Source organism: Alosa pseudoharengus, unplaced genomic scaffold (genome assembly GCF_046254945.1).
Source record: "Alosa pseudoharengus isolate Yale_2024_CS ecotype anadromous, Long Island Sound unplaced genomic scaffold, YU_APseudo_1.1 YU_APseudo_1.1_scf_2, whole genome shotgun sequence".
Lineage (NCBI taxonomy): Eukaryota > Metazoa > Chordata > Actinopteri > Clupeiformes > Clupeidae > Alosa > Alosa pseudoharengus.
The window spans coordinates 10,331,161-10,619,518 of NW_027468663.1; the positions used below are offsets into that span (position 1 = coordinate 10,331,161).

The following is a 288,358-nucleotide window of genomic DNA, read 5'->3' on the forward strand; positions in this document are numbered from 1 at the left end:
AAACATGTTAATTCGGTAATTCATACACATTCGAGAATGGTGATCAGGGGGGTGGGGTGTTAGAGGATCACTTGTGGATAGTGAGGTGAGAGAGCGTGCGTCTTCTAAACCTCAGGCGGGACAGACCGAAAGAAAAGGATTGTTGTGCTAGTTTGTTCTCTCCGTGTAGCTAACCCTGATGCTAACCCTGATGCTCACGCTTGACTGTACCGCCAAAAGGACAGCTGGAGGGCGGCCATGTTTGTGGAAGGGAGAGAAACGTTGATACACAATGGCAAATTGGACTGAAGACCCCCAGCTGAGCTTTTGTGTCCCCGACAGCGATCAAAATGCGAGAGGTGCCTGAGAAAAGGGCACATACACCCCCTCAACACACACACACACACACACACACACACACACACACAAACACACAAACACACACCAACAAACATGAAAGAGGTCCAGAGATATAACTGCAAAAAATAGCAGACAGTTCTCCATATTTGATACTGTAGCTCAGATAAGTGTCTCTTTGTCTCTCCTAAAAGTCTGAAAGGAAAATGGAGGGCATTTTATTAAAGCACAGATGGGCCAATTTTGACTTTAATGCAATACATCAATGCATAGTCACAGCTATTCGCTCTAGCCTTGCAGATGAAGAGACATTAGATTACCTTTACCGATATGCATTGGCGCAGCATGACTCGAGACAGAACAAAGGCAATCTCACAGTGGATTATTGTGATTTCAGTAGGGGTACAGAGAGCACTAAATTCATTTTATGGGGAGCCTTCCATGACAAAAGTGCTGTCTGCCAGTAGCTGGCTGGCTACTGTCTTGCGATGGTGGAGATGGGTCAGTCGGTGGGGGGGCTTCATACAGACTTTGCATTGTGCGGGGCTGCCGATGGGATTTGCATGCATGTTAGACAGGATTACACACGCCGGAATCTTACTCTGGGAAGCCGGAGCCCATGAGTCTACCAGGGTCTGCATTAGACATCCAGAGAGACCCGGCCGCGTCAACGTGAACAGTGAGCACAAGGGCAGACACACAGTACAGAGCAGCCATGTGCGGAGATGACCCACCCCACCCCACACACACACACACACACACACACACACACACACACACACAAACACACACACAAAAACACACACACACTGGAAAGACTTATGGAATATGTGTGCTTTTCATCACCATGCATGGGCTTCTGAGTGTGTTTTGTCTGCCCTCCCCATTGCGTGTCAACAAAGCTCTTGGTCTAAAGCTCGGTGGGCACGGGGGTGGGGGTCGTGGGGGGGTAGGAGGGGGGGCACTGGGGGCCGGAGCCGAGGACCCTCTCCGTATCAGCAGGAGGGAGCTTAATCCTCTAATCCCACAAAGTGATATGTATATCAACCATCTCTATTCCCCAGCCGGAGGATGATACGCTCCCCCTGAAACGCAGCCGAGGCGAGGCGAAGCAAAGCGAGGCGGCGAACTGGGCCATGTGAAAGAACCTGGACAAACATATCTGTGCCTCTCTGCTCCAGACAAAAGAGTCTATATGCAACTGGCTACAGCTACGGCTACAGCCGCCACTGCATGGTCTTATGTAAGATCTTTCACTTTCATACGCATTGCAAGAACATACAAGTGGCATATAAGCGCAGGGGAGGAGAAAATATACTTATTTAACCACGTACAGAACAAAGGAACATGCTGTTGATGTTTTATCTATTAACGAGCTGCTGCACACATAAGGTAAGGACATGACTGGAAGCAGCAGTCATGCTGCCTTTAAAATGAGAATTAATCATACTACTTCTCCGAAACAGCAATACTAACACAGAATGGGGAAAGATCCGGGCCACAGTCCAACTCATAATTAAAGGAATAAAAATGTAATACTCCCTTTTCATACCGTGTCCTGGGTGAGTAATTTAACTTTCAATTAAGGGGCAGGCTGAAGTTCTTACCCTGGCTCTGCGGCTATGTGGGGGGAGGAGGGGGGGGGTTGACCATCTTTGATTCATTCCTTCATAAATACACTATAAATCTGAGTTTCAAATGAAGTGATCTCTTTGCAAGTCTGATGAGAAGCTACTGTATCTGAGGCATCAGATGGAATGCTTGATGGCGAGCCAGATTTGCATGATGCTCTGAATCTCATCGGACAGTATATGGACTGGTCGTGTATATTCCTCAGCTCTGTATGCTGAGAAGTGGACCTTGGGTGAAGTCAAAGCTAAGCTGTCTCGGTGTGATCTCGGTTGTTGAGGTTGAAAACCTGTGCAATTGACTTCCAAGGCTAGAGTTTGTTACACCCCAAAAAAGAGATAGATTATCTGTCAAACTGAATGAAGATAGACGGATGAGCCAAATCACCTCAAGGCTTTTTTCACTGCTCATGCCCACCAGCTGGAATGGAGAAGGGTGTTTTTATGATGGTGTAAATTATGTGTGTAGCCAATGTAATAATATGCCATATTTTTGCCAATGAGTCTCATGACAATCTTCTGATTGATTTATAATAATTTAGGCCATTTGTCCTGTGCAGGCTTCCTTGTAGAGCAATGAAATCAAATGTGAAACAAAAGTTAAATTGATTTGAACATGTAGGCCTGCCTGGGATTTTAATCTGCCTAGAGAGTTTGGATTTTTTTGAGTTTGCTTTTTTTTTTTTTTTAAAGCAGTTCAGCAAGTCTCTTATAGAGTCAAGGGAGTAGGCGACGTCTGCTGGGAGGATAACTCTGTGTGCCTTAATTCGATTTTGAAAGTATGCTCCTTTAAAGGGCTCCATTGTATTTCTAGCGCTCTACTCGGTTTTCGTCATGTTAGCCTCTCACAACAAAAGAAGGGCCCTTGCAGCCCCCTGGAGAGGGCTCTTTGGCCAGTAGGGATACCCCTTTCACTTCAAAGGTGGAGAGCAAACCTTGAGGTGCCAGGGTCTTCAAGGAGCCACATGTCTGATGCAACGCATGCAAAGTACCTGGTTAAAGCCAGCCCTCTACTGCAATGTCCTACGCCCATGACATATTTATCAGTGCGTTTCAAGGCTAACACAAATATGGGAGACTAGACTCTGTAAACCTTCTGGGCAAGCCTCCAGGCCTATTTTCTCTGATGTCACTGGACTCGAGTCAATTGATTTGCCCTCTAGTCGCCAGCACTTTTGACATTATATTTGCTTGGCCAACGCCTTTAATCCTCCCTGACAGCTTGTGATGTCTGGGAGTGTTTTTCCCTCTAAAAGGAGATTTGTGTTGTTTACTCCCACCATTGCGGGCAGAGTCAGGTCCTGCTGATTTCATATTACATCCTCAATTGAATTCCAACACATTGCCGAGGAGCTTCATGCCCACCTAGTGAAAAAGCAACTATAAAATGCCCCCTACAAGCAAGCCATTACTGAAGTTGAATAATATAAAGCCTATGATGTAGAGCAAATTCATTGGTGAATGTCTTTCATTTTTCAACTAAAATAATGCCTGCCATGTTTATAAATATTTTTAAAATTATGTACGAAACAATGATTGACTAAATAATATAATGGTAATATTAACACTCAACAGTATGAAAACATACCTTATGTTCAACTCACAGATTGACCTACAACACACAGTATATTAATCTCCACAAATATCTCTATCGGATAAAACAGATAATCTCACTCCATTTTAGTTGGGGTTGCACGCAGGTCAGGAATGACAGATAATCTGGATTGTGAGGTTAGGAGGTTAACGGCTAATTCTTGGGCCACTGGCCCAGCAATAGTTCCTCATCACAAACTTTGTCATCCCAGTTTGATTATGATGGTGGCTGCAGGGAGTTGAATTGCGTTGGCTTAGCAGCTACTGGCACTAATGTGAGAGGAGTAAACCATGATTAAAAGCAACAGACTCTGATGAGGGGAAGATTTATTCCAATTCACACTGGAGGTGATCCAAAATCTTTCTCTTCAGCATTGGAATACAAAGTGGGCGTGTGGTCACAAATACTAGTATCCACTTACAAATATATCAAATGAGAATAATATGTGTTAAGACAAATGGCAAGGATTTGTCCCAGTTTCCAGTAGAAGTGGTATACAGAAAATTATTTTCTTTTTCTGAAATACAAATCCAAGTGTAAGTGAGTGGTCTCAAATCCTATCCACACTTTAAAACATATAAAATAAGGATGACATCATCAATTTTGATCAGTACATTGTATGTGCTGCAGAACCACACAATATCAGTTTGATACATTGATGGTTCCTGTGTAGAAAGACTCTTTCTTTCTCTCTCTCTCTCTCTCTCTCACACACACCTCACACTCACACACACACACACACACACACACACACACACACACACACACACACACACACAGACAGACATACAGAGAGACAAACCCACACCCACAAATACCCATACACATGCACAGAAGAGTATAATCTAGAAAAACCTGAAGCAAGTGCGCCCTCATGTGGTTGTCCATTGTGCATAATCCAGTACAAGCCAAGCAAGGAAGACGTACTGTGCTCTTTTTTTTTTGAGTGAAAAATGCTACTTGCCAACGATATATCCATAAGACATGCTTAAACATTCACACAAATAAAATATAGACATGTTCAATGAAATGCAAAAGTTTAAAAGATAAATAAAATAATAAAATGACCATTACAAATTGCTCTGGGAAGATTTGTGAAAAGACAGGAATAAATTAATCCTTAAAATGCCGGTATCAGTAAAGTGCTGTGAATGTTTGGCTGCGGGGGCATTCACCACAGCTCTGGACTGTGCTGGGCACTGGGGCAACCCTGAGAGTCGGGGTACCTCTGGCGTAAGCACTCGCCTCCCGCGGCTCCGGCATCTGCTCACCTCCAGACCGTCCCGCCCACCCCAGACACACGGAGCCCCGCGGCAGTCTGCAGGGCAGAGGGACGCCACGCACACAGAGAACACTGGGAAGAGACAAGAGGACATTGGTCAGCCATGACTGGCCTTCATGTCTGATGATGGCTAAGGTCTAAGCCAGGCTAAGTGAGCTGTTGCTAATGTATATTACACTATCTGAAAATCCTTCAATGACGTTTTCAGTCTCTCAATAAGGCAGGTCAAAACATGATGGCTACTCTGACAGTGGACTGTAACTGACAGGAGGAGCAGTCTACTGGTTATGAGTGGAGTGGAGCGCTGTTGTCTTTTCTTTTACCTTTCCCCTCTGACTTTCTGTGAGCGCGCTGCTCTAGCCTTCACTCTCCGTGCTGTCGGAGGCGTGAGTGACCACAGGGGGCTCCACCAAGCGCTCATAGGAGAGCACCACCATCACCTGAACAGGGAGGAATCATGTTACCATCACAACCAGGGAAAAGTAGAGTTCATTCAGTTTCTTACAGAGCACACAACAACATTTCTCTGATATCTGACATTAACTGTAGTTATATTTACTCATGATTGATATGTGCTGATATTGTTAGAAGGATGACAGATTTAAACACTAGAGTGATTTAAAGGCTGTTACACATGGCCGGTGATGAGACAGTCAACAGTGACAGTGGAATTCTGTTAATTGCTTTACTATACACACTACTGGCGACGCGAGCCGGTCACCCATTGATTCAGTGGAGATACACTGACCAGACAGCTGTTTTCTATTATGACGTATCAAAATCACCCTAAAAAAAAAAAAAAGGGGCCGATTAAAGCGATGCGACGGCGACAGTTGCCCTGCCGTTCCACTTGCCTGTGTGTTTCCCCTCAATAGAGTCTATTCAATTTTGCCGGTCACCTGCCATAAATCGCCGTCGCATCGCCGGCCATGTGTGTAGGCCATAGCGTGTGTGACAGAAACAGTTCCTTTAGAATTTCTATCACATGTTGACAAGCACACTGACATGCACAATTTCTGTCTCTGGTATGAGCCTATGCTTACTAAATTAGACACGGATTGCACTGAGAGTTTAGCTGTGACACACTGACCATGACGAGCAGGAGGAGGGCCATCATCATGCCCAGCATCAGATAGAGGTTCCCGGTGAGCCCTCCTGCCCACAGAGGGCCCAGGATGGTGGCCACTCCTCCTATGGAGCGCCTCACACCCTGACTAAAGCCTTCAGACAAAGACATAGAGACAGATTCAGACAAGGTCCTGGATCTGTTTGGTAATGAATATACTGTGTGTGTGTGTGTGTGTGTGTGTGTGTGTGTGTGTGTGTGTCTGTCTGTCTGTGTGTGTGTGTGTGTGTGTGTGTCTGTGTGTGTGTGTGTGTGTGTGTCTGTATGCAGGGTTGGGTCAGATTACTTTGAAATGTAATCCATTACTGACTACAAATTACATGGCAAGGCAGGATTACTTTTAGATTACTTCAATAAATATGTCCCTTAAGCAAAAGACACCACCACTGAATTGATAAAAGAATTCTCATTCTATTTTTCTCTTTATTATTTCATTACATCTAAGAAATCTCTTTGCCCTGAGTAAAGCATTCCTGTGTGAATTAACTGATCTTTTCCTCCAAAAATCTTAATGTAGCCCCTTGTTTTAGTGTTACCATTTACTTTGAGGTCACCAGGTCCCATTGACTGAAAAACACCCAAAACGAATACATTTCTATAGCTATTCTCCACTTTGGGGGTGGTGTTTTGGTGGTTGAAATTTTCACCCCATCCCAAAATTGATCACTTAGTCATCATGGATGTGATCTTGGATCACTATCCTCCAAACATGCACAACTCAGCTTAAACTTTTTAAGGGCACACCTGGACAATGAATTTAGCTTTCTCTGGATTTTTTTGACCCAGGGACATGGCCTGAGATTGAATGACACCATGTCCATTTCAATTGTGGGGGTGAGAAAATAATTTCTTTGGGATGTTTTTCAACCAGGGGGACCTGCTGACTTTCTCAAAGTAAACGGTAACATTAAAACAAGAGGCTACATTAAGATTAGGAGGAAAATATCAGGCAGTGTGCCGAGAGACCTGCCCCAATAGTAAATAAGTTAGTAAGTAAGTATAGATACTCTTTTGATCCCGTGAGGGAAATTTGGTCTCCCAATCCGTGAATTAGTGAAGCACACAGAGCACAGAGTGAACACACAGTGAGATGAAGCACACAATGAACACACAGTGAGGGGAAACACACAGCAACCCGGAGCAGTGAGCTGCCTGCTACAGCGGCGTTCGGGGATCAGTGAGGGATTAGGGGCCTTACTCAAGGGCACTTCAGCCATGGATGTGGGCATGGGAGAGCAGTGCTCAACCACTTCCCCACATTTTTTCTACTGGTCGGGGATCGAACCGGCAAGCCCGAAGCTTGTCAAATTAAAAGATAGCTAGACTATCATAAAAAAGTTGCATTGTTTGCATGATAAAATGTAATCAGGTAATCCCCAACAATGTAACTGTAATCTAATAACACAATTTTTTTATCGTAATCTGGGCTGATTATAGTTACTTGATTTTTGTAATCTGATTACGTAATCCAGATTACATGTAATCCGTTACTACCCAACCCTGTCTGTATGTGTGTGTGTACTGTACAGTGCACTTTTGCCATTCAACCACATTGAGCACATGAAGTAAACGGCGCAAGGATCTTAAAGTGTCTTTGGTATGCTTACTCCTGCGTGACTCAATGTCTCCTACCTTGTGTCTTCTCTGCCGTGACTTTAGAGAAGAGGGTCACCTGGGCGACGGCCACAAACGGGAGCCCAAGCAGCTGCAGGAACACTCCGATGCCGAACTCGGACAGCTCCACCGAGTACCCCCCTGCATTCAGAACCATCCATTTATAACCTCTCAAGTAAATGTTTTTTTGCTGGCAGTAATACCCCATGGACCATTTAACAGGTCATTACTAGCAGAGACAACCCATCCTTTCCCACCCTCATTCTGTGGTGCTACTCCAAAACACCTCTGGGAAACGGCTCAAAAGGTCACAGCAATAGCATGGTGCCATCACTGTACAGTGAAACCAAACTACCTGAGAGTGGAGAGAAATGGCTGGCATCTCTTTATCACCCCACACTAAGACATTTTAGACGCTAATAATAACTGCTTAAACTATAACCACTGCTGTTTTTTCCCCTCGTACTCATTAAAGCTGTTATATCTTCATTAGATGAGAGGAGGGGTCTACCCGTCTGCCACTCCCCATGCTGGGCATGAGGGCTGTGTCTGTGCCAGCGGGCAGGTGTTTGCCAACCAGCCCATGGTCTGCGCCAAGCAGAGGAAGGAGGAGGGCATGGCAAAGAAGTGCTGCCAAGTCTAAAGTCTTCCCAGTCTATGTGGTTGTGGGTAGATTTTTTTTCGTCCTATCCTGGGTAAGGGCAGTGTAATATTTATTTGCGAAAATAGAAGTGCAACAAGAGCATGAATACTACTTTTTCTATTTATATTAGACTATGTGTGTGGCTGTGTGTTTTGAGTCCAATTAGATGTAATTCATTACAGACCAAGAAATCTTTTGTCAAACACAGTAGCTCAGTAGCCTCTTTTTCACTGAACACCACCACCACCACCACAACCCCTCCTTACCCCCCTACACCAAACTGGGACTACATAATCACAGTGATGTGGGTGGTTCATGTTCCTGCAGACTCAAGCCCACAGTCTTGGCGCTGGGAGGCTGGCGCTCAATTACAGCTCGCCAAGGGAGGAGGTAGCCATGGAGGACCCACCTCGTGGTTTGGCCAGGAACAGGAGGCACCAGACGCAGGCCACGGCACAGATGACCAGCCCAACGGCCAACACCATGCGATCGGCCACCCGACAGCTCAGCCAACGCACAAAGAAGAAGCCCAGTATCACCTCCACCCCACAGAGGCTGTACATCACGCTGTTGCCAAGCTCCCCGAAGCCAAAGTATCGCTGGGTCAACGGGGTCACCATCGTCTGGAGAAAGACGCAGAAATTACAGCCCATGGATAATACATTTTGTATTGTTCACAGTGAAAGAATATTTATATATAATATATATATATAATATAAGGGCCCAGGATAAAGGAGAGAGTAGAAAAGAGAGACAGGGGGAAATAAATCGAGAGGGGAAGAGATATCGGAGCAGAGAACAGAGATTCTTCAAGATGACAAAGATGAAGCTTTCACTGATTGAGTGGGGATTCCCCAGCAATTTTACAACTGATAGCTCTCACCTCCAATGCAGTCTGGTTGAAGAGTGTTATAAATTGGGCTGTGAGGAGCACTATTACCTCTTCTCTCAGGAACTCTGGAAGGAGAGAGAGAAAGAGAGAGAAAAAAGAATGAAGAAAAAAGCAAGAGAGAGAAAGAGTAAAAAATTGTTGAAGAGGGAGTGGCACAAGAGCAAAGCGATCGAACGCACACTTCACACTCCTGACAACCCGTTTCTCTCAAAACCAACAATGGAGGAGATAAAAGACCACTCTTTCGTTTCCCCGAAAACAAAGTGAGGAACATCCCCAAAGCCTACCTTTCCTGGCGCTGAAGTCTTCAAAGGGATCGGGCTCTTCAGCCTTCGGGGAAGCGGGCGAGGGTGGAGGAGAGGAGAGGCGTCTGGGGGAACACCGCGTCTCCGACTGCTCGGGATCGATGATGACAGCACCGTAGGTGTCCGACGGCTCCTCCTCGGCACCCATTAGCGGCTCCTCTTCCTCCTCCTCATCGCCCTGCTGCTTTGGTCGGACCACCGTCTGGAGTTCGCTGCTCTCCGCGGGGGGCAGGTCCCAGTACAGCAGGGCCACCGCCAGCTGCAGCAGCAACCACATCCCACACATGAAGAGCTGAGGGGGACAGAGGTTCAAGAGCAATGTTACACACACACACACACACACACACACACACACACACACACACACCCACACACGCATTAACACACACACACACACACACACACACACGCATTAACACATACACACACACACACACACACACACGCATTAACACACACACACACACACACACACACACACACACACACACACACACACGCACACACGCATTAATACACACACACACACACACACACACACACACACACACACACACACACATACACACACACACACACACACACACGCACAAACACACACACACACACACACACATTAGTGTCATCATAACGTTCTATTGTAACATCGATATAAGCAGTGGCAGTGAAATGAAATTGTTCACACATGAGTAGCCCCATGCAGAAGGGTGTATAATGGGGGTTTGTAACTGTACTCATTTTCCACATAGATTTTTTTCACCCTTTAATTGCTGTTGTAGGAGAGGGCCCTTTTCCAAGACATTAGGCATCTTTAGGGATGTGTGAAAGCTGACCCCGAGGTAAGTTAACTGGAGGGTCATTACACTCACACCATACTGAATAGCGAATGGTGCAAGCAACCGTATTGTTACACACTCGGAAATATTAATAACATAGAAATATAGATGCCTAAAGTCTTTCAAACTGATAACTTGTAGCCTGAAAAGCCAGCCCAAACTTAGCCCCGCCCACAAAATTTTAAGTCTGACTGGAAGTCTGAGTATGATGACGTCAATGAGAAATGTATCCAAAACTGTAATTTTTCAGAAATGGGATTTGGGATACTGTCCTATGGGTGTAAAAGATGCTAAGTACCAAATTACATTTTACATAATATATAAATCATTGTCAGACAAATTATCTGTGCTCTTAAGTATACTGTATACTACCACAAATGACTTGGCATGGTACAGTAGACACAACACAGTAAGTGAACATTGATTTGGTAAAGGTTTCAATGGTATTGCCCTTCACACTATACCAAAAAGCTGCATATCAGCATTTTTGATAAGATAAAGGATGAAAAAGGATTAGTTCTGGGAGAGTTTATCATATCTTACCCCAGGTGAAGTGTACTTGTTCACCACAAAGGGCCCAAGTTTAAAATCACATAGCCTCAGAAAGATGTTGAAAGCTGGACCTAAGTGGTAGAAAGTGCAAGAGACAAAGCATTAGATTAATGGTCTGTCCACTAAATAATATCTTTGTACTGTCCTGTGTAAGGCATACATTTTATACATTCAACTCTAGCATTCTTAGATAGACCAAATGTTCATAAACAAAGCACATTCAATGTCCTGTGTGCTTTTCAGTAGTAAAAAATACAAAAAAATGAAAGCCTGTTTAGAGTAACTGGTCAGGTGCACTATCAATCACTTCCCCAATAGACAATAAACTGATTAACTTATTAACTAATCAAATAAGTCAGTATCTGTGCAACCTCAGAACAGAACAAAAGGGCAGGGTTGAGAGTGCACATTTCAACTTCATGATCCTCACATATACTTCACATATACTTCATCCTATCATACTTCATGAAAGTGACCATGGGATAAGAGGAACTGACCAATCAGGAGCCCGGCCTGGCGGCATGCCATAACAGCAGCGAAGACCTGAGCGCGGTCCCCTGAGACAGTGTTGCGTGTCAGGTACCCAAAGATGGAGGAGCCCGCTCCTGCACCAATACCTATCAGGAGACATGTAGGCAAATGGCAGACATAAACACACATGAACATTCAGCACTACTAGGCGTAGTGGTTCAGAGTATGTGGTATGTGGTATATGTGTATTTTATTAGCAAATACAGCAGTGATAGGATGATGGCCACATGGAAATTATATGATGAATAATTACTACTTCACTATAGGCCAAGGCTGCTTCATGAAATTGGCTAGGTCTACCATGAATAATCTGATAAATAAACATCACCTGCAACAAGTCGGCTTGACAACAACAGCCACTTCGAATAACCAATAAAATACATGAAATTACCTAAGGGAAAGAGAGCAGATGTTAACATTAGGCTACCATGTTTCACAGTAGCCTATCATCTGTTGACAGTACATTAATGCAACCCCACATCTACATCCTTACAGAGGGCCACAAGCAATCAATCTATGAGGCCAACAAGTGTAGAAGAAGGGTACCTTGTGTTAATGCTCATGTGATGGAACACATGTCTAACTTCCGTGAAGTGCAATTATACCAACCTATTATCTCAAAGACATTGGAGAGGAGGAGGATGGTCTTTGTTTTACGAGTCCGGTCGGACCAGTGGCCAAATAGGGGTCCTGACAACAATCCACTTAAACTGAATGCTGATAGACCCAAACCTAAGAAGTATGGTGGGGCATCAAGTATCTGAAGATACATCCATATTGTGGGGAGGATGACAGCTAAAAAAAAGAGATGTGGCATAAGTAAATGACCAGGATTAAACGTGACCCTATTATTTATTAGACTATAGTTTTTTGTTTGTTTGTTTGTTCATTATTAGGACAGAAAACTAACGACATGCTGTAGGCTAATGTTGTCCAATAACACAGCCAAATGACTAACATTACCAGATAAATTGTATAATAACAGGCCTACAATCCAAACAATAGCCTACATTAGACCGAATTACCTAGGTTACAAAAAAACACGATTACGTAACATAACTCACCATACTCAATCCCACTCAAAAGGAATATTAATCCAATGGTAATAAATGAGAGTTTTTTCTTTTGTTGGATATCCATCTGTTTGTTTGAACGTTTTCCCTATTGACGCATTAACATTTGCCACTCACTACATTGTGGTCTCTCCACATCCTCTTCCTTCGGGACCAATTGGTTGAATGGAAGACACAACGTTCCTAATTTGCCTACAAGCTCGGTTTTTTGTCCAGCTGTTTAACACAGGCCACTGTATTCGATTTCCCTGCACTCGCGCAGGCGGTTATATTTGGAAGAAAACAACTCAACGTTGATCATGTAAGATGTAGCCTAGGCCTACTGTGAATTCCATACACATTTTTTTCCTCTGAAAAATTATAGAAGCCAGTAGGTTAGGCTAGATAACCTAACTTTTTTACTAGCGAATGCTATTCTAAATATGAGCCTAAATTCTCGAATTACGTATGTGCATTATTCATGATCAGACTGGATTTCAACTCACTCGCTAGGTTTCAGGAGAATGACGATCAAATAGCCTTGAGTGAGTCACTCCCAGTTGCAAATAGGCGCTTGCCTAAAGACCCATGTGCAGACAACTGTTCCATGTTGGAAAAATTTTCTGAGCATCAGCCACCTTAGTCTACTTATAGAAGTAAACCCAAGATCATCCATGTCCTATAAACATGTCCTATGTTCCATAAACATGCAGGACAAGATCCATGTCTATAGTAATTTTGCCACATTATGACCATGAGGCTTGTAGCCTGGGCGACTATCACCAGGTGGCCCCTCAAATTACCCTAGCCCAAAGATTCTAGAGCGCTACGCGCAAGATGGATTACTGGCTGGAAAATACGTTGGATATGTTGAAGTACGTTCTATGCACTGATCTATAAAGATCAGTGCATAGAACGTACTTCAACATATCCAACGTATGTTCTTTATAGATCAGTGGTTCTATGACTCTATGGGCGCCATTTTAATAAGCTCAGGTGTCGTCACAGACGCTGGCTACCGTGGGAATCCTATGGCGCTGATCCTAAAATGTTATCAATATTTGTTATTTAAAGCTGTATGTTGAAATTACGAGAAACCCAATAGACCACACCATGTCTAGACCAGTTAAATATATTGTATAAAGACAATGTCAAATTAAATTAGGCTAGGGCACTGACATCTGTCCATCATCCACCAAAACTAAACTTAGGCTACTTGTTCAATAGGCCTATGTTTGGGATATAGCGTCGTTAATGTAATGTCGTTACTTTATTGGGAAACGAAGTAGGCCTAGTCTAAAGGTAAATTTAAATTTCATTAATTCGTTACAGTTACTGAATAACTGTAACGTCCATTCCTGCATTAGGCCTACTCACAATATCTGTATAGCCTATTAACTTATTGTCTCCATGATTGCTTATTTAAAATATGGATTAGCCTTGATAGCCTAGGCTACTATTTCATAGAGATGTGCGCTGTGTAGGCTACAGCACACATTCTCTCTCCGCGCCTCTCTCCCTCAAACGGGTTCAACCTGCATCTCCCCTAAGCAAATCAAAACGGTGGCTTGTGCTGTTCATGCAGACTTCAACTGGCGCGGTAGCCTACACAACTTTGCAAAGTCAACTTGATTGTATCTATTTTGAACAAAGTTAGTATTATAGCCTATTTATCACAACGTTGTCTGTCGCGTTGTCAATCGCAAACGCAAATTTATTCAAACGGCTAAGGAATTAACTGTAGCTTAATTTGTGGAGGTCAAAGAGAAAGCATCTGTTTGACATATAGGCCTACGCGCAACCACGGACGTCTACTTGTCAGTCTTGCCCGTCCGATTAGAGGGCTTTCCTTCGTTTACGCTCACCATCTAATTAAAAAGACGCGCATGCAAGACAGACAACACGCTGAAGCTCAATAATCAGTCAAATCGCGAACAGCCACAGCTCCGCTTAATTGTCAGGTGTGATGAAATGCGTTCATATTCCACTTCTTCTGTCATAAACGTTGCATATGGAAAGGTTTTGTGGTCAGTGTTGCTTCAATTTGTGTTTTAATGTATGCGACGCACCGATGCTGGGTTCATCAGTTTTGCGCAAGTTTAAAACGTTTAGCCGACTGCCTAATTTGTCATTTTCGTTCTATAAGTTACATTTTTCATGTCATGAATGTAACATGCCTATGATAAGGCTTTGCCTTGCTCCGCTCTAGAATCTTTGCCCTAGCCTGGCCTGGCTCGATGGTCTGAAGCCGGCTAAATGTGAACCATTGATTGTCCAGCCTATTTTAACAAGATAGTCCTTTCCAGTTTCCTATCCCTCCTTAAGAATAAGGATTTTGCACAATTAGTAAATAAAAGTTGAAAAATATTATAACCTAATCTTGCTCTTTTCAGACTGTTTGATATTTTGCTCTTAATAAGTTCATGCACACTGCTATCCTATGATAGGTGATTGTAGTGGACAAAGCGCAGCAGGTGCGAAGCACATATTTTTAAAATGTTGTTATTCTTAACCAGAAACATGACATTAATAATAGATGTTATTTGATGTGCATCCTATCAATTATGAAAATACTGAGTAGTTAAAAACCCAGAGGTTTGATGTTTTTCTGACACACATAATGGATAGGAGACGCTGGAGAACACAATTAAGGTAAGGTACCTACAGTAGCCTATGTTCAGTTAGAAATTAATAATATTTTTCTCCACCAAGCAAATCCTGTGGGTGTTAACTTGTTTATTCAATGAACCTAGAACATCTATGACATTTTTGCCAACAGTTCTTTTTCAACCATCTAGAAGACACCGTCATTAGTACGCTCAGAAACATTTTGACTGCTGTTGGCTTTTACAGCTGCATCTCACAGAACACTATGCACCAATGCACAGCGACTTTAATGGCAGGCTACGCACACAGTCCAGTGGGATGCAATTATGAACTTACCTGCTATGTTCGGGGTTTCTATAGAAACTCAGAGCTGAGGTAGCTGTGCTCAGGTGAGCAGTGGCTGAATGTTTATACCTCTACAAGTTTCCAGCCAGGGTGTGAGGGTGCAGGCAATCCCCATGGGTATTTTCAGCTATGGTACAAACACATCAGCCATTTCAGACCAGAGTCTAATGCTGAGCAGGTATGCATAAGTGCTCCATTTGCTGGAGGGTCCAGAGATTTGGGGTGGTACAGCAGTCCCCATCCTACTTCTTTTAGGGGTCAGAGTAGGGATGATTGTGACCGCACACTCCCCTAGGGGTTCCTTCAGCGTCCCTGTTAACATCAACTTGCAGGCTCGGAGACGCCAGACGCGGTAAGACTGGAATGCACCGTAAGTAAATTGTTTTATGTTTGCTGACAGTCTGCTCTCATTTAGGTATCCATCAGTAGTGTATGAGTTGGTAGATTAAAAAACAGACATCCTCTCTCTGAAAGGCTGAAGAGCTAAGAATTGGGATGTGTGTGGTAGAAAACACTTCATCTTGGTTACTCATCAACATGAAAAGAAAATAGACTCCAGTGTGATTTTGAGGTGTTGTTTCTGGAAATTGGGCTTTTGGAGTTTCTCGGCTGTGATAATGAGCCTTTTGGGAGGGTGTCTCATGTGTTTTACCTGCCTACCTGCAGTGACTGATATGAATGTGTGTCATATTGGATCCCCCTCTATTTTCTCACATTTTAGTCATTGCCAGTGCCCTGAGCATTCAAACGTGCACCATACTTTTTTGGAGGGAAGTAGCCTATGTGTGCATTTCATAAAATTTTTGTAATAGAATACTCCATGTTATTAACAGAAGACCTTAAGAGAGAGAGAGAGAGAGAGAGAGAGAGAGAGAGAGAGAGAGAAACTTCACCATTATTACACAACCTCATGCAACCATTCTCTTTACCTCTTTACTGTCTCTGCTTCATAGTGCAACGTTGAATCAAGGTCAGACCCAGGAGCCCCGGAGGAAGTGTGGCAACTGCAATGAGAAGGCCAAGCCCCAGACCCTGCTGTCCACTGTGGGGGATGAGAGGGCCCTTCTCCTGGGATTTACCATGATGGCTTTCTCCATTCTCATGTACTTTGTTGTGGGGATTGTAGTGGTCAAACCTCATCTCCAGAGGTTGGTCTTTGTGAATGTGTGTGTGTGTGTGTGTGTGTGTGTGTGTGTGTGTGTGCGTGTGTGTGCGTGCGTGTGTATGTGTGTGTGTGTGAGAGAGAGAGAGATTGAGAGAGAGAGAGCGTGTACAGTGGACAAGGTTTTACATATGTTTTATTATTGTTATGGTGTTATGTAGAACAAGTGGTTACATGTTTTTTATTAACTAATCCAGTAGGGTTTAAGGCTACTGAACATTTGTGAAGTGCAATATTCTACTGTAATTCTATCTAGTTTACTTAGCTGTCCCTTAACTGTCCCAATGTTCTACTCTTCCCTTTCTAGTTTACTTAACTGTCCAAATAACAGAGTGATGCTATGTTAAATTGTAGCTTACTGGTGTGCAATTTCCATAAGTCCTTTAGTAACGTGTTTGCTGGCCATCAATAATTCTCCCTAATTAATGTGTTAGTGACTGGGGTGAGGAGGTCAACTGTACCCTGACCCAGGCATACATTCTGGAGGAGTGGTCTGACTGCAGAGGCCTGACTACATTCCCTTGCCTGCAAGTCTTGGTCAACCTCTCCGTCAACGTCTCTTCTTCCCAAATAAAGGCTCGCCTGCACTACGATGAAAAATCCATTAACCTGAACCCAGAGGTAGAACAATCTACAGGCTTCTCTGTTTTCACAGTCATTTATGTACAGTAGGCCTATGTGAATAACATTGGAAACTGAACTTTAAGTAAACAGCACCTTCATAACTTCACATGCATATTACTGTTGTGCACACCTGTATTAATTTAATCAGCAAATGAATGCAGTATAGTCATGGCTGCAGGTGGCTTCACATAGGAGGGTATTTTCTCTCCTTGTCTCCATGCTTCAGTGACTCCAACAAAGCCTTCTTATGCTGCTCTCTAGTGTTTCTACACGCCCAAGTGCCAGCGTAATGAGTCAGACCTGCTGCAGGAGGCCAGGAAGATCAAACAGTATCTGGACGCGCGGTGTGGCGAGGTCCTGCGGTGTCGCTTCAGCGCCTGGCGTTACTCGGAGGACGCCATATTGTACAGGAAGTGCAACAGGTGGCTGACGCTGTGGTACCTGCTGTGGCCCAGCCTCATGCTGGGTGGGGGGATGCTTCTGGTGAGCCTGCTCAAGCTCAACCAGAGGCTGGCTCACCTGTGCACCGAGCTGGATGGCGAGGAGGCCCGGGGGACACAGACGGCGCTCGTGAACGGGAGACTGTACCAGCTGCTGAGCTGGAGGCGTGCGGGCAGTGGCTTCTCTCCACAGGAGGAGTCCACGGGCCGAGGCCTGAGCTACTCACTGCCCCAAACACAGGGCCATTGAAATCAGCCATACCCACTGTGTCAGACATTTTCTGCCGTTAAGAGGTCAACTTTAAAATAACCTTTATAATACACTGCCATAGGGAAAATGCATTAACTGGTACACAAGGTCACACGCTCACAGTCCTATCCAAATAAATGCACATTACCATAACCGAATCGGGACAGTTTCTCCTGTGGAAAACAATACTATCTATCTTCAACTTTGGATACTTTACTATAACAGGCCACATTTACAGCATAAATAAGACCACATGACATAAACAATTTGTAATTTATTGTGAAAATAACTGTTTGGTTACAGAAATGCATACACTGAAAATATAAATATGTATAAATATTTCTTACAAGCGAGAAACAAGACATTAACACATTGTGCACATCAATTTGATGTCAAAGTCCTATTCACATTAGAGACATTTTTCTTGAATTTTTGGACAATGCAAAATCACTCTGAAAGCCTTATTCTGCCTTGTTATGTCATGATGAGGTGATCTTTTAAAAGACACTAGAACTGAGACCTGAACATGTACTGGGGAAAATATACCGGGGTAGTTTAACTGGTTAGTGCTGCCTGGTGCCAAATGTGGTTTATTTAATTTCCCCACATAAAAATTCAGCATATTCGTCTCTAAATTATCTTTAATTCTTGTGCATACTATGTGCCAAATGTGGTTCATTTAATTTCCCCACATATTATGTTCAAATTCAGCAAATTTAAAAATGCTTAACAAAACCTAGAGGTAGTATGTTGTTGAGTCCCTGTTAAACCAGACATATACAATTCCTATGCCAACAGGGGATACAGCAGCCCTCTGTATCACAAAGGGAAATGAAAATAGCCTTAAAAGACTGTCTTTGCCCTTTGTACAGCACTGCCTAGTGGCCTTCTGCACTTCTGCCAGTGCCACTGCTCCTGTCCATTGTGCCTGCCCTGCCTGTCTTTACTTGCTGATCCTGCCAATTTGCTCGCACAGGATGGAGAGGTACTGTGTGAGCTTCACCATGAGGATGATGAGCAGGCCCCCCGCCAGCATGCAGGAGGGCCAGAAGAGCGACTGGAAGACGACGGCGCGGCCGTACAGCTGGGTCAGCAGAACTGCCTCCTGGCGTTCCAACGGGTCGTGGAAGCACGGCACCTGCTGCTGTGCCCGCAGCCGCTCGCCGATGTCCACGATGAGCGCGTGCATCACCGTCTGCTCCTTCTGGCACTTTGGCACGTAGAAGCACTGAGAGAACAACAGCAATAAAGAGCAGCCATCTCATCATCATGACAACAACTAGAGGCGAGGCTGGAGTCCTTTTGTTGTGGTTGAAAACAGAAATAGATGAGTGGCTGGTGTGTTTGTGGACTGGAATAGATTGTAGTTACCATGTGCTCATTTCAGTGTACCATTTCTGGCATGTACATCTGACTAGTACAGCTGGCAGGCCATTTACAACTTTATACTGTGGCTTTGATTGCTATTAAACAGAAGTATAGAATTGAATTGTGTTATTGTGTGGGTGTGTGTGTGCTTGTGTGTGTGTGTGTGTGTGTGTGTGTGTGTGTGTTTGTGTGTGTGCGCACGCGCGTGCGCGTCAAGGACACATATCTCATTGAAATGTGAGTTTATGTGGCCAAATGTAAATTAGGGACAAAACAGGGACATTGTACATTTCAATCTATTTTGAAAAGTTAAATAAATCACGCATTCATTTAAAAATGCAACACCAAGTGTACCCCCTACCCACCCTTCTACACTGAAGTGGAATAAACTAGAACCAAATTCGCAAAAGCAGCCTCTTAGCATTCAAAGCTTGATCTGCATTACTACCAAGGACACTGGACGTGCAGCGGGAGGGATAGATGCTGCAGTGAGGCATGTCTCTCCTCCAGCCCTGTCCGTCCACGCAGCCTCACCTCAGAGTTCTTCTCAAGCGCGTCCTCATTGTGGGACAGCAGGGCCACTCGGTCTGAGGTGTTGACGCTGACGTACACCTGCAGGCAGGGGAACTTTGAGCTGCGCCAGCAGTCCACACCGCAGTTGTAGGAGCAGTTGATGTCAGCCATGATGGTGGAGTTCAGCACGGTACATACCGTCTCCTCTGTCCACACGCTGCCCAAGGGGAGAGGCTATTTAGCAACTTTATTTTTTAATCTAATTATGTGATACACATACTGTAAATACCCTATCAATACCATGATCAACGCACAGACAGCATTGGAAAGAATTTCGCAATTAGGCATGCAAGCAAGATCACTCTACAATGGATGGCCACCCCAATGTGTGGCATCCTGCCAGTTTTCATCTAGCCATGAGATGTGTGTGGTAGAAACCTGCCACCACTGTAAGTACAGTGGTCCCTCACCTCTCTGCGTACGAGCGCACCATGGTGATGCCAAGCAGGAAGTACATCATGACGGAGCACAGCATCATGCTGAGGCCCAGGAAGATGGCCCTGTCCTCGCCCGCCTTCAGAGCCGTCTCCGTCCGCCGCTTGTCTATCAGCTCATAGCCGCGGAACTTCTGATAGATGCTCCTGAGACAGGTTTAAGAGTCCAGATGACGGATTAATGTCGTCTCATTCCAGTCATACGTCAGTTATTTACGTGTTTATTCAAATTCTGACTAATATTATTTAGTTTCTACTCCTCTATGATGACACATACTATTTCTATTTACATACTATTTAAGTCTCCAACAAGGAAAATATAAAACAATGAAATATTGATACAGTGTAGTTTAGATCCATAAATGGATCACTTAAAAAGCTCAGGTTTGAGAGGGTAACATATCTGCTGCTTTAGCAATGAGCTTGTACTTTGTTCTCACTATATTTACATCCTTCTGATGCCACCTCATTTAACAGATAGCTAAACATATTTAATACACAGATTAATTCAGATGTTGATAGTGCTGTGCCAGCATTCGTTTATAAGAGGATGTATACCTATAATTTCAATAAAAGAATCCTAGCCAGGGATTTACTTTTTATCACTTCCTGAGCCTTGTCCAGCCTTGTTTCCCGCAACAAAGAACATCTTCCCTGAACCTCCTCGGTGGTGTTGGCGCTGGCTGGAAGAGGGACTCCGATGAGTCTGCCGAAAGGATCTACAGCACATACAGAATTTTGGACACTTTAAGATGTCATCTTTGACACCTTCACCGACCCATACAATGAATCTCATGTCACCAAATGGCTTTGGGTGGCTTTGTAAATTACACAAGGCTCTGCTTTGCATTGCTTTTAAAGATACAAATAGTTCAAGTATTTAGATGTATACATTTTGACTATCTCATCCATGAATCAATGAATGCATGAGATATTCTACTTACCACAATAACTATTACTTTGTCATTTGTAGTCTTCTGAAAAATCGAGAAATACGACTGTATATTTCAGCTACACTGGGCTGCTCATGAAAGAAGATAAAAATAGAAAAGGCATACCTCTGATGCATATCCTTAGCACAAAGATTTTATACAGTCAGACGTAGTGTGACAACAGAGGCATTTAGCTGTTTTCTGAATACTAGCCCTTTTCTGCTTCTAAGAAGAATCTCTGCCTCTCATCTTTAGTCCAAATGAACATAGCAAATAGAACAGTATTCCCACAACACAGTTGCATGAAAATCAACTCCTCCATGCAGACATCCCTCCCATTCAACTTCACACAAAACGGCTTTGTCTAATTCAGGCAGTTTGATGGATTGACACAATTATGCCGTGTGCTGCCACATAATATAACCTTCATGAAAGACATACCTGCTGGTGCGCAGAAAGACCGCTGTCAACACAAACTCATAGCAACCACAGTGGCCCACCCAAAGGAGACTGCAATACTGACCAATGGTCTGTGGCCTTCATTCATTAAAAGTGTACAGCTACGCATATTCAGATCAGCCACCTGGCATTATGAGTTATGAGAAGCGGGTCATTATGAGGTCAGTCGGTTGGAAGAAGGTCGATGCAGCTCCATTTTAGAGATTACCCCTCTATTGAGTGGGGTATTGGGGAGCAAGGATTTACAATGCACCCCTCTCATGCATTTGGAGCCTGAACGTTTGTCAATACTGCTGCTTTACTCACAGGCAGAGCATTGGATTGTTTTCAAAGGATTGTTTCAGTTCACAGAGACAGCCATAATCACAATTTTGGATTCACTGATGAGTGAATCTATCAGTGTCAATCCAGAAGAGTCTATGGGGCTGCGCACTAATTCAAATCTTTGAGAAACTCTGACACATGCCTTTTTTAGGAGCATGAATGAAATGATGATATGATTAATCTCTTATCCAATTATAATATTACTGCAAATATTTATTATATTACTGCAGTCATGGTTTATACAGTTGGACAGATTCTAATCAATTACCCCTTTGGAATTTGTCATAAGGTGAATGATTGCTGGTGTATTGAAACAGCCATCAGGTTACCATGATTTCATAAATTGAGTTAAATATTATACAGTAATCTAAACATTTGGTAAAGCACATTTAATTTCCAAGTGACCTACCTTTACAACAGAATATTTATTGTAGTTGTACACTCCAAGTGACCTACCTTTACAACAGAATATTTATTGTAGTTGTACACTCATCTGTGTGGACTTGAATCAGGCATGAATGAAGGCACAGCGGAATTAGGAACGAAGACACTTACCACTACGAGTAACCAATCCCTTTGATTAGCCCTGGGCTATAACTCCTAATTCGCCTGCCCAAGATCCATCTTGCCTCTGTTAGTGGACAAGTCAAAAGTTGAGCCCAAGTTCAGTAAAAAGACCACTGAGGACCTACAGACCTCCTCCTTCTTCCCTCTACTGAGAATAGCAGCAGCAACCGCTTTTAAAGGCCTGTCACTGCCACAACAAGATTTGTGACTTTGCTTAACGCCTGCCTAGGCGGTGAACCTGCGGCATCCAGTGATTTCCCATCTGATGGGATAAGGAATGGAGCTGCTCTTTCTGAGCTGCTCTGTCCAGGCCTGACCTTGCAGTGCCAGTCCAGCCCCCACTAAGGTGACTCCATCAAAGCAAGAAAAGAAGCACTTCATAAATAACCAAAGTCACACTCCACTACACCACCCTGCTGCAGCTGCTGCTGCTACTACTATTGCTGCTGCTGCCGCTTCACCCACAGCTGTCACGCTTGTGGGGAAACGGGCAGCACTTGCCTGACATGTAATGGAAGTTAATACGATATTATTCAGGGCTCTCTGACTGTGTGTCGTTATTTAATGCTGATGCCAGTTGTGGGGCGGTTTGACAATATATTGTGTTGACTGACAGCGAGAGTGATTTGTTGTCATGTAAAGACATTAATTGTGCTGTCTGTTGTGTCAGTTTTATGACGTGGGTGGTGTGGTTTACTGTACATGCATCTGACATCCAGGTCTGAGCTTCTGAATAATGGGCTTGTGAGTTGTCTCTGTTTTTACTTCAAAGCTGTAAATTTGAACAAATGCATGCTAGGGTATTTAGCAGCCATGGAGGTTGCTGACTTCACATTCTCACAGTGAGGAAATATGTGAAGCGAAACTGATGAGGACACACTTCAAAGCCCTGTGAAGTTGAAAATGCTGCTCTGTGCAAGAATCCCGCCTCACACTCCCCTGTCATCATTGTTTAAAGTGAACTTTCATCTGAGACAGGATATAAAATACTGTTGGTGACCTACAGATCTGGAGAGTTGATTGTGCTCATCTCAAACTTTTAGAAGTCTGTCCTGAATCACCCCTCAATCTGCCGTAATGAATGCATAATTCATCAGTGTCAGGAATTTAAAGGGCATTCAAGATTTACTGCAGCTGCAGTGTTAAAACTGTGCAGTAGGTGGCACTCATTTGACACTCCTCCTCCACTTGTTTCCCCCCTGAAAGCTCTCTTCCAGACCCATGGCTGCCTCCATGTTTCAGATGTCAAAGGTTTGTTTGACTGACAGCTGTGGGTCTCCTCACACTTTTATGCTCCGGGTTTTAGTGTGTGCCAAGCCATTTCACAACAAAAAACATTTACACCTGTTGCTGCAACACCGCATTTCAAAGCTTCCCCCTATTGATACACTGCCAGCAGCCTACTGAAATTTCTGACCAACTTCTGGAGAATGTTCCAGGGCGTCTGTCCTGCCTTGTCTGTTGGGTGATTATTGCTGTGCAACCCTGTGTTCAAAGGTTTCTTTCTTTAAAAAGACTCACATCTCACTGCCTGAACACCCTTGCCCGAGCACAATAAAAGCAGTGGCACTTGGCACCATGTTTGGACATGTTAACCCCCATACAACGTGCCATGACGGAATGGAGTTGTGTGGAACTGGCACGATATCACATGGCCTGTTTATAAATATCTGAAAATGTATACATATCTCACATTCTGACATTTTATTCTAACTTAGGAAAGACCTTAGGCTACTGTTACTGTAATGACAGCAACTTCATTGAGGATATAAATTGAAGCTCCACAGACTGCCGTAGGCCTATTTGACATATTGCTAGCAGAGCCATCAACCCTACCACAAATCTACAGCTGCTTCACTTCCTAAAGCTGTACACCACTTATCATGCCATAGACAGGAGCTTCCTCATGGTGTTTTATTACCCAACATGCCTGACATTGCAGATGGTGCAATAACAGTAACCATCACCATTTTTTTCTCTGTGTCAGCATTTGTTTGCACAATATCTGTTTCGCCTGTTGGTTGTATCCTACATATGAACCCTAGTTTTACTAGCCTAGAAATCTAGACACACCCTGGCAGCAAATTACATTTGCTTCCAGGGCTAGTCTAGCAACTTTCCGTTGGCTTGTGAGCTCGAAAAACTTCTATCAGGCCAATCAAATCGTGTATAGAGTCGTTAGGCGGACTTAACATAATGATTGATGGCAGAGTTGCAAGGGTTTGGCTTGAATTCCCTGCTACTTGAAAACAAAGAAGATGGATGTTGCTGTTGGCCAACAGTGTGAGACGAGTTAAGCTTTTTTTAAGTTGGCAAAAGTTTGAACTAGCCAACTAGCTCCGCTGGTGGGAAAACGCATAGGACTCATAGCGCTGTCCTATTGCGTGCAGAGGGAATTTGAAAGACAACCGATTATCCCGCCCCTCTGACTGAGCACTGCGAACGGTGAGTGCCCAGACCCTACATTTTAATGTGGGTCTGGCCCGTTAGGCTATAGTTTTACAGTACTGTTATGTCAATTGTAACTGTCATATTCCATTCACAGGTCACAGTGAGAGGTCAACATCTACATAGGCCTACATCACAAAGCCGGTCAATAACACCAGATCAATAAGACCAGTGAATATTGACAGACAGGGTCAGGTGGCACTTCCTGTGTGTTTGGGTTTATTTTTTTTATTTTATATACATTATTAAAACTTATGCAGTGTTTTATATAATAATTACCTCTGTACACAGGAACCCCTGAAATTCATATAGGCTATTCTATAAGTGTTAATGGGAACCAGCACAGCAGTATACTGTCTTCAAATAACATTGGAACATTTTAAAATGGCAGTCTGAAACCTCTATCTGATCCATCTCACTTTCCCTGTAGATGGAAGCTCCACAGACTTATTCAAAAATGTATACCACTAGGTGTCTCTGTGCCCCAAGAGTTTGGTTTTGGTGATGCTTGTGCTGACCTTTACTTCTGATGCCATGCAATACTTATACCACCCTTACAGAAATTTCAGGTCCCTGGCGAACAGTTGGCGCAAATTTGCGGCAAAGTCATATTTTCACATGCAAATTAGGTTTCTGCCAAACAGTTGTGGCAGCAATGTCATATGCAAATTATGTTTGGCACCAGAAGTTCACTGGAAGTTTGCCATTATTGGTTAAATGTGGTGGTAAATCACACATTTGCCACTAAACTTCTCATTGTTGCCAGAACTTTGCTGGAAGTTTGCCACTAGCGGCCAACATTGGCACACTTCTGGCAATATATTCTAGTGAACTCATTTGTTTCTTACAAATCACCCACAAGTTTTCTGCAAATCTGCACTGTAAAAAGTCGTTTCATTTTTAAACCTATATTTACTGCAACAAATGTATTTATTTTTCTTTCTTAATTTTTTTGAGTTACCAATAAGTAAAAACTGTGACTATTTTCGTAACTTAATATTTTCTATAAGAAAATTAATTTCATAGGACTTTAACACAAATTGATTTTCCAAAACTCATTTTAAAAGTTTATATCAGACGTAAAATGACACAACCTGCCCACCTGCAGCAATGGAAAAACAAGCCCGGGAAAATCCTTCACTTTCGTCTGTTCCAGGAGTTTATTATGACCGCCGCTAGTGAAGCGGTCATATAGTGATTGTCAAAGTTTTTTTTTTTTTTTTTTTTTTTTTTTTCGTTTTCTACTTCCTGAAATTTTGGTCAACGATACCCGGGACACCGCAACACCGGGGCACATGAAATTTGGTGGGTATGTAGCCCCACTAGACTTTTACGGAAAAAAATTGTTTGGTCCCCGGGGCCAATCCCCCCCCCCCCCCCCCCCCCGCGCTGGGCCCCCCACAACCCAAAAAATGCAGTTTTTCCTAAATAACTACCTCATCCATGGGGGGGTCTAAAAAAATTAAGTTATGTGGACATTTAGTGACTGTACACTCATTGGCCTGTAGATGGTGGTGCACACATATACACACGCACACACACACAGGCACGCACATACTATCGGTATCGGCAATTAGAACGTCCGATACATAATTACAAATTCAGTAGGATTAAAGGAAAACCAAATATTCATCATAATTTGGCTGGATTTCCAGTATTGGTGTTACGTAGTCGTTTGTCCACCAGATGGCGCATCGTTGCAGTGAGACGTAATTTTGTTGGAAGTTAATCTAAAGTGGGCTGGAAAGACAATAGGCTTCCTACAAGGACTGTTTTTACCCAGAGAACGTTTAATAAGGGTAGGATGATTTCTGCATGACATGTAATTCCCATTTCTTCTTGAAGCCGAAATAAATCTGAGAATGTTTATCAGACATGCTTGGTTGTTACTGCGGGTATCAGTATAAGTAAGTATGTACACTTTTTTTATCCCGTGAGGGAAATTTGGTCTCTGCATTTAACCCAATCAGTGAATTAGTGAAACACAAACAGCACACAGTGAACACACAGTGAGGTGAAGCACACACTAATCCCGGCGCAGTGAGCTGCCTGCTACAATGGTGGCGCTCGGGGAGCAGTGAGGGGTTAGGTTTCTTGCTCAAGGGCACTTCAGCCGCAGCCCACTGGTCGGGGCTCGAACCGGCAACCCTCCGGTTACAAGTCCAGAGTGCTAACCAGTGGGCCACGGCTGCCCCACGTTAATCTTAAGTTATATCAATAGCCTAGGACGTAGGTAAAATAATGTTACCGTTAGCATTGGTTGAGTGATGGAGGCCAATTTGATTATTGATGTATTTGTAGAAAACCATAAATGCGGTTATAGGCTATAGTAAATTGATAACAGCACTAATTGTAATTTCGACTGTCATCTCATTTGCTTATGACTATAACCTAACAGGAGCTAAATGAGTTAGCCACAACACGTTCGCTACGTGATGGTTTTCTAATGGAAAATATATAGGCTACCTGAAAGATAACCTGTCTATGATGCATCCTAAACACCGGGCTGGGACATTTCTGCTCAAAGTCTCAATAAGCATCTGAGTCCACGTTCATACACCCATATAGGCTACTTCAATCCTCTATTTTCAAAGGTGATTCAAGTAAGGAAGAGCATGGCTCAAAGTAAAGTAACTAGGACTGAAACTACATAAATTCGTCAAAGTGAATAATTTGTGTCAACTCGCCGCAATGTAGATTTATTAACGCACCCGTGATGATCTACATCTCCATTTAAACCAAATGTTTTAGAGCGCACGTTGAAAGATGTATCCAGGGCAGGGCTGGGTATTTCCCAGAATTGGGGCCTATTTCTGTCCACAGGGTAGCCTGGCTAGCGCCACCACTTCTCAATGAGACGTGGTCTGGGAACCAAACGTTCATTTTCTCGTATTTGAAAAAAATGCCCAGATCCGTTTATTGGGTGCCACGGATGTCTATCAAATGCGTCTGTGCATAGCTCATCATAGAGCTGGTAAGTCCCGCCCTTTCCGCTATCCCCGCTGGACCTCTAGATTGAAAAATCGTTAATGCAAGTGAATGTGAGAAAATAATTATTTTCTGGTCCCGTTTGAATTTTGCCATGAATGTGAACATATGTTGTCTGTGAATTTTTAATATCAATTTTCGTGTAAAGATTGCTACAATTGAGCGGGTAGAAGTTTGATGCGGTTAAACTTTGTGTGAGAGCACTTTGTGGACTACAACTTTCCGCTAGACGACAGCTAATGCTAACTAGTTTCCCATAACAACCATCAGTTGGTCGAGATGTAGAGGGTTATTAAGATCGACTTTGAACACAGTGAACCATACAACTTTACAATCACACTGTACCATAGTGTTAATGTATTGAGTGAAGCTAGACATGTTTCGAATATTTTTGTTACCATGTGTGTTTATTCCTGCCGTTACAAAAACTAGCATCTCAGTTAATGTTAGCGATTAGAGCTAGCTCACGTCACAGGCACAATTCAAACGGGACCAGAAAATAATTATTTTCTCACATTCACTTGCATTGACGATTTTTTAATCTAGAGGTCCACTGGGGGTTTAGCGGATGGGCGGGACTTAACAGCTCTATCGTCTTGCTTTCCCCCTTGTTCTGTGATTGGTCGCCTATCTCAGGCGAAAATTTGCTCCATGGTCTCCAGGCTGCCTTAGCAGCGTGAATCAAATCGCGCGCAAGGCAGCATGGGAACACCCAGGCTATACACAGGGTGTAATTCTATTAAAAACACTGTCACTCCCCGATATGAGTCGCTACCCGATGTGAGTCACGCATGCTCAGATTGATAGGTTTTACGGCATAACGCCAAGGGATCCGACTGAAATCCATAAAATAATTCACTTTTCTGTTTCAAAAACGTTTTAGCTATCTAAGATTGTTTGATTGCTAACGTTAGCAAATGCCATTCAAGTGACAGCCTTTGTTGTGCTTGATTGCTTACTTAGCCTAGCAGCTACTTGCTTACTTGCCAGCAGTGAACAAACTTCATTATGTAGGTCCATTTTTATTGATATTACAGAAGTCTCTCGCTAGCAGGCTACTTCAGCCTCTAATCTAGAACTGACATTAGAGATCATGCCGTGAAAATGTGATGCCTTACGCTAAATAATACATTACTGCTGTGTAGGCTAATGTCATTATTCTGTGGCTAACAGCACTGGTAGTCGCAAAGTAGCAAAGTGAAGCATGCGCGACTCACATCCGGCAGCGACTCACATCGGGGAGTGACAACACATTAAATCTAATAATGTTTAGCATCACTAATTAGTATAAGAAAAAACAAGCCTAGACTTTTTTAATGGTTGCTCCTACTCATGATTTAGACACATTTTATTGGTGTTATTGGTGTTTATATGGTACAATATCAGTGTCACCATTACCAGCACATTATAGCTTGAAATGTAGTAGTAATGACGACTGTGTTGGTGATGACATTTTTGCAGCTACATTTAAAGTACTCTTTTTAAAAGAAATAAGTTTTTGCCCTGGAGTAGGAGCTGAAAGAGTTACAGGAACTGCGGCGGAACTTAATAATCCCCAAATTTGTCTGGTCGGAATACGAGAAAAAATGGTTATAGGAACATTATGTTCTAGGAACTGCAAAAATCCAGTAGGTGGGAAAGCGCCTTATGCTGAGACTAGCTATGCAGTGGACATTGCCGGTATCCGATCTATGCTGCCTGCCCGATCCGTTCCGCGCATAGACCTCTGAAGTTCGCCTACAAAAAAGCTGCCATCTTTGACATCCGGTATCTGGCGATTTTTCCTATTGGAAAATAACATGGGGATTTTGAATTATCGCACCTGTTAAACCATCGCAGGGATGAAAAACTCTGAAATGCAGACGTTTTCCTGAACACACTTTTGTCCTCTAGTACCTTTGAGTGGATACTGTGATCTCCGGTAGCCTATGGTGAAGGCGGCACACTTAGATTTATATATATATAATGTTTTGATCCCGTGAGGGAAATTTAGTCTCCGTGAATCCGTGAATTAGTGAAACACACTCAGCACACAGTGAACACACAGGGCCAGATGTACATAAATTTGCGAACGTAGTGTTATCAGTGTCATGGACAAACCGCAGATTGCTAACGCTGTCAGACCCAAGTTTCCGTTGTATTTATCAATCGTTCAATCCATAGTGTAATCTGCGCCGTTCTCTGCCTTTCTCCGCTCATAAACGCAATTTACGAACGTCCACAACTGACTGGCAGAGCATACATACAAGCGCAGTTGAATGAAGTTAGCTGATGACAACATTAAAAGGAATCAAACGTTTAGCGATCATGAATACCATACTGTACATGATGAGATGTCAACAAGCAGGGAGATCATGAAGATCAGTAGTTCTACTCAAACTACTTGTGCACGTAGGCTATGGAAGATCGCTATAGCGATTCTGTTGTCTTTGAAAGGTTCTGTTATTGACGCATTGAACTGCAATTTGGATTAACACCTGCTTTTACAAGGCGTAAGTATTTAGGCGCAGAATAGACGTGGGCTTTCAGGAGCAGTCTTTGTATACACGGAATACATAATAAGGCGCTCTTTACTCTTCCCCTCCCATCTTTTTACGCTAAACTCCCACTTTCACCTAACCTGACCCTAGCCAGATGAATTTCGTTCCGCTTAGCTCCGCCTAGCTTCACTCACATCCATCTGGGACCTCTTCCATTGAGAGTGATTTCTGCAACCGATTTTATGGTACAGCCAATCAGGATGCAGGGCGGCAGTTTCATAGATGTGACATAGCGTAGAAGCGACTGTGAGACTGTTATTAGCGTCACGGGTTGGCTTCGATGTGAGTGGTTGAAGTAGCACGTCAATAGATGACGGACAAGTGGCTTATTCAATCATATGCAAGCATTTTTTGATTAGGCCCAGCCTGAAGCAACACTTCAATGGATCGGTTCCAGATGGATGAGTGGAGCTAGGCGGAGCGAAATTCATCTGGCTAGGGTCAGGTTAACTTTCACCTGGATCCTCCCATGAATACATAAGCATGACACAAAAATCGCAATTTGTCATGTTCAGCTCCGGCGACAGGCAGTTTGCGCTTTTACATCATTGCACCCTATTTGTACATACCTCGCAATGATTTTACACGCACGTTGCGAAACAAATATGCCTGAAGTGGGCGCAAAAGCGTTAGTACATCTGGCCCACAGTGAGGTGAAGCACAGACTAATCCCGGCGCAGTGAGCTGCCTGCAACAACAGCGGCGCTCGGGGAGCAGTGAGGGGTTACCCGACAAACACTGGACGTCCCACGGACCTTATGCCGACATTCACGACGTCCCCGATTGGTCCCGAACGTCATGTTCTCTAGAGGACGTTCCGGTGACCTTATTGACGTCCGGAGCAAGTTATCGTTTGGTTATTGCGTGACGTCCGGTGCAGGACTTTCTGGGGATGTCACCGTCAGGTCCCTCGGATGACATTTGCATTTGGTCATTTCAAATACCTTCTAAGGACCCGACAATAACGTTATACCGGGGACAATGGGGGGACGTTTGTTTATTATTCACACAAGGCAGCGGAGTTGAGAGCTCTGGCTACCGCCTGCAGGACGGAGACATCACATCCATGCACGACTTCATGTTACACGTCTGGGGATGACTAAAGTAGGCTATCTATCTAGTCTGTTAGTCTCTCTAGCAGTAGCTGCATTAGCCTACCGTAGTCTAAGGCAAGATATCATACAGTTTATGAAGTTGTGCGTCTATTTGCTCATAGACGCACAATTGACCTGTCGCTAAGCGCCACCCTTAGAACGCTGATGAGCCAATGACAGTCCAGCCTCAACGGGACTCGGACATCAGCTCGGACAACTCCATAGGAAACAACGGGGAGGAGGCATAAAATGACAAATTAATGGTTATTTATGGAGTTTATTAACTCAAAAAAACCCAGACGGATAACCATGGTCAAACGTTTTGCATGGGGGACGTGTAATACTGATAACCGGTACCCCGGCCTACTGCTTCTTCATGACTTGTTTTAAAATGTAATTTAAATTGTAATTTATTTGACGCATGCTCGCGTTTAAAAGTGTCACGTTGTGGAAACAGCAAAGAGTGCACATATCCGATGAGATTTCTGACGAGGAGCAAGCTCTCTGCCTCACCAGAGCCTTACTGTTTATTAATAAAACAATGATATAGAATAGAAACATCTGGAATCTATTTATTTCATCTTAAAGTTGGCTACAAAGAGCATTCAGAGAAAGCGATACATTTTTCTTTATCTGCAATGTTCCAGGAAGATAGGCTTACATAGGCTGTCCCTGTTTGATCACAGGTCCAAGAAAACGAGTGGATATAACGTCAATGCATTCTAGTTATGTTTCATGTACTTTATTTCATGTTGAGTTTTGCTTCCCAGCATGCATTGCGATTCATTTAGTATTTTTAGTTATTATTAGTTGTTAATATTTTGAAACAATATGGTTTGAACAATTTATCTTAGGCTAGCCTAGGCCTACTCTGATGATGTTTTGAACACGGGATATGCCCATTAAAACGTCTATTAGTTTATTAAGAAAATGACACCGTAGATGTGAAAGCAGCACATCCTAGCCCGGTATAAATGTCCATGTCTACCATACTTGTCAACATTTAGCTTCCCAAAAACGGGAGATTTTATTTCCGGGGGGGGGTCAGTGTTTATACCGGATCTGTGTTTGCATATTTAATACGTTTCATACACGTGTTTCAACACTGCATTTCGGTCGTTGCTTTTACCTTTTACCTTACCATTAGGCTACCTTAGGCTACGCATGCCAGTTATGTATCCACTAGCTGCCTGCCTGCAGCCTACTTCCAAAACTCCAAAGCTGCTTGCTGTCAGATTTGGTTCCGAGGGCACAAGTTCAGTGTATCAACACTCAATAACAGTTTATGTGATGTGTTAATCAATTAATCATCTGGAGTAGGCCATTCAACTATCCCGCTTGCTTACGACGAGACTCAGGCTGCGCAGTCGGCACCCGCTTCCTTATTTGGGTTTTGGGTTGCCAGGTTTTAGCCTACGACAAAACGGTTGAAATTGAAACTAAGTGATCGTGTATGTGTAGGGTGTATTTCATACACAATCTGGCAACCTGAATGGATCAATGATTTTAAAATGAAGTTTGATGGCCATGCAAATTACGGGAGTTTTCCGGGAGAAATAACAAAACGGGAGGGTGCTGGGAGATGACCTTGAAATACGGGAGAAACCCGGGAAAAACGGGAGTGTGGACAGGTATGATGTCTACTCATCATTAGTGTAATGCATTTGGAGGACGTGATTTTATACATGCGTGAAAATATGAGGTGAGTGAAGTTGATTGTTTAGTTGTAGAACAAGTCGTTAATGCGTGTTCATGTTCCTTCTCTCCTAGCAACGCTGAGACTTACAGGATGTAATAGCCTACCATACTAAATCGCGCTTCATGTTTTTTTTTTTTTACCATCGCGGAAATATAAACGTTGCGCGCATAACGTCTCGGTGACCATTACAGGATGTCCTCTCAAAGTCTCGTGGATGTCTTTTAGACCTCCCGAACAGAGGTCCGCGGGACGTAAAGGGAACCCTACACAATGTCGAGGAGGTGACGTTCGCCAGGGGACCTTTAGGGGACGTCGCCATGCAGGACTTTATTTTGTTTACTGGGTTGGCCACGCCTGCCCCTTCTTTGCTACCCCAGAGATTTTTGCTACCCCAGAGCTAACTTGCAATGCAACTTGCCATAGGTAGGCTAGTTAGCTTCAATTAACAACCGGATCTCTTTATATGGGCAAAGATGGCTGTTTTGGTTCTTTTTTGTAAGCGAACTTCAGAGGTCTATTCCCAAAATGTTTGCATGCGCAGATGACAATCCTGTTCCACGACGATTACGACATTTACGACACTGCCCGGGCTGTTCCACAGGAATTTCTCTGCCTGATCTGTAGGCCTACCACACATGTGTTAAATCACTTGACGGTCAAGCAGAACTACTGGTAACCTATATATTAGACACCGAGCAACAAGGTTGTTATATGAGGAAGAAGTCGAAAAGGAATGTCTCTGTGTTGAGTTATGCTGTTCGCATCACATTTGTAAAGTTTGTGTGTTGTTTGTGTACAGGAGTACAACACTGTTTTTCTTGCCAACACTGCGCTGTAATAAAAGACTGCGAATTCGCCTTGTAATGATATAGCCTAGAGAAATAGCCTAACTTATCAATTCCGTAGGCCCTCTCCTGTTGCAGTTAAAACTTCAACTGTCAACATTAAATAATGGGAATTAATACAAGAGCAGAGCAAAAAAAACAGAAATGTCTCAGTGACGCAGCGTGGCTAAGCAAATAAAGTGGAACAGATCGGACAGTGTTTTCAATAAACAGGATTATCATCTTTTGTATACGCAGAACAGATCAGGCAGGCAGCACAGATCGGGTACCGACAGGATTTTCGTTAATTCACAGAGTCTTTCTCTTGTTGTCTTCCTTCCAAATAAACAAGAGGTTTAAGACAAAGATGTTGTAGTGTATGGTTATTTTAACAGAAAAAGGAAGTAATTGAATGGTATGAGTGATCATAGAGAGGCCTTTCAATCTTTTACTACACAGTGTTGGTGAGAAAGATAGCCTGTGAGAATGGGTTACCTAGCCTTGCTCTTTACTCTTGTACAAAGAACAACACACAAACATTATTGCGGGTTGGATCATTGACAAAGTCGATGTGAACAGCATAAGTCAACGCAAAGACATTCCCATTTGAAGTCTTCTCCATATAACAACATTGTTGTTTTCCTGGTCTCATATGGCTCCACTTGATCATCAAGTGATTTAACACATGGTACAGATCGGGCAGAGAAAGCAATGCTTTCTGGCGGAGCACTTATGCGCATGCACAGAACGAATAGGGCAGGCAGCACAGATCAGGTACCCACAGACATAATGAAAATCACTAGTTGTCATCACATTTTTGCTATAGCTATACATATGGTATTTACGGTACTATGCAACTGATTTTATTACAGTGCATGAAAATGCACTGTACTGTTCTTCCTAGGCATTTTATTCTTATTCTTCCGCTAACGCATTTAATGCAGCTTCAACCGTTTAACGTAGAAACTTCATTCAAACTATGTTACGTAGGTCTTACTAAGGACATGGGGGCTTTGTATTTTTCATCTTTGTAACTTTTATACTTTTTAAACTATTAATTAAAAACTATTCAAAATTTCCCCATAGACTTAACATGGGCTGATGACATCATAATAGAGCACTTAAAGGAACACGCCACCCAAAATCAGTAGTGATATATGTTCTTACCGTAACTTTCACGAGTTGAGTCGTACCTCTCCCGCGTCGGTAGGTGCACTCAAACGCTCTGTCGCGCGGCGCGAATGTGTTAGCATGTTGCTATGCTAGCGGGCTCTGCCGTGGCCGTAGAGAGAGGCACATAGCAGTATTCAAACACCTCCACGTTTTACCTACTTAAATACAGTTGCACGAGTAGTTGATGAAAAATGTTAGGGCACACAACATGAAACGTGACGATTTTCCAAGCGAATAAACATGAGAACTACAATGTGTGGCGCAATAGCACTTGGGAGTACTTTGACCTAGCGTGGTAATATTATTAACACCTAACTGTAGATCCTATCCACCACAGAGTTTAGAATCCATGCTGGATCGACCCTCAGCCTCTCCCTCCCCTCTGAGCGAGAGAGGCACACACACTAGAGATGCGCTGATGGGCTATTATTTCAACCATAACTGCATAGCAAAACTTATCATCCATCAGCCATCCATCAGCACCAAAGTTTGTTGACCAATTTTCAAAACTACACCTGCCCACCATCCGCTGGTTGTTTTAATGTAGGCTATATGGGTGATGCAGCGCTGCTGACGTGAGGCTAGAAAGCCCTTGCCTGTTCTAGAAAGACTGATCTAATGCAGCAAATATATTAAAAGGCAAAAGTCGTACATTGGCTAGGCCTATCCCCAGAATATCAGCAGCAAACTCAGTCTCTGTCGCGCAAAACAGTCTCCAAATAAAACGCACATCGGCCTGTTGCCTATTCTGCCAGCTTGTGACAATATATCGTCCAAAATGCTTGATTGCATTGCATTCTCCACATTTTTAGCTACATTTTCATGTACCACATCAGCATTTTTGTTCAGTGAATCTTTTGTAAATTGCTTTACAATTACCGTCGGGCCCTTGTCAGCAGACTTCGGCTTGCCTCTTGCCATATTCACTCCTTGTCTTCCGATGTCATTTCTGAGTCATCTACAGATGTTCACCTCCCTAAATAGAACCAACTTCAACCTGTGTTATATCCTAGATGAGACTGCCTGGGTTATTTTGTTTAGATATTAGCCTATATATAAAACACATAATTGTAGCCTACCATTCAGGGAATAGGCATTTAAAAGAGAGACAGTGATAGAGAGAGTGATATGACTAAGAAATGACATCGGGCGATGGCAGTGCGAGATGTTCAGAACGTAAGAGCTAAAACTTCTACAAACTCACTAACATCCACAGCGGAAAAAGAAGGTAAGAAAAATATTTGGAAAACTTAGATGTGTAAGGCAAGCAAGCAAGTTTGGCGGTTGTTACTAAAAATGTGAACATGCACGTTGCATTGTTGTGCGGTGGACTTTCAGAATGAATGGAGTCGGAGTTTCTTTAATATCGAGGCGTCATATTTGTCCGATGGCCTGCTATAAAATGAATTGCGATGTCTGTCTGAAAAAGACGCGCTCGTGCAGTCAAAATGAATGGGAGTCTTCAGAACAGGCTTGTCAGTCAACCTGACATAACAGTGTGTAAAGTAGCCTATAATGTGAATGACTTGTTATTTTATCAAGGATTTCTTTCTTTTTGCAAAAAATAAAGTACAATAGGCATTAATTAGTAGGCCAGGAGCATGCTGAAATTATGTGGCAAATTGCGTTTTTTATTACAATGATAAAATTGTAAAAGGACGTGACCGAAGCTGAGGCAAGCCAGGCAATAGGCCTATAGGCCCGACAGTAATTGTAAAGCAATTTACAAAAGATTCACTGAACAAAAATGCTGACGTGGTACATGAAAATGTAGCTAAAAATGTGGAGAATGCAATGCAATCAAGCATTTTGGACGATATATTGTCACAAGCTGGCAGAATAGGCAACAGGCCGATGTGCATTTTATTTGGAGACTGTTTTGCGCGACAGAGACTGAGTTTGCTGCTGATATTCTGGGGATAGGCCTAGTGTACGACTTTTGCCTTTTAATATATTTGCTGCATTAGATCAGTCTTTCTAGAACAGGCAAGGGCTTTCTAGCCTCACGTCAGCAGCGCTGCATCACCCATATAGCCTACATTAAAACAACCAGCGGATGGTGGGCAGGTGTAGTTTTGAAAATTGGTCAACAAACTTTGGTGCTGATGGATGGCTGATGGATGATAAGTTTTGCTATGCAGTTATGGTTGAAATAATAGCCCATCAGCGCATCTCTAGTGTGTGTGCCTCTCTCGCTCAGAGGGGAGGGAGAGGCTGAGGGTCGATCCAGCATGGATTCTAAACTCTGTGGTGGATAGGATCTACAATTAGGTGTTAATAATATTACCACGCTAGGTCAAAGTACTCCCAAGTGCTATTGCGCCACACATTGTAGTTCTCATGTTTATTCGCTTGGAAAATCGTCACGTTTCATGTTGTGTGCCCTAACATTTTTCATCAACTACTCGTGCAACTGTATTTAAGTAGGTAAAACGCGGAGGTGTTTGAATACTGCTATGTGCCTCTCTCTACGGCCACGGCAGAGCCCGCTAGCATAGCAACATGCTAACACATTCGCGCCGCGCGACAGAGCGTTTGAGTGCACCTACCGACGCGGGAGAGGTACGACTCAACTCGTGAAAGTTACGGTAAGAACATATATCACTACTGATTTTGGGTGGCGTGTTCCTTTAAGCAATTAGAATCCTAGGCCAGGTGTTCCGGCCACCTGCATCAACTGTCAGTTTCTCAGGCTTTAAGCATACAGTCTCATTCTCTTAATAAGACTACACATCTTGTTCAACTGTTTCCTCTGTCCACATCATAATTTAACCATTTAAACTATCCACCTATTTAACTGTTCAGTCATTCCAACAATATTAAACCTCATTTAAATCATTTAACCATTTAAACCATCCACCTATTTAACTGTTCAGTCATTCCAACTATATTAAACCTCATCTACAGTACCTAGCTCAGTCATTCCAACTATATTAAACCTCATCTACCTAGCAAATAATTTAACCTTTTAAACCATCCATCTATTTAACTTTTCAGTCATTCCAACTATATTAAACCTCATCTACCTAGTTCAGTCATTCCAACTATATTAAACATCATCTACCTAGCAAATAATTTAACCTTTTAAACTATCCACTAACTGTTCAGTCATTCCAACTATATTAAATCTCATCTACCTAGTTCAGTCATTCCAACTATATTAAACATCATCTACCTAGTTCAGTCAATCCAACTACATTAAACCTCATCTACCTAGAAAATAATTAAACCTTTTAAACTATCCACCTATTTTACTGTTCAGTCATTCCAACTATATTAAACCTCATCTACCTAGTTCAGTCATTCCAACTATATTAAACATCATCTACCTAGCAAATAATTTAACCTTTTAAACTATCCACCTATTTAACTGTTCAGTCATTCCAACTTTATTAAACCTCATCTACCTAGTTCAGTCATTCCAACTATATTAAACCTCATCATGTTGGTTGCCAATTAGTACATCATCTGTTTTAACAATATATTTCACACCATATGTTTTGCATTTTCATGCACTGGTAATTCCCTGGAATTGCGTTTTCTAGTTTTTATATGCAATGCACATCATTATCAGCTCAAATATACACACTGATTTATTTGAGGTTTATTTTACTAATTAAACACAGTGTAATTGTTTTTTATCTGACACATTGTTGTGAAATAAAGATATTTACATTTACTTGTAAACAAAGAAATACGGGAACAACTGATATCAACACCTCTGCTCATATCGCATTGATTGCATTATTTGACTTGGATGGGTCACAGGGTTTGCTCACACAAAAGATAAGGCATGGTGTATCACCCATGATAAAAGCAGTGCCTTTATTTCTGAAACCGCTCTGTCACTAATCTCACAAGCGAAACCATAACAGCAGTGATATGCAGGAATAAGTTAATGAACTAGATGTACCGCATAGCAGTAAAAAAATATGACCGCTGCTCAGTCCTGTTCATCCTCTCCCGCTTGTCACGCTTGACCATTTGTCTCCATTTCCTCCACCCCCTACTCTTGCAACTTTTGCGTATGCTTATATGTGCGTGCCTCTGTGTGTGTGTGTGTGTGTGCCTGTGTGCGTGTGCTCCTGTGTGCTTGCACGTGTGCACGTATATGTGTGCGTGCATTTGGTGTGTGTATGTCAATTTGTCTCCATCTCCTATAGAGCCTGACCAATATGAGATTTTGAAGGCTGATAATTACCGATTTCGATATTTGAGTAATTCAAAAACTGATAACCGATATATCGGCCGATAGTCATTTTTAATGGGGAGAATAAATGGACCCTAGTATTTTGGCCCAACTGGTCCACCACATACACAATCCATCCTTGTCATCCCCAAAACACCTGCAAACAGAAATAAACTGCAGTCAGAAAAATGTGTAAATTTTTACAGCAAAGGTAAATGTATCAATTCCTGACTGCTGATGCAGCTTATTACCAGTTGGCAAAGGTTATTTGAAGTAGGAAGTAATAAGAGGAATCCCTGATCAATGCGATTGGTTGGGCAGCTAGACCAATGATTTAAAAGTTAAAGAGAAACTATGCAGTTTTGGCAATTTCTGTTTTCTCACTTTTTCCTCGCAGGTTTCTCTGCAGAACTTCCCCTACAGCCGTATATATTTTACGACACTCCGCAATTGGTCAGTCTGCCGTTTCCTCTTTCCCTGTTCCTCCGACAATGGTTTACTCGTTTTCTGCTTCTTTTCGCTGGCTCTGCCGTGACGAATGTCTGAGAAACTCCATCACTACCTTGTTCTACCCGGAGCCGGTGTATGTGTGTAGTACAGTAAAGCAACTTGTTACATTCCGAGGCTGCGAGACTTTCTGTCTCTGAGTCCAGCGGCCCGACGGCCCAAAGTTAAAAGGGTGTTTTTTCTGCTCACAGACACTAGGGGGAAGCGAGACGGCCACCATTCGCACCAGAAAAACTCATATAACCATTCCAATGACTCCGAAGCTGTGAAGTTAAGGTGAATTAAAGGGATATTCCACCATTTGGGGAATTACACTCATTTTCCACCTCCCCTTGAGTTAAACAATTGAATTTGACCTTTCTCCAGTTCATCCAGCTGGTCTCTGCATCTGGCAATACCAGTTTTAGCTCCAGCCTAGCATAGATTATTGAATCTGATTAGACCATTAGCTTCTCGCCTGCTAGCATCACTTTAAAAGTGACTAAGATTTCCGGTAATTTTCCTATATAATACTTCCTCATCTCAAGTTAGAAAGTGTAATAAGACGAACAGAACATGAAATGTGGCGATTTTCTAGGCTGATTTGACATGGAACTACTCTCATTTCAGCATACACACAGTGAGGTAAAGCACACAGTAGCACACACTAACCCTTGCTACAGCAGCGCTCAGGGAGCAGTTTATTTATTATTAAATTTGGTTACTTGAACCACAATTCAACACCTTCAACTTTAATGAAATGTTAACATCATGCCATACAAAATTTTGACTCCAGCTCCAGAGTTTCTAGTCTTAAAGTATTGTTCAGAAAAGAAGTTTGGTAGACAAATGTGTGCTAGACTGCTCCTATAGTCAACAATCCCCACTCTACCATTTGGGAATTTAACTTTTGAATATGACACTTGAGTGATGTTAAATGTAAGTAAATTTTTTTTGGTCGGTCTTGATGCAGTCTCGACTCCTCAAAGATTCGGTTTTGACTCGGTCTCGGCTGCATTTAAAAACCAACGGTCTCGGCCTCGACCATTTGGGAATTTAACTTTTGAATATGACACTTGAATGATGTTAAATGTAAGTAAATCATGAAAATCTACTCTTTTGTTTTTTTGGTCGGTCTTGATGCAGTCTCGACTCCTCAAAGACTCGGTTTTGACTCGGCCTCGTCATGACCTTTTAAAGACTCGGTCTCAACATATGCGGTCTCCTCCCCATCGCTAGTGGAACATGCTACCAGTTGTTACAAGCGCAGGGGTGTCCCTCTATCTTCAAAACACCCTTGGAGAGCAGTAGCCTCGTGAGACCATCCTGATCTCGCGAGCTTCAGGGTTTCACTCGCAGATCAGTCTGGATACTTTCCGTTAAAGAAAATTTGGAGCAGTTCACCAAACGAACGTCCAATCAGCGTTGGCTTTGAGGCGGGTTGAGGTGTGACGCAACAAACAACATGACGGCATCCACAGAGATGAGCATAGCTATCGCGCAAGTTTTATTCAAATTAGAAAGTATTCCTGGGTAAACTGTGAAGCTATGAGTCTCAGCCATGCAGCTGGGAGGAATGAACGACACAGACATCCTCCACTGCTGATTCCAGTTCATAATGGAGGAATATACTATCTTCAGAAGTGTAGGGCCTACCGTGAAAACTTGATGGGAATTGTCGTTGATTAGGTTCATAAATGGTAAGTTAAAACATCTTAACGTTTGTCACGTTACCTAACTTAATTGTATGTTAAACGGCATTAGAAGAATACTTTGTTCATCTAATTGGTTGATTTGGCCCGTCGATAACCAACAAAGGTGGTGATAGACAGATGGTTTATCCAATCAGCTAACCAGTATGTCCGCCCCTTCCCAAAAGTTCTTCAATGAAAAGTTCCCAGATGGATATGCGGAGCAAATCCATCTGGCGGAGTCAGGTTAGGAGAGCAGGGGCGTAGCACTAAATTCTGGGCCCTATGCACAAGTGGTGGCCATGGGCCCCCCCAACCAACCAACCAACCACCGGCTGTAAGCATGAAGCATGAGGTTCACAACTAACTATCTAATCACACATTGAATTAATCTAACAACTCTTATATATACTGTATAACAGAAAATAATCTTATTACCCAAGACTTCACTGAATATCTGTTTTATTTGAAGAATGTTTAAAAGCTAGAACATGAAATGAATGAAAACACTTTTGGCTGAGAGAACAGCTATCTATACAAATTGAACACTTTTGGCTGAGAGAACAGCTATCTATAGCTAACTGAGTGTGATGCGTTTCACAAGTTAGCTTTGCTACTAATTTGACAGCCTTTCCTCATGAACCTATATAACATTGAGCCTACTAAGTTAAGCTATTATAGCTCCTAATAATTTTCGAATTAGTAGGCTATTGAAATGTTGTGGTAGGCTATAAATCAGGCATGATGTTATTTCTAATTTTGTGTTAATGCTGTTTTAGCACTGATAATCGCGGATTCGCGGTGGTATTGAAGTGTTTTGTAACCTTCAGGAGTTCATTTCATTTGTAACTATTGCTTTCACATTGGGCTCACCTTTCTTGGGAAAGAAGGCTGTTAACATTTGTTTTCCCTCATTTCTTTTTTTCTCCCTTTCTTGCCTCTCTTTTCTTTTCTGGGAACCGGATTTAGCTTTCTTAGACTTAGACATCTTCACACCTTGACCGTCTGCATTGCCGCTTCGGCAGAATGAACGTTACTTCAAAAATGCGCCTAGCAGGGGAAGGCGGACTGAACCATTTCGTGCAAGGGAGAGGGTGCCTGCCCTCAAACAATGTTGGCATGGACACAATTTAATCAGAGAATGTCTAATAAGGGGAGAACCGCCACTCTCGGGAAACTTCCGGTTTCTGAACTGGTTGCAGTTCCTGTTCTGGTTCCACATGAGGGCGCTCACGAATAAGTGCAGAATGAATGGAGGTCTATGGAGCTGTACCCCTCAAATCCACTTTTCTCGGGATATAATTTTTTGGCCAGAAATTGGAATGTTGCATGCGAAAGAGGGGGCAGAGAAAATATACACCGCTGAGTATTATATTTTTTGAGTCACTTATTTGTTCTAAAAAGCCTTTCAAATGCGTCAATGACGTCATTCATTAGCAGCAAGCTAGTGAGTTGTGGGCAACAACGACCCAACCTGTAAGAAATCGAAAGGACGTAAGTACTCGTTCATTCAACTTTTGACCTATAATCCATATTGATCTTGCAGAAACCACAATCCAATCTTCGATTTGTCAACGACAACCAGGTGAAAGAGACACATTTAGCCGTCTAGCTCCATAGACCCCCATTGTTTTTGCACTTATTCGTGATCGCCCCTAGCGGAACTGCAGCAGATTGCAGGTACAATGGAGTTAATAGGGAGTGATCCGGCTCTCCGTAAACGGGCTCTGATTTAATACAAGGGCGTCGTAGTGGGGGGACAAGTGGGAATAAATTACCCGGGCCCCAAGTGGGGGGAGGGCCCCTAAGGAGTTGAATTTTATTTTCCTTAATAATAGATAATTTCCTTAATTTAAAGATCTTAATAAATGTTATTAACTAATATAGATGCAAATATTTCGGGTAAATGCATCAATTGATTGATGTATTAAATTGTGTCCAAGCCAACATTGTTTGAGGGCAGGCACCCTCTCCCTTGCACGAAATGGTTCAGTCCGCCTTCCCCTGCTAGGCGCATTTTTGAAGTAACGTTCATTCTGCCGAAGCGGCAATGCACTGAATGCAGACAGTCACGGTGTGAAGATGTCTAAGTCTAAGAAAGCTAAATCCGGTTCCCAGTGCCGGCCCGAGCCTTTTGGGGGCCCTAAGCAGAATTTGATTTGCGGGCCCCCTCCCACAACGCAGAGTCACCTGTGCTTGGCGATAATTGACAACTTCACACTATAATGTCATATTATAAATTAATACAGTGAGGTTATGTATTAATACAGTGACTGAATATGAACTACTGTCCCCCTGGACACAGATTCATAAGGACCCTCTCCCCCTACCCTAGTTGTGCAAATGTGGGTACAAACGGGTGTGTGTGTGTGTGGGGGGGGGGGGGGTAGATGTGATATTCTGTATTCTGGTACATTTTTGGGATGGTCAGCTGGACAAGGGCAGTACCTAAATTTGTTTAGATTCATAGCCTTTTGCTTTTTGACTTATAGAGGTAGTGACTTCACACAACTACTTGGGGTTCAGGGTCCCTTGACCTCTTGGGCTCGGTAGGCTCATTCAGTAATCCATCCTTGCTCACATGGCAAAAATGTTTTGGGGCTCCGCTCTAGACTTCTGGCCCCATGTGCTTGGTAAACCAATGTATTAATATAGTTGTTATTTACACCAACCCTGTCACCTTTTAATCTTAGAGGGTACTAAAATCACAGATTTATTTGAAACATTCATATTCAAAGTGAAGCACTAAGGCTAAAGTTGAATTGACAAATAACAAAATACAACTGCATTTATATTTGTTGTAAACAAATATACATCTGTTTTTCAACAGATTTGCAGAACAAATCCGCAAATGTGCATTAAATGAGCAATCTTCAACTACAAAATAAAACCAAAATAGACAAACATTAATAATTAACAATAAAATGTCCCAAAAAATACATACTTATTCCTACTTCGTTCCTGGCTTTCAGGCATCTGCAACTCTGCAGTGGACGAACCTGCAATGATTAAATAAATACATAAATACATTTTTAAAAAACTATGTTAAATGTGTCATGTCATATTAACAGGCTATGTAACCATTTGCCATCAAGAAAACCTCACCTTCTGTGTCATCAGCCATGGAGACAGACACTTGATGAGGTAGAGTTAGGTAGAGGTAGAGATGTGCTCCAAAGTACTTCAACGGTGTCTCTGAAAAAAAAAGTGCATATTTGATCGAGCAGAATGAGTTTATTTGGCTATCATTACTTACACTCATCAACAAGCAATTCCACATGTAACAATTCATATTCTATTGGCAAATGAGGCATAATCAAAAGTATACTTAATTGCAGTATGGTGAACGCTTAACATGGTGATCTACTGCAGCCTAAATATTAGGGTAGCACCGCTACATCACTCTCCACTATCTTAATCAAATTTAAGTCTATTTTCATTACAGAAGTCTCCACACCCAACATGGTATATTTTCTCAAACACTACCATCTCTCTCCAAAGATCTTAGAGCAGAGCGAACGTACTGTTCCATCTTTGCCTATGAAGCTGGAACGTTACCGATGCCCAGAGTCGCGCTAGTCAGTGGGTAGGGGTTGGGACTGGAAGCCTGGGCTTAGCCTGCTGTTGCTATCAGACTTACCACTATGTTACATATTATTGAACAGTAATAAACTATCAACACTTTCAGGTGCGAAATCAGAAACAATCCCTCTGTGGTAAATTTGCCTTCAGCTACGTTTTCATGTAGCTACTGTAGTGCTAATGTCCACTTCAGTCAGCTAGCTAACTTTAATTTACAACATAAGCCCACCTAGAGCTAGGGTACATGCTTGATTGAACATCCAAAACAATCCCAATATCCTTGACATCTGAAATACACCTAGATAAATATATATATTAATGGGAGACATTTCTCTGTTGATGGCGGGGATTTAGTTCTGGTGATGGCTTATATTCGATCATGACAGCTAGCTAGCTACCTCAAGCACAAAACATACTGTAAATAATCATGCAAACATACCTGTATCTTGTTCGTTTTTCTTCTCCTTTATAATTTTCTCCCTTCTGTTTTCGGCACCAGAGGGATACGTGCTTTTTTGTGACTTGTCTTAACATCTCACCGTCTTTTCCGATTTTTTAACTTGATGCAGTGTCTGCACGAATTGTCTATGCACCTGAGGTGTCTAGTTTATGCGCGTGACTCAAAGACTGGCAGACACAGTAGAGAGGCAGGCATATTGATCATGAAATCAGAATTTTCTTGTTTTGAATTATTAATTGTTTCATTTATTCATTCATTGATGTCACTTGTTTACGTTATTTATTATGTAAAAAAAAAAGAAAAAGAAAGAAAGAAACTCGATTTGTGTAAGAAAGAAACTCCATTGGGGGCCCCCTGGTGGCCATGGGGGGCCCCAAGCAGCCGCTTAGTTCGCTTATGCCTCGGGCCGGCCCTGCCGGTTCCCAGAAAAGAAAAGAGGCAAGAAAGGGAGAAAAAAAGAAATGAGGGAAAACAAGTGTTAACAGCCTTCTTTCCCAAGAAAGGTGAGCCCAATGTGAAAGCAATAGTCTACAAATGAAATGAACTCCTGAAGGTTACAAAACACTTCAATACCACCGCGAATCCGCGATTATCAGTGCTAAAACAGCATTAACACAAAATTAGAAATAACATCATGCCTGATTTATAGCCTACCACAACATTTCAATAGCCTACTAATTCGAAAATTATTATGAGCTAATAGCTTAACTTAGTAGGCTCAATGTTATATAGGTTCATGAGGAAAGGCTGTCAAATTAGTAGCAAAGCTAACTTGTGAAACGCATCACACTCAGTTAGCTATAGATAGCTGTTCTCTCAGCCAAAAGTGTTCAATTGGTATAGATAGCTGTTCTCTCAGCCAAAAGTGTTTTCATTCATTTCATGTTCTAGCTTTTAAACATTCTTCAAATAAAACAGAAATTCAGTGAAATCTTGGGTAATAAGATTATTTTCTGTTATACAGTACATATAAGAGTTGTTAGATTAATTCAATGTGTGATTAGATAGTAGTTAGTTGTGAACCTCATGCTTCATGCTTACAGCCGGTGGTTGGTTGGTTGGTGGGGGGGGGGGGCCATGCCCACCACTTGTGCATAGGGCCCAGAATTTGGTGCTACGCCCCTGATTTAATACATCAATCAACTGATGCATTTACCTGAAATATTTGCATCTATATTAGTTAATAACATGTATTAAGATCTTTAAATTAAGGAAATTATTTATTATTAAGGAAAATAAAATTCAACTCCTTAGGGGCCCTCCCCCCACTTTAATGGTAATTTATTCCCACTTGTCCCCCCACTACGACGCCCTTGGCTGTATGAGGGCATTCGAGTAGGTGGGAGCAGTAGGTTTAGCTGTTTAGCTGACCAGCAGTTTGGTTTTTGAGAGGTTTAGCTGGAGGTGGTCTGCCTTTATCCATGTACATATGTTTGAGAGGCAATCTGAGATCCGTGCCGAGACCCAGGGGTCATCAGGTGGAAAGATTAGATAAAGCTGTGTGTCATCTGCATAGCAGTGGTATGAGAAGCTGTGCGAATGGATAATCTGTCCCAAAGACGTGGTGTGGATAGCAGAGAAGGGGGCCCAGTACTGAGCCCTGGGGGACCCCTGTGATGGGATGGTGAGGTGCGGACAGCTGTCCAAGCCATCATATGTTAAACGAGCATCCTGTGAGGTAGGATTCAAACTGATATGGACTGTTATCTGCCAATGTGGAGGTGAGCTGTCATCTTGTAGCACTGGCTTGCAAAAGCTGATTTACTATAGGCAACAACACATTTTTAAAGGGGTGGTTCAGGATTTTGGACATAGGACCTCATTTCCAAGTTAGCATGTGTGATATTTATCAGTGGAGACCGTTTTCAACACGTTTCATCCAGTCCTTCTAGTTGCAGAGTTTGCAGGTGCTAAGCTAGCGCAAGTCATCAGTATGTGTCAGCCTGCCACTAAAAACAGTCTTACCCACTCCACAGTACACCCAGTCAAATACATTATAACGGCAGACAAATAAATTATAACGGCAGACTGTCGATGTAAATGATCTGTGTTGATAATTTTATTTCTAACATTATTCTATCCTTGCATTTCAATGATCGCATAACATTTTAAGGGACTAGTTTCTTAGCAGCGGTTAGTAGTACTGCGTCGAAAAGTAAACAGAGAAGCGCACTCCAATCAGGATACTGTCGTGGAAAATGTCTACCCTGGAAATCTAGAGTTCTCGCGAGAGCACAATGGAACGACACCAATCTTGCAACCAAAGCGGCGAGTTCACAACACATGATTGGGAAGATGTCTTCACAACACAACATATGATTGGCTCAATGTATTCACATCACACCGCATGATTGGCTCAATGTATTCACATGTTGACGTTTTGCCGAGGAAGGGGTGGAAAATGTGTAGACAACGGCCATATTGGCGTTACAAACTAACTCCATGCATTTCTATGGAGGATTTTGTGCTGTGTCTCCTCATTAGAAAGTCTCTGGTATAACTATTGCAATGCGATGCAAGGGTAGTTTTTATTTCTAACACTATTCTATCAACATAGACATTTACATCGATTGTCTGGCGTTATAATTTAAGTTAAAGGAAATAGCTCAAGATGACAATGTTTATCAGATGTTTGACAGAAATGGTTTGGATTTAATCTAAAACTTCTGCTATTCAGCTTGTCTAAATTAACTACAATGTTGTTATTGATGTAATGAATGTTATGTAATAGTACTTTGTATTTTACTCCAATATCATTTATGAACTGAAACAGTTATTTTAAAACAGGTATTCACACAGATGTTTGCATTTTTAAAACAGCAAATTATTTAGATTTCCCCTGATTTCAGAGAGGCTATTACTACAATACAAAAATAAGATGTGGAGGTTGAAACAACTGTTTTTATACAGAAAATACAGTTTGTTTTGCTTTAATAAATGTCTTCTTAATGTCAATTCAGATAGTTGATTCTATGCCTCAGCCAGCTATAGCCTTATGACCTTTAACCTCTACCTGTGACCCCATGGTCTTTAATGCCTTATCAGTTAATTTAGGCTTAATTAACTGTGTTGGGTTTAATGAGGATCCTTCAATCTGCTTGAGAGGTATAAAACAAACATTGCATGTTAAGTATGACCTCACGTGACCTTGACCTTTGACCCCAAGACATTAAACACCTACTAATTTTAATCAAGGACTTATGGTGAGTAAGAACACTAAGTTTGGTAAAGATCCGTTTACCAGTATGGGAGATATCAGCTAATATCTATATGTGATAATATATGATTTTGGCCCAATAATCATTATACCATGGTCCATTCAAAGCTGTATATCTTTTTTCTGGTACAAATCTGCGCTGTAGGCTACATGAAATTACGGTTCGATTGATACCAAATATACTTTTGCTGTATTTACTTCCACCTTCAACCCTAATTCGCTCAGACTAATAATGATAAAAAGAAACTATCTTCAACACGTGAATGGATCATAAACCAATGATGATGTCAGCTGTTATTGACTTTACTGAAGTCTGAATGACCGAGTAAAGGGGGTGGGGTGGGGTGGGGTGGAATTAATCTATTGCAGGTTATGACCACGCAGGCAAAAAATAGGTCTAGGCCTACTAACTAGTAGTGTGGGGGATGGGCATGCTCACAAACTTGATTCGTTTTTTTAAAAATTATTATTATTCTTGGTTGTTGTTGTTTTTTGTTTGTTTGTTTGTTTGTTTTACCTGAGGTGGTTTACATGAAGATGTCCTGCTAAAAGACTAAAGAACGGCTGTAATTGAATTGTATTAGCCTATATCAAATGGGATAAACTTCACTGTGCGTCTGTATGCACATTTATTAAATAATACATAACTGCTTGTTTCAAAACCCATTATATTGCATAAAATGTGGATATGTGTTTTTTTTAAACATGTTGAGCGATAATCTTGCTGCCAAAGTCTAAGTGCCTCATTTTCGCCTGAATGGTCTCCGCCCATTGCTGGGTGTTTGAGGCCATTGGCTTCCTGTGAGCAGCTTTGCTGACTATTAGCTTTTCAATGTTTCTTCATATCTTTGTAATAACTTCTATGCTGAGTCGAACATTATTGAACAATAACGACATAAACATTCTGTGATTAAACCGTCGGACAAGCCCACTTAGCTGGGTATATTTCGTTTTTACAGTAATAAACAACCTAGCTGCACGAGTTCGAAACGCCGCACGAGCTGAAGCGGCACAGGCAGAAGGCTCTGAAGGCAACCCAAGTGTGATCTGCATTTTAAAAGTAAGAACGACTCTTCATTTGGCTCGTTTCTGGGACACGCAACAATAGTGGCCCATTTAGACTTAGGTAGCTGGTTAGCTACTAATCTTGAGATTGACAAAGTATGAAGTTGGTAATGCTAGTTAGGTAGCGCTATAATCTGACAAGTTTCGGACATAGCTAGCTATCTAGCATGGTGTAAGACAGCTAACGTTAACTAGCTCGATGGCTAGGCTTTAGCTGCTACTCACCACAGAATCTCAGAAGTTAGCTAGCAGCTACCAGGCTAGTGAGCTAGCTCGATGCCTCTCGTGTGGGGGATGGGCTTTGTTTTCTAGCTAGTTATTGTCTGGCTAGACATTACACTTGCAACATTTGCGTGCAAAACATTATTAGGAAACCACATTCTATTTAATCTAATTATATTTTGTGGCGTACACCAAATGGTAATGGAACACCAGGAAGAGGCCCTGAAAACGCTAACGCTGCCACTATGCTACGATAGCGTTAGCCCGGCCAACGATTTAATTTGCGAGGTACTTAAACTTAGCTGATTTAGCTTAGCTAGCTACCGCGAGTTAGCTACCACGAGCATCCAAGTTAAATGCTGTGTTTGTTTACTGTTCAGCTGGTCTTTTTATCAAGTCAGTGGGTAGTTGTTGTCTCTTTTATGAATCTGTATAAAGTATCCCGAAGCTCATTAGCACATTGAATCGATGGTAAGACCAACATAGATTGAAGTGGAGCGTGCCACGAGGATTGCCATAAAGCATTGAACTAATGCACAGGCTTTAGTTAACGTTAACTTGGCTGGCGAAGGTCACGGTTAAGTAATTAGTGATTTGTAAAAGTTAACTTTATGCGAGGCATCCAGCCGGGGGATTTTCCTTCAGTTTACATAACTTGCAAGTTTGATTAAACATGAAGAAATAATATTGCAACGTTAGTAGCTAACTTAATCGTTAAGTTTCTAGACAAGAGACTATGCTTGCAGAGATTGCTAAACTAACGTTAGATGTGCAGAGACTGTAACATTTTACGACCTACAAGAATATTATTAAGTGATTGCCCTTGAGTTTAGCTTTACATAGTTAACCATAAACAGTAACTAAGTATATCCTAATGCATTCCTTCCAGGCCCAAAAAGCAAGGCCTGAACAAGGCCGGTGAAGGCTGCAGGATAACTAGCTCTAGTCTGCTCAAACTCACGTTGGCTGCAAGAATGTGTTGAGTGTAAGAACTGTAACTGTTGGTGTAATACCTGGGAATGCCATGACCAAAGTGTTCAGTACAGTGCACAACATTTTTGTTCCTACTGCAACATGTGATTTACATTTTTATTAACTTAACGTGTGGGTATCTGAAGATTTTGTACTATGCCCAGATTGGCACACTTACAGTGTGCTGTATGATGGTGAAACCAAGAATAGCTTAAACGTAATGTAACATTACAAATAAAATGCAATTACAATTTTGTATCAGTGGCATCGTGGCACTCTTTCGTATAAACCTTCACCACTCACAGTATTCATTCCATTTGCCCACACTTGATAAAGTGGATAGTGTAGTAGTATGTAAAGGATTGTCGAGGATTGTTGATTGGGTGGTTGTGGGCATCTGTCCACCGCTGGTACACATATTGAGGTCCTCAAGCCCAGTATCTCTCTCTATAATGCATGTAAGCTTGAGGGCAAGAAAACATACATGAGCATACCTGTTTCTTTTAACATGGCTTCCTTCAAAGTGCCTTTATGTACTTTTTGTTCCATTATATCTATCACTTGTCTGTTATCTAAGCGTAAACATTGAATGGTATAATATAGTTTGTTTTCAGTATACAATTGTGACTAATTGTATGAGTAATCCTTTATATTGTCATTCACAGCCTTGTAATAGGTTCCCCCTGTTCGTCTGCAAGAAGATGGGCATCTAATCATTGTGTGCTCATGGTAAGCATACAATTTCCATCATTTGTTTAACTATCTGTTAAGTAGCATTTTCAGGATTTTTTATGAATTAATGAATAGTCAGACTTTGGGTGTAGGTTGATGGACTAGTTCCAAACGCATTCACGAAACATACACATTAGGGCTGGGACAACGCGTCGACGTAATCGATGACCTTGACGCAAAAAATACGTCGACGCAAAATATGAGCGTCGATTCGTCAAGTATAACGTCTGCTGCTAAATATTTTTAATTTTACACCTTCAGTGTTTTCCATACGTTGACTAATCTGTGGCTGGGCACCACGAAATCAAAACCGGCCACCACACATTGATGTTCTATGTTGTAGGCCTACTATTTAAATTAAAGATAAGATAAAATAATTTCATTGAGCTGCACTTTTTACTCACACAGCTTTTCCTCGCCCCGCCCGCTCTCTCTCGTAACGAGCCCGCTGCTCCTCCTCTGCATGTGCATTTAACAAAATATTCACGATTGTTGTTGCCACATAGAAGCACTGCATAGAACACAGTGGGCTAAATTGCTATTAAATCCGCTTAGCATCGTGCCATGCTGCGCTTGTTCAAAACTGCTGCATTAAAGTTAAAGTAAACTCTGCTAAGGTCTTATCACAACATAGTACATTGAGGAGACTAAACTAAGTTAAGTTACAGTATGCCATCAAGCAGTATCTCAGAGCTAACGTTAGAATACTGTTTGGATGTCAAGTTTAGCATGCTTACTTGCAGCTGCTTGTATTCGTTATTCATGCAGGGCTCATTTTATTGACTCTGAATGTTTGCAAAATCCCGATGTAAATGGAAAAGTGTTTTCCAAGACTCAAAAGTGCTTGTCCAAAGGAGAAGTACGAACCGTTATTTGAACTAACTACGTTATGAATTGCATCCACACATCAGCAGTCTTTTAACTGTGTTAATGTTAATTCCAAGGATTCCCACACAAACGTCTTAAAATGACAGGCACTCAATTAGACATAGGCCTCCACTACTGAACTTTATTGAATGCTACCACTGACTAAGAATGCATTACTTTGCACTTATAATAATAAATTGGATTTGTACATCAAAATTTCAAAAGGCCATGGCTTGCAAGTGGTCAGAGATAAAGTCCTACTGTAAATGTGAAAATCATTTAGTATGAACAGAAGTTTATGAAGGGGATGAATTTACTAATCTAATTTGCATATTATGACGTCACTGGATGGTAACCACCGTGAATTATGCACATTTCAGTAAATACTAGATGTTGAACATATTTGAGCAGTTTTACTTTCTTTTTTTGTCATTTCACCGACATAACAAATGAACAGGAATACAGTCACATGTAAACCAACAATCGTAAACTATTACTATTACCACAAACCTTATTCTACTATACAATAAAGTAGCCTGGTCAAATCAGTTCCTATCGCGGGTGACTTTGTAGTTCTTCAGAGCCCTATTTTTACTACCCCTGCTGTCTTTACTACGTCCATTACGGACACTATCATCACCTTTACCACTGGCACCTTCAGCTACGTTGGGCAGAGGGTCGACATAAGCGTGGTATGCTTAGTGAACACTGTCGGAAAGACGCAAATGACGCACCTCCATTCACAGACGCAGCGTGACTAGACGATCGCTCATATTCTCCAAAAGGCAGATATTCTCCTTCAGAATCAGACTAGGTAAATAACAGACCCAAGACTTCATCACATGTTAACTTTTTCTTCAACATTTGGTGTATTTCTGCTTCAATTTGTGCAAAACTATGGCCTGCATTGCTTCCGTGTTATGGAGGAAATGCACGTCGTCTTATGTGTTTCTCGTGTGTAATCGCGTGTAATACCACGTCCATTACGGACACTATCATCACTATTACCACTGGCACCTACAGCTATGTTGGGCAGAGGGTCGAAATAAGCATTGTATGCTTAGTGAACACTGTCGGAAAGACGCAAATGACGCACCTCCATTCACAGACGCTCCGTGACTATCACTGCCAATAGACGATCGATCATATCCTCCAAAATGCAGATTTTATCCTTTAGAATCAGAATACATGAATAAAAGACCCGACACTTCATCACACGTGAATTTTTTTTTTTCAACATTTGGTGTATTTCTGCTTCAATTTGTGCAAAACTATGGCCCGCATCGCTTCCGCGTTATGGAGGAAATGCACGTCGTCTTCGTGTGTTTCTCGCGTGTTTTTCACATGCTTCCTGAAAACTTTGAAAAAAAAGGTTGAGCTTGAATCGAAGCTCTGAGTGTCTGCCAACTAGTGGTCAAGAGTACAAATGAGATTTTACACTGTACTCGCGTCTATCGTCTGTTTTATTCAGTAATGACGCTTGTTGCAATATTGCGACATGGGCGGTTAGAGGGTTAAGAGCAATAAACATATATTGCAATGTTAAAGAATTCATGTTTTTTCATTCAGATATGTAAATAAACATGTATAAGTTGCTATTAGTGAATTAATGGGGAGATAATCGAATCGAAATCGAATCGGACTTAAAAAAATGAATCGTTTGATTAATCGATGCATCAAAAAAATAATCGCTAGATTAATCGTTTAAAAAATAATCGTTTATCCCAGCCCTAATACACATAATATAATTCCAACAACAGCTTGTGTGTGTGTGTGTGTGTGTGTGTGTGTGTGTGTGTGTGTGTGTGTGTGTGTGTGGTGTGTGTGTGTGAGAGAGAGTGTGTGTGTGTGAAAGAAACAGATGTGTCAATGAATAAGGAGGGAAGTATAGCTATGTTGACATGACACCTCAGCCTACACTTGAGTGCATTCTCTCCATCTTCATACAGTCTATACATACATACATCTATCCTGGACAAATTGTGTAGTATTCAGTCGAGCTTGAGTAACAAAGTACTGTTGAACAACTACAAGGATTAAAGTTCTCCGTCATAGGACGGATTTCCGTCAATTTGATTTTAGAAATGTCATATTTGAGATCGATGCAGATCCGATGAGAAAAAAAATAGGAGGGGGGGGGACTGTCACCTTTGCTTTTCCTTTTTTAAGGCAACTACAAATATTAGGTAAATGTTTAAAGACCTAATAGTGTTCTTGAGAACTTTCTGTGTCTCAATCCGTGACCGCTCAAGAAGATACGTCCTATATGGCCTACGTCAGCCATGAGTTTCGCTTTGTATGTTGTAGCTACACACTTGTCTCGGGCGTTTGCTTAAAAAAAAGAACACGTATGGAGGACTATAACGGTCTAAAAGTTGGATTATAGTGACACAATCGAGACAGCTGATGAGGTTGGCCAATCCGTTTAACTTTTTTGGATATGATATTGTGAGCTCTATGTGCGAATTCGGACGCTTTGTTCTTTCCGTGCATCAATGTAGACACTTACTATCGCGAACTCTTGTCAGGGGAGGTCATTCATTTTGGGTGTCACCTATGACTTGAACAGATAGCCTGCTATGCCACCCGATGTAGGCTACTATTATTGTTACAGTTTTTAATCAATGCAACTAACATTATGTGTAAAGCGACGCAATATAAACCGTAGCCTATGCAATTTATTATCCCGTCTGTTATGACATACAACAATGTTTTTCACAATTTGCGACGGAAGGTTTTGACTGAGCGTGTCGAGTAAGGGGGTCAGTCGTGTTTGTGACGCACAGACAGCCTTGTAGCCTATTTTGCTTAGGCCTCACTTTTAACGACAATAGGTTGTGAGTGTATGTTGACAAAAAATAACCATACAATTAAAATAGTCAACTTAAAACTTTGCTATAAAATATTATTAATTTATAGCACAAAACCATAACCAGTGGGCCTACCAGAACCTCGCATATTAGCGTCATGATTTGTGTGCGTCTATTTGGCAAGGCCACTAGCTGTCATGGATGCGTTGTTGCTAAAGGAAGGCAGGTGTCAAAAGTTAAAAAATAAATGCAGATGGGCAGCTGATGAAAACGGGGGAGAACTAACAAGCCATGGTGTAAAGAAATTGAAGTGCCAGGAGTTTGCTTTTGCGCGGTTCGCTGCAAGAAAATTGTTTATGGATGCAATAGGAAAACGTTTTAGCACGCCACCAATCAGAAGACCGCCATAAGGTTAACGTTCGTGCACTTCAGGACATCTTCCCTACCTGGTGCAACTAGCCACCACGACAGATGTAGGCTACGTTTATCTATGGCTGACCGTTTTTACGTTTAGAAAGTAGGCTATGCATGTTCTTTCATAGCGCAACACGACCTGTCCTTAACCATATCGCAACCTCTTGTCAACCTTATACAATCTGTTGCTGAAGACAAAAGCGCCGTCTCCAGATTGTCGTTACAAATGCGCAGACCTCCTGCATGAGCACACACAGTATTGCTGCTCATTGGAAAACTGAGTTGTCTGTAAAACTCAAAATTACCATGTTTTCATTAAATGCGGATGAGGCAACAAATGGAAATATGAACAATATCTAGAATGTTCTGATTTGTTACTTTGATGAGGAAATGGGAAGTCTTGCAAACTTGATTTTATAGATTTTACTTGGTGTTGAATTGCATATTAACAAGAAAAAAATCTCCCCTTTAAACACTTTTGGCCTGAAGTAATTAAATAAGAGTGTGTTAAAGCCTTTCTACAATATTGCTGCAGTAGAAAAGAACAGCAATGGCTAATCAGCAATGGTCAGGGATGGTACTAAAATATATTTTTGTTCATCAGGAAAACTCAATCTCAATCAATTACACTCTCAATTCGCCTTATTCACATGGCGGCCATTGGCGGCTAAAACGAGGCTACAGGGTACACAAACCATAGGATTGTTATGTTCTATGCATTCACCTGTAGGTGGCATTAATTATATAGTAAGTGTACCCTGTAGCCTCGTTTTGGTTTAAACAATGGCCGCTGTGTGAATAAGGCGAATACTCCCTTTACTTTGCTGTTTGCATCTTTTTGTACATTAAAAACCAATAGGTCGCGACCGCAAAAGGGGTGCTATCTCTATAGGTAGATATGAACAACGTATGACTTATGGCCTGAAAAAAGTTCAGTCAAACGATTTTTTTTCACTTTAATCCCTGCAACTATGAGAAGCGCTTTGATGAGACGTGATGAGTTAGACACAGTCCACAAAATTCCAGCCAATAAACACTTGGAACATGGAAGAGAGAGGTATAATTTGATTGGCTGTTGAGCTAATATTCACTAAGTTTTCACTAGAATCGTGGACGGCTTTATGGTAAGTGTTTGACTGCTTATGGTCATGATTCTTATAAACAGTTCAGTGCCACATTTCTGATTCTGCTCCTCAGCAGCCCAAGTTTATTAGCAGCCCAAGTTCATGTTCAGTGTTTCGGACAGTTTCCTGCAGTGCATTCTGGGTGTGAAAATGAGTGCAGTTGCCCACATGCTTTCTGCTGATGTTATTGTTGTCCTGTGGCTATCGGTGGAAAAAAAGGTGTGGTACGCTTGTTCCTCAGTTCTTTGATCATCAGTTGTCTGGCCTATGCAGTTGGACTTAAGTGCTGAGACATGCCCTTCCGATACACCCATGCTATGTTGATATGAGGTCTCAACAGCCCCACAATAGCCAAAAAGATACAAACATCAACATAGACAGAGTTTGTGAGATAAGAAATTGAACCCCTGTTGTGTTTTATTGTGGTGATCTGATGCAAATGTGACTTTAAACCTTGCATGTTGATGTTACTTATACTTATGTTGGTGTGTTGATTTTGCTTTTTTGACACAGTTGACTGACATTAAAGCTGAATATGGGCACTTAACATGATGCTGTAAACCCACTATTCTGATGGCAGACCCATCAACTGTCCTCACCTTAAACATGATCAGCCAATTGACCACATTCTCTCGTTATTGTGAAGTTGTGACATCCAATTGTGCTCCATCACCCCTAACTCTAAATGGGCTTCATTCCAGCTCTCTGTATAGGCTGAATGCAATCAAACCGCTTAGCTTGACGCTGTTGAATTCCATACTGAATGGTAGCACATATAAAGGCTGAAAGGCATTATTAAATTCCCCTCCTTTCCTCCCCAAGCCTGACAGAGGCTAAGCTGCTTCTGAGGAACTCCAGAGTTCATTAGGATCATAGCCAAAGCATCACGCTAAGCTTGTCTTATTTTGAGCTGCAGTAATAGGTGGCAATCCCATTTGTGGCATTGTGGCATTTAGTAAACAAGAGTTATAATGAAGTATTGATGTGAGTGTAAAATCACATGCACCCCATCCCCCAACACGCATGAACTCAGTAACACGTGTACGCACATACACGTATAAATATTTGCCTATCTGCTCTCTGTGGCAGGTCTGCCATCATTAGGCGTGCTATTTGAGGGTGCTCGGCTGACTCTCAGTCACTGTGCAGCGAGTGGAAATTACCCTCAGGCCAGACGGGGCCTGCAAAAGTAAAAAAAGGAAGCAAACTTCAGCCACAGCAGGGCTGGTGCGTGTTGGCTTTAATAGTGGCATGGGAGGGCAGTTGCTTCTCAAGGGGGTAGGGGGTGGGTCTGTGTGTGTGGGGAGGGGTGTTCGTGTTTTTCCTCCTATGTTGAATAGCCAAATTTGTCCTACATACTTGATCCCTGCAGTCTAGTGTGATTTTCTGTTTCCCAAAGTGTGTGGTGATCGTGTGTCGTTACCGATTTTGGGATACATTTCACATTATCCACTATTCCTTCATAGCAGAAAATAAGATATCGGCCAACTCTTAGTTATTCATATTGATACAGTCTGTCTGCTGCCACTGGCATGGAAAAATGGGAAGGTATCAGTTTCAGTGCTGCTGTTCTTGTGGGTGTTGTTGATGTGGCCTCTCTGTGTCCCCCCTGCCCAGGCTCGTCTCCTGCTCTGACCCCTTGGTATATCCAGGATTAAAAATGAGCGTAAGCAGCGATGAGGTGAACTTCCTCGTGTACAGATACCTGCAGGAGTCGGGTAAGCCAAAACAATTCACAGCTGTCTGTTTACTGGCCGACAATAAATAAGTGGTTTGGAGTTGGAGTGCATGTTAGGGCTGTGCAGTTAATCAAAATAGAATTTCCGTTTCAATTATGACTTCCAACCATTATGAAATCAACATAATCAAGATATAACAATTATTTAGCTGTATCTTACTTTGCAGTGATGGTCTTGTTTTGCCTTGAGTTATAAATCCAGTGCACACTCAGCACTGTAGTATGAATTATATTATTTTACGTTTATTTTTACATTCTTTTTAAAGTTTAGTTTAGAAAGTCTAGAAAATAGATGATGCTTCCAAAATCATTGAGAAATTGTATTAAATAATCATAATCGACCAAAGCAATCATGATCATGATTATGTCTTTTGCCATAATTGAGCAGCCCTGCTGCATGTGGTGTAATGGTAAATAGAACAAGGCCATCAGAAAAATGGTTAAGTTAGACATCCATGTGCAGGGTGCCTCAATCTGTAGGCAAATGTTGACTGTGGGTAACAATCCTTTCCCTTTTATGATTGGGAGGTGCACCTACCCTTCCCAGCCTGGCTGCATGGATGCAGTCTTGGTCGGACAATGGTGTCACCTATTGAGGTGTCTGTGTGGACTTGACAGAAGTTGCGCGTGGGTTGTTTCCTTGTGTCTCCTCCAGGCTTTTCCCACTCTGCCTTCACGTTTGGCATAGAGAGCCACATCAGCCAGTCCAATATCAACGGGGCGCTAGTGCCCCCGGCCGCCCTCATCTCCATCATCCAGAAGGGCCTGCAGTACGTGGAGGCGGAGGTCAGCATCAATGAGGTGAGTGTCCTGACGCCAGGTCTCTGGGCCAGCTCCTAATGTACCGCCAGCAAACCTGCACACAAGCCCTTAGTAAGGAAACAGAGCACAATGCAGAAACTTCCAGAAAGTTCACAACTCTGTTCCCCTATACACAATTTTAAATAAGTGTGTAAGGTGGATAAATTGTCCAAATTAGATAATTATCTATTTAAATGTATCAATTATCAATTTATCAAGTTAAATATGGTCATTAACTTAGCAATCTAAGGTCACATAATAAAAGATACTGTAGTTGATAAATCTAAGAAGTGAGAATTCTTTCCAAGCATTTAGTCAAAATTTACCAACTTCTAAAGTGATTAGATTTTTTTTTATTGCCCCTTGATTGCACTGAATACCCCATCTGTGGATTCCAGATTCCAGCTGTTGTTATATCATCTTAACTGTGGGTTTTGTGGTCAGGATGGCACGTTGTTTGACGGGCGGCCGATCGAGTCCCTGTCGCTGATCGACGCGGTGATGCCGGACGTTGTCCAGACGCGGCAGCAAGTGTACCGGGACAAGCTCGCCCAGCAGCAGGCTGCCGCCGCCTCCTCAGCTGCAGCCTCTGGCAATACTGCTGCATCAGGAGGTGCCAAGAACGGCGACAACACCGCCAACGGAGAGGAGAATGGACCACACACCTTAGCCAGTGAGCAATCCACTTTCCACCTACAGAACAACAACAGCAACAACAAGAACAACTCCATGGATCAACATTAACCTTGGCTATTAGGAAATGGCTATTAGGGCCGTGGTGGCTTCACAAAGCCACTGAAAAACATGTTTTGCTATGCTACTGGTGTAATATTTCCTCAAGTGATGGAAATAACCATTGTGTTTTGAATGTCAAGTGAAGATAGATTATAGATATATAAAACTGAAGTTTGGTGTGCTTATCCCCTGTGTCAGTCAAACCATGTCTCAGACATCTTGCAAAAGGTTTCGGCAATTTACCTGGCGTTCTAGTGGTGCCCCTGGCGTTTTAGTTGTGCCCCGTTCAAGTGGTGCCCCTTTTCACATGTGCTTTTGCTTGCTCTGACAGACCACCATGCGGAGATGATGGAGGTGGACAGGGCGGTGGAGATCCCTGCCAGTAAAGCCATGGTGCTGCGTGGTCACGAGTCCGAGGTGTTCATCTGTGCCTGGAACCCCGTCAGCGACCTGCTCGCCTCTGGGTCCGTCTCTTCTTAGCTAGTTCATAATTCAATCATTTCACTTGCTGTCAGTTGTTTAGGTCAGGCTTGTTTGAAGATTGCATGTTGGACACAGACATGTCATGAAATAAGTCTGCATTATTCTTGGACCTTATTCTTTTTTTTTTTCCACTTTTAATTTTTTGTGTTCTTTATATATACTTGTTTCTGAGTTGTATTTCTTCTGTGTGTGTGTGTGCAGGTCCGGGGACTCGACGGCTCGGATTTGGAACCTGAGTGAGAACAGCTCGGGCGGCTCCACACAGCTGGTCCTGAGACACTGCATCCGGGAGGGAGGCCAGGACGTGCCTAGCAACAAAGACGTCACCTCACTCGACTGGAATGTAAGTTGTTCTGCCAGAGGTATCCCTTGGCAACCAGCCAGAGCAGGAAATGTGTTTCCCGTGGACCTGCTGTAGTCGTCACATGAGCACACACTCTCAGATGTTGATTTCTGACCCAGTATTTGACTGTTGAGTTGATGCATTAGAGATGCTGTTTTTTCAGCCTGATCAAAACACTAAATTGGGTTTGCATGTAAACAGTTGGATTAGTTGTGTAGCAGGCTGATTAATGGCGTTATCGTGTGGTTTCCCTCTTTCTTCTTGCAGAGTGAGGGTACGCTGCTGGCAACAGGCTCCTACGACGGCTTTGCCAGAATATGGACTAAAGATGGTGAAATTCCTCTCCCTTGACGTTCTCATAACTCTTACATTGTTTAATCTGCGTCATGTCAAGACGGGTTGGTTGCTTTTTAACTGCGTATCATTTACAGGTAACCTTGCCAGTACATTGGGCCAACACAAAGGGCCTATATTTGCCCTAAAATGGAATAAGAAAGGCAACTTCATACTGAGCGCTGGGGTTGATAAGGTAAGGTTTCTCTCCACACTTCTCTTGTCTTGTTTTTATTTGCTCCTCTAGGCTTCCATGAGGTCTTTGAAATCCTTGAAATTAAGTTTTTGAAAACAGACATGGGTCAATGAAAGTACTTGAATTTATGTTTTGTAGTGGATAAGTCAAGATACCTTCTAGTTTGTCATCATTGTAACACGCAATTGAGAAGTGTTGTTGAGTGTTCACATAATCAAACATTGCTAGTTCACAGTAATTATCTTTCATTGGTGCCTTGTTGGGTTCTTGAATTTGAGGGAATTGTCCAGGAAAGTCCTTGAAAAGTTCATGATCATTTGATAAGGTCAAACTCCTTTTTACTGCTGGAGATTCATGTTGTTGACCATGTCTGTGTTCTGTCCTACAATCAGACTACAATCATTTGGGATGCACACACAGGAGAAGCCAAACAGCAGTTCCCATTCCATTCCGGTGAGCACAGCTGATCTGTATACAGTGTACAATATAAAGTGACCTCACCCACGGTGGGCACAGCTGATCTGTATACAGTGTACAATATAAAGTGACCTCACCCAAGGACTACAGCTACATACCACAAATCACTCTGTGAAGAGGTGATGGTGAAGAGGTGATGGTGAAGCGTAGGCTATGAGTTGTCTTGAATGCAGCCATATGGCTCTCTTTCCAACTTATGCAGCCATATGGCTCTCTTGACTTGTCTTGTATGTACAGTGCAGGCTTCCAAAGCATCTTGGGAAAACTGGAATTTTAGGGACTAGTTTTCCAGTCATGGGAAACACGTGGAAATGGATTAAAAAAATACCTAGGAACTCACCATACTGTCCTTTTAATTGCATTTTAGCCCCTTATTCAGATTGCCTACTATGTAAATCTTGGTGTGTATTTTGTGCATACAGTATAATGGTCTTCATATAGTCTGGTCAAGTCTGTTTTAATCAGTTGTATGCCATACAGGTTACTCACCAGCATAAATGAAACAAAAAAGATGGGACTTGCTCCATCAGCTAACTGTTTTGGCCGCATGTGAGGCATCTCCTATTACTGAACTACAGAGGCGGATCCTTAGGAATAGTGCCAATTTTATCACCATGTTTATCTCATTCAGTGAAGAGTATGGTGTTAATCTGTTTGTCTGTGTGTGTGACTGATGTTGATCTGTTTGTCTGTGTGTGTGTGACTGATGTTGATCTGTTTGTCTGTGTGTGTGTGACTGATGTTGATCTGTTTGTCTGTGTGTGTGTGTGACTGATGTTGATCTGTTTGTCTGTGTGTGTGTGACTGATGTTGATCTGTTTGTCTGTGCCAGATGTTCATCTGTTGTCCGATGTGCTTGTCCCCTTTTTCGTCCAGCGCCTGCCCTAGACGTAGATTGGCAGAGCAACAACACGTTTGCCTCCTGCAGCACAGACATGTGCATCCACGTGTGCAAGTTGGGCCAGGACCGACCAGTCAAGACATTCCAGGGGCACACGGTACTGTAGAGCTCAAACACACGCCCCTACCTTTTCTCTATGCTTTGTTTCCTCCCTGATGTTTCAGTTTCCTCTCTCTCTCTCTCTCCCTCCCTCACTGAGTTGTGGGGGGTGGGATCTCCCCTCACTTTCTCACTTGCGTTACTCTTTGTGCCTCCCCCCAGAATGAGGTGAATGCCATCAAGTGGGATCCCCAAGGCAACCTGCTGGCCTCCTGCTCCGATGACATGACTCTGAAGGTAAGGCAGGGCCATTAACTGTGCCATGAATCCCTTCTCATCCTGTGTTCACAGCTTACATGGAACAGTCTACGGCTGCTCAGTGAGTGTGTGTGTGTGTGTGTGTGTTGTGCAGATCTGGAGCATGAAGCAGGAAGGTTGTCTGCACGACCTGCAGGCCCACAGTAAGGAGATCTATACCATTAAATGGAGCCCCACGGGGCCAGGAACCAACAACCCCAACGCCAACCTGATGCTAGCCAGGTAATGCAGAGAGCTAGTGTAATGATGTGCGTCATGATGCAGCATTCAGTGGTCTGTAATACTGTATGCAAGGTGACAGTGTCATGATTGTTAAGGAGGTGGAAGTTTTCACTTGTGTTGGTTGGTTGATTGGCCGAGGAGAAGTGCATTACATTTTGGTGTGGATGCGACTCATGGGGCGCCGGCACAAATGTAGTTTAATTTGAATGAATGTTGCATGAGATGCCATTTAATTAGCCACCAACCCTGCAGAAATGTAGTTTCTCTTTTCAGATTTCCTCAAAATATCCTAATATTTAGTGTACTGCTATCACATCTGGGGCCGTATTCACAAAGAATTTTAAGGCTAAAAGTAGCTCCTAAGTGGCGAATTTAGGAGCAACTCCTAAAAATAATGGGCGTGTCACTCCTAACTTTAGGACTCCTAATTTTTTTCATTAAAAGTAATTCACGAAGCATTTTAGACCTAAAAGTAGCACCTAAGTCTGGGACAGCTTAAAAGAAGTCGAGAGGACTCCTAACTCACTAAGACCTATTCACAAACAGTTTTTTGTGGCATTTCACGTTGCGATGTTTTGAAATGCGTCGCCTATGCGGCAACAGGAGCTTCCAATCGCGAGTGAACACTTTTGCATTCATAAAAGGGATGCAATAACGCCACCAACAACAACCAAAACTACTCATTGTTAACATGTAAATTAAATGTAACGTTTCATTGTGAATTAAATTAAAATGGTCTCCTCTTTGCAAATGTAGGCATAGCCTATGGTGACAGATTAATTTAATAATGTTGCAAAGATACTGCATCAATCCGTAGCCCTATGTTTCATTAGGCTACTAGGCTATTTGTTTTCCCTTACTCTTTATTAATTTAGGCTAGGCCTTTTTATTCAGTTATTCATCATTTTCCGTCCTTCGCACTACTTGTGTAGCTCATGCATTCTCAGACCTTTCACCTGTCACTCATCATCGTAAGGGAGGTGTTTGGAATAATTCCCGCGTTACAATCATCAGCCAATCAAGGTGGTCACTTCAGTCAATCTTGTGCATGAGTAATGACGTCATCCATAGCAACGAAGACTCACTCTTAGTTTAGGAGTTGTCATTTTTCCTTACTAAGAGTAGGTCTGAAAGGCTTTGTGAGTAACTTAAGAGAAAACTCCTAGCTAAAATCTTTTAGTGCGATTTAGGAGTACTCCTAGTGGTAAGATAAAAGGCTTTGTGAATACGGCCCCTTGTGTAGTCAGTTCCATTGATTTAATGTGAAAGTGTTGATTAATGTGAAATTGTTGCAGTAGACACTCTGAACAGATTTCTTTTTAACACATATTGCAGATATGTGTAAAATTGACAAAGCAATTATATATTTGCGAAGAATATTTGACAGGTGTGGCATGAACCCTTATTTCAAAATGGTTTACTTGCCAACATTTTAGAAAGGTATACAATCAGTAGCAGACCTAAGCATCTGGTAGCCTCCCTGTAAGATGTGTGGCAGTGGGTATATAAGGGGGATTGAGACCCCTCTGTGTAGATGAAGCAACTGGTTGTACCATGATTGTATGTTTTTATTGATAGAAGTTAACTTTATATCAACCCCTGCTAAAATACATGTGTACACACAAGATGGAATGATCTCTCATTGACATTGACGTCTCCCCTAAACCACCCTCTGTCCTCCGCAGCGCGTCCTTTGACTCGACGGTACGGCTGTGGGACGCAGAGCGCGGCTCCTGCATCCACACGCTCACGCGCCACCAGGAGCCTGTCTACAGCGTGGCCTTCAGCCCCGACGGACGGCACCTGGCCAGCGGCTCCTTCGACAAGTGTGTGCACATCTGGAACACGCAGGTACGCCGGCTCCACTCCACTGCAGAGGCAGTGCTGGACACGCAAGAGTTTTCATGCATACCAGCTGCCTGCTCAGCCAGGCTTGAGGTGGTGGTAGGACAGACCTGTGCTCAGATCTGAGCTATTTTAGGCCTTGAGTAGTGAAGGGCTTTTTACTAGTTCCACAGTTTGTTTTATTTGTATTTTCATTCGTATTGTTTGGGAGAGGGATGGGAAAGAGATGTGAGCTTTGTACCAGCGTCGCATCAATTTGTTAGTGTTTCAGATATGCGCTTTTGACTGCTGAGTCCTGGCAAGTATCCTTCTGCATTGGTTTCTGACTAATGATGTGTGTGGATGTGGACGTTTGTGTGTCTTGATCCTCAGAGTGGAGCGTTGGTGAACAGCTACAGGGGAACAGGGGGCATATTTGAGGTCTGCTGGAACGCAACAGGGGACAAAGTGGGAGCTAGTGCATCGGACGGATCAGTAAGTGCCCTCGAGCCTTCATGGAACATTTAAACATCCTGCTTGAAGCCTGCATGAATGGCTTTAAACAATCTGTAGATGCAAATGTGGATAGCTCCTCCACTGAGAATACAGGGAGAATGCTCGCCATATTTAGCATTAAGGCTTTTGCTCTTCTGACAGCTGCTGAGGCAAAAATTCACTCTCATTTCTCCCTACTCAGGTCTGCGTGTTAGATCTGCGGAAATGACGCTGCCAATAGGAAGCCATGGACCGACTCTGAATGTGTACATAGCCAAATTGACTGTCTATCTGTCCCTGGTCCCATCCACTGCTGTAGGCCCTGTGCTGAAGCCTCCACTGCTGTAGGCCCTGTGCTGAAGCCTCCCACTGCTGTAGGCCCTGTGCTGAAGCCTCCCACTGCTGAGTCCATGCATACAAAGGCATGTCTTGGGTGCCAGGAAAATGTGGATCGTACTCTCTTTGATGTTATCCACAGGACTGTTGGAACGAACACACACACACACACACACACACACACACACACACACACACACACACAAGCCTAGGCCACATATCACTGTTTGTGTCGGTTCTTTCTCTCTTATACGTTGAGTCAGTAGATTATACATTCAGACCTATATATCACTGCTGGTGTGTGCATATTGTACATATCAGTATTTCAGTTTGCCATCGTGGGGTGTGTTTGTCAAGTTGGTTTTCAGGAGTTTACCCCGCACCCCCACTCCACCCCCACAGACACTGATAGTGAGATTTCTAACCCCTGGACTATGATTTCTTTTTAACACAGAGATTGCAGATATGTGTAAAATTGATAAAGGAATTGGGGAAAGTTTGCAAATTTGCAAAGAATATTTGACCGGTGTGGCACAAACCCTTATTTCAAAATGTTTTTTTTTTTGCATCTATGATTTACTTGCCAACATTTTAGAACGGTATACAAGAGATCAGTAGCAGACCTAAGCATCTTAAATGGCTTCTGTAATGGCCCGTTGAAACCGCAGAAGTTTCAGTTTGACTGCCCCATAGAAATGCATTACTGAAATGGAAATCCCACTGCAGCAACTGACTGGTCTGAGCACCACTGCACATGGCTGACTGTAATATATCACTTTTTAATCTTAAGTGCTGTGGTTGTGCACACATCTTTATCTTGTTCAAATTCTGCCATTCTCGTCTGCTATCGGATGTTGTCTTTGGAGTGAGGCTCATTCAGGTGTCTGAGGAATTTGGTTTTAAGCTGCATGATGTGCCTGCTATTCAAAAGTACATGGTTAAATGTGAAAGGGCTCAGCAGGAAACTAAAGACAATCTGCAAAGCAGCAGTGGGGAAACGTGCAGTGATCGGGCTTTATGCTGTTTATTGATGTTCAGATGAGGTCCTGTGGACATTCACCACTAATGTGTGTGAGGAATGCTCTCCACTAGTTTAACTGGCCTCAACAAATTTGGGTGGTCTCCATAGTAAGTCAGGCATTTAGAAGCCATCACTTTTGTCTTTTATACAGGACCTTGGATGTGCAGCACGTCCAAATGTTGGTTGTATGTTCCTGATGAGGCCATGGCTCCCTACAATAAAAGCGCATGTGTTCATATGCAGCAGACAAGACAAGAGCAATGACGAGAGCAATGCAGCTAACTTGTGAGCAAGAGCAATGCAGCTAACTTGTGATTCAGGTGGCTATTGGGCCCACTGCATTGGAAAGCCAGTTAGCTCCTTGTGCATGTATGTATATGTATGTATGGGTGTGTGTCAGGGCCTTGAGTACCATCTTTGTTTAATTGGTTTGCCAGGGAGGAAGAAATAGACAGGTTTTTGTTGATAACAGCTTTTTTACACAGAACTGATAAGTGCTCGGCTGCAGGGTCATGAAAACACACTTTAAGAAAAATAAAACAAGAAAATGAAATTGTAACAGTAAAGCCTGTGCTGTCACAGGGCTTTATAAAATATTTGCTACTCCTATGAGAAGCTTTTTTTTTTTGACGTTCATGATTATTGCACACTTGATGTGCATCTTCTGAATAAATGTCATCACCATTAGCTGTAATGTATAGTGTATTTTGTTTGGTTGTTTAAAAAATACAATACAATTAGACAGTCCCAGAGGAGCTGCTACATCCCCAGTCAACCACAAGGAAGTTATTTTCCTGCACTTTAAATTAACTTGATTTTAGCAGGCACTTAAAAAATGGTTGAAAGGAAGAGTTTTTTTTTTGTTTCATCTGGAATGTTCCTTTCTATCTTTGCCTTACTTACTCTAAAACCTGTTCAGGTGTGTGTTCACCTGTGCAGAAGCATGGTGAGGTGGGTGTTACAACAGTGTTGGGAGAGTGCAGTGGCTCGGGGCCAACTTCATGGCATTCCATGTTGTACCATTCTGTCTGTAGCATAGCATAGCATAGCAGGGCTCGCAAAGCCAGACCTTTCTCATTAACAGTCTCCGTTGTGATTTCAGAATGTCACAATTCACCTAATGATTTTTTTTGTAAAGAGTTGAGAGTATTTTGAAGTTTGCTTTAATATAATCAACAGTAATTAGATTGTACCATAAGACACTATTTATTATATTGTCTACGACAGTGGAATGGTATTTTATAATGTTTTGATTTTAAGAGAGCTTTTTACAGTGTATTTGAGTGTTTTTGCTTCCTTTTGGTCCGACCTAAATTGCCTAGTTTTATCTTTACTATGTCTATGGCCCTTGAAGGTTTTGTACTCTTTTTATAATTCTGTCTACAGAAGGAACACACCTGGTTGTCTCGTACCATCCTCCTGGACCATACAAATACTTGTTTAATATCTCTTTTTTTTCCTCCCCTTGATCGGTTTGTGTCATAGTCCTGATGTACCATTTCCCCCTTGCTCACGTCCTGTTGCTGATGCTATCTTTACAATGTTGATCTGGCTTTTGTGATTTGAGTCAGATCAAATGAAAAAAGTCCAGAATAAAATATATTTTGATAATATCATTGTTTGTTGTCTTCCATTTAAAAAAGCAGATTTTGATGAAGTTGTAATGTTTTCCTGAAATCAGAGCAAGCACTTGGCAATATAAATGCCTGTTCTATAGATAAAGAAAAGGCAAAAATTCAAAATGGTACCTTAGCTGGTGAGACTCGTTGTAACCTGTGACCAAATTCATGAATTCAGCTATTAGTTGCCCGGAATAAAATATATTTTGATAATATTGTTTGTTGTCTTCCATTTAAAAAAGCAGATGCTGATGAAGTTTGAATGTTTTCCTGTACAGAAATTAGAGCAAGCACTTGACAATATAAATGCCTATTATATAGGTAAAGAAAATTCTAAATGGTACCTTAGCTAGGAAGACTCATTGTAACTTGTGACCAAATTCACCTAAAGTGAATTCAGCTGTTGGTTGCAAGTGAGATTCTTGTACCAACCTTCATTTTGTATGTCATAGGAGTCAATATCACTATGAAGTGCCTTTGGTGTCCTCATCAGACTCACTCAGTCATCATGAAAATGTAGCAGAATAATGAAAGTCTGAGGTCTTATTATAAGTGGCCAAACACTTGCACACATATCAGTACAATGATAAGTCTCTTAAAATGTGTTTCCTTCATTTTATACAATTTCTTTTCATTGGATGTACGTGATTTTGGCATGTCCCACACACTGCTCGGCTAACTACAGTGTGTGTAATAAGTGGTTAAATGATACTAAATCAAAAAAATTTTAACATGGTTTTATTGTCCACAATAAGTTATTTGATAAAACAAGTCATTTTGATCATGTATATTGTATTTTCATAATCATATTGAACATTTTGCATATGTCCCTGAAATTGCGGTCCACCCTGTCATTATGGGGTAACTGTCCCTTTAAGAAACCCACTGATGTTTTCAGTGACATCACTACGAGCATTTTTTCTTTCTTCAATGGAGACTGAAGCAGTGGCGAGTTGCAGAGTAAGTATTTCCACTTATGTTTCATAATTTTCATCATATTATGTGTGTAGTTGGATGTTGTCAAGCTTAACATGTCCACTCTGTCATAGTGAAATATCAATTGATAGAAAAACCTATCAGAACTTTGAAATATATTTGTAAAACAGTACATAGTCAGCTTGCTGACTGTAGCATGTTGCTAAGTGAAGGTCCACCATGTGCTCATTAAATGCTAACATTAGCCAAAAATGTCCACCCTGTCATTGTCCACCCTGTCAGCAAGCCTTCCATGACAGGGTGGACATGTGCATAGTTTAGGCCACATGCTGATAATGTTACACATATTACAACAGCTATTACACACATTTTATAACAGTACATGCTATACATAGTAAATTTGGACAATTGGACAATTTGGACAATTTTTTTGGCGATATCGGTATCAGCAAGCCTAGTTTGATAAGGCAAGCCTAATTTACAGACTGCCAATTAAAATGTGTAAGGGAACATTTTGAATCGTCTTTTTCAAGGAATGAGATCAAAAGGAGCTGAGATAGCAAGGAGATATCGGGAACGTCGTGATGCTGACCCAGACAGAAGAAGAAAGTACCTTGAGAAAGAAAGGGTCAAATGGAAAAAAGACAGAGACTGGAAAGAAGAAAGGTGTCAATGAGCTCAGTGAGAGAGAGAAGAGGGCAAAAAGAAAGAAATGGAGAGAGGCAAAAAGTCAAGCCAGAGCCAGAAACAGGGCCAGTGCTTTGCTACAGTCACAGCCACCCCTCCCCTGCTGAAACTCCTGAAAATCAGCGTGAGCCAGGGCCCTCCAGGTTAGATCATTGGAAGTTTAGCTGATGAGACTTATTAGAAAGTTTAGATGTATTTGAAGGACAATTATCAACTGTTTATGTCCCCATAAAATGACATATGAAGGGTTCAGATGCAAAAGCCTCTAAATGCCACCTACGTCAAAAATGAGATAAAGATGGTGAATGGATGCTCTCCACACATAGTATACGTTAACCTTCTAACACTGTTCCGGTCAAAAATGACCGATTTAACCATTCCCTGTACCATAAATATGGCATTTTTCATCAGACTGCCTCAAGATCTTATGATATCCTTCACAAAAGGCTTTTGAACGCATAGAATTTATTTTGACTACTTTCTTTGAATTTTGAGTGATTTATTCAACGTAGAAACACTTTTTTTGTTTACGGTCAAAAATGAGCGCCATAGGAAATGAATGGGAAAGAGTATAATTTTCATCCAGGAGATAAAAGACATCTCCTTACACACACTCCTACAACTTACCACCAATGTTCCCACACACATGCATGCATGCACACACACACACACAAACAGACACACATACAGTACACACACGTACACCCACTCACAGACACACGCACTCACACAGTACATGTTGTCAGTTCATGTTGTCATGTTGCCACATGTACGTGTGAACCACCAATGTTCGCACACATAGGCACTCACACACATACAGAAACACACCCACCAACACACACACAAACAGACACACACACACACACATGTACACACACACACACACACACACAGTTCCTGTTGTCAGTTCATATTGTCATGTTGCCACATGTGCAGGAAAACCACCAATGTTTGCACACACATGCATGTACACACACGGAAACACTCACACCCACACACACACACACACACACATACACATTTACACCCACTCTCTCACTCACTCACACACACACACACACACAGTTCATGTTGTCAGTTCAAATAATTTAACTTCAAAACCCACTAAATACCACTCTTTCCTGGTCTGACATATTGATTTATAGGCAAAAACCTATAGGAGCCTGATTTTAAATGCTCATTTAAAAGAAAAGTGGTCAGATGGATTTAGAGGGTTTTTGCATCTGAACTCTTCATATTGATAACTAACTTGCTAAAATCGTATAAAAAAATCCTTACAAATATTTTGTGTTTCAGGCAACGGCGTCAAGGGGAAAGCATTCTAAGGAGTGCGAAGAGAAAACTGAAAAAACAGATTGAAATATTAGAGGCACAGCTCAAAAAAGAGAAAAGTAAAACTGCATTGTTCCTTGCATTTATGGGGCCATTCAATGACATTCCACAACATGTCCACCCTGTCATGCCCAGGGTCCACCCTGTCATGTCTCTGTCCACCCTGTTATTTTCATGTTCTATGAAAATAAACAAATTATTTCCACAAGTTAGCAAAATATTTTGTGTGATTCCTTTATAAGCAAATGAGGGCCAAATAGTATTGTTTGAAAATTTGACCAGATATCTTTGTTGTTAGATTTTATTTAGAAAAGAAAGTGCAACTCTCGCAGATTTTATAGAGAAACAAATAGTTTGCCATAATTTCATTATTATCCCAATACTTTTCCCATTAACTAAAATGTATTGTTGAGAAAGGGACTAAATAGTTTTCTGAAAATGTACATTTTATAATCACTATGTAATTACAATGTATTTACTCTGTTTTGAAATTGTCCATGACAGGGTGGACATATTTTGCTGTTTGCATGTAAATTGTCTGCTTGCAGTTAATTTATAAAAAGTGTGGGAGCTTGACCAATATGTATTTCTAACAGCATAACATATACTTAATACAATGAATATGAAGTTCAATGGAAAATCTCAGCTTTTTTGGGGGGGATGGGGAAGTCTCAAAGGCACCTTATGGTGATATTGACTACTCATATCTTGGATATTCGGTGGCATCTTGTGGTCAGAAGGATACTTGACCTTAATGTCATGTCATGCATTCGTTTGACTGCATACATTAAAGGAGAATTCCGGTGTGATATTGACCTAAAGTGTATTGAAACATGATACCGAGTGTGAACGTATGTCTCATAGCCCATCTCGGCCTGTCCCCTGCACTCCAAAATCTGGCGCTAGTTAGCCGATGCTACCAACAGCTTTTTCAATTGTGGTGCTTCGGCATCGGGCTAGCCATGCAAATAAATCACTGTTTTACACCATTTACGAGGCTCAATGTATCTCCACACTTCATTGGTAGACTTCCGAGGGCCCTGACATTTAAAACGAGACATTGAGAACTTTGAAAAAGCACTGGTAGTTTACTTACAAGACGATTTATACAGACAGTATCTTCACGAAGTTTAGCGTTTGCAGCCATCTTGAATTTAGTCACGATAAGTCGAGCGACGAGTAAGGTATGATAAGGGATCAGATTCCAAAAATAATTCAGTGGAAATGCATGGATTCCAGTTGCTGCTACTGGAAGAAACTGGAATCCATGCATTTTCACTGAATTATTTTTGGAATCTGATCCCTTATCATACCTGTTCATTCTTACTCGTTGCTCAACTTATCGTGACTAAATTCAAGATGGCTGCAAACGCTAAACTTCGTGAAGATAAAGAGTCTGACTCTGTCTCAAATCGCGTACTTCTGCACTTACAATACCTAATTTGAGTGCATGAGGGTGTTCACACTGACAATTCCAAAGACACGAAGGGCGCTGCAAGTTCCCGGATGGTGCACTCATAACGGTCAAAAAGCTGAGTGTGCAACGCTGGACACTTTTCGCCCTTAACGGACGCCATCTTGGCCAAATAGCGGAAGGGGAGGGAGCATTGAGAGAGCAGACTGTCTCAAATGGTGTACTTACGTGAGTACACTTTTGTGTAGTACACTATGTGCACTGTGTGCTTACTGGCGGAGTGCGCAAATTTTAACAAAATAGTATTGTCTCATATCAAACACTAACTCCGTGCACTTCACGGAAATGACGATCACAAACATTTTAACATAACTTTATTGGCGTCCTCAACACGACAGTGACATGGTCATACTGTGTCAAAACATGAACCGTTTATGTTATAACTTGCTTGTACCTCCGTAAAGTCTGTTTTCCACTGCTGCTGCTTCAGCTTTCTCAACCGCGATTTCCACGAGTTTGAAAATGCTCCCTCCCCTTCCGCTATTTGGCCAAGATGGCGTCCGTTAAGGGCGAAAAGTGTCCAGCGTTGCACACTCAGCTTTTTGACCGTTATGAGTGCACCATCCGGGAACTTGCAGAGCCCTTCGTGTCGTTGGAATTGTCAGTATGAACACCCTCATGCACTCAAATTAGGTATTGTAAGTGCAGACGTACGCGATTTGAGACAGAGTCTGTATAAATCGTCTTGTAAGTAAACTACCAGTGCTTTTTCAAAGTTCTCAATGTCTCGTTTTAAATGTCAGGGCCCTCGGAAGTCTACCAATGAAGTGTGGAGATACATTGAGCCTCGTAAATGGTGTAAAACAGTGATTTATTTGCATGGCTAGCCCGATGCCGAAGCACCACAATTGAAAAAGCTGTTGGTAGCATCGGCTAACTAGCGCCAGATTTTGGAGTGCAGGGGACAGGCCGAGATGGGCTATGAGACATACGTTCACACTCGGTATCATGTTTCAATACACTTTAGGTCAATATCACACCGGAATTCTCCTTTAACCATCTCATACTTGTTAACAGCAATTTTAACTTGATTTCACTGGACCTCCACCTCCAGACAAAACACACCTTGCCCAGTGTGATCCATTGTGAGATAAGCCTCTTGACGGTTATATTTTGTCACACAAAGGATAGCCTATGCTGTGTACCATAGCACCATTTAAATGACATTGTTCTCTGGCTGCATGAGGATGTGAACAAACGTCTCTAGAAACAAATATCGATTTCATATGGAACCTGCGCGATTAAGGCCTGCGCAGCAAGCAAACAGCAGCACCTCGGATCGGGAGGCGAGTGCTGACAGTTGAGCTAAAAGCCCAGGCTACCTCGCATGCCAGCAGCATTCCGGGCGGGGAGTGAGGTTTACAAACATTCCACACGCACAGCTAAACTGGCTTCCGTTACATATGGCTTCAGCCAAAACAACAACTACTTAGCAAAGACACCAAGTATTTCTTCCAGAACATCTGAAACAAATTGATTCTTTTTCCAGTATAAAAACGATGTGATCTGGTATCTAACTTTACTATGGCTCACACTACCGAAAATGTGCTCCTGCGGGGTCAGGTGAAGCAAGGTAGCCTACAAACCTACAGAATGCATAGGCCTACAGTGTGTGTGCTCTATTTTGCTTTAAGCCTACAACATTTACCACACTAATAAGCTTGTGTAACAAAAAGTGCCTTCTAAATAATGTGTAGTTGTCACAGGAAGTGTTAGACATAGGCTTCTGACTGAGTAGTGTGATTCATGCTGTAGTTGTGCCAGGAAGTATGTGGTACAGCAACACTCAAACTGAGAAAGCATTGAGAGGAACCCACATCGGTTTTGTTTGTCTGAAATATGTCTTCTGAAGGCCTAAACAGAGCCCAGCCAAAAACTCATTTTGATCAACTTTGAGGGACAGCTATGACCATGCAGGATCATCCAGACCAAATGTGATGATTTGGCTACCTACTATTCCTATTTATGTACCAGCATGCAACATTTGAGCCTCCTACATGGTTTAGTTCTTGTGCTATGGGCTTGTGAACTTTTACAAAAAAAAAGAGGCTAAACAAAATCGACACCCCCCTCCCCCTGTAAAACTGGCTGTATCTTGGAAAGTATTGATCTTACATAAAAGTCATTTTACAGTGTGTCTCCTGGATAACATAGGTACACCTGGTCATTTTTTCAGAATTTTTTGAGACCTAAGTGCGTGGGCCCTGGTTGAATTGACGTGGAATGACCTAGTTGGCATCCATCCTGAATATACTCTGTGTGCGTTCATACATAAGTAAGTAAACTTGTATGATGATGTATATTTTTAGTTTTCAGAGTATATTGATATGTAAAGATTTAGTTTGAGTTTTCCTGATGCTAGATGCATGGCAATTAGTAAATGCTACGTGTGCCTTGGCTGTTTAGCAGTATTAGCTGAACCCTGTTACTAATAGGCTAGTATTGGTAGCACTAGCACTTAGACTTATATCTGTGATGTCATTGTGCATTTATGCTAAGAAGTGGTTATTTCTGTTTCTCTTTGTAGAACCACACACCCACACAACCCCTTTCCATTAGTATTAAGATTCTGGAATAATACATTCTTTGAATACAATCTGTGCATTCTTGCCAATGCCCTGCAGTGGTCACAATTCCCAACCAGTCACAAATTTAGTCTAGTGATTAAACCCTCATAACAATTTGGTGCCGAAACCCGGGATAGAGTGACTGCTGCGGAGAGTAAAGATGTTACCATATGCGAAGAGAGATGTTACTCCGCCGGTTGACCCCCATCCTCGACGTCAGATTCGTCCCCCCGCCTGGATTGCCGATTATGAGGTCTCATTGCCAGCCATAGACAGATATCCCCCTGCTGCCGCAGCCTCAGTCCAGCGTTCTCCAGTGAGGCAGGACTCCTACCATAGTCCTGAGTGGACCGGCGAGATGCCACCTCTTAACCCCCTGCTTCATGACCAGTGGACCCCAGCACTCCCCAGGACCCCAGGACGTCCAAAGTATCCCAGGGAGTCAGTGTACTCGGGACCCCAGAATCAAAGCACCCCAGACCCACTGTCTGCCAGACCAGCTCCAGGGGTTTCACCTGCCATTCTGGAGGAGTTGCGCCAGATCAAGGAAGATAACATGAGGCCTCAACTCACCTACTCTGGAAAATCCAGAGTTATCGCAAGAGCCCAATTTGAATTGTCTCTGCGAGACACTCTGGCAATGAGTAATGATGCACGTTACTTTTGCCACTTGTATCGCAGGGAGCCAATCACATCGGTGTATCTGATATAGGCGGGCCAAAGGCAAGCTAAACAGATGACAGTCGTAGTGTTATCCAATTGCGTTGAAGTCCGGAATCATTCAGTTAACATTGGTCGTATAGTTTTATCCAATTGTGTGCAGTGAGATTTTCAAATGCACGCTTGGTGCCGCTCCTTGAGTTGGGCCATTACATTATTCGTGGCCAGACCCTTAATCTTTCTAGATTACCAGGGTCTGGAATCTCCAGGCTACAACTCACCATGATTGATTTGCAAAGGCAACTCCATGAAAGTAGAGGTCCATCCATCCAGATCCATCACTCCCTCCACCACCTCCCGCTATGCCATACGACTCCTTCATGCAGCCATCGATGCCAGCCTGCCGCGTTCAGCACTACAGACTAATCCCCAGCCGCCATCGGGACTCATACCTCCAGCTCTTAAAGAAGAATTGGAAGAGGGACTCTGGCCTCTTCCTCCCCCTCCTGTGGCAGAGGAGGACACAGCACGTCAGCCATCCACAACCACCCTATCGACTACTCTTGTGGAAGAGCTGACAGCACACCTGAAGAGGATGGGGATGACTCCTGCACAGCCACCTAGAGCCCCAACACCTGAATACTATGAACCTTATGCTGTGTCAGTTGCATCAGGCTTCACAGAGCAGTCCGACTTCCTGCAGGAACCGCCAGTGCCCCTCCTAGATCATCACATCTCCTTTCCTCTCTGCAAGTTCCCTGCCATAACCAAAGGCATGAAGGCTTTCGTTCCCGTCCACAGACAGAGACTGTTTATCGGGGCCCTAAACCCACCATCCCAGACTTCAGTAAAGGGTATCCACGTGAGTTTGCGAGGCTGAAGATCTCCCTAGATAACCTCCTCCCTGCTGATGTTACAGAGAGGTTTAAATATCAGATCCTCCTAGAACACCTCAAATTTGAAGAGGCACTCCTTATAGCGGACTCATACACAAACTCCGCCCAACCCTATACCGACACTCTGGCCTCACTTACAGAGCATTATGGGCAACCCCATCAGCTGGCATTAAGGCGCATTGCGGATATAATGGAGGCGCCTTTAATCAAAAGCCACAACACAGCTGCCTTTAAGAGATTTGCCCTCAGAGTCTTGGTGGGCATGCTTGACCAGCTGGGGGAGAGAGGCCATCATAGCCGTGGGAAGTGGGGGTGCTGGAAAGCACGCGTATTTATGTGTCATACCACTCACGATCAGAAAAAAAAGAAGCTCTCCGTCCCCCTGTCTATTATTCTATTATGCACTAAAAAAATTTACATTAGACCTGGGAGATCTAAACAAAAACTAAACAAATTAACAAAACAAACCTGAGGGAGATATCCTATGACGCTAGCTTTATGATACGACAATATGCCATATTAAGTAGTTGAATATTACGGTGAGTTTCCCAAGGAGCTGAACACGGGCCGCCTCAATCTTCAGCTTAAAATGATGCATAGTGTTATCGGGGAGTCTCGGTGCACCACGGTGAAAGGTGGCATGGATATTGAGTAAGCTCCATCCACAAACAAGAGCTCTCCTTAGCGAGGTAGATGAACTTATTCATCTGTGTCTTTGCGTGCCTGTTTCAGTGGCCTCCTCAGAGCGTTCTTTCTCTTCTTTTTGAAAGTGTAGGTTAAAGGCTACACTGTGCGTTTATGATGTCAGCATTTGTTGTAGGCTATATTTGTGATATGTGGATCAATTTAATGTAGGCTAGCCTATGAATATTGCGTTGTGTAGGCCTATGTTATGCATATGTTTTGAGTCAATATGTTCTGTCTAATATGCTGTGCGATAGGGTCTTTAGCCTGTTTTGACACCCATGTCAGAAGCGTCAATAATTATTAAGTTTTATTAATGTTGGTGTTCAACAGTTTTATATTTCACGTGTTCACCGTCGATTTCGGTGCAAGGCTACAGCAACTTTGTTACCTTACTAGTGTAGCGTCAGATAGCAGACGGTTACTGTGCTGTGTGTCATGCAATGCCAGTATGCTGTTGTCCATTAACAGAGAAAACCGTTTAAATAAAATACAATAACTTTTTTTAAACCCCCCCCCCCCCTCGACTACAGCACCCCCAACCAAAACTCACTTCCCACGGCCCTGCACCTGCAGCCCCTGCTGCGCAACATATGCACTCCAGAAGCATGTGGTAGATCACAGCCAGCCAGTAGAGGATGTTTGGCTGTTGAGCGGTGCTTCTATGTGGACAACCACTTGCAGAGCCTCTCCTCCCCTGAAGTAGCCAAGCAGCTGGTTGACAAATTGAAGATGCTTCTAGCCACAGGCAGGTTCGAACTGCGCCAGTGGGCTAGTAACGTCCCTAATGTCATCAGTCATCTGCCAAAGGAAGCGAGGTGAGAGAATAGCGAGTTGTGGCTCATGGAGTCATTGGCAGACCCACAGGAGCTCACCCTCGGCCTTCATTGGTTTTGTGCATCAGACACCTTGGGCTATAAGTGCAGCCTCACAGACCACCCTCCTCCTACCATGAGGAATATTTACAGCACACTGGCGAGGCTTTACGATCCATTAGGCTTCCTTGTACCCTTCACCACGCGAGCCAAAGTTAATTGTGCAGCACCTGTGGGACAAAGAAAGAGAGTGGGATTCACAGTCCGGGTTGGAAGGCATCATGAGAAGTGTTGGGTATATTATTCAAGTGCCGGCACCCGGGCAGTCCATATAGATATCCTGAGTAGTCTGGACCAGGATTCCTTTCTGATGGCCCTCTGTCGATTCATCTCACGCAGAGGAAAACCGGCGGGGCTGAGATCAGACCAGGGCACCAATTTCAGAGGAGGAGAGAGGGAGCTCCATGACTCATTCAAGGCCTTGCACCCCACTTTACAGTCTGAACTGGCCAAACATCAGGTCAAGTTTGTATTCAACCCTCCCGGTACACCACACTTTGGTGGTGTTTGGGAGAGAGAAATACGTTCTATCAAAGCTGCCCTGTATGCCACGATCCAGACACAGACTGTAACAGAGGAAGTTCTACGCACTGTCCTGATCGAAGTAGAGGGCATCCTGAACTCGATGCCTCTGAGTTATGTATTCAGTGACACCAAACATGCTCCTGATGGGGCGGCCTGACCCATCTTTGCCTCAGGTGGTGTACACAGAGTCTGAGCTGCTAAGTCGGCGTCACTGTAGGCATACACAGATCCTGGCTGATCAATTCATCAGTTCATCAGACATTACCTTCCATCGCTGCAGACATGCGTTAAGTTGTTACCGTTTAAGAAGAGCCCAAGCGTTGTCCTTGCTTGAAAGAGTATCCATTTATTCCACAACGTAGGCTAAAAACAGCATGGCAAACGCACCTTCACGGTAGAACGGTCAAAAACCTTTTGCCCTTCCGGGGTCAACACCTAACCACAACAGTAGGCTTCCTACCTATATAGCTGATGCCCCCCCACAGATACACAGCGACCCCCTGTGCAATAAAGGGACATGACACCTCAACCATAGCAACATATTTGGCTGCTACACATACAGTACTCTGCTTGCAATAGTTAAGTCCCATCACCATACTTGCAGTACACTGCCCCCCCCCTCTCCCCTACATACACAGCACATTATTTCATCAGGAAGCTTCTCCAACACACACACCCCCCCCCCCAATACACAGCACATTGTCTCATGACATATTGCACACTGCCCTCTCCCCACATACACAGCACACTATCCCATCTCCCTTGTCATCCCCCTAACACACACACCAAGACCCCTGGCAGTTGGGTTAGCCCCTTGAGCCGTGGATCTGCCCAAGGTTTCTTCCTTAGTAAGGGAGTTTTTCCTTGCCCCTGTTGCTCTTGGGTGCTCCTTGTTGGTGCTGTGCATTCTTGCCAATGCCCTGCATTGGTCACAAATCCCAACCAGTCAGAAATTTAGTCTAGTGATAAACCCTCATAACACTATATTACAATTAAATATTTAAAAAATATAAATCAGTGCATTTTTGTCTCACTTATGTCATCAGACAATACAAAACCACAATGGTGTGTAGGCCCTACATAGCTGCCTTTGTGAATATTAAACTGGATGGATCCATGCAAATTTTCATTATTTTTGGAATCTGATCCCTAATCATACCTGTTCATTCGTACTCGTTGCTCGACTTATCGTGACTAAATTCAAGATGGCTGCAAACGCTAAACTTCGTGAAGATACTGTCTGTATAAATCGTCTTGTAAGTAAACTAACTAGCGCCAGATTTCGGAGTGCAGGGGACAAGCTGAGACATACATTCACACTCGGTATCATGTTTCAACACACTTTAGGTCAATATCACACTGGAATTCTCCTTTAAGTTCAAACTGTTGCTGACATAGGCTAATCGGGTACAGCACATTTCTGCACAATTAACATCCCGTCTTACCGTCTTAACATCTGGCCCAAAAGGAATGCCGGCCCCCCGGGAAAATGTCCGGTATGCCAGATGGCCAGTCCAGCCCTGTTTAGCGCACTAGGGTGTCAGGTGGGACTGTAAAAAAGGTTACATTTTGGCCCACAGAATTCAGGTGTGAGGGCCCCTTAGCAGGATTTTGCTTAGGGCCCCATGGAGGTCTGGAAGAGCTCACCCTAGAGGTGTTGTCTCCTGAACTGCTGGAGAGGGTGAAGGTGGAGTTTGCTGAGGCTTAATTGAAGAACAGGATACTGAGGACAGGTACTTAAATCGATTAAAAGTACAGGTGGACTGCGGCACACACAGAGACACAAAGACAAGTCCCCAATAGACCGAATCACTGTAAATACTTGACTATTTGAGCAGCTGAATGTTAATGCATGGTGTTTTTTTCACACTCTCTTTTGTTGTTTACATAAAACAAGTTTTTTTGTTAAGAACTGAAATGTTTATTTTTGGCATTCGTTTATTTTTATGTGAACTTAATTTGCGCATTTTCAGTCCAGAAATGTTAGGCGTATGCTTTGTGGCAAATTCATCTGGTCAGTTTTTGAAACAGACACCCCAATGTATTGAATAAATACAAATACTGTGAACAAACACTTTTAGCCTTTTCAGTAGTCTTTGTTATTATTACACATACATCATGATATATCATAGATCAAATTGTCTTGCAATGAATAGTTGCAATGAAGAGTATTTCTGAATCCCTGTATCATGATCATAGGCAAAATTGTATTGTAGCTTGGAATAGGCCTACACCAGAGTCCTATGTAATTATTCTTGCCTCACTAAATGCCGCAAAGTGTCCTCCTTTTTGGTGTTATGGAAATGGTCACCATAACCTCAGGTGAGGGGACACATAGGTCTACAAAAGTGGTAGCCTTGTTAGACCCTAAAATCCTACAAAATACAATATGTATATGCCAAATTTGCATGGAAAGAACTCTAAAAATTCAGTGGCCTACAGGGACATAAAAGTGTCCGTATTGCAGAAACACCCAAATCAGGATTTCATAATTATGAGACCAGGAGGCCTACAGCTCAGCCAGATCCAACCTGAGGAAAGGAATATCCAGGGCCAAACACACCTACAAGAAAAGGATTGAAGAGCACTTCAGGACCTCCGACCCCCGACATATGTGGCAAGGCCTACATACAATCACCAACAAATCCCCTTGCAACTCTTCCCTACCCTCCTCTATTTCTCTCCCAGACGAGCTGAACCACTTCTATGCTCGATTTGACCGGGAAAACAAGGAGGCAGCCTTTAAGTCAGCTGTTTCACCGGACGAGGACATACTCCAATTTTTAGTTGGCTGGTGTCTTCATCAACATCTTTGCCACTATTGTTCTGGTGCCTAAAAAGTCCACAGCCAAAGAACTGAACATCTTCCACCCGGTTGCACTGACACCCATTATTGCGAAATGCTTTGAGAGGCTGATCCTCTCACAGCTGAAATCATGTCTGCCTGCTACACTGGACCCACATCAATTTGCCTACCGTCGCAACAGATCAACAGAGGATGCCATCTCCACAGCGCTCCATCTGGCACTCACCCACCTGGACAGTCCCAATACATATGTTAGAATGCTGTTCATTGACTTCAGTTCAGCATTCAACATTGTGATCCCCTCCAAGCTAATCTCCAAGCTAGGCCAGCTTGGCATCAGCAACTCACTCTGCAATTGGATTATTATTATCCTGAAGAAAGCACACCTATGTCCTAGGATTCTAACAGACTTCTACCATTGCACCATTGAGAGCATACTCACTAACTTCATCTCTGTATGGTACGGCAACTGCAACCCTGCTGAACACAAGGCACTACAAAGAGTAGTGAAATCTGCCCAAAGGACTATTGGCTCCCAACTCCCCTCCATACACGACACATATCATAAATGCTGTAAAAACAAAGCCAAACCCATTGTCAAGGATGCCACCCACGCAAACCATGGTCTTTTCAGTCTACTCCCGTCTGTAACACATCTTCTGATATATTTGAAGCAAAAAAAAAACATATTTAGTCATCATTTTAAGAGCATGGGTATGTCAACTAAGGCTGCAATCATGTACATACACTTAGTGATCTTCTCCCACATTACATATTGTTTAACAACACGGTCTCAATCAGATACCACTTCCTACACCTCTATCCAGTCACTGTACAAACAGACTCTTAAAGTCTTGTAAAAACAAATCCACCCACTTACAGATCTACATGTAGCACAGTTAGAGGAGACTGTGTAATTCAACTGAGAAAAAGTAGTTTTGGCCAATCGGCTTTTTCTATTATAGCTGCACATGACTGGAACACAATTCCATCCTATATTAGAGACACGAAAACATATGACATATTCAAATCCAACCAATCAGCAACCAGACCTGTCAACATTGAACAAAAAAAACACAATAACACACCGCTATTGACTCTGCTTGCCAGTTTTTACCAGGCGACAGCACACTTACCATCCATGCCCATGCTCTCTCTTCTTTTCTTTTCTTCTCCTCATTTTATTATGGTAGGTTAAGCTTATTTTCACTTGTTTGTATTTTTTATAGTACATCTTATGTGTAAAGTGTTGTTTTATCTTTTAGGTCTGCAATGATGTGTGTAGAGTTTCTTTTAGGCACATCTGGCCTGTTAACATCGGCCCATGGACAGCAGAGGCAAAATAGCCATTTTGGCAAATTCTGGCGCATTTACATTTTTATGTTCATTAATGTGCACTGTCCATGTCTAAATAAACCTTAAAATAAATAAATCATTTTAAGAGCAAAATCTTAAATTAACAGAGTTGACACTCTCATTAAATGCTATTGAAAACAGAGTTGACAGCACATCATTGTCAACTCTTATCATTAGGCTAATCTATGCAGAATCAACACAGAATTAACAGAGTTGACATTTCCCATCATTTTGTGGCGTAGCTCCATATCCTAACCTCAAACTAGTTACTGCATGATATGTATGAAACCAGAATTTCATGGCTTTTGATCATATTATTGTTTTTTAAAAAATCGAGTGAGAGTTTCACTCCAATAACGCAAAAACAGAGTTGACGAATAATGAATCTACTGTTGGTGTATCCTCAACATTTTGTTGAAATTAATGAGTGAAGAAGCTTAAAACATATCTCACTGCCTTCCCAAAGTTTCCTGTCAGAGGAATTGACATCTCTCTGTGTAGGCGTCATGCTTCATATTCAAAGTCTGTGTGGATTTTAAGCAGTTTTATAACAGAGTTGACAAGAACTTTGAGACGGGCCAAAATAAAAAATAAATAAACTTAAAGCAGTTAGTAAATTAATCTCCAAATAAATAGATCGTTCGACTTGATAACATCATGTTTAATCAAGTTGAATGCATGACTCTGTAGTCAGAGACAGTCAATAAGGGGTGTAGAAATGTAGTTAATATTTTGTGGATAAATTGGGTCTAAAATACAAAGCATTGTTGTTGGTGAAAAATATTCCTTAAATCTTTATCATGGAGACGGGAAATACCTGAATTATAGAATGACCCATAATTAGTTATATAGAATGCCTATACTCAACATATACTCTATCTCTGTATGTCATCTGGAAAACCTGTATTTATCCAACTATACACTGTAGCCTACATTATTAATCCCTATTGTATAGCCTACACAACCATAGGCTAGGGTAGACTGAGTACAGTTAAGACACTTTTTGCCCACACAAAATCAAACAAAAAGTAGATACTGAAAAGAAGTGATTTTCCACATAACATTCCACATGCCATTTCCTTAGCTTGTAAACTAAAATATTATCAATCAATAATACCCATAAGTAGTTTATATTTTCCACAATTAGCTCATAAACATAAGGTGCATTTTTTGTCTTGACTGTGTCTCAACTGTACCCTATGTACAGTTGAGACACCTACCTGGTACAGTTGAGACACCCATCTTTAATGATGTATTAACTAACCGATAGTTGGAAAGTTGAATAAATAAAAACATAGCAATTGCAAAGTGTTTGTAGTTAAAATTCATTAATTTCATTTAAATTAGCGTTGGTTAAGGAATACATCATGAAAAAAATGTGACATGCAGTAGCCTACAAATGGAATGTTCAAGTAATAACACAATCCAATGTGTCTCAATTGTACTCCGCTGACCACCTCACACATTTCTCTAGATTTTGCAGATTTTGACACAATGCCATAGAATATGCCAGAATAATGTTTGTAATGATACCAGTTATGTTTAACAGTAACATAAGTGTAATGAGCTATTCATTGTCGAAGGTGCATGGTAAAGTAAATTTCTTATTTTGGAAAAAAAACATTTCCCGATATCCTTGGATGGGAGATACTTGTGTCGTTCAAATTTTCCATGATCAAAGAGGGCACTAATACGCATGTGCATAGCAAAAATCACAACTTGGGCTTGCTGTGCAAGCAAGATATTTAAGGTGTCTCAACTGTACACATGTCTCAACTGTACTCAGTCTACCCTACTCTACCTGCACTTGGTATTTAATGCTTCTTTGCAGTTCTGGTTGGATGTCAACTGCATTTCATTGTACCTGCTAAATGACAATACAGTTTAATCTAATCTAATGTAATCTAATCTAATCTAATAGACCTAACGTGATATATTTTTTTAATTATGTGAATGCAGTGCGCTTCCGTACAAATTTCGCGTGAGTCATTGACAAACAATAGCCCATTAACTCAACAGCATACAAATTTCAGGGAAATCTGCTGAAGCAACACGAAGGTGGGAGGGGGGAGGCACTTCCTCCAGTCGCACGCACCTAATGCTACGCGCTGGATTTTAGACTCTTGAACGACAATTCAGACGTGGTAAGTTAATAAGCTATTTTTTTTTTACATATGGGCTAGGCTATGCAACTCTCCAATGACACAAATATCATTTTATTATATGTGGGGGTGGATTTTCCAGTGTTTGACCGTAGGCAAAATTAAGTTTGTAGACTACCATTTCCTGTGCGGAAACTGAAAACCAGTTTGTTCAAAGCTTTGCCTGAAGACTATATTCACTCAATTGGACGATTCAACATAACTGCAGTAGAGCCTTTTCATAAACTGTAGGCGAACTAGAACAATAGGCTATTGCAATCACAATCACATTATCACATTATGCAACTTTGCAACAAACTAGTCCTAGCCTAGGATCATAGGAAATAACGAAGCGGCATATGTGTCAAGACGATTAGTCTTTGGCGGTCAGGCCACCTGTCAAAATGCTGCAGTCTGATAAAGCAGCTGTAAATTGAATCATGAATTATTGATCATTATTGGCCTATTTTCCTGCCAAAACAGCTCACATGGGCTAAGATGCCCCCCCCCCCCCTTCAGATAATTGTGTCCTTAGCTATGGCCGGGCCTATGGCGGTCTCAGACTGTTTGAAGAGCAAGGGTGAAAAACCTAGATAGATAGATAGATAGATAGATAGATACTTTATTGATCCCCAAAGGGAAATTCAAGGGGAAATAAAAGGCCACCTATCTCAATACATGGCGCTCTAACATCATGCAAAAAATAGTTTTCATCCTTAAGGAAAATGAACACTGTTAAGAAATCCAGACTAAAAATATGACAAAGCCTCTGATAAAACAAACAGTTAATACCTTAAACCAGTGGTCCCTGAACTACAGTTCGTGGGCCGGATACGACCCACCACCTCATTTTGGGTGGCCCCCCAAAACATGTCCGTGGTAGGGTATTTCTCAGATTTCGGGCTATTTGGTTTACTGAAATTTTGAACCAAATTTGACCAATTGGTATGCATCAAATTTTCTGTCATTTTGATAGGAGTAAGCTTGGTTGAGACCACAATATATATTTTATTTTTCAGGTAAATGTCATTACCATCACATCATCTAATACAGTGGTTCTCAACCTTTTTTCAGTGATGTACCCCCTGTAAAATATTTTTTCAGCCAAGTAACCCCTTACCAGCGCAAAGCATTTTTAGTTGAGAAAGAAAGACTTAAAACAGAGCAATAAAACAAGATACAGCAGTAATTTTGCCGGCTCTGGTTTGGCCTTCTTTGCCACATGTCCCTCCGCGTTTTCACAAGAACGCAAGAGCGCTTTCACCGCTACGGTTCAACCACAACTCCATCGTTTGAGTTTTGACAGTGATTGACAGGTAATGGCGGGTGGCATGTGACAGGTTGGGTCAAACCATCCTGTTATGGGGGGGGGGGGGGACTCTGGGTTTTTAGGATAATGAAATTGAATAGCCTACTAAAATATAAAATTCATCCTGAAATATGTATTAAATAATTGTTTTTAAAGTATTTTTAAATATATGTATATTTTAAAATCTCACGTACCCCTAGAGTGCCTTCACGTACCCCCATTTGAGAACCACATGAAGTCTATTTTATATTGAACTTATTAGAATTGTTGAATTTTACTTACAACATGAATTATAGTCGTTTAAGTATCTTATTATTTTTATTTTTTCACTCGACCCTGGCTTGGAATTTCATTTATTTGAAATCATCTTATCATATCTGTTTTCATCCAGTGGCAATTTAGACTGTCCAACATTGTCAAAAATATCTAATTAATGTCATTTATTGTAATTTATACATAATCTATTGGCAAAAATATGCATGATGATGGTGATGACATTGCAGTTCTGGTAATGACATTTGTTGCGGTGATGACAAATCACTGATCGTAATCTATTGCAATTAAATGTTTATAATTTAGAAACCCAAGTTGAACTGACTGTGCAAAAAAAGTTATTTCTTTTAAAAAGAGTACTTTAAATGTATCTGCGAAAATGTCATCACCAACACAGTCGTCATTACCACTACATTTCAAGCTATAATGTGCTGGTAATGACTGTGTTGGTGATGACATTTATACCGAAAAAACTACCCTGAGAAGCAAAAATGATCACCATGCAAGTGTAGCTAGCTTTCTACATGTAATGTACACCATTTAAACTATTAAAGTCATTTTAAAATTTCATGAATATTCAAAAATACAGAAATACAATGCGTATGGTAATGACACATAATAAGTGTACATGCCCAAAACGAGGGATAAAGAGTAGATTTTCTTATGTTTCTGGACATCAAGGCATCAATCTTTCTGCTTGACACCCATGTATTCCACTGTGATATTAGGAGGGGACCTCACTAGTAACCACCACCATAATGACGGCTAAACCATGGGACAGGTAAACATTAAGCAAAATAAAGCAGGAAATGCATATATATGCATAATGTGTGCATGCAGTTCATTAGTTCAGATAACATTTAATTCATATGCATGATTTTTTAAATACATTTTTGATAAATAATGTTTGAGATATGGCACAATATGTGAAAACTCTGGTTGCGGACAACACCAAAACACTGATATTGTACCATAAAACACCAATAAAATGTGTCTAAATCATGAGTAGGAGCAACCATTAAAAAAGTCTAGGCTTGTTTTTCTTTATACTAATTAGTGATGCTAAACATTATTGGATTTTATGTGTTTTTAATAGAATTACACACTGTGGACAGAAATAAGCCCCAATTCTGGGAAATACCCGGTATATATAGCATCCGGCCCGCACGGGAGTACGACATCGTTAAACTATAACCTCTGTAATTTCCGCCATTCATTCTCTATGGCGAGTCTTAACAAAGACACAGAGTTCAGAGTTCACACATTTTTAATAAAATATACTTTTGGGACTCCCTGCTAATACTTTTTGGAATTCTGAAGTCTTTTTTATTAGTATAATTTCATTTGAGCTACATTTTACACTGATATGGTATATAAACACAGCTAACAATGGTATTAAATTGCAATAGCCTATGATTAGCCTAAATGTAATGGAATATTCAACTAAGGTAGACTGCTGTGTTCACAGCACTAAGCTATTTATGGTTACTGATATACTCCAAGTCTCTGGCCCCCTCTTAGAGCCAGGCATAGTGAGCTGGCCCTTGGAAGAAAAAGTTTGGGGACCACTGCCTTAAACGGTCAACTTTCTGCAAACAAATGTTTAGTTGAACATAATTAAATCTGACTTAACCGAGGTATTGATAGGTCAGACCTGGAGGGAGTTTGACATTCTGGCAGCTGAATGTAGGCCTACCACTTTTGTGTAGTTTAAAACAGAAAGACTAAACTTTCTGCTAAAAATAGAAATGAAATGGCTCTAGCTTGTAATTCATTGGGGGCCAAGCAGCGAAGCTGCGAAGGCACCCATTGTGTTTCTACTGTTTCTTATTATTATTCCTCTGCCATTGAAGTCTATGGCAGCCCATAGAACCGTCTGGTGAAAAGTTGTGAAATTTGGCACACTAATTAGGCTGAGTCCCATGATTAATGTCACCCAGTTTCATGTCGGCAACTTAAGCGCTGTAGCGCCACCAACAGGCCAAAGTTGGACTTGCGTTCACGCACGTAACTTCTGACCTGTTGACCCGATTGTCAAAAATCAGGTATCGTTGGAATCCTTGGACCAAGCCGAGTTCAACGCACCCTATGACGTCATTTTCCGCCATGATGGATTTTCCGCCATATTGGATTTTAGTGAAAGTGAAACTAAAACTTCACAGGTCACAAATTTTGTCCGATCATCACCAAACTTGACACACATGCTCTTCAGACCAAGCCGCACAAAAGTTATCCCTTTTCGTCTTCGGAACTCAAACCGTTTGCCCGTAACAGCCAATCGAAATATGCGGCGAAGCCGCCAAACAGGAAGTCAGCTCATATCTCAGTAACCCATTCATCTATCATAACCAAACTTAGTGCATGGACTCAGGACCCAATCAGGGGGATGCTCAAGAAATCTGGTGACCTTTGACCTCTAGGGGGCGCTGTAATTAAGAAACATGCCTTTTCGACTGTAGCTGCAGTTGTGGTTAGAATTAAAATGCACTAGTGGTGTCTGGTAATACTGTTGGAGGTCCTTAGGGCGACCCAAGTCAACTTGTGATGTCATCGTAATTGATTCGGCCGCCATATTGGATTTAATCAAAAACACGTACAAGTTTTCGCAGGTCACAAATTTCAGCGGATCCTCACCAAAATTGGCAGAGACCATCTTCAGACGATGCCTTATCAGTGCATTGCTTTTTGGAACAATTGACAGTAGCATTCGGCTGTAACAGCCAATCGAAACTTGCGGCAAAGCCGCCAAACAGGAAGTGAGCTCATATCTCAGTAACCCTTGCATGTATCAAAGCTAAACTTGGTGCATGCACTCAGGACCCAATCAGGAAGACGCTCAAGAAATCTGGTGACCTTTGACCTTTAGGGGGCGCTGTGATTAAAAAACATGCCTTTTGGCCTGTAGCTGCTGTGCTTAGAATTAAAATGCACTAGTGGTGTCTGGTAATACTGTTGGAGGGTCTTAGGCCGACCCAAGCCAACTTGTGATGTCATCGTAATTGATTCGGCCGCCATATTGGATTTAATCAAAAACACGTACAAGTTTTCGCAGGTCGCAAATTTCAGCGGATCCTCACCAAAATGGGCAGAGACCATCTTCAGACCAAACCTATCAATATATTGCTTTCTGGAACAATTGACAAAAGCATTCGCCCGTGACAGCCAATCAAAATTGGTGGCGAAGCCGCCAAACAGGAAGTGAGCTCATATCTCAGCAACCCTGCCATGTATCATAACCAAACTTACTACATGGATTCATGACCCCATTAGGAGGACGTTGGTGACCTTTGACCTGTAGGGGGTGCTGCAATTAGCAATATTGCATTTTGATCTGTAGTTGTTGTGTTTTATTGATCTTTTATTTTTTGATGTGTAACTGATGACAACATGTTCCATCCAGTTCATTCTAATGCGTGCGTGCGTGCAAGGGCGGGGCGGGCAGGACGGGGTGGGATGGGCAGGGGTGATTAGGTGGGGGGTGCTGGCTGGCGGAGGCGGTGGCAATACTCAGCCCTGTTTTAGCCCTACAAAATCAGCTATGTTTTGATGTGACACTTGTTGAAAGTGTTGATCGCGGGTGTCTGCTGAGTTCTATCTTGTCGCCCTGGCTACTCCGGCCTATTCTGCTTGGCCCCCTCATTGCTACTTGCAGCTATATTTTTACTTTGTTCTTGCCAAATGGTCAGAAACAGGATGACCCAATTATTGGTACTCTTGTCCATGATATGAAAGGGAGGGTGTTGTAATGAATGAATTTCATCTGTCTGTGCGTGTATGTGTGTTCACTTGCATAACTTAGATCTTAATCTTAGATTAACTAACAGGCTTGTGCAAAATTCAGAATTAAATTAAGAATGACTCCTAAATTCCAATTCAATTCTTGAATTTGAATTGAATTTGAATTGAGGTCAAAAACAGGATGTAAAATTACAATTCGAATTTGAAATATAGCTGCAAGCAGCAATGAGGGGGCCAAGCAGAATAGGCCGGAGTAGCCACGGCAACAAGATAATCAACACTTTCAACAAGTGTCACATCAAACATAACTGATTTTGTATGGCTGAAACAGGGCTGAGTATTGCCACCGCCTCCGCCAGCCAGCCCCCCCACCTAATCACCCCTGCCCGTCCCACCCCGTCCCGCCCCGCCTCGCCCTACCACGCGCTCATTAGAATGAACTGGATGGAACATGTTGTCATCAGTTTCACATCCAAAAATAAAAGATCGTTAAAACACATCGCAACTACAGATCAAAATGCAATATTGCTAATTGCAGCACCCCCTACAGGTCAAAGGTCAACATATTTTTTGAGCGTCTTCCTAATGGGGTTCTGAACCTATGTAGTAAGTTTGGTTATGATACATGGCAGGGTTGCTGAGCTATGAGCTCACTTCCTGTTTGGCGGCTTCGCCGCAAATTTCGATTGGCTGTTACAGCCGAATGCTACTGTCAATCGTTCCAAAAAGCGATGCACTGATAAGGCATGGTCTAAAGATGGTCTCTGCCAATTTTGGTGAGGATCCACTGAAATTTGTGACCTGCGAAAACTTGTACGTGTTTTTGATTAAATCCAATATGGCGGCCGAATCAATTACGATGACATCACAAGTTGGCCTGGGTCGGCCTAAGGACCTCCAACAGTATTACCAGACACCACTAGTACATTTTAATTCCAAACACAACAGCAGCTACAGGCCAAAAGGCATGTTTCTTAATTACAGCGCCCCCTAGAGGTCAAAGGTCACCAGATTTTTTTGAGTGTCCCCCTGATTTGGTCCTGAGTCCATGTACCCAGTTTGGCTTTGATACATGCAAGGGTTGCTGAGATATGACCTCACTTCCTGTTTGGCGGCTTCGCCGCAAATTTCGATTGGCTGTTACAGCCGAATGCTTCTGTCAATTGTTCCAGAAAGCAATGCACTGATAAGGCATGGTCTGAAGATGGTCTCTGCCAATTTTGGTGAGGATCCGCTGAAATTTGTGACCTGCGAAAACTTGTACGTGTTTTTGATTAAATCCAATATGGCGGCCGAATCAATTACGATGACATCACAAGTTGGCTTGGGTCGGCTTAAGGACCTCCAACAGTATTACCAGACACCAATAGTGCGTTTTAATTTTAAGCACAACTGCAGCAACAGGCCAAAAGGCATGTTTCTTAATTACAGCGCCCCCTAGAGGTCAAAGGTCACCAGATTTCTTGAGCGTCCCCCTGATTGGGTCCTGAGTCCATGTCCTAAGTTTGGTTATGATAGATGAATGGGTTGCTGAGATATGAGCTCACTTCCTGTTTGGCGGCTTCGCCGCAAATTTCGATTGGATATTTCGGATGAACGGTTATAGTTCCGAAGACAAAACACCACAACTTTTGTGAGGCTTGGTCTGAAGATCATGTGTGTCAAGTTTGGTGACGATCAGACCAAATTTGTGACCTGTGAAGTTTTAGTTTCACTTTCACTAAAATCCAATATGGCGGAAAATCCATCATGGCGGAACATGACGTCATAGGGTGCGTTGAACTCGGCTTGGTCCAAGGAATCCAACAATACCTCATTTTTGAAAATTGGGTCAACGGGTCAGAAGTTACGTGCGTGAACGCAAGTCCAACTTTGGCCTGTTGGTGGCGCTAGAGCGCTTGAGGTGCCAACATGAAACTTGGTGAAATGAATCATGGGACTGTCCCAAATCGGTGTGCCAAATTTCACAACTTTTCACCAGACGGTTCTATGGGCTGCCATTGACTTCAATGGCAGAGGAATAATAAGAAGAAAACTAACAAACACAATGGTTGCCTCGCAGCTTCGCTGCTTGGCCCCCAATTAAAGGAAGTAGAATTGAAATTCAATGAAATTCGAAGAAATTCATATACATAATTTAAGTGTAGTGTTTAACAATGAAGCTTGTATGTCAGATATGATTGCATCAAACACACAACTTATAACTTAAAACAGTAACAAATTACATTTTACAAATTTTACAAATTACATTTCCACATTTCCACAATTCAGTTTTTGTCTTTTGCGACGATAACTTGCGTAAAATGAGTGTTACTTAATTTTGAAAACAAGCAAGTAAACTATACTTGAATTGCTGAAGTTTGTGCTACACTGTAAAATTAGTTTGTTAACCTTACTTATGGGTCATTCCACGTCAATTCAACCAGGGCCCACGCACTTAGGTCTCAAAAAAGTCTGAAAAAATTACCAGGTGTACCTATGTTACCCAGGAGTCACACTGTAAAATTACTCTTATGTAAGATCAATACTTTCCAAGATACAGCCAGTTTTACAGGGGGAGGGGGGTGTCGATTTTATTCGGGCTCTTTTTTTGTCAAAGTTCACAAGCCCACAGCGCAAGAACTAAACCATGTAGGAGGCTCAAATTTTGCATGCTGGTATATAAATAGGAATAATATGTAGCAAAATCGTCACGTTTGGTCTGGATAATCCTGCATGGTCATAGCTGTCCCTCAAAGTTGATACAAATTTTATTGGAGTTTTTGGCTGGGCTCTGTTTAAGCCTTCAGAAGACATATTTGTACTCAACATAGGCTCTTGATTTATTTTCCTTACTGAGATAAGTAGAAACACTCTCACAAAAAACAATGAACAGAAAATAAATTCCTTCAGCTTTACATCATGCAGTCAATATGCAGTGTAGTTAATAGTCGGAAAATTAAGATAGACCCATTGGAGTAAATGGACATGGAATGTAGAAGACACAATGTCAGTATTTTACCTATCAAGTAGGCCATCTTGCACCCCAACACACACACGCAAACACACACAGAGCCAAGGGCCTTTTCAATACACTTTTTTCTCTATCACTTTGTCTGAAACAGACAAAAAGGGTCATGCTCCTTACCTGTGAGAATAACATTACATAATGCAACAGAAGGCATTCTGGGCGTGCAGACATGCTATTCAGTGTAGCATTAAAATGATCTTGATTGAATGTCTTTTTTTATTTAATGTATTTAATTTTGAGTTTTTATTTTTTTTTGAAGTAATCCAAAAGTATTCAGATTATTCATATTATTGTTGTAATCCAATGGATTACGTTACTGATTACAAAAATGGGCATGTAGTCTGTACTCAGTAATGGATCTGACCCAACACTGCATACATTTCGAGTAAAAAAAACAGAAAATCCAAAAAATGGCAAAGGTACATGACTGTGTACATATTTCACATTCCGAGTGAAAAAAACTACTATCCCAATTAGCCTTTTTAAACGTACACATTTTGAACATTTGGAGCCTAATTATAGTTTAAAATGCTTCCATTTTAATGTTAACCATAAGATGACTAACTTCCTACTGTTTCCATTGAGTAAATTCAACTTTCAAGGTAAAACAACGGGCCAATGTGACAGCCTCGGTATCCATGTTGATTCCAGTGAGTAAAGAGACGACAGCCGTGGCCTACTGGTTAGTGCTTCGGACTTGTAACCGGAGGGTTGCCGGTTCGAACCCCGACCAGTAGGAACGGCTGAAGTGCCCTTGAGCAAGGCACCTAACCCCTGACTGTTCCCAGAGCGCCGCTGTTGTATCACTGCGCCGGGATTAGTGTGTGCTTCACCTCGCTGTGTGTTCACTGTGTGCTGAGTGTGTTTTACTAATTCACGGATTGGGATAAATGCAGAGACCAAATTTCCCTCAAAGGGATCAAAAGAGTATACTTATACTTACTTACTTACGACAGGCTACAGTGAGTGTAATCTATCGCAGTCTTTGCGGTTAGAAAATCGTATTAGATCATATTTTGATATTATCGCAAATGTACATGCAATGTACAGAAACTGAGGGGTGAAACATATTCTCGTGGTGAATAAAATTGTTATCACAACTGTAATTATGATTGAGAGCACACCAACATCATATTAAACCCTATGGATTAAGAATGGGATGTCACTTAAGTTCATATGCGAGTCAAGGCAGGTAAGTCAATACTTTTGGCAATATAGTATATGACCAGAAGGCCCAGGCCATTCTCATCTGCATTGACCATCCACTGCACATAGGACTAAAAATTCCAAATTCTTTCAGCAATTAGTATGCACGGTATTTACATATTTGCACATATGAAGCCACAAGTTATTTTCTTGAAAAATGGCTCATCTTTCTCTCCTCAGGTAATGATAATGTATTGTATACTGTAATTATTGTCCCCGTGATCTGTCGGGTATTTGTCTTTAATGTTTCATTTATAATGGTCCGAGTGTTTGTTTGTTTTTACACCTGGCTGCTGCCCAATTTAACCCTTTGATAATACATTTCACTTCACTTTATTACATTACATTATTATGTATTATTTCTTTCTTTCAGGGTCAAGGAGGGGAGAGCATGAAGTCAACCCACTGAATTAGAACTTCAGAACTTCACAAACATCACATAATTAATGTGAAAAACCTCCGGACCGGATAGGCTGGAAAATCTTAGGATGTTTGTGAAATTCCGACGGCCTCAGAGATGCCACTTTGTGCAGGTGATCTTCATTGGTCTTATGTTGTCAGGGATCATGCTTTATTGGGACAAATTGAACAGCTTCTCATTTGATTATCTAAGTGTAAATCCTTACCACTTCCTCGGCATGGGCCAAAGTTTCAGAAACAGTAGCTTCACTGTCAGCAGGGCGGAGGCTCGTAAATTCAGTAATTACCACTATTTGATCAACCACAAGAACACGTGTGAGTCCAGTAATGTGTTGCTCCTCCTTTTTGTCAAGAGTTTCCCTCAGAACTTTGCCCGTCGTCAAAGTATACGATTGACCTGGGGTAATGAGCGCTATATTGATAGTGAACTGGGTGTGTCTGTGAAGGTGCTGTTTGCTTTAGGTGTCCATCCACATCTGAAAGACAGGGCACTGATCCAGAGTCAGTTATTTCGAGAGGACCAAATGTACCACGACTTAATCCAGCAGAGCTTCATCGATTCCTTCTACAACCTCACCACTAAACTACTTCTTCAGATCAACTGGGCACACACCTACTGTAGTCATGCTCACTTCCTAATGTCTGCTGATGACGACATGTTAATTCATATGCCTAACCTGGTCACTTATCTTAAGCAAGTGCACCAGGCAGGTACTCGGGACTTCTGGGTGGGCAGGGTGTTCAATAATACGGGACCAGTTCGCATTAAGAGCAGCAAATATTATGTGTCACCTCATCTGTATCCATGGGACTCTTATCCGGCCTACACTGGAGGAGCAGGATATGTGGTCTCCAGAGATGTGGCCTCACGAATACACAAAGCTTCACTTACGCTTAATGCTACGCTCCACATTGATGACGTTTTTATGGGGATCTGTGCCAGTGTTATAGGGGTGGCTCCAAAAGCACACAATTTTTTCTCGGGTGAAAAAAAGTCTCCTCATCATCCTTGCATCTACAAACAAATGATGACATCTCATGGACACGAGTCAGACCTTCAGGAAGTCTGGGGACAGGCAACTAACCCTGAGGTTCAAAAGGTGGACTCTGGCTTTACAGGCAAACTGTACTGCTCAGTAATAAAATGTGCACTGCTTTGCAATCCATTCATCAGAAACACTTATCCTTGCAACCCATCAACCATTTTCTAAGGTTGATGTTTGAACCTTTGTCACATAGAAGACTTGATGCTGTGAAATAAGTACATGTTGAAATGTGTGGTGCTAATATTGTCATTTTTGGGAAATGTCTGCAACATTGGAAGTCCAATTACTGAAAACACTGTCTGAGCTAGGTACAGCTAAGAACTGAAAGTGCAATGAAGACAGTATCCTCTTTTGAAGAGGAATCCATTGACTGGAGTAAATATGTAATGTGAACTTATGATTGACGTTGAGTATAAAACATTTTTTTTAAAACGTTCCTGGGCAGTCTTTCCTCACATCATGCTGTTTACCAGTTGTGTGTGTATTTTTTTTACACTGCTGATGCATCATTGTGAATCCTTTGGGTTGTGAATGAATGCTTTGCCCATGATGATTTCTCATCTCAACATGTATTAGTTTGAAATTAACATGGATCAACAAGCTTGACTGACTGTATTGACGTATTTAAGACCTTCCCTGTGAATGAGAACACTGTTGCTATGAGGTGATCAAATTAAGCAGTTTTCAAGTATCTGGCTGGTTATACATGTAAACGTTTAAACACATGTAACTGAGAGAAAAATCACATCTGAAAAAATTGAAAAGGTGTTGGCTGTGCTGTTCTTGGCAACAGCTTCATTGAAGCTTCAGAGAATAGATAATGGAGATGTTTTTGTCCCATGGATCAGTAGTCTTTCATAATGAAGACAGAACAATTACAGTTGAGAAAAATGTTACCTGTTGGTCTGTTCTTGGGATATTTTGCTGTTGGGAACTATCAGCATTGACATAGTCCTGTGATGTATGTTGTGGATTCTTTGAAATACCAGGCTACTGATATTTCACATGTGTGAATGAAACTCAAAAGATCAAATGGACTCTCCAGCAACATACTGAAGTATGTCCAAATAAACCTAAAAGGCTGGCATGGCATGCCTATTATGCAAAGTGTGCATGCCATCTCCTGGATTTATAACCTAAAGGTTTAGTTCTATTTTATTTGTTGAAGCATAGAAACCTAAGGATATCAGTTGGAGGCTTTTGCACATTAGGAATTAGCTGGGATTCTTGGGTTTCCCCAATTGCGTGGACATTGAGGCACCTCAATCCAGTAACTCCCTACTGTAGCTACAAGAGCATACCCTCCAACAACCTGGGTAAACTTAGTAAATAGTAAACCTAAGAGAGCAGGCCTATATTTAATAAGAATGATGCCTGGATCTCTTCCAGGCTATACCCCCAGAATTGTCAGACCTAAATTTAAGACTTTTTAAGACCTTTTTAATACCACTTCAGATGAAATTTAATACCTACATTCGCACCCATTTGGATAGAATAAATAATATTAAAGGTAAGATTAAACCTCAAATAATTACTATTTTAATTACTAAGTGTTTGAACATGCCAACATGAACATGACAGCAGTGCAGTAGCAACGCAAAGATTTGTCGCGGTAGTAACGTGACTGAATTTCCTGCTTCATGGACAAATTAACACGGAATAGAACCTAGTTGATTTCAGGGATTAAAGTGAAAAAAAAACTTTTTTATTTTTTCAGGCCATAAGTCATACGTTGTTCATATCTAGCCTACCTATAGGCCTAGAGATAGCACCCCTTTTGCGGTCGTGACCTATTGGTTTTTAATGTACAAAAAGATGCAAACAGAAAAGTAAAGCACCAAATAAACACCAAAACGAGGCTACAGGGTACTCTTAAGTTATATAATTAATGCCACCTACAGGTGAATGCATATAACAATCCTATGGTTTGTGTACCCTGTAGCCACGTTTTAGCTGCCAATGGCTGCCATGTGAATAAGGCTAATTAAGAGTGTTCTTGATTGAGATTGAGTTTTCCTGATGAACAAAACAATATTTCAATACCATCCCTGACCATTGCTGATTAGCCATTGCTGTTCTTTTCTACTGCAGCAATATTGTAGCAAGGCTTTAACTTACACTCTTATTTAATTACTTCAGGCCAAAAGTGTTTAAAGGGGAGATTTTTTTCTTGTTAATATGCAATTCAACACCAAGTAAAATCTATAAAATCAAGTTTGCAAGACTTCACATTTCCTCATCAAAGTAACGAATCAGACCAGTCTAGATATTGTTCATATTTCCATTTGTTGCCTCATCCATCTAATGAAAACATGGTAATTTTGAGTTTTACAGACAACTCAGTTTTCCAATGAGCAGCAATACTGTGTGTGCTCATGCAGGAGGTCTGCGCATCTGATAACGACAATCTGGAGAGTGCGCTTTTGTCTTCAGCAACAGATTGTATAAGGTTGACAAGAGGTTGCGATATGGTGAGGGACAGGTCGTGTTGCGCTAAAGAACATGTGTAGCCTACTTAGCGCAAAAACGGTCAGCCATAGATAAACGTAGGCTACACAAATCATGACGCTAATATGCAAGGTTCTGGTAGGCCTACTGGTTATGGTTTTGTGCTATACATTAATAAAAGCAAAGTTTTAAGTTGACTATTTTAATTGCATGGTTATTTTTTGTCAACATACGCTCACAACCTACTGTAAGGCCTAAGCAAAATAGGCTGTGAAAAACATTGTTGTACATGTCATAACAGACGGGAGGCATAGGCTACAGTTTATATTGCGTCGCTTTACACATAATGTTAGTTGCATTGATTAAAAACTGTAACAATAATAGTACATCGGGTGGCATGATAGCAGGCTATCTGTTCAAGTCATAGGTGACACCCAAAATGAATGACCTCCCCTGACAAGAGTTCGCGATAGTAAGAAATTGTCTACATTGATGCAGAACAGCCTCCGAATTCGCACATAGAGCTCACAATAGCATATCCAAAAAAGTTAAACCGATTGGGCAACCTCATCAGCTGTCTCGATTGTGTCACTATAATAAAACTTTTAGACCGTCCTCCAGATGTGTTCTTTTTTTTTTTTAAGCAACCGCCCCAGGCCAATGAGACAAGCGTGTAGCTACAACATAAACAAAGCGAAACTCATGGCTGACGTATCTTTTTGAGCGATCTCTGACACAGAAAGTTCTCAAGAACGTATTAGGTCTTTAAACATCACACATATGTATTCATCGGACCTAATATTTGTAGTTGCCTTAAAAAAAGTTAAAGAAAAGGTGATAGACCCCCCCCCCCCCTACTTTTTTTTCTCTCACCGGATCTGCATCGATCTCAAATATGACATTTATAAAATCAAATTGACGGAAATCCGTCGTAAGACAGAGAACTTTAATCCTTGTGATTTACGCTATGTGAGGATATAGACTAAATCTACTGATCATTTGAAAAATTAAGACCTCCGTGAAAAATTTCCAGACTTTGAGGTGAAATTCAATACTTTTTAAGGCCTTAATTTAGTAAAATGAAATTTAATACTTTTTAATACTTTTAAGACTCCGCGGGTACGCTGTCTTCTTTGGAGGCTTACCCATTACTCCCCCTAGATTTTGTCTATAGAAGTGAATGGTGTTTAGGAATTCAACCTAGGCCGTCCGATTGTGGCAATGCTCCCACTGCTCTGCCACAACCAATTAATTGCATTATAATCAAGCTCTAAAGCAGGGGTCTCAAACTCAAATGAGCTGGGGGCCACTTCTGCCAATGTCATCTCGTTGGAGGGCCACGTCAGTGTTAAAGAATAATACAAAAAAAGAACGGCTATTTCCTAAAATGCAATGTTTTTTTTTTTTTCAAATACTGTATTTTCAAACACAAAACTACAAACAAAAAGTGCAAGACTTTTTATCTATTTTTAGACACCTGTGCTAGCAACCTTACCTTATAAATAAAATAATAATTAAATAAATATCAATACAAATTATAAAAACAAACAAAAAAGCATAAAAACAGGTAGGCCTATGTGTGTGTTTCACACCAAATAAAAATATTTTCCTCTCAACTGTTTTAAACCTGGCAAACTAGGCGTCAGGGTTAAGAAAGCAACCATTGGATTTTTATATCAAAATTTCAAAAGGCCATTGCTTGAAAGTGGTCAGAGATAAAGTCATACTGTAAATGTAAAAATCTTTGAGTATAAACAAAAGTTGTGAATTTACCCATCTAATTTGCCACTGGATGGCAAGCAAATTAGGCACCTTTCAGTAAATACTGGATGAACATATTTGAGCAGATTTAATTTATTTTTTGTCATATTACCCACATAACAAATTAACAGGAAAACACCTAAGATGTATACCAACGATAGTAAACTATTACTAGCCTATAACACCGAGGTGAAGTTAGCTTGATATTTGATATTCGGATATTCGACAGATATTCAAAAAAAAAAAAGGAGACCATTCCTTATAGGAAACGATGTATTTTCTTTAAAATATTAATATAAATACAGTGTGCATACAGTGACCATAAAAAGAGGTGTGCCCGATGAGTCCCATATAGGATAACTATTCTGCATTGGTTTGGAGTCACTAGGTCACATGGCTTGGGAGGTATTGAAAAAAAGGAGACCATTCCTTATGGGAAATAATGTATTTTCTTTAAAATATTCATATAAATACAGTGTGCATACAGTGACCATAAAAAGAGGTGTGCCCGATGAGTCCCATATAGGATAACTATTCTGCATTGGTTTGGAGTCACTAGGTCACATGGCTTGGGAGGTATTGAAAAAAAGGAGACCATTCCTTATGGGAAATAATGTATTTTCTTTAAAATATTCATATAAATACAGTGTGCATACAGTGACCATAAAAAGAGGTGTGCCCGATGAGTCCCATATAGGATAACTATTCTGCATTGGTTTGGAGTCACTAGGTCACATGACTTGGGAGGTATTGAAAAAAGAGGACCATTCATATAGAAAATAATGTATTTTTTTACAAAATATTCATATAAAATACAGTGTGCATACAGTGACCATAAAAAGAGGTGTGTCTGATGAGTCCCATATAGGATAAATATTCTGCATTGGTTTGGAGTCACTAGGTCACATGATGTCAAAGCTATTGACAAAAAAGACTATGAAGGTAATTCAGAAGGTACTTTTTAGACGGTCCCTAAGGTTGGCTGGGAGCAAGTAGACAGGTCATCTGTTTGTACATTGTCTGCAAACACGGGGTGAAACCGGCCGCATACATTTTTTTAAAAAAATCTGTCGAATATCCGAATATCAAACTAACTTCACCTCGGTGCCTATAACCACAAGGCCTACAATAAAGTATCCTGGTCAAATCAGTTCCTATATCGCGGGTGACTTTGTAGTTCTTCAGAGCCCTATATCTACAACCCCTGCTGTCTACCACGTCCATTACGGACACTATCACAATTACCACTGCAACCTCCAAGCTATGTTGGGCTGAGGGTCGAAATAAGCATGGTATGCTTAGTGGACACCGTGGTATACGCGAAAAGACGCACCTCCATTCACATCGTGATCATCACTGTCAATAGACGATCGATCATAATCTCCAACAGGATATTCTCCTTCAAAATCAGAATAGGTGAATAACATAGCCTACCCAAGACTTCATCACACGTGAACGTTTTTCAACAGTTGGTGTAGGCCTGCTATCCTGCTTCAATTTGTGCAAAACTATTGCATCGCTTCCGCGTCATTACAAATGCACGTCTTCGTGTTTCTCGCGTGTAATACAAGTATTTCCTGAAAACGTTGTGCAGCGATTTTGGTTTGAATCAAGCTCTGGATGTCTAGCAAATAATGGAGGAGAGTACAAATGAGATTTGTCACCGTAATTGGATCTAACGTCTATTTTAATCAGTATCGTTGTTTGTCGCAATTAAAAATACCCTCAAGGGCCGGATTACATTATTATTTTGACATAGGTCGCGGGCCGGGAGTTTGAGACCCCTGCTCTAAAGCTTTGTTACTTGAAAGAGGACAGAAGGCAGAGAAAAGCTTAAAGAAACAAATTTAACCAAAAGGGCAATGGTCACAAGATTCCTACCAACATCACCAATTCCTAAACAGTTGGCTCCATTATAAGCATATTTAAAATGAAGAGTAGAGAAGGCCCCTCGGTCATATCATGTGACTGACATCAGTAGTTACCCACCAAGTGAGGCTGAAAAGCTCCCTACTAAATATAAGTTCACAACATTCAATCTGTCAGTTGTGCTTCTACCCTAGTGTCTATTAAGACAAACCGAAGCCTGCTAGCAACCAAGACACATGGCAACTTGACCCTTAGATGATATTCCTGGGATGTTTAAGATTGAAAATGGTACAGTATGTCCCATGTAAACCACTCAAAGGGTTATGTGCATCATATTTAACGTAACAAGATGTGGACGTAGCAGCAATGTTGAGTTGTGCCAGTCCATCTCAGATGCAAATACATGAACAGGCACACGTGTGAAGTGTTCATTTCTTTACCAAATTGTGTAGACAACCTAAAGTTATGAGGGAGACCGAAGCCAACATAATCCTCTTTATTTTAAAATGGGTCAGATACTTCCAAAGAAACACAAGCATGTACTCAAATGTAGCATGAATGGCCCACCTCTCAAGAGGACTTCACAAAGAAATACTTAACCAGATATACAATTAAATTAATACATTCCACAAAACTAAAACTAAAAAGTGCATGTATATTATGGAAGCGTGCAGTGATCCATATTGAACTGCACATATGTTAGCATAACATAATTAGCAGACTTAATGCAACACTTATATCTTTTAGTCCACAAGTAAATTACCAAATGGTGAAGAACATCTAATACATACATATTTAATGAACTAGGAAAAAAATACCTGATAAACAATACATTTAAAGACCTCATGTTTTGCATTCCGCACCAGCAGTCAAACTGTTATGTTTGAGTCTACAACCGTCCGCACAATAAGTCACGTCACTTTTAATTTTGTGAAGTCTTGTCCACAGCCAGCATCGAGAAGAATAGGGATATTCCTTCAATAAAAGAAGCGCAATGCAAGTGATTATTCAATAGCTATACCTGCATTTAAGAGCCACCAGAGTTTAAATCAGATCTGCAACGTTCATTGGCATCTCCTCAACTGTAGTATTGTAAAAAGTCTCTATGTCCCGGAGAATTCTTTTGTCCTCTTCAGTCACAAAGTTGATGGCAACCCCTTTCCTGCCAAAACGACCACCACGCCCAATCCTGAAGAAAACATGTAAAAAGCAAAACCATCCAATATGAATCCATGTGTATTTAAGGCAATTTATTTTGGGTGGAGAGCTACACAATTCTTGCCCACTCACCTGTGAATGTAATTCTCTCGATTGGTTGGAAGGTCATAGTTAATCACAAGTGAAACCTGCTGCACATCAATTCCACGAGCCTGCATGGAAAATACCAGTCAGTAAACATGTTGTTCAACCTCTGCTAAAGTATAGCCCGTCACCAAGTAATAGACTTGTACAGCAATCTATTGTGGAGTGCAGATAAGCTCTTATGGTAAAGGAGCTGACTTATGAGAATTATAAAAGATGCTGCAGCCCTTTAGTTGCAAGTTTCATATTGTGCGTCATGCTGTAAAACTAGTATTAAAATAGCATACTCCACAGTACTCATTTTAGAAGCCTCATAATTAGGTTGCCTATTAGTTTTACATGTACTACTTAGAGCCAGCAGGTGAGTAAACGGTTAGTCATATCCGATCTCAAGAAGAGTGTGATCAGCTACAATAAGCTTGACATCAAGTTTGAGTCAGTCCCGAAAGATGGTATGCCATCATTTCACACTCAATGAGAACACGTCACCTTGCCTACATACAGTGAGCAGAAGAGATAATGGTAGTACCTTGATCTTTTCATATGACAATTTATATAATCCAAACTTGCATAATGCTACTCCTGTACACTCACCAGCAAGTCTGTGGTGATGAGCACCCGGCTGGAACCAGACCGGAACTCTCTCATGATGACGTCTCTTTCCTTCTGGTCCATATCCCCGTGCTACAAACAAAACCATTCACGTAATTTATTCATGCACTTGCACATCACTGCGTTTCAGGGACACCATAATACACTTAGGTCAACTATTAGAGATGTTACACTCCTTTTAGGATATCTTACCAAGGCAGACACCGTGAAGTCTCGTGCATGCATCTTCTCTGTCAGCCAGTCTACTTTCCTTCGTGTATTCAAGAAAATGACTGCTTGAGTAATGGTAAGGGTCTCGTACAAGTCGCAGAGCGTGTCCAGTTTCCATTCCTGTGTGAGAAGAGGTTCACAGTTTATACAACAAACCACATGGGACACCAAATGCATCTTAATGTACATGAGAAATTGCTTGCCAATATTTTGTGGCACAGGATCTTGAGGACGAGGACATAGGACATTAAGAAAGAGGTCCCTCCCCACCTCGTTTCCGACACTGTGCTTTTTCTCTCCCTTCTTTAAAATACCGCTGCTAGCATTAACACGAGACGCTGAGCCACAAAGCTCTGCGCCCATGATTTTAGCAGGATGCTTTTGGAAAGAAGGAGCAGGGCAAACATAGCAAAGAAATAGTAACATTGAAGTGGACTTTAAAGGCATCCCTCACCTAGGTAAGTTATCACATGCATTTAGTATGTGGTTCATAAACCCTGACCAGTGTAAGTAGCATCCAAGAAGCCAACCTGCTTGTTAAGACCAGTTTATTTGGGCAAGACTAGTTTACATTTGTTGTTTTTTACTTGCCCCAGCCATATTGACAAGAATCAGTCAAATCTCGCAACGTTTAACCTTCATGTCCTCACCTCTCTCTCTACATTGATGTAGAACTGCTTGATACCCTCAAGGGTAAGTTCTTCCTTCTTCACCAGAATCCGAACTGGTTCCCGCATAAACTTTGTAGTCACCTCCAACACATCAGCAGGCATGGTAGCAGAGAGGAGCACCACCTACAAAAACAGTCACAAGCAGACCCCACGATTAAGAAAAAAAAAAAAAAAAAATCACAAAACACTTTTGAAACAAGCAAACGATGTGGCGCTGGACCTTGAAACAATGGCCACTGGACATTAAGAAAGAGGTCCGGCCAAGTTTCATTTCAGGTGCAGAGCAAAGTGTTCTCCTTCCACTGACAAACAGTACTGGCATTACTGCAAAAACAGGACAAGACCTGAATTACAGTTTTAGCACCGTTCTTTTAAGTGGAAGAAGCCCTTGTAATGAATCTCAATTTCACCCGTTCTAGTTTACCTGAATATTTGTGCTTAATTTTTGGAAGATCTCATAGATCTGGTCCTTAAATCCACGACTCAGCATTTCATCAGCTTCATCCAAGACAAACATCTTGATCCACTTAGGAGCTACAAACAAGAAGTTAACTTGCTTAAAATCCTACATAACACACAAGAAGCCGTTCAAGCAAATCAACAACAAATACTTACACAGATACCGTCTGTTCAACATGTCGAACACACGACCAGGGGTGCCCACCACAATGTGAGGAGCTTCAGCCTGGAGCTTTTGCATTTCATTGCGGACATTCGTGCCACCAATGCAGGCATGACATGAGGCTCCCATGTAGTCGCCAAGAGCCAGGATTACTTTTTGGATCTGAAGAGGAACAGAGACAACCATTTTATGCAAATAATCCACTTAAAAAGAGCACAACCCGCAGTACTTAATTTAGAAGCCTCATAATTATGGTTCCAATTAGCTTAACATTTACTATTTAAAGCATGCAAGTGAGTAAAAGGTTATCAGTCATGTCCGATGCTCATGAGTATGATCAGCTACAGTAAGTTTGACATCAAGATTGAGTCAGTCCCGAAAGATGGTATGCCATCATTTCACACTCAATGAGAACACGTCACCTTGCCTTCATACAGTGAACAAAGAAGTTTTGAGCACTGAAATTTTGTTGTATTCTATTACTTCCTGCAATTATCCACACAAAAAAAAGAAACATTGGACTGTGCCATATTGTTGACAGTCAGTAACTGATTTAAGCAGGAAGTGATTACGAGTAGTACCTTGATCTTTGGATATTTTTCAAATATGCCGCCTTGGTCTGAAACACTTCAGTGTAAGTGACCTCAGGTACAGCATACCTGCTGAGCCAGCTCTCTGGTGGGTGCCAGAACTAAAGCCTGGGTCTCCTTCTGGTCTATATCCAACTGCTGCAAGATGGAGATGGCAAATGTGGCAGTCTTGCCTGTGCCTGACTGAGCTTGCGCAATAACATCATAACCTAAAAGGCAAAGAAGTGGAAATGCTACATTTACCACTACATGTTAAGTGCATGCCATCTCACCATGACCAAATGCCTATAGTTGAGACTGGAACAAGTGCAAGAAAACATACCTTTGATGCAAGGAATGATGGCTCTTTGTTGAATTGCTGAGGGCTTCTCAAAACCATAAGCATATATTCCTCTTAAGAGTGTCTCTTTTAAATTCATGTCATCAAAGTTGTCTGTAATCTCATTCCAGTTGCTCTGTGGGGCAATTGTACAGAAAATGTTATATCAAATTATATTAACGTTAAGTGCAAACCCACCAACACAGTCCTAACTAAGGAATTCATACCTCGATGACACCATCAGGCTCCATCCCCTCCGGCCCTCCATGGTCTTGGTCTCTTGAACTACAATGAAAATCACATTTAAAAAAATAGAATGTTCAGAAATCACGTTCAAACAAACAGAATGTCTGAATGTTCTAAATCAATAATAATAAAATAATGTTATTATGCCATGATTAAACTTCAGTCATGCCTAATGTTTAAACATTCTTGTCGACCAAACTTGTGGGCTATAAGTTAAGTCGGTAATACTTTTAACGTTAGCCATTAAACGCCACGTGGATGGCGGGACGCGTGTGATCAGTATATTGAAAGACATCTCCATGATAAATGTCAGTCCCGAAAGATGGTATGGCATCATTTCACATCTCGTCCCACGATCACACATGGACTAACTTCGACACCAATTGATAATGGAAAACACCACCAAAACCACATGTCGACAACGCCGATGTTTCTGCCAAGTTAGCCGTTGCGTTAGCACGCTAGGCTAGGTACGAAGCTAGCATTATCATCAACGGCGTAATAAATGTTATGGCTAGGCATGTATTTTGATACCACAACTCCACCTAACGAGGAACAAATGCAGAAATGTACACTAAGAAATTCTGTGGTACAGAACACAAGGTACATTTTATCCTCTGGGACACTCAAAATGTGCATAGGCCACGGTAGGTGTAACATTATCCAGCTAATGTGCCTAGCAAGCAAGCGAACACGCTGGTAGCAGCTAGAACTATAAGTCAAGTGTAGCTAACGTTGACCAACCATAATGAGGTCGGATGCTTAACGTTACTGAAATGTTTGAACAAAAAACAGGATCAACCTGCATTTCCAACTACAGTTAAATGGTGATTGTGTAATTTGTCGTAAGAATGTATTTGATTTAAACCGACCAACTGGTACAGGGTACAGATGAATTGAAGAGGCTAGCTAGAACCTAGCTACACCAATGCAATCGAGTTATCATGCGATGGCGCAAACCTACATTGGGCCCGTGCAAAAAGCATAGCTAAATAGACTACAGAGCAAGTTGCAAGTATCTGGGACATAAATCCCTTGCTTTGCTGAAACGATGTGCAATCTGGCATTATAACAATCTCATATAACAAACATTTTGACCAGATTTACCTGTTGTAATCAGCAGAACTGCTAGACATGGTCTGATCCCGACTTTGGCATCCAAGTAGAAAGGAGCAGTATGGGAACGCAGACGGTTTTATGTGACCGGAACTATATTACTGATATAGATAATCCATTCATTTAATTCTTCACCATTCAATAACGTTCAAGGTAAAAATATTGTATTCAGATTGTGTAGATTATATTTTGAAAATGTACTTCTAGTCAATAAAGTTATTATTTTAAATACCAACCATACCATATGTGTGTACTACATATACAGGCGGAAGGATATTGCAGCAATGGTGGAATGCTAAAACATAACTATGGTACTTGTGAATTTGGCGTAGGTGCTTCGGTTTTGGGGCCAGGACAGTCCTAGTAGGCCATAACGACCCTTTTGTAGGTCGAACTTTTTCCAGAAACCCTTAATTTTGTATATGATTAATCTGGTTATTAATCTGGTCATTCACAGCCAAAAATGACAGCAATTATGTCTCATTCCGAATTGCCATATAACTTCATACAAGTAGGTGCTGTTGCACACAGTGGTCTGGTTTTCAGTCCTTAGCTCTAAAAAACAGAAGGCTAATAAAAACAGGGAAAACCCATCAAATGGAGAAGTCGTACATTTTCTTGTTATTGTTTTCCCCCTTCATATCTCATCTTAAGTTTAGTTCTAAAAATGGAAAGAACTGATATCAGTTTGAAATAGTTCTCATAGATATTTTGGTATCTCTATTAATGTATTTGGTCAGGAGTCTTGTGATGTGTAGACAACATAATAAACTTAAAATTCAGAACTCTAGATTTATTTAGTTTCGGGATGTGTTTTTCATAGATAATTTACCAGTTAAATGGTGGACTAAAAGTAATCATATATTTGGTGTGGTCTGCACTACCAGTTTATCTCTTTCTATCTTGACACTTACGTGACAGTACCGTCAAACTACGCATGAACGGAAGCAGGTAAACAGCAAGACAGAGCGGAAGAGGGGTGTCTGGAAGTCACAAACATGGTAGGGAAAATCTGTTTATACCTGTAAATATATATGCACCCTTCACATGTCATAATCATGCATTTAACGAAACAGTTCGAGTACAGTTATTCTCATTTAACACCATGGTATTAATAAGATTAACTGTAAATACTGAAATATTTTAGTGTGATTACCTTTCATTGTCAGTTAGCTAGCTAGATTCTACTGTAGCGATATTTACTCCATTGGCTATCGTTAGCTGACAAGCCAGCGAGCTAGTTAGCTGGCTAATTGCTAGCGTGCTAACAAGGAAAACGATGGTCAACAAGCACCTACGTTATCTTGCTAATTCTAAACGACAGTGGCAATAATATCTCCTAACCTCTGTAATAATCAGACGAGCATAGACAACACCTAAAAATCGACCTGTAATTACGCAGAGATGATCATTTCTTATCATGCGAAGTTAACGTTAACGTTACATCTAATACAAATTGATGGGCCTGTTGAGGCTATTTCGTCTTCGAAGAATATAGAAACTGTCCATAACTGTCAACTATGTGTATTGTGTTTCTAATAACATGGTCACTAATGAACAACACACAGCAAACCTCTGCTTGTGCGTTATGTCACTAGTCTTGTGCATCTGAACTGATGGCTAACGTTAGCTCTATTGATGTGTATTTTCACACGCAAAGCCTAACTGGTTTATTTCTCTGTAGAACAAGCTGAAGTCCTCTCAGAAGGATAAAGTTCGTCAGTTCATGATCTTCACCCAGTCTAACGAGAAGACGGCATTAAATTGTTTGCAGCAGAATGACTGGAAATTAGACGTCGCTACAGACAACTTTTTCCAAAATCCAGAAATCTATGTGCAGAATCTTAAGGGAACATTGGACAGGAAAAGGTTAGAGCAACTCTACAACAGGTACAGAGGTAAGAACACTACAACACTTAGTACTCGCATCACATTTCGGGTCTCTAACAGATTATTAACATGAGTTAGCTCGCTTGTAGAAGAAGGACTATTATAACCCAATAAAAAATAAAAGTCTTTGCAACTGTCACAGTAAGTTGCCTTCACTGAAAGTTGTCAATGTCTTTTTTTTCTGTTGTGTTTGTAGATCCTCATGATGACAATAAGATTGGGATAGATGGGATTCAACAGTTCTGTGATGATCTGGGACTTGACCCTGCCAGTATCAGTGTGCTACTTATTGCCTGGAAGTTTCATGCAGCGACACAGTGCGAGTTCTCAAAGCAGGAGTTCATGGAGGGGATGGCAGAACAAGGGTAAGGCATATTTCAGGAACTATATAGCATTGATTGTTCCTTGTATATTCAACAATTCAAGTATTTTTGAATGCATTATGTCTTTATGGAAATGTGTGGCACAGTCCAGTGAAAACAAATCTGTTTTAAGTGCTCTCAGAGGACTTTGTCTCAGATTGTCTTTGAATTGTTTTACACACAAGGAAATAAATGTCTAAATGTCTTTTCTCTTTTAATTGTTTTACACACAAGGGAATAAATGTCTGAATGTCTTTTTCTTTGCACCAGATGTGACAGTATAGAAAAACTAAAAGCCCAACTTCCAAAAATGGAACAAGAACTGAAAGACCAGGGGAGGTTCAAGGACTTTTATCAGTTTACCTTCAACTTTGCAAAGAATCCTGGGCAGAAAGGTTTGGGTATGTATTAGTATGTATTTAATTATGCTCCAGGTATTATTAGACATTGCAAATATCTGATAAATTCAATCCATATATTTTCAGATTTAGAAATGGCAATTGCGTATTGGAATTTAATTCTGGCTGGAAGATTCAAATTCCTAGATCTCTGGAACAAATTTTTATTGGTGAGTTCTCTGTGGGTTTTGATGTTGTAAGTAATGTTTAAGTTAACTTTTGTAAAATGATGTGAAATCCAGTTTCACTACTCAAGTACTTTTCTCATTTTAACAACAGGAGCATCATAAAAGATCTATTCCCAAAGACACATGGAATCTTTTGTTAGACTTCAGCACAATGATTACCGATGACATGTCCAATTACGACGAGGAGGGTCTGTACCAACCTTATGGGCTGAATTATTATTGTGCATACATTTGAATTATATTGTATTGGTGCAATATGTGTTTTGTTGGAACTGTATCTCTGTAACTGTATCAGTTTCTCCCTTAGCTTCTCTTCGTTAACATAATTTCTTCCTCTCCGATAGGAGCGTGGCCAGTTCTTATTGATGACTTTGTGGAATTTGCTCGACCATACATTGGGACCAAGAGCACAGCTGTGTGAGGATCTCCAAAGCCTTTTTTGTCAAGAGCATCTGTGCATTGCACAAAACCAACTCCGTTACGACGGCCCAGTAGAGCACAGAGGACTTATCTAAGATCTGTATTGCCTTTCCAACCTCAGGAATGAGACGTACACAACAAAGACTATATATGGAAAAGGAAAACACGTCTCCTCAACAGTCATTGCATGGTGGTTAGGGCATCTCCTTTTTTAAATTAAGTATGATATGATATAAGCCACTCTTGTGTGGAGTTACTGGAGCTGAATGGTCATCTTGGCTCTCAATTGAGGCTCACTGACAGACAAGGGCAAACACATCTTAATTGAAACCCCAGGGGCTCCATTTTGGGAATGTTAAATTTAGTTGTAAATAATACATCTAATTGTATTATTACACATGCATTCCTGCTCGTTGGACCATAGAACACTTGTCAGATGGCAGTGAAAAATTCTTTTCTTTTCTTTTTTAAATTAAGGTGAGACAGACTACTATATTGGCAAATGCAGTGCATCCAGTTGTTTTTGGTTAGGTTTATTGTGAGTAATTGTACCATTTCTGTTGTTACTTGGGAAATGCCATAATTGTTCATGTAGATTTTGAATTGTGGAAAAAAGAGAAGAAGAAAAGAAATATAATTTCTCTCTTTCAGCAAATTTTCTGCTGAGAAACCTCTGACATTTGACGGTGTTGAAAGTCTACAATTTGGTATATAGACATTCCCTTAAAATTCCAATTGATCTGCATGAGGTGGGCTTACGTGGTCTTTTGATCAGGTATGACCAGTGCAAACTGTTGCCTACACTGGCCAGTCAAAGTTGTTGTGCCCATAACTGTGTGAGAAAAAGTGTTTGATTAAATTTGTAACCCTTAAGAAAACTTCCAGACTGACAGTGTGATGTTATCAGTATATTTTCAACAAAGGTATTGTTCTGGATAGGAGCTTAAATATAGGTGGCTCGGATGTCTTCATTGGGTCATTATCAGTTGGAAACCCCTGCAAAGGGATAGTGGAATATCTTTGACAGCGCAGCTGACAACGGTTGCTATGGAGCTGACAACAAATCGGCGGGGACCACACGCTAGTTAACATTAGCCGAATACACTCAGGTTTTCAACTTGAATTTCTATCGTAGTTCACTTAACTAGGCTTATCTATCAACAAGTGTTTGTACTAATATCTTAAAATCTGAAAAGGTAATCTCGATAGAAAAATGTCTGACGCGCTTTTATCCGAGGTTGGCTGGGATGAAGGCTTTGCCATTCCCGTTGCAAATGCAGAAAACAAAGCCTTGGAGGATGAGGTGAGTATCGCCACGTAACTAACATTTAGTTTAGGTCTACTTAACATAACACGTTACTTCGATGAAAGGCAGCTAGATGAATAACTGTTAACTGTTACCTGGTGGCATTACTACTGTCCTATCGATATCGGAGACGTTAACGTTACATCGCTATCGATAGGGGCTTAACGTTAACGTTACTTAACCTAGCTGCCAAACTAGAGAGACTAATTTTAACGTGTTTTGTTAACGTCAATTTAGAATGTGCTGTGGCTCCTTTATCAGCAACCTAAAAACTAACGAATTGAATGTCTACTTCTGCTCATACAGCTTCAGAGGAAACAAAGGAACAAGACAATCCTGGAGAATAAACTGGCCGAATATAAGGATAGGATTAACGCCATGACTGAACATCTGAAAAATGTTAAACAAGAGTTTTCACACACTCAGGTAACTTATGTCACCACCATTAACTCACCCTGCCTTCCCCTCTCGCCCCAGATTGCCTTCTCACCAGTGATGATGACTTGTGTTTACAGGCACTGTGCAAAGCTAGGGAAAAAGAGACTGACACAGAGAAGCATTTTAAAGCCCTGGCTGAGAGAGAGATGGGCCGTCTGCAACAGGAGATTGCGCAGCTAGAGAAAGAGCTTGGCTCATTAAGGGAGAGGCACACTGCTCAAGAGGTTACTCCAAACTTCATCAGCTTCAATATTTGTTTTCCATTGTGTTCCTTACCATCCTACAGCATTATGTCTTCATAGTTCTTGCGTAACCTTTAAGTGCACAATGTGAACAGCTTTCTCATGTATCTACCTTCACACACTAGAACAGCATATTCAAAACCACTCAAACACTGGAGGAGCTGAGCAACCGCCTGAACTGGGACCAGAAGACTCTGGATGCCTGGCTGGAGGAGTCGGCTCGGAGGGATGAGGACACGATGGCCATTCTTAAATATGCCCAGCAGGACGAGAGTCAAATTAAAGTGAGTTGAACAGGAGTGCTACTGCTCCACCAAGCATAAAAATGAGAGATTTGCACTGTAGCTGTTTGTTGCTGAAGTAAGTGGGTTGGGGTGTATACATGTTTGTTTATTTATTTATTTTTTTACTAAAATAAATGTGTATACATGTTTGTTTTTCCTTTTCAACAGGAGCTGACACTAAACATTGAAAAGTTGAACCTTCAGGCCAACCAGAAAAGGAAGGCCCTTGACAATGAACTTACTGAAACAATAACAGCACAAGTTAGGAGAATCTTTTTTTTCCTCTCTTTTTATTTCTTTTCACATACAATCTATGTCAGTACATTACAAGGGTGACTAGACGTTGTGTTTGTGAGAGAACTGATGATCTGCGGTTGTGAAACAGATTGGATTGGACAAAACTGCTGAGAACTTCCGCCAGGTCCATGCTGAGAGGCAGGAGCTGATCTGCCAGTGGGAGAGCACCATCGAACAGATGAAGAAAAGGGACCAGGAGATGCAGGACTGCGCATCGGTAACCAGCAGATGGCACTCTAGACTCAAACACAGCAACAGTAGCAACATGCCATTTCATAGGAGTAGTAAGCCACAATTTCCAGTCTTTTCTGGAACATTGAAGGCCTTTAGCAAAAAGGCTACAGCTACAGATAAAGCCCATTGAAATATTTTGATATTTAACCAAGTAGGTTCACATTTTGAAGCCTAAAGGATCAAAGCAGTTTAAGTGATGACTTTAGTACTTGAACCTGACTGGTCTCTGCCATTGCCTTGGCCAGCAGTGAGTACATGAGTCCTGTGTTGAGTTTTGGAGTTGAGCAATGCCTGCCGTCTTGACAGATGATCACCAAAGTTAATCAGGATATCCGAGAGAGGCACTCGGTGATCAAAGAGAAGACGGCCTTTCTGGAGAGCGAGGTGGAGAACAATAAGGAGTATGAGAAGAAGATCGGTGCGGCTGAGCGGCAGGCGGCCAAACTTAGGCAACAGTTCCAAGAGCAGGAGGAGAACCGCACACGGTTGCATGATGAGGTATGGCCACGTACACACTCAGATACAGGTATGCTCCTTATAAGTAGATCATCAGCTAAAGCTATAAGTATTCCAACGTGACATTCCACAAATCACTGTATATTTGTAGTGTGATAGTTATGTTTGGCTTATCAACAGTTGGAAAGTCTGAAGAGTATTGTTGACCGAGCAGCGTCAGATGTGGAGAATGTTCGAGCTCAAATAGCCAGCATGAAAAAGGACATCGAGGACAAATCCACCAAGTAAGCGCAGAGTCTCACATCTCTTTAATATCACAACAGTACTACTCCATCATGTAATTCTGAGTAATTGTTCAGTTATACTGCTATAATTTCATGTAATTGTTTTTTTATGATGTATTGATCCAAGGAAAACCCATCTCCGAAATGTAATGATGGTTGAAATGATCTAGTTTAACACTTGAAAGTGCCTTTGCTCTAGAGTGAAGGATGCCAAGCTTCATAATGCAGCCCTGGAGGAGAAGCTGGCGTCTGTAGCTGAGGCCACCATGAGTGTGGAGGAACGTGCTGCCCAGATGGAGCAGCTGCTAAAGGAGGAGGAGCAGAACATCAAGGTTGGTGCTGAGGATCATAAGTGCACTAAGCCACCTTACCAACAGGGGGAGACAAACTTAGAGCTGCTGGAGACAGCTTTGTTGACTAATGTAATTGTCACTTAGTGGATAGCACAGTGCGAACGTAGCAGTGTGTCATTGGGTTTGGTGTTTGTTTGAGTCTATCTCAATCTGTCTCTACTGTTATCAATATGTGTGCCCTTGCATAGTTCTGGTGGTGAATTCCCAATGTCCTACTCTTGTGCAGGAGGTGGACTTGCTGTTGCATCGCCATAGGGAGGCGGTGTTCCGCAAAAACCAGGAGCTTCAGGCCCTGCGCCTGAAGGAGAAGGACTCGGTCAGCGAGGTATCCGGCAGCAAAGCCGCCATCAGTAACTTGGACAGCAGGATTCGCAAGGTGGACCAGAACACTCTCAAGCAGCAGGAGATCATATACAGCCAGGCAAGCCCTCACCAAGCCCTGGGGCAACACACACCTTTGGGAATGCAGAAGGATACTATGTTGAGGCTTTTGATGTAATCTCAGCGTTGATGAAAATCAGCAAATGTTTGATTTGTCAACAAGTCCTGAACATCTGACCATGACAATGGTGTTAAGTGGTGATTTGAAATGATTCTGCGCAACCAGTATGTGGCTTTGAGTGGGCAGTGCTGACCGCTGTCTCTGTCTCTGCCCCTGCCCTGCCTCGTCCACAGGACTTCCAGATCCAGCTGCTGGAGAGGAAGATGTCCCGGCTGCAGGGGGAGGTGAACACAGAGGAGAAACAGGCCCTGGAGAAGAGGGTGGAGGAACTGAGTGCCACGCTGGAGGAGAGGAGGAAGACCACCACCATGCTCACCACACAGCTCAAGAAGCTCCAGGTCTGACAGAGAGAGGGCAAGAAAGAGTTTGTGTGTGTGTGTGTGTGTGTGTGTGTCTGCATGCGTGCATGTGCATATTTGTTTTTGTATTCAGAGGACAATGGGTATTAGGGTAATCATTTTATCATCCTACTCTTGAAGCATTGCTCACCTTTCCAGACACTCTAAAATAAATGGAAGGTTGAATCTCCTACTTTGAGGGACTGGTAGGTCAGAGGCAGAGATGGTACTGTGGCATGTCAATGTGTCTGTGCATTTGTACAGGACGACATCCGCTGTGTGAGGAAGGAAATGGAGAAGACAGGTGCGGAGAAGAGAAACCTGACCACAAAGATCGAGGAGCTCAATCTGTTCAACGACACTTCAGATAAAGAGCTCAAGAAACTCCAACTCAAGAAGCAGGTATGCCTGAACTTTTTTTTACAACAGTTTTAGCAGCAAGTCTGAATGAGTGTCAGAAAGGGAGAGGATCATACAGTTGTCAACACTTCAGCAGTTTATTATTATATAATTTGTCATCACTACAGCAGATCTACATTTGTCTGATAACATTGTTAGCAGCACATTAATGAATAAAGATGTTCATATTAGCATCTTCTGAAAAAACAGAGGAACTTACTAGACTGTAACAGAGACATTGTGCAGGACTGGATGTTCACATTTGCATCTTCTGAAAAGACAGAGGACTTACTAGACTGTAACAGAGACATTGTGCAGGATTGGACTGAACAAAGCAAAACATTTTTATTCTTCTTTTTAGAAAGATAGGTAGATCGCTGAATTGTCATTGCATTACACATAGAATGAAAGCATAAATGAAATGGAGCTCAAAATATACTTTTCAGACCCATGCATCTATCATTCACACACATAAATAATTATCAACATGTGTAAATAAAACAAGAGTAAGTTTATATAATAAATAATGAATATAATATTGCACAGTTGTGAGGGGCATTGTGGCACAACTGGCTACAGTGCCCGTACCACATTCGGGTCCAAGTGCCCACGGGGACCTGAGTTTGAGTCATTTCCCCATGTAAGATTGTATGATATGTGGGAACCCAAGCACCCTAAAACTGGCGACTCTCCACACTGTCATCTGTCTGCACCACCATTCTTCCAGGACACCATGGTGGAGGACAACATCCTGAAGCTGGAGATCAAGCGGCTGAGGGACCTGCTGTATGACAAGGCTGATAGGGTGTTGTCCCTGGAGAAGCGCCGGCTCCAGCTGCAGACGGCCATGGGCGAGCGCGAGGAGGAGATCAGGGTCCACGGCGAGATGCTCACCAAGCAGTTCAGGATCACTGACCAGGAGCGCCAGGCTCTCAGGTACACAGGGGTGGAAAAGCACAGCTCATTTTGGAGCTGTGGAGGATTAGTTCTGAAGATTATTTCCTTCATTGTGTGTTTGGATCAGATTCATAACAGAAGGTACAAGTATGAAGGATAAGTCCATATACAAATGCAAATGTGTGATGTGTGTTTGGAAACTTTTTTGATGTTGTGAGATGGTTCCTTTGGTATTTTTTCAAACTTTTTAGTAAAGTTAAGACAAGCCTTTAAGTGGGTCTCAATATGCTGTGTGTGTGTGTGTGTGTGTGTGTGTGTGTGTGTGTGTGTGTGTGTGTGTGTGTGTGTGTGTGTGTGTGTGTGTGTGTGTGTGTGTGTGTGTGTGTGTGTTTTGTTCCTGTGTTAGTGCTGAAGTGCACGAGAGGATGTCCAAAATTGACAAGATGAGGAAAAAATATGAGATCTTAACCATGCAGGGCCCGGAGGGGGAGGAGGAGAAGTCTCAGGCTTTCTACGTCATTAAGGTGCAAGGGACTTTCAACTTAAATGTTTTTCCATTTCCTTCTGGTGAACTGGCAACTATTCAGTTTAGTGGCAAAGCATGAAAAGAAAAAAGAAAAAATGTAAAGAAAAAACAAAAAATTGACATGCCATTGAAATGTGTCACAGGTACAAAAAAAGTGCTGATTAAATGGAGAAACTGGTATTATTTTATTTTGGAATGAAAATTCCTGTAGTACATTGTGCAGCTGTGTTTACATACATATAGGCAGCCCAAGAAAAAGAGGAGCTTCAGCGCCAAGGTGACACCCTCGATGCCAAAATTCGCAAGGCTGAGAAAGAGGTCCTTGCTCTTGAGAACACCCTCCATGTGGTGAACAGCCGCAATCACACATACCGCAAGTCCTTCAACAGGGTCACTGAGTCCAGTACGTATACCCAGTGTGGGGAGGGCTGCAGGCCTTAGCTGTATAGGGGCAGCTGTTTGTTTGGGTTTGGATTGGGGATGGGCCGATGAACGATGCCATCATCCATGGTGATGCCAGGCCCCCACAAGCCAGGCACGCACAGACCCTGCTTACTTTAAGCACTGTTCTTTAAACTTAACATATTTAATGTTTTAGCTAAATTAGTCCTAATGAATCATTGTTATTATTACTACTAGAGGAAATTCTTGCTGATAATATGATTTTTTTCAGAGGCTACAGCATTGAAGTGCAAATTAACTATTCTCCACCATGTTAAAAAAACATTTTTTTTTGTTAGAATTGTAAGATTAAAAGACCTCCGTCTTTCAGTATAGCTTGTATTTCATGCTTTTGGCAATAGCCCCAGACAGCAGCGGAGTGGAAATCGGGATTCGTTATTTGTAAAAGTTGTTTGCTGTGCCGATACGCCATGTCTCCAGTAACCTGGACTGTGCGATCGCAGCCCCTTATCTTCACTTTCCGCTACTCCTGCTCATAGTCGGCATGGCCGGTAATAACGTGGTATGAGTTGCATTGCGTATGAGGTACAGACCACTGAAGATTTTAGATAAGTGACCGGCCACGATAGTGGCCAAGTAGTAGTAGCTTTTTTGCTAGGCCCAGTGAAAGCTGTTAATGTTGAATATGCCGCTGGTTAGTGCACACACAAGTGTTCGGACTGATTGTCTGTTCATTCATGCGGATTTCACTAGAGCAGATCTTGCACACAACTTCGGTGGCCTATGTCTCTTAGCTGTCCACTTTCATCAGGCCATACATGTAGCCCAGTGGGGGCCGGGGCCCCCTGGGGGGCCGCGAGGGGGTGCCAGGGGGGCCTCAGCAAGTTGGAAGGAAAAATAAAAGAAACAAATAAATACATTTGAAAAATGTAAAATATTTACTATAATTACTATGAGGGTTGTTATACAATGCCATTATAATAATTTGTCGCATATCTGAACATTATATTTTCCATGATAATGACTGGGAGTAATAGTAAAGTGATAGCTCTCTAGCAGAAAGCCTCAAATGCAATTTTTACACACTGCTCCATCGCGAAGTGCTTGTGTCTAAAATAATTATTAGGATTAGCTTAATGTATTTTTACATTTGTTGTAGTATTGTCGATGGGTTTAATAACACATTAAGGGGGTCCTTGGCCAGAACCTAGTGATATTTGGGGGGCCTTGTCGTGGAAAAGTTTGGGAACCCCTGCATGTACTGTAGCCTATAATATGATGTGCGGCGATATCATCGTCCATCGTCGATGTTTTACTGTACACATCGTCAAATGGCAATTAAGGGGACATTTCCCAACCCTAGTTGGGATCACTTTTTAATGCCGGCTTAGAAACACGAGAAGTACCTTTGAAGAAATGAATACAACTCCCTAGTCCTACAGTGTAGCATAACAGAAGAAAAGCAAGAGGCATAACAAATCTGGGATAAATTGAATGGTTATGTGGGTAATTGATCGTTAATTTGAACTCCAACTTGATTCAGATGAATCATTTAAGCAAAACTGTTATTTTTGGTTCACTTTTAACGTGTGTGTGTGTGCGTGCGTGTGTGCGTGCTTCTGGTGTGTGGTTGTGTGTGTGTGTGTGTGTGTGTGTGTGTGTGTGTGTGCGTGTGTGCGTGTGTGCGTGTGTGCGCGTGTGCGCGTGTGCGTGTGTGTGTGTGCGCGTGTGTGTGTGTGTGCGCGTGCACGAGAGCAGGTGAGGAGTACCAAGAGAAACTGAAGCTAGAAGGAGAAAAAAGAGCAGCTGAGGACAAGTACAGATTAAAGAGATGCCAGATCAAAGAACTCCAGGAGGACATACAGGTATTTTGTTTATGTCTTTTAGCTTCCTTTTTAATGTTAGAATCAAATCAAATGTTTCTGTTGTTTTATAATACATTTTTAATTTGTGATGTTCTTGTATCTACTTGTTTGTAAAGCACTTTGAATTAATAGTATGTATGAATATAAATAAATCTGCCTTGCCTCATTTCTGTCATTTCTTACTGTAGGAACCAAACCTGAAAAGATTCATTCTGGAACAATAGTAAATTCATGGCAGCATTAAAACTGTGATGTTATCCATGTACTCAACAGAGCATGAACAATACCCTTGAAATTCTTCTGCAAGAGGAGACGGAGCAGAATGGGAGGACAGAGGAGACTCAGTCACGCATCCTTTCTCTGAACAAGGAACTGGCCTCTCAGAAAGAGAAACTCGATAGGGTCAACAAACAGGTTGGACACATCACAGGGCGTCGTTAACGTTCAGAATGGAGGGTCTAAGTAGATGCAATGTGCTAAATCCAAAAGTAGGGTAGCAAATGTAATCCCCAATACAGGCTCTTGTTCCTAAGTATAAGCTTTCATCCTCCTTCTGGTCACATCATTTCAGTAAAAAAAAATATTTTTATTTAGAGCTCAGTTAGCGTTGTTTGAAGGTTCTTTACAGTCATGATAAATATCAAAACCTTTTTACCTGCATTAGTGTACAAAGCTCACAAAAGAGATCCGCTTAACCAAGCAGACCACGGAGAAGACGTTTGAAGAACGGGACGTCCAGCTCCGAGAGCTTAAGGACTTGAACAAGAAGGTCAACCACATGCTCCTGGAGGCCATGGACCGCAGTCCTGATCTGGAATCGGCTCTAGTGATGTACTTCACTCAGGTAACTTGCGATGGCATGTGGCTCTGTCATATCAGGATACAAAATACGAATAACAAACAGACGTTCAGTCATTTTGTTGAGTTTTTATTAAAGTAAGTTTCATCAAGCTCAGCTCCGTAAGACTTCAGTGTATATATGAAATTCAGTGTATATATGAGTTTCAGTGTATATATGAAAATGTAAGGTGCTCACCTCAACAAGATCTGCCATAACTCAAAACCCAGATAGGCCTCAGTGAGGGGTTTGGGGTCCATCCCCTTGTTGTAGCGCTAGTTGTCTGATAATACATGTGCCAGCTGCAGTGCTAGTGTTTAGTGCAGACCTTATTTATACAGTTTGAGTGCAGACCGTCTAAGGCTGATCTTGGCATGTCTTAATTTGCAGGCCAATGTGCTCCTGCCATCCCCTGGATCTGCTCCAGGCAGCCGACAGGGCTCCAAGGCCAGCTCCGCTCGCAGCTCTGCCTCCCTCAGGTAACATCCCTGGCCTCCTCTCCCTCTCTCCCTTCCTCAGAATCAAAGGCTTTTAAGGCCCTATGAAGCCCTTCTCATGCCAAGCACTCACCAGCCTTGTATCTCTGTTAGAAGTAGAACAGCATAAGCAGCACATCTAAGACCAATTAAAGCGAACTTAGCACTTTTGTACCCAAAACTGACATAATACATGTGTGAAACAGCATGCAATAGGAGTAATGCTTGCAAATGATCCGTACAATCAATCAAAATTATTGATTACACATGATTTTATATCCCCTGTTGTGGCCATGGGGTGTGCTGTCTAATCAGCAGGGCAGAGGTAGAGGCAGAAGTCATAGCATATGTTACAGTATTACTACAGAGTGCATGGTCTCCTATGTGTCTGTCAGCTTCTATGCTAATTGGATGTGCCATAGACTGGTATGCTTCCCCCTGGCAAATGCAGCAGCAGCAGAGTCCATAACTATTTTAAGGAGTTTGTTTTGGGTTGATTTTCTCCACCCCTCTGCTGCTCTTCCTGCTCATCAGGTCCTCAGGCTCCTCAGCCAGCAGTAGCCCCCGGGGCTCAGCTCTGCAGTCTCCCCCAGTCAAGACCCTGGAGCTGGGCCTGGGTCTGTCTGTGACCTCCCCTCCTCTGGCGTCCCCACAGAGTTCCCGACCATCCAGCAGCAGGATTGCACAGCGCAAGAGCCCTTAGATAGGCACACCTTCAGCCCATGTAACACATGGTTGTACACTGCCTTTTACAAACATGATTCATTATTCATAAAATTCACAAAATGAATGCAGCCTATACAAGGAGTGTATGTTTTGTACCAAATAAAGCCTATAGTTTAAGATTATTTGAATGAAATGATTTGAACAAATACATTGTTTTTATTTATTTAAAAGTTAGGTTGATTTGATTGTGTCTTCTATATCCATTAAGGTAAATCGGTGAAAATAAAAGTGTTTTTTTCGATTTCGATTGTGATCCCTTGTCCGTTAATGAAAGTAAATAAATTTGATCTATTTTCTGCTAGTCACACAGGTTTTAATAGGCTAAAGCAAGTAGGCATAGGCTACTAGGAATTCTGCACACAGATTCCTTCAGATGTAGGCTATTGACTTAAAATACCAATGGGCTGTTTGCTGCGCTGCTCAGATGTCATAAAAGATGTTACGGCCAAAACACCTGTTTAGGAAATATAAGCATAAACATTTTGAACAGTGCGCCCAGTGTTTAATCACAAAATCACGCCTGGACATGTCTTAAATGTTTTTAAACTTTGCATCTCTGACCAGACGTTTCAGATAGCCAAGATAGGGTCCAATTTGTAAAAGTAAAACACTGATTTCCATCATGGTCTCTCTGATGTCTGCAAGACCGGAGAGACCAGATTTTGTGTTTTATTAGCATGGGCTTAAATGACCCGTGTAGGGTTACGCTGGTTCTTTTTGTAGGCCTAGGCTACATAAAAAGGTGTAGCCTACTTCCTCATACATCACAGAGAGGAGCATTTTAGACACCTTGTGTCAGGGTCTAGCGTCGAAGTTATGACTCAAGGGAAAATGATCCATGTACTGCTTTTGGTGGGACTCTTTTGTTACTCTGCTGGTCAGATCACTCCAGGTGAGGAACAAAATAATGTGACGATAAGCTTATGTAAATATTGTATTGATGTATGAACTGAACATTAGCGTAAATTGTCACAGCTTCAACAACTTCGCCTACCACCGCTAGGCCTACTGCTTCGACGAATGTGTCTCCTACACCTGAGACAGGTAAAAGACTGATTGATTAATTGCATTAAATTCCATCACGTTGATAGTAGGCCTACCATAGGCTAGACTCTATAATGGCTTATGGTTATATGTCTCAAGGTAGCCTAGTCCAGTGTGGAGTTGTGTTACCAATCTTTTATTCACTGACTGGGTGATAGTACTTGTTTAAAGCAAATAGAGCTCTTTAAATCTAATGTGAATGCAGTGTGAGTATGGAGTAGCCTTATGATCAGCTCTACTATCCACATCAGGTCTCCCAATAGTTGTGGCACTGAGAGTCGTTATCCAGTCACATGAGGCTCTGAATGCAACAACTGTACAAACCTCTTTGGGCAAGGTAAGGTTATGTTAAGCTTTGCAACTAGGCTGCAGTAGGCAATTATGTTAGACTCATATAGTCCTAAGTCCTAAGATAAAGCAGTAAAAAAGGCACTATTCAATGGCTCAAAAATTTGTCATTTTCAGATCGCATCCCTACTCTCACTGGGCTCAGATGTCCAAATATCAGTGAGGAGCATTCAGCGTGTCTAGTTTTCCACATCCTACTACACTACATGTGCTGTTGCTTAAAACAAGACATGATTATGTCATCCAAGGGGGACATTGTTTTCATACCCTTCACAAATAGGTAGCTCTGTCATCATTGTGTAGAGAGAACCCTTTTTTCCTATTTGAGAAAATAGTACAGTGTTGCTGATTATAGTGTCTATACTGTCTATATTGTTGTTGGAATATTGAAAATAATAAAGCTTTGCCTATTGGCAAAACAAGTTATTCTGGTGTTGTTTAAAGGAGTATGACATTTATTAAATTTAGACTTATCTATAATGGGGTTAGGCAACTGTCATTAAGCTACTGTAATTCAGAAGATTTACCTAGTTCATGTCCATTCCTTTGTTTCAGCCTTTCACAGCATTCGTTTCTCTGGAGCATATATATGTTGCTATTGTATCCAATAAACATTTGTATCTTTAATGAGTAAAATATGATATATCAGTGTTCTCCCAATGGCCTATAGCACTGGGGAAAAATGCTTTTATCACTCCTGTAAATTGTTTTATGATATGTGCTTAAAATCAGTTCTTTGATATTTTTCAGGGTACCCGCGGAGTCTTAAAAGTATTAAAAAGTATTACATTTCATTTTACTAAATTAAGGCCTTAAAAAGTATTGAATTTCACCTCAAAGTCTGGAATTTTTTCAGGGAGGTCTTATTTTTTCAAATGATCAGTAGATTTAGTCTAATATCCTCACGTAGCGTAAATGACAAGGATTAAAGTTCTCTGTCTTACGACGGATTTCCGTCAATTTGATTTTATAAATGTCATATTTGAGATCGATGCAGATCCGGTGAGAGAGAAAAAAGGAGGGGGGGGGGGTCTATCACCTTTTCTTTAACTTTTTTTAAGGCAACTACAAATATTAGGTCCGATGAATACATATGTGTGATGTTTAAAGACCTAATACGTTCTTGAGAACTTTCTGTGTCTCAATCAGAGATCGCTCAAAAAGATACGTCAGCCATGAGTTTCGCTTTGTTTATGTTGTAGCTACACGCTTGTCTCATTGGCCTGGGGCGGTTGCTTAAAAAAAAAAAGAACACATCTGGAGGACGGTCTAAAAGTTGGATTATAGTGACACAATCGAGACAGCTGATGAGGTTGCCCAATCCGTTTAACTTTTTTGGATATGCTATTGTGAGCTCTATGTGCGAATTCGGAGGCTGTGTTCTGCATCAATGTAGACAATTTCTTACTATCGCAAACTCTTGTCAGGGGAGGTCATTCATTTTGGGTGTCACCTATGACTTGAACAGATAGCCTCTGCTATCATGCCACCCGATGTACTATTATTGTTACAGTTTTTAATCAATGCAACTAACATTATGTGTAAAGCGACGCAATATAAACTGTAGCCTATGCCTCCCGTCTGTTATGACATGTACAACAATGTTTTTCACAATTTGCGACGGAAGGTTTTGACTGAGCGTGTTAACAGTTCGCGATATTATTATTTTATGTTGAGTAAGGGCTGAGCTACACCAGGCGCGTAACTGAAGCGTTCCGTTCGCGTTGCGTCTGCTGCAACAATTAGCTTCCATTATAATCAATGGAAGTAGCTACACCAGACGTGACAGTGGGGCGTACATTCGGAAAAAATAGACCATTCATCCAAAATGGATTTTACGCGTCGCGAACGGAGCGCTTCAGTTACGCGCCTGGTGTAGCTCATACCTAAGGGGGTCAGTCGTGTTTATGACGCACAGACAGCCATGTAGCCTATTTTGCTTAGGCCTCACTTTTAACGACAGGTTGTGAGCGTATGTTGACAAAAAATAACCATGCAATTAAAATAGTCAACTTAAAACTTTGCTATTATTATGTATAGCACAAAACCATAACCAGTAGGCCTACCAGAACCTTGCATATTAGCGTCATGATTTGTGTACGTTTATCTATGGCTGACCGTTTTTGCGCTAAGTATGTTCTTTCATAGCGCAACACGACCTGTCCCTCACCATATCGCAACCTCTTGTCAACCTTATACAATCTGTTGCTGAAGACAAAAGCGCCCTCTCCAGATTGTCGTTATCAGATGCGCAGACCTCCTGCATGAGCACACACAGTATTGCTGCTCATTGGAAAACTGAGTTGTCTGTAAAACTCAAAATTACCATGTTTTCATTAGATGGATGAGGCAACAAATGGAAATATGAACAATATCTAGACTGGTCTGATTCGGAAATGTGAAGTCTTGCAAACTTGATTTTATAGATTTTCCTGCACTGCTGTCATGTTCATGTTGGCATGTTCAAACACTTAGTAATTAAAATAGTAATTATTTGAGGTTTAATCTTACCTTTAATATTATTTATTCTATCCGAATGGGTGCTAGGTATTAAATTTCATCTGAAGTGGTATTAAAAAGGTCTTAAAAAGTCTTAAATTTAGGTCTGACAATTCTGGGGGTACCCTGTTTTTTTAAGTAGGCCCCTATGGATACGTGAGATACACATGCAGTGTTAGACTTCATAAGATTTCTGTTCAAATTCAATTCAGTCAAAATGCTGGGTAACCAGATTTTTTCATTAAAGGAGGCAAAAATAATTTTGTCTTGTTAACTTTGAAATAAGAAATGTTGGTGTGACTTGCCAGCTAGGCTTTTCAAATTGGTTTGTTCCCTTTCCTGCCTGTAAATGGCTATAGAAAAGAAATGGTCATAGATGTGTGGCATATAGAAAAGCCCATGCTTGGTAGAAACAGTGTGTGCAACAGGCTTTTGATATGTCTTCTATTGTCTGGTGGATGTGTCAGAAGCGCTATCAGCAATGATGTATACAAAAAAAAAAACTGCCATGGTGTATTCAGCTAAAGTCATTTACAGATGAGAATGAAACATAAGAATAAAAGGTTGAAATGAGAATGAAACATATTCACATTGATTTCATCAGCCTCAAAATAAATAAATACATCAGAAAGAAAGCAAACAATGACATCATCAGCTGTGCTTGCATGAACAGTGTGTTCACCTCTATTTATATTAGATCAAGCACTTTGCGACTGTTTGTCCAGGTTAAACTCAACCCTGATCTCATTTATATGCTCCCTCCTCTGTTAACATTGAATTTCCCATAGCAATCTGAATCAATAAGAGACACCAAATCAGCAATCTAGCTATACACCCAGTGCATGGTGTTGGCCAATTAGAGCAAAGTCAATTATGTTGGTAAATTTTCATATCAAAATAAAAACACAATTAAATGATAGAACATCAGGAAAAAAACAACCAAGCCAAGGCATTTTTCAATAAAAATGTGCAGACTTTACAAATAATCTCAGGAATTGATATAAAATAATTACAAAGTGTAAGGCATGAAATATAACAAAATAGAACAACAAACCTACCCGACTGTTTCCTCAGACAGGCATAAGAAACTATGAGGTATTTTGCTATCTAAATCTTGAAGGAGGATGTTTAATTTTTATTCACATAGTTCACTTAGAAAGATACAATCACTATATGTCAAAGAAATATAATCATTTAAAATTATGTGTTTATTTATGGCAACCTTAATTTATTGGAATATAGTCTATTATGTAAAGAAACCTAAAACATAAACTCACTAAGGTAATTAATAAAACAACACAATGAGATCATGGAAGTAGTGCACAAGGGTTTATACAGCTATATGACTTATTAGTCTACGTGCAATATGTTTATTGAATATGTGAGTTATGAAATAATCTGTTTAGATAGATTGAAGACCATCTGTTTGATTAGTAGATGCTGCAGTTTGCAGTGGAATGTTCTAGACAGATCCACTCATTAGTGTACTCTTTAAAACCTTCAACCTTGGTCAGTCCACTTCCTGCAAAGAGAAGAAACAGACCCAATCATTTTTGCCATCATGTTATCCATAGACATAGAAATAAAACAAATCATGGACCACAGTGTGCAAACACTTTCGTAAAGGTAGTACTATGACAACATGTTACCAGATGTGTCTCACCATCTATTAGGTTGGAAAGGGTGCAGTAGTTGGTTCCATTATCATCAAGCATGGACCAGTTCTCAGAGACTGATACACCCTGTTGTAAAATGAGATGTCCAAAAGATGATTACAGGAGAATAGCATGAGATCATGAGCATACTAGGTACAATGGTAGATACAGTAAAACACACACACCAAATAAATCAAATTTGAATGAGTTTACTTTATAAGTTTATAAACATTTAAAGATTAATATTAACACTTCTCAAAACTACTGTTGATTTACTCAATCGAAAGTTCTTTTTGCACCTCTTAAAATGACAATAAATGACTCCAAAAGCGAGACTTCGGTAAACATTTACAGCCTAATATTTTATGTAAATTGTTTCATCACTAAAATACCACTTCAAAACCTAGAGTATATAACATAGTTGATATGAATCTGAGCCTCTGTTGTCTTTGTCTGTTTTCTCTTACCACAACTCTGCATGCGCTGGAGGTCTCTGAAGGGTAAAGGGTGAAACTCAGCTCCTCCACGTTCTGGGTCAGACGGGAGGTGTGCAAAGCTTTGATGAAGAATGTAGAGGCGAACTGCAGCTAGAAATAGCATGGAAGTCGAGGGAAGACACATGTGGACAGGGATTAAAAATCGGACAGGGAGTAAAAATTAATTTCACTTCATTCTGAGCAGGAACGTTATATCCCGTTCCAGTGTTACAAGGCCTCCTCTCTAAATGGTTAAGTTAGAACATTATAGAAGAACAGTTAATAACACTGTTTTGAAAATAACACTGTCTTTAAAAATGTAACAGCCTTAAAAGTTAAATCAAAGCACATCAACTGTTAAAAGCAGGGTTTACAGTGTTCAGGCACTGTGCCTGTAATAAAGCACGCGCCAGGCCGTTTAAAGTTTGAAAAGGCAATTAGCCTATTTGTGTCTGAGGCCTTCAGGCACAGACATTTTCCTGAACTGTAAGCTTCAAGTTTCTTGAACGCAGCCACACACAACACTCTTCCATTGACTTCTATTGTATGTAATACAGTGGCCACATATGGTACAACATGGTATTACAAAAGAGCCAGACAGGCGCTAACTGGTTTGCATGCTGATTGCTGGATTTTAAGTGGATTTCTGGACAACACAGAGCATAGGCGTTTTACATCATGTCATTAGTTGTTTATTAACATTTTGGTAAGGCTAATTTTTGGTTTAAGTTTAAAACAAAAAAAGACTCCACATAGCACTGTAAAACCAATAGGCCTACATTGCTGCCAATTGCATGACACTACACAGAAATATTTTCCTAATATTTCAAGAAAAGTTCATTGGAACAATAGATACAGTTATTAGCTGCTTATTTAGTGTTGAAAATAGTGTTTTTACCTCAGAATAAGACATGTCCTTGTGTCTTCAAACATGTGTCAAGACAAATAGGTATGAAAGCTAAATCATCATTCTTACCTCATACAGGCACCTCTCTCCACCAGTTTCACAGTTGTCCTTAGACTTCCAGGCTTTAATCTGGTTCACTAGGGTCACAGACACCTCTCGGCAGGGTGTCCCAAAGAGCCTGGAGGAAGTCAAATAAGTGTCTGTTTCACACCAAATGCTGTTCATCCAAAAGCAAAACATCAGTCATGACAATTGTTTTGCAAAAGGTAAAATAGTTGCCAGTATAATTTCATTATTATGCTGCCTGTCCACCATGTTGACTACATAGCTTTCCTTAGCTCTCCTGGAGCCTACCACACAGAAGAGGTATCCAGAGGGCCCATGGGAGTTTTGTGATTGAGCCATGGGAGTCTTGTGATGATCGGTCAATAATTGTGTTCACTTCACTGGAAAGTCACATGAGGCCATAAATAATTGTTTCAAGTATGTGTGTTATGTGTATGAAAAATCCAGACTGATAAGGTGGGACTAGCTGTGACCTTTGGACCTGTTTTGCTGCCAGGCAGAGTAGGATAACCAAGTTGTGGGTTAAAACATTTATAACAGACAACATGATTATTTCTAAAATAACTGGATGAACTGAACTCAACGTCTTACTTAGATTTTAGAGGATACATTATCTGATTCTGATCAAATTATATTAGACAAAAATGTGTTACATTTCATATTTCACACTAAACTTTCACAACCTGCATGGAAAAGGTCTGTTAAAACATAGGAATCATACTTGCACAAGCTGCTTGATAAATCTGTGGTACTGGTAAAGAATATGCATATCATACTAAACAAAAAATAATGACATGATGCCCTTCATACAAGGTACTGTATATTTTATTGTATATTAAAGGGACCATATTTATTAACTTGTTTATACACCAGGGTTGTGCACAATTCAAATTGCAATTCTGCTTCCTGCAAGTGAAATTCAAGAATTGAATTGGAATTTAAGAGCCAGTTTCAATTCAATTCTGGAATTTTGCTGGTATACACATATTAAAATGAACATACACTGGTTTTACAGAATTCTCTAATCTTTACACACATTTGAAGACAAATATCAGGTCACACATCGAGTCAGAATGTCCCAGAAAGAAATCATGTGTACCATCACAGGGTTGTTTATTAAAAGACAAGTTCCTACCATATGACTTTACACTGAGCCTGCATCGGGTCCATCACCACCATCATGATTCCCAGGAACACAACAGATGCTACCAACCAGGTCTTCATCTGCATTTTGATAAGTGTCTTGTATCTCAGGACAGCTCTAGGCTACTGCCAGTCCGCTTTGAAATCTGAATCTGCTCCATCTCAAAAACAGAGGTTTTAAAGGGTTAGGGTCAGGCCGCTAACACGCGTGTCTGTCACAGCACTGTCATGTGGGTTAGGATCAAGATGGCATAGCATTGATTAAGGAAGCCAGAGGTTTATAAGGGGAATGGGTTAGCAGATTACATCACATAGGAAACAGTGAATTTTTCGTAACTATTAAATTAAATATTACATAAGTCTGATTTTATGAATGGGAATTAATATAAATTACTGGATTCTAGAAACATGGACAATTCCCATTGTAAAGTACCAGGGAAGTATTATAAGTTAAGCACACTTTCAAGTTGATGTCCATTCTAAAGAAATAGTTAATAGGCCTACAGTACTTATTTTTGTGAAAAAGTGTTTGTGACTTTTTCAAGGAAGAGCTGCTGATTGTTGCTTTTATTCAGAGTATTATTGTATAGCCTATTATATTGGCCGCCACTGTTATTTTGATTGAATGTGTATAAGGGTATTACATATAGGACACACTCAGGGCTCCCAAAACCAGACCTGTGCTAAATCACTCTGGGAAGCAGTCTCCTGTTGAGTAAGGAATTGGGTCACTGAGTCAGCCAGTCCATACACTTTTAAATCAAGCGCGCCTCCTTCTTGATACTAGTCCTATTTAAAGCTGGATGGTACATAGTACAGAGCTGTGTTATATTTAAACACCAGTCTAATATGTATGTGTAAAATAAAATACATATGTGTATGTAGAGTATCTGCTCTAAAATACTGGTAGTTGGGGATACCATAATCATTACGACATTGCAATTTTTATTCTTCACTTATGGGCTTTGTCAATTCAACAAAGAGAGAGGACACATACATTAATTCAAACAAAACTACCAGCATAAATTATTCTGAACAAGAACAGAAGACAAATTAATAAAAACTTGAAGATGAACTGTAAACCTAAAGTGTCACGTAATTCTAATGCACAGACTGTTAAGACCACTCATCTGACCCTGCACAGGAATTGTGTGAAGCAAATCATGAGATAAAATGGGTCAAGGTCACAAGTATATCTCTATTGAATAGATGTAGTTGTTTAGCTAGACAATTGACTAATGAGAAATGTTGAGAAAGTTGAAAATATGTAACGATATAATAAAGAGACTTTGGAAAGAGATTATGTGGTGATCTGTCTGTGCTTTTTTTTTTTTTAAATGTTCCATTAAAGGAGTGTGAAAAAAGGATGAATCCATTTTGAGAGGTCAATCTGGAGCGACAGGGTGAGGAAGGGCCTGGTACATTTCCACACATGGTGGAGTGCATGTGTTGAAGCACATGTCTAATGCATGTCCAGACCCAGCAGAGACAATTGCCTCCCAGACTTCCGATACCTGACACAGTTCTCCAGACAGCTATTTTGAGTGTGGAGCATCTGGCAAAGTATCCAAGGCCTTCCCCGGATGCATTTACCCTGACATGAGCTTCAAACTTCATTCAGCCACGCTGAAGGTGGGATATTATTTGGTTATCAAAGTAACATATGTATATATTATTGAAATGTCATTATGAAATGTTAATATAATACAATATAAATATATTATTATCAAAATATTTTCTATATATTTAAAATAAATATTTAACAATAAGATCATGCAAATCCTCATTTGGGGAGAGGACTGCCGTACAATGTGTACATTCTTTATTTATCACATGAATTACCACAAATGATCCATCCATAAAGATAAAAAACATTCATTAGCTGATCACTTAATCAAGTGCAACAGTAAAAAAACACCCTGTACAAAAGTAAAACCATTCAAAGGTGCAACTGGCAACATTCCCTGTAAGGTAATGGTGGCGTTGTGAAACTGGGTCTGAATGGGAGACAAGTTCACTCCTTGAAGTTTACTCTGGGACAGTTTTTTCATGTACAGAGGAAGCGTTTGTGCATACTTTTAGATGCTGTCATATACTCTGAAGAGGTGGTATGTATATGCTACTCATTTCTTGTGAGAAACATTCGTTTGGGTATATTGAATTAAGTCTAATCTGAATCATTGACACAGTGACAACAAACCTATCTATTTACACTACAAAACTATTTTCAGCTACTGTTTAAAATAAAATAAAACTGCATACATCAAATTATAACCATTCAGAGACTTTAAATCAGCATGTTCTGCTGAAAAGTTTTGACATATAGTTACTTAAAACAATAACAAATTTAAACTTTGCAGGTGGAGATTTATGTAAATAATTCATTTACATGTTGGCACTAGTTCTTGGTGCATCCATTTTCATCACATCAATGAGGTCAAATGAAGCAACTAGCGATATGATCAACACGTTATAATCCGTGTGTCAGTCACTGCCTGTAACGCTATTATCATCTGTATGTCAGTCACCATCTGTAACACTTCTGTACACATCCACAGTGTTCTCTGGCCTGCCTGACCAGTGCTTTCCATTTGGGGAAGGTCAGGACATGCAGGGCATGCTCCAGGCATGGGCTCTCAGTAGATGGGGGGTGAGGGGGTGGGTGGTGGGGTCCTTCAGTGGAACTCACTGACTCTTCCCACTTGGCTCTCTCTCAGGCTCCATGTCCAACTCCGCAAGACAGCAGTAGCACAGGATCTGAGCGTATTTGGTGACGGCCGCTGGCCGCACGGAAAACCAGAAGAAAAAAGACCACAAGCACCAGAGTGCAAGAGAAAGACAGATGGAGGGAATGAGGGGATGAGTGGAAGAGAGAGGGGGTGAGAAGAAGGACAAGGTTGGGTGGTTAGACTATGGGTCAGAATGAAAGCCAATGTAGTCAGCATGAAAGTAAATAAGCCAGTGGTTAAACGTAATACATCAGAGATCCTACACTCCACGTTCCTGACTAGACGCCCTGGAACAGAGTGTAATAATACTGTGTGATGCAAGGGCCTGCATATGGTTCAATCTATCATGTAGCCCCTTTCTACTAACATAATCAACCATTGAAGGCTACCCTGACTTGAGGCTGTCATATATAAGTCAAATTACCAACGTGAGATTCAGAATGAATGAAGTGAGCCTTCTGATGAGACCCTTGCACTATACGTCAGACATGCCCCTACTCTGACTCCAATTATTCAGCTTTTTAGTGCTGGATTCCAACACATCACCATGGTGACTCCGTGTGTATCTCCATGGGAACAATACTAATATTGTGGCCCCAGCCATCAGTCATTCTAACATGACAAACAACATTATCAAAACCCCCACTTTCTTCTTCTTCTCCTTCTGTCTCCATATCTCTCTTTTCCTCCTCCTCTCCTCTCCTCTCATATTACATGTTTTTGCTCATGGGTCTGTTTCAGTGCCAGTATACCGTATGTTCATTAAACTAAATGTAACACTACTAGCAACCCTACACTGAGCTACTCCTGCACTGAAATGATCCGATCAGTAGCCTAACATTAGCTCCTTACCATTCAAGCGGCCAAGGAATTTGGGTCGCCTCTCTTCAGGCAGGTAAATGCACAGGTAGTAAACAGGCACGCCAGACAAGGCAATGCCTATGCCTATGAGGGAGTTGATGGTGTCCCCATAGAGAGGGACGATGACCAGAAAAAGACTGCACACACAGTAGATGTAGGGGAACAGCAGAGTGAGCTGTGAGGGCAGACAGACAGACAGAGCACAGGAGCTGGTAAGGACATAGGACTCATGCCATAGCAGGCAGGTCATCCATCACCTGTCAGCCCTGACCACGGGGGTTAACATTCACAACAGCTTCTGTGTTTGTCACTGACATTGTAAACACTAGGTGGTGTTGTGGCATGAGTCATGCACGTTATTTCAGTGTCGGCTGATGAAACCTGTGTGCTTAAATGTCTTTTCCTCTGTCTGAATCAATAAAACCTCCAAAACATTTTATTTGTTTAAATCTCAACATGATAAACATAACATGCATAACACACATATACAGACACAAACACATGCATCACCAGCTATCTAAATTTCGGAGGAGAAAATCTCTCATAACTGTCACCATCACAGTGGGAGTGAGAATCAACTCCCAATGACACGATCCTCTCTCACATCTCTCTCACCTTCACTGGCCGGTGTCTGTCGGGTTGTGTGATGCGCAGGTATATGAGCCCCACTACAGACAGACCCACAAAGAGCCAGTAGCTGAAGCTGAAGTAGTTGATCAGCTGGAACACGTCCTCCACGCACAGGAAGATCAGTCCCATCACCCCCTGCAACACCATACAACGCACAGATGTTAATGCCAAGTGTAGCTGTGGGCCAACAGTGTCCACATCACTGCTTCCCTACACAGGAAGCTAATGGACCCCAGATGGCGTATTGTTGTTTTTGCCATGATGCAGTAGTTCTTATTTACAGTAGAATCGCAATTGTGTCCTGTGTATCAGCTTCAAATGTGTCTAACCAAATGTGATCATGCATTAAATAATCTAGCTCATACAGCATGTTTATTTCTGCCTGTTATATAGATGTTTCTGACTGACTATCCACAAGTAGGCGCAGTCGTGGCCTACTGGTTAGGGCTTCAGGCTTGTAACCCCGACCAGTAGGAACAGCTAAAGTGCCCTTGAGCAAGGCACCTAACCCCTCACTGCTCCCCGAGCGCCGCTGTAGCAAGGCAGCTCACTGCTCCGGGTTAGTGTGTGCTTCACCTCACTGTGTGTTCACTGTGTGCTCACTAAATGCAGAGACCAAATTCCTTGTGTACGCAAGTATACTTGGCCTAGAAACCTGAAAAAAAAAAGTAAAAGGCATAGAAAACTGCCAGAATAGCCATCTTACATTGAACAGCAGAGCAGGGACAGGTGTGTAACGGTTTGCATGGATTAGGCTCAGACTGTTGGGAAGGTGTCCCTCTCTTGCCCCCACGAAAAACAACCTGCCAGATGGGACATGTGCAGTATGAGGAAACAGTCACCCAGGAAGCACGCTCATCAGAATAGGAAGCCTGAATAGTCATCTGGTAAAATCATGTGCCTGGAAATGTGCAGCATCTAATGACTAATGATTGGAACAGAGAATGAGTCATTGGTGAGAAGCATGTTACCTGGAGGCCGCTATGATAGAGGCATTGAGGCCGCCGTAGCAGGACATTGCTACAGAGATGGGAATGATCCAGCTGAAAGGGCCCAGGACTTGATTCCCAAAAGTCTGTAAACAGCAACATCCATTTGCATTTAGCTTATATTGATGAAGGGCTTGGTGATCTATTTTCAGCCATTTTGTTAATCACTCCCTGTATGATGATGATACAAGCCAGATATATTGCAAGTCTATGTCATCACTGGTCATTTGCTATGGCATTCAAATCAGAATGTGTTCTTTGTTACTGTGTAAGAGATATACGCGTGTTTCTGGAGACTCACCACAGCAACCGCATCACTGGCCAGCAGAGAGGGGATGTCTAGCACCACATAGTAGGCCACATTGGTCAGCAGGTAGATTATTGTCACAATGGGCATAGAGATGGCTATGGCCAGGGGCAGATTCCTGTGAGCACAACATGTATCAATTGCAGGGGACCAACTCGATGAGCATCTTTGCTATGTCATGCTTTGTGTCATTAAGCAATGTGTTTCTACAGTATTTTGACATTATTCGGATTAACTTTGGCCATAGACCAAGCCAACATAACTTTTCAAATTGTGCTTGACATTAAAAACACCAGTGCTTCTAACCAAGACAACACCTAACCAGGAACACTGTTCCTGATGCATGTGACTCTGCTGTTAGGGTGGGGGATGTATAGTTTGTGTGGACTACCTCTCTGGGTTCTTGATCTCCTCCGTGACAAAATTCAGGGTGTCCCACCCAGAGTAGGAGAACAGCGCAGAATAAAGGGCAAGAGAGATGCTGCCAGGATCCACAGAGGAACCTTCAAATGGATTGTCAAAGTTCCGGGTTTCTCCTGTTAAGAAACCAGTACTCTGTGTTACGTGCAGTATTTCATGGCGAAAGCAAAAAGAGGAAATGAAGAGGAAAGAGGAATCTCTATGTGATTAAATCATTAACAGGGTACAGAAGCTGAGATTTAAATTCAAAGATTCAATTCAAAGATAAACCGAAAGAAGTGACAAAGACCTGTTGCAAGACTGGGGAGGGACACAGAGTGAGGGAAAGCCCCTGTAGTGCTCATCATGAGGGTCACCGAAAATATTACTTAAAAATCCTATATAATAAGCAGAAATAAAATCCCTTTGTCCTAATTTCAGACTTCCTCTGTGAAAGTTACTTCCTGTTAAAATGTCAGAGTCAATGACTGTACTGTAGTCACACGTTTACACATCACCAAGGACATCTCAGGACACTCCCCACCCCCACCCACCCCCAACCTGCCTCACCTGTCACGATCTTAATGATGCCAATAGTGATGATGAGCATGAGCGAGGCTAACTTTGCGTAGGTGAAGAGATCCTGGACCAGCGTTCCCCACTTCACATACGCACAGTTGACAAAGATCAGCATACCTGAGGGAAAGCATGCCGACAAAAGTCATGAAACTTCATAAATCACAAACACTAGGTTGTTAGTGCACATTTTGTTCAATTGCACAAGTTCTAAACGCTAGGACAGGAAATGCATGCTACTGAAAAGAAATCAATGTCAAGTCACCCTAGGAATAGTCTTTTATGTCTCACCTTTTGAATCCATAAGTAATGTGGCCTGACTGTACAGTTAATATCTGACATGCAGGAATGAGGGGGGAGGAACGAAAAATAGACCACTTCTTAGGGACAAATGATGTCAGAAAGCAGCATTAGCAAGTTGCTATGAGTGCTCTGGGTGGAGTATCTGCGCACACTTTACACTTTCACAAGTTGTTCAATTAATCTAAAAGAGGTGATGTATGTGGTGATGCAGTCAGTTATGTCACATTAAAAACTTAACTTATCTTTAAATTCGCTCTCTTAAAGCAGCAGCCGCCTACTGTTACTTTAATGTTGAATCACAGCCATGCTTTCATGAGCAGGCAAGAATTGGGACTATTATAGACTGGGATTTGGCATCTGCACTGTAGACCTACCACTGGTACAACAGCTGATTCTGATTGACTGTACAAACAGGCTGGAAAAGGAGGGTTGCCCATGGCAGCTATCTGGATAAACAGCAGAATGTGCCTTCAGGTGTACCCTCTTTATGGAGGGTTAGTACAGCCCACAGAACGATTGAGGAAGTAGTCATGTTTCTTAGCACTAGCCCTCCCTTCTCACTCTCTGGCTTACTGGCTACGTGCATGTGTACATGTTCAAGAGGGATACAGAGAGGCAGACAGACAGAGAGAAAGTGGTGGGAGGGAGACAGACAGACTGAGAGACAGAGAGAGAGAGAAAGGGGGGGGGGGGGTCGAGTGTAGAAGCAAGAGTATCTTTACAATATAATCTCAGCTATCATTCATTCTTATTTCACAAAGTGAACAACTACACAACTAATCAAAACGGGAGTCAAATCCAGATTGGAGAGCAGGAGTGACCTAATATATTCTTACACTTTCACCTAAATACCATTCCAGTGAGCCAACCAGTGCACTGGCACCCCCCCCCCTGGGCCCTTAGAATTGCCCTAATTGAATTGAGAGTTGACCTCTCAGCAACTTCACCCACATACTTCCTCTCACAGAAGAAATGCTGAATTATGCTGTATCAGTGTAATGCTGAATCAGCAGTAAGGGAATGAGTTTGCAGAAAACATTTCTTAAGCTGCACTACTGACATGGGTCAATCACAGAGATGAATCACAGCATGCCATGACACTGGTTATGCAAGGGTGGAGGCGGGCCATACACTCTCAGGGGCCCTTAACTTGAATGATGGGCAAAGTGCAGTCTTAAGTTGAACTAAAGCTAATTAAATAACTAGGCAAAATCAGTTTGCTACTTTAACACCATGGGGACCTTAATCACAAACCTAGACCTTAATCACAAACATTCAATGCTCCTACATGCAACGCAATAGCTATAGATCAAGCATGAGAACTTTACTTGATGATGGACTTTGTACTTGGCCCACAGCGAGATGAAGAGATGAGAGAAGAAGAGAACCGCAGCCTGTCTAATCTTAAAACATTTGCCATTTCCAGTGCAATTGGCAATCCAGTGCACAAAAATTGTTCTCACTTGTTTTTGATGTACATTGTTTCTATCGGTTCTTTAAGAAGTACAACTCAATTCTGAAAGCATTGGTTGCATATGACATATTATTTAAAAAGATAACGAGTGGTTTGTATGTAATCATTCAGCTGGCACTCTGAGGTACTCACACAGACATGCTGCAGCGATGAGCCGGACTGCGTCGTACGGTGGGTGGCAGGTGGGATATAGCGCCTCCACCAGGTAGTTGGCGAACGTCAGTGAGATGATTGCTTGGCTGGCCGGCTCCACCAGCAGGATGGAGGTCCAGAGGCGGATGAAGGCCGGGAAGCCACCAAAGGCCTCCAGAATGTAGGCGTAGCTAGCGCCGGACTTGGTGATGGTGGTACCCAGCTCGGCGTAGCACAGCGCGCCGAACACCGAAAACATGCCGCCCAGTGCCCAGATGACCAGCGACAGCCCATAGGAGGCGCTGTGCATCAGGACGCCCTTTGGTGACACAAAGATCCCGGAGCCAATCATGTTCCCCACAATCAGGCAGATACCGTTACCCAACGAGATCTCACGCCTCATTCGCATCTTCTCATCCTCGCCGGCACCAGCCTGGGCCTTCAGATCCGGTTCGGAGTCGGCCCGAGAGCGTGGGCACAACGTTTCGGTCATAGCCAGCAGCTTCTGCTTCATGTTGGAGGTCTCCTGGATCTGAGGAGTGGTGAGGTGGCTGAGTGCATGCGTGTGACTGCTGGACAAGGCTGCCTTTTCAAAGGGGCTATTTTGGCACTGCATGCCATCCTCTTTGGCATGCACTCTCTGTGGCACACTATTGTTACGGCCACACTGACGTCATTCCAGGGTGACTAGCACAGGCAAAAACTACAGATATGTTTCTGATGAAAAAGACAATTGAATGTCCGGCCAATGTGTTGTTATTTTTTAGAGTGAACACCCTGCTTTGAAATTATCAGTGTATTTAATTACAATTAATTTATACAGTTGTATAACCATTTACAGATTAACACTCTTCAAGTACGCTTGAGGCATAAACAGAAGGGCAACAAAGCACAGAAACAGGCCATTGTCCAAATTGATGGCAAAATGACATACCTTTGTGTCACTGTGTTGCACAGTTTGTCACAGAAGAGTTGAGAAAGCGAGTGATGCAATATCCCTGTATGAGAGTAACATCCAAGCAGACCAAACGTGGATGGATTTATCAGCAATATCCGTTCAGACTGTTCCTCTGCTGAGAGACAGAGGTTAACCCCAGACTGGCTGGGTTTCGCAATCCTGGCTCCTGCCTCTCTCTGGGATGTTTGTGCTTTGCCGTCGGCCTCTCGTGTTGCCCCCTTGTCTATTTCTAGAGGGTGTCACTCAAGGGTGACTCGCCAAACCTTCCCCCACCCGTTGGTCCTTCATAGTGAAGCCAGGGCAGCACAAAACCAAAACAGCCATGAGGAAGGACTCTGTGTACTCAGTGCACTGCTTCTAGTAAGTACACAGGCATTTCTCAGGAATATGATGTGTGACATGATCGTTTAACCATCCTGGAGGTCATTTACAAATAACAACATCAATATCAAACAATATATGTCCAAACCCTTCACTTTTGGGAAGAAGTGTGTAAAAGAATGAGGGTAATTTCTACATTGTCATACAACCGCAAGTTTCGGCAAGATTACAAACTAAAATGTGGTTGATAAGATGACCTCATACATCTCATGTACAGTGCAACCATAAATCTGTGACTGAACTGTTGTTCTCAGAGGATTAATGCTTAGCTACTCAGCATCCAGTTTCACTTCTATATTGAGCTGTACAAGGAGGAAACCTGTCAACTAAATGAAGGAATAACTGTAAAATGTGAGGGAAATCCTGAAATCCTTAGAACTAACTCAGCAACTCAGCTTCTTGAGTGCAAAGCCTGTGACAGAATAGACTTGGCAAGAATAGTGAGCAGAAAAAACAAGATGCACACCAACAGCTGAAACAATACCCATTTTAATGACGTGGCAAAGCTCATCTTGATAGGAAGTATGTCTTCATCACCTGCATGAACAGTACAGACAGCCTCTATTTCTGCTACCGTTGCTACTTAAGCATTATTCTCATGTAGATTTTATAGTCAATGTAATGTGCATTTTTTCATCTGTGAAAATACAGAATGTCTCACAAATAAGGCAACAGATTTCAACAGCCGAATAATAATCTATCTTACTGGCTTCAAAAAAAAGTGGTTTTGAAAGATAAACCTGATGAGAAAAAAAGAAATGCTTCTGCTTAAACTACTGATCTACTTACATGGATGACATTTGTTAAGATTTTTTTTTATACCAAAAAAAAAAAACAGGTCTGTAACCTGACACTGTACTGATCTTCCCCAATGTGCTTTTAATAAGATTATATTCTAGATACAGATGCTGTGAAAATATGGAGTATGTACCTTTTCAGTGCAAATGCTGAACCCATCAGATCATACAAAGGCAGTAAAACAGCAACAGATGTGTGCTCTGGCAACTAAGCTACATGGCATCACATCAGTGGCACATAATATATTGACATTTAAGTGAATAAATAATAACATTAAAAAACATAAAAACTCATCCTCATGGTAAGTTAGAGTAACATTCTGCTCTCAAAAAAGTATTCTGTCCATAAAAACACACACAAGAAAACACGCAGTAGCTAATGCCTGTAGACTACTGGTCCTCAATTTTTCCCTAGGAGGTCCAGAAAGTTTGAGATCATGATCCTCTATTTTGTCTCCACTTGCTTTGCTATGAATTCATCCAGTCATGAATAATCCTAATAATTATTAGCTAGTGGTGAGGAGCTGTGTTAGGTGTAGCCTACAATTCAGTTTCAACCATTACAAAAGATGACATCTGTGACATGTTGAAATAGAGTTACTTAGTTGAAATAGAGTTACTTAGAGTTACTACATCTTTACAGTCAAACTGCCCATGACCTCTGCGCTGATAGGAGCTCTGCACCAAATATGAACCTCACTCATGGGTTTTGAGAAACCCTGATCAGCGATCGGACAGATCATGACATTTAAGGCCTTTAAACAACCAGGAGGAGCAAGTTCTACGCCTAGGCATGCAGCACAGTCATTGGCAGAGGAAGTGAAACCAGATCTGGGAAAGGAAGCAAAAACAAGGCAACGGACGAGGAGCCTCCTATGAGGAAACTATAAACAAAGCGCGATTGGCTCATGCACTTGTAGTCTGACTACGTGGGCTGTACACATTCTGCTGTGTTGTTGATTTTCAACTGCTGCGCTGGCCTTTGGGGAAAAGGTCAAGAGAACATAAGCTGATTTAAAAAGCAATGCAATAGCTGGACAACAGAGAATATTATCAGACCAAAAACAGACAGACTACAGGGAAAAGGTGTGAGGGGCTGTCTTAGTGAAGCCACAGAATTGGTTTCCAGTGATGTGCATGTTGACATTGAATATTACTACAGAATGCTTTAGAACCACAGCCGCCTTCCAGCAGACAGTCTCACATGCGTCACGGGTCCATAGGTTTTGAGGTTTTAATTATTGCCACGGTGCATGTATTGCAAAGCAGCTCAGATGAAGCTTTGCTTTGTGAAAGCAGCTGCAGACAGGACGAGGTTCTTACACCTGGTTGCGCCACGCTCCAATGTAACAGACACAATTGTTTGCGTCATGGGCTAAAGTTATGGCTGTGAGCGGTGTCACCATACCTGCCCAAGTGGCTCCACTGAGACAATCTATTCTGCCCAGAGAGGACTTGTTAAGCCCACACAGAATGTAACTACTATTGGGTTCCAGACACATTTCTAAATAACTAGTCTTTGTTTGACTTGGCATCACACACACTGATGAGTGCTAAAATGTCCCTTATTCACTCAAAGTGAATGGCACAAAGAATGTCCAGAATGCTGTTTGGTCCATTTTTCAGACGTGCAATTTCTCAAATAGTAACACACAAGAGAAAGACTTAAGAAGGGGAGGGGTTTGATGGGAAACAATGAGAGACCAACAATGACAAAGGATGACCTCACCACTGAGGTCTCGCATCATCAGCAACACTGAACACCAGGAAGAATTGCAGATTTTTTTTTTTTTGTGCACGTCCAAACACTTCCTGGTCCGGCGGCTACAAAACATCCACAACAATGTTTTTAAGCTGGTTTGCAGGTAAGTGGATGGGTCAATAGAAAGACTTATAATAGAGATTGAACAAGACACCCTGTGCACAAATACGTTGAGAAATAGGAAGGCAAACAACCCAATAATGAATCTGATGATTTTGTGTATATATCTATAGAGGGTTGCAGTTGGCACCTCTAGAACTTCAAATTAATCACATAATTCCTCTGAACAAATAACATGGCTTTTCCATCAGGTGAAAATAAGGAACTGGAATAACTCTCCATCTTAGAAGCCAGAGAAATGGACATGTAAACCACAGAGAGAGTTCAGTTCAGTCAACAGTGCTGACACATACAACCAGAACAGACACATACCAAAAACAATGGACTCCACACCCAGGGCTGGATCATTTATCCAACAGCAGCCCTGTTCACGTTCTCTCTCCCCCCTCTCTCTCAGCCTCTTCCACGTTGAATGAAGCTCAGAAGTTGCGGGCGTTGCAGGAGGACGAGGAGGAAGATGAGGAGCTGGAGAGCAGGGGGGCGCTGGGGAGGGGGGGGTGGGGGTACGGCAGTGACGATGGAGGGCTGAGCTCGGGGGGGTAGGGCTGCAGGCCCAGCTGCTTGTTGCCCTGGAGCTTTTGCACCACCACACGGCAGAAGTCCTCGCTGTGGCGGTCGCAGGTGTCCAGCAGCTGCCGCACCTTGGCGGTTCGCGTGGGCTTGTTGACCACAAGCTCGTAGTCCTCGCGCATCAGCAGCTCGCGGGCCAGCAACGCGTCCAGGCTCTGGTTCAGGCACGCCTCTGTCATCTGACGCACCACCTCCTCGCGCTTCGCCGCAATCCAGCGCGCCGCTGGGCCCAGTGAGTCCGGTGAGGGGCAGAGTGCTGCAGGGGTCAGGGTGAAAGGTCAGGGCTTAGGGACCAATCTGAAACTGTTTTTTTTACCACACCATATCCTGTACCCTGCATGCAGGCATGAACTGGAGTTGTAGAACTGAGGTGCGTTCAAATTCGGCAAACGTTTGTGGTGAACATTCGCTGAACAGTTGAATTCAAAACGATTTGGTGTAAACATTCCATTGTAATGGCAGCCTTTCATCCAGCTTCACTGTATGTTCTCAGAGAATTACCTCCACTTCTGAAGCTGAGGTGAGCCATCGCACCTGATGTAGTTTTCAATTGAACCTGACATTGGCACCACCATGTAACCTGGCCTGACTAAAAAGTAATCAGAACTGGCTCACCTGAAAGCTTTATTGAATACAAGCCACACTTAGGCCATAAATATCCAAGTGACCATAGATTGTCCTTGATGTAAACACCACCAAAGAGCAAGTTAGCGATCTAGCTGAAGTGAATTTAATGAGTCACACAGCCCCCATTTGTACAGTGACTCAGAGACAGCTACCTTTGACCTCCCAATTGATTTCTCCCAAATGACAACAAATGTCCTCAGGATCCACAGAAGGGTCGTAAAGACAACACTATTCCTACTAAAGGCAACTCTGGGTAAGAAAGCCTGTACTAAAATTTAAACATACAAAAAACATTACTAACTACACTATACTAACTATGTATAAGATAAGCAACACTATGACCTTCCCAAGCACGTTCTTGGCGGCCATGTCTCCTAGGAGTCATGTGACCTACCTTGCGGGTATGGCTGGAGGGTGAGTCCGCTGATGGCGATGTCGCAGTCACTCCCCGCCTGGCCAGGCTTCAGGGGGATGTTATTGTAGTTGACCGTCTGCGGCTGGGGAATCGTGGGAGCTTCATTCAGGTCGTTCTGGTCTTTGAGGGGCTTGGGAGGGTCTAGGGTGTGAGGAATGAATGCAGAGGAACCAGGACCTGGAAGATTTCAGAACAGTCATTTGGTGGATTAAACACTTCAATCAAATATACTACATGTCTGAATAAAGACAATGGCCAAGAGAGACACATGATAGAGAAATAAATTAAATAGAAAAACAACTAGACCCTTAATGTAGGGATACCATGGGAAATGGCAGGAGAGACAGGCCTTGTTGAAACACATCTCCAGATTTCTTACAGCCACACACATGCAGGCTAAGCATGGAAGCCCAGCATCTGTCCACACTAAGCTCTGCTGGCTCCCATGCAACCAGCACGATGACTCAGAGCCACGAGAGTGAGCCACTGTGGCCCCAGGCCCGGGGCCGCCAGGGTAGGGCTGGGGACTTGCCTTTGGGGCCGCCGGAGGGGGGCCTGCTGCTGATGGTGAGGAAGTTTGGCTGGGAGATGTCCGCCTCCTGGGAGGAGTAGGAGCCAGATCCTGATGTGGAGCCGTCCTGCTCACACATGCACACACACACGCACACACACACAAATTAGACACAGTTTAGGGAGGGACATTAAAATATATCAGATATAATTATGGACTGAGGCTCTATGTCTGACTGTTTGTTTGGTTATATATCTATCTGTCTGTTTGTTTGGTAATATGTCTGTGTGGTGTGTGTGTGTGTATGTATGTGTGTGTATTTGTATGTATGTATGTATGTATGTATGTATGTATGTATGTATGTATGTAAATTTGATTATATGTTTGCATGTTTGTGCTCTCAGTTCAATGGTTGAAATTTAGGATTTCAGAAGTAATGGCAGTGTTCCTTTGATCTTTTGTTTTGTGTGGTTTTTAGACCAGTCTTGTTATTACATTATCTGACTACAAAAGGGCAGAATTCCAGGAAGGACGCCAAGCAGCCAATGTTTAAGTCTACTGAAAATGACCACTACACTTCAGTGACTGGACCAGCATCAATGCCGAGTCATTATGAGATGGGCACAAGGAGGTTGTAAGCTTACGGGCCAGGCAATGTTCATCTCCGTCCTCTTCTCACATGCTGCCACAGATGGGGGGCAGCACCCTGTTCTCCTCATGAGCTACAGCATGTCAATGTGTGTGTGTGTGTGTGTGTGTGTGTGTGTGTGTGTGTGTGTGTGTGTGTGTGTGTGTGTGTGACAACAAGGAGTGGGAAAAGGAAGACAGAGATTGAGTATGAGAGAAAAAATAATGGCAGAAATATTTCCACTGGGTAAGTTGGGCAAAAGGTATTACACTTTTTAGTAACTAATAGACTTTCAGTATGAGTAATGAAAGATGAAAAAGAACACATTTTCAGTTCTTCCTCATACCAAGGTTGCTTTTCTAAAAGCTGAAATGTTGCGGTTGACACATTCTTGCCATGTGGTTGAGACTAAAAGTGCCCAGTTTCACAATGGCTTCAGAAGCCCCTGATAACATTTGTCAAATGTGCTACATTTGCATGTCTCCTAAGCAGCCTTTTGACTAATCAGTAATGACAGCCGGTTGTCTGATTGTTAACTAAAAAGACACAGGAGGAAAGGACAGGGAGTACTGATACAATACATAAGAATGAAGGAAAGGTTGGAGTTCAGATCAGAGGAAAACAACCAACTACTGTGCAGTCTGCTTTATGCTTACTAGGGTTGGGCGATGTCCCCTAAATTGGCATTTGACGATGTGTACAGTAAAACATCGTGATGGACGATGATATCGTGGGGGGGTAGTGTAAACACTAATTAATTACCATATGTCTGTACAGAAATACATTTATAATTTTCTACATAAAAAAATATATTATATTATTATATAGGCTATACGACCTGATGAAAGTGGACAGCTAAGAGAGACATAGGCCTACTGACCAGGCCCAGGCTACCGAAGTTGTGTGGAAGATCTGCTCCAAGAAAATCGTCATGAAAGACGGATCAATCAATCTGAACACTTGCGTGTGCAGTGTGCACCAACCAGCGGAATATTACACATTGCCAGCCTTCGCTGGGCCTAGCAAAAAAGCTACTTAAGACTACTATCGTGGTCAGCATCCCACGTTATCAGGCTACCGTCTATGCTGACTATGAGGGCGGCGGGAAGTGAAAGTAAAGGGCTGCGATTGCGCAGTCCAGGCTATAGGAGGGAGAAGTTAAAAAACGTTTACAAATAACGAATCCCGATTACCACTCCGCTGCTGTCTGGGACTTTTGCTAAATGCATGAAATACAAGCCTTACAGTGAAAGACGGATAGGCTACCTTCTGATCCTATAATGAACGAAAGAAATGGTTTACATTAACACAAGAGGAGAAGGACGCATTTGGCGCTCGCTGTAGCCTCGCAAAAATATTTCAGCGCTAGAATCTCCTAGTCGTAGCCAAACAATAATAATTCTATAGGACTATTTTCTGCTAAAACATTAGGCTACATATTTTACGTCCAATGTAGGCTATAGGCCTGCGAGACATGTAGGCTACAAAAAGACAATTAGGCCTACACATTCACGTCACAATCAGGAATTATTTGAATAACACGGTAGACTAAAGTCTTTTATTTTACAAAACGGTAGACTAATACGTGATAACTGTTTGGCTGACAGCCTTTAAAGTAGCCTCAATTTCATTTCCAGGGAAAGGTTTTTTTATGTTTTAGCCTGTTACAGCAGGAATTAGTGACTGGCATGTGGGGGCGTGGCATCACGATGGTTGCTTCCCATCGTGATGCCTGTCAACCATCACGATGGACGATGATATCGTCCATCGGCACAACCCTAATGCTTACATGTGTACTAGCTGTCTTTTCTCTCCTGTGCTCTTGGGAAAAGTCTGCCCATCTTTTTTCAGTTTTGTCAATAAGGTCTTCCATTTTGTAGCTTTCATTTAAGCAGACACAAAACCACAATTGGAATGCAATCAAAGCCTTTCAGTAGAGTTGCTATGTTCTCATGTTCAGAACAGCCAAACTCTGACCCAAACTCACCTTTGACCTTTTCACCTCTAGAACCGCTTCCAGAACATCAATCTCATCAAACACTCTGAGCATTGGCTCCAGTTCAATTAGACAGCCTGCAGAAACACACACACACTTTATCATAACACAGGGAAAAATCAGTGTCAAACATAAGCGGGAACATGTTGAGGGTTTTGGATAGATATGATCCAACATAGAATGGAACTCTTTTTGGAAGAACACACACACACACACACACACACACACACACACACACACACACACTTTCTTCATGCAGAAGACTACTTTTGGGTCAAATCTCCCATGGGATTATTCCTTTGTGCAATTCAAAAATCTCCCTCTTTTTCTCAAGTCAAATACTACTGTAAGTATCTCAGAATAGACACATTTAAAATGACAACAAAGACTTAAAGGTACCGTCTGCGATGCTGGATGATGTCAAGTCTGTTATTATGACATTTACTAAAAATTGTATTGTGAAAACTGTACTGTAAAAGTATTAAATCCAAAAACAAGATTTGTGTCATTAGAGTACCATATGAGAACAACAAACCAGCAGAAATCACTACAGCACACTCATTCAGTACATTAACCCTAAATTCATGTGTGAGGAAGTCATTCCCCCGTAGGCCAGTGACAGTCAACTAAACAAGTGTGTTTGTGTGTGTGTGTGTGTTTGTTTGTGTGTGTGTGTGTGTGTGTGTGTGTGTGTGTGTCTGTGTCTGTGTGTGTGTGTGTGTCGTGCACTCACTGATGAAGGAGGGCCGCTCGTCTGGGTTTGCGGTCCAGCCGCTGGTCATGAGGTGGAGCAGGGTCTCTCTGCTGGGGATGTCCGCTGGAAGGATGTCCAGGCTGGTGTCCGGTCGAGTGCCCCTCAGCACGCTGAACATAATCTGCATGGGGTTGGTCGCCTCTAACCCAAACGCCACAGAGCACGTAAACAAGTCAGAAAGTGGCCACACTGCCAGGACATCATTACGAACACCCCAATGAAAAATGTTAAAGATGTGTTCTAACTAGACTAAGAATCAAACACAACTCACGATTTACTGATGCGAGCACAACTGCAATGGTGCTCACATCAATAAAGAGTGTAACAGGCCTTTGTTATAATAGTACAATATGCATAATATGACTTTATTTACTGTAAGGAACACAATTTGTAGAACTGTTTGAAAAAAAAAAAGTCCACACAAAAGCCCAAAGCACTGAATTACCTTCATAAGGTATCCTTCGAGCCAGCACTTCCCACATGATGATGGCATAACTGAAAGAGGAAGAGAGAATGGTGGAGACGTGAATGGTTACACCGTTACATCAGACACCGGAAATCCCCCTGGCAACCCCCCCAGCAGGAGTCAGAGCTCTGACAGGTGTCTGTTAAAAGGTGATTCTGCCACAAGTACAGCTCACAAGTGCTGATTGAAGCAACCATCACGGTGTGGTCATGCATGTGCTTAAAAATAAGTGTTGTGCTTAAATGTACTGAAACCAATGTGTTTATGCACATTCCTCTACTTCAGGGTTAGACTTGCTATTGGACAGACACCAGTTATACATAGATGTGACTCATTTTCGACTAGCCAATCAGGTTCTGACACATCAATGAGCACGGTCAAGGAAGACCACGATCTCTTGGCTGGGCCGGGAAAGAGTCTGTCCAGATGACATCATCATATGAACACCACACCAGACACACACAGGGAGAAGCACCACACTCTGAATGGCCATGCCAACCCAACCCCCATCTCAGGAGTGATATTGGGAAAGACACTGGGCCTGTGGAATGTTTTCAGTATGATTTCCAAAGCTTTTCATAAAGAGATTCCAGGTTTTGCGTGATCAAGCTAGTGTAATCCCAAGAAGCAAGTGTAAATCTCAGAGGTCAGGGGGAGATTTGAATTTGCGGGCATCACACTGGCCTGGAGGATTTCATCCATTTGTGCTCAAGCCCAGGTAATCCTACTGGCCCCAATGACCAGAGAACGTCATCTCTACCCAAACATAACTCCCGATCTACTGGGTGTTGTTTCCATTTTGTTCAGCAACACAGTAATATCTAAAATGACTGTCTGACTCAGGAGACTTAATCAAAGATGACTGACAAAAAAATTAAAAAGATGCTGTCTCATTCATCCACATTGTGATGTCTGTCTTCTAAAGTACTTGAGCCTCTGTCTAACAAGAAACCAAAATCAGTCACTGGCAGATATTTATTACTTTTAGCACCAGCAATAGATGTTGGGCAAAAACTGTTGCTGTGTCTAAACCATATTTGGGGTCGTCATCAGAATGATTTATATAACTGCACTTTATGTCTAGCCTGACGAGCCAGACCCACAATAAAATGTAGGGTCTGGGCACTCACCGTTGGCAGTGCTCAGTGCGAGGGGCGGGATAATCAGTTGTCTTTCAAATTCCCTCTGCACGCAATAGGACAGCGGCAGCGCTAGGAGTCCCATGCGTTTTCCCACCAGCGGAGCTAGTTGGCTAGTTCAAACTTTTGCCAACTTAAAAAAAGCTTAACTCGTGTCACGCTGTTCGCCAACAGCAACATCCATCTTCTTTATTTTCAAGTAGCAGGGAATTCAAGCCAAACCGTTGCAACTCTGCCATCAATCATTATGTAAAGCCCACCTAACTCTGCCATCAATCATTATGTAAAGCCCACCTAACGACTCTATACACGATTTCATTGGCCTGATTGAGGCCAATGAAATCGTGGGTCTGGGTCTGGGTCGTGGGTGGGTCTGTGTGTCTGGTTCGTCAGGCTACTAAGTTTTAATAGAGATGAAAATGTCAGAGCAATCTCTGTGGAGTCTCACATTTATGGAATATGCCGTCTTAGCAGTATCCTAACAAAGCAACCAAAAGAAAATCAACAAAAAATTGTTCTGATGTTTTCATTTTCAACAAAAAGGAGCAATGTTCTAGTGATTTTCTGTGCATATCTAATTGGGCTGATAACTTTTCTGTTTTGAGATAAGACAAATGGTTAGTTTTTACAAAGAGTGAATTTAAGGGGCCTTTAAATTAGATAAACGTTCACTACCCTCAAAAGGGACAACTCTGTGTTCTTGTGTCGGCGTTGTGCTGTGTGGCACTATTAAATTAAAACTAAACATTTAACCTTTGTCTAAGGCTACGGAAACTACATTAAATCACTTAAATGAATCAAGTTTAAACTAATTCCATTTCAGCAAACAACCACACAAGCAAAACGATAAAAGTAGAGCATTGTCACCTATTTTTTGGGATGACCCAAGAATCAACCTATCTTAAAAGGCTAAGTCTGTGATTCTAATGTGATATACTTCTTGTCAAATTGAGTAAATTGCTCCTCATCGTCCACTGGCTGGTGTGTCCATTGAAAAAACTCTGGAACTTGTACACAATTTTGGCGCTATAAATAGGAAACACAGTGGCTTAGACCGAGTAATAAAGAATTCCAGCCAATAAACATGTTGCTTTAGTACCCAATGTGATTGGCAACTGAATTCAAACATCAACAACAGACTGCCTCTTTAAGGACTATTTCTTTCTTGTTTACATTTTGAACAGAACTCTTGTACACTGCACTTGGTAAAGCCCTGCTATGACCATCGCATGGTCACGGCCTGCACATCTCACCTGTACATGTCGTGCTTGACGTCTGCACGGCGTGTCTTTGAGGGCTCATACTCCTCAGGGGGCATGTAGATGACCGTGCCCCCCATCTCTGTAGGCTTAGAGCTGGAGCCTTTACTAATGGATAACTGGCGCCATTTTGACAGGCCAAAGTCAGCAATCTATGAATGTACAAGGGGGGAAAAGTACCTACATGAACTATGCATAAACATTTCATTAAAATGTACCCAATGAATGTATAATATGACTGTAGATCACATTATTAAAATACAAACAGTATAATGCCTCATGACTTGGCCAGATAAATGCATATTGCTGTTGACAGTACTCTTTGCATAGCCGTGTCCTGAATGGAGTTGTGACGAGCAGTTTACACCAAACTGACCTCATTAAGCAGCTATATATACACATCTTATGCTGTTTCTCATGGATAAAGGACTGAAGAGTGGTATGGGAACACAAAAACAGCTTTGTGTCCTTTTGTGGCTTTCATTCAACTTTATTGTGGGATTAATAATTAAAGTCCCCACAATAGATGTGTGTAAAGTAAACATCTACAAATAGATATGTTTGTAATATAAAGTCAGGAGATAAAACCTTAGTGGGTCAGTTATTTTGTATCTTCAAAACCTATTTATAGTATTACTCAGCCGTGGATAAACTGTATGATTTTATTTACCTCTGAAAAATAAAATGATGATTCTGAATACAGTGAAGGTTCCTGTCCACTGTTAAGTGCCCACAGGAGAGTTCATAATTTGAGATACGAAAGGCTACGATAATCAAGCAACTCAAGGTAAGTGTCTCTGCTGCTATCAATATAACACTAGTCCATCTACTCCTGGTTTAAGAGAGGCTAGTCCACTAAGAGGTTCTAAACTCCATTCCCAAAGGGTTGATCAACAGTTTTAGACAACATCTTAAGCCCGATCTAGAAAAGGGCAAGAATTTGCATGTTGGGAAGAATATACAACTGCGCTTAGTCAAAGTCTGATACTTCTGTTTGTTGTTTGCAAATATCTGACCCCCCCCCCCCCCCCCCCCCATACACACAAACAAACAATTAAATCCTAAATTGAAACCATTTGACAACATGCAACAGCATGCCTGAAAAGAATTATGACCCAGACATAGTAGTGTATACCTTGACATGAAATTCTCCATCCAGAAGGATATTCTGAGTTTTCAGGTCATGATGCAGTAATGGTGGGGTCATGTTATGGAGGAAATTCACACCAAGAGCTATCTCATACAGAACACGCAGTCTCAGTGACCACGCCAACACTGGGTACATGTCTTTCTGTTATGGGTGAGACAGAGTGGCATAATCAAAATGTAAGATGGACCATGGTTTTTCACATAAGATACACATTTAAAGTCTCATTACAGAAATGCAGAACTTGTTTATCACGTACCTCGTGAAGCAGTTCATCAAGGGAGCCATTGCTCATGTACTCTGTGACTATGCAGAAGAACTCTGGCTCATTGCATACACCAAAAATCTGGATTATGTAGTTAAACCTGGCCTTGTGAAGAACCTCAGCTTCTTTCAACAGACAGTTTCTCTCCCTGTAGGAAATGCAAATCTTTACAAACAGGCTTACAAGCAATATGTATAACAGGCAAGCTACATCATTGCTGCTAATAGAAAACTGTGAACAGAAAAACAAGTCAGTCAGTATTTTCATCTCTCAATTCCCAAAGACCAATATCTAGACTGTGAATCCATCTTAATGGAAATGTAGGCTAGGTGAAGCTTCCTAAAAAGTAGAAAACTCAACAACTCACATCTGTCAAGAAGGTTTTACAGGGGGTGTTACAACAATCTAAGTTAGCCTGTTGTTAAGCGATAAAGCCAGTAGGCTATTACTGACAAAACACGTGGGAATAGGTTGAATGTAAATCTGTGATATCGGTTTAACTCAAGCCACACACGACATAAACGATGCCAAGGGATACCTAGACTAGCCAGGCTGCACTGTGAGTCGATAAGAAACCATAAAATGCCAGTTATATCTTGACATCACTATAATTGAGATATTTTACTTTGGTAACAGTTTTATACATTTGTTTGAGTTCACACCGTCATACTTGAACATACCTTTCGCCAACAGGAGAATCCAATTTCAGACACTTTATAGCAACGGTGGTGCGCCAATCACAGTGTTGAGCCCTAAATACGGTCCCAAAACCGCCTTTACTGAGGTAGTGCAAGTCCGTCAATTTCTGATAAGGTATCACGGGTAGTGTACTGGTCAGACTACAAATGTTAACACAGCCTGCATGCTCCATAGCCACGAATACAAGGATAGAAAGGGCCCAACTGGTGTAGCTAACGAGCTAGCTAGGTAGCTCCGGAACGCACGTTTACTGTCAATTACTAAAAACAGGAATCGAAACTAGATTCTAACGTTGCCAGCTTTGCCAGCAAAGATCGAGAAATCCCCCGTCCCAGGCGTAGACGTTCTCCTCAGGTCGAGTTAGCCGAACAGCTAACCTTACATTTCCCTTTTCTCGTGTGTACGGTCCTCAACATTTCACATGTGAGTCCTGCCCATCAATAAAAATAAAGCGCACCGCTTGCAGGTAGGCTATGCTAACGTTAGCTGTATCACCACAGAGAGTTAAGTGCGTCAGAAATAAATTCAAGTTACCAGCTACCTAACCAAAGGTCTGTAGGTAGCCAACACATGTGTGAAATGTCAACAAAGTGGGGCCTGAATGATTTAAGCAAAGACTAGTTCGGCTCGGCTCGGCCCAACGGACGTCACTAACAACAAAATTCCCGTGACCCACGCGGTAACAACCACGTTAATCTTACCCTACGAATATCGATTTGTGAATGGTAGTCTCGCCCCGAGCTCACTGTCACCCCCTTGGAAAACCCACATGACCCTGACCCTGGAAACATAGACAATGTTGTAATTCCACAAAATGAAAAGAATACCAAATAATTTCACGAGTGAAAATCATAATATTTGTAGCTGTCATTTCCGGGGTTGTTCATGGCACGTTCAAGAGCAGCAGGAACCATGACGTGTAATTATTTATTCTTGGAAACACAAGATAGCAGGTTACATTGTTATTATTTATATGTTTGGGACACTAGAGAAAACTGAATGCGATGTTATGGAGGAACAGATTATTGAGCTATAGCAGCAGTCTTTACAAACCCTTATGCAATGGTGGGAATTCCCCAGAAGGAATTTCCGAATACATGATGGGAGTCTCCAAATAGTTTTTGTAGCCTAGCCCAGTGGTTGTCAAGGTGGGGGCCGGGGCCCCTTGGGGGTCCGGGAGGGGGTGCCAGGGGGGCCTCAGCAAGTTGGAAGGAAAAATAAAAGCAAAGAATAAATACATTTGAAACATTTTAAATATACCTATGACTATGAGGGTTGTTATACAATGCCATTAGAATAATTTGTCGCATATCTGAACGTTATATTTTCCATGATAATGACTGGGAATAATAGTAGAGTGATAGCTCTCCTTTCATGTATTTTTACATTTGCCGTAGTATTGTCGATGAGTTTAATAACACATCAAGGGGGTCCTTGGCCAGAACCTAGTGGTATTTGGGGGGCCTTGTCGTGGAAAAGTTTGGGAACCCCTGGCCTAGCCTACAGAACTCAGTGCCTTTGAGTGCCTCTTCATAATTCCCAAAAGGTTCAGACAGACTTTCCATTTAACTCCACAGGACAGACAAGGACATACCACCAGGCACCAGTGTGGACAGACACCTTTAAAGAGCAGTAGCCTAAACTAGATGTACCGCATAGCGGTACAAAATATGACCGCCGCTCAGTCCTGTACATCCGTTCCGCGAACATAAATCACACTAATCAATTTGTATCCATCTTCTACTCCATCCCCCACTCTTAAAACTTTTGTGTATGCTTGTTTGGCATGCATGTGTGTGTGTGTGCGGGCCGCACAGCAAGTAGCCTACTGGCGCTGCGAAGGTGAATAGATTTGTAGCACTAGCCAAAAAAATTGGTAGCATTGTTAAAAAAACCTTTTAAATCTCTAATCAATCACAAGTAGGGCAGTTCATCACAGTTCATCCCTTGCAACTGGACTGATGAAAGGTCATGTACACCTGTAGGCTACATTGTATTTGGGGAAAGCAGAAGGTATCTGCTTTAGGCAACGCCATAGGCAAAACTGTATCAGACGTAACGTTAGTAAATCATCGATACACAAATTCACTGGTCAATAATCAAATTGGCCTCCATCACTCAACCAATGCTAACGGTAGGCCTAACATTATTTTACCTATAGGCTATTGATAGCTACAACTTGTATAAGATTAAAGTACCTGCAGTTAAAACCAAGCATGTCCAATAAACATTCTCAGATTTATTTCGGCTTCAAGAAGAAATGGGAATTACATTTAATGTGAAAATCATCCTACCCTTATTAGACATTCTCTGCGGTAAACTACAGTGTTGTCCTTACTTGTAGGAAGCGTCTTTCCAACCCACTTTAGATTAACTTCCAACAAAATTACGTCTCACTGCAATGATGCGCCATCTGGTGGACAAACAACTACGCAACGCCAATACTGGAAATGCAGCCAAATGATGATGATGAATATTTGGTTTTCCTTTAATCCTACTGAATTTGTAATTATGTATTGGCCGTTCTAATTGCCGATACCGATAGTATGTGCGTGCCTGTGTGTGTGTGCGTGTGTGCGTGTGTAGCCTATGTGTGCACCACCATCTACAGGCGAGTGTACAGTCACTAAATGTACACATAACTTTATTTTTTTTAGCGCTAGCGGCGGTCATAATAATTGGGTTATGAATATGTTAGCCATAGGCTTATGCTATATAACATGTAAACAACACAGTGAACTCCAAACCGGACATATGTTATGGCTTACAGCTATAGAGACTGTTTTAAACTCTCAAACTCAGTGGCATTGTTGGCCACTTCCTTTTTAGGCTTAGTGACATTGGTCTATATGCATGGAGTCCTTATGGTATGGGGCTGAAGACTAAGGGCGTAGGCCTACTCACACAGTAGTTAGGGAAAGTTAAGCATTTTTTTCACCAATCTGCAAAATAAATTCTTACATAGCTTTTTTTATATGTGTTCCTAGGTGTCTAGCAACACCTCCCAATTTATCCACCACGGCCAAATACTCGGGGAAACACCTGGAAAGCCCATCAAGTTTGGGGTGCCCAGAGGGAGTGGGCAAAAATAATGAAAACATTTTTTTTTTACCAATATTAGCTTTTGAGATGTCTATCTAGGGGTTTTAGGGGTGCTAAATCTATCCCAGTCATTAGTTTTGAGTAAAAATGACTCCAAGTCCATTAAAAAAATCAAATCCATAACAAGTGGTTTTATTGAACAATTACAAAACAAAACTTCCTTAATCAGTTTAAAATTTAACAAACCTCATCCCTCTACTCCCCTGCACTCCCTCACTCCTGTTATCATCTGGCTGGTTGATGTTCTGGCAAGCAGAAATACACAAAGGCCACACGTCAGGGCACCAAGGCAAACTTAATACAGTATTCTACATAAAAATGATCAAAGTTGTATTTAGCCTATTCACAGCAGTAGACCTGCATCACTATGAAACATGACAAAAACATGAAACATGACATATTACATAGAATATGATCAGAATCATCTGATTTTAATATTTATAAACGGTTTAACACATCTTAACCTCTCTTGGACACTCAACACCTCTACCCTGATCAAGAAGGCTCACCAGCGTCTTTTCTTTCTGAGGAGACTAAAGAAGGTCCACCTGTCTCCCCAGATCCTGGTGAACTTCTACCGCTGCACCATCGAGAGCATCCTCACCAACTGTGTCACAGTTTGGTATGGCAACTGCTCTGCCCACGACCGAAAAGCACTGATTTGCGTATATGCTTTTGTATGTTTTGCATGCTGTGACCATTAATTCATGAAAGTGGACAAACTTTCGGTTGGTGGGATTTAATTTTGTGTTATTTTTATTTATTTTATTTCTGTTAGTTTTGTATGTCTGATGAAACAAATATAAACCTGACATGTCTGTATTTGCTTTGTACACACTACTTAACATGAAATGATTTTGAACAAATTTAGCCTACAAAATGAATAAAACCACCTCAAATTTATCTATCTGGACCAACTCTCCCCTCACTACTGAAGAACGGAAGTGCGAGCAAAATTATTGTGTCTGTAAAGAAAAAGGCACACAAACGGGGCACTCTGAATTCAGGGCTCTTCAGACAGGATCGAAAACAGTGGTGTGGTATTTTGATTTTGACCAAATTATATTTATTAAGACCTCAAGAAATATTATCCTTTAATACACTTCTTTCCAATGAATGAGCTTTAACTATTTTTAATCTGTTCAGCAATGTTGTGTTGGGGACAGATCAGATGACACAAGAACATCCGTGTGACCCTTTGAAGCTGAAAGCTGTGATAATGCAAAACACCTTCCTTCCTTTCTCTCAGCAGCTTAATAATTGGATCAAGGTGGCCAGATGGTATTCTGGACAGTGATGGAGCAAAAGATGTGCGGTGCATATTCAGCTTCGGTGCGAGCAGTCCAATGTCCTATATGCTGCCAAAATTAACTGGATTTCCTCACTGCACTTCCATAAACAATTTCCGCTAATCAATATGAAAAGCATTTGTTGTGATTGAGGTCCATCTGAGCTCCCTGTCAAAATACCATGTATAATTAAAAACCTTGACAATTGAGCATCTCTGGTTTATACATCATCATCTATAGGTTACATTTTTTTTAATAGCAGAAACCCCCTTTTGATTTTTGTTTTTTATCCTTCAGGATCTTCTCTGTCATCCACTGAAACAAACATATTTTAATGTAAGTTTCAAAGGAAATAGGCCTACAGCTAGTGTAAATAACGTGTGCATCATTTTTGTCCAATCAACGCCAGACAAAATTCTGGTGGAGATGGTTTACATCACTTATTGCTTGTTGAGGACAAAAACAACATAGCCTAGTATATCACTTCTGTGTCATTTTAGGCCTACCCTACCATTATTGTAGGCAGAGCAGCATGGGTTAACTCCTCCTGCCCAAGACACCACAGAACGTCCCATACCAGAATAACCATGACAGCTAAGCAATAGGCTAACATGATAAAATTTTCGTTTTTTATTTATTTCATCTATTGGATACTGAGCTTTATTTTGTGATCTCACCATCAGATGTCGCTGATTTACGTTTCTGAAAAACTTTGCATGAGCTTTAGGCTACGTATGAAAGGATGCTGATAAGCACCTTTCAGTAAATCCAGAAGTTTGCTGTGAAAAAGCGACTTTAATAGCAGTCTTGATAAAACGAAGCCTCTCGACCGAAACGGTTCATCGAGGGAAAAAATTGAGATTAGATGATCAATGATAATTGGTAGCCTAAGTTAGTAGCGGAGACTAACATCCAACGGTTTGTGTTCAGTAGAACATGAGTCAATGTCGAATTAAGCCGGTGAGACAATCACATGATCTTGTTTACTCCTTGACATGACTCTAAACAGACGGACAGCGTGGGAGAGTCAGGTAGGCAAAACAAGTGAGGTTTAGTGTTATTTTCACCTATTTCTGTGATTACCTTTTGAACTAGATCAAATGTCTTTGGGTGATTTTGTAATATTACAGTCGTCGTATGTTTTCATTCCTGTCTTCTCTTTTATTGCTGTCAATCAGCAACAAGTAATTGTTTTTTTTGTTTAAGATAAACAGAATTGCCAAACATGTTTTTACAATGGTCCATTTTTTGTTTAGGAGGTCTATATTAGCCCTCAATCTGTGGTCATAACATCTACATCGTATTCCTTGTTATATAGTATTTTACCTAGTTATATAGTCCTTGTTATAAAGTATTTTATTTCTTGTTTGTCAAGCTTCTATGTTTACATTAGCACCTTATCATTGCCAGTGAATCACATGGTCAGTCTACAGACATAATCACTTCACAAAATGTTTAACTCTTCACATTTCTCTGAGTGATTTTTATGTATGTGAGATATAGTGTTTGTTATATTATGGTTGTAAGCTACTGGATGCCTAATTTTTCCCTCGGGATGAATAAAGTGTCTATCTATCTATCTATCTATCTATCTATCTATCTATCTACTGTAGGCTATCTATATCTCCATATTTGCTTGCTTTGTGTCGGGATAGGCGTCCCCTTTTATCTCTACTCATTGTCACATGGCTGTGAATTGAATTGCTGTCATAGGCCTAAGTTCTTATTCCAGTGAACAAGAAGCACTTTTTCCCCCAAATCAGTTGTGGTCAGGATTGCACAGTCCATGATTCTTTTCTGGGAGTTGGCTCATACAATGGGAGTGGGAGTGTCCACAATGTACGGAATTTGTTTGATGAAAGATTTGAACCTACTCCAGCTGTTTATTTCTTGCCTTCCTTTGTGCAGGGACGCGACAACCACACAAAACTCGACACAGTGAGTGAAGCCTCCATTGCAGGACTCAGTGATTTGATTTACAAGTGATATGGCGAGCTCCTTTGTACCAGTTGCAGTACCGGTGAAGTGGGCTCTGTCTAGACCTGGGAGTAGCAGATCTGTCGAAAGTCTATCCAGCAGTCCGGGGTCTCCCAGATGCCACAGCCCGTGGACAAACGGAGGTGCCATCAGCTGTCCTCCTAGTGTTCCCTTCCCACCACTGGGGACGCAGAGGGGATTTGAACGCTCCAGTGGTGTCTTTTCCAATGTGGAGAGTAGCTCTTTACAGGAGGACTGGGAGGACAGACCACCCACCCCCACCTTGTTGGGTTATGAGGTCATGGAAGAGAGGTCAAAGTTCACGGTAGGAGACCAGAGGAACTGTATTATGGTATTTGCGCAGTAGTGAAGCTTACATAAGCAATCAAGGCATCTTTGTGAACAGTTTCCCAGAATGCTGATATAAGGCTTAACCATCTGCTGATGGGAGAGGAAGTAACTTCCTGGAAAAGAACAGTGATCATTAAACGCATGAGAAGTACAGTCAGTAAACTGTATGGTGTTTGGAACTGATGTTACAGACATATTACAGGAAAAGATGATGCATAGTTCTTCATATGAGTATCAGTCATTTGTTAGCCAACCATGCACTGTGTAAAAACTGTAACTGAAGAGCTGCACCAGTGCTTTTTCTTGTGTACTACATGAAGCTTTGTGATACAGTATCTTGTCATGTTAATGATGGCCTGGCTGTTAATATCTGTGTTTCCTTCTCTCAGGTCTATAAGATATTGGTAAGGAGGACTCCAGATGAAAGTTGGGTTGTTTTTAGACGATATACCGACTTCTCCAGACTCAATGACAAGGTTGGGAAAAGATGAGTGGTCATACATTGTGACGACAGAATTTGTCCTATTTTGTCTGTTGCCATTTGTTCCCTCTGCTTCTTGTGTTGTTCTATTTTTCTTTTCTTCCTGTTTTTCTTCTTCCTCAGCTGTTCAAATCCTTCATTTTATGTGTTATATCCCCTGACACAGCTGAAAGAAATGCTTCCAAGATTCAAGCTCTCCCTGCCACCCAAGCGCTGGTTCAGAGATAACTATGATATGTCCTTCTTGGAGGAGCGACAGCTGGGCTTACAAACCTTTCTACAGAACCTGGTTGCTTTCAAAGACATCACTAACAGGTAATGTCTCTACTCGCTATGTGTCACCCATGTGATTTCACACTCAGATAAAAGTAGGATGAAGTATTGTTGATACAGAGAGGGTTGAAGCAGAGTTAGTTAGCGAGTTAGTAATCAAGGATCTTTGGTTGATATTTAGGATCAGGGATTGCCATACAGCCTACTTGAATTTACTGTATATTCGTATCTTGGATAAGGACCAAAATGTAGGCTACACAAATGTTATTGTTTCTCTTGATGATAATATAAATGATTTTCCCACAAATAACTAACATCAACATATAAGCACTCCAAGATGCTCACAAACACAGTATACTCTATATGGATGGACAGGCTTAGTAGCAGCATTGATATATTGCAGCTTTGTGTCCCCTATGTTCAGCTGTGTTGTGCACCTCTGAGTAGACCAGGCACTCACTGATACTCCTTCTCACTATAGTAATGACAGGAGTCACCTGAATGCCTCTGCTTGTGGGAAATACAAGTTACACCCAAAGTCTTATTTTGAATAATGCAGACACCAGACATGGCACCCACGTGTAGTTTAGTAAAGATATTACAGAACCACTTGTGTTACAGCTGATTACAAAAGTGTTACAGGTGTGTTATAATTATTTGCTCAGAAGTATTGCAAGCTAATGGTTTTAGTGCTGAAGATAAAACATTTACAACAGCTGAAAAACAAAATACAGTGCAGAATTTAGCCTGGTAAATACAGTATAGCACCAATTTGTTTATTTATTCAAACATGATTGTGTGCTAAATGCCATGAATGTTTGTTATATTGCTTGATGGATCACAATAAACTTACAAACCAACCAAATAAAGGTACATCCATCAAGCTAACTTACTGTAGGCTGATTAATGTAGCTCACTAAGTTGTTTGGGTAAAGGCAAAGAGAGATAAAAAAAAAACTCTTAACTTGACTGACTATTGATACTGTCTCTCAGTGAGGCAGTTAGAGCATTCCTGTGCCTAGATGATCCACCAAGTCCATTTGACAGTCTAGAGGAGAGCCGGGTAAGTTACTTGGCTTATTTCAGTATTTCACTTTGAGTTTTTGTTTCCATCACCTAAATGTAAACTGAGATGTTGTCATCAGATTGTTTGCAAAATGAAGCAGAAAAGTGTATGGTGGGAAGTGAGTGATGGGCTTTCATTCAGATTGAGTTGGACATTAACAGAGACATTCTCTGCATGTTGTTGTTGTAATGGAAGGCCTTCTGTGAGACACTGGAGGAGACCAACCACCGCTTGCAGAGGGAGCTGGTTGACAAACACAGACAGACCGAGTCTCTAAAAAAAATCCTAGAAGAAAAAGACCTTAAAATCAGCTTACTGGAAAAAGCAATGTAAGGCATACAGACAGTTCTTCTTGTCTTATCTTGAAAGTTTTTGTTTTAACACCCACTAATTATGATTTATCGATAGTCTTATATGCATTTTTACTTGATTGCAACTTGTTTGGTGCACAAAAAGGAGATCCCTTGTATATGCATGTGGCTACTGTGTTCATCTAAAGAACCCTTAGAGGATTTAGTGGATTTAAAGAATGGCATTGTACCCAAATGGACTTGGACCCTGGCAGCTTTTGTGTTCCTTTAGTGACACTGGAGTGGCAGTAAGCCCATTGAGACATTGCCAGCCTCTAATCTATAGTGAAAGCAGCACAGACTGCAACACGGAGGAGAAAGAGGACACAGAGAAGACATTGCCCTCTCCTGGCCAACGAAGGCACACGCAGAGGTTTGTACCGCACATGTTTGGAACACTTTTAGACTGCTAGGCCTGTCTCTGGGATTGTATTCTGCAACATGCACACATTTGTGTGTGAAGCTATGTACCAGGGAGGATCTGTTGGGTTTGAGTAGACTGAGAGTATAGAGCAGGTGTAATAATAATAGCAGATAATATGTTGGCCAGTATGCTATTTTTTCTTGTTAAAAGGTGCTCTAAGCGATGCCACGCGTTTTTTAGGCTAAAACATTTTATGTCACTTACTGCAAACATCACCTAACCAACCGCTAGCTGTCTGTGTCCTGAATACACCATAAAAAACGCGATCTCTGTGGATAGCCCAGGCTCCAAAAACGGCAACAAAAACAACCTGGGCAAACCTAGCCCATAAAAACATAACAAACTGTTCCAGCAAATCACAGATGAGATGCGCGTTTAGGAGAGATTAAATTGCACGGCAGCAGCATGGGAGGGAGGGAGAGGAAGTAGCGAGCTAGCTCTCTGTTTTGTTTGAAAGTCAACAGAAGTGACGTTACCCAGCATCGCTTAGAGCACCTTTAATGTCACTTAACTGTAAGAAGAATACATTTCATTACCATACTAAACCAATTTACGGGTTGGCTCTCCCTCTCCCTCACTCTCTCTTTTTCTCCCTTTTCCTGTCTGTCTCTTGGCATCTTTAGTTGTGAGATCCAGACGCCCGGAAAGGCCCACAGAGCCTACTGGTATGGCCCAGCCAGTGGCAGCCCCATTGGACCTTACCAGTTCACTAGTTCACCTTAACCTGTAGTGTCTTCTGCACTTTCAAGCACAACAGGTTCATCCTGAATTACATATGTTATGTTTCCCTTCAAATACTCTTATGAAGCTCATTATACGTTCTTCATGTAAATAATGTTTTAGTTTTAGTGTCTTTGCACATCAAGAGGCGCTGTATCGAAACATGTGAGTTGATTGAAGAGTGCTGTCACAAATTCACTGCACTCAAGACAACTCACAGAGATATCTGAATGAAGAGGAAAGGCCCTGGCTCACCCCTAAGAGCATCAGGACACTCAGACTGATCATCCTGCGATGGGCCTGCCTCAGCAGAGAGTGTATTGTGTTTAAAAGGCCGACACACCTGTTTACTGATGAAATAAACTCCACTGGAGGTGGGCTAATCAACATAATGATGGAAGGTGCCTTGGAAATCCCAATGTCAGACTGACTCAATTCCTAACTTTACACATTTTATTAACTGATAGCAGAGGACCTTCTACTGGGTGTTCATAACATCACATCCTTTGTATTCAAATCACATGAATGATTCAGGCTACAACAAGTAGATGGGACAAATCCTGGACATCCTGGAGTCTGGACTATTAGTCATCATTGTCATCATTTGACATATAAATAAAAATATCTGACATGACCCTTTTTATAGAGAAATTAATAAACATTTGTGTTTCTTGAAGCTGGTGCATTTCTATAGCCTAACAAATAGTGACTTCTGTAGAAATAACTTTTTATTTTAACAGCGGTTAGAGGAAACTCTCATTGAGTTTACCTTGAGGGTGATGGGACATTCTGTGGCTTAGTTTTTATGCCAGATGATGTTGATAAAATATAACTTCTCTTTCCTCTTATCTAGAGGATAAAAGTGTTGAATTGCTATTGTTCACCTGACACGGCGCCATTTCAGAGAACATGCAGTCCAAGACACTTCGTATCTTTGTATCCACTTTCGGTTTTGCACTTTGTAGAAGATCCCTAGACGGTCGGCTGAAAGCAGAATGCTCAAAGGGATGCATTTTATTTATCCACATAATATGTACACGATGCTTTCCGATAAAAAACCGGGCTGTAGCTTGTTGTCTACCGGTTAGATATAGCTGTGTACTAATGAAAACGTTTAGCCTATTATTTATTGAACCGCAAAACGCGAATCTGCCAATTTCTGTTTAACTTTACCAACGTGTCCAACTTCGGGTGTCCAAGACGGTAAGTAGGCTAGCCTAAGTTGACATATAAAATTGAATAGGCTAGACTACAATATAAGCAGCATCTTAAGTAGCCCAACGGGCTGGGTGCATTCATTTTACGATTTAAGGTGGCTACACGGACTTTTGTATTATGTTCCGCTGTTCAGTCGACTCAAAATAATCTTCAAATTAGTATCTGCAAAGTAGTTTTGGGGAAATTATTTAGGGAGTGCTTCATGTTATTTGCTCTGTTGCGTAGACTTGAGGCTATGTCATGTCTGACTTGTGTCATATTTCTTCCTCTTTTCCGCTCTCTCCAAATTTACCTGGAAAACAATGCGCTCTCTTTTCCAGATAGCATAGGCTACCTGCAAATAACTTGGATTCTGATAGGCCTAATGTTCATGCTCAATTTTTTGATATAGCCTAGGTCAGTGGTTTTCAAAGTGGGGGCGCGCGAGAGGGTGCCAGGGGGGGCTCAGCAAGTTGGAGGGAAAAACAAAAGCAACAAATAAATACATTTGAAAAAATTCAAATATACCTATTACTATGAGGGTTGTTATACAATGCCATTATAATAATGTGACGCATATCTGAACATTGTATTTTCCATGATAATGACTGGGAATAATAGTTGTGATAGCTCTCATATAGCAGAAAGCCCCAAATATTTTTTTTACACACTGTATGCTCCATCGTGAAGTGTTTGTGGCTAAAATAATTATTAGGATTAGCTTAATGCATTTTTACATTTGCCGTAGTATTGTCGATGGGTTTAATAAGGGGGTCCTTGGCCAGAACCTAGTGGTATTTGCGGGGCCTTGTCGTGGAAAAGTTTGGGAACCCCTGGCCTAGGTTACACAGGAAAGGTGTTAAAGTCCTTATACTATAGGTAGCATTTCCCCACTGTGTCTGCCAAGCTTACAACATGATGCAGGATAAAAAGCAATTCACAATTGGAGCCTAGGCTACAACATGAACCAACCAACAAAGTAGGGGGAAAAATCACCACAAAGAAGGCAGCCTTTGTGAACATGCCCCATTGTTGCAGGCAAAGAGAGTGAGGTCTGGGGTCCCTGCTTGAACTCTGCTGCTGGGGTCCCTGCTTGAAATAATCCTTACAAAAACAATAGGCACCCCTAATTAGTGTGTTAATCCAACACAGTTTGAGGAACGAGAACCTTTTTGGGGGGAAGGGAAATTTTAGAGAATTACATTTTCCCTCTACTTCTAAGTTGTAGATTGTTAAAGTTCAACTGAATCCTGAATTAAAGCACCTGAAAGAGCTAATTAAGTCCATTTGCGTAGTTAAATCAGACATGTGTGGTAGGGGGAAATTGATGTTGTGTTGGGAAAGGAGGTCGGAACAGGTTTAGCTAGTTTTCATGCCAGATGGTATGTTGATAAAATATTTTCTCTTAGGCAAAAACACTTCAGAATGTCTTTTGTTACTCAGCAAGATGCCATTTTAAAGTGAAAGGAAGGACAAAAGATAATCATGGGTAATTTCACAGTCAGGGTAGCTGCTTTAAATTACGGTATCCACATATATGCCCATGTACTGTATGATTATGTTTGATACTTGTATGGAGGCAATGCATATTTTTAGCATCTAGACAACTGCATGTGCAAGAAAAAGAAGTGCAAATTGGTGAAAGAAGTTCCTTTTTGTAGGTATGATTTGAGCCACTTGTTAACTGCCTGATAATCCAACCCAATATTCTAGTCTATTATGGTGTAATCAAAAGTGTCAAAGTCATCAATAAGGTCCAGGAACACGAGGACTGATGTGTTTTTATGTCAGTTGCATTGTTCACGTGCACAGCATTTAAATTGAACTTTTCCTTGAAAATTTCAGGTTTTCTAGTCGGACCCAGGCGCAGACCAACAGCAGTTGCAATTGACAGGTTTTATTGTAGTGAACAGTTTACTACTAGGCAGCAGAAGTCACAGAAAAACCCAGCACCATGGAGGTATTACAGTATATATAACTGGAGAGTGTGATTAAGTCCCGCCCTCCATACAAATGAATGGCGGAGGCTAGGCTTGTAAATCTGGCCAATTCATAGTCAATGCCATATTGAACACTGGGGCTCGCATCCAGTGCCAGTCGGCTCTGACCATGCGCCAAGTTCCAAAGCTGGAAATGACGCATGGACCAACGTCGATTTTTATTGGACATTCTGAGAGTCGTCCTCCAGTTCAGAGGGTGGTGATAATGCACATACCTTGCTTGCCACGTAACAAGAAGAAGAAAAAGTTGCACGGGAACGCGAGTGGAGTCCGAGTGGAGTCGTCCTGAAGCGCTTAATTTCATAGGCTCCTCAAGAAATACGCACTGAGTAACGTTTGGCTGTAGCCGCTGGATAGGTACCCACCCACCAACATGCATGGTTCCAAATGCTCCATGCGGCGCCATACTTGAAAATGGCGTATGCTAACATGCCAAAGCTAATCTGCACGCTCTTGACCCCCTGCCCAGCACAGACAAAATGGAGGGAACTACAATTACAGGAAGTGACATAAGACAGGTGAGGGCGGGTTCAAAACAACAACAGTGGCACATGGCAAAATAAAATAAGCAAATGACAGCCAATATCAAACATGACCTGAGGGGTATTTCACAAAACCTAGATAAGTGATTAAACTGGGATTTTTTGGTTATCCTGGATGAATTTATCCTTGACTTGGTTTCACAACAGAGATGGCACATAAGTTACCATGGGGATTTATTCTCTGCACCTAGCCTGGTCCCGACCAGGGTAACGGCCAAGCTAAGTTAATTCTAATGGTAATTATGTTGTCTTATTGGCTCAGCTAGCTGTCATTCAAATCAGACCTCCGTGCTAATTTTCAAGGAGCTTTATTCCATTATACTATTCGCTAAATGTATTTGCTTGCAAAACAAAACAGATTGTCTGCCTACTAGCATATGGTTATTATTTTAATTGTGATAGCCTTATAATTATTAACATAGGCCTAGGTACTCGTTGTTTGCTTCTTTTGTTGATCGACGTTTGATGAATAGCCTACTGTAGTTGATTCGAAGTGGAGGGGCAAGTTTTGGAAGGTATTTTCAACTATAATATTAGGGTATATCATACTATGTGCATCTTTGCAGTGGCAAGCGCTTTCTTATTGACGTTGCGTGCCGAGATAAGGAAGCACTCACACGTGGGTTCTTACGTAAATTTGCATTCTGTTGGTCTACCACGCCTACTCCTGCTGTTTTACAGAAATAGCCATGATTCCCCATTCCAAAAAGGACAACTTTACTTCATTGTTAGTCTGTATCAAAAGCGGTTGTTCACTTTGTGTGAATGACGCTATTTTACGCTTTTTTATTCCAACCGTGGGCACTTTGGAGCAGAAACGAGAACGCGCACACATCCTGATTTACTTTCACCTGGCTTGACATAGTCGCTCCTACTTATCCTGGATTGGCATTAGTGAAACGAGTTGAGCTAGTTGAGTTGAGCCCTGACAGAAAATACATATATACCGGTAAACATACCTCTCTGCTGATCAATCATTTATTTAATGTCCATTATCACTCTGTACTGTATGTGTATATATCATAGTAGTGTTAAAGGATAATTCCAGTATTTAGCACTTTGAGTCCCTTTTCTGGTTTGTTTTGGAGGAACTAGAGTGGTGGACACCGAAATGTTGAGTACCACTAACACCACTAACCACTCGGTGAGTTGCACAGTTTTGAAAACGAACGTTAAGGGTTGTTTTAAGGACATGTTTGTGCATGCCCATAGGCAGCCACTCTGAAGCAGTAAAGGCGATTCAAAACGAGTCAGAAAAGTCGAGACAGGACCAATCGTCAAAATTTCGGTGTCCACCACTCTAGTTCATCCAAAACAAACCAGAAAAGGGACTCAAAGTGCTAAATACCGGAATTATCCTTTAATAACATGTGTCAATAATGTGCTGTGTGTGACCACATAAAGGCCTGAAACCAGTCAATCTCTCTGGAGAGAGAGAGAAGCGGGACTCTGCTTTAAAAATGAGTCTTTCTACGGACACAGTGGAGGAAGGCACTGCCTCTAAATTAAGCCTTGCTGCTGAGAGAGAGGAGTCTGTTGCTCCCCACCAGACTGAGAGAGCAGCATCTCCGGTAGCCAGTTGTGTATCCATGAAGAGTGACCACTCCATGGTGGATCCATCATGTTCCAGTGGAGAATCTCCCTCCAACCCAGAGTGAGCCACAGCATTTACATGTAACTGTAGACCAATACCATAGAGTTGCCATGGTTACCCCGATGGGCTCCTCACTGTTGCATGTTGTCATCTAAAATGTGATGAAGAGACAGGTATTTGATGGCGAGTGGTAGTGTAGCGGCTAAGGAGTTGTGTTAGCATGCAGTAGCCTGAAAAGTTGCCCGAAAAGTTGTGTGTTCGATTCCCAGCTGCCACCATTGTGCCCTTGAGCCGAGGCACTTAACCCTGAGTTGTTCCAGGGAGTCTGGCCCTGCAGATAATTGACACCTGTAAGTTGCTTTGGATAAAAACATCAGCCAAATAAATAAAGATAAAGGTATTTAGCTGACACTGTCGATCCAAAACAACACAGACCTGCAACAGTGAGTTTAGGAATCAAACCTGGCCAGACATATTGTCAGGTACAGTAGCAACATTTCCATTACTCCATCACACCCACACCTGATTGTAATGTTTGCAGAGAGAACACCCAGAGAGCAGCATCTCCAGTGCCCAGTTGTGTGTCCATGAAGAGTGATATCTCCATGAAGATACCCCCTGACTTCAGTGATGAGAAACCTTCTTTTAATCCAAGGTAAAAAATTGGGTTTAAATGCTATTAATCAAAGATGTAATTATTTAATAAAACATTTCTGTGAAACATAGAGCTACAGGTAAAAATCAAAAGAAGGATCGGCACACTATTAGAAGCCTCCAGAAACTTTAATTTATGTGCAATGTTACGAACGTTTCTGGGAGCTTCTAATACAGTGTCTTAGAATCTTTTGATTTTTATCTTCAGTTTGAGTTTTGATCTAGCACCTGTAAAAGTTTGTGCGTACCCTGCACTCTGCTTTAAACATAGAGCTACACACAGGTATGAACTTAAATCCATTGAGATAAGATACAGTAATTGATTCTTTCTTTTAATTGTTTTCAGAGAGAAGACCCAGAGAGCAGCATCTCCAGTACCCAGTTGTGTGTCCATGAAGAGTGATATCTCCATGAAAATATCCCCTGACTTAAGTGATGATAAACCTTCTTTTAATCCAAGGTAAGAAATTGGGTTTAAATGTAACCAATCACATGTAATTGTGTTGTTCATCACAGTAATTTCCAGTGTATTAGCCACATTGTGTACTAACCGCAGGACAGTTCTTTATGCAAATTAAAAAAACAGAACCATGCATTAACCACGCCCATGTATTAACCACAATGCCCAATAGCTCAATGAATCAGAATCAGATCGTGTTTTAATCATAAAGAAGAATGAAGAAAAGAAATGCATTTCCATATATAGCCTGTCCCTGTGTATTAACCTCATAGCTGAAGAAATTTAGCAAAATCAATGTATAAACCTTGGTTAATAGGCGAAAAATTACGGCAAATAAGTTGGCAAAGGCAATGACTACAGCTATGGATCCATAACAATATCTAGTGTAGGGTTAGTAGCTGGCTATCTTATTTCCAAGGTGTTCTGTAGCAAATAGTCACTTAGTTCAGTAAAGTAGCTTATATAGCTATAGACCCTTTTAATCTGTTCCTAGATAATTTCCGGTTGAAACGCTTAAAGCCAAGATACTTGGATGAAATGGTAATGAATAGTCTTTAGCGTAATGCTCTACAAAATGGCAACTTTAATTTTTTTACATTTTTGTTTGTACCTAAATTACCATTAGCTGAATGTTTTTTTCTGTGCCACCTGAAATGCCTTAGGAATGCACATGTTTGGTTCTGCAGTTGATACCTGTATATAGCACACAGCTAACTTAAATCAGTTGCTATGAGATGACAAACAATAACACATAATTTTTTTAATGTAATGTTTTCAGAGAGAACACCCAGAGAGCATCATCTCCAGTGCCCAGTTGTGTGTCCATGAAGAGTGATATCTCCATGAAGATACCCCCTGACTTAAGTGATGAGAAACCTTCTTGTAATCCAATAAGGCAAGAAATTGGGTTTAAATGCTATTAATCAAAGATGTATATTTTGAATGAAGAGTTTCTCTGAAACATAGAGCTACACACAGAGATATAAATTTAAATCCATTGCTTATGAGACAACAAACAGGAATCTATAACTTTTTTTAATGTAATGTTTGTAGAGAGACAACCCAAATAGCAGCATCTGAAGTGCCCAGCTGTGTCTCCATGAAGAGTGATATATCCATGAAGATACCCCTTGACTTCAGTGTTGAGAAGCCTCCAAGGTAAGAAACAGGGTGTAAATGCCATCATTTGTACACATGAAATATTTTTCAAACATAGAAACATAGTCATCAATTATGAATATTGATAATGAATATGAAATAATGAATTTAAATTCATGGAGACTGTATAACTTCTACCCCCTACTTTCTCCAATCTCTGACATTTGTGACTGTTCTCTGTATCTCCTGATGTGTCTATGCAGTGAGGAGAGGGAAGGTCTGGTCCTTGATCAGTCCAAGAGTGGTGTATGTGAGCTGGTCCCTAACGATCCAATCCAGCAGCAGAATTCTTACCAGCCAGTGGATGATGTAATGCAGCTTATTAAAGCGAGACACAAATCCAGTATGAAGACCAAGTACGAGAGCCTATCTGAAGGACTCAAAATACAAGAGAATAAAACTCTTCTGAAAGAGTTTTACACTCAACTCTACATCATAGAAGGACAGAGTGAAGGGGTGAATAAAGAACATGAAGTTTTACAGATAGAGAACATATCCTGGAAACACTTAAAAGACAAGCCAATCAACTGCAATGACATTTTTGTAAATATACCTGAACAAAGTGAAAAAATAAAGGCAGCGCTTACTAAAGGAATTGCTGGAATTGGGAAAACCGTCTCTGTGCATAAGTTCATTCTGGACTGGACAGAGGGAAAAGCCAATAAGGATGTAGATTTCATGTTCTTGTTTCCTTTCCGTGAGCTGAATTTGATTAGAAATGCCCAGTACAGCCTCCATAGTCTTCTAGTTGACTTCTATCCGGAACTTCAAGGTGTAGACTCAAAGATATATGACAAGTGTAAAGTTGTGTTCATATTTGATGGCCTGGATGAAAGCAGAATTCCACTCAAATTTTTAGACTGTGAGAAGGTATCTGTGGTTACTGTGGCATCGTCAGTGGATGTGTTGATGACAAACCTCATCAAAGGAGAGCTGCTCCCTTCTGCTCTCATCTGGATAACCTCCAGACCAGCAGCAACCAATCAGATCCCCCCTCAATACATCAACCGTGTGACAGAAGTTGAGGGCTTTAATGACCCTCAGAAGGAGGAATACTTCAGGAAAAGAGTCCCTGATCAAGCCGAGAAAATCATCTCACACATTAAAACAACAAGGAGCCTACACATCATGTGCCACATACCAGTTTTTTGCTGGATCTCAGCTACTGTGCTTCAGAAGATCCTGGAAGAAGATGACAGGGCAGAAATCCCTAAAACTCTGACTGAAATATACATACATTTCCTGCTCATTCAGACAAATGTAAAGCACGAGAAGTTTGATAAGGGAGATGAGAGCAATCTAAAGAAGCTCCTACAGTCGAACAGAGAAGTGATTCTGAAACTTACAGAGCTGGCCTTCAAACAACTGATGAAGGGCAATATCATGTTCTATGATGAGGACCTGAGAGAGTGTGGCATAGATATCACTGAGGCTTCAGTGTACTGTGGGTTATGTACCGAGATCTTTAAGGAGGAGTCTGTGCTTACTCAGAGGAAGGTCTACAGCTTCATACATCTGAGCTTTCAGGAGTTTTTTGCTGCTCTCTATGTGTTTCTTTGTTTTGCAAGCAATAACATGCAGGCAGTTCATTCCTTCCTGGCAGATGATGAAGAGTTGAACAAGACAAGTGAGGAAGATGGATCTGAGAAAGATTCATTGTATAAACTACAAAAAGCAATGGTTAACAAAGCCTTACAGAACGAGAATGGACATCTGGATCTTTTTCTGAGGTTCTTTCTTGGAATCTCTCTGGACTTCAATCAGAGTCTCCTTGAAGGTCTACTGACTCATACACAGAAGAGCTCTGGGAGCATCGAGAAAACTATTAAGTACATTACAGACAGTGTCAAAGATGTGAGAAATGAATGTGTCTACCCTTTATATGCTACACATCATGTCTCATCTGAGAGATACATCAACCTTTTCCTCTGCCTGCTGGAAATGAGAGACCAGTCCCTTCACAGAGAAATTCAGGAACTTCTAAAATCAGATGAACGCTCAGACAATATACTCTCTGCTGCACACTGTTCAGCAATGGCATACATTCTTCAGATGTCAGGGGAGGTGCTGCATGAGTTTGACCTTAAGAAATTCAATACATCAGAAGAGGGTGCTCGAAGACTGGTACCAGTTGTAATGAACTGCAGAAAAGCATTGTAAGTATTGAGTTTTAAGCAGAATTTGGGGAGTAGGGGGAAGAATACCATCCAATAGTATGTTTTAACCCTTTAGCCGCCCGGGTTTAAAAAAATAAATTGGATTTTTACATCAAGTGGTCAGAGATAAAGTCCTACTGTAAATGTGAAAATCATTGAGTATGAACAGAAGTTTATGAAGGGGGTAAATTTACTAATCTAATTTGCATATTATGACGTCACTGGATGGTAACCACCGTGAATTATGCACATTTCAGTAAATACTACAGTGGGCAGTGCTTCGACTTGGCCAACTTCCCTCGCGGTCCGCACGCGGGATCACGCGGTATCACGCGACTTTAATTTGTATTTTTCCAGTGACGCTGCAACGACGCTGCAACAACCCAAACAACCGGCAGATGTCTCAAGTGAGCAGGGTGTCTCATAAAAAGAAATGGAGCCTGGAAACCCCTACACAGACTTAACTACAGACTTTAGCAGACTGGTTTAGAAATAATTTAATAGCCAGAAATATGCCTGCCCTGCCCTAATAAAGAAATATTTGGTTAACTGCGAGTGAATCCCGTTTGCAGCCGTAGAAGAAACGCAGGACAAATTAAACATTCTGGTTTTCTCCGAGTGCAACGATGATAGACAGACATCATTTGGACAAAATATAGAGCATATTAACCTCCGTTGCTCAGCCAAATGCCTTTCTGTTACGTCCTGTTATCACGGAGTTACAGGCGATAAACGATTTTTGATGGTCACAAGTTTACTTCATTAGCGGTTTATTTTTTTGATTATTAAAGGGTGTTTTTCATTTAAAGGTTTGAAACTTCGTGCTTATTCAGTAGAGCATTTAGTGCTCTCCCCAATCCCAGACGTTCACATTGCATGTTTGTTTGTAATGGATGCAACCGCGAGATATGCGTTTGACGGCAATGAGTTGTTAACAGACATGAATACATAGCCTATAGCCCAGCAGCAATCTAGGGACTGTTTGTTATTTATTGAAGGGGCCACCGGAGGAATTTTGAGTGCTTCAGTCAAAAGTTGCATGACCCTCCCTTGCCTGCTAGAAATTGTTCAATGACCCTCCGACAGAATTGTCAAAAAAGACATGACCCTCCCCTGCCAATTGTCGCTGTCTTCGCGCTGCTTTGCGCCACGAAGACACACTGTGATAACGTTCTTAAATCAATCTTTCCCGGGGGCTTGCATGCCACCAGTCCTTCCTTTTCAAATGTGTTGCACCTGTTTGCACAATTTCACAAATAATCATGTGGTTAATAATATGACAAATAATCCCTGTGCATGGGGCAAGGGCGTAGGTTTGGTCTCAGCTTTGGTGGGGACACATCCCCAACTCCTGTTGTCACGATATCAACATTATTGTTTCAATACCAATAGCAAGTGAAAAATCTCGATTTCGATACTTTTGGCCGTCTTTTCGATACTTTTGTCATCCTTTTGCGATTTTTAAAAAAAATATTTGGTTTGGGGGCCCCCACCACCTTGACGCCATCAGTAATATTGAATATTATGTGATCATTTGGCAATCATAGAATTTGATTGACCCTCCACACACACACAGAAAGTGATTGTTGTCATAGGTTTTCATATTTTGGAATTCATATGAACTTTTTATTGTTATTACTAATAGCTAAACATATTTAGTAATTTGAATACATCATTACATTACATTACATTTAGCAGACACTTCTTGACCAAACTTGACTTCTTGACCTTGACATATTGATATTTAAATGATAACTTTTCTTTAATATCATCACATTTGTGGTCTGTAAGTCTAATTGAGTGCCTGTCACTTTAAGAGGAACGTAACGCAATTCAGTCTCACGGTTTTAGGCTAGTGGAAAATAGTTTTGCATAGTGCAAGGATATGTAGATTCAATTCATCATGTTTGCTATGTCATTAGATAAAATTAATGTTCAAATAAACAAGTCAAAGTCAAAGAAAATCTTTCTGGGATAAGATCATAGATGAGATACGTGTCTCGTGATGTTCATTTCTATGAGTATGGAAATGTACATAGTTTATGTTTTATTTCTTTGCATTGTGCAGGCTACATTCACAAATACATTAGCCTACATAATAGGAACAGGAAAATGTCTTGGATCCATTGTTTATTGCGACTGCAAGATTGGTAGCCCAATTAACAGTCAATGACATGGTAACTTTTATTCTGTGCTTTATGCGACTGTCCTGCGGCACACCCTTATTTAACATGACTCCTAACCTTGGTTGAACGATTACAGAAGCTAGGTTTAGCTGTGACAATATCCTGGGTAATATCCTAACAGTTAATGCTATTTTCCACAGTAAAATCCGCATTTGAAAGCATGGTCACCATTTTCTAGTTTGTATGGCTAGTTACTTTGCCTATTGCATTTGTTACTACTAGTTGTACTAGTTACTTTGCCTCTGCATAATGAAAAAGCTTTGAATGTTCCTTTTCTTCTTTGGTGGCATAGCTGATCTACAAAGCACCAAAAGGGGCAAAATGTGCATGCTGAAGGGCAAAGGGAATATTACAAATCTTTCACACTGGCCTTTTAGTATTGGTAGACATCCCTGATAACTTGTACCGACACACTCGCTCACTTTTCTGCCAGTGTCACCACAAAGTGAAGCAGGCCTATGCTATGCCTTGACGCTGTTGTGCGTGTCAGATAAACCCCCTTCGGTTTCAGCCAATCAAATGACAGTGTTTATTTTACTGTTGTGGCCGTCGGAATAGCACAATAAAGGAGTTCGCTAAAATATTGGTGGGGACATTTTTGTCATCTCAAAATATTGATTAGGACTAGTCCCTAGCGTCCCACCCTAAACCTACGCCCATGGCATGGGGACCGAAACAATGCATGGCAACTTTTTCCGTGTTTTAACGTTTTAATGTTTTCCCGTAGAATATCCCATATTTTACTTCTCTCATAACATTAGCCCTGCCATCGGGCCATCGGTGTTGCCCTGTTGCTACCCCCTTGCCCTTCCAACGAAACAGATGTCTTCAAATCATCGTTTTCCTTGCTTGAAGGCGAACTTAGAGTGATGTTATTAACCTATTTAAGTTTAACGGCGTGATTGTCGTGAGAGCACGATTCATTGGCGCTTGCATGTTCGGCCGTATGTCTACGAGCGCACCTGCCTAACTTACCAACTCTGCACTGTAGACCCTAAACATGCCTATTTATATTTTTCTGTGAAATAAGCAAATGTATTTGTTCAACTTTATGAAGCAGAATTACGCACTAGGCTACTTGGAATGTAACACATTTGACAAAGGACAGATGTATGTTGCTAGTGACAAAATATTAACTTTCAGTGTTTTACGATGTCTTTGTCATGGGGAAGTGTTTTTCCCCATGCATTTATTCTAGGCTACTGTCAGTGACTGCCGCGAGAGAAGCGGGTTCTGTGTTTCGTTCATTTCAGTGACTGATGCGAGAGAATCGGGGTCTGTGTTGTGTTGCGTTGCGTTGCGTTAATTTATTTTCATTGGGCATGCCCTGCCGTACCGTCCACAGCTCTTCAGTTCCGACAAAGCCGAAATTACTCCCATACACACATATTGTTTGACAGGGGGGGGTCCCAAGCAGCTTTCAGCCATAAGGCTACTTTGAGAACAGTTCCTAATTCACCCAACACTAATATTCAAAATGTTGAAAACTATTTCGGCATAGCCTATAAGCAGTTTAATTAAATGTAATGTTAGTTGTAAACAAACGGGCTACTTGGTGAGGCTTGGCCTCACAGATGCGCTCGTGCCTTAGATGGCAAGAAAAATCTTCACAATATAGGCCTATTAACCCACCACCCGATTCACGTTGGATGGGGGGCAGGGGGGCCATCAGACATTTGTGCCCAGTTAATCCGGCCCTGCCCCCAACAAATCACATCTTCCCACCAGCTGTGACAGCTTAAAAGAAGTCGAGAGGACTCCTAACTCACAGACCTATTCACAAACCGGTTTTGTGGCATTTCGCCTGTTTTGAAATCCTATGCGGCTACAGGAGCTTCCAATCGTGAGGAAGCAATTTTGCATTGTAGGCATAACTAACATGCAATAACGCCACCAACAACAACCAAAACTAGGCTACTCATTGTCAACATGTAAATTAAATGTAACATTATTGTGAATCAAATTAAAATGTTCTCTTTTGCAAACGTAGGCATAAGCATAGTAACAGATTAATTTAATTATGTTACAAAGATACTACATCAATCCATATGTTTCATTAGGCTACTAGGCTATTTGTTTTGCCTTACTCTTGATTCATTTAGGCTAGGCGTTTTTATTCAGTTATTCATCATCTTCCGTCCTTGTGTAGCGCACGCATTCTCAGACCTGTCACCTGCCACTCCTCGTAAGGGAGGTGTTTGGAATCATTCCCGCGTTAAAATCATCAACCAATCAAGGTGGTCACTGCAGTCAAGCTCGTGCATGAGTAATAACGTCATCCATAGCAACAAAGACTCACTCACTCTTAGTCAAAGATTCTAGAGCGCTCAGCTCCAGAATCTGTTCAGGAGTTGTCATTTTTCCTTAGGCTACTAAGAGTAGGTCTGAAAGGCTTTGTGAATAACTTAATAAGAGAAACTCCTAGCTAAAATATTCTAATGCTATTTAGGAGTAGCCTACTCCTAGTGGTAAGATAAAAGGCTTTGTGAATATGGCCCCTGGTGTCTAACCCAATGCATAGCCCATTTACACAAAATAATGGTCGAATATTTTAGGCTACTGATGATCATTGTTATTTAAGAACATGCAGTGCGCATAAGGCACCAAAAACATCTTGCTCGTAAAAAATCATCATACCGCACATTGTGGCAGGTCTGTTATTTAACCTACTTACTGTAGGCTGCGCAAACCACAGGCCTTTATTGGGGGCAAGCCTGCATTCGAGGCAGGCCTAATGTTGAAGAATTTTATATAAAGCCTGCGCTAACAGTAATCCTCCTGCCCCCGATACCACAGCTGTGGATATGTGGAATGTTCAAGTAAAAACACAATCCAATGTGTGTCTCAATTGTCCCCCACTGACCACCTCACACATTTCTCTAGATTTTGCAACGACCTTACATGACACAATGCCATAAAATGCCAGTTTTTAGGACACAGAATAATGTTTGTAATGATACCAGTTAGGCCTACGTTCAACAGTAACATAAGTGTAATGAGCTATTCATTGTCGAAGGTGCATGGTGAAGTGAAATTCTTACTTTGGAAAACAAACATTTGCCGATATCATTGGATAGGGGATAGGCCTACTTGTTTATTTTTTACGTAGCCTACAATGGCCAGTTCAGACAAAGCCGAAATTACTCATTTTGAAACATTTGTATGGTTATATTGTTTGACTTAAATCCCAGAGAGTAGGCTACCGCACCCCACAGTGATGGGCCTAGCGGTCTTACGCGTTCAGTGTGGGGTATAAACAAGCTGAGAATTTAGCGGTGTCACGTCTGCCTGTCACAGACGTGGGAGCTAAGCTTGGGATACAGTTAGCCTACTACAGTAACAGTATTTTATTTTACTTCTTATGGAATATTTTTTTTTTCACTTTTATAAAGGCTTTGTTTGAATGCTGTTGGAACAAATAGTTGATTATAAAGGCAACTTTCTGTTGCAATATTCTGTGTGTTCTGGACTGCAGGTAGGCTAACTTGTTAAGCTAGTGGTTCTCAAACTTTTTCTTTCATTCCCCACTTTGATCAAGGGGGCATTGACTGATGATAGTGGAGATAACGTGTTATCCCGAGGCCTTTGCAAGTCAGCATCTCCGACGGTAGTCTACCCTATTAAAAATATAAGTTTTCGATGTCCTAAACGGAGAGCCATACCTTATTGTTTTAACGATCTCTATGCTACTCACCAAAATGTAGGCATGGGAACATGATGAAGTATCCAACTGTCGTGTGTTAAATTATTGTGATTACGAGCCAGTGGTTTTCAAACATGCGTGACTCGGACATCTAACGAAATGCAACAGACTCATATCGTCCTCGCATTCGCAAAATGAGGACATACAGACTGCTCAGATAACAGGTGTACCTCCAGTTATGCACGGTTTTAGTCAAGTCATTTAAATGTGCTGGTGAAACAGTTGTGTACTCTATTGTCATTTTCCCCTATTCACCCACGCGGTCAATTCTGTGGCGCAGTGCGTTAAGGCCGGCTGATGACAGCCGCCGTTATGCAGCAGTTATCAGTCCCCTGTCCAAGAGTTCGAATCTGGGTTAAGCCCATATTTTGAGAAATGCTGAATAGACCACAACCAATTTCAATTCTTCAACACGGTCACCGTTAGATTAGAGGGGAGAAAGAATGGGAAAAGATCTGGGCACAGTTCTTCCAGAGCTTCGTGCCAAGTAATAAGCGTTGTCGAGATGTTTGTGTGAATGAAACGAAGCTTATAGGCCATAGTGTGACATGCGTAAACCAATGGTGTAGAGATGACGCCACAGGGTTTTATTTAAGAGAGCCTACGTTTGTATGTAGGCAATTTATATTCACAATACTTAGGCCTACTAAAATAAATAGTATTTTATTTGTATTGGTTGTTTAGAGTAAAAAAAAATCGGTCGGTCTTAACGCAAGTTTACAACCGGCAAATCGGTCGGACTAAAAGGGGAAAAAAAGAAAAATTTGGGTCGGTTCTAAATTGACAGGGTCGGTCGGGTTACGGCAAACAAAAATATTTTTAAGCATGACCTGGTAGTGTTTTTTTGCGCGTCTGCAGAAGTTAGCCAAATATGAATGTAATTCTGTGGCATAAAGCAGATGTATTTGTTTATTGTACAGAAAAATAAAAATGACAATAAAAATGACAATTGACTACATTGCAGTCAAGAAGTAGGGCAAATTAATTTACGAAACCAAAACGTGGGTCATAGTTGTCTAAGCCTCTATTGCGTAGCCTGTTAAAAACGTCGCCAGATAGTATTAAATCGGCAACAACATTGTTTTCTGCAGAAGCCTACCCAAGGCTACAGATTAATTCTGAACAGTTATTTCTCTACTGGCTCAATTATCACACAAGACACTGTTTTGATTTGCGTTGTTGCGTTACCCCCAACACTGACAATAATGTAGAGAGCAAATTTCAATTTCGATTTTCGTTACCACCGTGTAGTCAAGCCTTAAGCCATACCCAAGTAGCCTAAATCGAGGTAATGTTTAATTATGCATGATTTATTTTGTTATTGAATTCGTAGCCTGGGATTACTCTCGGCAACAATTATGTTTAATGGTAGATCCTGCTTTTTCAGAAGGGGCGGCAGGCAGAGCGATGTACAGTGGCAGAGCGACGCACAGTGGCTGAAAGTGGTACTAAAGCTTCACGCAGCTTCACGCCTCGTAATGCGCGACTGAAGTGGTCATTTGAAAGCGATGCCCAATGTAGATGTTGAACATATTTGAGCACTTTCTTTTTTTGTCATTTCACCGACATAACAAATGAACAGGAAAACAGTCACATGTAAACCAACAATAGCAAACTATTACTATAATCACGAACCCTATGCTACTATTGCCTACAATAAAGTAGCCTGGTCAAATCAGTTCTATATCGCGGGTGACTTTGAAGTTCTTCAGAGCCCTATTTTTACAACCCCTGCTGTCTATACCACGTCCATTATGGACACTATCATCACTATTGCCACTGGCACCTCCAGCTATGTTGGGCAGAGGGTCGAAATAAGCATGGTATGCTTAGTGGACACTGTCGCAAATACGCACCTCCATTCACAGACGCTCCGTGACTATCAGTCAATAGACGATCGATCATATTCTCCAAAAGGCAGATATTCTCCTTCAGAATCAGAATAGGTGAATAACAGATCCAAGACTTCATCACACGTGAATTTTTTTTTTCAACATTTGGTGTATTTCTGCTTCAATTTGTGCAAAACTATGGCCCGCATTATGGAGGAAATGCACGTCTTCTTCGTGTGTTTCTCGCGTGTTTTTCGCGTGCTTCCTGAAAACTTTGAAAAAAAAGGTTGAGCTTGAATCGAAGCTCTGGGTGTCTGCCAACTAGTGGTCAAGAGTACAAATGAGATTTTACACTGTACTCGCGTCTATCGTCTGTTTTATTCAGTAATGACGCTTGTCGCAATATTGCGACATGGGCGCTTAGAGGGTTAATCCTTAAGCATGATATGGTAGACCAGAATCACCTCATCTTATTCAGTATTCTGTTTATATTGTGCCCTTTCACAGATTTGTGAATGGTTATCTCACTGAGCAGTCCTGCAAAATTCTGGCCGCAGCTCTACAAGCTGCAAACTCACCCCTGAGAGAGCTGGACCTCCATAACAATGAGGTGCAGGATTCAGGAATGAAGCTGCTCTTGACTGGCTTGATGAGCCCAGAGTGTAACCTGGAGATCTTTGGGTGTGTGCAATGTATTCTGTTTTTATTTTGCCACTCAGAGACTGTCAGCTGTGACTGTGCTATGGGACGGTAACTATGGTACTGACAATGAATAAGAGGCTAAATAAGCTTGCAGGATTGGTAGAGCCAAAAGGAGCCAAATATGGACTGTAGAAAGCTCATGAGAACATGAACTGAAGCGACTGAGTAGATCGTAAACTTCATAATATATTGATATAGTTTCATCAATACAACGGAAATCAATTTGATGTAGAAAACAAAGTAAAGGTGTTAATCTATCATATTACTTTGTTATATCTAGATTGGCATGCTGTAAACTCTCTGATCAGTCCTGTGAAGCTATGGCCTCAGCTCTACAATCAGAGACCCTTCCCTTGAGAGAGCTGGATCTAAGTAATAACAATCTGCAGGATTCAGGGGTGAATCTGATCTCTGCTGGGCTGGTGAATAACCCTAACTGTAAACTGGAGATACTGAGGTCAGTGTATCAGAGAATCTTCTTTGATGTGGTGAAATGTTTCCTGACATGGTGTGTGTGTTGTGTTCTTGCTGATTATTCTGTTTGTGTCATTGTTATATGCAGGCTGGCCATGTGTAATCTCACTCATGAGTCCTGTGAGGTTTTTGCCTCAGGTCTCCAATCAGAATCCCTGCCCTTGAGAGAGCTGGACCTGAGTAACAACGACCTGCAGGATTCAGGAGTGAATCTGATCTCTGCTGGGCTGAAGAACCCATATTGTAAACTGGAACTACTGAGGTATATAAGACATAAAGGCACATTTATATTTGTGAGGTGAAATATATGAGATAATGAGACAGACTGATTGAGAGCTGTAGCTCACAGTTTGTCTCTCAATGATAGAATGCAATGTTGTTATTTCTGAAAGTTTCTCCTATTGACACATCAACAGCAATCTGGATTCCCAATTTTCCATTGCCCTTCAATTAAATGCATATGCATGAATAAGAAAAGTGCAGCTCACTCCTGTGGGAGACAGAATGCACATTCATTCATGTGCAGTCTGTTGGTATATACCATATTTTAAGGTGCACATAGCCAAGTAATAATGCCTGAATCAGACACTAAAATATCAGTACATCTTCCTACATCGATGTCGTACAGAAATGTCTGAGCAGTGTTTTGATATACTGCAGGTGTAATAAGAATTTAACATCACAAATGGTACCTATCCTTTTAGATTGTCTGGCTGTCTAGTCACAGTGGATGGCTGTTCATACCTGGCTTCAGCTCTGATTTCAAACCCTTCACACCTAATAGAGCTTGATTTGAGCTACAATCACCCAGGAGACACAGGAGTGAAGCTACTCTCTGCTAGACTGCAGGATCCACATTGCAAACTGAAGAGACTGAAGTATGTGGTGCACAAGTAGTCTTGGAAATCTAATAGGGTGAATTAAACCAGTTCCAGTACCTGTAATTAGGGTTGCCAACCGTTCCGTAAAATACAGAATCGTCCCGTATTTGAAAGGAAAAAGATGTGTTCCGTATTGAACTGATACGGAACGCATTTTGTTCTGTATTATTGAGAATCAACTCAGTGCAAATCCATGACAGATCAGTATAATAAGTTAGACTGAACAAAGAATGCACGATTCGTATGAGATAAAGGGAAGCCTTGCTGCTGTCATTTATCCCTCTCGGTTTGTCTGTCATCACTATCCCAACAGAGAATGCACTTTTCGTTTGAGCCACTGTGAGTCACGTAAGCCTATATTGCAACCCTATCATGCTGATAGTAGTGTGAGATGACATAAGTATAAGTATAAGTATATATACTCTTTTGATCCCGTGAGGGAAATTTGGTCTCTGCATTTATCCCAATCCGTGAATTAGTGAAACACACACTGCACACAGTGTACACACAGGTGAAGCACACACTAATCCCGGCACATGTCTTGCTCAGAGTTTTACAGTGCATCTGTGCAGCATTGGCGTCACCAGCCGTAATCCTGTACGCAGTGTATGTACAATTTTTCAACGCTTTATTCATGAAATCATTCAGTATTACAACAATAAAAATATCTTGTGTACTGTCTTAATTGAAACATGCTTCACGCACAAATGATGGCCTATGTTTAGGGCAAAGAGAATGGACATCTCAACATAAGGATACATTAAAAGATGATGATTGGTGTAAACTTTGTCACAAAATGATAAGCCATTCTGGCGCTTTGAAACGCAACGTTCCATTCATGTGTTTAACCTTTAAAGGGTGCACTGTTCTTAGCAGTTATGCTGAAGGCAGTGAGATCCTACAGTCACTCTGTTTGGAACATCGCAGTTCATCAAGATTGATAAGATTCAGTTAATGCGTAGATCATCTCAATGTGTAGAGTATGGATCAAGTTTGGGACAACCAAACAGCAAATGCTTATTGTTAGGTGACCATAGCTGTCTTTTCTCTAGGCCTATCCTATCGCAAATCGCGACATAAGCTCATTGGTTGCTCATTGGGGGGGTCATTAGTGTCCTGAGCCATGGTGCATACTATGGAATACAACCCTAGCGGCGCCCCTGCTGTGCAGGATAAACAACTAGGTTAGCCTACAGTACTTGCTGCTGAGACAGAAAAAAGCCAGAGATAATATAAGGCTTCACCAAATTCAGAGCTGCTTCTGGAGCTGCTTGTGATGTTCACAAGATATTTTTCTGTAATATCTGCCAGTTCAGTTTTATACATTTCAGAGTTGTTTGGTTTAAGTAGAATATATGATACAAACAGTTATGTCTTTATTAAGTGTTATTGCATCAAAATGATTCTTGTTTTGCACCGGATAGAAAATGAATAGGCTAGTACTGTAGGCTACATTAATTCAATACAATGTAGTATATTATGCACTCATTTTAGTGTGTTCGTTTGACACAGTTTAGTAAACAGGCCCACAAGTTTGCAAAATGATGCACTATTTAGTAAGGTTTTTTTTTATATAGCCTATATCTTGCAACACACACACACACACAGACACAGGGGCGCTGCTAGAAAATTTGGGCCCTATGACAGAAATAATTCTGGGCCCCCCAAAATGCTAAGTGGTCCAGGGGCAATTAAAATTTAAACTTTAATTGAATATAGCATATTACACAGCCTATAAAAATCTACACTGACATTCAACAATTGTTTTCCTAACACAATTTTAAGCAAGTCTATTGGGAGTTTGATCTCTTCACATAGACAACATCAATACAGTAGCTCCGGAGCAACTATAGTCTAGCAGCTTTGCAAAATGTAAAGGTGACACCTGTTAAACTCACCTCAGCATGACATTTATTGAAGGTAAAAAATGTACACCCAAAGCTGAAAACCCATTACAGAATGGGACATGAAACTAGCTGTAAGAGTGTAAAATGAAAGCAGTTATAGAACCACAGCCTTCCTATTTGTGTGTGTGTGTGTGTGTGAGAGAGAGAGAGAGAGAGAGAGAGAGAGAAAGAAACTGTTGATCTTGTCACTAGTCCTCTAACTCCTCTAACAACTACGTGACAGAGACTGTGACCACATGCACAAATTCAAATGAAAGTAGACATAGAACCACAGCCTTCCTATTTGTGTGGAAATAAGCTGGACTAGTCCATTGAAATCTTTCCACACTGTTAAAAAAATCTGTACAGAGTACATTATATATAATCCTCACCACATTTACATTTATTAATTTTGCAGATGTTTTTATCCAAAGCGACTTACAAAGGCCATTCTTATCAGAGCAAATCAGTGTGGTGGCTGACGGGTGTAAACGACCTGACATTTATGACAACAAATGCAAATAGACACAACGCTAGACAAAACACAAGCAACTTAAAATATCTCCATCAATTTGACAACAACAAAAAGTGCATAGCCTACCTATCCTCCTGCAGACGGACTAAACCATTTTGCGCTTTAGCAAGGGGTAAGTGTGACCTTAGACAGTCTTCACTATTTTTTATATACAAAATTTAGTCAGTCAAGCAACCAAGTTATGCAGCAAATACACTTTACACTTAAAAATTAACTTTACATTTCGTCTTACATTCATTATGGCATTTAATTTGGAAATTAAAATATTCAGGGAAAAAAATATATATTCCAGACTTTTCAAGGACCCCCTTTCCACTTGGGGCCCTAGTAATCAGTCCCACTTCCCCCCCCCCCCCCACCCCCTACACACACACGTCCTATATCAATACCCCCCCCCCCCCCCCCCCCTCTACTAACTGAAGTCTGTAAGACGGTGTTCCCCCCCCAGAAAGTTTTTGTTCAATATACACTCATGCATGTCTGTCTGAATCTGTGAATGTTTTTATGCAGTGTGGACCATGATGAAGAGTTCAGGATTACACCAGGAATACGAAAATGTGAGTCTGCATATACACCATTCAGACAGACCTTAAAAAGCGTTAATTAGTAAATAGATGTCTGGTCTGAACAAATTTATCATGAAATGTTTAACATTAATCAACCCTCTTGTGACGTTGTATCATACACGATTAGGTCTGATCATTGCAACATTCGATTAGCATGTTTGAGAAGGACAATGAGGAGCCATTTAACATCATCAGCTAGTTGCTATGCTAGCTAACCCGCAAGCTTGCAAAGGGAACTTCAATAGTTTACATAGCAGAGTGCCATTCACATGAAATTATTAGTAGTTATCTATGTTTACATCTCCTCAATTTTGATTAGGGATGTCCGATATTGGCTTTTTTGCCGATATCCGATATGCCGATATTGTCCAACTCTCAAATTTCGATTCCGATATCAGCCGATACCGATGTCGATATGTGGGTTATTTTTCCTCAAAACTAATTTAGGTAACATCACATATCTCCTGTTGTGGAATTAACACAACATGCTTAATGTTATTGTGATGCCCCACTGGATGCATTCTTGAATGCAACAAGGCTTTCCAAATGTTAACATTGTCTGTGCAAAATAAGAAAAATACTTCAACTTAATTTAGGGAAAAAGTGCCATGTTTATTTTTTTTTTTTAATTGTCTCAAACAACAGTTTGGATTACACTCTCCCTGAGATAATCTTGACAATGCCCACAACAAATAGGGCAAATTTGACTTATTCACAAATGATAAAACATTGTACCTGAACAACTATGTGCAACATAGCAGAATGTAAAGCCAACTAAAATAACAGGCATAGTGTATGACAGGCTACCCTTTTTCTGTGTTAAATGAGCCTGCATTTGTAGGATGCTTCACAAACTGTTTCTTTAACTAAAACTCAATCACCTTAATTGAATGAATGCACAAATATGAGTCAATTACAATGTGGCAACTATACTGCACAATTTTGAAAACATTTGTTTGAGCTACAAAAAATACTTCAGGCTTGAGGTGAAGTACAAAAAATGAAACATTTAAAGTGTACAAATCTAAGCAGCCTGTGTCCCTAGCCCATTACTTGGGCTAATGCAATCATTTAAATTATAAACTGGGCTCAATCAGCACTGCTCTACATGAGCAACAACAAAGAGATGCAACATTAAGGTAGTGTGCAATAAGAACAAGGAAGGCACAAAGTTTCAATCCAGACCTTCCAGAGTAGTAAACAAAGTCCTCCTTTAGTATTAGTCCAATGAACAGGGCTAAAAGACTGACTGGCCTTCATAACGGGCCATACCCACAATCAGGCTTAGAATTTCACCATTTTAGGGGCAAGGCCACTTGGCCTTCAGTTGGGCATATTTGGTGGGGGGCACAAAGGCCACATGTCAGGGCACCAAGGCCAAAGTTAACTATACAGTAGTAGGCTATAAACATGATCAAAGTTGTATTCACTGCAGTAGACCTGCATCACTGTATGAAACATTACAAAAACATAAAACATGACATATTACATATAACTGTAAATCATCTGATCATCTAATATTTTCAGATATCTAGGCTATATTTATCATTTATTTTATATTTGGCCTGTTATGAAATCATGTATTGAACAATTTAAGCACAGCTCAGCTTTAAGAAACTCAAATAGCCTAGATGCATGCTTAGCATTTTGTGATCATGAAGGCTACTTTCACAAACTCTTATAGTCAGCTGTCCTCTGATTTACCGATATCTAGGCGACATTTGTAATATTTGTTTTGTATTTGGCCCGTTATGAAATAATGTGGAACAATTTAAACACAGTGTAAAACTTAAATCCCAAATTTGGAGACATCCATGTATGTTGAAATGTACTGCAAATTCAAAACGGGATTAGTCTGGAACGGCTAACTGTACAGGGGACTGCTTTACATCTTTCTGTTCGGTAAGGTCTGCTGTTTATTCTGATATATGGTTTGTCATATGTTAAACGAAGGGTTCTGAAGTATTCCACCGAGATGAATGGGTAGGGAGATGGACGCAAAACCTTCGGTAGAATTTATGATTAAATTGAATGATATTATTTACTTTTCTCGCGAACCGTTCACCACAGCAATTAGCGGCTAACATCGTTTAAAAGCTGAGAAAAAGCTCTTTCATGTGATACTTGTGATGTCTGTGTGATGAGTAGGATGGGTTAATTTGGACGCACTTTCTTTCTTGCGCTGTCACTTTCTCCACTGCGTAATTTGGCCATAGGCCATAGGCTAAATATAAATCGCTATTAGTAGGACGCAAAGCAGAATATTTAGAGAAGGGGGCACCAAGGCCACCGTGGCCTGTAAACCTCTGATTTTCAAAGGGGCGTCACGGCTAACGCAAGGGGCTACTACGGCCACGAGCAAGTTTGTTACTGCAGCCATCCACGCTTGTTTGTATGCTTCAAGAGGCAGATTGATGAGGTCATCATCTGTGCGCCGGCGGTAAACGCTTCAGGAGCGCATAGGCACTATTTGGGTGTAACGCAAGCATTATTTTATCGGTTTTAAGGCAAAAAAAATCCGATAACGATATTAACAGATATTACATTTTTATGCTAATATCGGGCCGATAATATCGGTTGGCCGATATTATCGGACATCTCTAATTTTGATCTGTGTGTGTGTGTGTGTGTGCGCATGTGTACAGTATGTATGCGTGTGACAGAGAAGTTGTTTGAGAGTAGAGACTGTTTGAGACTATGGGCTGTATTTTGGGCCACCAGCGCATGGCGTAATACTCGTTATTCATTCGCGGAAAGTTGAATTCGTTATTTTGCACGTTTATTTTTTAAGCATTGCGCCCAGGGGTGTGGCAATTAACAACCTAGGGAGGGACCTAGCGCATTGTCTAAAAATCGCTATCATACACCACCTAAACCTGGTCAGAAGTCAATGGCGAGTTGTTCATATGCTATTTTAAGAGCGCATGTCAACAGTCATATTGGCAGGTGCACGCACCATCCTTCTATCATTCATGAACGCACACCAGCGCACGTCCATGCAAAGCATTACAAATTGCACGATTACAATGGGAAACATAATTAGAATAAAGATATTACGAAATACTGTACATCTATACTATTCACCATCATTTGCAAATTGGTAATGACGGTTAAAAGTGATTAGGGGAGAGGCGAGAGACACGTATGGAGCACAGCTGAAGACGCACTGTCACGAGATATAAGCAACTCCTCTGCAGGATAAATGTTGTTTTATTCAGTCATTTGAGCAACATTAGGGTAAGTGTTGCTTTTTCCAGCCTATGTTTTCGATGGTAACCCATTGTCAGTCAATAGTGAAAGTAACTGCATATAACTGTCTTGTCGTTGACTGACTTCCTTGGTGAAGTTAGTTTCACTTTGCCAATGAGTTCAAATAATAGACGAGTGCAATTGCGTGAAGGCTATGCTAAGTTTTAGTAAAGCATGGTTTAAGAATGACTATTCCATACGGTCTCGCAAGCAGCCTCCTTCAAATGCGCCGTTGAATGCCAAAATACCGATGCATTTATCTGACATATCGCGCGTTGCGCCGTTAAAGGGAATGACAGATGTCATTCTCATTGGTTTAAAATGATGTTACGCCCCAAACACACCCATATGACTGATTAAAAGACCTAGGAACACCTTGTTACGCCATGCGCTCCACTTTTGAGGAAAACCCTCCCAATGTGAACTGGACATCCTACTAAATTTGAATAGACTTTTGACGAGTGACGATGCACTTTAGAATGTCATGATAGGGCCCTATGACAGAAACACTTGATCACATCACCTCCATTGCACCAAACTTAATTTATCTACTTTTAATAGGAAAATAAGCAGGACAATGTATTTGTGCTCAACAAGGTCTGTATTAAGCACCATTGCACAAGGGCCTTATTAAACAATTTCTTATTCTTAATCAATAGGTTATTTATTCTTGATAAATTATTGGTAAATTCTTGGTAAATAAGCAACCAGGTAAATAAGCAACCAGCTGATCTTGAGGTTAAGGTTACCGGGAGCGGTGGTAGTGTAGTGGTTAAAATAGGGACGAGCTTGCTTTTTATGAAAGAAAGAAGCATGAAACTTTCAGGGTTTGTTCTTGATGACCTAAGCTTTAATTTAAGATCTGGAGGCATTCTCAGTTTGACCTCTGAGGTCAGATAGAGGTCACTGACCTCTGTAATATGTTGTGACACTACAGGTGAATGGGGTAAAAAAATTAAATAATAGACAAAACTTTCTCAGTTGATTACTCATGTTAAGCTAAGAAAAAAATGTACTGAAAGAATATATTTTAATGTTTAAATATGCAAATTAGGCCTTATCTCATTAAAAATGTGTTAATTTGCATACATTTTAAAAAACAAAATCAGATTGTCTGATAAAGCCAGGCTCAAAATATTTTTTTTCATTTTGTTGTCATATGAGATGGGGAAAAGAATTACTGAGGGGTTTATGGACATCTACTTCTATTATCCTGTAATTCACCTGTACCTCTGTGATATGAAATTTCTAGGCCTGAAATTACAAATGGGTGTATCTTAGGATCTAATATGATAGAAATGTAAACTAAATATGTTTTTCCATATTTCTGGGCATGAGGAACTCATCTATAGCACTGATAGCACTCTAAGAGGTCAACATCATTAATTGCAGTGAAGATCACTGGCAAAACATCTACTTCTATTATATTAGTTACTGTATGTATTAATGGCTAACATTTGTTTGCTAAAATAAAGTTTTGCTGTATAAGTAGGCAATAGTTTTGTTGTGTTATATTTTCTCCTGATGTCTGTTCCTTTATGCAGATACCTGTGAACTAACACTGGACCCAAACACAGCACACATGGAACTCTCTCTGTCTGAAGGGGACAGACAGGTGACACATGTGAAAGAGAAGCAGTCATATCCTGATCATCCGGAAAGGTTTGAGCAACGGCGTCAGGTGATAAGTAGAGAAAGTCTGTCTGGACGCTACTACTGGGAGGCTGAGTTGAATGGTTTCAGGGCTGATATAGCAGTGACGTACAAAGGAATCGTTAGAAAAGGAGAAGGAAACAACCGCGTATTTGGATACAATGACAAGTCCTGGAATCTAAACTGCTTCAAGAACAATTACTGTGCCTGGCATGATCATAATTACACAGATATACCTGCCCCCATATCTTTGACCAAAAGGGTAGGAGTGTATCTAGACTGGTCGGCTGGCACCCTGTCTTTCTACAGCATCTCCCCTGACACACGCACACTTACTCATTTACATACATTCTACTCTCCATTCACTGAGCCTCTCTATGCAGGGTTTGGTGTTTCTAGCTCCTGGGTACGCCTGTGTCCTAGGACAGATGTTTTCAATTGACGATAATAAGAAATAGTGATATAGCCACGAAATAGTGATATAGCCACAAACTATAGTGTATTATTATGGCTACCGCAGTGTGATCTGTTTTTTCTGGGGTTTTTTACATAATTTTTTTCTTTCATTTGGTGGGCATGTAGTCCCACTGGACTGATACAAAATAGAAGCTTTTCGTCCCAGGGGGTCACTACCCGACCACGCTGGCCTCCCTAAAGCGGGTTATTCTGTCAAAAACGAAAGCAGTTTTTACAGAATAACCCGCCAACCCATCTGCCCAAGATTGCATCCGTGCATTACATCAATTGGAGAGCAGCATCTAGTGTGCAGACTTCTTAAATCTACGCACACGCCCACAAACACAGGAACACAGAGGCACACGCTGACACACACACACAAATGCAGCGGCAGCAGTACACAATGTATGTCTTTGTATAGACATACACACATACTGTATACACTCACTCACACACACACATGCATACACAGGCACACTGGTAGTGCACACTTTTTGTACTCATGAGTCTTCACTTCCTATTCATCAGTTCCTTTATTAACCATGTGCTTGTGTTCTGTTTACCTCTTTGTTACCTTACCTCATGCATTGAAAGCACGAACATTTTAGTTGACTTACAGTTGCAGTGTGGCTGTTATCTGTTAAATCTGTTAACATCGGCACCAAAATGACAGATAAAACAGCTGTAACACAAAGCAGTGTGAAACTGTAAGGGGCCTGTCTTGTTTTGTTTTACCTGTTTAGTGTTTTTTCCATGTGACTTCCTGTTGTGTTATTTACTTCCTGTGTCCTGTGCCATGTGTTCCTTTGTTTGTTTTGCTATGTGTCTCTGTTCCCTGTGCCTGTGTCTACTAGCCTGACGATTAAAATGTAGGGTCTGGGCACTCACCGTTCGTAGTGCTCAGTCCGTGGGGCGGGATAATCGGTTGTCTTTCAAATTCCCTCTGCACGCAATAGGACAGCGCTGAGTCCCATGCGTTTTCCCACCAGCGGAGCTAGTTCGCTAGTTCAAACTTTTGCCAACTTAAAACAAGCTTAACTCGTGTCACACTGTTGGCCAACAGCAACATCCATCTTCTTTGTTCTCAAGTAGCAGGGAATTCAAGCCAAACCGTTGCAACTCTGCCATCAATCATTATGTTAAGCCCGCCTAACGACTCTATACACGATTTGATTGGCCTGATAGAAGTTTAATTTTTCGAGCTCACAAGCCAACGGAGAGTTGCTAGACTAGCCCTGGAAGCAAATGTAATTTGCTGCCGCTAGGGTGCGTCTAGATTTCTAGGCTATGTGTCTACACCTCTCACCTGATCCTCGTTAGTCTGTTAGTTTCCAGCCCTGTGTTCACCTGTCTCTTGTTTTACCTTGTTCCTTGTCCACCTGTGTCGTTACCCCTGTGTATTTAAACCCTCTGTCTCCCCTCAGTCTCAGTCAGTCTTTATTCGTATCGTGTTAATACACATGGTTTGTAAGTTTCATGGAAGTAAAGCTCTTTTTGATTACAACAAGTTTGCCTTGCCCTGCGTTTGGGTCTGACGCTCCCAGCAGACCATGACAGAAACAGTCACACACATTATTATTGCCACTGTCTGACAAATGCGTATTAAGCGACACCATCAAATGGACTCGAACTTAAGTATAAGTATATCTTTTGATCCCGTGAGGGAAACTCTGCATTTATCCCAATCCGTGAATTAGTGAAACACACTCAGCACACAGTGAACACACAGTGAGGTGAAGCACACACTAATTCTGATGCAGTGAGCTGCCTGCTACAACAGGAGCGCTCGGGGAGCAGTGTGGGGTTAGGTGCCTTGCTCAAGGGCACTTCAGCCGTTCCTACTGGTAGGGGTTCGTACCGGCAACCCTCCAGTTACAAGTCCGAAGTGCTAACCAGTAGGCCACGGCTGCCCCAACTTGAACTTGGCGGTTTTTATGTTCCTTACGGTGCTTACACACAGTTGCGTTCCGTCACAGGGGCGCCTTAATACCACCTGAGGCCCCTGGGCTATATGTTTTTAATTAAAACATTATTAATTATGATTAAATGATACCCGGCCCGCGATCTGACCCGCCTATTTACATAACGTGCGCTTTTGGTTAATATAGCCTAACATGCAGTGTAGCCTATCATTATTGAGCCTATGTAAAACCTTAACATAAACAGGAACAGAAAGCCCTCCTTTATCACGTCAGCCTCCCCATGACATCGCTTATCAAAAAGGCTAGCCTACTGCACGAAAACAAGCGTTGAACTTTTATAACACTGGCTGGCTAAGTTAAGAGATGGGTTAGGCTACACATATGGACGTTTCAAGCTTTTCAAAAGTGCATGTGTTTGTCGTGTCCGGGGGTTCTCCAGGAGTTTTTTGAAATTCTGTCCACTTAACACACCATTTTAACGCAGCTTGGGAGGGACAGGAATACTTTTAGCCTACAGAACAAGTAGCTGGCTCATGTGACGTGAACATATTGGCTACCTTATGCATTATCACTGTCTACCCTACATTATCTCACGTTAACAATGGAGAAAACATAGGCTATTATTTGTGCGAATGGGTAGCCCAAACTTAGCTTTTGGTGAACAGAGATGCAGATCACTAATTCATTTCTTTGCGCAACAGCCCATGTTCTGCGTTCACAGACAAGTGAAATACATGTTTTTAAAGCCCTTTCATTGCCTGGCTATTTGCTACGATATTTACCTGCTATGCCTTCTGTTTTCATGGACAGTTACAGGAATCCACGTTATTCGTTTATCGTTGCTTCAATCCAACCCACGTTATCTCCAGAGTTTGTAAGTTTGTTAGTCAGTTTCAGCCTCTCCTCTAGCTCCTCTAACACACCCGTTGGGATTTATTAAGTTTTGTTACATTTTGTTACACTTTAGAAGAGAAGACAAAGGGGGCCTCTGCGTGGATGTCATTGTAGAGCAGTGCGATGTGCTCAATTAGGCTAGCTCCAGAGTAGGCTATGACGCCGCGAATACGGACACGACCGTTTATTATTATTGATTATCATTATTATTATTAGGAGGCCCCTCATTGGTCGAGGCCCCTGGGCTGAAGCCCAGGTAAGCCCCTGCATTAAGGCGCCAGTGCCGTCACCGCATGCTAGTGGGTGTTCCCGACGGTCGAGGGTGTGTAGCCTACAATGCAAATGCCTTGAAGTAGGCTTATAACCATAATTTGATTGGCTGGTGCCTTCCGTTGCTCTTGCGTCGGTGCAGCACAAGTTGAACTTGTCGACGGGGGCGACGGGAGCAACGCGGCGCAACAGACCCATAATTCAGTTCGGCAACTGATGCCGTAAGCCCATGTAAAGTGAACGAGATGCGTCTCCAGCACTGCACGCAACTGTGTGTAAGCACCGTTAGTGTCACTGTTGTGGCACTTAGCCCATAGAGATGCTGCCAGCCTCTAATCATAAGTGAGCACAGATTTCAACATGGAGGTGAAGGAGGACACAGAGAAAAGAATGCCCCCTCCTGGCCAGCAAATATACTGTATGCACTCAGGAAGTCTTTCAAACTACTGCAGACCTCTCTCACTAGGATGGTATTCTTAACAAAAATACAACAAATCATCTCTGGAAGAGGAGGGTTAAGTCTGTCCACAGTTTTAAAATGGTGCGTTCAGACACCTTCGACTTCACGCTCACATTTAAATCTATCCAGTATGGATGCAGTAAGGGAATTTATAGCATGCATTTAAATGACATACGATTCTATGGAATTTGAAATTGCCAGAGAGATATGATAAGTGGGTCTTATATAACATTTTATGTTTGAGACAAATACAGATTTATGCTTTCATAAGCTATGAAACCATGTGTTGGTTTAACAACTGTAATAATGTGTCTGTCAACAGCCATTTGAGCAGACAGAAAATACAGCAGTTTAAGGGGATTTAAAGGGAAGATTAGAATATGTCAGTTTGACACTGAATGAGCAAACAAAGACAACAGTCAAACATAACATTAGTGACAACACAGTGATCTGTGTGCGCGCGCGTGTGTGCGCACACGTGTGTGTGTGTGTGACAGGAAAGTTGTTTGAAAGCATGACAAAAACACATGATCACATCATCTCCATTGAACAAAATTCTATTTATCTGCATGTACGATCATTCATGGTATGCTCGGAAAACTAAGATTGAACAGTTTCTTATCTGTGGGAAAGTGTGCTTGGTTTATGCATGCCTGTGCATGGATCACGATTCAGTCCAAGTGTAACACACTGAAAAAGTTGGAAAAAGAAAAAGAACTGAAAAATCTAATTTTTTCAGTTCTGTACATTAAATAAACATCTAATCTCTCAGTGAGACTATGAGAGTAGTGCCAGATTTGACCCAGGAAACTGAATGAAAGCTGTAGGCTATACTGTATGCGTGCTTGTAAGGAAAGGAGGCATCAATATTCACTTGGCTTGACGGAGCCATCTCCTTCTCTGCCAAGATGTTTACAAAAAAAAAAACAAGATGGTTCTTACTCAATGTTTACGTTAATGTCCTGTAAGTGTTCCTTTCAATTACATGTGGAAAGAATTTTACCCCACCACCCCCACCACCCTTTGGCAGATCTAACATAAAGGAAACACAATGTGCTGGACATACATTCAACCCTCCCTGGTTGCTCTGTAGATTGATGGAGAACAGATTGCAGGCAGGTTATATTAGGACTGTGTACTCAAGAAGGAAGGATTCCTTGGGTTGAAAAAGGTTATTGTCTGAGCATTGCTAATAAAGAGAATCGATCATCAGATGCTTTCACTGTGTATTCAGGAGAGAGGGTGTACCAAGATCAGTTTTTAAGCATCTTAAAGGAGAAATCCGGTCAATTTTAACACGGAGCTCAGAAAAAACATGAAGAAAATCGGTGCTGTCTGACGCCAGTACCTATAAGTTAAGTACCTATAGCAGCCAAAGTACCTATAAGCTGTGCTATGAGGGCATGTTCTAAACTGTACCTTTGTGCATTCTAACAGACTCAACATGTCATGAAAAGTGCTGTGCAACATCAACAGATCCTTAGTCTACATGACACCACTGTGCGTGTTCAACCCAACAATCCTCAACCCAATTCCTGTTGCGTAAAGTCCATAACGAAGTCGATCGCATGCCTTTTCCCATTTCCACGGAGACCAAACATGAAGTTTATGTCCAAAATAATGATGATTCAGCATTGCATTAATATATGATTGACCATACCAACATAGAAGCTCCAAATGAGAGCTGCAGCTGCACGCTACTGAATGGAATATGAAGAACCAAAGATGACAGGATAAATAAATAAATGCAAAAATAAATTAGAGGTCTATGTAGGCTACAAATAAATAAATGTATCTACAGTTTGGTCAAACTGGTAGGCCTCGTTCATTTTCGCAATTACCTAATTGCTACTTGCTACTCATTTATGTACAGTAAATATTTACAGTAAGTAAATTAAACAATGTGGAAATACATAATTATGACCGCCGTCAAGTCAGATTTGTTTTCTTTTTTTTTCCGCATGGCCAATTTTCCGTCAAAGATTCCCGGGACACTGAAAGACCGGGGTACACGAAACTTGGTGGGCATGTAACCCCACATGGATAACATGGAACCATCGTTTTTCGTTTTGATCTGTAGCCCCCCCCCCCGCTGGACTGGACCTCCGGAAAGGAGGGTAGGGCAGACACAGTTTTCTGTGAATATCTCGAGAACCGTAGAGCCTAGGACGACCACCTTTTTTTTGTATGTTGGTCTTAAGGGGCCATGTCAACCCATCCCATTACCACTTATTTCATGTATAGCGCCACCTAGTTAAAAATTAAAAAGCTAAAAATTTGGTGTTTTAATCACAATATCTCTGGCTGACATAAGACAGGGCAAAACCCAGAACGATCTGATTAAGGTCACTACCAAACATTTCTCAATTGATTCTATAGTACTTTTTCGCGTAGAATCCATTTCTGCTTGGGACATTTTTATATCACGCATAGTTAATGAGAATTTGCCTATTTGAATACATTAGCGAATATAAATGCATAATAAATAAATGTATTGATAATATGGCTGCAAGTAGATGGGTTAATGGTTTTAGGTCCAAATAATAATCAAATTGTATCAAATATAACAAATGATCATACAAAAGTATGTTTTTAGATAGGATATTGCAGTTAAATTATGCACATTAGGTATTTTTTTTACCTTTTCCGTTCATGTGCGACTTCACCTTTACAAGAACATCATGGCAAAGCAATTATGGATGTTTTTACTTAGTGTAAATATACACTGTGCATTATTTTGTGAGAGCTAATTTGCATATGGGTTTCATTTTATCAACTAATTTGCATGCGAGGATGGGTCTGTGAAGAAATAGATTCTAGTTTTGAGGCTGTATATGATCTTCCCCTGCAGTTGTCCACTGATTTTAGTAATAATACATAGTACAGTAATATTAAAATAAAAAAGAAAACATTTTACTATTCAATGTGAATTGGTAATCAACATTAATATCTACGAAATGTACCTTTCAACCAGTATTGCCATCAGCATAATTTGCTGGCTATCAAATCAAGACTATATGTAAAGCTAACGTGACGTTTGCATAGTAGGAGGCAATGGTTTACATGTCAAAGAAATCTTATGACAATTTAAAGGTTTTGGTCATATTTTCAGTGCACAGTGACTTTGTACACTGGCGCTTGTTTCATACCTACTTTGCATTCGAGCGGAATACAGCGGAATTTTCCCTCCACAGACGCACATCGCTAAATTAGGGAATGAACTTGCGCTCCCGGGGGCGGTTCAGAAAAAAGAGGAGACGTGTTCCGGCGCAAACGTTCCCTGGTGCTATTTTGCCGTTTCAGAAAACAACTCCGCAAGTCAGTGGCATATTTTTCAGATGCTATTTTTAGGGCGCATGCTTAGCAATAATGTAGCATGTGCACAATTTGGTTAAGATGCGCTTGCTCATAATTTTTCTATTGCACAGTGAGACAAAGAATTAGACGCGGGAGGGAGAGGGTCTGTCGGCCCAGACAGACCTATCTCTCCCTCAGTGAGGAGGAATGTAGGCGTAAGCTACGCCTGACCCGTCAGGCTGTGACAGATGTCTGCCATCTCCTGGCAATGCTATTTAATCGAAAAGACACACAAACACGCAGTGTAATTGAACGATTATTCGACAAAGTAACGTTAGCTTAATTTGCTAGTTTATCTTAGTCTACTGGTTAGATTGTTCAGTTTCCCCACGTGTGTTTAAGTTTCAAATGAATACTTTTTCTCCTTGGGACATGCCCGTTTGAGTCTTGGAATACTTTTCCATTTGCATCGGGATTGAGATGATTAGAATTTATCAGTCAATCTGAATGCAACAGTTTTAAACAAATTCGTGCAGCGTGCTAATGATGCTAACCGGATTTAATAGCAATTTAGCCAGTCGTCTTGCACGATTAATGTTTGGATTACATGTGCATGCTGAGGAGGGATGCGCCTGTTGAGAGGGAGAGAGAGAGAGAGGGTGCACGGGGCAAGGAGAGTGGCAGGCCTACTTCTATGCCTACTCTGGTAGAGTTTGACATACTACAATGCAAGATATATTTAGCTTATTTATTTATGGACAACGTAAGGCAGGAGGTGTGTGTTGCGCGAATGCTTGCTTGTTGCCAGAGTGTCTCGCAGAGACAATTCAGATTGTGCTTTTGCGAGAACTCCAGAGATTTCTAGCACTTTACAGTACAGTCCACAAAAAGTCGCAGCATTCTTTGTGGCATGTTATGTTTTACACAACATTTCCATGAATCATGGATGTGCTGATGACATAAATGAGGAAATATTAGAGGACTTAAGGAGACGTGATGTTGAACTGCATGTGCCGATGCCATTAGAGGGAGAGCAGATAGCTAACAAACGTTCAGAAAAAGTCCTGTTGGCAAATTTGAGGAAAAGTCGGTAAAGGGGCTATTTCACACAATTTGAGGGTGCTGAATTCAAATATTTGGTTTACCAAGCTCAATTTTGAGTTTTAAGCTTGCTAATTAGCATAATTCACATACTTTTTGGTTTTGCCATCAGATATCATAGGAATTGCAAAAAATAAGGCATGAATATACTATATATACTATATAAAATAAGCTAAAATTAAAATATAAATTGAAATAATAGCTAAAATTCAGTATGACGTTTAGAAGCAAAATAGATTCCTTGATAATAAATTGATAGAATAGTAGGTGACTGCTCATTTTTCTGTACAAAGTACTTTGTCACTAACTATTATGAACAGTTGTCAGTCTTTACAGAGGATTTACACTGTATTTTTTTTACTGTAAAGGCAACTGTGCTTGCCTAGTTAAAACATCTCACTGGTGCTCTTTCCTATCATTCAAATCCCAGCCATGCAAAAAAATGGAAGAGTGTGCATGTTTGAGGGTTGCTGAAGAGTGCTATGGAGATTGCATTATTTGCAAATAAAAATAACATTTAGACAAAATATCCTTTATAGTGCAACAAAAAGAAACATTCTCCAGTGCATCATTACTGCATATGATGCTGAAAGGGAAGTGGACCTAGGACAAATCCTCAGCTATGAACTGATTAATGTCCCTGTACTGTAGCTATTTCAGATAGCGATGGTTATTTGTGAAGTGGAAATAAGTCATCCTCACTCAAGTGCTGTCTAGCAATGTGGAATGTCCAGTAGTGATCACTGCAAAAACTGCTCATTCAACACTGGTAATACATGTAGATGCTCAAGATCTAGTTATGTCTTTAGGGCACCCATCTGACTGCAGCACATTAAGGAAGTATGCAGGAAAGTTTGTAAGAAACTTTTGTATTGTTATTTGGTATTTGTTATGTGGTAGCAAATGGTGTTGACTATCAAAGAAATAGACCTAATGTAGGAATGCACACAGATATTGCAACAGATACGCTCAGGCCAATCCAAACTTTTCTCATCTGTTGTTCCTCGTTGGTGGAACACACTGCCAGTTCCTACAAGGGCAGGGTCATCCCTCTCCATTTTCAAAAAACTCCTGAAGACCCAACTCTTTAGAGAACATATCCTCTCATAGCACCACTTACAACAAGTCTTGCTGATCCTAGCACTTACCATCCGTCTTGAACTGACACTCAACTGTTTAAAAACAGCACTCACTGATGCACTTATTCTTACTGTACACTTAACTGTTACCATGTTGTTAGTCACTTTGGTTAAAAATGTGTCAGCCAAATGTAATGTAATAATGGTGTAGGCCTATCTGATTAAGACCCAAAGAGTGGTTGAAACATACTTATTAAATTACACTGGAGCAAAGAAGACCATCTTCACTTTTTTCCCTTTGCAACTGTCAAAGAAATTCCCATAAAAACAGGAAGGCCTAGGGTAGCCTACATCAGATGGCCTAAAGATTAGGCTCTTCTGCATAGCATTAAGTGATTTGCATGCAGTAATTTGAACACTGACCTTGATCTAGCCTACTTTGGCTATTTAAAGGTAATTTATTGCCAAAACATCAAACAATATAAATGAGTTATAACAAACAATAAAGGACTTAATCACACACAAACTACTATTTTATCTGACTACAAAAATAATAATTATGTAGGAAGTTTAGAAGTTTGAAACCCAGAATTGACCCAAAGTGCACCAAATTCAACACAAATGACTCAATACACTTGGAGGAGGCCTGCGTCCTTTCTTTTCCAGATATTTTAGGATTTCGATATCGCTTCAGTATCGAGTATCAAGATATTTATGGCAGGTATTGTATCGAAGTCATAATTTTGGTATCATGACAACACTATGCCAGAGCCACTCTGTTTTCTAGATGTTGAGGATCGGAGGCTCTACCACCAACAAGTGATGCTGCTCAATGGCATATTAGAAGAGCACATTATCAAGCTCTAGTAGGCTATAGAGGCAAGCACACATACCAAATCCAGTGTTACTAGAAGTAAAATGTTTTTTACTTGACGGTTGTTGCTGACGGTAGATGCAGTTCTGCATTAGGCTTATTCCCGCTATCTAAGTTCATATGTACTGTAGGATATATTCTGAGTTGAAGGTTATCTGTGCAATTTGTTATTGTGATGAAATGCATTAAACACCACGAGTGACTCACTATGTTAGCAATAAAAATATGATTGTGTTTTGATTAGAATTTCCGGGTTTATTACATGTTAACTCTAATCATGTTCCCATTAAATACGTTAATAAACTATAGTATGGCTTCTTTAATGCTCAAACATGTATTTAGAGAACACTTTTATTTGGTTTTAGTGATTACTTTTGAATTTAGGGGAAAATAAGCAAAAATAATCGCTATTTTGTTAAAATGCTGATTATGCGGCTTAGAACTCAGAATTGAGCTTGGTAAACAAAATATTCAGAATCAGCCCCCTCAAATTAAGTAAGAAGGATGGTTTACCAACTTTTCCTCAAATTTGCTGTCAGAAGTTCTCTTCTGTGAAGCTGCTCTCCCTCTATAACCCAAATGCCCCAGCAGCAGCACAAGCTTATCTGACAGAAGAGCTGCATCGTCTATAGTAAGGTATAATGAAGCAAAGTAATCTCGGTCTAATGTTAGACTACATTGCAAAAATATCACCATGCATTCATAACCTTGTTGATTCAGTGAGAGTAAGCTTAAAACATCGGAAAGTATGTCTTTGTGACATTTCTTTATTTACATGTTGTCAAAAAGAAAAATGCCAGCCATGGAAACAATTGTGGCGATTTCCTCCCATGCCTATTTAACCAAAGCTAATTTGGGTGGGTTTCTCCCATCCCCATTCAATGTCGCTTCTCTGTCTTTTATGGTCCTGACGAGAATGTCGGTCTTATCGGTTGTGAACCACTCCTGGCGTGCACCTGGCAAATCAGCCATTATAATAGCAATCCGCCATGGGCAGTGACTGGACGGTCTGGCATTTGGGCAGATGCCAGAGGGGCCGCGGCCTCTCGTGGGCCGTTTGGGCCGGCCAATCACGGAGCGTCGGGTTTGCGCGGCCCATTCATCGCAAGGCCGGTTTCACATTATCTCTCGGCCCACTATCAAGCATCAATAGTGTTAAATGGCTTCGAATCAGCCATTTATCTCGAACTCCCTTTTCCTCTGTCATAGTGGGAAACTGATCCGTATTTATACCAGATATGAGTTTCTATACTACAGTCATGGTGACCCTCAATATTTACATCAGGCTACATTATTTTGTAACCTTATTCAATCAAATGATTAAAAAGTGCATTGTTTGAAATTGGAATACAATAAATATGCCTGTATATTTTATTTTATTATTGGTTTACAAAAGTTAGGCTACATGAAGCAATGACTTCTGGGAATTTTAAAACCGAATGCGTCTACTTCCTTCAGCACGGGGAATTGTATGCTGATCTAGCATGCCTTAATCCTCGGAATTTTCCCCTTATAAAAGCTATTAAACTGCCCCCAAATGTCCCCAAATGCACTTCGAAACATAAGAGAATGTCTGCTTAAATTCAGTGAAGGTGCTACGGTTGAAAATCTACAGTCGGAATTGACACATCTCGCCACGCACTGGGACAGCCTGAAAAAGTCTCCTCTAAACGAGTATACAGTCAAAGCGTCGGACTTTGATGATGCCGCGGAGATATAGGAAGATACAGAAATAAACCTGGTGAGCAAGAAATGTGCTACCTGCAAGAATTGTGCAATCTGTTGCTATTTCCTTCTCCAGCAGTTAAACCTCTTTACTTGTGCCTACAACTATATATGGTTAGCATATTAATTCCTACTAACACTGTCATGTACTCAAGTGGCATGCAAACAGAGTTTTTCCACTCTTAAATTAATCAAGAATCGCGGACACGATTGTCACAGGATAATTTGGAGGCTTTTATGCTAATGGCGACAGAGAAAGAGGTCGTAATGAACTTGGATGCTGATGACATGATAGACAGGGTTGCGGAGAAGAGCAAGCTCCTTCGCACCTTGTTAACTGCATGATGTTAATTAACCAGTACACTACGGGTGACCCGTATTCGGGCAAATACAGTGCCCCCCACCTCCCCCCAACAACCCCCATGCATTTCTTTGCACCTTATCATGAACTACCATAGTCATGCTATATACCATTTTAAAGCTGAGAAACTCAAGAATCGATATATGTAAAGCTTTCCATGAATTAACATATATTTCGTGTGTAAAATATAAGTTTATCCCGATATATAACATATCAGAATACCCCCCTCCACCACCCCCCAAAGTTGCTGCGTTCATATTTTGTCACTTGTCTGTATGGCCGTACCAATAAGTTAGCCCAGCATGCTTGGTCTTGAAATTTTCGTAAGAATCCATAGATGTAAAATATCTACATTGTTATATTGCCAATATATTGAGTAGTTGTACACGCCAGTACAAACAAAACAGATACATACGAAAAGAAGCGAAGTAAACACTTATTTTTCGCGGAAATCCAGATATTTCGGTTTTACTTCCATTATTGTCGCTGGATTCACGGTACTCCGCGTGTTCACGAGGCTCTTCTGATTCCATCGATACCCATTACATGTCTGTAGGACCAATGAGAGTCGAGATAGATGCCATCAAAGCCAATGAGTCACGTAAGCGATGAATCTGACAACCAGTCTTTGAATGGTCATAGCGCTGCGTCTGAGTGAGCCAATGAGATGGGACCTAGATGTCCGTGTAGCCAATGAGGAGAGCTTTCTTTAGACATGTGACACATCGTCACATTCTACTTCCCTGTCGGCTAAACTCAAGGCGCATAGCCCATGCGTAACCAGAGAGGGAGTTAAGTCATTTTCCGACGAATGACCGTCGCAGGAAGTTGCGTCATAACAAAGGGACGCCAGCCATACTGCAGACTCGTAAAAGTAGTTAGAAAATAAGGCAGAAAAATGACAAGTTTCCTCATGCTGCTTCCTTATGTTGGAATATGCAAAAATGTACAAACAATCAAGAGGATGCTTTCTTGTATGTGATTTCTGCAACAGTGATACTGCAAACGTGTTGATAGCCTATTGTTGAGCCTATTTTTATGCTGTAGCCTAGTGTAAAGCATGTCACACTAGACTAGCCTACAGAAAACTAATTGATGTAAGATAATGATAACTTGTATGCCTACAATGGTTTATTAAACATCGTAGTCATTTATTTAGTCAGTCATCATGTTCATGTTAATGAATAGGAAGGACATCTAAACGATACAAACATTTAAATAAACCAACATTTCGCGCAATATCTGCCGTGAGTCCCTATGCGTGAGTCACGAGCTCCTCCCAGCTGACTGGCAGATCACGTGGACAGTCAGTCGCGATCGATTATTTAATAAATACATGTGAATTACGAATAATAATAAAAAGATTCTACCTAATGTGACTATTTTTTCCATGAACTGTAAAAGAAAACACGTTTTTCCCCACTGTATTCTCCATAAAGAGTAAAGTAAATTATGTACTTATTTCTGGAATTGACGTCACTTCCTGGACTCGTCTGAGGCTGGTCTAATGGGTCATTCGTCTCTATAAGACTTAACTCCTACTGCAGATTCCGAAGCAGTGGTTTGGAAGTTTGTTACTAAACAAGCAAGAGACATGTTTTTGAAGGTTTTTGTTCGTAAAACATGCCAAAGAGACAAAAAAAAGACGAAACATGTCGAAGAACCCGAGGACATTGAAGATCTGGAGGACATCGATGAAGGAGAAGAAAGCAATTTCTCGGAATGCGACTCCGAGGAGGAGCAGAACTTTTTAGCTGGGAAGGACCCCGATTTTGAGCTGTGAGTAGACTACTTATATCCATATACAGTTACAGATACAGTTTAGTTTGCTTTTGTAATGTTTAGTGCATAGTTTTTCATTTAGCTTTGTTTCATAGTGTGAACAGTGTGAACAGTGTTCTGGTACCTGGGGGGGAGGGGAGTTAGGTGAGAATGCAGTGTGTGTGTGTGTGTGTGTGTGTGTGTGTGTAAAAGAGAGAGCAGGGGGAGGTGTGACCTGAGTACACACATTTATATCATTTGTATAAGTTGTTGGGAAGGGTTTTCATATACTTTAGTGGGTCTGAGCCTAACTTCCATCTGTACAATTGTTTCAGTGACAGCGATGAAGACTGGGCCCCGCCAAGCAAAAAAACAAGAGCTGAGGATCCTGTGTCTGAGGAAGAGGAGCCGGTGGCCGAGACTATTTCAGTTGTTCATAACACGTTCCATTTTGTTGACCGTGGTTGCCAACACAAATACATTTCTATTGCATTGAATGTGAATCATTTGATGTTTCGTTTGCCAGGGTATTGTTATTTTTTACCTTTGTTTCATTTTATAATCCATAACCATAATACAAATGTTCACTGCATTACCTTGTTTGTCCTTTTTTCATGGAAATCTCAAAGGCGTAGGAGCAAAAGTAAGAGTTTCAGGTCAGATAATGCTTCTCTGGACTCATGGCACAGCCACTGCAAAGCACTCCAGGTACAAGCAACATGACACAGAGAGTGTAACCTTTCATTTGACACCAAGATCATGGTTCTACATAAAGGGGTTCTTGTATAGGAAGCATTTTAGTTTTGGGTAACCAAAGGTCCTTTTGGAGTCTCCAAATGGACACTTAGCAAAACGCATGTGTATGCCCACACAAATATGGGTCCCACACAGTCATACTTCATCCTATAAGGATCTACTTTGACATACAGATTCACAAGACCTGGTAGTGGGCCTCAGTGGTGTTTTCAAGAGAACATAAGTGACCAAGAGGGCAGAATGTGGTCATTTCTAGAGATGTACATAACCGCCTATAAAAAAAACTATCATTCTACCCTTTGCCACTCTCTGATAGTTCATCACACAGTCAATCTATTGGTACCAAAAAATTCTACAAGGCCTTAGCTTTCCAAAGAGGTCAGGCACTTGATTGTAAGTCAAAGTATGTGGCAACAGGGCCATTTTAAGTAGGCGGTGTGCAATTTCGAGGAAAAACTCAAAATAGGGGTGGAAATGTATAAGGTTAAGACACGTTTGTGGAGCGGCTGCTCTGATGATCTATACACGGGTTTCCCGTTTACCAACAAAACTACATTCGCGCGCAGCCGTGGGGCAGAAGACGCTTGGTGGCCGTCCACAACGTTATAAACTTGACCTAAATAGTCGGCTGCTGTAGGCCTAAGCTACAATCGGAATTTTTGGCGAAGACATGCATTCCTTTAGGGATATTGAACATATTGAACCATCGTGATTTCGAATTGGTGCAGTTTTCAGCACAAAAACTCATTTTATTCTTTTCATGGAGAGCACTGCTCTATGCTGTTCTATGGTGCTTTCTGCCTCTTGCGCACGCATGTTTTCGTGACGTTGCATAGAAATCCATGTATTCTAGGCTATTCTTTTTTCATTTTCATATTTCATATTACATTCATTTTTTTGTTGTGCATTGATATATCCATGTTCTTGGTTCAGTCTTTATGCATATTAAAGTTAGAGTTCATCACCAATGGGGCTACAAACGTGTTATGTCCGTGCATGTGAAGTTATCTGTGTGTTGCGGGCACGTGCACGCGCGTCCCCGTGTGGGCCGCTGGTTGGTGAAAATGCCAGGGCCGTTTTTTAATCCCAGTCCGTCACTGGCCATGGGACAAGCGCGCCTGCTTTTAAAGGTAATGTGAGATGACGCTCTTATTGGTTTATTGCATGTGACACCCAAACCACACCTATGAGTAATGTACTGTAGCTACTTCAGACCAACCCATTTTAGATTTGCGTCGGGCACAAGAGTAATTTATCCCGGCGGTATAATAGCAACAGTGCCCGAGATCCGCCCACAAAGCTACTTGCGTTTTGCATTTGATAGGCTACTTGTGTTTCCGATCGTTAAGATAGGGCCCTAAGTATTCGTTTGATTGCCTGTCATTTGCCTTCCCTTACAGCCGCTCAGAAACTATACTGGACAGAGAAAAAATAGAAAAATTGAAATATTGGGCTATATTTTGGCAATCTAAAACGCATGGTCACTGGCAATAGCTTAAACAAATGTCCAGTCCACATTGGGGGTGGTTTTGTTATCAAACGTCGGCGCCTAGAGCAAAAAGGTTGTTCTTATGTTTCTTAATCAGTCATGGGTGTGGTTTGAGCGTAACATCCATTAAACTGTGAACATCTGTCATTTCCTTTAACAGCAAGCAGCGCAACTTCAAACAGTGCATCGGTATTTTGATAGTCAGCGGAGCATTTGAAGGAATCTGCTTGCACGCAAGACCGTATGGAACAGGTATTCCACTAAAACCATGCTTTACTAAAACCTAGCAGAGTATAGCCTACACGCATCTGCATTCGTCTATTATTTGAACTCATTGGCAAAGTGAAACTAACTTCACCGTGGTGTCATAGTCAAAGACAAAACAGTTATACACAGTTAATTACTATCACTATTGACTGACAATGGGTTACCATCGAAAACATAGCCTGAAAAAACACTTACCCCAATAATGTTCGAATGACTGAACAAAAAACCAAAAGGACATTTAAAGGACATTTATCCTGCAGAGGAGTTGCTGCTTACATCTCGTGACAGTGCGTCTTCAGCTGTGCTCCATATGCGCCTCGCTAAAGACCAGGTTTTTCTTGGTCAGTGGGGCAATGCTTTTTAGATAGTGTACGCTAGCAATTTTAGATCTTTCGCCAGGCCACACCTTAGGTCATTAATTGCCACACCCCTGAGCGCATTGTTCAATAAAAGAGACGCACATGGCGAAAAACTCCAGTGTACAATCGGAATAAGCTTTGCATCGTGATAACAACACGCTTTGCGCCGCGCTTTTGATCGTCATATTAGAGCCCATAATGTTACTGAGGATGTTCTGAAATTGATCGAAAAGGAAAGTGAAGGATATGGAAGCTTATCTGATGAAAGATCTGCCGGAGGACATTGAACATTTGATCACTGAAAAATGGGTTGCAAGAGCTTGCTATGTGCTTACTATGAGTCTGCATTGGCATTTTTGTTATATGTGCATTATTTATGTAAAATTACTAACATAAATATGACCAGAATTTACACTGAAGATAACTTTATACCTGAAAGAGATAGAATATTCGGTAACACTTTATTTTAAGGTTCACATGTTAGCCACCAATACATACCTAATTAATACCTGTATTAGTGACTTCTAAGGCATGTGTTAGGCAACATTAACCATTTGTTAGGTGTGTATTCACAAATTTCTTGTTCATGACTAATTAGGCCATTATTATTGATATAATCTTAATAATGACTTTGTAAGCCTTGATCTCTACATACTAATTAGTAGTAAGTACCAAAATAGAATATGCATAACCTACTTGTATACTGTCTGAATAAATCCCAAATAGTAGGAGAACAGTTGTAGAATAAGCAAGTGTATGGCTCAACCTCATTGCTGCATTTCACTGCCCAGGTTGCTGTGTGAAATAGCACTTAATAACTGGGAGATTGGCTCCCATTCTAAAGTGGAAACTGGTTCCTTGGCAGCAAGCACATATCATCAGTAATACCTCTGCAGTATGTACTTATTAGTTCCATATTCTAAAGTCAGGCATTATTATTATTAAGAATTATATGATGGGAACAGTCTAGACTATAACTCCTGGTCAATACAGACATTCTTTACCCTTAATACATTGCTAGTGCATAAATTGTTCATTCAAAATATGGTCCCTGTTCTAAAGTAGAGGCTGGGAGGGTGTTAACAATAGAAAAGAAGATGAGAAAAGTGACAGCACTGACAATGTTTATTTAACAAGTTCTGTAAACATGTTACATTGTACTCTCAATGAGCTCACAAAGCTCGATTGGCATGGCCTACAGTGGACTAGGGCTGTCAAAATTGCTCATCCCCTCTAAAATAAACACATGTATTCGAATATATTGGAATATCTAGGCTATATTATTTGCGCATTATGTCAGTGACGCGCATCATGTCATCTGTTTTTAACTTTTTGTATGGTTATTGCTTGACAGGGGGGATCCCAAGCAGCTTTCAGCCATAAGGCTACTTTGAGAACATTTCCTAATTCACCCGACACTGATATTCAAAATGTTGAAACTATTTCAGCATAGCCTAAGCAGTTTAATTAAATGTAATGTTAGTTGTAAACAAACGGGCTACTTGGTGAGGCTTGGCCTCACAGATGCACTCGTGCCTTAAATGGCAATAAAAATCTTCACGATATAGGCCTATTAACTGACCGCCCGATTCACGTTGGCTGGGGGGCAGGGGGGGCCATCAGACATCTGTTCCCAAGGGTCTTTGAATTGTAAATCCGTCCCTGCCCCCAACGAACGCAACTTTCCACCTCTGAGACAGCTTAAAAGAAGTCGAGAGGACTTCTAACTCACTAAGACCTACTTACTGTAGGCTGCGCAAACCACAGGCCTTTCTTTTGGGCAAGCCTGCATTCGAGGCAGGCCTTCTGTTGAAGAATTTTATATAAATCCTGCGCTAACAGTAATCCTCCTACCCCCCGCTACCACAGCTGTGGATAGTGTGGCATGCTCACGCTTTATGTCTCCTTCTTGCAAACTAGGCCTATAGCCCAACCATTTACGTCTTCAAAAAATAACAACTTGCCAGATATGCCTTCATATCTATGGGCTTCATTCAGCATTTTGTTCTTCCACTGGAAATTACTCTTCTACATTTGCTGCCTGCTGCATCCTTTCTGTTTGTATTGTTTAGAAAACATTTGACGTCTTGAGTTAATGCATTAAACATTGTTTGCTGGTAACCAGCCACAAATAGCCTACAGATTCTTGCGTGCGTACATTCTCTATTCTCTCCAAAATGTGCCCGTTCTATAGGCTGGCCAAGTGAGTAATTCTGCAGCATAAAGCAGATGTATTTGTTTATTGTACAGAAAAATAAAAATAACCTGTCAAGCAATCAATTGACTACATTGCAGTCAATAAGTAGGGCAAATTAATATACGAAACCAAAACGTGGGTCATAGTTGTCTAAGCCTCTGCTGTGAGGCCAAACCCATGAACAAAGAACAAAGAGTTTTTTTTGGCGAAACAAACTCATAGCCGAACGTTGCAATAAATACATAGACCATCTGGACAAAGTCATCAACAGAGTCATAGCACTGAAGGGAGAGGCAACTGGCATGTGATCTCCCCACGGGCCAATGGATGTACAAGTTTTCTCCTGTGCCTACGATATTTAATCCAGTGTTTTGTCAAGTTGCAATATGCTATTCGTTTTAACAAATTTTTATGATAGTAGCCTATCCAAAAAGTACTTCATACTATCTTAATTGCTTTATACTCAATACTTGACCAATGGTTATTGCATCTGTCTATTGAAAGTGAGAATGTGGCAAGTGATCTACTGTATAGGCTTCATAAAATAAAAGAAACAGATTGCTAATGGCTAATGTCAAAAAGTGCGCACCACCTTATTATTATCTGCAGGTGTGTGACTTTTACTTACGTGCACATGGCTGCAAATTAACTTTTCATTTATGTATTTTCTGCCTTCGGCATTTTAAAATATGGATGTATGGTGGTTAGAAGTGTAAATATCAATTAGAAACCTAAATATATTTATAATTATTAATTCAGTTTTTGACATGAAGATCCTCGGAACTATGCTTCTACTAGCATTCTACCACAGGTCGAGAGGTGTAGTTGTAACTAGAAAAGCATTTCCTGAAGGAAATACAGTGCATGAAAATGCAAAAAATATGATGTAAAATATCATACAGAGTAAAAACAAACTATATTGGTTGCTAGGTAGATGAGGTTTAATATAGTTGGAGTGACTGAACAGTTAAATAGGTGGATAGTTTATATGGTTAAATGATTTGCTTGGTAGGTAAGGTTTAATATAGTTGAAATGATTGAACGGTTAAATAGGTGGATAATACTTAACTTAGTTAACTTAGCTAATGTTTTCATTTTTAGTAGTTATGCTAACTAGCATGTTAGCAATGCTAACATGCTAACTATGTTAACCATGTGACTTAGTCAACTTAGCTAATCATTTTTAGCAGTTTTATTAAAAATGCTAACTAGCATGTTAGCATGCTAACTATGTTAACCATGTGACTTAGCTAACTTAGCTAATCATTTTTAGCAGTTTTGCAAAAAATGCTAACTAGCATGCTAACATGTTAGCATGCTAACTATGCTAACCATGTGACTTAGCTAACTTAGCTAATCATTTTTAGCAGTTTTGCTAAAAATGCTAACTAGCATGCTAACATGTTAGCATGCTAACTATGCTAACCATGTGACTTAGCTAACTTAGCTAATCATTTTTAGCAGTTTTGCTAAAAATGCTAATTAGCATGCTAACATGCTAGCGTGCTAGCATGCTAACATGCTAACCATGCTAACTAGCTACAGTGGGTAGGAGTCATAGTTGATGACAAGTAACAGTTACAATGGCTGAACAGTTAAAAAGTTCAGTAGTTTAAAGGGTTAAATTGTTTAACAGTGAAATATTGTAGTGAGGACTTTTATTTTGAAACAGTTTTTGGCAGAGGAAGCAGTTGAACAGGATGTGTAGTCTTAATAGGGCCAGTTTGTATGCTTAAAGCCTGAAAGTGGCAGTTGATCCAGGTGGCCCGAACACCTGCCACAGGATTCTAATTGCTGTGATGTCATAAAGGGCAATGTTAAGTCAATGGGGAAATTTTGATAGTTTTTAATTAATAGTTTAAAAAGTATAAAAGTTACAAAGATGAAAAATACATAGCACTCTTATCCCAAGTAAGACCTACGTAACAAAGTTTGAATGAAGTTTCTACGTTAAACGGTTGAAGCTGCATTAAATGCGTTAGAAGAAGAAGAAGAACTAGAAAAGCATTTCCTGAAGGAAATACAGTGCATGAAAATGCAAAAATATGATGAGTTCATATGGTTAAATTATTTGCTTGGTAGATAAGGTTTACTATAGTTGGAATGACTGAACAGTTAAATAGGTTGATAATTGAAATGGTTAAATCATTTAGGCAGATAGTTGACGATAACTAACAGTTGGAATGGCTCCAATGTTTGCTAGTAGTTATGCTAACTATGTTAAAGATAATAATGGTAACCAAGTAACTATGCTAACTAGCATGCTAACAATATTAAAATGTTAACTATGCTAACCATATGACTTAGCTAACCTAGCTAATAATTTTTATTAGTTATGATAACTATGCTAATTAACATGCTAACATGCTAATTATGTTAACCATGTGACTTAGCTAACTTCGCTTATCATTTTTAACAGTAATGCTAACTAGCATGCTAGCATGCTAACATGCTAACCATGTGACTTAGCTAACTTAGCTAATCATTTTTAGCAGTTTTGCTAAAAAATGCTAACTAGCATGTTAACATGCTAGCATGCTAACTATGCTAACCATATGACTTAGCTAACTTAGCTAATCATTTTTAGCAGTTTTGCAAAAAATGCTAACTAGCATGCTAACATGTTAGCATGCTAACTATGCTAACCATGTGACTTAGCTAACTTAGCTAATCGTTTTTAACAGTTTTGCTAAAAATGCTAACTAGCATGCTAACTAGCATGTTAACATGCTAGCATGCTAACTATGCTAACCAAGTTACTTAGCTATCTTAGCTAACTAGCTACAGTGGGTAGGAGTCATAGTTGATGACAAGTAACAGTTACAATGGCTGAACAGATAAAAGTTCAGTAGTTTAAAGGGTTAAATTGTTTAACAGTGAAATATTGTAGTGAGGACTTTTATTTTGAAACAGTTTTTGGCAGAGGAAGCAGTTGAACAGGATGTGTAGTCTTAATAGGGCCAGTTTGTATGCTTAAAGCCTGAGACTGGCAGTTGATGCAGCTTTATTGCATCGGCTCTATTGTGATGTCATCAGCCCATGTTAAGTCTATGGGGAAATTTTGAACAGTTTTTAATTAATAGTTTAAAAAGTATAAAAGTTACAAAGCTGAAAAATACAAAGCACCCATGTCCTAAGTAAGACCTACGTAACATAGTTTGAATGAAGTTTCTACGTTAAGCGGTTGAAGCTGCATTAATTGCGTTAGAAGAAGAAGAATAAGAAGCCTAGGAAGAACAGTACAGTGCATTTTCATGCACTGTAATAAGAAGAAGCCTAGGAAGAACAGTACAGTGCATTTTCATGCACTGTAACTACACAACTTTACGATAGTGGTTGCGCTGAAAGCAGGCAGGCACGCAGCTATGCTGCTCGTGTTTACACTTGCGTGCATGGCAGGGTTTAAAACATTGCTGCCAAAGTCTAAGTAGCCTCTTTAACATCCAAAGACAGTCATTGTACTTCTCAAGATTTAAGGGTACAAGGGTTAAGTACAGTGATAGGCAAGCTACTTGATATCTGTATCGGAACTCCCCCTATTACCGCCGGTCCCGTATTTCCACCGTCTTGCGTGTATGTGTCACTTAATATCCATTTCTATACAAACCAAGACGGCGGATTCCTAAAGAAACGCAAGCACCCACACCATAGGTGTATCTAAATTAGCTATGTACCAAAAATTTAATTTTACCGTGACTCGATGAGCTGTAAACAGTGTTGTAAGAATGCGTGTACAAATCCGCTTGGAGCTCCAGTGGAATTTTAATTTCATGACGAGAATTCTCGGTCTAACCGTTCATGTGCCATTGAAATGGCATAAATAGGCGACCCACCAGGCCAGCACTAACCTCCGAGCGTGGTAAACAAAATCGGATATTTCAGGCAGTAAAAGCCCTGGTAAGAACCAAACCAGATTTGGTTCAAATCTACACACCTATGGCTACTGAAAAATGTAAGGTTCATTTATCAAATGTTATTTTTAAGTATTAAAAAACATCATTGTTTTAGAATTTTCGAACGAAAGTGGTGGTAATTGGAGGCATTAGTGAGCTAAGCTACCAGCTACGTAAGGGATAATGGACGACACTACATTAGATTATCCGAAAATAAACGCATGTTCGAGGTTGTAATGCGGCCACGACGCACAGTGGCCGTTCCACCTCGTAGTGTGTTTATTTTTCGGATAATCTAATGGAGTGAAGTCCATTATCCTGCTTATTCTACTGTTAACAACATGTTAAATATTAAGTTCATTTTACATTTTTTGGTATCTCATTTGGATAGTTAATGCTGTTAAATAAGTATTCATTTCAAACTGTTACTATAGTCCCACATGAATGGTTGCTACGCTGGAACACTAACCAGCGGGTCTACCACCTAGGCTACTGTACATATAAAACAGTCAAAACATTGATGGAATCAAAATAAGACATTTTCATTTTTTGTACATCGCACTGCACGTTCCCATTGATGGTGAAGTTCATTGAAAGTAATTTCTGGTAGGCCGTAATCAGGCATATTCAGCGCAGCGGTGTTTCTTTGCTGTTTTTCCTTTTCTAACGGTAATTTTCACTGAACGGTCTAAAGAACTCGGGCGAATTGATACAAAATATGTAGGCCTAAGAAGGTAAAAAAAATGGAACTACTTCATAGCCGTGCAAATAACCGATTTTTAATTGCACGTTCTAAAGAACCTTCACAATGGGAAACTGAATCAAGCAGTAAGCCCCATTGTATCGAAATTGGTTGCAGTTTCTTTAGAATTCCCCTTGGGGTGATCGCGGGCGAGCGCAGATTGAATGGGGGTCTATGGAGCTAGACGGCTAAATGTATCTCTTTCACCTGCTTGTCGTGGAAGAATCAACGATTTTATTGTAGTTTATGCAAGTTCAGTATAGATTTTAGATCTACAGTTGAATGAACGAGTACTTATGTCGTTTTCATTTCTTACAGGTTGGGTCAATGTTGCCCATAATACGCTAGCATTGTGCTAATGAATGACGTCATTGACATCATATTTGGAATTACGTGACTTAAATATAAATATAATAATCAACAGTGCGTATTTTTTTGCCTCCCCTATAGAATGCAACATTCAAATTACCACTCAAAAAATGATTTCCAGAGAAATTGAGGGGTAAAGCTCCATAGACCTCCATGCATTCTGCGCATTCTCGCATGCGAGCGCCCTCAAGTGGAATCTAGGAGGAACTGCAACCAGTCCAGAAACAACAAGTCCGGAAGTAACCAGACAGTGCCAATTCTCTTCCTATTAGACATTCTCTGCTACCACCCATACAAATGTAGCAAGCTAAGTTACAAACTGTCAAAAGTAGCTTGATAAGCTACATTTGTAGCTACTTTCAGTTAATCAAACTGCATGCCAAGTCAATGCAATTTTAGTGATCAACACAACTGTCAGTCAAATAAAGGCTAAAATATAATTGGCATGAGTTATCTAACTGTTTGAACTTCATCAATTATTCCATTCTCCCACCTCTTTCCTACTTAATTCGTTTTGTTCGCTGATTTAAGCTTAATTTCATTCATTGATGCAAAATGGGAAAACGGTAGTTCAATAAAATTCTGTCACCTGAACGTGTGTTCGTATGTTTGTGTTGGATGTCGTTGACGTCGACAGGAACTTTTTCTTTGGATTACACAGAAGGCATCTGAAAATATATTTATTTTTGTTGGTCTCGACTAAAGTGACGTAGCCTACGTTTGAAGGTATGGCCATGGTGTAACATGTCTATGCTCTTCAACGGATCTTGGGCTCTCTGCCATTCTGTCTTTTCCCTCCGGTGTCTGTCTGTATGTGTGTTGCTGTCTATGGTGTGTCGTCACCGTGAACATAAGTCTGTTTGCCTACGCATGCGCTTGTACCCGGCGTGTTGTCGTTGACACAGAAACATCCTGTTTTCCTAATTTATGTGTTTGATGGCTGCAGGGAAAGGCTGTTATGTGTGAAATGTCAGAAATGTCCAGGAGAAATGAGCTTTCGAGGACGCTACTGCACTACTTGATCAATAAAAGAGCTTAGCTACTGAAAAGTTATTTGGTTTTGTAAATAGAGACGTTACTGCCAAGCTACTGACAAATATAATTAAGCTAGTAGCGTCTCTACTGATTAAGCATTAGTTAAGCATTAACAAATACTTAATTCATCATTATTAAGTATGTTTTCAACATTACTTAATGATTAACAAATATCCTTTTCCTCATTAATTCTCTTATTTAGTATGTGTTATCAGTGTGTTTTCCTTTGTTATAAATGATGAATTCCTAATGTGTACATACTGAACTCAACTATTAAATCTCCTCAGGCACCTGGAGTCTGTGGGAGAGCATACGATAAAAAAAATAACGATAATGGTTTACATTAACAATTCCGTATTACATTTCAATATTGGCATTTACATTTAAATATCTGTCTAATGGTAAATGCATGCTGTCTTTGTATTTTCTGTCATGCCAGGTTAATAAATGTCTTATCAATCTGCCTCATTCGTTCTCACGCCAAGACCCCCCACCTGTTTCACTTCGGTCTGTCGTTCTCATTCAGTCAGTCACTCGTTCTTGGCTAGAAGCAGAGTGATTATGGCTCTGTAGCCTAAGCAAAATGGGGACTTGAAACCTTTTCATCAATATAATCTTTCTGCCAAGCCTTTAAACATGTTTGTCGGCATACTGGGTCTTTGTTCCTTTATAAATGAACACATTTTTTTTTTAAAAATTAGCTGATCTAGCCGTAGTCTACTCTATTTACCTTCAATATGTCAATTTAATGTCAAGGTGAATGAACACATTAGCTACTGCTGCTTTATCTAAAAGTAGCCTACACATAATCATGAAGTTGCAGCTATATATTTGCCGCTACAATTACAGTGTTGTGTTGACCGTTTGCACGAACGAGGAGCTGAGAACCTGCATTCCATGATTCACCGATGAACTACGTTGTACCGGAAATGCGACTGAACCAACGAATGAACGAACGATTCAGAACAAATCATCTTGGCGAACTGAACGATGCAAACTGTGTCATGAGAACAAACGATAAAATCCACCACTAATGATTCATCAAGAAATCATCTTTACTTACCGCTTTTGTGTACCGCGAAGTAAAGTCATGTAGGCTGCTGATAGTCATTTGTTCACTTAACATAACTTCACTAATAAGCATTTGTTCAATTGGAGTTCATCATTACTTACCATTTTTGTGTACCCTCAAGTAAAGTCACGTCCCGATACTCATTTGTTAAATTGAAGGTTATCATTACTGTTTTATGAAATTGGGTTATTGACTTGGGACTAGAGGTCTGCAAGGGACTACATTTTCTGTCCCGCTCCCGCAACACTCTCTTCCGCTCCCGCCCGCAACCGCAAAATTATTAATTTTTTCGTCCCGCTCCCGCCCACACCTATAGTATCACGTCCCGCTCCCGCCCGCAAAAATCCCGGAAGGACAGGACTCTTTTTACTAATGACTAATGGTAGGCTACTGGCTCAGCTGTGTGATGTCCATTCTGATGCATCATCTTCAATTGTGCCTTTTTATGTTAGATTGACCTATAGGCCTATTCAAAACAGTAAACACACTCATCGCTTACTATTACATAATGTATGTATTTATTGTAATATATTGTAATTATTGTAATAGAATAGCCTTCTGACAACATTGAACAACAACATTGGCCCAATTTCCAATTAACAAAAATAGTCCCTAGACTAAGCAATGCCATAAGAACTGGGCATATTTAAACATTTTGGATATTATCTTCAAACATAAAAGAAGTGTGTCACGACCCATGGCATAGTCACAAAACAATAGACACAATAGGCATAATTATAACATAAAATGGAAATATTGGCCGAATTTCGATATTCTGCTTTTGTTGGACTATAGGAACACTGGGGAGATAAAGGACCTTAGCTCTCTGAACATATAATATCCACACAAAAACATGGTTTATGCTGGGTTCTCAACAAGTTAGGCACACGTGGGCTACACAGGATGATCAATAAGTCAGCAGGGTTCTTTAAATACCCGTGAAGAAAAAGAATGTTGCTGACTGATGACGGTTTCAGCACGCTACGCCTTTCCTCCAGGATGCGTCCACAGACGCTGAAGACGCGCTCCGATGGTGCGCTTGAAGCTGGGACACATAGCGCACCAATTTGGCAAGGGCTGGGAACTCATTGAAGTGCGTCTTCCACCACTCCAGGATGCATTTATGTCTGTTCATTTCAGATCCATCCAACTTGACTTTCAAATACTCAGTTATTTCGACATCTGGCGAAATATCCATACCGGTGCCGTGCGCACCTTGATCTTCCCATTCCTCGAAATCGCGGAAAGTCACTCTTTTTTGTGGAGGTGGCTCCTCCTCATGGTCATCCACATGGACATCAAGCCCCAATTCATAGATTAGTTCTTTCACAGCCACTATCACTTTGTGCCGCTCACATTCGTTAATCCTCTTCAAGTGGCGCAATTTTGGAGTGAGGAATGTAGAAATTTTGAACAGCATATCAATCCCTTTGAGTGCGAAGCTATTTGGTGACATCAGCTCACTCATGGATTGCCGTTGCCATTACTTTGAGCAGAGGGTCATCTTTGGATGCCTCGCAATGCTCTTTCAATTTCACTGACCAAGGCAGGACGAGGGCCGAACTCAATGCTGTATCGTCGGACTCTAGATCATTTGTGGCATCTTTAAATGGTTTCAGAAAACACAGTAGGGTGGTTAGAGTGTTCTGATTAATGCACCTGATTTTATCGTACTGGTTCTTATCTAAGAGTATTGCTGTAATTTCATCATACTGGCTGGAGACGGAATCCAGCATGTCTACAGTCGAGTTCCACCTTGTTTCTACTGACTGTTTCAGAGACATCCTCAGTTTGATTTGTAGGCCCGACTGCTTGAAATATGTGACCAGTTTCTTCACGTTAGTAATGAGCTGGGACGCCTCGGGGACTTGGTCAAGCACAGCAGGCGAGAGAGTATGCGAGATGACTGAGTTCAGTAAATGCGCACTACAATTCAGTCTCTTGTATCCACGGAGGGCAGCCACAATATTAGGCCCTCTATCTGTAACGAAGACTATTTTCTTCCCTTGGATGGTGCAATCAATCCCGAATACTCTTAAATTCTGAAACAGCAAAGCCTGGATATGTTCTGCTTTCTTTGGGGTGTCATCATCAAATGGAGCCGCAAATAACAACATCGACACTAGCTTGAAGGATGCATCAATGTAGTGAATAGTGGCTGACAGGAAAGAGGTTTTACGGCAAGTCTCAGTCCAGATGTCCGTTGTCACAGCACAACCATACTTCAATGCTGCTTCGGATAAGTCATCGACAACAGCTCTCCTCGTCTGGGCTCTTTTTTCCACATTTCTGGAAACAGTAGTAGGATGTGGCATGATTTCCTTAAAATCAAACCTACTGGCTGCTGTATCAATCAAGTGTTGGGCAAATTGAATAAACCCCTGTCCTGCGATGCAAGTCCACACACTTTTCTACGGTTTTTGCTTTAAGAACTGTTGTCACTTTGGATGATAGTGCATTTACCCGAAAGTTCAACCTTGTCTGCCCTTTCACCAGTGCACATACGTGACGTTTCAGGCCCGACGTCCCAGACTTGTGGCCACTGTAGGTCAGGACCCGTTGGCATTTGTCGCATGTGGCATATGGCAACTGATTTCCCTTCTCATCATACACGATGGAGAAAGACTCCCAAATGTGTGATTTTAAGTTTGAGAGTTTCTTTGTCTGAAATGTACCATTTTTCAGAGCGTGACTAACATCAGACATGGACAGATTGGCCTCCGACTCAGAGCTACCCGCTACCTCCTCCATGGTGCTTTCGTTTTCCTGAATAAACGTGCGTGCAGTTGGTAATGTCAACATCCGCCAAATTTAGGCGGATTTGTTTTTTCTTTCTTGCTTTATATTTTATTTTATTATATTTATCTGCTTCTCCCGCTCCCGCATAAGTCTCTCTCTACTCCCGCCCGCGACCGCAAGCATAGTTTACCAATGATCCCGAGACCGCAAGCATAGTTTACCAATGATCCCGCGCCGCATACTTTTGCGTCGCGGCCCGCGGGACTTGCGGGATTCCCGCGGGAGTGCAGACCTCTACTTGTGACTATATTGGGGCAAAGCACAGGCGAAGCACTGCTACTTGGGTCCAGAGATATCACGCAACACATGAGTAGGCTACCTTATCTCACTCGCCACAGCACAGACAATCTCTGTGCCCAAGTAGCAGTGGCCTAAACTTCCCAAGAAAAAAACAAAGAACACAGAGTATTAATGCAACATTTTAACGCTTCCTGGTTCGTAAGAAAAACATCTCTATATGGGAAAATAAATGAGTTTTTGGTAATACGGTTCAAATAAGGTCTGAGCGAAAACATCGGTGTTCAGTTTGATGAGTTAAAATGTATTTACTATTCGGTATTTTGTCACAAACTGTAGTCTTGTTTCATAAAAATGAAGATGTTGCTACCAAAATGCAGTGTTGCCTTGGGCTTCTTTTGACTTTTTTGGGTGGGGGAAAATAAGCTTTAGGCGGGCAAATAAAATGTTGAGTTGAATGATTCTCTATGACAAAATCGTTGTTGGGGTTTTTTTTTGCTGAAGAGGGCGGGTTTTTGAGCGTGATTGGGCGGAAATCTGACAACACTGCCAAAATGCTAAGTGGACTACAGCTTGCCTGGTGCTGCAACCAGCAGGACGGTTGAGAGGTATCCATGATTACAGATGACTCTTCATCAAAGATTCTAGAATCTTTTTGTTCTCAATGATTTAAAAGTGCTATATAAGTAAGGGATAATGTATAGAACGCCGGTCATTACTGGGAAAATAAGTCCCGACAGGGTGAACCGGATCCCGACCCGCAGCGGAGGGGTCTTGTTCCGCCCTGAAAGGAATTATTTTCACAGTAATGACCGGCGTTCTATACATTATCCCGCTTATTATACGGCTACTTGCCAAAACGAAATAATAAACTCCCCACATCATTTTAGCCTACATAACCTAGCCTATTTGTTACCGTTCATCGTGGCATTTGCTGAGAAACAAATAGTTCGCAACAACACACGCTGCTGAACTTGAATCAAACATTCTTTAGAACACAGCTGATCAACCGTCTGCTTTCACGTTTGAATGAAGTTCCAGTCCTTGCGTAGTGATATGAAAGACGTATCAGAAGCACAAAACCCGTTGCCATTGACAGCGGTAATTATATGTTTGCAGCGGTAATTACATGAATATATCTTACCGCTAGAACTTTGGGAAATCCCATTCAAGTCAATGGAGCGTTCTACTAGCATTGTGAAGAGCTGTATAATAAATAAAAATATTATTAGCCTATATTATGTAAGGGATAATGTATAGAACACCGGTCATTATTGGGAAAATAAGTCCCGACAGGGCGAACCGGACCCCGACGCGCAGCGGAGGGAACCCCGCAAGCTGGAACTATAGCCTACTCTCATTCCAGCGTAATAATCAAGGAACACCATGGGCGCAGCAGCACAATGATAGCTGCAGCAGACAAATTGGCAAGTGACTGGATTATTACGCCTGAATGAGAGTATAGTTCCATGTCAAATCAGCCTAGAAAATCACCACGTTTAATTTTGGTCTTATTAGAACAGACAAGATAGGAAATAGGAAAATTACCGGAAATCTTAGTCACTTTTAAACATGATGCTAGCAGGCGAGATGCTAATGGTCTAATCTAATTCAATAATCTATACTAGGCTGGAGCTAAAAGTGGTATCGCCAGACTTAGAGAACGGCTGGATGAACTGGAGAAAGATAAAAATGCCAAAAACTCAAGGGGAAGTGGAAAATGAGTGTAATTCCCCAAATGGTAGAATATCCCTTTAATGAGGGAATGATCCAGGAGAATGTCAGAATCCAATTTATTGACCAAGAATGTTAATACCCAAAAGTACCACCACAGCAATGTAAAGATATGCCATTATAAGAAAATATCAGAAGATAATATCAGAAAATATCAGAAAAACATTGGCCAAACATTATGGGGATAATCAAATCTACATATGAATATCAAGCCATGTGTAGGCTACATTTTAACTAGTCCTCTTAAATGTTTTAATGTATTGCTGAAAATAGTTTCTGCCTATAAAATGTCAGCATGTTCGCGCTTACCAGTTCTCGAGACGGTGAGTTACAATGTGAACATCTACTTGTCAACTTCCTACTTGCTGTATTCTTTGATTTGATGGATTAGCTACACCAACTGCTTAGGGAGTGGGCGTGGAGTTCATTTCCGATATTAAAGCTGCAGAAAATGAAAAATATCCAGAAGGAGACGTCTTTGAGATTAAACGCTTCCAGTGTGTCACTGCAGGAGCCAGTAGTCTATATTACACCGTCTCGAGAAAAACAACAGAAATTATTATCCAACAAACATGGCTCAATTGGTCCAGTTCATCATCTGCATTTTTCTTCTCTCGACAATTGAGTCGGTCGTGGAAGGAAGCGAAGACAAAAGTAAAAGGCATGAGAATGATGCCTTGCACGACGATGGATCAGTTCAGTTAGGTAAGTAAAAAAACATCCAAGCTATTGCAATGATAGTCACTCAGAAAATTATTTGCCACCAATATGCTACCAGTTTTGCGTTTCATTGGAACAAATCATTACAAGAACCATTTTGATAAATGACAGTCGCATCCTTTATCTTAACGCTCTCTCCAAAACATCAGCACGATCAAAGATTTAATGAAGCGGCGAAATGGGTTTGGAATTAAACGTTTTTAATTAGCCTACCAGTGACTGATATAACATATAATATTGCCCGGAGAGGTTATAGCCTATGTGCTTCATATATCACGTTTAGTTTATCAGTGATATGTTCCGTGCATTTGGTCAGGATGAGAACACCTGATCAAAGTTAATTTTAAAAGTTGTATTGACATGTATTCAGTGCAAAGTAAAAAGTAATCTTTTAACATTATTTCTCAGTGCACTTTCCAAGACAATGTCACGTATGATTAGATTAAAGAGGAATCAAATCTGTTATGTATGTGGTCTTAATTGGCCAATAGATCAGAGAGGAAACTCAGGACTGCAAAACCCACATAATTTAGCATAGGGGAAATCAATCATACAGCCTACTATATGGAGTCTTTGTTTGCCACACAACACACATTAGGTTTACCCATGGAATTTCACCAAGAAATACCATGGACTTTTTAAACCATCTATGCTTTTCTTTGACCTCCTCTGAGACCCCCGAAGCAATGGGTAGTAAATTACTTTTTATTAAATCCCACATCATTTTGAATATTACACCAACAGGGAAACCAAGAAGGCTTTTCGCCAGAACCCGATTTGAGCTTCAGCAAAGACTACAGGTGCTGGTGCAGAGCAAGTTTCTTTTTACTGCCACTTTCCATTTTATTGTTGTTATCATGACAATTAAGCTTTGCATATAAACAGGCTCCAACACTCCTGCAACATCCATTTCACACCATACTGTAAATGACAAATATCTACACCAAATGCCACTATATAATGTATTTGTCTATTGTAAATGTAAACCTCTCATTCTTTTAAATTGAATTGAAAGCATTTCACTGTACACTCTAAAGACATACAAAGCATGTGAACAGCCATATCAATAACATGTAATGCTTCCAAGTAACTGGCAGCTGGGCCGTGTGTTGGACTTTAGAGACCCAGACCCAGGACCGTGACTGCGACGGTGGGATCCCATGCGGCCCCGCCCCCCCGAGCGCCTCCTGCTCTTCCTGCCCGTGTCACCTCTCCTGTTGCTCCAGTTGTGGTGCGCCGCTGCCCAGGGTTGATGGAGGCCTGCTCTCCCCACACGCCATGCTGCGACCCCTGTGCCACCTGCCACTGTCGCCTATTCAATACCATCTGCCACTGCTGGAGAATGAGTCACCTTTGCCCCAAAAAGACCTAGTCCTCTCCATCTCTCACAGACACGCTGCACACACACACACACACACACACACAGAACTGATGCACTCGTAGTTTGCATATATATTATGTGTTCTAGATATTAGTAATCCTAATGTATATGTATTTATGCTATAGATATAGAATGAGAAGCACAATTCACACATACTGTGTTACATTTTGATTGGAACTTTTCATATTCAGCATCTACCAGTGGGCTTCATATTTGCTCCTACAAGCTGAGGTGCTGGGTGGGTGGGCAGATGTACGTCCATGGGTCCGGCTCAGTGGCTATGTATGTAGGTCAGCCTTCTTTGTACAGCTAATCACTGAGCATGACTGACTACATAGCCACCAAAAGAAGTCCAAACCTGGGTTTTCTTTGGTTTGGTTTAGCTGTTTACTTCCATTACTTCAGATGATATTCACTGGACTGACCTCCTCAATGTGTTTAATGAATTGTGATACATTTGTTTCTGCTGATTGCTCTCAGATCATTATGACCACTCAACCAAGGATACACTGTTATTAATTAGCACCACGTGTTATTTTTGTACAATAAACATTTTGATAGATAACCTACTTGGCTGCCTCTCTCTCTGTGGTATGTACCAAGTCTCATGTTCCAGTGCCCATTTGTTTTCCACAGATCTAAAAGCTTAGGCTGTCATGTGTTAATCTGACCTAAGTGATAAAGAAAGACATGCAGGGCTGTGCACAGGCACTAACTGAACAGAGGGAGGTTGTACATTTGCTACAGTCATCCTGGGGAGTATTATGTTTCATTGGCAACACCTTGTTCAGCTTATGGGAGTTATGCATTCCCTTTCTTCACCTTCATATGCAGGCATCAGTCATAGTATAGGGGCCATGAAGAGCAGGCGTATGCCTGACAGAATAGAGACAGACTGGTGGGCGTATTTGGGCACAGCCTGTTCCAAAATCTCACATGGGCTGACAGATTGCTTCAGAGCATTTTTAGGAGTTTGAAGTGGAGAGAAACAATATGCCTCGTCAAGACCAGCTAAACACCCCGGCTGACACAATAAATCTTTGTTAACGGCTCTCATATAGTACCCTACCACAGTGGTTTTCAAAGTGGGGGCCGCGAGGGGGTGTCATGAAAAATTTTAAATATACCTATTACTATGAGGGTTGTTATACAATGCCATTAGAATAATTTGTCGCATATCTGAACATTATATTTTCCATGATAATGACTAGGAATAATAGCTTAGCAGAGTTATATCTCTCATATAGCAGAAAGATTGAAATGCAATTTTTACACACTGTATGCTCAATCGCAAAGTGCTTGTGGCTAAAATAATTATTAGAATTAGCTTAATGTAATTTTACATTTGCCGTAGTATTGTCGATGGGTTTAATAACACATCAAGGGGTCCTTGGCCAGAACCTAGTGATATTTGGGGGGGCTTGTCGTGGAAAAGTTTGGGAACCCCTGCCCTACCACATTATTAGAAATTCCCAAATATACAGTGCAGGGCTTGAATGCAAGAAAGTGAGAGAGAGAGAAATGTGTATTTGTGTTAAACTTTCTTAACTTTAGTGTAATTTGGCATCTATGACATAACCAATCAAGCCAATCAAAAAAAGGAAAAAAAACAAACAACACATCTGTTCTGACATATTTTTACTCTCAAATGTGATCAATGTGTATGTCTACAGCATTTGTCCTTGACAGTCTTAATGACATGAATACAGACCAAAGAAAAATCTAATTGTTCTTGTGTGTTGTTGTAATCAGAAACAGATTGCTTGTGTGGAGAGGACTGGAAGCTGTTCCTCCACGTTTATGGAGATGGTGCAAAACGTCTCCTCTCCCTCACAGCCCAAAATCCTGGTCTCTCCACAAGTTTGTAATGTATAGATGAATGTATACCCCTGTACTGCATGACATTATATTATTGCATTTAGTACAACGCAATACTTCTATGCGATTCAAACACCAATATTCAGTGGTGGTCTCAGCTGCAATGTTGATGATACACATATTAAACGTGAAGTCAAACAAATTGTTATGCTGATGATAAAATGAACAAATAAATGAAATCCTCTACATTCAGGTCTTTATATCTACATTTGGAGAACAGTCTCACCTGAGGGCTATTTCACAAAAACTAGATAAACTTGGATTAAACTTTTTTTTTCACCCTGGATAAACTTAGCCTTGGTTTCACGAAAACAATGGCGCATGAGTTACCATGGGGATGCACTCTGTGCAGATAGCATAGTCCTGACCAAGATAACAGCTAGACTTAGTTAATTCTATGTTAATTCTGTTAATTAATAGTTCAGAATGCTGTCACTCTAATCTCACCTCCACATATTATTGATTAGGTTTATGTACCTATGTATTTGCTTTATTTTTATTTTTACCACAGTCTACATATTGTCACAGTTTTAATTACAATATTTATGTAATTTCTGCAGTGGTTAATTGAAAATAGAGGGCAAATGTATGAACAAAATTAGTGATGAAGGCAATTTAAAGTCATATATTGACATTACATTACATTTAGCAGACACTTCTTGACCAAAGTGACTTACATATGTCAGCTATATTACAAGGGATCACATTGTCCCCGGAGCAACTTGGGGTTAAGTGCCTTGCTCAAGGGCACAACGGTGGAAGCCAGGAATTGAACCGACAACTTTCAGGCTACTGCGCGCTAGCCCAGCTCCTTAACCACTACACTACCACCGCCCCCCAGACATACATGTGCTTCTTCACAATGGCATACTCTTTTCTAAACGAGGTAGGTAAAGAAGCACTCAAACATGGGTGCATACGTACATGTGTATTCAGTTGGTTTCCCACGCCTGCTCACACTGTTTTACAGAAAATGCTGTTCTGTTTTTCGTTAGCCTCCATCTAAAACTGTTGGTATTTTGGCTATTTTCAACAATGAGTTCTTTTGAGAAAAGCTGTGAACATGCATGCAGGCATGTATCTTGAATTACTCAATCTGCCTTGACCTGGTCCTATCTATTCTACCTTGGCATTCATGAAACGTGTTGAGCTAGGATACCCAGACAACGTTAGATCAAGATTGGCTTTTTCTCTTGGAAAATGTTAGATCAAGATTGGCTTTTTCTCTTGGAAAATGTTAGATCAAGATTGGCTTTTTCTTAATTCTGCTTTCATGAAACGGCCCTCAGGTTGACACTGCTAAACAATGAAAAGGTAAATAGAAAGCATAATGAATAACAGTCTGCTGTGTAAAAAATGAAAATTAAAGTTATGGGCTATTTGTACCTTTTGTCCCTCCCCAAGCTCAAACATGCACCATAACCTGTGTCAAACGTAGTCTGGAAGCAGACCCATAAACAAGACCTATGCAACAATAAATGCGTAACAGTTTTATTATACCAGTTTTTGAGAGGAGGTCACAGCTCTATCCACACTGTGCTGGGGGCTCAAGGGGGACGTAATTTCTCCGACACAGGAGGACATAGGCCGTGGCCAGCTTACAGGAGGTGCTGTGGGTGGGCTCCACAGAGTGACAGACTCTTCTCTCGCAAACTGTCAGGAACTGCAGTGGATCCACCTATGGCAGGAAGACAAAATGAATTTAACACACTGAATGAACTTGAAAAATATCTTGGTATAAGTATGCTTATAGGTATATAATATTTTTGTATTTGTATATACATTTTTATGTATATGACATCTTACTGCTCCTCTATACCCAGAACTATGGACTGCTTATTTCTGTCTTACCATGTCAGTTATATACTGTAAAAAAATATTTAAAAACTGTAAAAACTTTAAAACTGCAACTGTTATGCCTTTACCCCTCCCTCCCTTTTTGAAAATCAATAGAAAGTTGATCACAAACAAATATCTTGGTAAATGCTCCATTACTAGAGTAATTCATATTTTGATGCATTTGTCCCTGTAGCCTTGTCTGGAGTGACCTAGTTTACGAGCTGAACAACTACCATCATCAGTGCAGGAGGTCCTCTGAAGTCACAATGAGAATGGTGTGTTTCTGCTGAGATGCATGGTGCGTGAGCAGCAGTACTTACGACTCTAAAACAGGAGCTGAGCGGAGAGTCAGGGCTCCAGAAGAGTGCTGAGCAGCCCAGGAGGTCAGAGGTCATGTTTTGGCAGAGCCACGCCTTCTCTGGCGCCTCGTTGAGACACTGCGGCTCCACCTGCAAAGCAGACGCTGAGATGCTGAAACAGGAATCAAAAAGTAATGCACGCCAAAAAACTGTCATGAGGTGCCGACAACTGGTCAAGAACTGAAATAACAAAAAAGTTTTGCACACTCTGGCTCCACGTTATCAATAAATGAAGATAGACATTGAACCAGCGCAGCAACACTTGTAGGCCTATTATTTCACGGGAAACCACAGGAAACACTGATCTCTGCCCTGTTATACCTCAGAGGACATAGGCAAGAGCAGATGCATAATAAATAGAAGGCTTATCTGGCTTCTTCTTATAGACCAGGCAAGTTTATTTAGATACGTATGATTTTTGAAAAGGTTCTATATTCCAGATGTTCCAAACATTAATTTAAAGAACCCTACTGAGAATCACAGAGGGGCCTATGATAGCAGGATTTTGTCTGCGGCTGCACTTCTGGATACTGGCATGCAGCAGAGGCGGTAAATGAGGGTGTCATAAAATATGCGTTCCTCTGCACCTGCCAGCTTTGGGAGAACTCGGCCAAGTCTGCAGCCTGGGAGCCATCTGGACGGGTGAGGTCATTAGCGGCTTCGTTGTCATTGGTTCCCAGTAGCCCAGCGGACACACCTGGGGGACAGAAGACATTCATGCAGCACGCCAACATGATATTGAAATACTCTTGAGTTTCATGTGTAGGAACACTGATATAGAAAAAATCCCTGTATTCTCACACTAGGGTATACTGATTAAATGCTTCGCAAAATATTACCATAGAGAGTAAATGTGAGAGGACAGACTGTGGCTGGTTAGAAATTCTACATTTAGCAAAAACACGCAAGCTCTTAAAAAGAGTCCACTTTGTAAAGCAACCAATTTGGTAACCACTTTGGTAACCAACTGTGGCAACCACTAAACCTAGGGTACATGGGATTGCACATGACTTCTTAGTCAAGATTAAGTAATTGCTTAGGCTAATCTAACCTGATTCAGCCGGTTAAGCAAAGAGATGGGGATAAAGCCAACCACCTTACCATGCAACCACCCGTCCAGGGTCACAGTGCATACCCTCTGTAATGGTTCACAAGACACCTCCAGTCCTTTCTCATCGGACACCTTGATAAGATTAATGTCTCTCTGGATAATGACCCCATTGTGCTTATAGGGTGGGTGAGTTACACGACAGTCCAACTGCACCTGCAAAAGATAGACAGTTCCATATTCTCCTTTGTCTGACATGAATACCATTTTGTTGTCATCCACAACTACATCTTGCTACTGTCATGCTATTGTTATCAATCTAATCCTATAGAACATAATCTAGCTCTAACATTATCATTTAATTCCAAAGTGTTTACATAAGAAGTGGAGGTGGGGTGCTGTGTACCTCTCCACTGGGATGAATGGCCACACTGGTATTCCCCATCTTCACCTGTAGGGGGCGCTGTGACTGCGCTCCAGGACTGAGCAGCACCCTGAACGAGTCTCCGCTGGCATCCATGGCCAGCAGGAGGCCACAGGAAGCAGGCACTTCATAGAGATGCCCATCAAAGGACACCATAAACTCGTCTCCTACCAGAATAGCTTGGTCTGACAATGGGGAAAGTTTATATTAGCAAGCAATCTGGCATGCTGGCCTGAGTCTGCAAACTGATAGAGCATGCACAGTCAGATCTCATTAGTGCATTATTAGTGCATTATTGATGAGTGTTTGCTTGCAACCATGTGTCTGACCGTCACACAGAAAACCTTATACAAGACTAAAGACTAAACTTAACCTAAAGACAGCATAATGCAAAGTTTTCCTATTTTGTATGGCTCACAAACAAGCTTTGCAGCTGGTGTGCCGTTGGCGACACTCACGGTTGAAGGGGCTGTCCATTAGCCTCCTCTTCAGGTGGTAGAACTCGGCGGTGGGGTCCAGGGAGCTGAGCGCCAGCAGGGGCCGCACAAGCAGCTCCTCCAGCAGCACCTCCGCCACGCCGGCCTGGCTCAGCCGCCGCCACGAGCCGCCCGGCAACAGCAGACGCAGACGTACCTCGTAGTCACTGTGCAAGACCAGTACAGCACACCGCCAGTCACACTCATCATCATGCCTCAGTTACCGCAGATACCACAATTGTCAGTCGCGTAACTTGACTTATGTTATGGTGGTAAAGAGTGAAGACCATGTGAAGATCATTATCTTCTCTTGCCCAAAGTTGACCTGGTCTGTGTCAGATGTCCAGCTGCTGAAGCTATAAGCTACACTCTGTACATCATGTTCCTTTGCTAATGCCTTTACAATAGCGTGAGTTACAGCATCTAGTGGAAAACAGCAGTCATGTATGCAATGACTTCCCACCGAGAAAGAGATGCAGTTTGAACAGAGGCCATATTTCAGACTTGCAGCCTGCGGATAGGGAAGAACACAAGCATATGCCAAGTGTCACACTGTGAGGGGAATGTACGAGTGTGCGAGCCAAACCACATCCAGGGGGTGGTCTGGCCCTCTTCCTCACAGGATCTGGTGAAGGTATATGGACAGTATAGACTGGAGAAAAGAGAACAAGTATGCATACTGATCCCTGCTCAGGTGAGATGCCCAGGTGAGGTTAGATGTTTGTTATCTGGATATTGATATCTCCTTTCAGATCACAAGATGTGAATGCATGGATTAGGTTTGATCGTTTTTCAGACATTGATATCCTGGTAGAGATCACATACTAATGGAAGGTGTGAATGGGGCTTGAGGTAACTGAATGGTCCCATCTGATCTGTTACATGTGTCATACCTGTGAGAGAGCTGATACACCGACGCCAGCTGCCTCTTGGCCCCGATCAGTGCGGCTGCCAACCTGGCCTCTGCCCACTGCACCGCTTGGTGACACGTCTACAGACAGTTCATGAGAATTACTGGGATTTTATGGCTTAAATTCAGTCTTCACTTTTAAGAATGAGAGCTGGACAAAAGAAAATGTGCTGACTGTGCTGCTGTTAAAAATATAAAATATCTCACAGTGAGTACTCTTTAACAGCCAGTGACTCTTTCATCATTGAGAGGAAGTATTTCTCACACTGCTTGTTCCCATAAACTTTGGCTGACTCTCTGGCCCCGAGTTTGGCAGCAATGTATCACAGGCGAATATGGTAGGTAGAGCATCCGTAGCCTAGTATTGCACGAGAGAATTACCAGCGGGAAGGTGTGATCAAATGCAATTAGTGAGTTGAGCCAGGTTGGATTTAATAAATGAAAGGTTTGGTTAAAGTTGACCAATAGCATTTTTGAGCAATACCTTTAAACGGAATGTGTCAGACGAGATTACAGTAGCCTTTGAAATCTCAATATTGCGCATCTGGGGCTGTATTCACAAAGCATTTTATCTTAACGCTAGGAGTACTTCTAAATCACACTAGAAGTTTTTAGATAGAAGTTTTCTCTTCAAACCTATTCACAAAGCCCTAGCCTACTGTAGGAACACCCATACAAACTTTCGTTATTTTTGCTCTGAAGGTCCGTCTGGCAGAGAGGCCATTAAAGCCAATTTCCAATGTCCCTAAAACACAGGCACGCAAATACAATCGCCAATCCAGAATGGACGTATATTTTTTTTGTCGATTTTTTTAAACGATTTGGTAAAAGTTTAATGTACCGATTTAAGTTTAATTTCACTGCTAGTTACGCCCCTGCTGGAAGTCTTAAGTCAATCAACCTTTTCCAGACCAACTCTCAATTGAGAAGGGCCTGGTGTCAATGAGGCTAGCTCAGACCTACACTTAAAGGAATTATCCGGAGTAAAATGCACTTTAGATCGATTTGGGGTATATACGTTGAGTTGACATCAAAATCATGTCATTCGGATGTGTTTTGAGAAAGTTCGATTGTACCGTTTTCAGTCACACAACTCGTAGCCTGGAAGTGAGCAGGGCATTTCAATTTCGCCGCTACAAAACGCTATTTTTATACCTCTTCTACAGTTCCAAACAACATAACACTTACGTGGTAGTGAGTAGAGGGTCCCTAAAGCCAAACCGAAGTATCCCGAGGTCTTTATGTGGTCGAATAGAGAGTCCAGAATGAATTTCATCAAGCCAGTACCTTTCCGGAAATGTTGCCATCTTTGCTGTAGGAGTCTTATTGCTGGGTGTGTTGTAACACGCTCTGGAAATTCACAATTTCGTCGCCTTTTAAAAAAAAAAAACATAGTCCAGTATTTCTTTCGAAATTGAAATGAAGTTGTATGGACTGGACTATGTTTTTTTTTTTTTTTTAAAGGCGACGAAATTGTGAATTTCCAGAGCGTGTTACAACACACTCAGCAATAAGACTCCTACAGCAAAGATGGCAACATTTCCGGAAAGGTACTGGCTTGATGAAATTCATTCTGGAGTCTCTATTCGACTACATAAAGACCTCGGGATACTTCGGTTTGGCTTTAGGGACACTCTACTCACTACCACGTAAGTGTTATGTTGTTTGGAACTGTAGAAGAGGTATAAAAATAGCGTTTTGTAGTGGTGAAATTGAAATGCCCTGCTCACTTCCAGGCTACGAGTTGTGTGACTGAAAACGGTACAATCGAACTTTCTCAAAACACATCCGAATGACATGATTTTGATGTCAACTCAACGTATGTACCCCCAATCATCCGTAAATCGATCTAAAGTGCATTTTACTCCGGATAATTCCTTTAAGAGCCATTCACACCAAGAACGATAACTATAACGATTACTATAACAAATATTGTTCCCGTTAATATGAATGATGACGTTCACGCATAAATTATAATGATAACGACATGAAGAACGATATAATTGGAGATCACTTTCAGAGCGATTTTGAGAACGATAAAAAGCTAACAGCCAATCAGAACCCATCACATTTTAGCCATATTCATTAACACAAGGAGAGACTTTGCTTATCGTTAGTCAGTATGGACGCTTTTATCGTTATGGTTATAGTTATGGGCTTTTCTCAATATGCGTTCTTTTCTATACTTGTGTTCTCATGAACTTGAAAATCGTTCTGAAACGTCATCAATCACCGCCGAAGTACTGTTCCAATTCACAAGTTCGCATTTATTCAAGAACGCATAAAATTCCCGGAAGTGTTCTCGAATCGTTGGTTTTATCAAGGATGCATCGGGTGGTGACTTGGTGGCTTGAAGATTCCACAATGCATTACTGCGAACTTCAAACGTTGTTCCCGCCATCGGCAAGTGAATATATTGTTATTAATATTTAATTAAAAAAAATCAATGAGAAACAAACTTAAACAAGCTGGTGAATTATATATTTTACTGTAAATGTCAGAAATACTGGGTAGACCAATAGAGCAATAGGTAAATGACTAGACTCCCGAGCTGTTCCGAGAGAAGGTGCCGTTGGCAAGAACGCTGCTGTCTCAAACTGCAAATTGAGCGTCCTGTGTCCTCGCGTTCTCCAGAGTCTGGACTCACGATCTTAACTTTTCAAGTTCGAACTTTCAAGAACGGGAGACCGTTCTTTAGCGTACTTTGTATTGAGAAAAGCCCACGATCTTAACTTTTCAAGTTCGAACTTTCAAGAACGGGAGACCGTTCTTTAGCGTACTTTGTATTGAGAAAAGCCCATCGTTATAGTTATCCTGATGTGAACGGCCCTTTAATAAGGACAAATGACAACTACGCTCCGTTGCTATGGTTGATGTCATTACTCATGCACAAGCTTGACTGAAGTGACCACCTTGATTGGCTGATGATTATGTAAGGGATAAAGGCCGCCGAGGTGTCCTGTTATACGGAATTAATGAGGGCGAGGGGCAAAAACTCCCCGACGCGCAGCGGAGGGGAGTTGCCTCCGCCCAAGTCCATTAATTCCGTATAACTGGACACACCTCGAAGGCCGTTATCCCGCTTATCACCCGGTTGCCACTGTAAACACAGGAAACACGCGGTTCTGTTTAAAAAGAAGCTCACTAGTTCAGCTTGTTGTACAACTTTAGCATGGACAGTTAGCTTGTTTACAGTTGATTCCATTGTTGGGAAGCCTGCAACCAAAAGATTCTAGAGCGCTGCAACCGTCGTCCTACTATGGTTGTTATAGTTACCATTCATAAGCATTGATATGGAACGGTGTCCTGTTATTCAGAATTAAAGGCCACCCGCTAGCCAAGAAAAGAGTATTTCTTCTCTCCGGGTGATAAAACGCAGGAATAGACCTCTGAAGTTCGCCTACAAAAAAAGCTAGATATCTTTGCCTATATAAGGAGATCCGGTATCTTGAGATTTTTCCTATGGGAAAATAACATGGGGATTTTTAAATTATCTGTTAAACTGATTTTTGTTACCTCAGAGCTAACTTGCAATGCAACTTGCCATAGGTAGTTAGCTTCAATTAACACCCGGATCTTCTTATATGGGCAAAGATGCCAGCTTTGGCTCTTTTTTGTAGGCAAACTTCAGAGGTCTTCCCATATCACCGGAGACGTTTAATTCGCCTGAGTGGGAGAAAAGCCTTTATGACATGAAGGCATCACTGCCAAACTCGGGGCCTCTGTTAAAGTAGTCTACATTATGTTTAAATATAATAAAGTTTCATGGTTAATTCATGTTACCTAATGCCTTAGGTAATTATAGTGAGGTAAACCTTGATTCAATAATGTCTAAATAAGATTTCTTAATGTTGGAACAGTTGACATTGGAACATTGCACTCAATCTCAACACTCACAAAAACAAACAACCACTGTGTCCGTTCCTGAAATCCCAGTACCTCTAAGGTAGTCTGGCTGGATCAAAGCCAGATAAACACTGATGTAAACTTTTCTACACTAGCTAAAGAGATCTCCCGGAGCGGCAGATCTCCTCACCATGTCCAGTGCAGTGGTGAGGGAGTGCAGCGCGGCCTGAGCCGGCCCTCGCAGTAGTTGAGGGTCCTCAAGCACCGCGGGCAGGAGCTCCACGAGCCTCTGCCCCCACAGAGCCATGGCATCTCGCCAGAGCGCCTCCAGTCGCTGGCCCGTCACGTCATGGTAGGCACCCGCCAGGGTGGCCAGAGGCTCTGTGGACAAGGAGAGGTTAGAGGAGGGTGTGACGAGATGTCTGTCAATATCGGTCAAGTAAGCATTTACAGTCAGTCAATGATTCAACTCAATCATTAATCACAGTAATTGATTATATTTTATTTCAGAAAAGAGAGAGTATGTGTGTCTGTGTGAGATAGATTGGGCCCTCATTTAAATGATGAGTAAAGAGCCAGGTGTCTCTTGCATGGCGTAAAGCTATTGTGTGGCGTGTGGGAGTATTGAGCTGATCCACAGATGTTTGAGCTTAGGATCTTGCTTGTGCTCGTTATCAAATTAGCTTTAGTTACTGTAAGGCCAATGTGTGTGTGTGTGTGTGTGTGTGTGTGTGTGTGCGTGCATGTTTGTGTGTGTGAGTGTGTGTGTGTGTGTGTGAGTGTGTGTGCGTGTGTGTGAGTTTGAGAGTGTGTGTGTGTGTGTGTGTGTGCGTGCATGTTTGTGTGAGTGTGTGAGTGTGTGTGTGTGTGTGTGTGAACTGACTGTGCAGCTCCTGCTGGGCGAGTTGTGCAGTGTGATGCAGCAGCAGCAGTGTGTGGGGCAGGGTCTCCGTCAGGCCGCGCCGCAGCCACCCTGACCTCCAGGTAGCCCAGGTCAACCCCGCCCTCTGATGCAGCATGACCTCAGCCCTCTGGACCAGACGCAGCGGACCTGCGCTCAGCTCCTGCAAGAACGGGCTGTCCGCAGACTGAGAAGGATCACATGAGGATCACTTTGCTAGCGTATTGTAGCTTTAGCACAGACAGGTTGACCATATATGAAATGTATTTTTTTCCTCGTTATTGTATCTGAAAGGGGTCATAGTTATGCATGTTACCGGACTGTTAATGTATACTATATTAAATGAGCATACATACTGTACATTTCACTGACTTTTTCCATTCAATTTTTTGCTTTATTGCATGTATGTTTATATTCTTCAGTCAAGTACTGTACATTCATGTTGAAAAATGTCACTTAAAAAATCTTGAATGAGGTTTATACTTTTTTCCTGAAATCCACGAGGTGATGCTGCATCCTCTGCACTCTGTCCAGCAGCTTGTTCCTTATGCGAGAGCCAAGGTGGAGATATCGTGTCTGTGAGGACAGCACAACACCAGAATAAAAACAAACAAATCCACTGTGATGCTTGGTCATAGGTCACAGCAGGGAACTTTGCAAGGAGGCTCTGATATGAGGTGCCGAAATTCTACCTCCAGATCCGCCAGGCACTCTGCACAGCCTCTAGCGCTGAAAGCAAGGCTCTGATTGGCTGCGCTTAACGAGACCAGTGCCAATATTTCCCTTTTGACTCCACCCAGATGTCTCAGAGCTTCCAGTGTGGTGTGGTACCGCCCCTCCAGACACAGTCCCATTGTGACATCATCGAGCGAGTGCGGCCCTTGACACAGAGATAAGCTGACGTCAACATACAGTATGATATGATCAAAAAATCCACAAAAATAGAAATATACCCAGTTTTCCATACTATATACCATGGTGTGTACACACACATGGCCTATCAGTGTTCTTGTATAGACAATTGGATGGTAATCAGTGTGGAGTTTGTGATATCCATCGGAACAACAAGTACACAAACTACACTTGCTTTAGATAGAGGCGTAGGCTAAATTAGCACGTCTACATACGTTTAGATAGAGGCGTAGGCTAAATTAGCACGTCTACATACGTTTAGATAGAGGCGTAGGCTAAATTAGCACGTCTACATACGTTTAGATAGAGGCGTAGGCTAAATTAGCACGTCTACATACGTTTAGATAGAGGCGTAGGCCAAATTAGCACGTCTACATACGTTTTCTTGACCTGCACTGTCAGCACTGTGCACAGTGTGGGCACTGTAATGCACATAACTATTATGTGTGGTGTACTGAACAATATTACATTACTGAGGTCAACTGAACCCATACCATCCTCATAGCCCAGTCCAGCCCTCAGACAGTGTTTCTCTACCCCTGCGTGAACCCAGACACGCTCAGTGCCGTCCAATCTGGCCTGCAGACGCAGCCCTGGACCTCTTCCAGAAGACACAGCACAGCCCCCCGCCTCCACACTCCAGTTACCCATCTGCCACTGCAATACACACACACACACACACACACACACACACACACACACACAGACACACACACACACACACACACACACACACACACAGACACACACACACAGACACACACACACAGACACACATACACACACTCACACACACACACACACACACACAACATGATCTATATTAAAAGTTATTGACATTTCCAGCAATTCATATAATAAGATAAGGACAATGTCTATGTCACAAGTAAATCATAAAAGCTAAGTGAAATCCACTAAATTTTTTTGTTTTTTTGTATTAGAGATAACTGACCTTGTTTACTATACATGATGGTGGACACAGACATATTGGCATGGCATATTTGCATGACTGTTAACTGCTGTGCAATGTTCATGTTCGTGAGCAGAACTCCGCACCTGTACATGGGTGGGGAGCCCTTACTGTACCTGGGTGAGCATGGAGAAGTTGGTGCGCTGGGTGGTGGAGGTGTTGGTGAGGGCCAGGGTGATGCTGCTGAGCTGGGGCTGTCCGGACACCGCCAGCCTCGTCTGGCTGTAGAACACCTCCTTCCCCCGGTTGAGGCGGTGGCTCCCCGACCAGGACAGGGCCTGCAGGGCAGCAGGAACCACATTGCATCACCCATGTCATATGGCACGTTTCATAGTCGCTCTAAAATCGCTTAAAAGTGATTTATGTTGAGAATACGTTTGTTTCTAGTGTTTGTTCAGGTCTCCCTGAGAAGCAGTCACGGGCATCGCTGAGCCATCGTCGCTTGTTTTTTCTGAATGCTTAAACACTAAACACTAATTTCTAAAACTATTAATTTGTATAGCTAAACCACTCACTGAGTTTGCAAAACTAAAAGCACAAACACTGCTTTGCACTCAGTTTGCAATTTTGTAACACACACTTTGCACAACTGTAGGCACAGCACTCTTTTTGCGGAACTGTACAACTCACTGCTTCACACTCAATTTCCAAATGATCAACACACTCCTAGCAAATCTATACACATGTATGGCTATTATTTACACTATTTTGCCAACTCTCTGGCACACTTTCTCATGTGAAAACTGTTTTAGATAATTAGTTCACTTTGCAAGCAGCCTAAGCAGTGTAAATAAGCCACAGGTAAGCTGTCCGTGTGGAGTACAATGGAGGGAGCAGGAAGATACAAGGATACAAGGAAGTTTATTGTCACATGCATATAGTTACTGGAAGTAAGAAATGCAGTGAAATTATGTCTGGTGTCAGCCTATTTGTGCATTTATGGGGGGGGGGGGGGGGTAAAAAGTGCAGTAGAAGAGGGGTTTAGTAGATTAAGTGGCAAGGGCTGCATAAGAAAGGTGGGGGAGGATTGGGATGGGGGGGGCACCAACAAGGAGCACCCAAGAGCAACAGGGGCAAGGAAAAACTCCCTTACCAAGGAAGAAACCTTGGGCAGATCCACGGCTCAAGGGGCTAACCCAACTGCCAGGGGTCTTGGTGTGTGTGTTGGGGGGATGACAGGGGAGATGGGATAGTGTGCTGTGTATGTGGGGAGAGGGCAGTGTGCAATATGTGTGTTGGAGAAGCTTCCTCATGAGACAATGTGCTGTGTATTGGCAATTGGGGGGGGGGGGGGGGGGGGGGGGGGGGCAGTGTGCTGTAAGTATGTTGGGGATGTGTGTTGGAGAAGCTTCCTGATGAAATAATGTGCTGTGTATGTAGGGGAGAGGGGGGGGGGGGGGGCAGTGTACTGCAAGTATGGTAAAATGACTTACTATTGCAAGCAGAGTACTGTATGTATGATGTATGTGAGTGATGACAGTGAAGATGTGTGTGTGTGCGGGAGGGGAGTGGAGCAGTGACTGTGTGTGTGTGTGTGTAGTGTGTGTGGGTAGGTGGGGGCAGTGTGCTGTAAGTATGTAGAGGATGTGTGTTGGAGAAGATCCTGAAGACAATGTGCTGTGTATGTAGGGAGGGGGGGCAGTGTGCAGCAAGTATGTAGAGGAGGTGGAGATATGTGTGTGTGTGTGTGTGTGTGTGTGTGTGTGTGTGTGTGTGTGTGTGTTTTGACGTGTGATGAAATAAGAAAATAAATAAAAGGTCTGTAGCATAGGGAGAGGGATGTAAAAGTGCTAAAAGTCTTGTAGGTGTGTGTGTGTGTGTGGGGGGGGGGGTCATGAGTGCTGAGGAGTGAATGAGTGCAAAGTCAGTATAGTGTGAGTTCAGAGTTGGGAAATGTTTGAGAGTGCTGAGGAGTGAATGTGTGCAAAGTCAGTATAGTGTGAGTTCAGAGTTCGGATGGCCTGGGGATAAAAACTTCTCCTGAGTCTCTCAGTTCTGGCTTTGTGACTACATAGGCGTCTTCTTGATTTCAGCGGTAGGAATAATCCATTGTTAGGATGAGAAGAGTCCTTCAGAATCTTTTGGGCTCTTAGGAGTACTCTTCTGGAATAGATATCTTGTAGAGCAGGGAGTTGAGTTCTTATAGTACGTTCAGCTGAGCGCACTACTCTCTGCAGAGTACTACAGTCTCTAACTGTGGAGTTCCCATACCAGGTGATGATGCTACCAGTTAGAACACTCTCAACCGCTGAAGTGTAGAAGGCCTTCATGATGAATGTAGAAACTTTGAATTTCCTTAGCTGACGAAGGAAGTAGAGTCGTTGTCTGGACTTCTTCAGAACATATTGAGTGTTAACAGTCCATGTTAAGTCTTCAGTAATGTGGACACCAAGGTATTTAAAACTTGTGACTCTCTCTACAGGTTGCCCGCTGATCATTAGTGGGGTGTAACTGTAGTTCTGCTGCTGCCTTCTGTAATCCACTACCATTTCCTTGGTTTTATTGATATTCAGTGATATTCAGGAAGAGTAAGAAGAGTGAGAATTAGAGGAGGCCTGGGAAGAGGACGTGGAGGTAAAGAAGTAGGAGGAAGAGGATGAGGAAGAGGATGCGGAGGTGAAGAAGCGAGAGGGAGAGGACGATAAGGACAAGGAGGTGAAGTTAGAGGAAGTGGACAAGGAGGAGCAAGAGGAGGATGAGGAGGGGGAAGAGGAAGGGTAAGAAGAGGAAGAAATAGCCCTTTTACAGGCAAAACAAATCAGTCTACATGTGGGGATATTGACCAGGCATCATGTCAGGCCTGGATACGGCATTTCAGAATATATTTTCCCCGGTGCCTTGGACTAGAGGACATTGCATGTGATGTAGACGAAATTTTGAGAGAGACGACACGATGTAGACTGATTTTCTTTTCTCTGTGAAATGGCTATTTTGTGTTTTGACTTGGAAAAACACACTTGTGTTTGTTTTGATGTGTGTAAATAAACACCAATACTTTACAGTAAGTTTGGATCCCTGTATGTTTACAGAACTATGACAAAAGTATGACCTCAAACTGACATAGGGCCCTATCATGATCAGTCTAATGCGCATCGTCACTCGTCAAAAGCTTATTCAAATTTAGTAGGCTGTCCAGTCCACATTGGGAGGGTTTTCGTTATCAAACGTCGAGCGCATGGCGCTACAAGGTGTTCCTAGTTTTTTTTTAATCAGTCATGGGTGTGTTTGGGGCGTAACATCATTTAAACCAATGAGAATGACATCTGTCATTCCCTTTAACGGCGCAAAGCGCGATGTCAAATAAATGCATCGGTATTTTGACATTCAACAGCGCATTTGAAGGAGGCTGCTTGCAAGACCATATATGGAATAGTTATTCCACTAAACCATGCTTTACTAAAACCTAGCATAGCCTTCACGCATTTGCACTCCTCTATTATTTGAACTCATTGGCAAAGTGAAACTAACTTCACCATGGTGTCAGTCAACGACAATGTTATATGCAGTTACTTTTATTATTGACTGACAATGGGTTACCATCGAAAACATAGGCTGGAAAGAGCAACACTTACCCTAATATTGCTTAAATGACTGAATAAAACAACATTTATCCTGCAGAGGAGTTGCTTATATTTCGTGACAGTGTGTCTTCAGCTGTGCTCCATACGTGTCTCTCGCCTCTCCCCTAATCACTTTTAACCGTCATTACCAATTTGCAAATGATGGTGAATAACTACTCATCATGAGATGTACAGTATTTCGTAATATCTTTATTCTAATTATGTTTCCCATTGTAATCGTGCAATTTGTAATGTTTTGCATGGACGTGCACTGGTGAAAATAAGAAAATACACTTTGCGCCGAGTGGAAAACAAGTTTTACGCCATGCGCCAGGGTGCAACATATAACTTGTGCACAGATAAAGCAAAAGCCAGATGTGTTTTTTTTCATACCATCAGTGTGTAGTTGGCACATTATGTGCTTATATTGTGATGGCTTTTGTTTACTGTTTGATACGAAAACACCATTTTTACGAAAGTGTGAAGAGTTAAGCAAGGTGTGTTAGCTTTTTTTTTTAACTACAATGTTTTGCTGATTTGGTGAAAGGTTTTCCTATTTGTGTGTAGAGTTTTGCAAAAATAGACAATAGTTACAAAAAATGTGCTTAAGCAATCAGAAAAAACTGTAACTATCTCACCAGCTGATGCCCCTCAACTACTAGGCCACTCCCTTTACTGACATGCCTGAGGGAGGAAGCCAGCCTGGTAAGAGCAGCGCAGTCTTAGGGTTTGGAGAGAGTAGCGTAGGCGGACAGTCTGATTTAGTGACCAATGCCTCGGAGCATTATGGTCCTCTGAGACTCACAGGGCGGGGAGGACATAGCCCTAGCAGCAGGTGGTGCTCCAGCGTGTCCCGGCAGTTGGTGTGGATCTGGGCCAGGAGGTGGTGGGTGGGACAGGGCGACGGCGAGACCTGCTCAGCTCCCACCTCCACCTGCAGAGAGTGCATGGCCTTTGGCCTAATCTGGATCACATACATACACATACAGGACAGAGGAAAACAAGTACGATTAACAGAATAATCGACTATTAATCAGTAGCAGAGACACTTCATATAAAATCCATTAACAGAATAATCAGAATAGGAGTCACTTCATTCATCAAATGCACAATCTACACTGTAGTTTGACTTGATGAATCGGCACAGTAAGAACAGCTGAATTAAAGACATAAATACATTACTGTAAAGACTAATGATAATTCACATTCCCCTGTGGTGACTGCAGTTCCAAACTAAATAAATCATCACTGACTCATGAGTCATGAGTCATGATAATGGATACAGTGTTAACCCATCATCACAATGATGAATACCATGCTGACAGTCAGGCACTATTTGCTGACTCTACTCAAATTTCAAGCACAACATATGGCTATCCCATAAATCGTTGGTGTGTTCCTGCTGTTCTGGGATGACACAGCACCTCTTATGACCCTCATGATACCTGGTATTTCATGCTCTGTGTGATTCTCTTGTCACTCCACTGGAGTTCTGCGTTTTGGGTGTATGACTGCCCCTCCCGTGCTGCCGACAAGCAGCCCTGCATCCTCACTAGGTGGCGCTCCGCCTGCAACTGAGACAACACAAAGAAGACGAAACAGCACAGGCAACACGTCTGTGAACCCCTGACAGTGTTAAGAAAATCTGAATAAACATGACCTTGAATATGATCAGATCACAAGGCATCAATTTAATTCAATTCAATCTTCTTGTAAAAATACTATTAAAACTGAATCATACATAGTGTACAAGTATTATAGTTAGTCAAGACCTATCAAATCAGTCAATACATCAATCAATCAAATCTATGGTATGGATTATCTCGCCAGTGTTTTCCATCAAATTACTTATGTAAATACTTCTACAGCTGAGGCACAATGAATGACAGCTTATCATCTAGTCAAATGAATCTGTCTTTCATTCTTTCAAAAAGATATGGTTATGTTAGTCCAGAGGGGGTGATCTTATTTACAATTCAGCACAAGCCTCTAGTGATATCAATCTGTGTTGTAGCAGACATGTTGGTGTTTTTGTTTTTACCTGTCCAGGTATGAAGAAAAAACATGCTTGGCCCCGGCTGGAGTTCTCCAGGAAGTGTTGGCTTATTGTCATGGAAACATTCACAGGCCTTCCTCGGTCCCAGGACAACATGGCCTAATGCAGTAATTACAGGACACAGGAGTACTTGGTGCGGAAAGACACAGAGGACACAAAAGGAAAGACAGATGTGAAAATGGAAAGGAGTAGAAAAAAGGGAAAGGCAGAAAGAAAAAAGAAAGAGAGTGTGTGTGTGTGTGTGTGTGTGTGTGTGTGTACCTGATAGGTGCTGTGCGGCTCGTTCCCAAGTTCTTGTGAGTGTGTGTGCAGGTAAAGGTGGGATAGTGTAGGGGTGAAGGGCTGCCTCAGCTCCAGTGAGCCCTGTGACTGTGCTCCCTCTCTCACCCAGGAGCCCGCAGCCTGGACCTGGTCACACAGACACACTCACCTCACTGCACAAACATCCACTGCTCATATAACAGGCCAAGCTCACACTACAACCAGCAGCTGCACATTCACACGCACGCACGCACACACACACACACACACACACACACACACACACACACACACACACACACACACACACACACACACACACACACACACACACACACACACACTTGAGGACAAGCATACACCTAACCCAACAAACTAATAACCTGGAACAGTACTAGTGAGTATAGTGACACTCACTCTCTCGTGTTTGCCCTGAGCTGTCCAGCCAAGCAGCAAGTCTGCTGACCTCCTCTGAGGGGCGCTCTTCAGTCTCACATCCAGACCCCACCCACGTGGAGGAGAGAGCCCCTGGGCTACGGGGACAGAGACACTCAATATGTTTACGTATGCTCTTCTCTAAGCATTATATTCAACCTGCTTCATGTCAAGCGATCCAGATCCGTCAGCGCGTGACTGTACCTGGGTGGGCAGTGGTTGGGCTGGAGGGTGTCAGGTCCATACCCGCCCAGTCTGCTTGGTGCTGAAGCACATGGGAACAGTTCCCCCTCTCATACAGGGTGCTTACTGTAGCTGTCCGGGGCACAAACATCAGCTGGTAAAAAGCATTAAATTAAGTTAAGAGACATTAAACTGAGATGGTGGATGATCAACAGTCATGCATGGTTTGACTTATCTTGTCTTATGGTTAAAAGACAAGAATGCACTCACTTAACGCTAACTTATGGCTAAAGCACAAGAATGAGAGATTAGAAATATTTCATACACAAAGAATACACTTTATCTTCACTGCACACAGTAGGATAACAGTAACACAACAGGCTAATATGGGGAAACATGGCATCGATGTAGTGGACTCCATGCACGAATCCCCAATGTTCGAGTAATGTCATATGGTTGCCACTGTGCTGTTGTGAAGGCCTCTCACCTGAGGGAAAGTGTGATTAAGCACCAGCGACTGGCTGAAACCTGCAGCAGTGTAGGTGAACTGTCCATGTGCAGTAAGCACCCGCTCATGTGTCTGGAGCTGGGTGGATCCACTCACCTCAGACCCTGTGTGGTTAAGCTGCACAAGAACAGGGTAGAGACTTGGGTGATTTTTCATGCTACCAATATTGCAAGGTATGAATTAACCTTGCAATGACCCTGCACAGACAGACGCACGCATGCACGCACACACACACACCCACACACCCACACACAACTTCGTATGCCCATTCGCAAAGGAAGACAAAGATACCTGGGATCTGCAGTAAAACTTGGCTGGTAGGTATGGCTGCAAGACTGAAATGTTGTTGGCAACACTCAAAACCAGTTCCTTACTGAAAGTGGTAAGTGACAGTGGTAAGTGTGCATTGCAGTCATTTAAATTGGTCACTTCCATTCAACTTGGCTATTTACAATGATTTAATTAAAATATATATTCAACAGAACAGTGTACCTAGTGGGAATCCAGTGGCCATGTGCAGTAACTGCCAGGAGCTCAGAGTCCACACACACAGGAAATCCAGTCAGATTAGTCCAAATCTCTGCCTGTAGTCAATGTACAGTACACATACACAAAATTACCTTCACAATAATCCAAAGTAAAACAGAAATGATGAACAGAATGCTGCTGAAGGAACACTATAACATGACATAGTATGGGGCCATCTCTCCCATTTGATTTCAGTTACTCTAATGCATGCTTTGAAACATGAACATATTTTACTGCTTGAACTAAAACTAAATGGTCTATTTTATTCTTGTGAATGGATCATTCTCATTTACCTTGGATAAGGATTTAAAAGTGATATGCGTGGGGACAAAAAGTAATGGTATAATAGAAAAGCTTAAGTCAGTTTTAACAACTGGTATCTATCAATCACTGACACTTTCATCTTCTTCATACATGTCTTGCTACACAGACCGTGATACTGGTGGTTCCAATAATATCTTACCCCTCCACCCCCCAGCCCTGGATCCCTCCCCACCATATCCTTTCTCAAGTGAAAGCCCAGTACCTCCAGCGTCTGGTCTACAGCTTGTCCAGAGCACCGGCCCAGCAGGTGGTCTGAAACGATCCCTCCAGTGCAATTCACCTGTGAAAACAAGCCCCCCCGAGGCCCTCAGCTCAGTTTGCTTTTGAAGTGGGAGCAGAGTGTGAAGACGGAGGTATTTCCTCAGGCTAGCAGGCGTCACAGCGGCTGTGTAGCGGAGCGGAGAGGAGTGGGTGAGATGCCCCAGGGGGCAGTGAGGCCCGCTGTAACAACACTGCGGCTTGTCCACCCCTCTGAAAGCCATTATCACTCTCTGTTTGATTTGCACTGTCAGCACATGCAGGATCATCTGCTGAGATCCTTTCATCAAGCACCATGGTTGAAGAATAAGATCATATTAAGAGATTCAAAACGTTTAAAACGAAACGTTTCAGCCTCCTTAACAAAATATATGCTACAAAGTCTGATAAATAAGCCGATGATAGGAGAATGTAGTAGGAATAGATGTGATAAACTAGTGATAAACTGAAGTATGTTGAGGAGTCTATAACATACTGCATATATAGTATAACACTATATAGTACCATTGATATACTTATTAATACTAACCATCATGACTTATAGTAATACTAACCTACTCTATATCTCTCTTTCTTCCCCCTTACCTCACTTGTGAGGTAAACCATACCAGTATTCAGCCATCCTTGTGTTTGGCCCTCATCGCACCTGAAGTCCCATCCCTATGACTGCCCTACTATCGCCTGTTGCTGTCCCCTTGCCTGGATTTCTGACCCGTGCAGCATAGCGACCCACTACTTGCCCTATGACAACGCCTAATCCCTATGGACAATTCATTCCCTACACTGGACTATTTGAACTTTCTGACACTAAATAGGATTCATGCATTATCATACTGGTTATGTAACCTATCCTACCTCATATACCTCAGGTGGCTTTAAACACCATGTTCTATTCTCTACACCCAACAAACCTATTAATTTATATTGTATACAGACCTTACTGCCCTGTAACTGACCCTAGGCAGATGGGTCAGGCCCTTCAGTTGTGGATCTGTTCGAGGTTTCTTCCTCTATGTATTTCTAGGAGAATTCTAGGGAGTTTTTCCTTGCCCCTGTTACTCATGGGCTCTCTCTGAATGCTTAACATTCTGTAAAGCGCCAATGAGGCATGTGTAATCTTTTGGCGCTCTATAAATTGAAATTGAAATCGAGTCTAACTGGTCTTATGGGAGAACAGTGGGATTTAATGAGATATTCTACTATGTCCATACACCTGAAACAGCAAGAAATACCATCAGTCATGCCTCTGTTAACAACAGTACTGCTGCAGGGGTAACAGTACTGCTGCAGGTCCAGGATTAACAGGGGTAACAGTACTGCTGCAGGGTTAACAGTACTGTTGTAGGGGTAACAGTACTGCAGCAGGGGTAACAGTACTGCTGCAGGATTAACAGTACTGCTGCAGGATTAACAGCACTGCAGCAGGGGTAACAGTACTGCAGCAGGGGTAACAGTACTGTTGTAGGGGTAACAGTACTGCCATAGGGCCCTAATTTAAATGCTGGGCAAAGTGCGAGCTCAGTGGTGTTTTAAGCCCCCAGCATCGTCTTCCAGGCAGCGCTGCATGGAAGGCACTAGGGTTAGGGTTAGGGTTAAGGTTAGGATTAGGTGCCCTAGGGTTAGGGTTAGGTGCCTTGAAGTCGACAGTCACAGTGCAGCCTTGAAGTCCAATACCTTGAGTAATTTGCCGGTCAGGGCCATCTTGAAACAACACAGATCTCACTTTTTTTTTCTTTTTTTTTTTAAAGTATATTTGTTTGGCCTTTTTATGCCTTTAATGAGAATGACCGGAAGCGAGTGGGAGAGAGAGTCGGGGTGGGATCCGGAAAGGACCACGGGGCGGGAATCGAACCCGGGTCGCCGGCGTACAGTGCAGGTTCCCCAGCCAGTCGTGCCACGACTGGGAACAGATCTCGCACGTTTTTGACGGAAGTACTGTACTTCCGTTAAAAACACGCAAGATCTGTGTTGACTTAATTTCAAGATGGCGCCGACTGGCAAATGACTGTATACAGTCCTGTTTAAGAAATACATTTGTACATTTATAGTTGTCAATGCCTCATTTTATTATGTTATGTCTTTTTACCATGAAAAAATGCCCTATCATTTTGCATTAGCATTTTGAAAGCATCGGCTAAAAACAGGCTAGTTTAGAATTTATTGGATTAGCGTTTTTCTTGCTCCCCATCGAACTCGTTATCATGCTAAGTATATCCAAAATTCATTTTACACCAGATTTCCCCTTTAAAACACCATCGAGCAAAATCAGTCTACAAGCAAAGTTCTAGCACATGAACTAAGAGCTAGACAGCTTTTAGCTGACCCACTGATGTTTGTGCTTAGATTCTTTCTTATGGTATCAAATTTGCAAATAGATTTTGCATAGTTATCAAGCAAGCTTTAGTAAGACTAAAGACTTTGTACTTTGGCCAGAATTTAAATTAATATTTAAATATATTGCAGAATGTGAAACATTGTAGAGGTGGAGTGAGAGGGCTGTGTGTAGCTGCCAGGAGCCCGCCACAGACCTGAAAGTGTTCCGTGACATCTGTAGCGTTGAACGTCTCCTTCCTCATCCTCACCCGGAGGTGGCGTGTCCCAGAGCGGAGCTTGGCGTCCAGCAGAGTCCGCCTCTCTCCCCAGTCCCAGCTCACGCCTGCACCACTCTCCGCGGGCACTCCTGCCGACGGCCAAACAAACAGAGCCCAGTGTGAGCACCACCAGAGGCCGTCAACATTAATATGTAGTACCACTCACTGTCACAGTTCAGTCACAGGTCACTTCTGATCATTTGGACTCAAAGCTACTATCAAAGCAGTAGGCCTGCTGCCGCTAAGGCACACATCAAAGTTTGGATGTTACACTTATGATCTTTCCACGGCTATGATGTCATGGGCTAGAAGCCTACAACCGGTCAGCTTTCATCTATTGTTGCATTATTTGTGTGGTGTGTGAGTCACAGGCGCGCTGCTGACTGTAAGTAAGAGAGGGGCCTCAGAGAGGAACATGAGACAGTGAAATCATGAGTGACCGTGAGGCAGACGCAGAGACCTGCGGAGTACAGCCAGGGGAAGGAGTGGGAGAGCTGGCCGGACACACTGCTGCCCTCCTGGTGGCTGGACTGGCTGCTCATATTCACACAGAGGTGCTTGTCTGCCGATCTCACACACAGCCAATCACGTGTCCCATTCTTCCTCCTTCCCAGCATGTCCTCTTCTTCTTCTTCCTCTTCTTCCTCTTCTTCCTGATCCCCCTTAGCATTCTCCCGGTGTTTAAACTCCACGCTGTGTATCCGTTTGTTCACTGACAACTTCAGCTCACCTGAAACAGAAATGTCAAATGTGTTGTCAAAGGCGAGTTGTGATTATGGATAAAGGATTTTGATATTTGAACTCAGCCTACTTAAATTTACACCCTCTCCTTCCAAGCCTCTGAAGTAGCATGTTAATTGGTTAAATAGTGTGTATGGCTCTATCTGAGTCACTCTGTTTGACTCCCATTTGCAGCACCAGGGCTGTTGAACATACAGAACACACACAACAGACAGCGATTGGACTGTAAAGAGCAATTTGCTGAATTTGACAAAGAATCATGGACTGCACTTTTAAGTGCTTTTTTTTTTATCATGGGCTTCAGCAATGCTGTCATACCTCCAATCAGTCCAGCAGGATGAGAGGTGATCTTCCCTTCCAAACCCAGACTCTTGGGCAAAATCGAGAGGCCAGGCAGGGGATTCTCCAAGTCATCTGGGCCCACCCCTCCAGCTCCAGGACTGTGTTCCATGGCTCCAGTCCACTGAAGCTGTAGAGGCTCACTGGGATGGACAGAGACACAGTCAGACAGACAGACACATGGCAGGGGTTCAGAAGGACACAAGTCATGAATGTCAGGCCATTTAGCCGGGTATTTTCAAACACTGACATTTTTTAATGCATTTTGGCCTCTCATCCACAAGAAAACTCAGTTTTCGTCACAGATTTTCAAAAACTCCTTTTCAGTGTTTGCGTGTGAAAAGGGGAACACAGAGTTTTTGGATTATGATGTGACATGTTCTTGACAAGCTTCAACAGCTGTTTTTGCGTATCCGTGTTGATGAAAATATTTGGCAATACAAAGGAGGAAAAATGTCCTTTTGAAAAACCCAGCTATGTGTGGACAGGGCCTCAGAGGAATAATAGATGAAAACAGCGGAGGAAGAATGGACAAAGAAAGTTGGGAAATGACGACTGATATGAAAACCCCAGGAGAAAATATGAAACATATCTGATTTGCATGGTTTTCATGAGAGCGGATGGATGTGGATGATGCACCTGTCAGTGGAGGCGTTGGCAGCCAGCTGCAGGTGAAGGCTGCTTGAGACGTCAGGCAGCAGCATTTGCTGTAGGCCCACGTGAACGCCCATGGAACGCAGGGTCCCCTGCACCCTACTGGCCAGCAGGACCTCCAGCGAGGCCTGGCCTTTCCCATCAGCCCTCACACCCATGGATCCACTGATGCTGCCTGCAGGGGACCTGCCTGCAGTGACATGGGCCTATGGAGATATGCGGGAAGAACACAAAGGTCCATGAAGCAAGCCTTACACAATGACATTCTAGCAAGCAAATAACCTAAATCAGAGACTTTCTAATGAGGAGACACAGCACTCAAAACACCCTTCATAGAAATGCATGGGGTTAGTTTGTAACGCCAATATGGCCGTTACTACACATATCACACCCCTTCCTCGGCAAAACGTTGACATGTGAATACATTGAGCCAATCATGTGGTGTGATGTGAATACATTGAGCCAATCATATTGTGTGTTGTGAAGACACCTTCCCAATCATGTGTTGTGAACTCGCCGCTGGAGCAAGATTGGTGTCGTGAAGCCTTGCGCACGCGCATTTCTGCTGAATAGGATGCCCGATGAGTGCCCAAAAAGCGTTGCTATATGGCCGCCGAGTGGAGGGACTTGCCTAAAAGGACTTTGCCTAAATCCAAATCCTATGTTGAGATGGACCTAAGCTTAAGAATTGTGAAAAGGCACCACACTATAAAACTGACCTAAAAACATGACCTTGCATTGTCTTACCTGCATTGTGTTGGGAACTCTTGAAATGAAAGTATGACTAATGTCCGCATAGAGACCAATGTTCTCTGTGGACCCATTAACATGCACTGAACCCTACAACAGAGTAAAGAAACAAGTGGTTCGGAACAAACACTGTGAAGAGTTATTTATGTGTGTACAAAATATGAAGCCAGCAGAACAGTACCTGGCACACGTGGATATTGATAACTTTTGCTTTGGCGAGATAATAAAACCGGCCATCATTCACACGGTTCCAAGACAAGTCTCCTTCCACACTGACGGAGGCTGGCATCTGCAGCTAGAACAGTGGCATAGTAACCAGGCAAAACATTACCAGCTTTATCCAGCACGTCTCAGGAAATTGATACTTTTTCGTAGGTATGCAAACTTCCAATGAACAGTGTCCAAAAAAACAAGCAGGAGTGTGAAATCTTCCCCAGTAAAATGCAAAACATCAAAGTGAAAACACACTGGAAAAGGCACACAAGAGTGAATACGCCAAACTGGGCAAGTTCTGTTGGAGGGGAGCAGTGAGTTATTTAGCCTCACGTTGAAATACCCTGAGATGGGTCATTAATAAGAATGTTTTATACATCAACAAGGCCCTCTCCTTACCTGAAGTTGGTGAGTGAGATTGGCCCAGATGGTGATTCCTTGCTGGACTGAATCCACCTCACTGAACTGAACCTTGCCATGGACCAACAACATGTCTCTCTTTTGAACTCGTAACTTTCCATGCAACTCTCGATGTGACTGTCAGAAATACATACATACATACATACAGTACATACATACAGTATATACATATGTACATACATACAAAAATACATATATACAGTCACGTTTGACAAAGTTAGCACTCCTATGCTAAAGATGACTAAAAAGAGAAGAGAAAATAGTGGTTTTATTTCAGTTAACCTAATAGCTGGTTTGATTTGCATTGAGAGATGATCTTATGGAAAGGCATTAAAATCAATTTCCAAAAGATTTTTCCAAAAGATTTTTTATTCCTCTTTTTAGTCAACTTTAGCATGGGTGTGCTAACTTTGTAACGTGACTGTACATACATGCAGTACATAAATACAGCCATATAAACATACATACAAACATGCACAGATGCAAGTATACAGTATATACAAATAAGCATGCATGTACACATAATGTACATACATGCATATATGCCATATAATATCTTCAGTGAATGCAAACAATATATTCGTAAGACGTAATGATAAATCTGAATGTAGACACATCAGACCTATATAGAAACATCAAAGCTATAGGAACATATTGAAGCATAAATATACCATGAAAGTTATATATTTAACGAGTACCTGACCGTGGCCAAGAGACAGGCACATCTCAGAGTCCTGAGGGATGGTAGAGGAGCTGAACGGATGGACCAGGGACGAGCAGATCTACACACACACACACACACACACACACACACACACACACATTTAAAAAGACATAAAGACATAAAATTAAACACATGCTAGGGAAAGCAAATGTATAACTAACCAGATATCTGATAATGACACAAGATGACAAACAATGTATTGAGTATTGTGTTAGAGTCTCAACTCACAAATGGCTTCTGAGATTTGTATCCCATAGTGAGGGTGTGGGTGAGCTGTTTGTCATTCTGAAGCAGGGCTTTGGAATTCAGGATGTATGTGCCCTTTTCGAGATCTATGGTGAAGGTCTCCTGGAGAAGCAGGCTTTCAGGGAGAAACTTGAATGGCTGTCTGCAAAGCAAGATGACACAAAAGAAAAATCAGCAGTAGCGAAATCATCGTAACCACCACTATCATCAAGAACAGTAACAGCACCAGTATCATCAGCAAAGAAAAATTATTTTCCATCACCATCACCATCACCATTATGACTTTCATCATCATCACAATCACCATCATAATCATCACCAGCACCACCATCATCATCTCTATCATCATCACAATCTTCATCATCACCACCACAACTATCAACATCATCACCATCACCACCATCACCTCCATCACCTCCATCAGCATCATCCCTATCATCATCACCATCATCATCATCACCACCACAACTATCAACATCATCACCATCACCACCATCACCATCATCATCATCATCATCATCATCATCCCTATCATCATCACCATCATCATCATCACCACCACAGCTATCAACATCATCACCATCATCACCTCCATCACCATCATCATCATCTGTGTTCTCCATGCTCACCTGAGGTGGAGCGTGGCTCTTTTCTGGTACCTCCACCCATCCCTCCTTAGCTCTTCCAGGCTTCCCTCCATCTCCAGCTCTGTGGCTGCTCCCTTAGACCCGGACAGCTTCATCTTCAGCGCCACATGCCTCTTCTTCAGCTGCTGTATAGAGCCAGGAGGTGGGATAGAGTGATGCAGAAGACTGCCCATGAACACACCTTTTTTAACTACAATGTATGATGGACACAGTGTATTCACAGTACCATACATCAATTGTACTTCATGTCTCAGAGATCATGTGAAATTACATATTACATTAACTTCAAAATGGCAGCCATTTCCTATTCTGAACAACAGGCACAGATACATTCCTAAGCAGCCTCACACCCTTGGCATTACTGATAAGCGCGATGTTTCCTTGCCCTGGCAGGGGTTGAGGTCAGCGGGGTTCACATTGCATGCGCAAATGCTAGCGCTGCGCTATGAAACACATTATTTTTAATGGCTTGCACGTGCAAGAACTGGTCTGCCGCTGTGCCGAGCAAAGTGCAGAGCAAGCTACATTTTGCTGCTTTGCCACTCTTGCGCATGCCGCGGTCGAAGTTTAACCATGTTGAACTTTGACTGCGGTGCGCTGTAAATCAAAGGTATTTTGCGCTAGGCCGGTGGCAAACACAACTAAAAATTCTCAGGGCATTCCCTCAACCAAGAGCAACCTAGCAGTGAGTGCAGTGCATGCCGTGTGCAATGTGAAGTCCCCTTTAGGGCTGGGGATGTAAAATCCTTATTAGTACAGTATATCCTCAGGCAGTGTCTCCTCCAAAACATCTGGCTCTACCCATGCGCGTGTGCGTGCGTGCGTCCGTGCGTACATGCGTGTGCAGGTAACCTGCTGTGGCTCTATGGAGTCAAAATAGGGTCTTTAATATTGAGAGCTTGTGAAAAGATGTTCACATGTGTAATAAAGTTTTGCAGCTGTGCAAAAGGAGTTCTGCATGTGAAAAGAAATTTCGTACCTGTAGAAATATTTTGTACATGTGTGAAAAAATGATGTACCTGTAGAAATATTACGTACTTGTGTGAAAGAAATGTGTATCTGTAGAAATGTTTTGTACATATGTGGGGGGGAAATGCGGATCTGTAAAAATATTTGGTACATGTGTGGAAAAAATATGTACCTGCACAAATACTTTGTACGTGTGTGAATCTCCTACGCGATGCTTTCCTGCGCAACACTGAAAGTACGAGTGTGAAACTGAGATACAAGCTTACGGACTTTTGACCCTAATTTTACTGCCTTTCTGAAGAGCCAATCAACACATTGCTTACTGCCAACCAATCAGCGTTCCCCACCGACCACCTAGATTTTGGTGCTAAACAGATTGGCTTCATATCGAAGAGTATACTCAGAGCCCGTCTATAATGTCTTATTAGAAATTCTCTGGTATACTCTTTGATTGGGGTTGCAAAATTATAACTTAATTAAGAGTGACGTGGTAGCTCAATTTATGATGTTTTCTAAACAAAGTTCGGGAGGAGCCTTCGGGTTGATTGACAGCAATTAACTCACCCACTGCCGCCGCAGGGTAGGCCTATTTAAGCCGACCTCCTTTTCCATACGTCACACGCTCAGACGTTCGAGAAATCAACCAGTGTGCGTATCGTTGCTAAGGACAAGACATGGAACTGGAAATCCACGCCTCTTCCAGCGATCTGGAGGACAACTTCGTCCCACCAACACCCGACACCCAGGTCCCTCCGCCGGGCGAAAATAATCCCTCTCGTTCCCCTCGCCGCCAGCGTAGGGAACCCAGGACACAGGGTCGCAGAAGGTGCTCTTCTCCTGCCCCCGTGCGGGGCAGTACTTCCCGCTCAGCAGCCTCAACTCGCGGCAGCACCAGGTCCCAGCGCCAGCAAGGCGACGACCCTACCCACTGGACAGTGGCTCGCATCCGCAGCACTCTCCATTCCCGCGGCATCGCGTTCCGTAGGTCGGACAGGAAGTTCCATCTCCTCCGCCTTCTAACACAGTCGGATAGCCCGGTCTTTTCGCCCTCCCGCTCCCTTACCTTGTTTTCCTCCCCGGACCCGGAAGCAGGCTGCTCTTTCTGGCATCCCGGCGCGGTTCCTTCCGCCGGCCATTCAGCCGGACGAAGCACACACCAACAGCCACCTCGCGAACCGGGCACGCCGACAGAACCTTCCGGCACCACATGCTTCAGAGCGGATCATTCCGCTGCTTCAGCCACAGCCACGTCAGCGGCTCAGGCCCATTCCCGCCGACTTTCTTCCCGCCGCATCTCCACCGCATTTCCGGGTCCAACCCCACTTCTCCAGACGGCCCCGGTAGCGACAGCGTTGCTACTCCCCCCACCCCTTCTTTCCCTCCCCCATCCACCTCCCCCAGCCAGGACTCGGTCCAGGGCTGCCCCACCTCCAGTCGCTCCGACGGCTGCTCCCTCCCTCCCCCTTTTTCCCCCTCCCCTTTCCATTCCGGGAGCCACGTCTGCACTGCACGCTTCAAATCACCAGGCGTCAGCTAGAAGATTCCCCTCGCTAGCTCCCCTCTTCTCTAACGAGTTAGCGAGCACCTGGTCTCAGCCGGCACCGATAGTGACAGCGTCGCTATTCCCCCCTAACCCTCTCTCCTTCCCCGTCCCACCTCCCGCGACCCTGTCCCAGGTTGCTCCCCTTCCGGTCGCGTCAGCGACCGCTCCCTCCCTCCCCCCTTTTCTCCCTTCCCATTTCTTCCCCGGCTCCGCGCTAGACCAGCCCGCAGCAGCGGGTCATCATCATCAGCATTCAGCGAGTGCTTCGGACCACGACGTCCCGTTCCGGCTGCAAAATTATTCCTTAGCCACAGCACAGGCCCTGCCACCGCCTCCTCACGCTGCAGCATTCGAACCACCACCCGTCACAGCGTCCACCAGGAACCTCATCTTGTCAGGTGCAGACGTAGACCTTTCTACAATTCTTCCCTCCATTCCCATTCCCTCTCATAACCGGGATCTAGTTTGCGGCGAACTGGTGTTTTCTTTAAAACATTCTGGCCCAGCATCAAAAACCCTGTCATTTCCCGAGTTCACCATAGCCTTCACTAATTACACGGAAGTCATCTGTTTCGCTTTCCCCAGCCGACGCAAAGAGCTGAACGACTACCTGGCCATCATCGCCGGCCTAGCCGTATCCTACGGGGGAGCCCATTTCTACACCTATCACCGACTGTTTTCAGCTAAATGCGCTGCCAGAGTCGGCCTCTGGAATCAAAACCCCTACTGGGGCGCGCTCGATATGGAGCTACATAACCGCGTCTTTCTAGGACTCAAGCCAGCTTGTCCCCTATGCAATAGCCCCAGCCACGGCGCGGCCGAGTGTCCACTCGTCAACCCCGACCATCAACTCCCCAGCACCAGCTCCACAGCCCCCAAATCCTCATCCTATGTTCCCCGCATCCCCGATGCTACGGCAAGAGAAGCCAGGGAAGAGGACGAGCGTTTCTGGAAAGGTCGCGAAATCTGCCGAAAATTTAACTTCGCCCAGTGTCGCCAATCCTCCTGCCGTTACCTCCACGTCTGCAGCTACTGCGCAGGCGCCCATGCCAAGACAGTCTGTTCCGCACTAAAGAACATAAATAAAAAGTTTAAAAAGTACCTCTCTACTCCAATCATTGTTCCGGCTCTCCATTCAGAACTTCAGGCCAATCCTAATAGGGGATTTTGCGACTATTTGACTTCGGGGTTGACGCACGGGTTCCATCCCGGTGTTTTAGCAAGACCTACAGAGTCTTTCGTCTGTAAAAACCTACAATCTGCCGTTAAAGATCCGGAGGTAGTCATCTCACTCCTAAGCAAAGAGGTTGAATCTGGCTTTATGATCGGTCCGTTCACCAAGCCTCCATTCCCAGTCTACAGGATCAACCCCATAGGCGTAGCTACGCGCATTAACAGTCTGATTCCACTAGAAGAGTTCTCGCTGCACTACCACTCCGTCGACAACGCTATCGCGCTGATCAAAAAGGCAGGCAGACGTTGCTGGCTAGCTAAAGCGGACATCACCTCAGCCTTCAAAGTCATGCCCATTGATCTAGAATTCTGGCACCTCTTCGGAGTCAAATGGCATAGGAGATACTATTTTGCAGTTCGCCTCACCTTCGGCTGCCGCAGCAGTCCCAAAATTTTCGATACGCTATCAGAAGCCCTGTGCTGGATCCTCCTAAATAACTACAATCTCCCATTCATCGTTCACCTTCTGGACGACTTTCTCGTAGTTATCCCCCATTCCTACCCACCGGCCCTAGGCATTTCTACGCTAGTTGACGTATTCAACAAACTGGGAGTCCCACTCTCAGAAGAGAAGACGTGCGGTCCCTTATCCAGACTCGAATTCCTCGGCATCATTTTAGATACCGAGGAATTCTCTTCATCTCTCCCTAAAGAGAAAAAAGACAGAATCTCTTTACTGCTGAACGAGTTTATAACCTCACCATCCCACACCAAACAAGAAGTTCTCTCGCTTCTAGGCCACCTCAATTTCGCCATGCGAATCATTCCCCAGGGCCGCCCTTTCATCTCGCATCTCCTAAACAGCGCTTCAGCAACCCCATCTCTCGAAGACGTAGTATCCCTAGATGCCCAGTGCCTGGCCGATCTCAAACTCTGGAGGATGTTTTTAGAGGAATGGAATGGTCTGTGCATGTTCTACGACGACTGCCAATCATCTCCAGAAGACCTCCAGCTGTACACAGACGCAGCCCCCTCAATAGGCTTCGGAGGCTTTTTCAAAGGGCGCTGGTTTGCATCCCCTTGGCCACTAGAGTTCAGAGAGCTAATAACGGAAAACGAATCGTCAGCCGTGTTCGAACTCTACCCCGTAGTCATTGCAGCCCTACTCTGGGGGAAGGAGTGGACCTCCAAGAGCGTGCTAATCCACAGCGACAACGAAGCCGTAGTGCACGTTATAAATAACTCGCGCTCAAAATCGCCTGCGCTTTCCCCTCTCATTAGGCGTCTAATCTGGATAGCAGCCAGCTACCAGTTCATTATAAGAGCCGCGCACGTCCCCGGTTGCCACAACGAAATAGCTGACTCTCTCTCTCGTCTTAATTTCCAGAGATTCAGAAGCTTGGCTCCAGAGGCGGACCCACACCCTACTCCACTCCCCAGCTTTTCGGAGACCATCTTCCTATAAACCACCCCCTCAGCTATCTTCAGCCCATCACGGCCGACCTAGCCCTCCAAGCCCTCGCACCCAGGACCTTGCAGTCCTATTGGACTGCCTGGTCGTGCTTCAAACAGTTCCATGCAAAGCACTCACTACCATTTCCCAGTTTCGATGCAGTCACCATATCTTCATTTATCACCTAGGCCCACACTGCACTCGGGATCAAAGTCTCTTCCATTAGAGTCTACCTAGCTGGCATTCATTTCGTCTACAAACTCCTCCACGGCTCCGAATGCCCTTCCTTCTCCGACACCAGGATAGGCTTGTTAATCAAAGGTATCCGTAGGCAACAGCCAGTCGCCCAAGACTCCCGCCTTCCCATTACCCCAAGCATTCTCGCCACCTGCCTCGCTACCCTTCGCAAAGGGTTCATATCAACACATTCCGATTTCACCATCTCAGTTATGTTTATACTGGCCTTCTTTGGGCTGCTGAGATGTAGCGAGTTTACATGCCCCTCGTCTCTCTTCATTTCCGATGTCCACCCGTGCATCGCAGACCTAGAGCAGCTAGACCAAGACACTATTCGGTTTACCATCAAACAGAGTAAAACCGATCAGTTCCGAAAAGGACACTCCATATTCATATTTAACTCCGCCTCAGATCTTCAGCCTTTCCAATACCTATCTCACTACATCTCATATCGGTCAGCTCAAGCTCCGTCTACTAGCCCGCTCTTCGTGTCAGACGAAGGGCTACCCATCACTCGCCACAGATTCCAGACACTCTTAAAAAACATTCTCGTCAAATCTGGTTTTCCCGCGGATCGCTACTCCGCACACTCCTTCAGGATAGGAGCTGCCACAACAGCTGCGCTCAACGGCTTATCGGAGCAACAAATTAAAATACTGGGCCGTTGGTCCTCGGATGCCTACCAGTCTTACATCCGCTCCAATCTAGCGGATTTACGACTCGCTCAGCAAGCACTTATGTAGTTGGTAGCGGCTTCTCTGTGATCTTTGGGGTGCAAGCGGTCATCGCTCTATCGCGATGTCCGCTCCAGGCACTCCAGGACCACGGACAGCTACCTTGCCAAACACGCACTACTCCCATACATTCTAGTCTAGCTGAGCAATCATATCGAAGGGCGAACTAGTGAAATACTGTGATCGCAAAAAGGGTTGAAGCGGAGCCGTAATGTTAACGTTAGCTATCCCATCCGCTTTTTAGACTGTAACGTTAGCAGCTAGCAGTAATGTTGACGAAATAGTTGAATTATTCATTCCATTTCCGAAAGGGTGATTCAGTGGTGTCATTCATGATTAAAAACAGTAATACTGTACACACTTTTATGTTTATCTGCTATTATTATTTGATATGAGAACACGTTTATTTTATCACCCTTTGCAAGCCTATAATAATAGCCTTGTGGACGGCAAAAAGACGAATCAGATGAATGGGTTGTAATGGGACATCCACAGCTAGGAGATTATAGTGAGTGAGATTATAGTAATGCCCTTCCAGGACTGTTGGTTTGTTGTTTGGAATACAACATCCCATTTTCTTACATAGTTTTGTTTTCTTTGTGTTTGGGGAGTATTTTAACCACACGGTTATCTCGTCAGTTTATGAAGCATAGACTGAACAGGACGGTAGACTACCAAGAAAGCAAGCGCTTAGGCAAAGTCTATGGCAAGATCTGAATGTAAATGGATAAACCCGTTCAAGCGTTTTCTTTATTTCCTATTTCTTTCAATTCTTTAACTTAAAGCAACACCAAAGAGTTTTTTGTACCTTAAAATAATGTTTCCAAAATCGTTTCAGTGGTTCATCAACTCGTAACAGGGTGAACGGCACTTTCTGCATTCGCTTCACGGCCCTCTATCGGCTATTACCGCACTATGTAAGTTTGCTGCATCGGGTAGCGGATCTGTAGTTCGATGGAATGAGACATGAGAAACTACAAATTTCACTTGCATCTGATGTCGCAATACATCGTACTTTCATAAAATCATGCAACTTATTCTACCTTGTCTGTGGACATTGTTATTTGCAAAGCCGGTGCTGGATAAACAAATAGTGCGTGCGACAGATGAAAAGTTCTTTGGTGTTGCTTTAAGACATGTAAGAATTAAGCCTACTTATTCGCTGGGCAACGTACAAACTGACGAGTTACATTAGCCCTAGCACTATGAGCTACGATAAACGTCAGCTAGGATAGCTATGGCAGCTATTATACAGTTATTATTTCATGTTCTGGTATGATATTCTTAACGTTTTGACTATGTTACAACTGATAAAAGCATGACAAATAAAGTAACCAAATCGCTTTGCAATATTTTAGTCCAGAAATACTTATGGGTGTTCATTTACAGTAATGTTACGACCTATCTGCCCTTGCTGTTACCACCAGTTTTAATAACTAATCTAGATCTGTGGGTTAGCGGCAAAATCTGGGTGGTCGGTGGGGAACGCTGATTGGTTGGCAGTAAGCAATGTGTTGATTGGCTCTTCAGAAAGGCAGTAAAATTAGGGTCAAAAGTCCGTAAGCTTGTATCTCAGTTTCACACTCGTACTTTCAGTGTTGCGCAGGAAAGCATCGCGTAGGAGATTCACACACGTACAAAGTATTTGTGCAGGTACATATTTTTTCCACACGTGTACAAAATATTTTTACAGATCCGCATTTTCCCCCCACATATGTACAAAACATTTCTACAGATACACATTTCTTTCACACAAGTATGTAATATTTCTACAGGTACATCATTTTTTCACACATGTACAAAATATTTCTACAGGTACGCAATTTCTTTTCACATGCAGAACTCCTTTTGCACAGCTGCAAAACTTTATTACACATGTAAACATCTTTTCACAAGCTCTCAATATTAAAGACCCTATTTTGACTCCATATGGCTCTACCTTATCCATCAAGCTCAGGCTGGTGGTGAGGCTGAAGTTGTGGTGGCCACACACTGCGCCCAGGTCAAGAGTCTTCAGCTGCCTGCCGTCGCTCAGAGCGATCTGGCCCTGCACAGCCTCTGTCCACGCCGAGCTGAAGGACCAGGAGGCCCTCAACCCTCGCTTGCCCAGCACACCATGAGCCCCGGCCTGGCAAAGAAAGGAACAAGACACCCTATCAGAACCTGTGCTCTTCCATCACAGCCTTATATGATGTAATGGCCAGTGCTGGGGGCCTAGTGTTTTTTTAAGGGTATAGATTTGGCTAATGTGTGTCATCACCAGCTCTTTCAGCACAGGCTCTCATGAACTAATTATTAATGATGGTTGCATTTAATTTGCATGTAATGGTGTCTACTTTTACAGATAAAGATACTTTTATTGACACACAACGATGGTGGTGGTAATCATTTCGGTACAGTATGAAACCAGTTCCTGTTCAAGTGGCCTTCCATTTTTAACGATGTAGATTTGGCAAGGGAACATTTTGCAAGTAGGAACTGAACCTATTACTACAGTATGCATTGTTTACTAACATCACAAACTGTGATCATCATGACCCTTTTAAAGTATAGATCTGATCGTACACATGAGAACTAGTTCATAAACTCTGAGCTGTGGTGCAGCATCTTGAGGATGGTATGTCTACCTTCAGATAGGAGACGGTGGGGGTAAAGAGGTGTATTCTGGCCTCCTTCTCCCCCTTCCTGTCCCTGTAAAGGCCCTGCAGCATGAGGCTCTGGATGGCCAGGAGTCTGCGGGTGGTGAGCTCCGAGCTAAACTCCACCGTGCCCCGCTGGAGCTGGTGCAGCTTGTGCACACAAAACACATAGAGCCAGGGGCTGTCCATGTTAAATGTCCCTGCACAGAAAAAGACAGGAGGAATGGAGGAAGGGAGGCATTATTAAATTCCATTCATGATATTATCAATTGTTATTTCTTCATGAGGGTGAGTGTGTGTGTGGGGGTGTATGACAAGTAGGAATTTTTATCACCTTCATATTTCTTAAGGGAGGCTTTGGAGGTGAGCTCCTTCCAGTGTAGGGCAGCCACAAAGGGCATGTGGTCATTATAGTTGACCTTGAGATGAGTACGGCCCTCTGCTTTTTTGCTTTGAAGCCGAGAGTGGAGTAGCTCTGCCCTGTAGTTCATATCTCTGTCGGGGACTTTTAAGGAAAACTATAGAAAACAAGGATGAGAAAAAAACTGTTATCTATTTGAAGACAGAAAAATAATCTCTTGGTGAGTGTTTAAAATAAGTCACTAACAGAAGATGTTATTCAAAGCCAACTCACAGCACATATATCACCTTCATAACACTGAACTCTTTTTACCCCTTTAATAACATGTGAGAGACGTGCATTATGCCACATGTTTGAATGTTGATTCAAGATGTATAGAAACACACCAAACAGCCAACCAGCTGACCACCTAAGTGGCCAACCAGTCAATCATCCAACAAGTCAAACAACCAACAAACTCACAAACCAGCCGGCAAAACAACCAACCGTTCAAACACAAACTCAAAACAGCACTTAACTGTAATATAAATATGATGTATCACTTAATGGCTGTGAGACAGAAGAAAGACATACCTCTAGAGCATAGTTACTGAGGCCGGGCCGTGATTGGTTTCTGAGGGACTGGCTAAAGATGACCCTGTGCTTGTTAGCCGTCTGGTCCCAGTGCTTGCCATAGTTCAGGTCCACAGAGGCCAGCATGTGAGTGGCACTCCTCTCATGCCTGAGCTGGATCTGGAAATGCAGTTATGCTCAATAGCTCAATAATTAATGATTGTTAGCATTAATAGAATAGAGCAATGAAATACATTGCTCTCTGTAAGTCTAGGCTATGGTAGTGGAGTTCCTGAGAATGTCTACTAACTCTGCATATGGCGTTCTGTAGCAGAAGTACATGGGGGCCATAATCAATGCCAGTTCATATTTACATTTATTATATTCTACACTAAACTTATACAGTATTCATCAATTGTGATAACAATCAAAGCAGTCATCCCTAGCACAACATTGAGTATGTGTGTATCCTTTGTTTTTGCATCAGCACCTTATGGTTGACTGATGGTGCATGGGAGCAGCGCAGCTCGTGCTGAGCCCTCATGTGATAGGTCTGCGTAGGTAACATCTCTCTACTCAGGCTCTGGGAGATGTGGCACTCCTGTCTGAGCTCTTGGGCTTCCTCTGCGGAAAATGAAAACATATTGCAAATTTGTGGAGGACAGTCGAACGTCGGTCACTCGGTTTTGGTTAGATCACTATTAAGTTTTGTCTGGATGGCTCTTTCATTCTAAAGGGGTTCTTATGAGATATAAATGTTTTAAATACAGTAATTTTCCGCACATTAGCCACATTGTGTAAAAAAACACAACCCTGTCGCGCAGGTCTATGGACAATTCTCTCAACCTCGGGGGACCTCAGTTTATCCACTCACACACACATTTCCACATGGTGATGCCAAGAGGCGGCCAGGCAAGGCGCCAATCTGCACATGTACATAAAGCAATAAGTGTAGTTACTATGGCCTGGGAGATCTCTTACCTCTGAGTCCATATTTGAGCCTGAGCGCGGAGCTCCAGTGTGGGCCTCTTTGGTCCAGCAGCCCAAGGATCCTGCCCCCGAGCAGTCCAGGCAGGAGGACCTCAGTGTCCACAGAGTACTGCCTCTGCCCGCCGTCCTGCCGACGGTCAAGCTGCACTGTAGAGCACCAGGGGGAAACCACAGCTCAAACGCTCAGATGACACAGGCTGTAAGGATACATCTTATTGATGACAGTTTCTAAACAGAACCACATTGTCTGCTTTAACCGTCTCCAGATGAGCGTGACAGAACTCATTTCCTGCACATTGCATAATCCACAATGCAACACAACACATCACTTTTTGTTTTAGAATAATTAAAACCACCAATTTGTCCTTACAGTCATGGAACTGTTTGCTACTGAAAGATCTTGTATAAACCGACAGAAGACTTGGACAATGTCTTGGCATATTGTGCTGTACTGTGCACCTGAGAAGGAGGCTGTGTCTTTAAAGATGTTCTTCAGCATGGCTGCCACACTGATCCTTCTATCAAGCCCCTGGGCAATGTCGACAGAGAGGATGATGGGACGACTACGTGCTGTCCCTTTCGCCTCCAGACGGTACTGCTGCCTCTTCTCTGTGGGAAGGCTGAAAGTCTCCATCATGCCCTGTGCACAGATTGTGATTTTATATACAAAAACGTTTACCACCTTAGAGTCGCCAACTCTCAAGCCTGGCTAGGTGTGAGATTGACAAAGACAGGTGATGGTGATGTCAACAGGTGATGTTGAAGTGGATGGATCCAATAGATTTTTTGGACACTAGCGTGAAACAGAACAGCGTGAGTGTCATACCACATATGTGAGAGTTGGCAACACTGCCACCGAATCAGGTTCAGGAGGTATGTTAGAGTTAATATTAAAGGAATTATCCGGAGTAAAATGCACTTTAGATCAATTTACGGATGATTGGGAGTACATACGTTGAGTTGACATCAAAATCATGTCATTCGGATGTGTTTTGAGAAAGTTCGATTTTACCGTTTTTAGTCAAAACTCGTTAGCCTGGAAGTGACCAGGGCAAGTCATTTCGCCGCTACAAAGCGCTGTTTTTATACCTCTTCTACAGTTCCAAACAACATTACACTTACGTGGTAGTGAGTAGAGGGTCCCTAAAGCCAAACCGTAGTATCCCGAGGTCTTTATGTGGTCGGATAGAGAGTCCAGAATGAATTTCATCAAGCCAGTACCTTTCCGGAAATGTTGCTGCTGCAGCTGGCGTCTTTAGGGGAAAGTCCGTAGGAGTCGATTGCCGAGTGTGGAGTAACACGCTCTGGAAATTCACAATTTCGTCGCCGTTTTTTTTTTTTTTTTTTTTAAACATAGTCCAGTCCATACAACTTCATTTCAATTTCGAAAGAAATACTGGACTATGTTTTTAAAAAAAAAAAAAACGGCGACGAAATTGTGAATTTCCAGAGCGTGTTACTCCACACTCCGCAATCGACTCCTACGGACTTTCCCCTAAAGACGCCAGCTGCAGCAGCAACATTTCCGGAAAGGTACTGGCTTGATGAAATTCATTCTGGACTCTCTATCCGACCATATAAAGACCTCGGGATACTACGGTTTGGCTTTAGGGACCCTCTACTCACTACCACGTAAGTGTAATGTTGTTTGGAACTGTAGAAGAGGTATAAAAATAGCGTTTTGAAGTCACTGGTCACTTCCAGGCTAACGAGTTTTGACTAAAATTGGTAAAATCGAACTTTCTCAAAACACATCCGAATGACATGATTTTGATGTCAACTCAACGTATGTACTCCCAATCATCCGTAAATTGATCTAAAGTGCATTTTACTCCGGATAATTCCTTTAACATCTATACAAAAAACAGTCTAATTCTTCACAGAGGAATGGATAATGCCATATTTGCCACCTGATGTGTGGTATTTCTCACCTTGAGGTAATAATGGTGAGTGTGATCCATCAGAAGCTCAAGTTTTGCAGTGTTTGTGTTCTTAACATGATCAAGGTGTCCTGTGAAAGTGTGATAATGAAAAGTAACAAGATTTAAAGCGATGGTTCGGAGTTATTTCACTCTAGGGTCCTTTGCACCATGACCCCGAGCCAAACACCCTCCCAGAACCTGTTTTCCCTTGGTCGAACCCTGGTCGAGTAGCGCTGTCAGAAACAAATGATTTTCTGCAGGTGTAATGGAACCAACTTAGTATCTCGTAAATTACCCCACTAATAATTCCCAGAATGGTACGAAACTTCTACAATATGTTCTTTACTCATAAAAACGAGGCATTGGAAAGTTTGTAAGTACACCAGGAGTTTATTTAAAGTTGGTTCCATTACGCCTGCAGAAAGTCATTAGTTTCTGACAGCGCTACTCGACCAGGGTTCAACCCAGGGAAAACAGGTTCTGGGAGGGTGTTTGGCTCGGGGTCATGGTGCAAAGGACCCTAGGGTGAAATTATTCCGAACCATCACTTTAACTGTCACTTGTATAATCAAACATAGAATGACAATATGATCATTATGGTGAATTCAGTGGTGAAGACCTTGGATAAGGATGTTCTTCTGAGGGTGGGTGATCTTCAGTAGGAGCCGACGGGGGCTCATGATGAACTCTACCCCCAAGTCCCTGGGAACACTGGCTTGGGGCGTCCTTAGAGAGAGAAGCAGGTGGAGCTCATGGGGTAGCCAGGCGTCTCTCTGGGCACAGCATATTATACAAAGTTTAGTTACCGGAACATTCTGACAGCTCCATTGTATTGATTCATCATACTGTTCCTAAAAATGCATACATAGCATGAATAAATATCAGCAAAATATAATCATAAAAGTTCAGCTCAGCATTTATTTTTCTGTCAAGCTTTTATTTATGTTACACAAACAATACAAGTAACTGCTCTGACTTACCAGTGGCAGGGAAGTATAAATAGCTTCGAGCAGGTATTGATGGAGGCCTTTATCAAGCTTCACGAGTCTTAAAGATAGGTTGGTAGGACTATGATAGAGGATGGCCTTTCCCATCACAGACTGAGGATGAGACACATCATAGCACAGCTGCCATCCAATCAACTTCGACCCTAGTGGAAAACATGGTTACAACATTTCTACATTATTAAAAAAGAAACACTTGATTAGTTTGTTACTAACTGGCGTAATTTGCAAGGTGACAGCAGGGAAGTTGGAGGCAGGAACTCACATGTCTTTGGAGAGCAGATGGTCTTCTCCATCAGGTTCTTTGAGCTGCTCAACTCCTCTCTCATACCCCCACTTACCCTAAATATTCCTGAGCTGTTGAGACATGGGAGATATTACTAAGTGTGTGTGTGTGTGTGTGTGTGTGTGTGTGTGTGTGTGTGTGTGTGTGCATGTGTGTGTTGTGTGTGTGTACGTGTGCGTGTGCGCATGTGTGTGTGTGTGTGCACATGTCCGTGCTTGTCAGTGTATTAACTCTTTACTATTTAACTGATGCTCTTATCCATGATACACACATAGAGCTAATTACTGTGGTTAAGTACATTGCTCAAGGGCACAGCAGTGGCAGCCCCTGGTATTGAACCCATAACTTTCTGGCATTGCACTTTGAAGTCCAGATACATAACCACTAGATGTGTGTGTGTGTGTGTGTGTGTGTGTGTGTGTTTGTGAGAGTGTGTGTGTGTGCGCGCGGTCCTTCCTTCTCTTCTAATTTTCCCTTTCATCATCACTGATTTGAATTAAATCATTATATCATACAGAAGGCTATTGCATAAAAGGTGACAGACAAGTTGTTGCCCTGTCAACAATCAACTCTAGAATATCTACAATCACAACTCTTTCTATTACCTGAAAGAGAGAAGGTCCATTGATTCATCAGGTGTGTTGAGAATCACCTTGAAAGCCTGGCCATTGCGAAGCTGTATGCTTCCATCCAAACTGGTGGAGGTTTTGAGTTTAGTTGACCACTCGAGCCCAACCTGCCCGAGGGCCCCATCTACTCCCATTCTAGCTGAGATTCCAACAAGGGCGCTAGTTTAAGGATGAACACAAAACACTTAAAAGACTGTCATAAAAGCTCATTAAAGGTAGATCCATTTACTATATTGGTAACACTTTAATAACACAATAATGGTACACTTAGTTAAGTATTAGTTAAGCATTAACAAACACCTAATTAATCATTATTAAATATGTCTTCAATATTACTTAAGGATTAACACATGTGCTTTTCCTCATTAATAGAGTCTTATTTTCTAGGTGTTATCAGGGTGTTTTCCTTTGTTATAAATTATGAATTCCCCATATCCTAAATAGTTACATCTATATTACTAAGGGTATGATTTATATGTGCAAATAGTACATTTATAAATAATTCCTAATGTGTACATAACGAACTCATGATGAATTAATTATTAACTGATGATTATTAACTCATGATGAATTCATAAGGTAAAAATCAGTAAACTAATTCATAATTCTAATGTTTACATACTGAACACATGATGAATTCATAATGAACTAGAGATTATGTCAATGTTACTTTAGGTTAATACCTCACTTATTTCATTGGCAATTCAATGTTGTTCAGACTTCATACATATAGGCCTACTATTTGCCAGCTAGTAGACTATCCTGTGCAATGAATAAATCTCCTCAGGCACCTTAGAGACCCCAGGTAGGATTTTTGCCTAATATTAAAATACAGAAGCTTGTGTGGATGGGCGTATATGTGAATACATGATGAATTCATCATGAAATCAACTTTACTTACCTTTTTTGTGTACCGCAAAGTTATAATTTATAACAAAGGAAAACACACTGATAACACCTAGTAAATAAGACTCTAATGAGGAAAAACACATTTGTAAATCTTTAAGTAATGTTGGAAACATACTTAATAATGATATAGTGTTTGTTAATGCTTAACTAATACTTAACTAATGCTAAATTGTGTACCAGTATTGTAAAGTGTTGCACTATATTTGTTCAGGACTTACTTTGGTTTGATATGGCCAGATAATAAGAAGTTGAACCAGTCTTTGACATGGGCATTTCCCTTCAATCGAAGGGTGAAGAGGGATGACATATTGACACCTAACTTGAGGGGTAAACCTGACAGAGATGGAAGGACCAGCTCCTCTGTTAAAACAAAGAACCTATGGTGCAGTTTCACCTCTTGTCCCTATTGGAGACCAGAGAGAAACCAAATAACCAAAATGAACAACAATTCATTAATTAATTCATCTTAAATATGAAGATATAAACAAAATTCATAAATAAAGGACAAAAGGAATGACAAAAAACATAGATCTGCACTTGTGTAGGGATGAAATACCTTACCTTCAGCAGCTTTAGAGCTACTTCTGCCACTCTCAGCGACAGCCTCTCCATGTGGTCAGATAAGTCATCACAGGTAAGCATGTCAAGCTCGTTACCAAAAACCTTCATGCTGAACCAGCACCTCGGTGTTGTGATAGCTGATCTTTTTCCTGAAAACTAATCAAACATTTGCCCTTTAACATGATGAAATATAGCATGCTTTGCATGTTTGCTCATTTCATTCCCAGGGCTACTTAGGCCTATGAAGTTTTGTACTCCAGGTTGGAAATTATATGAAAGTAAAATCGACAAAATGTATATATATATATATATATATATATATATATATATATATATATATATATATATATAAAGTGTGCCCTCTCCTTTAAGTTCATTCATATAATACTAACCCCAATCCCCTGGCATGTGGTCTTACCTGAGCTTTGGCCTGTTTGAGGAAGCTGTCAGTCTGGGCTTTACACTCATCTCTTCCAGTGTCTCTGTGACGGCCCTGGCTCTCTGATCCAGCGGTTCGAGCAGCAGCCCTCCTCTGCCGCCCTGAGGCCTCTCTGGCCTGCTGGGGACTTGGCCTGTTCTGGGGATCGGCTGACTGTCCTCTCAGCAAACCCAAGAGCAGCGGCTCCACGTTTTCTGCCCGAAAGCTGATCTGACCGGAGACACAGTACAGAAGCTTATGTTAGACTGCCTTCATGGGTGTACTTACAATATCTACTAAATCATTTATGAAATATTATTGATTACAACACCACACACTTTGTTACGGATAACTGGAATTCAGGCATAACTAAGACTAAACGTTACAGAACAGGTCCTACAAATCAGTTTCTCTCACCTCCATTAGATTAAATGTTCTTCCAAAGATATGCACAGTCAAATTTGTCATGAGGGAACGTGGGAGGAATGATTTTGGAGAGAACACTAAAGCCCCTTCCATGTTGGCTGTTCCAACGCCTGACACACAAGAACACACAGAACAGACGCCTATAAAACAGGCCTATAACAGGCATATAAAACAATCTAAAACAGATTTCAGGATCGACTAAATGAATAATATATATGATATTTGTTTCAAAATGGTAACACATGGGTATCATTGGTCTTGTGAAAAGGCCTAAGGGGTTTGAGCGTCCATCTGAGAAATACCCGTGTCTGCGGTGGAGTCCATAAAGGAGGAATATTTCCAAGGCTCTGCTTCAAAATTCTTGCTGATAATGTCATCAGGCATTGACTGTAGCAGTATCTGTTTAAGGGGGTCTTCAGTTTTCTGAATTTGTGTAAGGTGACTCCATACAAATGAACCGACTAGAAGAAAATGAGAGATCACAATATTACAAAAACAAAAAGTAAATCAAGGAACAGCATGCACAATAGAATAAGACATCTATTTTTTCTAATTTTTTTAGACACAAACCTTGGCTAGATGCCTCTCTCTCAAGGGTGGATCTTATTACTCCAAAGATCTCTTGGTTGGCACAGCGCATGAGCTGCTGATAAGCTGCTATCCTGACCTCCACGTCCTCCTGGGACGACTGGTATGCCAACGCCAACACTTTCCTCTGGGGGATGAAGCTGTCTGTCAGTAAAAGGTGAGGTCTGTGTTCCTCAGTAAACACTCAAGGCATTGCTCTCAAAGAATCAGCTAGTTTTACATTCAGATGAAACAATTACAGTTTGAAAAAGGTGTACTTGCAACAGCCTGGAGGCTGCAACCAAACACTCATGTGTGTATAAAAAACCCATAATGGTTACACTGACATTAGCATTGCAAGGGATGCGTCTGAAGGCTTGGGTGGCAGCTAGGCGCAACTCCAGAGGGGATGAGTGGTTCAAAATGCAATCGTTCAGTTGAGGGATGAGGTCTGCCTGGCCAGAGTTCCCCACAGCTTTCATTATCAGAAGCATCTACAACCATAGATGTGTGGTTAGCATTATTATAATCACCGCTGTCTTAACTATCATCATTCCTTTCCAACAGCATTGTGGATGTACAGTAGGTGCTGAATGAGGACATTTCCACTTAACAGTGTTTTCAGTGTTTTGTTTAACAATGTGTTTAACACAAGACAGTCCAGCATGTCATCATCACCTACACTCAAACTGAGAATTCATCAGTGAGGTCTCCTACTCTCATACACAATATTTTTCTTTTTTTTTTATGTGAATGGGATGCCTCTTACTCTGGAAGAGTCTTCAGCTCTGCGGGCCTCCTCTAGGCTGTTCTTCAGGGTTCGCACATATTCCTGGACTTCAGGGATCTGGCTGCACGGAGCCTGCTGGACCTGACACAGACGGTGGATCAGAGCAGACCCAGCCAGGAGCAGTTTGGGTTGGGAGACTGTGTCCTGCAGCAAAGTCTGAGGCAAAAGAAATACTACATGGGTATCTAGAGGCCTGCTACAATGCTCTTATTGGATTTTGTTATCAATGTTTGTTAGCAAGGCACTGTTTGCTAACAGCTAAAACTGTGAAATTCCTCTACTTTAAACATGTTAACATTGATAACAACAACTACATTCAACAACCAGTGAACTAATTACATTCAGCTGTGTTGTGAAGCTGTTAGAAATAATTATGTTCCAGTATTCTTTAACTCACATTGATAGAGCCAATCATCGCAGGAGAGGGATGGTGAGCAAAGGCAAAGGCACTGAAAATTGAAGATGACCGATCCTGCTCGATCGCTTTGGACGAGAGGAGTTCAGACAGTAGACGGACACAGCCCTCTGAGCCACACGTAATGAGGCCATCCATCAGAGGTTGCCTGTGACAACAGCAGACTTTTGTCAGGGCGATATGTTTATGTTTAAAAAATGACTCTTGCAGTGATCCTTTACTACATAAACACAGATGTGATAAATGTGCCTGTCTCTTCAGCAACATCAACATTGGTTATCTGAGCACGTCACTGTGAGAAAATGAGGAGTGTTACTTCATGTTGTAGGTATTTAGATTTTGCGTTTAAAGATGTTACTGACCAGTCATCACGACACTTAAAGGAAGATTCCTGCCAGACTTCTCTCAGCTGTTGCAGGGACAGAGCCCTCAACTGTACCACCAGATCAATGAACTGGTCTGACTGCTGCAACAGGACAACGGAAAGAGAGACTGACATACACCGTCTAAAGACAAAACTCCAATAATGTACACTCAAGTAATGTACACTTTTAGGATGTAATGCTCATATTGGAAATGTATAGTTGCATATTTGTAATAGTGGCACAAAAATCAGGTTCAACATGCTTCTGACCTGTTGCTGGTCAGTCATATGGGTGCACAGCCCTCGAACAGTAGCAATGACCTCCTGTAATGCAGACTTTTGTACTTTCGCTGGGTCATCCAGGGCTTCCTCAAATTTAAGGTCAGTCAGATATCTGGACCTACGTTTGTCTAGCAAGGATCACAAGTTAATAAAAAATATAATTTCAAATAAAGTCACTTTGTTATATAGCACATTTTAAGACAACATGTGTTGAACCAGTCAAGGGAAAATGAATAAAGGAATAAGAGTTGAGTTGAAGTTAATTAAGTTATTTTGAAATTGAATGGTATAGATAGTGATAAACATTTAAATCTGTATAATTACTATTTTGCTCTGTATTGTACATGCCAACACTGTAATCACTTAATTGCTGACTTACCAAAACTCAGAGGTATGTTGTCCAGGCTCCTCAGCAGAATGAGAACTGACACAGTTTTCGTCTGCACGACACCAGACAGTCCGGATGATGCTAACAAGGAAACTGTCTCTGTGCAGTTCACTTTCTCCATTGTATTTTTCCCCAAATGTTGAACACACTCATGTTTCATGGAAAGCACCTGGTAAAATGTTGCATAAAAACTGAATAAAGACTGCATGAATTCCAGTCTAGTACTCTCCAATGACTGTTCACAAATATGTTGTTCTCCACAGTCAGTGAAACCTCTGACAGAAGTCTTCATTTGACACCATATACATCTCTATTTATTTTCAGCCATATACTGTAAATACAGCATTATGGAATCTCAAGTCACTTACGTTGTTTTCTTTTAGTGCCACAGAGTGCTGCCAGAACTCAGAAACCCTCCTATGATGACACTGCTTGAGGCTCCGAGCCTTCAGCACTACATTCCCCCTCCTCTCATAGCGGCTCATACAAGTGCCATATATATCTTCCTGGAGAAGGGAAGAGAATGCTGTTATGCTATGCTATCTCATCATTACACCATTTTGGATTATGGATAATATACAAATACGCATTTATTAATCAATGACTGGACTTAATATAAACTTGTCTGTGTTTTCTTCTGTTTTCAACCAGCTTCACGATCATAGTACACAATGGATATATGAATGTTACACCAAGGCATTGGTTTCAGGCCTTGCTCCAGTCCGAAGTGACTCCAGAGAACAATGCTCAAGTTACTTTCCAATAACAAACTGCACATGTATTTGGAGCCCATGTCACTGGCTTGATGTCTGACCCTGGGGTCCTCACCTCCTCCACCATCATCCGGGTCCCCACGGAGTGGGAGGTCTGGAGCATGCTCAGTATGGCTCTCTTGATGTTGAGCGCCCACACCTGCTCTCCCTCCTGCGGACACAGAGTGGTGACCTTTCCTTCCTGAAGTGAGAACCACAGGGGGTTCTTCTCCAGCAGCTCCCTGGGAAATCAAAACACCAGATGGGGTGTGTGGGGCTTCTCAGAGACCCAACTTCTCAGAGCATCCGTAAACGCACAAACAAGAAAACGTCCTTGTAGTCAATATGTGACATGCTTGATATCTCTAGCTTTACTCTGTATCATGATGTGCATGTCCTATTCACCACATCAGCTATTTGTTTTCCTTATGTCAAGCTCTCACCTCACACTCTTGAGCCGGAGCACTGTGTTTTCTCTCTGTGAAGAACTGCGTTTCATCTGCGGATTCCTGAGCTGTGTCAATATCATCAACAAATTACACAGCATAGTGGCCTTGTTCTAATTTGGGTAAGCATTCTGCAAGTAAATCAACCACTTGAAGTTGTAGAGAAACAAACAAACAAACCTTCATTATCATCATTGGACAGTTTGGAAACACATCGATGTCCACCACACAGTCCATAGACAACTGACTGCCCATGTTAGAGTGAGTTTGCAGACTTGTGCTCGCAGTTGTGCTGTACCTGAAAGTGTGCCTCACTGCATGCTGGTGATCCACTACTCCAGCCATGCAAAAGAAGATATCAGCACATTTATTTACCTCAAATTTACGAAACTAAACATTTAGTTATTTCAAAGATGTTTAGTGATAAGTGCAATGTTGTATAGTGTTAACCCTTAAAGGTGTGGGTTTTTGAACATAAGATTCCATTCGGCAAAAATTCAAGGTTCTAAAATTCTATGTTGACTTCAATGAACCCAGATATTCTTTAGAACGTTTTCTAAAGAATTTTCCAACATTCCCGTCACACCGGTGTGATGGTACACCTTTAACTGAATTGAAGTATAATTTGCTGTTTCGATAAAATAAAATTTCATTGTGTTGCTATTTGCAACATATAAGCAGTAAAGGAAACAATGTAAGTGTAAAACCCCACCATTACAAGCTGTTCTGCAGGGTTCATCCTCCTTAACGGCATGGTCTTCCCCTAATGACACAAAATAGCTCAATATTTATTGTTGCTTATGCTGACAGCTTAAATCAACTGAACATTTATGCTGTTCGGTGCCAATATAACAAACTAGACATTGAAGCAAGTATTAATATGCACAATTGGTAATTAGGTCATTGCTTTCATGTTTATGGTATTTGGCAGACACTTTTGTCAAAGTCCACTTACAATATATAAACCAATTATATAATTATATCATGCTGTACTGCCAATGACTGTGATAAAACAACATTCAATAAATATACAATGTATGTAGGTTTATAACTAAAATTACATGAAATATCAAACTTTAAAAAAGCTGCTTACCATTTACAGTGCTGATTAGAAGTATGAATATGAGTTCCCCTCCTAATTGCAATGATCCAGGAAGCATTTTTGTACTTCTGTGATAAATATCAGCCAAGCAAAATTACCAACCCAAGTTACTCTATCCAACAGCAGCACTCTGGTGACACATTGCAACTCCACATCCTGTCTCTGAACTTTGTTGCATGTGGGTCCACTGCATGGACACACAGCAGCCAATCAGGAACTGCCCATCCTGATGTGTATGTGGTCAATCTGACCCCATACATCCATGTTTGTGAATGAGTGAATAGTTGAAACCAGAGCCATATAAAGGTAGAGTTGCGACAACTCCATTGACGCTAATGTTCCATTTTTTTTCAACAATGGCGGCCTCATAGTTCCCGAAAGTTAACAATTTATAATAGCAGCAGTGCAGTACAGACTGTTTGTAGCCAACATTTCAGACTCATATTTACATTATTGGCTCATCCGAATAATAATAATAACATTAACAACAGTAATAGTAGTAAAGTAATAGTATTAATAACCTAATTATAATAATAAACTATTTATGTATACTTTGACAGCTTTTCTGCTGCAGTTTTTATCAGTTCCTTATCAAATAAATTAAAAGAGGCTAAAGCCCAATAAATGTGCCACAGATAATAACCTAATATAAGATAAACCTTGCCTATACCATTTCAATTAGGCAGCACTAGGCAACACCACAAACGACCTGTCATTAAGTTTTTGCGTTTGTACTGTAGCCTACAACTTTTATGACGTGACGTGTCTTGGGCATTTAGCTTTACCATCATGTCAACATAGTTGTAACGTTATGCGCAATGTTCATCTAGGCTATGGATTTAAGTGGTTTAATTTTAAAAAGGGCAGCGAAAGTGGGATAAAGTGCAACTGCTTCCCCAAAACAATCCCTCCATAACTGTGGATTTAATCGTTTGATATGTGGATAACTTTCAGTGGACTAAACACATAAAAGGTAAGATTTTGTTATCACAAAGCTAGCTGGTTCGTTAAAATTTAATATGGCTAGCTGCTAAGCATATTTACAGCCAACTTTGTACTTGCAACAGTGAAACTTGAGTTTGTTGTTAACATTGTTGGTAACGTAAACGTTTCTTCAGTTAGGAGCAGGACTGTTTTTTTATTTTTATTTTGCATTCATTTTCATTGGCAAAAGCTGGCCTAATATGCATGAGAGAACCTAGATTTGAGAGAGCTGCAGCTGTTAGCATCAGCACGGTCATATTAACACAGCAGGGCACACTAGCCCAGTGATGGCTAGCCCAGTGATGAAGGATCGTGTAAAAATCCCCATCCCCCGAAAGTTTCAAACCAAGCTTGCACTGATGATGCATGATCACTGATCAAATTGCAATTTTCTGACATGATGCACACCGTTCCCAGGTGCTCACCTGTCTGAATCTCAAGCTCTTTAGCCTAGCATCTTAATGCTGTTCACAGCACGGTGAATGACAAACGATGACAAAATGCTGTTTATGTTTATGAGTTCATAGCCTGGTTATTTATCAAAGGACTTACATGTCACGTTTTATATTTTATTATGATCACTCGCATGGGGTTACTTAATAGGTAGGCATAATGCTACGGTTAACTTAGAATGCCCACCATTACACTGGAGATGTTAAAAAACGTTTAAACTTGTTTTATTCTCCCGCGACGATAGGCTAGGCTTGGCTAGGTAATTCGCTCATTAGCTCAGATCAGTGACTACCAGAGGAAACGCGGGGTAGAAAACTCAAACAAGTAATGTTAGACTAGCTGTGTCAGTTTCTCGTTGCAACGAGCTTCACAGGAGCTCCATGCGCTTTTGTAGGCTACACGCAGTCTCAAAAGCACTGTTCACTTTTCGAGTCACTGTACGAGGTCATTTATTTTATATAGCGATAATTTAGATACACTTATGGGGTGGGTGCAATTGCGTTTTCTAAAGAATCTCCCGTCTTGATTTTGTACAGAACTTAATATTAAGTGACACGTAAAAGGGCGGAAAAAAGGTCACCTTATATAGCAGGCTAAGATATAAGGTCTGGAATTTAATTTAATATTGTTATAATGGTAGGATAACTACATAGTTTACACAATAATTACACTGTGTTATAAATATTGTATATCAATGCATTTATTGACTGTCAATTACCCAAAATCGTGGCTCTGTCTATTGAACAGTAGCCTATTTAATGCATTCTAATCCATTGTCAATCACTTCCGGGAACTAGTTGAGGTTTACACAAACCACGTGACCAATGGAATTTTGAACACCCATTGTCGCAACTCTACCTTTATATGGCTCTGGTTGAAACCAGAGTGGTATGGTTTGCTTATGTATATATTTATTGATAATGGAAACAACCAGATACAATATTTAAGAGATTAATCACTATTGATTATGCTCTTCAAATACATAGGCAACTGAGCTTTAGGGTTATGTTCTGTATGGAATATTCAGTCTGAGGATTAAGAGGAGTGAAATGTCTCGAGGGAGGTCAAACACTTTTTGAAGTATGTTTTCTTAGGCAACTAGATATGGTATGGACTTTAAAATCATGTTGCTGAATGTTGGATCATGGGAAGGACAGATAAACACACACCTCCCCACAAGCTGCCCAAACTGTAGGTCCATGGAATTGTGAGAAAAGACTCCATTACATCCCACTTCTACACTTCTATGCAGCTCAGCTTTCCATACATTTAGAGAGACCTCTAGTGGCGGTTGCACTGCTGAAGTTTCAAGTTTCAAGTTTTTACATGCCATGCACCTCCCTCATGAACTGCACAATGCACCTTGCACTTTAAGCCGTGGATCTACTTTTAGCGAGCACTTTTAGTAGTACAAGATTATATTGTATTTATGGGTAGGGGTAGTCTGGGGGATATATCTTTTATCTTTATTTTAGCTCCTTATTTATTCATGTTTTAACTTAACTTTTATTCTATAACGTATTATTACACTTAGTATGTGATAGCATAGTTTGAGTGGAGTCAGGAGTTCATTTCACTGCTTGTTGTAAGTCTATGACTATGCATGTGACAAATATAGAAACTTGAAAGTTGAAACTTGAAGGTCTTTCCTAGAGAAAAGTTTTTGACCAATTTCAAAGATCCTTAATATGAAACAAAACATGTCCCAATGTTCTAAGTAAAGAACATTAAGTTCAAGAGGGAGAGCAAAAACAAGCCAAATCGAAGAAAAAGAAAGATGAGCACAAAATTAAAACCAGTTGAGCAGATGTGCAGTTAAAGGTGCTGTTTTTTTTTTTTGCTCATGAACTATACACCAACATGAAATATAATTTCAAAACAAGTTTCTTGATCGTTCTGGAATGTTCTAAGGAGTGGGCAGCCTCCTGGCAGTCGCCTGCCAGTTATTTCTTCATTGCACTACACCTGGAAGGGATGGGATGGCCTCCTATGTTGGCAAGTCTTATTAAACTAGTAAGAAAAGCTAACATAGCTTTGAATATCTGAAGACTTGTCAGAGGGGTCTATTATTTGAAACTCCAAACAGTCATGTGAAACGCCTACTCTTGATTGTTGGCTGGAGGTCTATTAAACGTCAACACTGTTACACAAGTGTGCCTACTTTGAGAGGTTTGAATGCCACATGAGTGTAATGCATGTCTAACCTGACCATGGACAAAACAGGTATTCTATCTCAGCCAAAGGACAGGAATTTTAGCCACTAGAAAAACAAACCTAATCCAGTAAGAAAAGTTGGAGTTGCAACCAAATCATTCTGTGATATTGTGGTAATAGCTCCTTCAGAAAATTGTTGATAATAATTACAGAAGACAAGTATAGCCGGTTTGGTTTATAGAACAGAATTTATGATCATGCACAGGTCTGCGCAGGTGTGTTACATTGACTGGGTTTAGCTGGAGACAGTAGACTGGTAACTATCTGGTCTGAACACTACAGGTAACTATCTAACCACTCTGGTGTGGTTGGATTGGAATATAGCTCTGGGAATGACAGGTCAGACTGATAGCAACTGATAAGTGATGACATGGTCAGTTTGGTAGGTCTATTGCCCACAACCTTTTATGTTCCTAGAGCGGATTATAGGAGTTCTGATGCAAAATTCAGCTGATGCGGGCAGGGTGGACCTAGACATCAGACATCTGTAGGTATACAATGCCATGATATGATGGTCCCAGTGGGTTGAGTATTTATTATAAGTAGCCTAATAGCCTACTACACAAGATTTGAGTAGGCACAATATTACTATGAAAACCGAGATCGCTGGCAAATAACTCCTATGTGATTATTATAAATCTATCTTCCAAAGATGAAACTAGCCTGACTTATGTAGTACCCTGAAATCAAAGAGAAATTGTGTGGCAAGATGTTGGAGGTCACCTTAATGTCCAGGTTTGTGTCTGCTTTCAGTATGATAAGGGCTCCTATAGCCTGGATGCCAGCCCAAATGTATACCTACCCTTTGAGAACTCAAAGGGCAGGTATAAAACATGAATTCAACATTTTCACAATAGCAGTCCTGCCCCATGGGCAAAATACTTTTATACACAACCAGATAGATAGATAGATAGATAGATAGATACTTTATTGATCCCCAAGGGGAAATTCAAGGTCTCAGTAGCATACAGACAACACAGACACATTCACTAACAGCAGAACAAGTAATTAAAAGTGTATAATATAAAAACACAACTAAGCAATAAGGACAGTAGAAGATAAAGAATATACTAAATATACTAAAATACAAATTATACTAACTAACACTTAATCTAAATCAATTCTAAAAACAGTATCCACATAGTGGTGATTAATCAATCAAGAGGCGCTTGCAATGACTGAGGCAGGGACTGAGCCTGTGATTCTCTGTGCATAGTAAGGTAAGGTAAGGTGCTCTGTGTGAGTGAGTGTCACGGTGATAGTGCAATGGTGATAGTGGTCATGGTGATAGTGCAAATGAGTAAGTCCAACAGTGCAACAGTGCAAGAATAAGTCTATATCTGATATATCTATATATATAACTATTTTAAGAAAAGGTATAAGTGTGGCCACAGTTCGGCTGTGGCATGGAGGGAGGGGTTATGCATGTGCTAATGTGCTAATATAGCACGCAAACAGTGAGGCAGAAAGACGGTGGTAAAAAGTGGCTAGTGGACAGACAGTATCCAAACATGGAGGGGGTGAAGAAGTAGACAGACTATGCAGAGAAGTCTTTTTCTCCTCTTCCCTTAAGTGAAGCATTGAACAGTTCAATGGCCCTGGGGACAAATGACTTCCTCAGTCTGTCTGTTATGCAAGGCAGTGAGCGAAGTCTCCAGCTGATCAGGCTCTTCTGCTTAACAATAGTGCTGTGGAGTGGGTGACACTCATTGTCCAAGGTGTTGATCAGTTTGTTCAGGGTCCTTTTGTCAGATATTGAAGTGATGCACTCCAGTTCAGCTCCCACTGCAGAGCCAGCTTTCCTTACCAGCCTGTCAAGTCGCCCCGCATCCTTCTTCTTTATGCTTCCTCCCGCATACCACTGCATAGAAGAGGACGCTGGCAACAACAGACTGGTAGAACATCCTGAGGAGCTTGCTGCACACATTGAAGGAGCGCAGCCTCCTCAGGAAGTACAGCCTGCTCTGCCCTTTCTTGTAGAGTGCATCAGTGTTGGCTGACCAGTCCAGTTTATTGTCCAGGTGGAGACCCAGATACTTGTAGGTGCTTACCACCTCCACATTGACCCCATCAATGGGGACTGGTAGCAGAGTGGGCTTAGACCTGCGGAAATCCACCACCATCTCCTTGGTCTTTGAAGTGTTGAGTTGAAGATGATTGAGTTTGCACCATTGCACAAAGTCCTCCACCAGGCTCCTGTACTCCTCCTCCTGCCCGTTCCTGATACACCCCACAATTGCAGTATCGTCAGAAAACTTCTGCATGTGGCATGATTCGGTGTTGTAGCAGAAGTCAGATGTGTACAGGGTGAACAGGACTGGAGAGAGCACAGTTCCCTGTGGCGCTCTGGTGCTGCTGATTACAGTGTCAGAGAGACAGTTCTTCAGTCTGATGAACTGTGGTCGCTCGGTCAGTTAATCTGTAATCCAGGTTACCAGGTGAGCGTCCACACCCATCTGCAAGAGCTTGTCTCCCAGTCTGAGGGGTTGGATGGTGTTAAAAGCACTTGAGAAATCAAAGAACATGATTCTCACAGCACCCCTTGTCTAGGTGAGAATGTGTCCTGTGTAGAAGATAAGTGATGGCATCATCCACATCATCAACCAATGACAACCAGCTCCAGCATGTAGGCCTTTCAACAACCAGACTGTCTTGCTGGAGGATTGACAGACGGATACCCATAAAACAAACTATAAAACCTGATTTCCTGTGTAGTAGGGGGCCTATGTGTCTAATTTGGGGGCTTGTGGGATTCGCATGTTCATTTTTGGAGAGTATATCTTTGTTCTAGGGGTTCTTAAGAGTAGAAAAAAACATGTCTCCATTTTTGTTGAAGGTTTTGAAGGACCCAAATCAAAGGTCAAATTCAGAAAAGGTCAAATTTGGTGTTTTGTCCATAAACCTCACATTGCTGGTATTATAGCATAGGGTTTGGTGCCAAAAAGCAAAGATATTCTACAAGGTAGTGTGCAAAAGTGGACCACATAAACAATACAACATTATAAAACATTTTTAGGCTGATAATTGATCTCTTTAACAAGAAATTGTCCGCTTAAAAAAATAATACTTCAATATAAATTCATGCCTATTAGTGTGCTTTAGTGTAGGCCTAGCCTGCTCTGCCAGTTCTTGTCTACACCCATTCAGAGCACAAAGTGCAGAGATCTCTGTTAAATCAAGTTTAATAGACTTTTACATAGTTAGTATCAGCTGAAGTCTGTAAGGCCTTCAGTAGCCTATGTAAGTGTGAAGAAAAGAAAGGGTCGTCAAATGAAAAGTAGTTTGTTGGTGCGCACATCCAAGGCAGGTGCTGGACAAAAAGTGCTAGGCTATCAAAAGGAAAAAAATTTGAATATCAGACAGACTGTCGCCATATTTAAACAAGTACAAAAGGTCACATGACCCATCAGAGTGATAGGCTATAATTACATAGATTTACAAAACATTTATATACATATACACAACATCATAATATCTACAAAAAGCATGTACTTATAGAAAAACATTTATATAATATACTTTTTTTTTTTTTTTATAAATAAGTACAAGCTTCCATCCTATCAGAATACTTGGCTGTGTATCAGGCCGCATTAGGCCGTCATAATAAGTAAACATGATATTGGCTTCTATTCAGTCTACAGGTTACTAATCATACACTTATATAAAGGAGACTACATTCACATTTATAAAATATAATATATAACCATATCCAAATAGCAATTCACACAGTAGAGTCGAGACACAACATCACATAATCAGTTACAGAAAGGGCCTAATACTGAAGTCTTCATTTAACCCTTTAGGTGCCATTGTATCCAGTGTGCAAATCCAGTACAGTTCACGTTTAAGAAGTAGAGTGTCAATATGCCCCCCCCCCCCTCCGGGGACTCTTAATAGATTCTATTCCAATGTATTTTAGAGCAGCCACATTATGTCTAGCCTCTTTAAAGTGGACTGCCACTGAACTGTTCATATCCTGATTATGAATTGCACCTAAAGGGTTAAATGAAGACTTCAGTATTAGGCCCTTTCTGTAACTGATTATGTGATGTTGTGTCTCGACTCGACTGTGTGAATTGCTATTTGGATATGGTTATATATTATATTTTATAAATGTGAATGTAGTCTCCTTTATATAAGTGTATGATTAGTAACCTGTAGACTGAATAGAAGCCAATATCATGTTTACTTATTATGACGGCCTAATGCGGCCTGATACACAGCCAAGTATTCTGATAGGGTGAAAGCTTGTACTTATTTATAAAGCAAAAAAAAAGTATATTATATAAATGTTTTTCTATAAGTACATGCTTTTTGTCTGTTTTTGTCTCTGATGGGTCATGTGACCTTTTGTACTTGTTTAAATATGGCGACAGTGAATAAATCACACGGGTGAATAAAAATTCCTGATGGGAGCAAGTGTGCGGACAATCCAACTTGTTTTCCTTAAGAAAAGAAAGGGTAAAATGATCAGATAGACAAACAGACAGGTGAGTGTGTGTGTGTGTGTAAGAGAGAGAAAGAGAAAGAGAGACACTAGCAGTGACAGTTGGCTGTTTAATACTGACATACAATCATACTGTTGAAAATAACTGTTTTGTGAACTTTATTCAACATAGCCAGTGATTTAGGCGAAATTGGTGTTAATTACAGTGAAATATACAATTTCAAAAAAATAGGGTTGAAACAGGTAAAAAAAATGGAGACATAATATTTCTCCATGTTCAATGACCTCTAAAGACAGTCCAACCACTCTCCAAAAATTAACATGTCAAACCCACAGAAACCATATAGGCCCCCTGACTAGTGTGGCAATGGCAGTATGAGTTGCCAGGATATGATTCTCTGAAGACAAGGACCTACCGGAAAGTGGAAACAGCATATTTGAGTGAATGATCCATTTTGCTTAACCGCTGGAAAATATCTCAGCATCAGGGATATTTTCTCAGCGCTAGCTTTGCATGAGGGGTGCTGGAACCAAAAGGACTTTGCATTTTACTGATTGAACCTTATGTTCAATGGAATTTCTGTTATGCCAAATAAAACCAGATGGCTAGCCTACTTTTTACATAATCTATGGCAAGTAGTAGGCTAGCCTACCATGCCGTAAAACTGAAGCATGGTTTTAAATTAGTAATGTCCCACCCATTGCGTGTGTGTTGTCGCGTTGTAGGCTGTGCATTAGGCCCACATTTCATGTTGTTTGTAGCCTACATTACATTACATGTTTATGTTTACATTACGGCTATAGGCCTGTAGCCTATGATGTTCATCTGGTAAATTAATTTATAGGCTATCTTAATAGATTCTGTCTTTCACTAGGCTACTGAATAGGCTTCGGCTATATGCCGACTCTGAACCTCCGCCCATTTCCTATCCCTCAGTCTACGCTCCACGCCTGCAGTGCGACGTCACTTGCTGCGTGTTTCCCTCTCCCGGGGGGCGTAGGTTTCACCGGCTTACTCGCAGACACAATGAAATGTAGGACACCACGTTGGGTACAGAAGCAAAGCGTCTCTCTGTAGCCTTTTCCTGCTTTTATTTTATCAGTTTTTCGGTCTTGACATTTGAAAAGGTCGATTATTTTCATAGTTTACGCATTGGATAGCAAAGGCTAAGGTTTTTTGGCCGACCATTTGGAAAATCTTTGAAAGGATCAGCGCTGCCCAGGAAACGAGACGAACCTTTTGCTTGATAGCATTCCGTTTCATTATAAATATACCATGTCAATGTTTGCTTGTTCGGATTATTTTGCTGCCGAGTGTCTGGTGTCGATTTCCAGTGGCCCTGTCCTCCATCGACCCACCCCGGTGGCTGCGACTCCCCAGGCCCCTCCTCAGGGCCTTCCACCCGGGGAACCAGACGGGTCAAACGAGGACAGGGAGGTACGGGAGACCCTGAAAATGGAGGGGGCAAACATGATGTCGGTCGCAGAAATCCTCACTGATCTCCACGGCAAATTTCGACCAATGTCGGCCTATTCGGATAGCAGCAATTCGTCGTGCGGAGAGAGCGGGTACACCACGTTGTCTGACTCAACCACTCATACCCCAACCATGACCCCCTCTGGCACCCCAGTCCCAGGACAGTACAATACACAGATTTTGGTAGGGGGTGCACCGCGTTCGCCCACCAAGCGTCACCCATGTACTTTCGACGGTTGTGATCGTGTGTATGGCAAATCTTCTCATCTGAAAGCGCACATCAGAACCCACACAGGTATGGTAGCCTAAACTCATTGATTAGTATATTTGAGGCCAGGCATAGAGTAGGCCTATTTTCGTTAAACTTAATTTACTTATCAAAACTTTAAGTCTAAACAAACACAAGCATTCTATAAACGCACCATCGACATATATCCTTTGTTAGGCTATGTATGTGAAGGGGTTGACGTTTTCATCAACTAGTGGCCACGATGTCGTTCAGGGGACCAAATAGATATCCATCACAAAGACGCTTTACTTGGTAGGCCACTACTACTCACAAAGTAGTAGTAGGCTACTACTCAACAAACAGTATCCTTTTACAGTTATATTGACCATACAGTAATTTTATTTAACTTTTGGCCTGGGTAGCCTACTTTTTTGTCCGCACCGGCGTGCTCGCCATGTGTGGCACTTGGCATTCCCTTTTTTTAAAGCTATTTTGAGAAAGACATATTTAGTCGATTAATTAGTGTTTTTTTTTTTTTAATCTTAAGCTAGAGTACCTTGGGCATTAAAATAAGGGAAAAATCCCGACTGAGGCCCTGGAACAAAGACGTTGTCGAACAAAGGAAGAAGCGAGGGAGGACCAAAATACACAGTGACTGGTCTTTAATTTGCATATGAAGAGATTTGGAGTATGAGCTGTACACGTGGTTGTGGTTACGTTACGCAGGTTGTCATTTGATCCGTGTATTTATAATGCGAACCAATCCGCACAGGGCGTGCGTGTGTATGACCTGTACAACTTTTTCTTGAGCTAATGCTATGTAGTAAAGACTACAGGCTCCAGTACTTTTGCTGACGATTGGATTTTAGTTCTAAACTTTGTGCAGTGTGATGCTGGTTGAGATATGAAGACCAGTATTGATATGTTCTCCTCTTTAGGATCCTTGTGCCAGTAGCCTATGGCCTCCTATGTCACAGTGATGGGGAGCCTAATACACTATGCAAAGTGTCTGGCCAGTTAGTCAAACGGTGTGAATTTCAGTGTGAATGTGTAAATAAAATATTTATGAAGGATCTGTGTTGGAATCAGAGACACTGAGACTAAAACATATTCTCATAAGAATGCACTAAATGACACCTTTGGTGTTGGATATGACAGGTTTGTTGAAAGGAAATACTTTCACAGCAGAATGCTATAGGTGAAGTGCACCAAAATAGCTTGTCTGTAAGTGATGTAGCCTACTTAGTACTATCTCTTATCTTTCAGGTGAAAGACCATTTCCTTGTACCTGGCCCGACTGTGAGAAGAAATTTGCTCGGTCAGACGAATTGGCACGCCACACACGTACCCACACGGGCGAAAAGCGATTCCTGTGCCCGCTCTGCGACAAGCGATTCATGCGCAGTGACCACCTCAACAAGCACGCCCGCCGCCACCCCGGCTTCCAACCCTCCATGATTGGGCGCAAGGTCAATGGGGCCACCGCTGCTCCAGCGGAGCCTCAGTGAGTCCCTCAGGTCTGGCCCAGATGGGTCCCACGGGGGCAGGGGGAGGCAGCCACTCCCTCAGTTGAACCAGCTCATCCAGGCTGCCATCCTCTGTTCGGTTCTCCTTCCCCGGCCTGGGCCTCGTCCTTGTCCACAAGGAAACCAACCACTTATGCTTTACAACACAAAGCCTCATAACTTTTGATGTTTCTTTGACTTCGAACACTCACAGCTGCAGGGATCTTCTTTGCTCCTTCAGTTCTCCACGCATGTAATGCAAATGCTTTGTTTAGAGAGAGAGAAAATGTGTGAGTGAGTGATTCTGTGCTCTCTTGGTTACCCCCTTCGAGTGGCGCAACAACCAACACTTGTAATTGTGGCACTGGTGAAAGCTCATGGTGATATATATATCAACCATTACCCATTCACATATGTTAACATTAGATCTTTTTGATCTTGAACTTACACATTTAGAAGCACATCCAGACGTCTGATCTAAATGGCAGGAGACCATTAAGCATGTGGCAAATGCTTTCAAGGTCTGTTTTCGATTTCTCACTCTATGCAGGACATTCGAAGAAGTCGTATTGCTAACTGGCCTTGCTTGATGCTCGCATAAAATTAGTGATGTTTTTTTTTTTTTTTTAACCAGGGTTTTGCGTCACAGCTGTAGGGTCACTACAGTGTAGTGCATGGTGATGTTTCCCCCCCTTGTTCCACGTCCCACATTCCCTAGTCCTTAGTTATGTGATTTGCACTCTTATAGCATAGCCCCGCTATTGTTCTTTCTGACTGCTCTCTGACAAAGATGAAGCTTGGTGTCCTCCTGCACTGGAACACCTGAATGAGAAAGGTGCTCACATGCTATTTACATGGCTAAATCAGTGCCATTGGCAGGGCTGGCTGCTTTGCTTTAAATGTTAGTGTCAGCTTCACAACTCTGCTTTGCTATGTTTATGAGAAGTGGATGCACATGTCCACTTAAGCTGTCAACCCAACTGGTCAGTGCAGATAGCCCCCACTATAAGGGGGGCTCCTAAAGCCTGAAATAAGCCCAGCTTATCAGTGGGATGAGGAAACACTGTATGACTATGTATTCCTGTTTCCACTGCAAAACTTTTTGACTTCAGTTTTAAATGATTGCTATTTACATTTATAACATTTTCAATAATAATAACTCTTGAATTCCAGTCAACACTTAGCACCCAAAAATGGTTCAGAGTGGTGTGTTGATTTTTCTAGATGTACTTCTAAGTGTAGAGCAACTTTTTGTTTCTAGGAACCATAAAATGTTCACGCGTTGGCACATGGTGTAGCATCGTGTTGAATTCTGATGCCATTCTATATATATAAATGTGTATATACATGCCTATATGCTTCCAGCTACAACAGTAGAGATGGTATCAAAAGTACTACAAGGAGTAAAACCTATTGATAAGTTATAGTCCTTATATTAGGGGTGACCGAGTATACACTTAGTATAGCGCTGCTTGGGTTTTGTGTGAGTGTGTGTGTGTATGTGTGTGTGTGTTTATGACTGTTTACTTCCCCATTTTTTCATTTGCTAGAGATGAAGGGGAGAACAATCTACTTTCCGCACAGGCCAGTCTGTGGATGTACATTATCTCA

The 288,358-nt window shown here is 41.7% G+C and overlaps 14 protein-coding genes, 2 long non-coding RNA genes and 5 other non-coding genes across 28 annotated transcripts in view; 10 read left to right on the top strand and 11 right to left on the bottom strand.

The window, feature by feature from the left end:
- Positions 1 to 5,196: 5,196 nt before the first annotated feature.
- Positions 5,197 to 12,479, bottom strand: mfsd8l2 (major facilitator superfamily domain containing 8-like 2). Its single transcript, XM_076293641.1, has 11 exons — positions 12,404 to 12,479; positions 11,949 to 12,134; positions 11,668 to 11,730; positions 11,306 to 11,425; positions 10,800 to 10,879; positions 9,403 to 9,712; positions 9,107 to 9,180; positions 8,633 to 8,846; positions 7,599 to 7,721; positions 5,931 to 6,061; positions 5,197 to 5,280 (listed from the first exon to the last, which is right to left on the bottom strand). Exons 1-11 carry the CDS (start codon positions 12,477 to 12,479, stop codon positions 5,197 to 5,199), a joined length of 1,461 nt encoding a protein of 486 aa, XP_076149756.1.
- Positions 12,480 to 15,011: 2,532 nt separating this feature from the next.
- On the top strand, positions 15,012 to 17,823 carry kcnmb3 (potassium calcium-activated channel subfamily M regulatory beta subunit 3). The gene is made up of 4 exons (XM_076296125.1): positions 15,012 to 15,043; positions 16,297 to 16,491; positions 16,940 to 17,126; positions 17,391 to 17,823. Exons 1-4 carry the CDS (start codon positions 15,012 to 15,014, stop codon positions 17,817 to 17,819), a joined length of 843 nt encoding a protein of 280 aa, XP_076152240.1. The 3' UTR covers positions 17,820 to 17,823.
- A 930-nt stretch (positions 17,824 to 18,753) lies between these two features.
- kcnmb2a (potassium large conductance calcium-activated channel, subfamily M, beta member 2a) lies at positions 18,754 to 20,843 on the bottom strand. Its single transcript, XM_076293649.1, has 4 exons — positions 20,791 to 20,843; positions 20,171 to 20,341; positions 19,722 to 19,917; positions 18,754 to 19,047 (listed from the first exon to the last, which is right to left on the bottom strand). The coding sequence occupies exons 1-4, from the start codon at positions 20,841 to 20,843 to the stop codon at positions 18,763 to 18,765; spliced, it is 705 nt and encodes a 234-aa protein (XP_076149764.1). The 3' UTR covers positions 18,754 to 18,762.
- Positions 20,844 to 49,651: 28,808 nt separating this feature from the next.
- tbl1xr1b (TBL1X/Y related 1b) lies at positions 49,652 to 68,948 on the top strand. 2 transcript variants are annotated; one of them, XR_012988546.1, is made up of 17 exons: positions 49,652 to 49,927; positions 51,792 to 51,855; positions 58,691 to 58,791; positions 59,467 to 59,612; positions 60,057 to 60,285; positions 60,679 to 60,811; positions 61,032 to 61,173; positions 61,441 to 61,504; positions 61,605 to 61,702; positions 62,095 to 62,155; positions 63,056 to 63,177; positions 63,342 to 63,416; positions 63,532 to 63,659; positions 65,345 to 65,510; positions 65,877 to 65,978; positions 66,181 to 66,297; positions 66,357 to 68,948. XR_012988546.1 is itself a non-coding variant. In XM_076293637.1 (16 exons), the coding sequence occupies exons 3-16, from the start codon at positions 58,734 to 58,736 to the stop codon at positions 66,205 to 66,207; spliced, it is 1,551 nt and encodes a 516-aa protein (XP_076149752.1). In that variant the 5' UTR covers positions 49,652 to 49,927; positions 51,792 to 51,855; positions 58,691 to 58,733; the 3' UTR covers positions 66,208 to 68,948. The 2 variants fall into 2 exon arrangements, 1 of the variants encoding a protein (XP_076149752.1); XM_076293637.1 differs by having other exon boundaries at positions 66,181 to 68,948.
- Positions 68,949 to 85,789: 16,841 nt separating this feature from the next.
- b3gnt5b (UDP-GlcNAc:betaGal beta-1,3-N-acetylglucosaminyltransferase 5b) lies at positions 85,790 to 97,331 on the top strand. Of its 2 annotated transcripts, XM_076293646.1 has the most exons (3): positions 85,797 to 85,896; positions 88,204 to 88,256; positions 95,803 to 97,331. In XM_076293646.1, the coding sequence occupies exon 3, from the start codon at positions 95,918 to 95,920 to the stop codon at positions 97,058 to 97,060; it is 1,143 nt and encodes a 380-aa protein (XP_076149761.1). In that variant the 5' UTR covers positions 85,797 to 85,896; positions 88,204 to 88,256; positions 95,803 to 95,917; the 3' UTR covers positions 97,061 to 97,331. The 2 variants fall into 2 exon arrangements, with proteins under 2 accessions (XP_076149760.1, XP_076149761.1); XM_076293645.1 differs by lacking the exon at positions 88,204 to 88,256 and having other exon boundaries at positions 85,790 to 85,896.
- Positions 97,332 to 103,453: 6,122 nt separating this feature from the next.
- Positions 103,454 to 108,712, bottom strand: eif4a2 (eukaryotic translation initiation factor 4A2). Its single transcript, XM_076293644.1, has 11 exons — positions 108,653 to 108,712; positions 107,527 to 107,584; positions 107,303 to 107,435; positions 107,050 to 107,189; positions 106,384 to 106,552; positions 106,193 to 106,302; positions 105,748 to 105,891; positions 105,080 to 105,217; positions 104,870 to 104,959; positions 104,264 to 104,343; positions 103,454 to 104,162 (listed from the first exon to the last, which is right to left on the bottom strand). Exons 1-11 carry the CDS (start codon positions 108,679 to 108,681, stop codon positions 104,018 to 104,020), a joined length of 1,236 nt encoding a protein of 411 aa, XP_076149759.1. The 5' UTR covers positions 108,682 to 108,712; the 3' UTR covers positions 103,454 to 104,017.
- Positions 104,674 to 104,746, bottom strand: LOC143135797 (small nucleolar RNA SNORD2). The gene has a single exon (XR_012989229.1). It is a non-coding gene; the product is annotated as a small nucleolar RNA SNORD2 (small nucleolar RNA).
- Positions 105,306 to 105,491, bottom strand: LOC143135794 (small nucleolar RNA SNORA81). Its single transcript, XR_012989226.1, has one exon. It is a non-coding gene; the product is annotated as a small nucleolar RNA SNORA81 (small nucleolar RNA).
- On the bottom strand, positions 105,973 to 106,151 carry LOC143135795 (small nucleolar RNA SNORA81). The gene has a single exon (XR_012989227.1). It is a non-coding gene; the product is annotated as a small nucleolar RNA SNORA81 (small nucleolar RNA).
- Positions 106,722 to 106,794, bottom strand: LOC143135799 (small nucleolar RNA SNORD2). Its single transcript, XR_012989230.1, has one exon. It is a non-coding gene; the product is annotated as a small nucleolar RNA SNORD2 (small nucleolar RNA).
- On the bottom strand, positions 107,816 to 107,889 carry LOC143135796 (small nucleolar RNA SNORD2). Its single transcript, XR_012989228.1, has one exon. It is a non-coding gene; the product is annotated as a small nucleolar RNA SNORD2 (small nucleolar RNA).
- An 896-nt stretch (positions 108,713 to 109,608) lies between the features above and the next one.
- On the top strand, positions 109,609 to 112,797 carry dcun1d1 (DCN1, defective in cullin neddylation 1, domain containing 1 (S. cerevisiae)). Its single transcript, XM_076293648.1, has 7 exons — positions 109,609 to 109,662; positions 110,346 to 110,559; positions 110,748 to 110,916; positions 111,184 to 111,314; positions 111,399 to 111,481; positions 111,591 to 111,687; positions 111,844 to 112,797. Exons 1-7 carry the CDS (start codon positions 109,660 to 109,662, stop codon positions 111,918 to 111,920), a joined length of 774 nt encoding a protein of 257 aa, XP_076149763.1. The 5' UTR covers positions 109,609 to 109,659; the 3' UTR covers positions 111,921 to 112,797.
- A 140-nt stretch (positions 112,798 to 112,937) lies between these two features.
- Positions 112,938 to 123,023, top strand: ccdc39 (coiled-coil domain 39 molecular ruler complex subunit). The gene is made up of 20 exons (XM_076293628.1): positions 112,938 to 113,222; positions 113,532 to 113,651; positions 113,741 to 113,887; positions 114,031 to 114,189; positions 114,358 to 114,450; positions 114,575 to 114,703; positions 115,027 to 115,218; positions 115,357 to 115,460; positions 115,660 to 115,792; positions 116,040 to 116,234; positions 116,489 to 116,653; positions 116,918 to 117,055; positions 117,780 to 117,988; positions 118,356 to 118,473; positions 118,719 to 118,878; positions 120,636 to 120,742; positions 121,016 to 121,156; positions 121,407 to 121,586; positions 121,971 to 122,059; positions 122,591 to 123,023. The coding sequence occupies exons 1-20, from the start codon at positions 113,133 to 113,135 to the stop codon at positions 122,757 to 122,759; spliced, it is 2,838 nt and encodes a 945-aa protein (XP_076149743.1). The 5' UTR covers positions 112,938 to 113,132; the 3' UTR covers positions 122,760 to 123,023.
- A 506-nt stretch (positions 123,024 to 123,529) lies between these two features.
- LOC143133784 (uncharacterized) lies at positions 123,530 to 124,596 on the top strand. Its single transcript, XR_012988547.1, has 4 exons — positions 123,530 to 123,674; positions 123,758 to 123,826; positions 124,078 to 124,163; positions 124,292 to 124,596. It is a non-coding gene; the product is annotated as an uncharacterized LOC143133784 (long non-coding RNA).
- A 3,261-nt stretch (positions 124,597 to 127,857) lies between these two features.
- LOC143135461 (uncharacterized) lies at positions 127,858 to 131,425 on the bottom strand. The gene is made up of 5 exons (XM_076296126.1): positions 130,913 to 131,425; positions 129,781 to 129,889; positions 128,796 to 128,915; positions 128,337 to 128,415; positions 127,858 to 128,195 (listed from the first exon to the last, which is right to left on the bottom strand). The coding sequence occupies exons 1-5, from the start codon at positions 131,005 to 131,007 to the stop codon at positions 128,104 to 128,106; spliced, it is 495 nt and encodes a 164-aa protein (XP_076152241.1). The 5' UTR covers positions 131,008 to 131,425; the 3' UTR covers positions 127,858 to 128,103.
- A 1,290-nt stretch (positions 131,426 to 132,715) lies between these two features.
- Positions 132,716 to 140,507, bottom strand: LOC143133772 (Y+L amino acid transporter 2). Of its 2 annotated transcripts, XM_076293636.1 has the most exons (10): positions 140,255 to 140,507; positions 139,321 to 139,852; positions 137,406 to 137,531; positions 136,828 to 136,972; positions 136,431 to 136,554; positions 136,112 to 136,215; positions 135,847 to 135,943; positions 135,126 to 135,275; positions 134,502 to 134,685; positions 132,716 to 133,700 (listed from the first exon to the last, which is right to left on the bottom strand). In XM_076293636.1, the coding sequence occupies exons 2-10, from the start codon at positions 139,832 to 139,834 to the stop codon at positions 133,606 to 133,608; spliced, it is 1,539 nt and encodes a 512-aa protein (XP_076149751.1). In that variant the 5' UTR covers positions 139,835 to 139,852; positions 140,255 to 140,507; the 3' UTR covers positions 132,716 to 133,605. The 2 variants fall into 2 exon arrangements, with proteins under 2 accessions (XP_076149751.1, XP_076149750.1); XM_076293635.1 differs by having other exon boundaries at positions 139,321 to 140,507.
- A 625-nt stretch (positions 140,508 to 141,132) lies between these two features.
- On the bottom strand, positions 141,133 to 154,685 carry ripk2 (receptor-interacting serine-threonine kinase 2). The gene is made up of 11 exons (XM_076293634.1): positions 153,796 to 154,685; positions 153,110 to 153,263; positions 152,839 to 152,994; positions 151,698 to 151,855; positions 149,285 to 149,334; positions 148,819 to 148,980; positions 148,077 to 148,162; positions 146,106 to 146,183; positions 145,483 to 145,588; positions 144,930 to 145,127; positions 141,133 to 144,164 (listed from the first exon to the last, which is right to left on the bottom strand). The coding sequence occupies exons 1-11, from the start codon at positions 153,984 to 153,986 to the stop codon at positions 143,758 to 143,760; spliced, it is 1,746 nt and encodes a 581-aa protein (XP_076149749.1). The 5' UTR covers positions 153,987 to 154,685; the 3' UTR covers positions 141,133 to 143,757.
- A 5,507-nt stretch (positions 154,686 to 160,192) lies between these two features.
- LOC143133781 (sorting nexin-16) lies at positions 160,193 to 164,481 on the top strand. Its single transcript, XM_076293647.1, has 7 exons — positions 160,193 to 160,507; positions 160,923 to 161,009; positions 161,181 to 161,329; positions 162,281 to 162,350; positions 162,549 to 162,682; positions 162,936 to 163,076; positions 163,751 to 164,481. The coding sequence occupies exons 1-7, from the start codon at positions 160,193 to 160,195 to the stop codon at positions 163,848 to 163,850; spliced, it is 996 nt and encodes a 331-aa protein (XP_076149762.1). The 3' UTR covers positions 163,851 to 164,481.
- A 307-nt stretch (positions 164,482 to 164,788) lies between these two features.
- On the top strand, positions 164,789 to 192,793 carry LOC143133764 (NACHT, LRR and PYD domains-containing protein 3-like). 5 transcript variants are annotated; one of them, XM_076293625.1, is made up of 13 exons: positions 164,789 to 165,050; positions 166,890 to 167,562; positions 168,991 to 169,240; positions 169,722 to 169,835; positions 170,181 to 170,294; positions 171,073 to 171,189; positions 171,348 to 171,452; positions 171,656 to 173,608; positions 181,837 to 182,010; positions 182,312 to 182,767; positions 183,210 to 183,383; positions 186,318 to 186,364; positions 191,167 to 192,793. In XM_076293625.1, exons 3-13 carry the CDS (start codon positions 169,047 to 169,049, stop codon positions 191,715 to 191,717), a joined length of 3,999 nt encoding a protein of 1,332 aa, XP_076149740.1. In that variant the 5' UTR covers positions 164,789 to 165,050; positions 166,890 to 167,562; positions 168,991 to 169,046; the 3' UTR covers positions 191,718 to 192,793. The 5 variants fall into 5 exon arrangements, with proteins under 5 accessions (XP_076149740.1, XP_076149738.1, XP_076149742.1 ...); XM_076293626.1 differs by lacking the exon at positions 166,890 to 167,562 and having other exon boundaries at positions 164,790 to 165,050; positions 182,312 to 182,488; positions 182,594 to 182,767; positions 191,167 to 192,791; XM_076293623.1 differs by lacking the exon at positions 166,890 to 167,562.
- A 9,325-nt stretch (positions 192,794 to 202,118) lies between these two features.
- LOC143133791 (uncharacterized) lies at positions 202,119 to 205,978 on the top strand. Its single transcript, XR_012988553.1, has 2 exons — positions 202,119 to 205,493; positions 205,811 to 205,978. It is a non-coding gene; the product is annotated as an uncharacterized LOC143133791 (long non-coding RNA).
- Positions 205,979 to 284,569: 78,591 nt separating this feature from the next.
- Positions 284,570 to 288,358, top strand: part of LOC143133792 (Krueppel-like factor 13) — a 5,943-nt gene continuing 2,154 nt past the window's right edge. The window contains exons 1-2 of the mRNA XM_076293651.1: positions 284,570 to 285,308; positions 286,509 to 288,358. The exon at positions 286,509 to 288,358 is cut by the window's right edge and continues 2,154 nt beyond it. Of these exons, the coding sequence (XP_076149766.1) occupies positions 284,813 to 285,308; positions 286,509 to 286,750 (738 nt within the window). The 5' untranslated portion in view covers positions 284,570 to 284,812 and the 3' untranslated portion in view covers positions 286,751 to 288,358. The remainder of the gene's footprint in view (positions 285,309 to 286,508) is intronic.

Excerpts from the sequence above, each read along its gene's own strand:
- b3gnt5b (XM_076293645.1), top strand. The coding sequence starts at position 95,918 with ATGTTTGTGAAATTCCGACGGCCTCAGAGATGCCACTTTGTGCAGGTG.
- kcnmb2a (XM_076293649.1), bottom strand. The coding sequence starts at position 20,843 with ATGTTCTTTGTTGCGGGAAACAAGGCTGGACAAGGCTCAGGAAGTGAT. Across the intron at positions 19,918-20,170 it reads GTGCGCTCGTACGCAGAGAG|CGTGTGGACAGAGGAGACGG; the intron begins GTGAGGGACCAC and ends CCCCTTGGGCAG. Across the intron at positions 19,048-19,721 it reads CGCTTGAGAAGAACTCTGAG|TGCTTCTACGTGCCAAAGTG; the intron begins GTGAGGCTGCGT and ends TTGTTCTCTCAG.
- dcun1d1 (XM_076293648.1), top strand. Across the intron at positions 110,560-110,747 it reads ACTCTACAACAGGTACAGAG|ATCCTCATGATGACAATAAG; the intron begins GTAAGAACACTA and ends TTGTGTTTGTAG. Across the intron at positions 111,482-111,590 it reads TCTGGAACAAATTTTTATTG|GAGCATCATAAAAGATCTAT; the intron begins GTGAGTTCTCTG and ends TTTTAACAACAG.
- LOC143133781 (XM_076293647.1), top strand. The coding sequence starts at position 160,193 with ATGGCGAGCTCCTTTGTACCAGTTGCAGTACCGGTGAAGTGGGCTCTG. Across the intron at positions 161,330-162,280 it reads TTCAAAGACATCACTAACAG|TGAGGCAGTTAGAGCATTCC; the intron begins GTAATGTCTCTA and ends ACTGTCTCTCAG. Across the intron at positions 162,351-162,548 it reads ACAGTCTAGAGGAGAGCCGG|GCCTTCTGTGAGACACTGGA; the intron begins GTAAGTTACTTG and ends TTGTAATGGAAG.
- mfsd8l2 (XM_076293641.1), bottom strand. The coding sequence starts at position 12,479 with ATGGATATCCAACAAAAGAAAAAACTCTCATTTATTACCATTGGATTA. Across the intron at positions 12,135-12,403 it reads TTTGAGTGGGATTGAGTATG|CTGTCATCCTCCCCACAATA; the intron begins GTGAGTTATGTT and ends TCTTTTTTTTAG. Across the intron at positions 10,880-11,305 it reads CCAGGCCGGGCTCCTGATTG|GTCCAGCTTTCAACATCTTT; the intron begins GTCAGTTCCTCT and ends TCTACCACTTAG.
- eif4a2 (XM_076293644.1), bottom strand. The coding sequence starts at position 108,681 with ATGTCTAGCAGTTCTGCTGATTACAACAG. Across the intron at positions 107,585-108,652 it reads AGTTCTGCTGATTACAACAG|TTCAAGAGACCAAGACCATG; the intron begins GTAAATCTGGTC and ends TTTTCATTGTAG. Across the intron at positions 105,218-105,747 it reads ACATCAATGTAGAGAGAGAG|GAATGGAAACTGGACACGCT; the intron begins GTGAGGACATGA and ends CTTCTCACACAG.
- kcnmb3 (XM_076296125.1), top strand. The coding sequence starts at position 15,012 with ATGGATAGGAGACGCTGGAGAACACAATTAAG. Across the intron at positions 15,044-16,296 it reads CGCTGGAGAACACAATTAAG|TGCAACGTTGAATCAAGGTC; the intron begins GTAAGGTACCTA and ends TCTGCTTCATAG. Across the intron at positions 17,127-17,390 it reads CCATTAACCTGAACCCAGAG|TGTTTCTACACGCCCAAGTG; the intron begins GTAGAACAATCT and ends GCTGCTCTCTAG.
- LOC143133764 (XM_076293625.1), top strand. The coding sequence starts at position 169,047 with ATGAGTCTTTCTACGGACACAGTGGAGGAAGGCACTGCCTCTAAATTA. Across the intron at positions 170,295-171,072 it reads AAACCTTCTTTTAATCCAAG|AGAGAACACCCAGAGAGCAT; the intron begins GTAAGAAATTGG and ends TAATGTTTTCAG. Across the intron at positions 186,365-191,166 it reads TACACCAGGAATACGAAAAT|ATACCTGTGAACTAACACTG; the intron begins GTGAGTCTGCAT and ends TCCTTTATGCAG.
- LOC143133772 (XM_076293635.1), bottom strand. The coding sequence starts at position 139,936 with ATGCAGTGCCAAAATAGCCCCTTTGAAAAGGCAGCCTTGTCCAGCAGT. Across the intron at positions 136,973-137,405 it reads CATCATTAAGATCGTGACAG|GAGAAACCCGGAACTTTGAC; the intron begins GTGAGGCAGGTT and ends GTTTCTTAACAG. Across the intron at positions 134,686-135,125 it reads ACAGACACCGGCCAGTGAAG|CTCACTCTGCTGTTCCCCTA; the intron begins GTGAGAGAGATG and ends CTGCCCTCACAG.
- ccdc39 (XM_076293628.1), top strand. The coding sequence starts at position 113,133 with ATGTCTGACGCGCTTTTATCCGAGGTTGGCTGGGATGAAGGCTTTGCC. Across the intron at positions 113,223-113,531 it reads ACAAAGCCTTGGAGGATGAG|CTTCAGAGGAAACAAAGGAA; the intron begins GTGAGTATCGCC and ends CTGCTCATACAG. Across the intron at positions 117,056-117,779 it reads AACTCCAACTCAAGAAGCAG|GACACCATGGTGGAGGACAA; the intron begins GTATGCCTGAAC and ends CCATTCTTCCAG.
- ripk2 (XM_076293634.1), bottom strand. The coding sequence starts at position 153,986 with ATGGAGCATGCAGGCTGTGTTAACATTTGTAGTCTGACCAGTACACTA. Across the intron at positions 148,981-149,284 it reads TCGAAGGATACCTTATGAAG|AGGCGACCAACCCCATGCAG; the intron begins GTAATTCAGTGC and ends CGTTTGGGTTAG. Across the intron at positions 144,165-144,929 it reads CCTCCAGCCATACCCGCAAG|CACTCTGCCCCTCACCGGAC; the intron begins GTAGGTCACATG and ends TGACCCCTGCAG.
- LOC143135461 (XM_076296126.1), bottom strand. The coding sequence starts at position 131,007 with ATGCAGATGAAGACCTGGTTGGTAGCATCTGTTGTGTTCCTGGGAATC. Across the intron at positions 128,916-129,780 it reads GAGAGAGGTGCCTGTATGAG|CTGCAGTTCGCCTCTACATT; the intron begins GTAAGAATGATG and ends TGCTATTTCTAG. Across the intron at positions 128,196-128,336 it reads CCTTTCCAACCTAATAGATG|GAAGTGGACTGACCAAGGTT; the intron begins GTGAGACACATC and ends TTCTCTTTGCAG.
- tbl1xr1b (XM_076293637.1), top strand. The coding sequence starts at position 58,734 with ATGAGCGTAAGCAGCGATGAGGTGAACTTCCTCGTGTACAGATACCTG. Across the intron at positions 61,505-61,604 it reads CAGAATATGGACTAAAGATG|GTAACCTTGCCAGTACATTG; the intron begins GTGAAATTCCTC and ends TATCATTTACAG. Across the intron at positions 61,703-62,094 it reads TGAGCGCTGGGGTTGATAAG|ACTACAATCATTTGGGATGC; the intron begins GTAAGGTTTCTC and ends TCCTACAATCAG.